Here is a 288,358-nt window from a genome sequence, read left to right as displayed (position 1 = left end):
ACAGCAAAGAGCTGGAACCATCCCTAGGCCCCAAGGGGAAAGAAAGTAGAGGATGGGCTGGTTTACTGAACCCAGAATCAAGAAGAAAACAATCACAGGGAGAAGGCTCCAGAGCTGGGATTTCTGTCCATAGACACAGCCAACTATAAGTGATCCAGCAGAGTGCAACCCACAGAATGAATACCATAACCCCAGTCTCCTTCCTCCCTCTCATCACCTGTAAATAGGCCTCTCTGGCAAACCAACTCGAAAATTAAAGGGTGTATTAGGCAGGGTTTTCCAGATAAACAGAATCTATATAGGGGGAGGAGAGAGAAATTAATTTTAAGAAATTGGTTCCTGCAATTGGGGTGGTTAAATGTTGGAACCTTAAGCTAGAACTCAAGGTTCTAATTATTAAGCAGAGTAATCTGCTTTACTTAAAGTATACTGAGTATAGATGTTAGCCACAACTACAAAGTATCTTTACAGGAACACCTAGATTTGTGTTTAATTAAGTAAGTGGGTAACATAGTTCAGCCACAGTTGAGGCATAAAACTAGCCACGACAGAGGTTAAGAAGGACCTGTTGAGGGGCAGCCCTAGTGGGTCAGCAGTTTAGCAGCCCAGGGCGGGATCCTGGAGACCCGGGATCGAGTCCCACATCGGGCTCCCTGCATGGAGCCTGCTTCTCCCTCTGCCTGTGTCTCTGCCTATGTCTCTACCTCTCTCTCTCCCTCCCTCTCTCTCTCTCTCTCTCTTATGAATAAATAAATAAAATCTTAAAAAAAATAAGGACCTGTTGATATAGTTATTACAGGCTGGCGTCCCTCATGAACACACAGCAGAGTAGAGAAGGGTTCAGGGAGGGTGGACCTGGAGGAGCAGAGTAGACAGAAGCTATGCAGCCCAGTTTTAATAGCTATGTTGTGAGCAAACGTATTCTGTGGTAAAATGAATTTGAAATACACTGCGTTAAACAAAGTTAAACCATTACTTTCCTAGTAAAATGAAGAGGAGAGGCACTCTGAACAAGAGAGCTGGGATAGTCAAAGACTAATGGGTTAACAGGAGGGTATAAATGTACACGCCACGTGGGAGGGATAAATGGGCTTGTGTACCTGGAGTAAGATGGCCAAGTGGAGTGTGCCAGGCAAGGGGGCCATTAAGTGGAGGTGCTTATAGGCTGAGGACTTTAGAGTATATAATTAGGAGGTTTAATTTTATTCAAGAGGTGATTTAGAGTTCTTCTGGGCTTCTTAAAATGGGGGTGGCCTAAACCAAACAAAAGCTGAAGAAAGTATTCATGCTGCTATGCGTAGGATGCATTAGAATAACGATAAGAAACTAAGAAGCCAGAAAGGAGGCAGGTGATGCACTGTGGATCCAAGATGGCCACTGATTATTAAGGGATTATGGTGGGAGTGAAAAGGAAGCAGGAGAGTCAGGAGTTTCCAGAGGAAAAATTGCTTAGTGGCAAGCTTGAAGCAGAAAGTAAAAGAGGGCTATAATTCTAAAGTTGGGAAATAATGACAATGTTATTTCATAATTAAAGATCTAGGGAAAATGCCAGGCCTACTTGTGGGAGCATGAGGGAGGCCACAAATTCTGTTTCAAAGCATCTTTGAGCTCTCCGAGTAGACAGGGTGAGCAAAGCTCACTCTCCCACAAGTTGAAAAATTTATGGACGAGAAGTTATCATTGAAATTAGACGGTAGGGTACCTGGGCGGCCCAGTTGGTTAAAGCATCTGCCTTCAGCTCGGGCCATGGTCCAAGGCTCCCAGGATCGAGCCCCACATCGAGCTCCCTGCTCAGCTGAGAGATTGTTTCTCCCACTCTCCTCTATTTCTCTGTCAAATAAAAAAATCTTAAAAAAAAAAAAAGAAAAGAAATTATATGATGGCAGCCCTGTCCAAGGAATACTGCAGGGATTCGATCCCTTTATGAAACTCCTGATAGATAAATGTGTGGAGATGGCAACTAGTGGACAATAGGACAATATTGCAATGGTGGTATTATGAGAAAATAGTATCACCATGTCATAAACCTTGGCAGGAGTATAAACAATTTCTGTGTTCACCAGAGAAATCAACTGCTTCTACATGTCTGCTCTCCACAGCACCTATTTTATCAAATGTAAAAATTGGGTTGTGTACATTTTCATATTGAACTTTTTTGTTAAATAAGCTTTTGTAATAGTCAAAGATCTAGCATATTCATATAGTCCATCTGACTCCAATCAGCAACCAGTTCTTTCCACACAAAAATTAGAAGCTGCTTCATGTGAGAAGTCGAAATGACCCATTGTGCCACTAGAGAGCCACTTCTTACAATAACAGAATACTGGGGAATGAAATTACAGAAGCTTCTTGAGGAAAAAACTCAGAAAAGAATAAACTCATAATGGGAAATCATCAGTGTAATTGAAGAAAACCGTGGAAGGATGTGTTAATAGATGCGATAAGACAGTGTCTTTCATTACTGCAATCAATGAATGGCTCCACACTTCAGCAGGCAAAGAATCAGGAATCACGGAAGAAATGCAATGTGTATTTTCTTCGCAAAGTATTAATCTTCCATTCTGGCAACTGAGCCATTCATGGAAATACGTAAAGCTGGGTCCTAGGGACACCTGGGTGGCTCAGTGGTTGAGTGTCTGCTTTCAACCCAGGGCATGATCCTGGGGTCCCGGGATCGAGTCCCACATCGGGCTCCCTCCGTGGAGCCTGCTTCTCCCTCTGCCTGTGTCTCTCTCTGTGTGTCTCTCATGAATAAATAAATAAAATCTTTAAAAAAAAAAAAAAAAAAAAAAAAGCTGGGTCCTATTCTCCATCACAGCCCCCAGTGAAGCCTCAAGTAAAGCCTCACTTTCTCCAACCACCCACTCTGTTACAGTGAACAAGGAAGACTCTGCAAAGGTTCTGACCCATACCATGGCCCAAAGGAATGGACACTGGTCTTCAAGTTGAATGATCAGACCCTGACTTTGCCACTTGACTCTAGCAAAACATTTCACCTTTCTTAACCTGTTCTCCTCACCTTTAGAATGGTGATAACTGGGGATCCCTGGGTGGCTCAGCAGTTTGGCACCTGCCTTCAGCCTGGGGTGTGATCCTGGAGTCCCGGGATTGAGTCCTGCATCGGGCTCACCTGCGTGGAACCCGCTTCTCCCTCTGCCTGTCTCTCTGTGTCTCTCATGAATAAATAAATAAAATCTTTAAAAAAAAAAAAAGGGACCCCTGGGTGGCGCAGCGGTTTGGCGCCTGCCTTTGGCCCAGGGCGCGATCCTGGAGACCCGGGATCGAATCCCACGTCGGGCTCCCGGTGCATGGAGCCTGCTTCTCCCTCTGCCTGTGTTTCTGCCTCTCTCTCTCTCTGTGTGTGACTATCATAAATAAATAAAAATTAAAAAAAAAAGTTAAAAAAAAAAGAATGGTGATAATTTACCTTAGAGTAATAATATGATCAAATGAAATAATGTAAAAAAAAATTTATGGAATGAAAATTATAAACCCATCTATGGTATTATTATTTTCATTGGGGTCCTTTCACTATGAGCAGTCACTCCAACCCCATTGGCCCTACCTTGGATACAAAGGGGCATTTGGAGCTCTAGACTTGGATGCACTGAGAGCCATGGCAAGGTTCCATTCACAAATAGATTTGCTAGGGTCCCCAATGAATGGGAGAACTATGGCCCAGAACTTGGTCTTCTCCCTTATTTCCATCTCGTTGCCATGGAAACCCCTAGTCATACTTTCAGGGATTCATTTGACCTGCCATTTTGTGTGCAATAGAGACAGAAAAACTGGCTTTAATATAGTTAGAATTAAATCCTTCCACTAATTCCTTTTACAGAATTTTTCTACCATTTAATAAAGAAGATAGCAAACTATAGTAATTTTCAAAAACTGTCAGTGAATGAGAACATATGGGTAATTTCTCCTCTCTCAGAATGGCTTGATCTTGCTTGATAAAATGCCATCTCTCCTAAGTAAGAAGTTACTGTTTTCCCAGAGCATGTAGCAGAAAATTCAAAAATGCCAGCTTCAATGACAGTTCCCTTTACAGAGGGTCTGAGACTAAGAAGGAATCATTACCTGGGTCCTCCTGCCCCATCAGTCATCAAAGATCAGGAGGGATCTAAGATCCAGAAGTTACCGATGAAATTGAAGTAGTGTGGTCAGCAAACCGTATTAGCAATTCCAAGGGTTCTATGAAACTGAGAATGTATGCTTCAAAGACAGTGAATGTGTTAACAAAACAATGACAGTTCATTTACTGAGCATTTACCATGTTGGCTACACACCAGCTAAGCTCTTTCTTGCTCATTGAATCCTCACAAAAATCTCATAAAAGTTAAGTGCCATTGGGGTACCTGGGTGGCTCCGTCAGTTGAACATACAACTCTTAGTTTCAGCTCAGGTCACGATCTCATGGGTTGTGGGATAGAGCCCGGAGTTGGGCTCCTTGCTCAGTGGGGAGTCTGCTTTAAGGATTCTCTCCCTTTACCCCTGCCCCTGGCTTGTGCATATGCTCTCTAAATTAATTTAAAAAAAAATTTTTTTTAAAGTGCCGTGACACTACTGCTTCCATTCTACAAAGAAGGAACTAGAGGTTTAGGGAGTTAAGTAAATAGCCTAAACCCATAAAGAGATTAAGGAACAAAGCCACCATACTGGTATGTGTAGGTATAATAAGAATCCCAAAGTCGAAGCCACCTGTGCATAAATTCAGATTGACTATCATCAGTATCTCAAAGTTTCCCATTTAACTCTTTCTACAGATACAAGCCCTCCAAAAAAATCCTCCCACCCCAAAATATTACTGAAAGTCTTAAAGGATGCCTCTCCTGTGCCCATGGACCAGTTTGTCAGCCACAGTCAGTACCTGGCATCTTCACGGTCCTTTCTCTTCCTTCCAGTTCACTCCATCAACATCCTTGCTAATGCAGCCACTATGGGAAGCCTCAATGCTCACACAGCTGATGGACATCTTGGAACATCCTTGATCATGTGTCCCTGTGGTCCCAGAGTTGCCAATTTTGAAAATGCCAGGGCAGTCCTGAGTGCCATAAAGAAGTAGGAACTGGCTCTCAGTCTTTCACAGTGATGCCTATTGTCACCTGGATCCTGAAGCAGCTCATCCAGTGTCTGCTTCTCCCCTTCCTCGTGAGAGTTCAAAATTTGACCCTCCTTTCTAAGTTTTTCCCAGTGCCCATCCCTTTGCCTCAGGCACGAAAGCAAATAACAGGGCATACTATCAAAGTTAATTTATGGTAGGGTGTTTTACAGAACACCTTTCAAAATTCAAACTCCTATAATTCAAGAATAACTTTTTCATAAGACTGACAAAGAATGGTATCATGTAGTTGTGTTTATCAGCTATCACAGCAATAGATACATAGAGTTCCTAATTCACTCAGTCCAAACCAGCTTTAAACATATGTAATCACTGTTTTTTGGAGGAAGTTCACACTATTTCAAATTTTGTTCCAGAAATGAGATTTTGTAAGCATATTTGTATCACACACATTATTTCATACCTAAATAATCCAAATTCACATAAGGCTATATTAATGTATGAATATTTCAGTCCTTCCCACTCCTCCACCCCCCTCCATTTCCAAAGGAGAAGAAATCTGAACTTGGGAGTTAAGTGCCAAGTCTTATCTGTGGTGAGTGGAATCTGGATAATGAGATGATTCTAAGAGAAATAAAAACAGATTACCCACCCCATGGGTATCATGGAGGGGCAGATGCAGGGACTCTTGCTTTTTTTAATTTTTTTTAATTTTTATTTATTTATGATAGTCACAGAGAGAGAAAGAGAGAGAGGCAGAGCTCCATGCACCGGGAGCCCGCTGTGGGATTCGACCCCGGGTCTCCAGGATCGCGCCCTGGGCCAAAGGCAGGCGCCAAACCACTGCACCACCCAGGGATCCCTGGGACTCTTGCTTTTGAGGAAGGTCTCATTGTGCATGAACAACACAAGGAATGGCAAAGAGGAAGTGAATTGAGGGACCGTCACAGGGGTGAGAGGAGAGTTCAGATGAGAGGACAAAACCAAGGTTTTTCACTATATACTTGAGCGGGGAGTCAAAAGACAGAAGAGCCATGCGTTTTGGTTTCAGGGAAGAGTTTTCAAAGATTAAAGAGAAAATAGGAAAAGAACATTTTATATTTTTATAAGCCACTTCCAGAAACAGAGTTCATAGGCATGCCGCTGCAGAGCATACTAGAAAAATTGAGACCAATAAAGATGTCTAAAGAAGATGCTTTTTAAGCTTCGTTGGCACTAAGAATGTACTCTCCTGTTGGCTTTTTTTTTTTTTTCAAGAGACTGAATACAGAGGAATTACTGTCAATTATGTTTTTCTGCCACAATGCTGTTTTTTTAAAAAGCAACACTGTGGGACGCCTGAGTGGCTCAGCAGTTGAGCATCTGCCTTCAGCTCAGGGAGTGACCCTGGAGTCCTGGGATCAAGTCCCACATCAGGCTCCCTGCATGGAGCCTGCTTCTCCCTCTGCCTGTGTCTCTGTCTCTCTCCCTCTCTCTGCCTCATGAATAAATAAATAAAATCTTAAAAAAAAAAAAATACATTCAAACTCTGCTGCTCTGTAGCAGCAGACTCACACAATAGCAAAACTGGTACTTTTATCCTTACAATGTCTCCAGAAAGATCTGGCCTGCTGTTCCTGGGTTATTTTGTTTTTCAACTGTGACTAAGCGAGGTAACGTTTTGAAACAGAAGCTTCTTTTTGAAATAATATTTTGCATAGACTTTTGATTATTTCAATGAGTTCTCTCCAAAATTTATTCCTCATTTCCACATTTATGTTATCTACAACCTCAACATTTTTATTCCTATAATAGAATAATAAGATCATGTAGCTTACAAACATTTGTAGCTTGCGGTTTTTTAGAAACACAGACATGTAGTATCAAAATCTTAAAAGATAACACTTGTAACCATCATTTTGTTTCCTTACCCATGCATTATAAATTACCATTATACAAAATTACACATTATAAAAATATCATTCACGACATAAACTGTGACATCAAAAGATGACGTAAATAAGTGAAATATTATTCTGCATTTTATGTGTTTAATTTGTGTGTAGTCCCAAATATGATTTTGGACTGAAAAGCCACTTGAATTATGCTGAAATTGTGTATGTCAGGAATAGTTACTTCAAAATTATATCAAAGTAAAGAAGTTAATAAAATCAACTTTTTAAAAAAGCAAAACCTGCCTATATCTGGTATCTTCCTTCTGTAGTATCTGGCATTTGATAGTGTATTTTATTATTTTATTTCAATTCAGTATTCAAGGAAAGCTTCTGAAACCATTTTGATTACCCTGACAGCTGAAATGAATTTTTTACAAGAACAGCATATTTGGAGCCAAAGATCTGGTTAACACAATGAATGCAATGATGAAAATAATTTTACGACAGCCCAGCCTAGCATATTGGCTTCATTTAAAATTTATATCAGACAGGTTTTTTTTAAAGCACTTTTCCTCTAAAAGAAAACAGTAGCTTTCAATTCATTTTGTTGGCCAAAAAATGTCCTAAAGCTTTGGAGATCTGAATAGTTAGCAGAGTCCCAGAAACCTATTGCCCAGAATCCTATCTGAGAATTATTTTCAGAGGTTTGGAAAAGGAAAGACACCCTGGGAGCTACACAATTAAGAAATTAGTCCATTTTCATAACAATAGTAGACTCCTATAGAGATTTAATAAATTGTGCTTGAACATGTGAAAATGCTCCCAATAAAGGTCTGCCCTCTCAAAACTGGTTCTAATGGGCATCAACATAGCAGCAGTTGCAGATTCAGACTGGCAATTAGATTTAGAACACATTACAGGTTTTAGTATCCATGTACATAGCTTTGTAGAAGCATAGAGGACAAGAAACAGCACATTCATTGCCTCGGGATATCTGTGGCAAGCAGGATCATAGTCCCCCAAAGATGTCCACATCCTAATCCCCAGAACCTATGAAAACATTATATTAAATGGAGAAAGGGAATTAAAGTTGCAGGTGAAATTAAAGTTGATAATCAGCTGACCTTAAAATAGATTATTCTGGATTGTCCAGATGGGCCTAAAGTAATCAATCATACGAGTCCTTAAAAGTGAAAGAGGGAAACAAGAGGAGACCAGAGTGATGGCATGTGACAAGAACTCTATCCCCATTGCTGACTCTAAAGATGGAGGAAAGACCCCAGGGCAAAGAATACAGGCAGCCTCTAGAATCTAGAAAAAGCCAGGAAACAGATGTTCCATTAGAGCCTCCAGAAAGGAACACAGACCTGCTGACACCTTGATCTAGCTCATTAAGATCCAGGTCATACTTCTATCCTATGAAATTATAGATACATTTATGTTAAGTCACTAAGTTTGTGGAAATTTGGTATGGCACCCATAGGAAACAAAAACAACCCTTAACAGCTACCCGAGTACACGGCTTCTTTTGCCCTTACACCCATGCAAGAAATGCAAGGCTGCCACAGAATGATATCCAAGGTCATCTTGACACAAAGAAACCACAGCTTTAGCTTCCCAACAATCTCTTATATGGTTCTAGTGACACAGACCCCAAACCTGCATGCTAGCCCCCAGTGGCCCCAGTCCAGATGCAGTCCCACAGATCAAGACTTCACAACAGAACAGGTACAACATTCCATGTTTATCCATCACTGCAGTTTCCAAAGAAACAGGACTCTGAGGTCATTCTTTTTTTTTTTTTTTTTAATTTTTATTTATTTATGATAGTCACAGAGAGAGAGAGGCAGAGACACAGGCAGAGGGAGAAGCAGGCTCCATGCACCGAGAGCCCGATGTGGGATTCGATCCCGGGTCTCCAGGATCGCGCCCTGGGCCAAAGGCAGGCGCCAAACCGCTGCGCCACCCAGGGATCCCTGAGGTCATTCTTTATAGGCAGACCTGAATCAGCTCAGTGCAGAGTTAACCCTTTACTCAAAGTTGTGACCCCAATGTCATTCTATATGTTCACATTCTAAATGTGAGGAATCTGTCATTGTTCAAATCTTGGGTACAAATAGGGCCACAGACACCAAAAGCCAAGTACGTGCTTTCCCTGGATACGGGCAACTAGGAAGGACATAGCACATGACCTATGCTCAGCCAAACAAAATGGTAAGAAGCAAGTCTGGGATCTCTTCCAATATCATCAGGCACAGTAGCATTCAATGCCCAGTGAGAGGAGCAGTGGAACCCAAAGGGCCTGGCCCATGACATCTTCTGTGGTTCCTCCTGCCCAGATTTCCTTAGTTCTGGTCCATCTTCTGAGTCTAGTTCAACAGCTTTCCCATCAATTCTATGAAATATTTGATATCTTTCTAACCAATTCCCTTTCTTCTTAAGATAAATAAAATCACTTTATGTCATGAAACACTGGATTAGCAACTGTTACAATGAGGGGACTTCAGGTGGCAGATCTGGAATTGAGAGGAATCGTGGCTTGATTATATAACCTAGTTGGGATAAAGGCAATGAACCTTCAAGAATAGAGATCTGGTAACTTGTGGATCAGAGTAGAAAAGGAACTAATCAAATTACAGGTTTTCCAGTATCTGCTTGAAAGCAAGCATTGGGGGCAGCCCTGGTGGCTCAGCGGTTTAGCGCCTTCAGCCCAGGACCTGATCCTGGAGACCCGGGATCGAGTCCCACGTCGGGCTCCCTGCATGGAGCCTGCTTCTCGCTCTGCCTGTGTCTCTGCCTCTCTATCTGTGTGTCTCTTGTGAATAAATAAATAAAATCTTAAAAAAAAAAATAGAAAGAAAGCCTTGGGGGACCACATTGGTAATGCTATATATAACAGCATGAGAAATCAAAACTGAAGAGTCACACAGCTAATATTAGAAAAGTTAAAGAAAGAAAATGACACATTGAAGTCCCGAATTCTTGAATGAAAGTAAAGTAAGGACTTTTTATGTCTGTGCTAAAAAAAGAAGGTCTTATTTTTTGTAGTAGCAGTATAAAACTACCTAAAATCAAACCCCCACTTTAATGGAGAGTTCATCTTTTTTTTATTTTTTTTTATTTTTTTTAATTTTTTATGATAGTCACACAGAGAGAGAGAGGCAGAGACACAGGCAGAGGGAGAAGCAGGCTCCATGCACCGGGAGCCCAACGTGGGATTCGATCCCGGGTCTCCAGGATCGCGCCCTGGGCCAAAGGCAGGCGCCAAACTGCTGCGCCACCCAGGGATCCCCCGGGAGTTAATCTTTAATGTCAATTGAAACTCAGCCTCATTAAATCCCTTATATGAAAGTTAGGGTATTGATAAAGAAAGAGTATATATCTTGAGAATTGCAATTGTGGAAGGATTTCAAGAACTCAAACACCCAAATCCCAAACCCAGTCTTCAGTTCAAGCCACCCTTCCTCCCACAGCTCATGAGGCCATTCATATCTTACCTGAAGACTTTGTAACTCTCCATCCTTGCTAGAGCTGCCCTACATCGGGAGCCTGTACCAGTTCACAGGCCCTGAAGCCCCTGAATGAGGGGAAGCCAGAGAAGAGTCCTAAAATTACTTCATGAAAACATACTGGCAATCTTCTTTCTATCCTTTCCCAAAGGGACCTGTGACTATTTACCAAAGAAACTGCATATTGGGCAAAGGAAAAGACCTTTTTAGAGATTACTGAACATTGGATCTGAGTTTACACCACTGCCACTCACTAATCAGTGGAGGCTTAGAAGATTCAGGTGACAGAGTTTGCGTCTAAGTCGAAGTCTGCTTTGAAGTGGACATAATGACACTCTGGACTCAGGCCATGCTGGTTTACCTGTTTTCTAAGGATTTATCTATCACTGACAGAATCCCCATATTGTCTCTGATACACAGGGAAAATGAGCCAAATGGAAGCCCTCAAGTTACCTCATCCACTTTTTTTTTTTTTACCTCATCCACTTAAAATGAAAAATAAAGAGCAATATCATATCTGAGGGAATTATAACAATTAGCATGACCCTGAAATTCCTAAGAAAAGCAGTACATCTCCACTTAACTTTCTGCTTTGTCCAGTGCAGAGGACAGAGGCTTCTTAGAGGATGATGGTGGGTTGACATAAGCTTCACCGGGGAGTGATGCCAACTGCGGCTGCTTTTCTAGCTGTGGCCTTCTTACTAAGGAAATTTAACCCAGTCGCCGATATCTGATATTTATTCATCTATTAAACAAATATGCATTGAGCATCTAGTGTCCCAAGTAATTTGTAGACGCTAGAGATATTACAGTGAACAAAACAAACAAAAATGCCCATCCTTATCCTTAAGGAGTTTTAGATCAAATACCTTTGTCTTTTCAGATAAACACCCAGAAGCATTTTGCTTTTACCTGGCAGGGATAGACCACCTTACAGACGTGTCACAGGCCTTTTCTATCCCACAATTTGGTATGCAGGAAATTTGACTTACATTTTATGGAGAAGAAAATGGAGGCACAGAGAAGTTAAGTAACCTGCCCAAATTCACACAGCTAGAAAGCGGTAGAGTTAGGATTTGAACCTAGGCTTTCTGCTCAGTACGATGTAGTATTCACAATTGCTTTGGCCTTCATACTATAAACAAGTGTCCTTTTCACAGCCTACTTAGTGCTGTGTTTTCTGCATTTTTGTTGGTAACTTCGCTGTTTAAAATGGCCTAAGCGTCAGGCTGAAGTGCTATCTAGTGTTCCTAAGTGCAAGAAGGCTATGATGTACCTTATGGGGAAAATCCATGTTAGATAAGCTTCTTTCAGGCCTAAGTTATAGTGCTGCTGGCTGTGAGTTCAATGTTAATGAATCAATAATACATATTAAATAGTGTGTCTTTAAACAGAAACAAAAATAAAACAAGGTTACATACTGATCAGTTGAGGCAAATGTTACCTACATCTATACTTCCCCTAAAGGGTAGTGGTTCAGTATTCACAGATTCAGTGTTCATTGTTACTTTATAGAACATAAGTACCTGGGGATCCCTGGGTGGCTCAGCGGTTTAGCGCCTGCCTTTGGCCCAGGGCGTGATGCTGGAGACCCGGGATCGAGTCCCACGTCGGGCTCCCTGCATGGAGCCTGCTTCTCCCTCTGCCTGTGTCTCTGCCTCTCTCTCTCTCTCTCTCTCTCTGTCGGTCTCTCTCTGTCTCTCATTAATAAATAAATAAAATCTTTAAAAAAAAAAGAACATAGTACCACAAATAAGGAGGATCAACTTTATTTAAATCGCCAATAATTATGCAGAAGTAGTGCTAGAAAAAAAAATGACAGAAGCCTGAAATACATTTTTTCAAGGAAGAAGAGTGACCCAGGCATCTGGAGATGACTACAACAAAGAGTAGAAGGTGGCAAAATCTGATGGCATAAGATGCAAAGCTGGAGGATTTTACAAGGGAGAATGAAATTTCTGGAAGAATCACTGAGGACCAATTAAACATAAGGAATGGTCTAGGGATCCCTGGGTGGCGCAGCAGTTTGGCACCTGCCTTTGGCCCAGGGTGCGATCCTGGAGACCTGGGATCGAATCCCACATCGGGCTCCCGGTGCATGGAGCCTGCTTCTCCCTCTGCCTGTGTCTCTGCCTCTCTCTCTCTCTCCCTGTGTGACTATCATAAATAAATAAAAATTAAAAAAAAAAAAAGGAATGGTCTAATCTCAGAAATCTGAGCTATGAGGGGCAGGTTTGTGGTTTTTTAAAATTTTTATTTTTTTGGTTCTTTTTTTTTATAAGGTACTGTGATTCTTTTCTTTTTTTAAAATTATTTATTTATTTATTCATAGAGACACAGAGAGAGAGAGGCAGAGACACAGGCAGAGGGAGAAGCAGGCTCCATGCAGGGAGCCTGACGTGGGACTCGATCCCAGGTCTCCAGGATCACACCCTGGGCTGCAGGCGGCGCTAAACCACTGTGCCACCTGGGCTGCCCTATTTTTTTGGTTCTTGACTAGCTCTAACCCTCTCCATGCCTGTGGGCACCCCTTCCTCCTATCTAACAGGAGCCCTGTTATTCTCCCTCCTATACAACCACAATAGCAGGTCAATCCTCTTCTAAACCTCCACGTTGGGAAAGAGAAAAGCTCAGCTGTGGAGTATAGAAGCATCATTCTATTTTACGACTCAAAATATCACAAAATATAATAATTTCCCCTTGCTATTTCTATGTAAACACTTCTATAATGCCCATAGAAGACAAAGGCTACCTTTCGAGATAAATTATTCATAAGGGAAAAAATGAAAATTTTGAACAAGCCAGTTAGGTGTTCTCTTCAGCCTATGAAACTAGGGTTTGAACCTATGACTAATTCGAAAGATGAAACATAATCAAATTGCAGGAGCCCTCCTCTATCTAATTCAACTTTTGAGGAGCCTAGTCAATGTTTCTTTATTTTTTTTATTTTTTATTTTTTTATGATAGTCACAGAGAGAGAGAGAGAGAGAGAGAGGCAGAGACACAGGCAGAGGGAGAAGCAGGCTCCATGCACCGGGAGCCCGACGTGGGATTCGATCCCGGGTCTCCAGGATCGCGCCCTGGGCCAAAGGCAGGCGCCAAACCGATGCGCCACCCAGGGATCCCTCAATGTTTCTTTAAAATTAATTTCACCTAGTGATACTTCAGAGAAGAAAAAGGAATAGAACTTATACTTAAACAGGTCCATCTGGGTGACTCAATCCATTAAGTGTCCAACTCTTGGTTTTGCTCAGGTTGTGATCTAGGGGTCCTGGGATCGAGCCCTGTGTTAGGCTCCACACTTAGTGGAGAGTCTGCTTAAGATTCTCTCCCTCTGCTCCTCCACCCACTTCTCTCTCTCTCCAAAAATAAATAAATAAACCTTTAAGAAAAAAAGAAACTGAAACATAAGCATGCATATTTATAAACATACATACTGTAGTTTATTCCTTGTTTTTTTTCTCCCAACAAAGAATTCTAAATTGTTGATTAATGCTCCTTAGCTTGAAAAAAACCTTTGGAAAGAGGCTTGCTACTGAAATATTCAAAGATCAGTGGTCAATCTTGAAGGACTGAAAAAACTTAACAAAAAAATGTAAAATTCACTCTGCCTTCATATTTAAGCCAATTTGCAATAAGTTTTCTTTAGAGTTTTAGCAGTTAGGAGATTCTTGATTAAAAATTCACCAAAAGTTTAATATCCAATTATAAGTTCCAAAAATATTCAGACTTGCTTTTCTATGTTTATTTTGGGTTTCTCATTTAATTTCTATTAAAAATATTAAAGTGGAAATCAAGTAACATGCCAATTTGACAAGGTTTTCCCTTCAGGTACAAGAAAAATGATATATGTTGGCACCAACCAGAAAGGACTGAATATCTAATTGAGCAAAAGTTTAATGGAATAGCTGAACTAGGATACAGTGGAGAAAGGGGTTTCACAGGGAATAAAAATGATCTAATTTATATAAAAATTATTTTAAAGGCCTACGTGGAATTCCTGATTGATTAAGTTTAAGAAAGAGTAATATTGCCAAGGGCTGGCACAAGTAGAGGGGAAACGTGCTCTTACACACAGTTGGCAGCATTATAAACTAGGTCCAACTTTCTGGAAGGCAACTTGGCAAAAGCCATAATAACAGATGTCCTCATTGACCACGACTTTCACTTCTTGGAATTTATCTTAAGAAAATAAAGGAATGATCTTGTAATAAAATATTGCACATTGATTTCTTGGTTGCTTAAAGTTAGAGAAAATTGAAAACAATGAAAATGCCTACCAATAAAGAATGATTTCCATAAATGGGTCTTTCTTCTCCCACCCTTGCCTACTCCCTTCAGTCTATTCTCAACACAGTGGCCAGCATCATCTAATTAAAGTACAGTGACTTGAGGCACCTGGGTGGCTCAGTCAGTTGGGTGTCCAACTCTTGGCTTTGGCTCAGCTCATGATCTCACAGTTGTGAGATCAAGCCTCACATCAGGCTCTACACTCAGCATGGAGTCTGGAGTCTACTTCAGATTCTCTGTCCCTCTCCCTTGCCCTCTGCCCTTCTCCCCACTCGTATGTGTGCTCTCTCAAATGAATAAATAAAATCCTTTCAAAAAACTGCAATGACTTGATGGTTATGTCACTCCTATGTTCAAAAGCCTCCAATGGTCAGCCTTGCCCTTGCTCAGGGTCAAATCCAAATCTTTATCATGGTCTAGTGCCACATTTTGTATGGTCTAGAGATGCCACTTAAAAAGTAGCTCTTCCTGGGGATCCCTGGGTGGCGCAGCGGTTTGGCGCCTGCCTTTGGCCCAGGGCGCGATCCTGGAGACCCGGGATCGAATCCCACGTCAGGCTCCCTGTGCATGGAGCCTGCTTCTCCCTCTGCCTGTGTCTCTGCCTCTCTCTCTCTCTCTCTCTGTATGACTATCATAAATAAAAAAAAAAAAAAAAAAAAAGTAGCTCTTCCCTGCGCACTGGAGAGGCTCAGTCAGTTGAGCATATCTGACTCTTGGTTTTGGCTCAGGTCATGATCTCAGGGTTCTGAGATCAAGTGCCACATCAGGCTCTAGGCTCAGCATGGAGTCTGCTTGAGATTCTTTCTCCCTCCCATCCGTGCCCCTCCCTCTCTAAAATAAATAAATAAATCTTAAATAAAAAATAAAATAGGGCAGCCCCGGTGGCTCAGCAGTTTAGCGCCACCTTCAGCCCGGGGTGGGATCCTGGAGACCAGGGATCAAGTCCCATGTCGGGCTCCCTGCATGGTGCCTGCTTCTCCCTCTGCCTGTGTCTCTGCCTCTCTCCTCTCTCTCCTCTCTGTATATTCTCATGAATAAATAAATTAAATCTTTAAAAAAATAATAAATAAAATAAAATAAAATAAAAAATAATAAAATAAAATAAAATAAAATAAAATAAAATAAAATAAAATAAAATAAAATAAAATAAAATGTGGCTCTTCCCTAAACAAGTGTATGTGCTCCAGGTAACCTGTGGTCTTCACCTCAGATGCAGAAAAGTCTTAAGCAGCTCCCTTGTGAAGAACATTCCATTGGATATTTGCCTTGATAGACACCCTGCTACATAATTTTTTCACATTTTTCTCCAGAAATGTAATTATATAATAGATACTGAACAGAAAGCCATTTTTCCCAATAACCATCAAGTGACTATCATCTCTCACCTGGACTACTGCAAAAACACGTACTCCATTTCTTGACAGTCACCCCTATCTCCCTGATCTATTCTCTACACTAGCTAGGTTCAAAGCAATCTCTTTTTTGGGCACAAGACATGAATGGACACTTTTCCAAAGAAGACATCCAGATGGCTGACATATGAAAAGATACTCAACATCACTCATCATCAGGGAAATACAAATCAAAACTACAATGAGATACCACCTCACAGCTGTCAAAATGGCTAAAAACAATTACATAGGAAACAACAGGGGTTGGCAAGGATGTGGAGAAAGGGGAACCCACTGTTGGTGGGAAGGCAAACTGGTGCAGCCACTTTGGAAAATACTATGTAAGTTCCTCAGAAAGTTGAAAATAGAACTACCGTATGATCCAGCAGTTGTACTACTAGGTATTTACCCAAAGGATACAAAAATACAGATTTTAAGGGGTACATGTACCCTGATGCTTATAGCAGCATTATCAACAACAGCCAAACTATGGGAAAAGCCCAAATGTCCACTGACTGATAAATGGAGAAAGAAGATATCTATGCAATGGAATATTACTCAGCCATCAAAAAGAATGAAATCTTACCATTTGCAACGATGTGGATGGAGCTAGAGCATATTATGCTAAGTGGAAAAAGTCCATTAGAAAAAGACAAATACCTAAGATTTCACTGATATGCAGAATTAAAGAAAACAAACAGATGAACATATGGGATGGGAGGAAAAAGAGAGAAAGAGGGAAACAAACCATAAGAGACTCTCAAAGACAGAGAATAAACTGAAGGTTGATGAAGGGAGGGAGGTGGGGGATGGGCTACATGGGTGATGGGTATTAAGGAGGGCACCTGTCATGTTGAGCACTGGTATTGTATATAAGTGATAAATCACTGAATTCTATCTACTCCTGAAACCAATATTGCACTGCATGTTAACTAACTAGAATTTAAATAAAAATTTGGAAAAAAACCTTTTTTTTTTTTTTTAAAAAAAGTGGTCATAATTTACCCACGCTTAAAACCCATCAATGCCTTCCCATTTCTCTACAGATGAAAATCCAAATTTCTGATGGTCAAGGTTCTAAAATAGTGACATACAATGGAAATACATTATGAACCATGTATGTAATTTTAAATTTTATAGTAGCCATAATTTTTTCAAAAAACTTCAAAATGGTAAACACTAAATTTCATTTTACTCAAGCTATCCAAAATAATTATCATCTCAGGGCAGCCCCGGTGGTTCAGTGGTTTAGCGCCACCTGCAGCCCAGGGCGTGATCCTGGAGACCCAGGATCGATTCCCAAGTCGGGCTCCCTGCATGGAGCCTGCTTCTCCCTCTGCCTGTGTCTCTGCCTCTCTCTCTCTGTGTGTCTCTCATGAATAAATAAATAAAATCTTAAAAAAAAATTATCATCTCAGTATATATTTAATAAGTCAGGCAGATATTAGATATTCTTACTTCAGGGCAGCCCCGGTGGCTTAGCGGTTTAGTGCTGCCTTCAGCTCAGGGAGTGATCCTGGAGACCCAAGATCGAGTCTTGCATCAGGCTCCCTGCGTGGGGCCTGCTTCTCCCTCTGCCTGTGTCTCTGCCTCTCTCTCTCTCTCTATCTCTATCTCTCATGAATAAATAAATAAAAATCTTTTTAAAAATAAATAAATAAATAAATATTCTCACTTCAAAAACCAACAGTAAGGGGAACTGAGTGGGTCAGTTGGTTATGTGTCTCCCTTCAGTTCAGGTTGCGATCCCAGGGTCCTGGGATCGAGCCCCTTGTAGGGCTCCCTGCTCAGTGGGGTACGTGCTTCTTCCTCACCCTTGGCCCCTCCCCTTCTGCTCATGCTCTGTCTCTCACTTTCTTTCTCTCTAATAATTAAATAAAAATCTTTTTTAAAAATAATAAAAATAAAAAATAAATTTGCAAAAAGCAATAGTAGTTAAGTGAGGTGATAGATGTGTTAACTGACTTCACTGTGGTAATCATTTCACAATATATGCATGTATCAAGTCATCACATTGTACATCTTAAGCGTATACAGTGTTACATATCACCTATATCTCCATAAAGCTGGGGATACTTTACATTCAGTTTTTCATTCTAAGTGTTTGAAGTCTACTATATGTTTTATCTTGGCAGCCCATCTCAAATTGGATGGGCCACATTTCACATGCTCTATAGCCCCATGTGATTAGGGGGCACTATATTAGACAGTGCAGCTCTACATGGTCAAGTCTATGCCCACCCTTGGGTTTTTATACGACAAATAATTTGAAAGAAGACAAATAACCAAAATTTTTTTGATTTATTTATTCATGAGAGACAGAGAGAGAGAGTGGCAGAGACATAGGCAGAGGGGGAAGCAGCCTCCATGCAGGGTGCCCGATGTGGGACTCAATTCCAGGACTCCAGGATCAGGCCCTGGGCTGAAGGTGGCCCTAAACCGCGGAGCCACCAGGGCTGCCCTGCCCTGCAGGTTTCACCATGGCTTGGAAACTATACTATGTTCTCATACTTAGCTATGTTGTCCTAATGAGGTCATACTAACTTCACTGTCAAGCCCCTAAAACAAATATTGGCTCTAAGTCTTGCCCACTAAGCAGGCATTGTCTCCAGATTGGGTGAGATACTACAGGGAAAGCATTGGATTTTAGGTCAGTGGCCCTGGGCATAAGCCCAGCTCCACCAATCACTGCCTGTGTGACCAGAGGAAGCTGCTGTATCATTCTAAGATGCAGCTTCTGCTTCTGCAAAAGCAGGTTTAATAACAACTGCCCTTTTGAACTTACCAAGCAGCCCTGCACATCAAGAGAGACAGCATATAAAAATGTGCTCTGCAGTTGAAAATGCTCCACAAGTCTGAAGTTGCTAATCATTGCTTTCCTCACCGTTTTTCTTTTGCACTTTGCCCTACTGTTTCAGTTAGTCCATTGGGATCTGCAAATTATCCCCGAGTTGCTGTAGTACAAGGAACTACCTGATCCCCTTCAATCCAACTTGAGAAATGTACACTGAGAAAAGTCTATATATACAGGGACACCACCTGGCTAAGTGCTTGATACATTTATTCTCTGAGTGTCTTAAACGACCTTTCTCCAACTGCTGATCTTAGCAGCTGATTTTAAATCAGTGTGTTATTGCTAAAGTTGGCCCAAAATCTGAGAGATGACATTTGTTCCCTTCTTTATGGTTTCCCTGCATTTTTTTCAATTTTCCAGCAAAAAAAATATACATTGCTGTTTAGGGGAAAGTGTTGTTTAAAAAGAAAAAGAAAAAACTTTAATGCTGATTCTATTTTAGATCAACCATATATAGCTAAAATTTTCTCTCTTTCTCTTTCTCTCTCTCTCTCTTTCTCTCTTTCTTTCTTAGTAGGCTCCATGCCCAGTGTGGAGCCCAATGCTCACAACCCAATGCTCAGGCTTGAACTCACAACCCCGAGATCAAGACCTGGGCTGAGATCAAGAGTTGACGTTTAACTGACTAAGCCACCATATAGCTAAAACTTTCAGAACACTTTCAAAGTACTAGGTTTTGTTATAAGAACTTTGTATGTATTAATCATCTAGACAACTCTATGAAGTATAATTATTTTACTCCTTTTTAAGGATAAGGAAATAGAGACCCCAAAATTAAGCATCTACCCAGCATCATACAACTAGTAAGGGATGGAGCTGGGATTTGAACTGTTAAAAAGAAACCAGAGGGGATCCCTGGGTGGCTCAGTGGTTTAGTGCCTGCTTTTGGCCCAGGGTGTGATCCTGGAGTCCCAGGATTGAGTCCCGCATCAGGCTCCCTGCATGGAGCCTGCTTCTCCCTCTGCCTGTGTCTCTGCCTCTGTGTGTGTGTGTGTGTGTGTACGTCTCATGAATAAATAAATAAAATCTTTAAAAAAAAAAAAAAAAAAAAAAACACAGACCCAAAATGAAATCACTTAGCCCAAGTCACTAAACCAGGACTTAATACCTAACCTAACTGCAGTTCCAATCTCCCTGAGAAATGTAGTCTTAACTGCTCAGTCAGGACTTTTCTGATCAGCAAAAATGAGGTAACCTGTCACATGTGCTCTTTCCATTCCCTCCCTGTGCCCAAGGAAGATGAGGTAATCCACCTAAGACTCCCTCTCCTTCCCCCTAAGGTGATTTTACCTAAAACAATACCTTCTATTCTTTTGCTAATGACTTCCTTACCCTTTCCTCCTTCCTATAAAATACTTCCTTTCTGTACAACTCCTCAGAGTCCCCCTTGGTCTAGCTTCCCTCTTGCTAGATGGGATGCTGCCCAATTCATTAATCTCTTAATGAAGCCAATTAGATGTTCAAATTTACTCAGCTGAATTTTTGTTTTTTAACAGAACTCAAATACTTTGGTGTCAGAGTTTGTGCTTTTAACTAGTATTTTATCTAGTGACTAGCATTACCATCTACCATGGCTCTAAGGGTCCAATTGCACAAGTAGGCTCTCTTGGGGAAAAATTAGTGGTCTACTAGACTGTGGGAATCCCAAAACTGAGAACTATGTTATCTATCTGCTTGTGTACCAGTTAGCTCTTGCCGCATAACAAACAAGTCTAAAACTTAAGTACCTGAAAACTACAACCATCAATTTTACTCACCGTTCTGTGGACTGGCATTTGGGCTGGGTTTTCTTTTGCTGGTCTTCTGCTGTGCTTAACTGAGAAACACCAGTCAGCTGTTGGTCTGCAAGGTATCTCTGTTTCCACACACTGGCAATCAGCTGGAGCAACAGGAGCCCCAGGGCAACTGGTCTCTCCTCATCCAGCAAACTAGTCTGACCTTCTTCACATGACAGTAGTGGCAGGGTCCCAAGAGCCTGATGAGTGGATAGATAAGCCCCAGTGAACAACAGTTCTTCAGGTCTCTACTTGTATTGTATTTGCTACTGACCCAAAGTAAAAGCAAATCATATGGCCAAGCCCAGAATCAGTGTGGGAAGGGACTACCCCAAAGGCATAAATACAAAGGTGTAAATTGGTGACCATTTACACAATCTACCAACATTTCTATAACCCAACACAGAACCTAATAAGTATTAGGCACAAAATGTTTAGTGAACTGAATGCTGTTTCCCCTTCATGAAAAACCAAGATAAGACCAACAATCTCTTCCTTCTCTCCACTAAGGACACCACATCAAGCATATGGAAGAGTCTGACTAACACCTCCTCCCAGAGGAACACTTCACGGTGGGTGATGGGGCTTATCATTGGACAGTCACCACCTAACACAGGGTCTTCTCAGCTCCTGGGGTGAGGAGTGTGTTCTTGCTGAAGGCTGCTTCCCAAGCTCTTAGAATCCCAGAACTTGATCCTATCAATGATTCCCTCAAGACTCCCAAGGGATTGCCCCTTCTCACACAGCATCTGTGGGGTCCCATCAGGGACACCTCTATAAAGCTGCTCCAATTAGCATCCCTGGTCACCCTCTAGTGGCTCCTTAAAGTTGTGCAGCCATTTTAGGAAAAATGTTAAATCATTCATTCTACAACTATACCAGAAAAAACAGTTGTGTGTGCTTTAGATCAGTAGTTTTCAAGAGGGGGTGCTATTTTCCCCCAGGGGACATTCAGTAGTGTCTGAGGGGATTTTTGGTTGTTCCAACTGGGAGAAAAGTGCTGTCATCTAATGAGTAGAGGCCAGAGCTGCTGCTAAACATCCTACAATGCACAGGACAGCCCCCACGCACACTTATCCGGTTCAAAATGTCACAAGTGCCATAGTTGAGAAACTGCCTTAGATTCAGAATGAGTCTTCATTCACCCTACAGATGAACCCACTGCCCCACCCGGGGTTATGACATAGCTGGATGAATCACTCCCTTTGGAAAGAATCAGTCTTTAGTCAACAACCTTAAATTCTCTCTGTGCAACTTAAATCTCAGGAACAATTCATGTGGCACCCTACAATTCCATAGGTTAGACAGACAAATTAAGTTCTCAATAGGAACTTGGTTACATGCGAGATGATCTTATCGTCCCTTTCTTTTAGAATCTATGCTCGGTCCTAGTGATTCTGGGAGCAATTTTCTGAGAAAAGAGGAGTGCTTAACAGTTTTTATTGTAAGCTAGTTAATAGCTTCAGGAAGTAAAAATGGCTTCCAGTGGAGAACTGCATTGTGGGACTTCCCTGTGAACCATCCAAACCCTTTGATAAAATGCACATTAGTTGCAAGGAATAAATGACAGGCATTCAGTTTTAACAAAATGACAGTTGTTTCATTGAGGAAGAGAATTTCTTACTGTCAGAGAGAACACCAAGCACCGAGGGAATGAAAGCTACACAGACATTGATTGCTATGACAGCTCCAAGTACAAAAGCAACAAGAAATAAAAGCCTTGATTCTAGTCACCCATCCTACCATGAAGTTTTAACAGTGTTAATCAGAAGAGAGGAGCTGACATTTCCCTAACATGGAAGATAAACTAAAATATACCCAGGAAACTTACTTCTGAAAATTTCTCGGAAGAATTCAATCGTAAAGGTGCTTTTTATTAACCCTGGATTTTATTCCATATTTGTTCACTTTCTTATTCTCCTTCATGCTAGTAGCCAGGAACATCCTCCTCATTCATCACGTGGAGTTCCTCATTCAAGAGCGACGCAGGAAGAGCAAGAAGGAAGTGAAGGGTCCCTGGCTCCAGCTGTTCGTTGCTTTACTTTGAAATCCTTTCTTCACTTCTTCCCAGATTCTGAAGTGTCTGAACATTTTCTTCTCCCTGCCGTCCATTCCCACCTCCTCTTTTCTTCCTCCTGATCTCTGTACCTCTGCCCCCAACATTGGCCATATCTCCACATCATGCCTGGAATACCAATGTTGAAGAAAAATGTGCTTCACTCCTTCTGTACCCATCTGGATTTGCTGCACGGCACAATACAGATTTAGAACAAAAGGCCCTCTCCTATAGGTCATTCTCCTTGTGCAATGCCATCCAAGGAAGAGCTAGGAGTCTATTCCCAACCACGTGCATTATGAACTCAGCTTCCTATTATGGACCTCATCCTCCAGCATCCTCTAAGCTGGCTGCTACTGTGAATGCCTAGATACCTCCAAGTAAGCTGTGGAACACCAATCAAGTGTGCTCAGGAACAGGCCTTGGCAGAAGAGTTTCTCAGAAAAAGTCCCCTATCTGGTTCCTGATTAGGATTCCATCACTACTGGTTCTTATTCCAGAGGCTTCTAACTTCAGAGGAGAAACTTTAAGGAACCATGAAGCTGGGTTCTCTATCCAGGCAGGGAACCACGTTTGGCTGAAATTCATTAATTTCCCTTCCATCACAATAGGGTCATAATCTCTGTGTTGAGTGGTAGCTCTGGAGTGTAAAGGACAGAGACAGCTAGAACAAAAGGGTGAAAAAAACACTGAAAAAGTACACTGAAAAAAACCATAAGCTTTTGAGTCATAAGGTTCTTTGTAAGCGCATATTCTGTACTAGACACTGCACTAAGCACTTTATATACATTTCCTCACAGGTTAGCTGTGAGAACTTGGGCAAGGTGGTTAACCTCTGTTTCTGTTTCCTTTACCAGGTACAAATAGCTATTTTACAGAGCTATTTTAAGAATTAGTTGAAATAATGTGGAAAGTTCCTGGCACATGGTTAGCTATACTAGTCAGCTCAGGCTGCCATAACAAAATACCATAGACTAAGTGGGTTAAACAACAGAAATTTACTTTCTCACAGTTCTGGAAGCTGGGAAGTCCAAGATCAAGGGGCCAGCTGATTCAGTTCCTGGTGAGAACTCTCTGACTTGAGTTGCAGATAGTCAACCCCCTCAATATGTCCTCACATGGCCTTTCTTCAGTGCACATGCACAAGGAAGGATGGACCGACTCCCATCTCCAAATACTGTCACATTGGGAGGTAGGGCTTCAACATATGAATTTTGGGGTGACACAAACATTCAGTCCATAACAGTAGGTATTAAATACACAGTAGTTATTACTACTACTATAATTTTTGCTAATAAAACAGGTACTGACACTCAGATAACAAATACAATGGCATGGCCTTGTCTAAAAAGAACTCGAGGGATCCCTGGGTGGCACAGCGGTTTGGCGCCTGCCTTTGGCCCAGGACACGATCCTGGAGACCCAGGATCGAATCCCACATCGGGCTCCCGGTGCATGGAGCCTGCTTCTCCCTCTGCCTATGTCTCTGCCTCTCTCTCTCTCTCTCTCTGTGTGACTATCATAAATAAATTTAAAAAAAATTTTTTTAAATAAAAAATAAAAAATAAAAAGAACTCGAGCTCTCGCTTGAACACCCACTTACCTGAACTGATACTGGCAGAAGTAAAGCATCAGTTTCTTGGTGCCCCTTCTGAGATTCCCACTGCTGGAGCAGTGCCAAGCTATCGCACCTTGCTGTATCTTGAGGCCTCTGGTAAGGAATGGGCCCCCATCACTGGATGAACATCAGCACTGCTTCAAGAAATGAGATCCTGGACTCCACAAAGTGGTTACAACATCTAAACATGGCGTTTGTTCTGGAGGGAGCCCCCTTTCTGAATGTCTATTGTATTTCAAAGGGCAGAGAGAACCATCACTAACCATTTAGTCCAGCAAACGCTGAGAGCACACCAACAGAATTCCCGATGGGTTCAAATACTTCACAATTCCTTGAGTACTGCTGATTTGTGTCCTTATAGAAGCTTACATGATATATGCTCCTTTTATTTCTCTGCATCCTTAGGCATCAGTCTTCTGCTATTGAACCATAGTGAAAAAGGGAGAAAATTTCAACAGAGGTAGATTGAAGTTTGTTTTCTTTGAGCACAAATATAACCCCGTTTTATCACTCAAACTTAATATATAATCTTTGGGCTGAAAAGTGAAAATGCGGCACAAAAGTGAAGGCTATGTGTTTGAAATGTGACTTATGCATTCAGATAGAACAGAAAGTAGATGACAGGATTTGGCATAAACCCTACAATTCCTCTCCTACAGCATGCAAGAATCCAGGAAGGAGATAGTGTAGCACTCCAGGCTCCCATTTTTCTTATCTGGAAAACTGGGATCAAACTGTGGGCCTCAAAGGGAAGTCATAAAAATAAAAATCCACTCATATCAGAAGTATTTATTAGCAATTTCCTTCTGTTTCTGATTTCTAATTTCCTTCCATTGTAATTGGAGAATTACAAAATTTTAAAAATTTATCAAGATGTGTTTTTGTGGCCCAATGAATGGTCTATCCTAGAGAATGCTCCACGTGCACTTGACATGAACATGTATTCTGCTCTTGTTGGGTAGTGTTTTATGGATGTATGTTAGGTCTAGCTGGTTTATGGCATTGTTGATGTTTTTAAGAGTGAATTTTCAGAGGTCCTTATACTACTGCTCTGGAAGTAATTTTCCACTACAGTTTAATTGAACAAAAAATAGCTTTAGGATGATGCTTTCAAAGAACAAGGATTTTCTTTAGATTGACAACATCAGTATTAACAAAATAACTTACTTACCTTGTACTTGTCACTTCAGTGCCTTGTGAAGCTGTAACCTTGTGTTTGGTTGCTTCTGGGAAATGGCGTGGTTTTAAGATACTAGTGAAAAATTTTCTTGGGCAAGCTCTCAAACTATACCTGAAGATGTAAAATAATTTTCCTGGAAGTATCTAATGTCAAAGGTTGTGGTTGAATTTTTGAGAAACAAGTTTTCCAGTTTCTCCGTATCTTCACCAACTCTTGTTATTTTCTATTTTTATTATGGCTAAAACTTGTGAGTATGAGGTAGTATCACTGGCAGAGACGTAGGGAGAGAGAGAGGCAGGCTCCCTGCGGGAAGCCTGATGCAGGACTCCATCCCAGGACCCCAGGATCATGACCTGAGCCAAAGGCAGATGCTCAACCACTGAGCCACCCAGGTACCCCTAGGTGTATGTTTAACATTGTGATTAATGAAAGAAAACAGAAGATCCTTTCCTCCAACCTCCACAGCTTCCCTATCACCTCTACCCATTCTTACTTTATGGTTGTGACAGAGAGTTAAAAAAACAGCAAGTATATGGCCACAAACAAAACAGGACACTTCATATCAGTACCATGTATCAAACAACCAGTCATTGATCTTTGAGACCTCAAGATGCAAAGACACATAATTCAAAATCTTACAGCCCCAAACACTAGGCTGTCATTTTCCTATTGTATGGATTATGCTAGGTTGCATATGCATGAAAAGAGTCCCAGAAACCCTCACCATTACAGAATCAAACTGTAAGCTTCTGACAGTGTTATCTTGGAAATGAGTGCTGGGATTAGGAGAGTGGCAAGAAAAGGAAGGGTGACTCCAAAGAGAAGGAAGCAAGGTACTTTCCTGGACACAGAGGATCTCGGGGCTGAAGGTTCTTATTGGAGTTTTGTGGCTCACAATGACTTCAAATGACAGGTTGGTGGTTATCCAACCTGTGAGTAATGCCTCCTGAAGCCGCCCATTCTATTTTCTGTTAATAACCAGACACATTAAAATAAGTCTCTAGACTGTAAGCTCCACAGAGCATAGATCTTAGCCTGTGTTGTTCACTGATGTCCCAAGTGCCTAAATAGTACCTGGCACAGAGTAGCCACTCAAAAAATAGTTGTTAAATGAATGAATGCCTCCTGGTGACTTCCCATGATGATTCTATTTCTACACTGAAATATTCAAAAGAGGGCTGTTTTTCTTCACTGAAGCAGCCCAGCAAATATTTTAAGACAACTATCAACTATTGTGTTCCCAACCCCCACTGCAAATCTTTTTCTTTTCCAAGTTTCACATCTCTGTTCATTTGTAACCATTTCTTATAGGGTGGGATGCCAGTCCCCTCCCAACAAAGATGTACTGGAGGCCTACTGTACAGTCACCATTCAGGAGGGGCTCAAAGAATTCCAAGTAACGTCCACTCCATTCATCAGAAACTGACTCTGTCATCCACCCACATTGTTCTAATTTGTCCATCAGGACAATTATGAAAGACTGGCAAATTGCTAGCAGAAACCCAGATGAACTGTGTCTGCTATTTTGCCCTAATAGAGCTATGTGGCTACCTCATCCACAAGGAGAAGGAGAAGAGGAGCAGGAGGAAGAATAAGAGGAAGAAAAAGAAATGAGGTTAATTTAGCACCATACACTTCATGACTTCATGCAGTGGTTCCCAACCTTGACTTCACTTTGGAATCACCTGGGAATTCTCTATAAAAGACAGACTCCCAGGGGGTGGGGGACACCTGGGTGGCTCAGCCGGTTAAGCATCTGACTGTTGATTTTGGCTCAGGTTGTGATCTCAGAGTTGTGAGATTGAGCCCCATATTGGGTTCTGCACTGGGCATGGAGCCTGCTTAAGATTCTCTCTCTCCCTCTCCCTCTGCCCCTCCCCCCTCTAAAAAAATTAAAAATATAGAATCCTGGGACCCCATCTGAAAGATTCTGATGAGCACCAGATTTTTCAAAGCTTCCCCCAAGTGACTCTAATGTGTAGCCAGGGCTGAGGACCAGGGCATTCATGCAAACTCCTGAGGATTAGCCAATCTCTTTTAAAGGGCTCACAATCTTTTTTTAAAGCTCGTTCTAGAATATTGCATCTGGCCTTCCACTCGTTCTTGAAAGTAAAATTTTATTGAAGCTCAGCCATCTTCATTCATGTATATATCGGCTGCCTTCATTCTTCAACAGCAGAGGAGAGTAGCTGTGATGAAGACCACATGGTCTGCAAAGCCTAAAATATTTATTATCGGACCCTTTAGAAAAAAAGTCTGCCGACACCTGGCTTAAAATCAGTATCAAATTCACCAGTCTATAGTTTGGGGAACTCATGGCCTTTCTCTTTCGAAAGATCCATATTGTTTATTTGTTCTTAATATTTGGACCTTCCCACCTATTATTCTCCTGGACCTTCTCCTACTATCCATGATTTCTTAAGAGATACTGGCAATATTTTGGCAATATCATTCATCACAACTCTAAAGACTAGAAGTAATAGATTTTGTTCTGATGTATGAATGTATGTAGTAGAAAATCTTTTAAGGTTGTCTTTGACTGCATTTAATAATTGTTGTGTACATGACAGTATTGACCAGAATAAGTGTGTATTTTATAAGTGTTTATTTAATATTTCCTATCTGAGCATTCTACATAGTATGCAGCCAAGTGCCCTATTCCATTCTCTGAACCTGCAAACTATCAAAAGATAATATATATAACACATAATACTTGATATATAATGTTGACTATTTGATGTATACCATATAATATCTAATAAGCAAGTTATATCTGTGAGGCAGATATACACTGTCTCCTGGGCATTTGTAGATTCCATCTTGCAGGTGTTTCTAAAGTTTATGATCAATGATCCATAGGAAAGAGCTCTAAAATAAATGTGTTTCACTGAAACTTTAGACATGAAGAATATAAGGGAAGACACTGACTTGTAAGAATATCTACCCCATTCAACTTAGATTATTCCCATATTGCACAATAATCTGAATTTCTTTTTTTAAACTATATTGAAGACTGATTGATCTTGAGAGAGAGAGCGCGCACATGCACAATTGGGAAGAGTGACAGAGGGAGAGAATCTTTCAAGCAGACTCTGCCAAGCAAGGAGCCCGACATGCGGGATCAATCCTATAACCCATGAGATCACAACCTGTGCCAAAACCAAGAGTTGGCGCTTGACTGACTGAGCCACTCAAGTGCACTATAATCTGAATTTCTGATATCATTCAGCATGATCTTCTGATAATGTAGTGTGAGCATTTCTAATTATATGTAATTTTTACACATGCACTTCTATCCCAGGTGAGTTAGATTAGTGATACTTTTCTCTATCACTTGCACAATTAATGTGGGCTTTCTTAGAGCCTTGTTTTCCATGTGACATTGTTAAGTTCTAGAAGTTGCCACCACCAGAGAAACTGCATCAGAGGATGGACCTGCTTCAATCACAGACTTGCTATGGTCCTAACAGCTTGCAAGTTCAGAGGATATGATGCTGAGCCAGGCTGCTGACAGGCCTCAGAAATTAAGTGTGTGATCATGCCTCCTGCTTGAAAATCACTTTTGTTTCAGTCAATAAGCCTATGAAGAAAATGGAATCATTAACTGGAAAAGTAAAATCTGAAAAATGCATTTTAATGCATCTACTATGTGAAATGCCTTCACCACTAGAAAGCCTTTCAATTGAGGGAGGACAACTACTGAGAAATCACAAAGGCTAAATGATCTTTGAAGCTACTCCTAAACCTTTCAGTGATTTGATCTGAATCAGAAATAATGAATGGCTGTGCAACATACCCTAGCACCAATATATACAATTTATTAATGCATACTTTGACAAGAAGATATAGGAACCCATTTGGATTACTTTAAAGTCACAATACTGAAAATACCCAACAACACATGCGCCTGATCTTGGAATGGCTAAGAAAATGTCTCTCGGCCCCATTTCAGCTGAACTGCTATCTTATTACTCAGTGGTACCTAGCTCTGCTTCCTGGTCCCTCAAGTTGTGACAGTCTACATCATTGCTGATTTCTGGAAATACACTTCAAATGGTTGCAAAAGGCTACTTACTTTTAGTGTTGAGTGCATGGGTTTTGTAATGAAATTCTTTTCAAAACACTATGTTCATAGTGGATTTAAGCTGTATTTCTCTCAGCCAGAATGTTTAATTAATCAGGAGACTCCACTGTCACATGGAGCATAACATAGTTGAGTACATCAAGTCACAGAGAAATCATTGTTCTGATTCTACCTCTCAGCAGGGAAAATCATACTTTGTTCTTTCCTCTATCAGAATGTTCCACATCCCAGCTAACAATAGTAGAGAGGGGATTTGACCTCAACCCATCATCTCTGAGCCAGAAAGATCACATTCTGCTTTTTCTCCCTCTCAGTATCTTACAGCTCAGGTAAAAATGGTAAAGGTAGGATTTGACACTGACCAGACTGGCTCTAAAGCCCACATTTATCTGCACTTCACGATAACACTTTAGATTATGTTTCAAATATACCAAGACTGCCTGTTAGTTAAAATGAGGCTGGTGTAAATATTTTAATAAGGCAATTAGTCACCTGATACTCTCTGTTGGTCAAATTCAAAGTCAAACACAGTCACCATATGATCTAGTAACTCCACTCCCAGGTATATACCTAAAAAAAGTGAAAACATATGTTCACAAAAAAACTTGTACACAAATGCTTATTGCAGCATTATTCACAATAGCCAAATAATGGAAACAACTCAAATTCCCATCATTGATGAATGGATAAACAAAATGTGGCATTTCCACACAATTGGAGTTTTTTATTCAGCCACAAAAAGGAATGATAATCTGACACATGCTATATATAACTTGGATGAACCCTGAAAATATTATGCTGAGTGAAAGAAGACTAACACAAAAGACTACATACCTATGCCTGTATTTATACGAAATGTCCGTAAAAGGTGAATCTATAGAGACAAAAGGGAGATTAGTGGCTATCCAGAGCTGGGGAGATGAGAATGGGGAATTGAGAGTGACTGCTAATGGGTACAGAGTTTCTTTTTGGAGTGATAAAATCTTCTGGATGAGATTGTAGTGATAGTTGCATAACTCTGAGTATACTAAAAACCAATGAATTGTAAACTTTGAAAATCTGAAATTTTTAGATTTCATTTATTTATTCATGAGAGATACAGAGAGAGAGGCAGAGACATAGGCAGAGGGAGAAGCAGGCTCCCTGCAGGGAACCTGATGCAGGATGCAATGGGGGGGGGGGTCACAACCTGAGCTAAAGGCAGACACTCAACCACTGAGCTACCCAGGCATCCCTGAAAATGTGAATTTTATGGTATGTGAATTATATCTCATATTTTAAAAAGAAAGGAAAGAAGGGAAAGAGAGAAAGGGAAGGAAGAAGGGAAGGAAGGAGAGAGGGAGGGAAAAAAAGGAAGGAGAAATAAAAGCCTAGCATAAAGAGAGAACACTCAGGGAAGAAAAAAAATTAGACTGGGGTGGGGAGAAAGGGCTCTCCAAGGTTAGGATTCAGCCCTCACTGGGGAAGGTGTGGCTGTAACCCACCTGAAGGCAGAGAAGTTTGCCAGATTGCTCTGGGGCAGAACTGGTCTGTGAAACAAGTAGAGCTAAGGCTGAGCGCTGCAGGCCAGGGCTGGCAAACTGGAAGTCCAACAGGGGAAAGTGGTGGGAAGAAAACTGTCCACTGGGGTGCTGATAAATTCATTAGAAAGCTGTCCTTAAAGGTATTGTTGAATTTGCTGGGAAACTGGCAAGAACATTGGCCAGACTCTACGGAAAGCCACAAGGGTGCCACCCACAGAGAGGCTACTGAACTCACAGGTAAGCCAGCCAGGGCATCCATGGAAGGTGTTGTTGCTGGGCTCACCACAGCTGGGGCACCTGCTAAAGCTGCCACAAAACTGCCTGCAGAGGTGCCACTGAAACTCACTGGGGTGAGCTTTACTTGATGTCTCACATGCCAACCCGATACCACAGGAGGAAGAAGAAGTAAAGCATACAGAAACCAGGGAAAGAAGCCCCGTGCTCCTCCAGAGTTTCTTCAGTACCCACTACCTATGAAGCCTAACCTGGTGCCAGCTGGCAATGGAAAAACATTCCAGTAGCACAATCAGAGCAACACAGAGTGGATTTGGAGCTGAAAGACAAAAAATTGATAATGGGCACAGATACTAACAGCTGGTCTTCAAATACAAAAGTTTGTGTTCAAATAAGTTTGGAAAACACTAACATACCACCACCCTCCTCATACACATTAGTGCTTTAGCAGTACTAAGACATCCCATGGGAAAGAACCCCACCAAACTCTGCTCAAAGTAGTATTTCCAAAACTTACTTGATCACAGAACTCTGTTTCTTCTGATAATTAACACCCCACAGAACACTCACAGGATAAGTGCTCTGAGCATGGTATGGTGAGACCGGCGTGCGATAAACAGAATAGGAGAGAAGCAACGGTGTTGGAGAGCAGCTTGTGTGCCTTCGCTGAATCACATGGAGCCCGTCTGCTGTTTAAGGGACTCCTCTGGAACAGAATGCACACAAATGAAGTCATCTGGCTGGGCTCCTTCATGGCATTTCCATCATTTTATTTACTGCACACAAACCATAAGTTCTGCAGACATTGTGGAAATACAGTTTATTTAGGTAACTAAAAATATCCCCCGAATGGCATTTGGCCATTGCTACATTTCCTAACTCCTCCTGTCTGCCCAGTTCTTGCTCTAAAGTACCCCTTGATGGTACAATGGAACCGAGGATGGAGTTTTAAAAACTGGAATTGATGGTATTAGGGTCACAGGTCCTGGAATACTATGATTTTGCCTGGCCACTCACCCCATTTTCCCTTTTGGGGGGTTCCTAAGGGAACTAGAAGTACACAAAATAATGGATAAAAATCAAAATGGTGTTTAATTCTATGCCCACTGCAAAAGGCAGACTGCAGCCAAGAAAGTGGTGAGCATAAATGGACTACATGGGGAGACAGTCCCTACATCATTCAGTCTTGGGTTCAAAATCCAGTTCCATCCCACTTCTGGACAAAGTAGGGGAGGAAAAAAATGATTTTTCCTCTACCGTTTCAAATTCCCAGCTGGGGCGCCTGTAACTGAAGACAAACCAACAAGAGAGGCAAACAGAAGTTTATTAACATGTGCACCTCATGTATATATGGAAGACAGCCTGGAAAAACCGAGTAACTCACAGAGGTGGCTTAGAATTCAGGCATAAATACCATCTTTAGCTAAAGACAAGAGAGAGAGAGAGAGAGAGAGAGAGAGAGAAGAGTGTGAGGGAGGCCAGTTATGGGGAAGTGACCAGGAAAAGTACAGTGAACAAGAGTAAGGTTTGCTATGCAGATTTAAGCCACTGCCTTCTCTATCAATAAGGACATGTAGGGACACCGGTGGCTCAGTGGTTGAGCGTATGCCTTCAGCTCGGGGCATGATCCCGGAGTCTCGGGATCAAGTACTGCGTCGGGCTCCCTGCATGGAGCCTGCTTCTTCCTCTGCCTGTGTCTCTGCCTCTCTCTCTCTGTGCCTCTCATGAATAGATTTTTTAAAAATAAAAAAATAAGGACATGTACGTGGCAATCCAAGCTACCAGAAAGATTCAAATTACCTATATAGAAAGTACAGAATTCCAGCCCTCTCTGCTTATTTACTCTGGGGGAAGCCAGCTGGCATATTGTAAGCAGGCCTATGGAAAGATGCAAGTGGTCAGGAACTGAGGGATACCTCTGACCAACAGCCATGAATATCTATGACCTCCTGCCAACAGCCATGTGAGTGCACCATCTCGGAAGCAAATCCTCCAGCCTCAGTCAGGTCTTCAGTTGACCACAGTCCCAGCTGACATCTTGGCTACAACCTCACAAGAGACTCTGAGCCAGAACTAGCAGCAAACTACTCCCACATTCCTGACCCTCAGAAACTAGATGATGATAACTTTTTTGTTATTTTAAGTCACTAAATTTTGCGGTAATGTGTTGCATGACCATAGATAACTAATACAGGTTCTATAAATATAATTCTGAATAAGTCATTCTGAACTCTGAGATTCTATCTCTACACGCATATGTGTGTGTGCGCATGCACACGCGTGCGCACACACACACACACACACAAAAGCCTTGAATAAAATTCTCTGGTCATGATATCTGATGAAACCAGGACTGAGATCTCCAAAATCTATTACAGCACAACCACATTCCTTGCATTTATTCCTACATTCATTCATTCAACAAATATTATCAAGCATTCACTATGTGCCAGGCAATGTCCTAGATCCTGAGAATAAAGCAACAAGCAAAACAGACAAAAATCTTTGCCCTCATGGAACTTATATACTAATGAAGAAGAAACAAACAACAATATATAGAATGTTAGGTAGTAATAAAAGCTAATGAGGTAAAGCAAAGCAGTGACTTAGAGATCAATCAAACTTCATTTCTGCTCTCAAAATAGTCCGGGGCAGTTTACGTACCTCCATGTGGTGATTCAGACACAGACTCCTTTCATCTTCTGGCTCTATCTTCCCAGAGTCTGAGTCTTCTGAAGATGACTAGCAGACAAGGAAAGTGAGGGATGAGAAGCTGCACCTGCTTCTCAGTCACCTCCAACCAGGAGTGACACACATTCCTTCCATTCACAAACCATAACAAAATATTACATGACCCCACCAAGATGCAAAACAATCTGGGAAATGTAGCCCCAACAATAGCTCTATCCTCAAAGAGGAGCCAAATCTTTGGTAGGCAGCAAATTTTCTGTTATAGCCTCATTGGTCTACTCCAGCCTTTCCAGTTCTACCTGCTAGGGCAGACTTAAGCTCAGGCACACTCATGCCTAGGGGGAACAGTGTCTCCCATCTTTATATCTAAAATCCCAACACAGGGGCACCTGGCTGTCTCAGTTGGAGGAGCCTGCAACTCTTGATCTCGGGGACTGTGAGTTTGAGCCCCACATTAGGGGTAGAGATTACTAAAAAAAAATAAACTTTAAAAATAAATGAATAAATAAAAAACAAAATCCTATCACAAGAAAGTCAATCCTTTAACTGAGTCATTTCCCTATTTTTTTAACAGTTTGCCAAAAATGCAGTCACCTGTAGTGATGGCATATGGAGTTCTCCCTCAATCCTTAGAGAAGTTCACCAGATTTTCTTTTTCATTTCCTGAGATAAGAAAAACCAGTTTAGCTGGTAACTCCATGAGTCTTAATGAGAGAATGAAAAGGAGGCAGAGTGGGCATATGCTAATAACCACTCACAGCTTTGCTAAGAGTGAGTGCTTGGGTTCTCCATCACAAACTTTAAATTACTCCAGGCATCATCTTAACTGCCTATCCAAGCTACTCTCCCAAGTCAAGGGAACACTTTACAAATGCATATTAGCTGCACAGAGTCCTTCTCAAAGAGAAAAGAATGGCCCCACTTAATTGCACAAGTAGCTAATGTCAGAAGTAATAACTGAGATGAGAGTGGTTCATCAAAGCAAGTCAGGAAAGATGAGTCTATTTAAAAGCTAAATGGGGTCCTAAAAGGCAGACCTTGAAAAGAGTGATTTCCAGGCTGATTTTATTTTAACGCAAAAATCCACTCTTTCCTCTCAGTCTCTATGATTATTTTATACAAATTGCATTACATCAGTCCCTTGGGAAATACAGGTGTAAGTTCCATTTCCACTTCCTAGGACTGAAAATGACTTCAGAGAAGCTAAATTGGAATTTTAAAACATCCTTTAAACATTCATATGTTCTGGAAGCAACAGATGCAAATGCAGATACACACTGCCTTGGTTGACAATTTCAGAGTCTCTAACATCAACCTGTAACCTTCTATGCTAAAGAAATTCGTTCACCCAAAATAAATTACCAACTTCCTCTTGGAAAGGCAAATGTTGCGCATATTTCTATAAAAGTGAAATAATTTGTTAGCCCACAAGAATTTAAAAACAAAAAACAAAAAAACAACACCCTGGCTTTTTATTAGCAATCCCATCTGTTCCAGTTCTGTCTTTGAAACTGAATGTTTGTAAAATGTCACTACACGGGCAGAATGTTGCGGTCATTTTAAACCCAGGAGATACTAATATACATGCTGGTCTTGGTGTTTCTGTCTATGACATTAGAGTCAAACACTGTGTGAGGACATTACTCTCATCCTAAAGTTGCTTCTTAAAGCCATGTGAGGGCTCCTTATTGGAAACCAGCAGAAAAAAAGCAGAATTTACCACTGGGAATATATCACTTTGGCATGAGAATTATTTTGAGCTGAAGGCAATCAAAACCCAGCAGATTCAGGAAAAACTCTTTATCTCCTGCTCAACTGCCTAAATTTACATCAGAAAGCAGCGGGGGGGGGGGGGGGATCTATACCAGGAAGAGAGCTATTACCAGAGATACATTTTTACCTAGAAAAATTACTCATACAACAGGGCCCTGTTTCCCAGATTCTTCCTCTACCTTCCTGTGAAGGGCCTTTCTTCCCTTTGTAGCCCCACACCCCTACCCAGCTTCTTAGTTCAGGATGTTCTATAAGCCTCAGTTGCCTGACTGCCCTTGGTCTCATATTTTTATGGGGTTTCTTTACGTACAAATTTAAATTTGGTTTTCTCCTGTTAAAATGTCTTACATCAACTTAATTATTAGAACAGTCAAAGAATCTAGAACGGAAGAAGGTAAAATTTTTCCACCCCTACACCTGTTTGCAACTTGGTCAGGACTATGTTTAGCATTGACAAAGTCTTCAAGAGGGCATTATCTCTAAAGAATGAAGCTGATTTTTTTTTTTTTTAGGTGGCTCCAGAACCATCTTTGAAGGTATATTAGTTTTCTAGGGTTGCAGTAATAAAGTACCATAAACTTGGTGGCTTTAAACAAAAATTGATTCTCTTCTAGTTCTGGAGACGAGAAGTCCAAAATCAAGATGTTGGCAGAGCCACGCTCCCTCCATAGTTTATAAAGAATCCTTCCTTGCCTCTTCCAGCTTGGGGGAGCCCCAGGGGTTTCTTGGCTTATGGAAGTATTATCATTCCTATCCCTGCCTCCATCTTCACATGGCCATCTTCTCCCTGTATCTTGTCTATCTTCACTTGTTTTCCTCTTCTTATAAAGACACCAGTCAGGACGTCTGGGTGGCTCGGGAGGTTGAGCGTCTGCCTTTGGCTCAGGGCGTGATCCCAGGGTCCCGGGATTGAGTCCCACATCGGGCTCCCTGAGAGGAGCCTGTTTCTCCCTCTGCCTGTGTCTCTGCCTCTCTCTCTGTCTCTAATGAATAAATAAATAAAATCTTAAATAAAAAAAAAAAGACACTGTGGATGCCGAGAAAAATCAAGGCCATTCCACCTCAAGTTTAGCATTAGCACAAGTACAGCCATCTTAGGCCCCTGCGAATAAGAGCTGAAATTTACGTTACTTAAGTCACAGGAAGGAAACAGCTTACAGCTTAATGTCCTAGAAAGCCCCATATTAGAATAAGAACAGAGCTCGATGCCCTTGAAAGCCCTATATCAAGATGTAAACAGAACTTGAGAAATTCCTCCACCCCTTCTGAAAATCCCCTAGACCAGCCTATAAAAAAACCAGCTATAACCCACTTCGGGGGTAAAAAAAAAAAAAATAACCCACTTCGGGGTCCAAGTCCTTGCTCCGCTGTGTTGGGGATACTTGGACCCAAGCTCAAGCTTGCATCGGTGTCAGCTCCTTGGTGGTTTCTCGGATTCGCAATCTTGGGCACAACAACACCAGTCTTGTTGGATTAGAGTCTGCTCTAATGACCCTGTCTTAACTCGATTACATCCACAAAGACCCTATATCCACACATTCCAGATCCTATTTCTCACATTCTCAGGTACCAGGGGTTAGGACTTCAATCTACCCTTTTGGAGGGACACAATTCAATTCATAATAGAAAGTATCCAGAGAAGGGATTCAAGGTACTGTTGCAAAGATCCTAAAGCCCTCAAAGCAACTATGAGGACTTTGCAAAGCAATATTTGCAGAGCCTGAAACCAAGAATACAAATTAAGGTTCACATTCCCTAAATGTAACGATTCAGAGCTTACAAACCAAGCTATAACAACGATTCAGAGCTTACAAACCAAGCTATAACAACAGCCTGGCCCCTGTTCCCATGCAACACCCCAATACACTGGGGCCACCATTTCCTCAGATAGGCTAAAGCTGCTGAAGCTTCCTCTGGTAGCTGCCCTACTGTCTGTGTGTCTAAATGACTGAATGGTTCTCGCGGGGTCTGGCACAGCGAAAGCCAGACCCGAGTCTGACTGGATCTGCCCCAAATCAACCAGGTCAAGCTCCCCAAGAAGCCGGGGAGGGCATTTTATCAACAGTTCTAAGAACTTCCCAAAACTCTATCAGTTGAGCAGAAGGGAAGAAGGGTACACAGTTATCTGGTAACCTCATTTGCCTAATCACCCACTCTGGAGTGATTGAGCAAGGCCAACTTTAAACAAAGGCAGCTACTCATTCTCTGGTTTCCTGGGGCAGAAGTAGTGCTTTCCCCTACAAACACACACACTCTCTCTCTCTCTCTCTCTCTCTCTCTCTCTCTCTCAACCTATCATCATCTTCTCTGGCCAAAGTGGTGAGATGAGAGTTGGAGGTTGCTTTCTGGCCTGGAAGTCTTGGATCAACCAGTGCATCTCTCTCTGGTAATTCCCAGTAACTTAATCCAGTTGTCATACTTTTAAAAAATGATTCTAAAACTTTAAAAATGCACAAAACTTTTTAAACTTTAAAATTTTAGGAGTTCATAAAAATTCTGAAAGTCCTTGCCTTTTATTGCTTCTGATGTGCAGGCGTCCTTCTAAGGTAAAGGGCCAAGAGCAGGAACCCCATCTCCCCCATGCCCTGGTCTAAGCACTGATGCCAGATTGTAATGCATTTGTTTAAAAGAATTCTCATTCCATTATAACCCTGGAGGGAAGTACAATTCCTGCAACACCCTGCACTTTGGGGAAAGGCAGCCCACACTTATCTCACCACTAGGGGGTAAAGTGGTTACTGAGGCAAATCTAATCCCACTGAATGAACCACCACTATCCAATCCACCAGGCTCTTCAGAGTCCCTACAAACAAGACACCTGTTCCATCTGATTCCTGGGCAGAGGAAACAGACTGAAACACTTTAGTGGAGGCAGGAAAGTTCAAAGGGCTAGCACAAAGAAGGTGTGAGTAGTTTTGAGGTCCCAATATAGGAAAGAGATTCCAGCTTGAAGTGAAATGACCAGGTTGAGCTATATCCCACCTCTTCCCCTGGCTTAGCCATAGGAACTGACCAAGGCATTTAAACCTTCTGAGCCTCATGGGGCTCCTGGGCAGCCAACTCTTCGTTTCAGCTCAAGTCATGATCTCAGGGTCCTGAGATTGAGTCCTATATCAGGATCCATACTCAACGGGGTGTCTGCTTGTGGATTCTCTCTCTCTCTCCCTTTGCCCCTCCCCCTGCTTATGTATGTGCATGTTCTCTCTCTCTCAAATAAATAAATAAATATTTATTATAATAAAATAAACTCTCTGAGCCTATTTCCTCTTCTGTAAAATGGGAATAATAAATCATAACATCTATGCAGTATACTTATACTGGGTTGCTCTCAGGATCAGATGTCCAAGTGTAAATTAGAAATGCTAGGTTTATTAGAAACTATTGCTTCTGCTAGTACATCATCCACTGTATTTGTTGAATAATGACATTTTGTAGCTGTCATGAAAGAGATAGAACTTTCTCCAAAGAGTTAAAGTTTTAGAATGGCTTACCCTCTGAGCCTTATATGACAATAATATTATTCTAATAATACAAGCAATTAGTTAATATTTTATATAAATACTGAAATACTACTAATTAAACAAGGGCAGATTTTACCATCAGCAGAGTGAGTAATGATTTATGTAGCATAAAAGGAAAAGTACTGTGAAACTTCCCAAAATAAATTTAATATGTCTTCTATGCTAATGTCTATAGTTCAACCACCTTTGGATTAAACATTGCCCCTCTTCCTATGTTCCACTTTAAAAGCCAATAACCTTGAAAAGAATAATATATAAATTTACTAACATGTCAATACAAATGCACTTATCAGACAGTATACTTTCCTGATAGGATATGACAAGGCCAAAAGGCCTCTGGGCCCAGGAAAAAAGGGGGAAGCCAGAGAAGAAATGAGTTCAGAAACAGAAAGCAGCATGATAGGACTGGTTAAAAGATAAAGCAAAGGCAAACTGAAAGTCCCTCCCAAGATAATTCCTACCAACCTCAGATTTCACAACCTCATAACCTGGCCCAATCTCAGGACTGACGGGCGGGCGGGCGAGCAGGCGACTGACTGACTGACTGACTGACTAAATAAATAGATAAATAGATAAATAAATAAATAAATAAATAAATAAATAAATAAATAAATAAAATTACACACATCGCCTAGCATACAGCTATTAAGATTAAAGGAGAAATGAAAAAAAAAATAAATAAAGGAGAAATGAAAAAATATGATATAAATAGTTAACTCCTAAAAAGTAGGCAATACAATGTGAGCATTAGACAGAATTTTCAGAGGGCTAATAATTTCTCACAAAGAAATTGAGACAATCTCTTGAAAACCTTACCTGAAAGAAGTCTTTCCAGTTTTAATGAGCTTATAAACTAGAAGGGCTGAAAATGTTCTCCAGCTTTGTTAGTGAAAACAGATCTGTCTTAAGTGGCACAGGCCATGTCCTCTCTCACATTATTCCAGAACAACCAGAAAAAAACTAATCTGCACCTGATAATTAAAAAAAAAAAAGAAGAAGAAGAAGAAATTCAAAAAGAAAGAAATCAGAGTAGTTTGCCATGAGTCCTTTATAGATAGTTCTTCTTAGATATGGCAAACAGGAAGAAAGTTAGTTGTCATTTGACAGACACTGGCTTAGATCAGCCACAAATGAAACTCTTGCTCTTTCTGAAAGGTATGTATCACCTAGAGTTCACCTAGAGTACCCTCAGCCACATAATCTGTAGTAGACTGCATCAATTCTCCACCTGTCCCTTTTCCGTGACTTTTGCCATCTGATTGTGTAGTTCACCTCACAGAAGACACAGGGCCTATTTCCTCACTCCTTCAATTTGATCTCACCCACAGGTTTTTTCCAGTAGATGAGGCTTAGAACACAAGAGGCCTTGCATGTTCCCACTTGCTCTCTCATATACCTCTGAAATTGTCATGAGAACATGCCCAGGATAGCCTGCTGGAGGGTGAAAGTCCGGGAACAGAGCCTCGGTCAATGTGGCTGAGGTCAGCCTCAATAAGCCAATAGCCAGCTGACCCCCAGATAAAAGTGCAAAGCCACCAAAGATTCTCACACACATGAGTGAGTCAAGCTATGATCTGCCAAAAGCAGCCCTTAGGAAGCTATGGCCAGCCAAGTCCCAGACGTGTAAGTGAGCCCAGTCCAGAGCAGCAGAGCCACCTAGCTAACTACCCCAAATGTGTGAGCAATAGATCTTATTGTTCATTAAGACTAAGGCTTTGTGGTTGTTCATCATGCAGCTTTCCTGGGGCAATAGATAACTGGTACAGACTCCTAGCTTTTAAGCTCCACTCTCATGCTTGGAGTATCCAGAAAGTCAAAGACAGCTTTCTTACACCTGACTACTCAACAGTTTCATGAGGCAGTCAATCAATTCACTTCTTATAGCATTTTCTCTTTGTCCCCAAAAGGATACAAACATGTGGGTAACTCTGTGGTAACCTACCTTGGCATTTTTCATTGGTAGACCAGTCCTAACCACATGAATCATGAAGATACTCAAAGAATGAGGAAAGTATATGCCTATTAAAGGTACTTGGTGATAGCAGAGGAAGGTTTACATAAAAAACGTTTTTTAAAGATTTTATTTATTGATTTATTCATGAGAGACACACAGAGAGAAGTGGAGACATAGGCAGAGGAAGAAGCAGGCTCCCTGCGGGGAGCCCGATGCAGGACTCGATCCCACGACCCCAGGACCACTACCTGAGCCAAAGGCAGATGCTCGAACACTAAGCCACCGGGGCAGCACTTGTCCATGATATCTGACTTTCCTGAACTGAACATGGATTTGTTTGTAGTTTTAAAAAGAGAAACAGAGGGCAGCCCCGATGGCGCAGCGGTTTAGCGCCGCCTGCAGCCCAGGGCGTGATCTGAAGACCCTGGATCAAGTCCCACGTCGGGCTCTCTGCGTGGAGCCTGCTTCTCCCTCTGCCTGTGTCTCTGCCTCTCTCTCTGCATCTCTATGAATAAATAAATAAAATCTTAAAAATAAAAATAAATAAATAAAAAATAAAAAGAGAAACAGAGGCACTGGGATGGCTTAGTTAGTTAAGTGTCTCCTTTGGCTCTGGTCATGATCCCAGGGTCCTGGGATCAAGTCCCACACTGGGCTCCCTGCTCAGCGGAGAGTCTGCTTCTTCTGTCCCATCCTCCCCTCCGTGTGTGCACATTCTCTCTCTCAAATAAATAAATAAAAATTTTAAAAAGAGAGAGAGAAACATAAACTATGAAAGAAACAATAAAACTTTCAAAGAAAAAAGCAAATATTTAAATTTATTTTCAGGGCTTGAGCAAGTTATTATCATTTGTAGTTATTTTTAGTCAATTATGCAGGGGATGCCTGGGTGGCTCAGGGGTTGAGCGTCTGCCTCTGTCTCAGGGTGTGATCCCAGGACCCAGGATGAAGTCCCACATTGGGCTCCCCACATGGAGCCTGCTTCTCCCTGAACCTATGTCTCTGCTTCTCTCTCTTGGTGTCTCTCATGAATAAATATTTTTTTTATTTTTTTTTTATTTTTTTTTAAATATTTTTTTTTAAAAGTCAATTATGCAGAATTGTTGGATGAAAATTAATTAGCTGAAATTTTAAAAGCAGAAATCAGGAAAATTCTGAAAAACGATACAATCATTTGCAGGTAGATGCATGCAAATTTGCAATGTTTTTTTTTTTAAAAGGAAAAGGTAGGGGATCCCTGGGTGGCGCAGCGGTTTGGCGCCTGCCTTTGGCCCAGGGCGTGATCCTGGAGACCCGGGATCGAATCCCACGTCGGGCTCCCTACATGGAGCCTGCTTCTCCCTCTGCCTCTGTGTGTGTGTGTGTGTGTGTGTGTGTGTGTGTGAGACTATCATAAATAAATTTAAAAATTAAAAAAAAAAAAAAGGAAAAGGTACAAGCATTTCCTAATAAATTTTTGCCTAAAGCAGAGTCAGCAAACTTTTTCTATAAAGAGCCTAATAGTACATATTTGAGGCTTTGCAGGCCAGGCGGTCTGTTACAATTACTCTGCCATTGTGACGCAAAAGTGGCCATAGACAATCTGTGAATAAATAGGTATGAATGTGTTCAAATAAAACTTTAACTATAAAACCAAGTGGCAGGCCAGATTTGGCCCACAGCCATAGTTTGCTTACCTCTGGCCTAGACAAATTGGTGCCATAGCAACAATAGCTTAAGATCATATTGACAATAACTTATTTATGTCATAGTGATGAAGTGTTCTCTGCACCTGACAGTCCCTGTATACCTTTGCCTGCTGTCAAATCCTTTTCCTTCTTTATATCTCAGCCTCCTCTTCCAGAAACCTGAGACTGCTTACCTTAGAAGTATGTTCTACTCACCTATTTATTTGTACTTCTCCTCCATTAGGCTGAAAGCACCTAATAGCAAGATGATGAGCTAGTCACTTTTATATCTCCAGAGCCTTATACAGAAACTGAACCATAACAGAACCTCAATAAATGAATATGAAATGAGTGATTCAGCAAAACACAATCATGTCAAGAGAATGAGAAGATAAGCCAGACTGGGAGAAAATATTTGCAAATGACATCTATGAAAAAACACTATTATCCAAAATATACGTAGGACTCTTAAAACCCAACAATAAGAAAATGAACAACCCAATAAAAAAATGGGCAAGGTATTTCCACAAACACCTCACCAAAGAAGACTAGAGAGACAAAAATATGAAAAGATGTTCAACATCTTATGTCATCAGAGAAACAACAACAGTGAGATACCAGTACATACCTATTAGAATGGCCAAAATCAAGAACACCTGACAACAGCAAATGCTGGTAAGGATGTGGAGCAACAGGAACTCTCATTCACTGCTGGGGATATTGCAAAGTGGTAGAGCCACCTTGAAAGATAGTTTGGGAGTTTCATACAAAACTAAAAAAAAAAAAAAAAAAAAAAAACCTAAACATACTCTTCTTATACAATCCACCAATTGTGCTTAGTATTTACCCAAAGTACCTGAAAACTTATGTTTACACAAAAAGCTACATACAGGTGTTTATAGCAGCTTTATTTATTTGTTTTTTAAAGATATTTGTTAAAAAAAAAAAAAAGATATTTGTTTATTCATGAGAGACACAGAGAGAGAGGCAGAGACATAGGCAGAGGGAGAAGCAAGCTCTATGCAGGGAGCCTGATGTGGAACTTGATCCCGGGACTCCAGGATCACGCCCTGAGCCAAAGGCAGGTGCTAAACTGCTGAGCCACCCAGGCATCCCTAGCAACTTTATTTATAATTACCAAAACATGGAAGCAACCAAGACATCTTTCAGTAGGTGAATGAATAAACTGTCATACATCTAAAGGAATATTAATCTGTGCTAAAAAAAAAATTGATCTTTCAAGCTACAAAAAGACATGGAAGAAACATAAATGCATACTACTAAGTGAAGGATGCCAATCTGAAAAGACAACATAATGTATGATGCCAATTATATGACATTCTGAAAGAGGCAAAAATATGGAGATAGTGAAAAGATCATTGGTTACCAGGAGTTACGGGCAAGAGGGAGGGATGAATAGGTGAAGCATAGAAGGTTTTCAGAGCAGTAAAAATACTCTATGTAATATTATAATGATGGATACATGTCATTTGTCAAAATCCATATAATGCCCAACACCAAGAGTGAACCCAAATGTAAACTATGGACTTCAGGTGATAATGAGGTGTCAAAGCAGGTTCACTGAATTTAACAAATGTCCCACTCTGCTGAGGGACGTTGATGGTAGAGGAGGCTGGGCATGTATGGGAAATCTCTGTACTTTCTGCTCAATTTTGCTATAAACTTAAAAGTGCTTTAAAACATAAAGTCTACTCTTGGGCAGCCCCGGTGGCTCAGCGGTTTAGTGCCACCTTCAGCCCAGGGCCTGATCCTGGAGACCCAGGATTGAGTCCCACGTCGGGCTCCCTGCATGGGGCCTGCTTCTCCCTCTGCCTGTGTCTCTGCCTCTCTCTCTGTGTGTTTCTCATGAATAAATAAATATAATCTTTAAAAAAAAAACATAAAGTCTACTCTAAAGCACACAGACACACTTACTGCAAATGCTCAGCCTTTTTCTATGGCCTTTAGGAGACATTATAAGCTAATTATCTGAACAGGCAGTGGTTTCTTAGATCTGACACCAAAAGCACAAGTAGCAAAAGAAAAAATAGACAAATAGGACTTTGTCAAAATTAAAAACTTTTGTGCTGCAAATGTTACCATCAAGAAAGTAAAAAAAAAAAAAAACACAAAATGGGAGACTATTTTTTACAAATTATCTATCAAATAAGGGACTGGCATCTAGAATAGGTAAAGAACTCTTACAATGCAGTAATAAAAAGACAAATATACCAATTTGTAAGTGGGTAAAAGATTTAAATAGACATTTCTTCTCCAAAGATGTACAAATACATATTTCTTAGTGTAATGATGATGATGATTGTCATACTATTTATTTTATGTTTAAAAAGCATTAAAATATTTGAAATAAATAAATAGGGAGAGAGATTGACAATAAAATACTATTAAGAGAGAGTGCATTAAGCAAATACATTTAGGAAAAACCTTATCATCTTTTATCCCCACCAATGTTGTCTAACTTTTTCTTTTATTTATAATTCCAGTATAATTAATATGCAGTGTCATATCAGTATCAGGTATACAATACAGTGATTCAACAATTCTATACATGGGATACCTGGGTGGCTCAGTGGTTGAGTGACTGCCTTCAGCTCAGGGAGTGATCCCAGTCTGGGGATCCAGTCCCTCATGGGGCTCCCTGTGAGGAGCCTGCTTCTCTCTCTGCCTAAGTCTCTGCCTCTCATTAATACATAAATAAAATATTTTAAAAAACAATTATATACATTATTCAGTGCTCATCATGGTTGAGTGTACCCTTAATCCCCTTCACCTATTTCAGCCATATCCCCACTACCTCCCCTATGGTAACCTTCAGTTTGTTCTCTATATTTAAGAGCCTGGTTTTTTGTTTGTCTCTTTTTTTCCTTGTTTGTTTGTTTTGTTTCTTGAATGCCACATATAAGTTAAATCATATAGCATTTGTCTTTCTCTGACTGACTTATTTCACTTAGCATTATACCCTCTAGATCCATCCATGTTGTTGCAAATAGCAAGATTTTGTTCCTTTTATGGCTAAGTAATATTCCATTATAGATACATATATATGTGTGTGTATACACATATATATATACACACACACACATATATACACGCATATCACTTCTTCTTTATCCATTCATCTATGGATGGACACTTAGGTCGCTTCTACATTCTGGCTATTGTAAATAACATGGCAATCAAGATAGGGGTTCATATATCTTTGTGAATTAGTGTTTTCATATTCGTTAGGTAAATATCCAGTAACAGAATTACTGGATCATATGGTAATTCTATTTTTAATTTTGGGGAGACCCTCCATACTGTTTTTCCACAGTAGTTGATCCAGTTTGTGTTCCTACCAATCATGCACACCAGTTCCTTTTTCTCCACATCCTCACCAATGCTTGTTTCCTGTAATATGTTGTGCAATTTTAATAGTGATTATATATAATTCGAATTTCTGCAAAACTTTTCAGTGTACAGTCATAACATTAAGGAAAATAAGCTCTAAGAATTGTATTGAATTTTCTGTTATTTAAACAACCCGCCCCCCCCCCCCAAAAAAAAACAACCCCCAAACCACTGCAGATATGAAAACAATGGGGAACTTCCAGGCCAACTCCTGCATGAAAGCGTAAATGCTATAGAGATAAGTGGAAAAGCAAAACCTCAAAGCTTCTTTAGTCCTTTGGACCTGTGTCCATAACTCACACACTCATCTTTAATTCTGGCAACAGTGGGCAAGAGAAACTGAGATGAATCCACGGTGCATTCAAAAGAGGAGTCTTGGGGGCAGCCCCGAGTGGCTCAGCCGTTTAGCACAGCCTTCAGCTCAGGGCCTGATCCTGGAGACCTGGGATCGAGTCCCATGTCAGGCTCCCTGCATGAAGCCTGCTTCTCCCTCTGCCTGTGTCTCTACCTCTCTGTCTTTCTCTCTGTCTCACATGAATAAACAAATAAAATCTTTAAAAAAAAAAGAGGAGTCTTGGGGCAAGAACTGGGCAAGACTGAGACCTACCTGTCTCTCCCTGCCTTCACACCACCAACAACAAACCTTGGGAACTGCCTTGATTTGAGCCAGAGCAGGAGAGGGAACATGTACCAAATATTAAATAAAGCTTGGGGGAAACAACCGCAAGGAGCAGTCATATACTTAAAATTTTGAATGATTTAAAATTTTTCATTGTTATCTCTCTCTCTTTTTTTTTTTAATGATAGTCATCACAGAGAGAGAGAGAGGCAGAGACACAGGCAGAGGGAGAAGCAGGCTCCATGCACCGGGAGCCCGACGTGGGATTCGATCCCGGGTCTCCAGAATCGCGCCCTGGGCCAAAGGCAGGCGCTAAACCGCTGCGCCACCCAGGGATCCCTGTTATCTCTCTTTTCTTGACCATTTTTAATACTTTTTGGACTAAGACAGAGGTGTTTAAATTGATAATAAAAATAAACTGTAGGGATGTCTGGGTGGCTCAGCGGTTGGGTATCTGCCTTCGGCTCAGGGCATGATCACAGGATCCAGGATCGAGTCCCACATCCGGCTCCTTGCAGGAAGCCAACTTCTCCCTCTGCCTGCCACTCTGCCTCTCTCTCTCCCTCCCTCTCTCTCTCTCTCTCTCTGTCTGTCTCTCATGAATAAATAAAATCCTTAAAAATAAAAAAATAAATAAACCGTATTTTATGCTATTAAATGTTATATTTTTTTAAGTGTTAAAAATGACAATGTCGGGATCCCTGGGTGGCGCAGCGGTTTGGCGCCTGCCTTTGGCCCAGGGCGCGATCCTGGAGACCCAGGATCGAATCCCACGTCGGGCTCCCGGTGCATGGAGCCTGCTTCTCCTTCTGCCTATGTCTCTGCCTCTCTCTCTCTCTCTCTCTCTCTCTCTGTGTGACTATCATAAATAAATAAAAATTAAAAAAATAAAAAATAAAAAAAAAATAAAAATGACAATGTCAACTTTTCTTACCCATTTCAGTGGTTGTGAATTCCATTGAAAGAAAATCACAGGGATGCCTGGGCAGCTCAGCAGGTGAGCATCTGCCTTTGGCTCAGGACATGACCCCAGAGTCCCCTCCCTCTTTAAAAAAAAAAGGAAAGAAAACCACAGGTCTAAAATGGCATCACTTAGGCCAAGTCACCAAACCAGGGCCTGACACCAAATCTAATTTAGCACTTTCAACCTCCTACAGAAATATAGTCTTTTTTTTTTAAAGATGTTATTTGACAGAGAGAGAGAAAACATGCACAGAGCAGTGGTGAGGGGCAGAGGGAGACGGAGAAGCAGACTCCCCGCTGAGCAGAGAACCCTACAAGGGGCTCCATCCCAGGACCCTGGGATCATTACCTGAGCTGAAGGCAGACGCTTAACCAACTGAGCCACCCAGGTGCCCCCCAAAAATGTAGTCTTAACTGGTCAGAAATTTTCTAGTAAACACCAATGAGGTAATTTGTCATATGGTCCTCTTCATCCCTGAAAGAAGATGAAGTAATCCACTTCTTAACACCCCACTGTCCTCAAATGAAGGTGACTTCACCTGAAATAATTCCTTTTTGTGTTTATGACTTCCCTGTCCTGCCTTTAAAAACCTCTCCCTTTCTGTAGCCCTAGGAGCTCTCTTTTACTTGCTAGATTGGATGCTGCCCAATTCATGAATCATTTAATAAAGCCAATTAGATCTTCAAATTTATTCAGTTAAATTTTGTTTTTTAACAGTTCCATTTCACAACAGACATCCACTAATTAATTTTTGTCAATCTTCATAGCAAAGTAAACAAACAGAATTGCAAAAAAGGCGCTCCGTTGTTTTTTGCAAGTCTGTCTCCAGAGTCTTTTTATTTAAACAGAAAAAGAATGCATTTCCTTTAAAAGAAACAGCACTTTGATTAGTCAAAATAGGGGATGAAAATGTATGATCCAGTCAACCAACAGCCAGGCTTTGTTTCCAGCTAATTAAAAAGTAGAAGAGAACCTGGTTTCCATTCCATTAAAACTGTATTCCTTTCAACAACAGTGTGATAAGCTAAAGAATCATGACAAAATGCAATTACTTAATTCTAACATTTTCAATCATTCCAATTGTGTTTGATTCTATTCTACACATTTCTTAAAATACTTGCATTTCCCTCAACATTTTACCCTCAGTAATGTTCCTTTTTATCAGGAACTTCATAATTCCTAAAGCATTGGTTTTTGGCTTAAGTATGCATTTCACAAAAATTTTGCCCACATTAACTAGAAAAGAGAAAGTGATTCTATTACAATCACTTAGGATGGTAAACAAAAGAATATACAAAGACGCTTTGCAAAAAAATTGTCAAAGACTTAGAAATGGGTAAAAGATTACTGAATGTCCTTTCAGTGGAGTGCTGGGCATTTTCCAGCTAACCCTCTCAGGATTATTTAATTCTATAGGGGTGTGCACCTTTGACTACTTTCACTAATCAGGCTATTTTACAACTTTGTAAGGTTAGAAGTTAAGCTGTAAAAAACTGTCAGTAATGCAAATTATTGCCATTGATTGAAATGCAAATTAATTTTGTTTGGTGGAACTATATCTATATCTATATTTATATTGACATTATGACATATATGTGATATACAATGCTGTCCTACATGTAATAAAATATATTTGTGTTCATCCTTTCTATAGGGCAGAAATTCGTTATATTTCACAAGCCATGTATGTAATTTCACATTTTCTAGTAGCATGTTAAAAAAGGTAAAAAGTTAATAAATGAAATCATTTTAACGGCACCTAGATAATTCAGTCAGTTAAATGTCTGCCTTCCGTTCAGGTCATGATCCCAGAGTCCTGATCAAGCCCCACAATGGACTCCCTGCTCAGCAGGGAGTCTGCTTCTCCCTCTCCCTCTGCCCCTATCCCTGCTTGTGCTCTCTTACTCTCTCTCTGTCAAATAAATAAATAAAATATTTTTTAAAAATTCATTTTAATAATATATTTTAACTCAGAATTCTAAAATATTGTCATTTCTGGGACCCCTGAGTGGCTCAGTGGTTGAGCATCTGCCTTTGGCTCAGGGTGTGATCCTGGAGTCACTGGATCGAGTCCCACATCGGGCTCTCTGCATGGAGCCTGCTTCTCCTCCCTGTGTCTGTGTCTCTGCCTCTCATTGTGTCTCTTGTGAATAAATAATAAAATCTTTAAAAAAAAATAAAATAAATAAAATATTGTCATTTCAACAAGTAATCAACTTTTAAAATACTGAGATATTTTATATTCTTTTGTATATTAAATCTCCAAAATACAATGTATATTTTATATTTACAGCATATCAATTCATATTAGCCATAATTCAGGTGCTTAATAGTCACATATGGTTGGTTAGTGATTACCATATTGGATGGTACAGCTATACTTTTTGTTTGCATAGGTCAGGACAGTTCAACCACCACATCTTCTCATGCAACCATTTGCTAAAACATTTTGGGTTTTAACTCTAAGATATTTCTTCAGTACCTACTATATGCCTGGTTGGTCACTACTTACTAGGACAGGTATAAAAACTATGTAATAGATGTGCCCTGCCATCAAAGAGTAAGGTGAGATAAGACATAAAATCCTTAAAAATTTAGGAAGTAAGACATCAAATAAACGAGTTCTTGAATTTAGTGGACAATAGATAAACAAAAAAATCAATATAGATAGGCACAATCAAGGAGGAGATGTGGAAGAAAAAAAAAGAAGCCATGGATATGCAAAGCTTAATAAACAGGATGAGGAAGGTAAGGTATAAGTTAGAGTTTAGACAAAACAAGAATTTACTGGCCTGATTTCATCAAAGACTCTATTTGGTTCAGATCATGGTTTTTATAATACATGGTTTCTCTTCGGTAAATAAAATAGCTTTAGAATGAAAATAGATCTTGTATGTTACATGTTGTATGATCTCAACCCTGTTCTAAAAATATATTTTAAAAGACAGGAAGAAAACCTTCAAAAATGGCCCCTAGATAACTAGATTGATTATGGTGGAATAAAGGATGATCCTGCTTCTTTGAAGTTTAATATACACTTCATTTTTTTCAATAACCATGTAATATTTTTATAATTAGGAAAAATATATACTGTTTATAATATGTAAAGAAACTGTACTTATCTGATGGCTCCAGGAATTCTCTTTTTTATTAAATTTATTTTAAAGATTTATTCATTTATTTGGGGGGGGAGGGCAAAGGGAAAGGGAGACAAGCAGACTCCCCACTGAACAGGGAAGCTGACACAGGGGCTTGATCCCAGGACCCTGAGACCATGACCTGAGCTGAAATCAAGAGTCAGATGCTTAACCAAGTGAGCCACCCAGGCTCCAGGCTTCTGCCCTGATGGCTCCAGAAATTCTGAAACAAGATTGTACAAATAGGTATGTCTAACCATTCCAGTATAATCTCGATGTTTTAAAAACTAGAACAAGAGTCCAGGGCTTTTCATATCACATATTCCAGAACTGTTGGCTATTGGACTGATAAACTGCGGAGTAAGCTTTCATCCATTTTCCATGAATTTTACCTTGCAACTGTGAGAAGAGTCAAGTACTTAAAAAAAAATAAAAAAAAAAAAGTCAAATACTGTTCAACTTAATCAATGACCATTTGGAAAAGCAGCTTGCTAAAGGTGACTGCCTTATTTGTTAAGTAAGGTTCATGGCTAATGGTTTCGACAAGTAAAGCTGTTCAATCGCCCAAGGCGGCTCACTTGATCACTCATCCTCTGCTGGCCATGCAATTGATGGGAATTTTAAACACAGCTTTCATCTTTGATCTTTGTCTTTATGATTTAGTTCATAGAGCAAACTGTTGTCATATTTTCCAGTTAACTTGACCAAATAGCCCTTGAAGAATAACTGGATCCTTTAGTTACGCGTTGCCTACTTTACCTCTAGCACAATCATTAAGCATGTCTTACCCTTATTTGCTTTTGATATTTACTAATTACTATTAACCATTGCCCTTTGTCCACCTTATTCTCTCGTTCTGATTCTTTCTACCTACTCAGCTATTTCTCATCCTTCCCACACATTCTCTTGCTTTTAGCCCAGCAGTTTCATGTTGACTTCTTGAAATAAGTCTGGCACAATTTCAAAATGTTGGAAGGTTTAGTAGATTTATAGAGATGGTTGTGTAAGTGTTATAACTCCTTATCAATCAGTAAAGTTAGCAGTTTTTACTAACCAACCACTATATTTTTAGGTTTATGGAACTACAGGGATTTTTTTTAAGCAAGGGTGGACCTAAAGAAGTCTTTTTTTTTTTTAAGATTTTATTTATTTATTCATGAGAGACACAGAGAGAGAGGCAGAGACACGGGCAGAGGGAGAAGCAGGCTCCATGCAGGGAGCCCTATGTGGGACTTGATCCAGGGACTCCAGGATCACACCCTAGGCTGCAGGCGGCGCTAAACCCGCTGCGCCACTTGGGGCTGCCCCTAAAGAGGTCTTGAATAGCTCACTTGTACTCATGGAGTCAAGCAGGGAGGAATAAAAAAAAAAAAAAAAAAAAAAAAACCTGTGAATTATAGCATACGAATATATGAGTTCATAGCAGTGCTCTTCATGCTAATGGAAACAGGGAAAACAACCTAAATACTCAATAGGGAAATGGTGGAGGAAATTATATATATCTAAATACTGAAACATCATGCAATTATTTGAGTACTGATTATGATATCATTTGAGCAAATAGTTACCAAGAATAGCATTTTAACATTACTTGCTCTTACATATAGGATTCCAGTCACTTTCCTGTCTCTGGAAATTTAATGATCTTTTGTTACCTGGATGAGATACCTTTTCTCTCTTCTCCCTGCCCCCATCCAATCTCCACTACTCCAAATCCAAATGCTACACATTTATCAACAAACATTTATTTAACAAGCATTGCTGTGTACCCTGCCATTGCACCCTCTCATGGGGCTCATGGTCAAATAATTACACAAGTATATGATTACAAATGGAATGAGTGCTGTGAAGTAAAGAAATGGTTATAAAAGATAGTAATCTAGAGAAGGCTTCCTGCGGAAGTAACACCTGAGCTGGGATCTAAAATACAAGTAAGAGGGATGCCCGGGTGGCTCAGTGGTTGGGCATCTGCCTTTGGCTCAGGGAGTGATCCCAGGGACCTGGGATCGAGTCCCACATCAGGCTCCTTGCATGGAGCCTGCTTCTCCCTCTGCTTCTGCCTCTCTCTCTCTCTCTGTGTGTCTCTCATGAATAAATAAATAAAACCTTTAAAAAATAAAAAAATAAAATATAAGTAAGATTTATGAATCACTGGAGGGGTGGGATGGGGATGATGTGTGCTATGACCCTGTTATAGAAAATGCATGGTATTTTCAGAGAACTGAAAAAAGGCCAGTTTGGCTATGACACAGAATGATAAAGAAGTACTCTGAGAAGAGGTGGAGAGGTAAGCAAGCCCATGACTCTAATACTTTGTGGTTTTTAATATAGAACAATGGAAAATCACTGAAGAACTTCAAGGTCAAGAAGTAGAGGGGTGATGTGATCAAACTTGCATTTTGAAAAGATGATACTGGCTTCAGTCTGGAGACTGGATTGGAAAGAAACCAGGGGGATACCTGGGTCACTCAGTGGTTAGGCATCTGCCTTTGGCTCAGGATGTGATCCTGGGGTCCAAGGATCTAGTCCTGCATCGGGCTCCCTGCTCAGGGGGCAGCCTGCTTCTCCCTCTCCCTCTGCCACTCCCCCTGCTTGTGCTCTCTCTCTGTGAAACATAAATAAAATCTTAGGGGATCCCTGGGTGGCTCAGCGGTTTAGCGCCTGCCTTTGGCCCAGGGCGCAATCCTGGAGTCCCGAGATCAAGTCCCATGTCGGGCTCCCGGCATGGAGCCTGCTTCTCCCTCTGCCTATGTCTCTGCCTCTCTCTCTCTCTCTCTCTCATGAATAAATAAGTAAATAAAATCTTAAAAAAAAATAAAAGCTTAGAAATAGAAACTCTTCCATGGGGCGCCTGGGTGACTCAGTCAGTTAGGCATCTTTTGATTTTGGCTCAGGTCATGACCTCAGAGTCCTGGGATTGAGCTCTGCATTGGGCTCCGTGCTCAGCAGAGAGGATGAAGAAGCAATCCTCCGCTTGAGGATTCTCTCTTTCCCTTCTCCCTCTACTCTTCCCCCAAGGCTCGTTTTCAAGTGCTTGCTCTCTCTCAAATAAATAAATAAATCTTAAAAAAAAAAAAAAAGGCATCCATAATCCTCCCAAACAACAGTGAACTATCAGCCCCAAAACTTTAGCTAAGCCTTTTTCATAGCACCTTTTCCTTTTTATTTTCCTTTACATTCCTTTCCACATGTATATTATGGCTATTCCTATACACAGAATCTTTCAAGGCAGAGACTGTGCCTTGTTTATCTTCACGTCTGCGATAAATTGTGCAGAATACTGATTATGTGGTACACTCGGTAATTATTTGTTAAATGAATGATAAGATGATAAGCCATTTAAAATTTAGTTGCAAAGTCAAAAAATGTGTAGCATTCGCTGATGTTAATGACTCCCTTGGAAATAAAGTCTTAGAGATGCACCATATTGAAAGGATCTAAGATAAGATGTCTTAGGACAGGCAGTATTTTCAACAATACTCATTAACACCATGGAAGTAAAAAGAAAGCCAAATATGTAGTCTACCTGTAATTAGCATAGCTATAGTCTACAGCATTTTTCGAAATACACTTTTCCAAGGTTGTTGGGACCAACAATCATTTTCAAGTTTGCAGTGATAAACTAACTGTTGGTTGTAGTAGCCACGTGGTCAATTTATATAACATTTCCTTTATCAAGGAACTTCGAAAGTTTTGGTGGGAGGGCAGAAGAGATTTCAGAAACCATTTGAGGGGAAAAAAATTATTCATACCACTAGAAATCTGTGTCGAAAGCATTAATGTCATTAGATTAACTCAACTATAAGAGGATATCAATAGGTTTCCATGTAAATAATGTTTATGACTCTGCATTCACAGTCCTCTCTTCCCCCTGGGGGCCCCACATAACTCCCATTCAGAAACAAGGTCCAACCAGTGTGGCTGGAGCATTATGAAAGGCTTCATGAAATAAGAAGGACCTGAGTGGGGCCTTGAAGAATGGGAAAACCTTTGGCAAGAGAAGGAGAAGAGTCAAGCACAATAGTGCTAAGCAGTGGAGCTGAGAAATAGTATGAGGTCTGCAAGATGCTGAACTGGCCACAGTAATACATTCAGCTAGGAGGAGGTGCAAAGTATGGTCTGGGGAGCCACATTAAAAAGGTTCTTGAATGTCTGATGCATGAGTTTAAATATTCTGCAGCTGGTGGAGAATCCATGGTGCAATCCTCCTCAACTGGATGGGAAGGGAGAAGGAAGAGAACAGAGTATCACCATCATACACAGAACTCTTCCAAACTAAACATGGTCCCCCCTGCTACAGTTGAGAATTATTGCCATAAGAAAATAGCACTCAGGTAAAACCCTTAAAGGCAGAGAAAGGCTCTTGCCTGGAATTTAACAGCAGCAAAGTGGTAACTGCGGTAAGAAACCAACCCTCTCACTTCCTAGCTATGTATTCACCTTTTTGTTATCTCATTTTGACAGCCCCTCTATCTTTCCCTATACTTTTCTCCCTCTATCCTTTAGCTGAACAACTCAGAGAAAATTCTTTTCTTTGTATTTCTATGACAGAGTGGATATAGACTGACATTTTCCAAAATTATATTAGAAACCACCAGGAGAAAATAACAACAAGATAGGAACAGCACAAAAAGAGTCAATTTTCCCAAGTACAGATTTGGGGTCCAGAGTTCCCTAAGATAGGCAATGTCATCAAAGCAGCGAGCCCGAGAGGCACCACTGTTAAAAAAGCATTTTCCAACCAAGAACCCCATTCTGTACATAAAGGGATGCAACTACGCAGACCACACAACTCTTACTAAAACCCACCTTCCTCTCCAATTTTGAGGCATCCCAAATTTCCCAGGAGCTTTTCCTTATCCTACTTGAGAAGTCATTCATCCATGCTGTCTAGTCCCACCATTCTGCTCCCTTGACTATTTGTCTTTTCCACAAACCATCACACATAGCACATCCTAAAATATCACAAAGTTTGTGATACAAACCACTCTACCACTACACTTCTCTCTCTCTCTCTCTCTCTCTCTCTCTCTCTTTCTGCCCTCCCCTTTACCTCCTCAACCTGGGCCTTTTCGAAAACTGTTGCAAGAAAGAAAAGACCAAAGGCTGTGAATGTCCTGCTTTCACCTGAGAGTCATTCTTTCCCATTCTTCATCTGACCCTAAGCTATGTGACCACCAAGCTCTGCCTGTTCTTCAGCACCCAGCAAAAATGCCAATGTTCAAAACTCCACCTTTATTATTTTTCAATAATCATAAAGCTGACCTGTAATTAGCATAGCTGCAGTCTACAGCATTGAGGCTATGGCCAAGCTCCAGATTCCTGATGGAGGTACATATCTACTTCACAGCTAAAGAAGGGCAGTGGTTGATATGGTTTGAAGGGGTGGGGTTTGGAGCCAGTGGCCAAGAAAGAATTCGTGAGACATCTCTGGTGCAAAAAGGTGCTTTTATTAAAGCACAAGGGCAGGACCCATGGGTAGAAAGAGTTGTACTGGGGTATGAGAAGTAACTCACATTTCTAAGCTTTTCTATCCTATGGAGGGGAGGGTGATGTTAGGGCTCCAAGAAAATTGAGTCTCTAGTTTTCTGGAGATTGCTTTTTCCTTGTAAATCATTAAGACAGTTGCAAACTGATGGGAGACTCATGTCCTGCATGACAGTGATCTCTATCAGTTGACCATTTGTTTTCCCCTTGCCTTTGTTCTAGGGCAGCTAGGAGTGCCTGAGGAACTTCACACATATCTCATGGGGGGGGGGGGGGGCAGGGGGAGGGGGGTTTGCAAGGTGCTGGCTTGTGCTTTGCCCTCAGCTCCCATTCTGCTCTCTCATCTCTGGTGACTGGCACCCTTGAAACACCCAGTTAATGACATAGATCATGTCCCCCAAACCACCTGCTCTCCCACCCTTGAAATAACTCAACATATTCCTCCTCCTCTACTCCCAGCACTACCAACTCGGCTATCAATGTACCCGGAAAAGATGTTATCATAGAATTTCACAATATAACAATTCCTTTACTTCATTAGAAGAAAAACATACTGAAAGAAACCTGGTGAACATTGAGAAGAAGGAAAAGAGAGAAGCTTAGGTAACTTAATGGCAAAAGTCTGTTTGCGAAGGCCCTATACATTTTTATGAACTTCCTTTCAGTGGATTTTTTTTCCGTAAAATATATTAGAAAGTCATAGGAACTACAATGCCATCAGGAACTCTTGGGGTTCACCCAGAGTGAGGACCAAGCATAATGTCCTACTCAAAGTGTCCTGCAGAAGACTGTAGTACTTACAGCCAAGTGGAAAAAAGGGAAATCAACACTTGTGGTGGATCTTTTCCAAAGATGACCACCAAAAATTCCCCCGATCCCTGTACACACATCACTCCTCTCATCAAGAGGTAGAGCCTATTTTCCCTAGGACTGGTCTTATAACTTGCTTTTGTCAATAGAATGAGACCAAAGTGACATTCTAGTATTCCTAAGAACTACAAGAACCTTAAGGCCTTAAGAAGACTTGTAGTGGGGATCCCTGGGTAGCTCAGTGGTTTGGCACCTGCCTTTGGCCCAGGGCGCCATCACGGAGTCCTGGAATCAAGTCCTGAGCCGGGTTCCCTGCAGGGAGCCTGCTTCTCCCTCTGCCTGTGTCTCTGCCTCTCTCTCTCTCTACATATATATATATATGTGTGTGTGTGTGTGTGTGTGTGTGTGTGTGTATCGTGAATGAATAAACAAAATCTTAAAAAAAAAAAAAAAAGATGACGACTTGTAGTTTCAGGATGCCTGGATGACACAGTCCATTAAGCATCGAACCCTTGGTCTTAGTTCAGACAGTGATCTCAGGGTCATGAGATTAAGCCCCACATCAAGCTGCGATCAATGTGGAGTCTGCTTGGAATTCTCTCTCCCTCTCCCTCTGCCCCTCCCTCTCGTGTGTGCTCACTCTTGCAAACTCTCTCAAAATAAGTAAATAAATATTTTTTTTTCTTTTTTAAGATTTATTTATTCATTCATTCAGAGAGAGTGAAGAGAGAGGCAGAGACACAGGCAGAGGGAGTAGCAGGCTTCATGCAGGGAGCCCGATGTGGGACTCGATACCGATCCCGGGTCTCCAGGATCACACCCCAGGCTGCAGGCGGTGCTAAACCGCTGCGCCACCGGGGCTGCCCTATTTTATTTTTTTTTTAAAGATTTTTATTTATTCATGAGAGATACAGAGAGAGTGAGAGAGGCAAAGACACAGACAAAGGGAGAAGCAGGCTCCCCGCAAGGAGCCTGATGTGGGACTCGATCCTGGACCTCGGGATCACGCCCTGAGCCGAAGGTAGAGAGCCCAACCCCTGAGCCACTCAGGCGTCCCCAAAATAAGTAAATAAATCTTTAAAAAAAGACTTATAGTTTCTGCTTTTGTGTTTTTGGGAATCAGCTGATAGGTTAAACAGCTCTTGCTAAGCCACTAAATAAGAAAAGAGAGGCCTAGCCAGCCCCCAACCATTCCAGCATAAGCCAGATGTGTATGTGATACCATCTTGGACATTCCAACCCCAGCTGAGCTCCCAGGTGAATACAGCCATCTAGCAGAAATGCTACCTAGTAGAGCCCAGCCAACTCACAGAATCCATGAGCTGTAAGAAGCTGTTATTGTTTTAAGCCACTAAATTTTGAGGAAGTTTATTACATCATAATAACTGAGATTTATTTAAGAATTCAACCCATCTCAATGATATCAATAAATCTGGATCCCAGAAAACCTCTTAATTTGCCTACTTTTTGTCTGAATAGTCCTTTTGTTACTTGAGTGTTCTATATTGATCTCAATCATAAATTCCAGACAGTTCTGACTTCAAATATTATATCCCATAGTTCCCATAAGAACAGTCAAAATTGGGCAGCCCCGGTGGCTTAGCGGTTTAGCACTGCCTTCAAACCAGGGTATGATCCTGGAGACCCGGGATCGAGTCCCATGTCGGGCTCCCTGCGTAGAGCCTGTGTCTCTGCCTCTCTCTCTCTCTCTCATTCTCTGTGTGTCTCTCATGAATAAATAAAATCTTAAAAAAAAAAACAACAGTCAAAATTATTAGAGCTTACTTGGAGTTTGGACACTCTGACTGCATTATCTATATTAGTCCCTTAATATAGCTAATGCTTTAACTTCCTCTCTGATTCTGAAGGTACTCTGGATTTTTTTTTTTTTTTAAGATTTTATTTATTTATTCATGAGAGACACAGAGAGAGAGAGAGAGAGGCAGAGACACAGGCAGAGGGAGAAGCAGGCCCCGTGCAGGAAGCCCAATGCAGGACTCCATCCCGCCCGGGACCACCCTCTGAGCCAAAGGCAGATGCTCAACCACTGAGCCACCCAGGTGTCCCAATACTCTGGATTTTGTTACTGGCCTAAATTTTAAATTTTACTTTCAAAATGTCCAGTATCTGTAGTTGCTATGATAATCTCCCTTTGTGTTTTGCAAGTTTATTCATGCTTTTCAAATGTAAATTCAATGTGAGAGCAATGTGTATTTAGACAATAGTATTCATCAGATGTCACCAATGAAATTGGAAGGATTCTCAAAGGGATTCAGTTCTAATCTTTTTCTCTCTTCTTTACTCTATAGAATCTCTGTGTGACTCAATCAGTGCCAGTGACTTCAATTAACATATATAAAATGAAAAAAATATATATATAAAATGATGACTCACAAAGCTAGACTTCCTATTTGAACTTCTCTCCTGGGATTCAGATATAGTTCCAAATGTCCACCAGGTATCTCTACTTGGATGCTCAACAGGCTTCACAGACTCAGTATCTCCAAATGAAACTCACTGTCCTCCAAAACTTATTCTTCCTTAGTCCTTCACTCACTGAATGATAGCAGTATTCTTCCAGAAATCTGGCATGTGGGTCTCTCCACCAGACCAGGAGCCCTAGATCCCACCCATCTCCATATCTCCAAATTCTAGCATGACTTAGTAGATTATAGTGATCACTGAGCATTCTTTCAATTAATAATTAATTAATAACTAAATAAAAACTGCTTCATTCTAGTTCTAGTTACCCCAATGAGAAAGATTAGCCCCTGTCTAACCCAACTAAATGTGTCAATACTTTGAGAACCATCTAGTTGTGTCAAAGGCAAGACTTTGTGAAGAAACTTCTAACAGCAGGAAGAGTGGGAATGGAATGAGCCACCACAAATACTTGGGAAAATCTTGGCCTCAATATACCCATGATGTACATCCTTCTTTACCAGGACTGAAAAAGTTCATTTGAATAGGTTACATGGGCGGTTCAGTGGTTGAGCATCTGCCTTTGGCTCAGGTTGTGATCCCAGGGTCCTGGGGTCAAGTCCCACATTGGTCCCCACAGGGAGCCTGCTTCTCCCTCTGCCTGTGTCTCTCATGAATAAATAAATAAAATCTTAAAAAGAAAATTGAATAGGCTACATGACAGTTCCTGAGTCCTTAGGAAACCAGAACTGTGTTCTGAGCACAGCATATCACCTTTCTAATTACAGGAATGAGAACTTTTCCTAGTCATTCATGCTGCCATGTCCCCAAGTTATTCTTGTGCTTCACAGTTTCACAATATCAAATGGCTCTGCCTTTGGAAAACAAGCTTTTAACACGATTATTTTTCCTGATTACACTTTACAGCCAGTTCCAAGAATTCAACATCAATTCAGTTCAAATCTATGATTTCTTTAAGGCACTGTGTTGCACATGTTAATCCCTCTTTATTGTTGGATCATGTGTACAAGTTCAAGTCCTGCCTGGCTCATTATGCTCCACTTTCTGTGTAGCTCTGGAAGGCCAATCTGCTTCAAAGCCAAATCAGTGTGGATCATAGGTATTTTGAGTTTGTCTTTGCAACCTAAATGTCTTTCATTTTATTGGTAGATCATGAGTGACAGCTTTGTGGTCAATATTTTTAAGACTTTTGTCTGTAAGGATGCCTGGGTGGCTCAGCGATTGAGTATCTGCCTTTGGCTCAGGGCATGATCCCACTATCCCGGGATTGAGTCCCACATTGGGCTCCCTGCATGGAGTCTGCTTCTTCCTCTGCCTGTGTCTCTCTGCCTCTCTCTCTCTGTGTTTCCCATGAATAAATAAATAAAATATTTTTTTAAAAAAAGACTTCTGTCTGTAATAACTGCCTTTATATTCAAGATTAATTTATAACATCTTAAATAATAAATTATTTGATCTGGCAATTTCATTATAAAACCAAGCATAATCTCAGATATACATGAGACATTCTCTGGGTTTATAATTCTAGATTCTTAAAAGGAACTCTGTTTTTCATTCAAATGCATTTGCTTTTCTAGAGTTTAGGGTGATATAAAGGGTTCATTCAAAATATTTATTATTGGGACGCCTGGGTGGCTCAGTGGTTGAGCATCTGCCTTTGGCTCAGGGCATAATCCTGGAGTCCCAGGATCAAGTCCCACATTGGGCTCCCTGCATGGAGCCTGCTTCTCTCTCTGCCTGTGTGTCTCTGCCTCTCTCTCTGTGTCTCTCGTGAATAAATAAATAAATAAAATCTTTAAAAAAAGATAATAAATATGTACATACATACATACCTGCTAAATTAAAAAAAATATATGCATTATTGCTTTTCCATGCTGATAGTGCTCTCTCATAGTGAATGTTCCTAAAACCTGCTAGGCTTTCTGTAAAAAGTGTGGCAAGCACCAACCCCACAAAGTGACACAATACAAGAAGGCTAAGGATTCTCTGTATGCCCAGGAAGCAGAGTGGCTATGATAGGCAGACTAAGCTGATTTTCTGGGGAAAAAAACCTAAAACTATAAAGAAGATTGTGCTGAGGCTTGAATGTGTTGAGCCCAACTGCATATCTAAGAAAATGCTAGCTGTTAAGAGATGCAAGAATTTTTAACTGGGAGGAGATAAGAAGATAAAGGGTCAAGTGATCCAGTTCTAAGCTTTATATTTGGTTTTACGAAGACAATAAGATCTTGAGATTATGTTCAAAACGAAAAACAATACTCTTCATTAAAACAGCACTTCCCAGTTTCATAACATTTGAATAAAGAAAAAAAGAAATTTAATCTCCCTGAAAACAATTTTTGACATTAGAATTCATTACATCTGTTTACATTAATTATGAGGAAAACTCAACAAAAACTTCCAATCTATTTAACATCATGTGCTTGATGAAGCACATTAGAACATGAAATACAACACATTGGAACATGAATATACAGGCAAAAGACAGGTCCTTTCATTACCAGACTGTGTTACACAATTTTTATAACAAATCTTATCACCCTCTCCCCATCTTTTGCCTTTCCATACAGAGTCTATAAAATTATGCAATTGTAAATTGAACTAGGGAGGGAAGATCTAACACATCTGTGAAATGTGCATTATAAATAAATCAATGCCAATGTGCTATCAGCAAAGGTCTTAACAGATCTACTCTATTTAATAAAGTAAAATATAGTAACAGTTTACAAGAGAATGGATAAAGTTCAGGTATCAGAAAATAACAGTTCATTTATAAAAATCTTCTCATTAAATTCTAAAAGTATTGTTTAGATTTATAAATTTATTTTTTAAAGATATTATTTATTTATTCATGAGAGACAGAGAGAGGCAGAGACATAAGCAGAGGGAGAAGCAGGCTCCATACAGGGAGCCCTATGTCGGAACTCGATCCCAGGACTCCGGGATCATGCCCCAAGCAGCTCAACTACTGAGCCACCCAGGCATCGCTAGATCTATAAATATAATGCACTTCCTATCAAAATCCCAACTGCCTTTTTTCCCCCAGAAATTAACAAACTGAACCGAAAATTCATATAAAATGAAAAAAAAAAAAAAAAACCAACATCACAGCCAAAAGGATCTGAAAAAGAAGAACAAATTGGAGAACCCACATTTTCCAATTTCTAAATTTTCTACAAAGTTAAAGTAATCAGGACAGAACTACAAACCTGGCATACAGATATATATTTTTATAATAATGGAATAGAATTTCAAGTCAAGAAATGAGCCCTTACACTTATGGTCAATTGAGTTTTGACCAGAATGGTAAGTGGAGGAAAGATGGTCTTTTTAATAACTGGAGCTAGGACAACACACAAATGAGTGAAGTAGGACCCCTACTGCACTATACCCCTCACACTATACAGAAAAATTAACTTAACATGGATCACAGACCTAAATGTAAAAGCTAAAACTATAAAATACTTAGAAGAAATCATAGGCATACATCTTCATGCCCTTTAGTCAGGAATGATTCCTCAAATATAACACCAAAAACACAAATGACAAAAGAAAAATAAATAAATCAGATATCATCAATATTAATAATTGTGTGCTCAAAATACACCATCAAAAAAAACAAAAATAAACCCACTAGAGAAAACATTTGCAAATTATATATCTGACCAGCATCCAGAATATGCAAAAAACTTTTACTACTCAATAATAAAAAGACTAATAACTAAAAAGATGGGCAAAGGATTTGAATACACTTTTTTCCAAAGAAAATATACAAATGACCAATAAGTACATGAAAAGATGCTCAAGATCATTAATCATCAGGAAAATGCAAATCAAAACCACTATGAGATACCAATTCACACTTACTAGGATAAGCCATAATCACAAAGATAGACATTAACAAGTGTTGTAGAGGATGTGGAAAACTTGGAACCCTCATACACTGCTAGTATGAATATAAAATGGTACAGTTGCTTTGTAAAACAGTTGAGTAATTCTTTAAAAAGCTAAAAATTGGGGATCCCTGGGTGGCGCAGCGGTTTAGAGCCTGCATTTGGCCCAGGGCGCGATCCTAGAGACCCGGGATCGAATCCCACGTCGGGCTTCCGGTGCATGGAGCCTGCTTCTCCCTCTGCCTGTGACTCTGCTCTCTCTCTCTCTGTGTGTGACTATCATAAATTTAAAAAAAAAAAAAAAAGGCTAAAAATTGTGTTGCCATATGATCTAACAATTTGATTTCTGGGTATATATCTAAGAGAAATGAAAATTTAAGTCCACATAAAAACTTATACACAGGGAAACCTCAGTGGCTCAGTTGGTTGAATGTCCAACTCTTGATTTAGGCTCAGGTCATGATCTCAGGGTCCTGGGATCAAGCCCCGAGTCAGGCTCCATGATCACTGGGGAGTCTGCTTGAGATTCTCTCCCTTTCCCTCTTCCCCTCCACATCCCACATCCTCTGCTCTCTGTCTCTCAAATAAATACATCTTTTTTAAAAATTGCATACAAATGTTCACAGCAGCCTTGTATCAAAATAACCAAAGTGGAAACAACGTAAATGTTCATCAACTGATAAATGATTTAAGATTTGGTACATTCACTCTTTTACTGTTCTCTTGGGCCCAACTCCAATGTGTGTGTTTCAGGGCAGGGGGGTTGCTCCCGCAGAACACTAATCAATTGTCAGACACGCTGCTGGTATTCAACTCAATTCTAACACTACCTACCCCAAGATAGCTTCAGATTCCATGGGTTAAGGGTTCAGTCCTGCTCCCTTACCCCACTTCAGACAGCACTTGCAACCCCAGATTGTTATCTATGCTTCTGACTGACTGGCTACACACTGGAGGCTCTAACAATCCCTTCCAACTCAGGATGCCAAGTCCAGGTTTGAATGTTCAAGGTACATCTGACCAACTGGCTATAAATTAAAGGTCCTATGACTTTCTCAGAAATTAACTGAAAGAGGTTTAATTAATTTGCTACAGCAGCTCACAGAACACAGTAAAAAAAAAATATATATATATATATTTTTTTTACTAGATTGCCAGTTTGTTCTGAAAGGATTAACTCGGGGCACCTGGGTACCTCAGTTAGGCATCTGCCTTCAGCTCAGGTCATGATGTCAGGGTCCTGGTATTGAGCCCCACATCACATTCCCTGCTCAGTGAGGAGTCTGCTTCTCCCTCTCCCTCTGCCCTCTGCTTGTGCTCTCTCTTTCTATCTCAAATAAATACAATCTTTTTTTAAAAAAAGGGTATATAAAAAAAAAAAAAAAAAAAAAAAAAAAAAGGGTATAACTCAGCAACTGCCAGATGGGAGAGATGCACAGGGCAAGGTGTGGGGAAAGGACACAGAGCAGCCATGCTCTCTCCAAGCTAACCACTCTCCCAGCACCTCCACTTGTTCACCAACCCAGAAGCTCTCTGAATCCTGCCCATCCTTTTAGGTTTTTATGGAGGCTTCATTATATAGGCATGGTTGATTAAATCACTAGCCATGGCAACTGTTTTGACCCCTAGCCCCTCCCCACTCCCCAGAGGTCAGTGGGTGGGACTGAAAGGTCCAACCCTCTAATCACAGGGCTGGCTTTCCTGGCAACCAACCCCTCCCCTCCTTAGGTGTTTTTCAAAACCCACCTCATTAACTTAACAAAGGACAGCCACCTTTATCAAACTCTTCACTTAGGAAATTTCAAGGTTTTTTTCCTAAGATTTATTTGAGAGAGCAAGTACTCCCATATGTGGGGCACGTGCACATTCAAGTGGGGACAGAAGGAGAGAATATTCAAACAGATTCCCTGGAGGCCAATGCCCGGTTTGATCTCAAGATCCATGAGATCATGACCTGAGCCAAAACCAAGAGTCAGAAGTTTAACCAACCGAGCCAACCAGGCACCCCAGGAAATTCCAAGGTTTTCAGGAGCTCTGTGCCAGAAATGGAGGCAAAGACCAAATATAGATGTATTATCAATCACAAGATCACTTCCATACAATGGAGTATTATTAGGCAATAAAAGGAATAAAGTACTGATGAGTAAACCTTGAAAGCATTATGTCAAGTGATAAGCGAAAGAATCCAGTCACAAAACATATACTATATGATTCCATGGATATGAAATGTCCAGAACACACAAATCCATAAAGAGAGGACATAGATGAGTGATTCCTTAGGGCTTGGGGGGACAGAACAGGATGGGAGTGGGCAGTAACTGTTAAAAGGTCCCAAGTTTCTTTTAGGGGGAATGAAAATTAGATTATGATTATGGCTGCACATCTTGGAAATATAACAGAAACTTATACATTTTAAATAGGTGAATTCCATGGTATGTGAATTATATCTCAAAACAGCTGTTAAAAAGTAAATAAAAGTAATCATTCTACCTCATGTCAAAATTCATTATGAAAATCTAAATTAGGGATTCTGAATTAAGAAAGTTTTATGAACTTGCTTTTTTCTCAATACTTTTGATCTGTAGCTGAACATTTTGTAACTGAAATGTCTGCTAAATTAAGCCTATTCCTCTCCCAAGGCAAATTTCATCAAATTTCCCTTCGATTGTTCTTTCCCCAGTAAAGATCAGTACTCTTGTACTTAAAAGATGCAACCCCATATGACTCATCACTTATCTCCTGGGTAGCAAGCAGTGTTGCCATAAAATACCATTTTTCTGTTGATTCAGAAGACTTGGTCAGTGTGCAATCTACATTCTGCTTCTTAATAGACTGCTCAGCGAGTATTTCTTTACTTCTGTCAGGAAAATTTGTGGAAAACTGTGAAATAAACCAAATAAAATTATTTTCTGGGTATCCCATCTGGTACACCCTTCCAAGGCTATCTGATTCCCTGGGAGCTTATGTCTTTCAATGTCTTTGAGCTATTTTACAACTCTAAATTGTAGAAAGGTGATAACTATATAAATGACTCACATCCATCAAAATGTAAATGAATAGTTTAGTGGATGGAATGGATTATTGTCTGTAGATATTGCCCAGTTTTGCATCTCTATTTTTGAATTCTTGAAAGCACTGGGGCCTTAGGACACGCTGCCCCAAGATATGCCACAGTGGCATACTGATTATTCTGAATTAAAGTTATTTAAGAAACAGTCAGTGCAAGTACACTCTGACCCTCTTGACCCTCCAGAAAGTAGGAAATAATGTCCCATGTGAAAGGTACCCTTCCTGCACGAGGAGGTAGAGACATCCTTATCATCAGAGAGAGGAATTCAGAGCCAAAGAAGCTTTTTTTATTTTTTTTAAGCTTTTATTTATGTATTCATGAGAGACACACAGAGAGAGAGGCACAGACACAGAGGGAGAAGCAGGCTCCCTGCAGGGACCCTGACGTGACACAGGATCCCAGATCTCCAGGATCACACCCTGGGCTAAAGGCAGTGCTAAACCACGGAGCCACCTGGGCTGCCCCCCCACAAAAGCTTTTTATTAAAAAAAACCTTGTTACTTTAACTGATTTACTACCCCAGCCCAAATTCCACTTAGAATTCCTTATTAATTGACGCTCCCAAGCATAAGTTTGTTTTATCCTACCAAGTCCTTACAAATCTTTATGTCTAATAGATGCCTGCATTGGTCACTTCTGCTAAAAAGAAAAAACAAGACCAAACTGGAGTCATTTACTCTACACAACAGCAAACGAAGCCAATTATAGTTTCAACCTCTCCTAGGAATGTGACCTTTTAACAGTCAATGTGAAATCTAATGAACACTAGTAAGATCCTCTGCATGATAAAAACCCTGCTGGTTCCCTTCCCACCAAAAGATGTCCTGGCTGGAAATAATTCTTTCTTTACTCTTGCAACCCTCTTTCCTATAGAAACCTTCTATTTTATACAACTCCTCAGAGTATCTCTCTCTACATGCTAGATGGGATGCCGCCCAATTCATGAATTGCTTAATAAAGCCAATTAGATCTTCAAATTTACACAGTTGAATTTCGTTTTATAACACTTCTCAGGTCCCATATCTATGAGACTTCTGTACATATGAATTAAATGTTTTTTCTCCTGTTAATCTGCCTTTTGTCAATTTAATTTTCAGACCAGATAAAAGAATCTTGAACGATAAAGGAAAAATCTCCTTCCACAACAGGAGTATTTCTGATTGCCTTTATATGTGCATTCTTTGAATTCTCCTTTGAACTAGATGAAACATCTTACTGGTTCCCCCAGGAATTAATGAAACAAATATTTTATATGTGTTTACTTTATATTTGTTACAAGTCCTGATTTTAACTTTTTTTTAAAGATTTTATTTATTCATGAGAGAGAGACAGAGAGAGAAAGAGAGAGAGAGGCAGAGACACAGGCCGAGTGAGAAGCAGGCTCCATGCAGGGAGCCTGACGTGGGACTCGATCCCGGGTCTCCAGGATCACACCCTGGGCCAAAGGAGGCGCTAAACCGCTGAGCCACCTGGACTGCCCCTGATTTTAACATTTTTTAGAAAAGTATCTTTTAACACTTCTACTTCACACATAATATAGTGAGACTTGGTTTCCCCCCAAATTAGTCCCTGAGAAGGTGACAGATAGTAAATAACTTGATTAACTACCTAATAATTCATAGTTTGGTAGTAATACAGTTCCATTGTGCCATAGCTGGGCATAGAATATTAACATAATACCTGTTTTTTAAAAAAAGATTTTTATTTATTTATTCATGAGAGACACAGAGACAGAGAGAGGCAGAGACACAGGCAGAGGGAGAAGCAGGCTCCACACAGGGAGCCCAATGTGGGACTCGATCCCTGGACTCCAGGATCATGCCCCGGGCCAAAGGCAGGTGCTCAACTGCTGAGCTACCCGGGTGTCCCCCTAATATAGGATTGATACTCAATAAATTTGTTAAATAATTCTTTTTCTATTTTGCTATATGTCTTGTAGTTTTATCTATTTTAACAAGTTAAAGGAGCCCCCTCACATGCATTTAGTTCTTGTCTTCCTGGATCAGCTGTCTTCATGATGCTGGCACACACATGTGGAGGCCGAGAAAATTAAGGCCATTCCACTTTAAGTTCAGTGTTAGCACAAGTACAGCCATCTGAGGCCCCTGTGAATAAGAGCTGAACTTTACCTTACTTCAGTTACAGCAAGAAAACAGCTTACAGCTTAAAGTCCTAGAAAGCCCCATATTAGAATAAAAACAGAGCCTAAGCCAAGGGCAGGAAGCCCCTATTAGAATGAGAACAGAGCTCAATGCCCTTGAAAGCCCCATATCAGAATGTAAACAGAACTTGAGAAATTCCTCCACCCCTTCTGGAGGTCCCCTAGACCAGCCCTTAAAACTAAGCTGAAACTCACCTCGGGGTCCAAGTCCCTGCTCCGCTGTGTCGGGTATATTTGGACCCAAGCTCGAGGGTTGTAAATCGACCCTCGTGTGTTTGCATCGGTGTGGGCTCCTTGGTGGTTTCTAGGATTCGCAATCTTGGGCACAACACCACACAGCAGATCTGGCTTCTATTCATGGGATTTGAGGACTCAGCCTACTCCCCAAACCCCATCATTTTCAGAGAGTCTGAGTAAAAACGCATCAAACCAGGGAGAAGGGGCACCTGAGTGGCTCAGTGTCTGAGCACCTGCCCTTGGCTCAGGTTGTGATCCTGGGGTCCCGGGATCAAGTCCTGCATCGGGCTCCCTGCATGGAGCCTGCTTCTCCCTCTGCCTGTGTCTCTGCCTCTCTCTCTCTCTCTCTCTGTGTGTCTCTCATGAATAAATAAATAAAAAATTTTTTAATCAAAAATAAACAAGAGAAGCAGCCTTACAATTATGGGGCAGATAAGGAAAAGTCTATCTTCCTCCTCCTCAAGTTTTGATTACAGTCTGAGAACTAAGGCTTATTCTTAAATCATGTATATTTATTCATTCACTCAATAAACATTTATCGGGACACCTGGGTGGCTCAGCGGTTGAGCCTCAGCCTTCCGCTCAGGGTGTGATCCTGGGATCCAGGATTGAGTCCCACATAGGGTTCTCCACAGGGAGCCTGCTTCTCCCTCTGCCTGTGTCTCTGCCTGCCTCTCTCTCTCTCTCATGAATAAATAAAATTTAAAAAAAAATAAAAATAAACATTTATTAAGCACCTGCTATGTAGCAGATTCTGAAGGCGCTCTTGCCTGAACCCCTCAGACCTCCCGGGCAGTCACCTGCAGAGAAACCCTAAAGGCTAATGGATTCCACCAGGGTGTTTGATGGCCAGGAAAGGAATGTGCTTGCCTACACATCCCAGAAGTGCTAGGATGGGATGGGTAGATTAAGACCCTAACTTCCTACTCCTCAGGGAGCTGTTCCACAATCTCTCAGAAGGTCCCCCCCCAGAGGGTTTGAACCTCTGTTGCCCACAGTGGTATCCCACTCATTCACACAGTTCTTGATTGATTCCACTTTCTTTGTCTCTTCCTGGAATCATCTCCCAAATAAAACATCTGCACCCAAATCCCTGCCTTGGGGTCTGTTCTTGGGGAAACCCAACTAAAACAGGCAATATCTGTATATATGCGTGGTGAGCCAATGGGTACCTTACTCTTCTGCAGATGTAGAATACCCAAGACTTCCTTTCTGGAGTCTCGCAAATTGAATAACTCAGATTGGGGGCGTGTCCTGCTGAGGGTAAAGAACCACCTACCACCACACAGCTTACTGCCTACATTTCCTATTCAGCTGGCTTCACTAACATCACTTTTACCAGTATCTATCTTCATCAACATGACTTTGCTCTTCCAAAATACCCTTGTTTAAGAGGATAAAAGTCACAAATCACTTTATTATTTGCTCAGAAACTTTCACCAAGAAAATCATTTAAATAAAAATAAACCTGTTCAACTCTTCAAAAGACAGCATTGACAACCTTACCCAGGATGACTTTTCAAAACATTCACCTCAAAATCCACCCCTTGCTGTGTCCACCAATTCTAACTTATTGCATCTTGATCTTTACTCAATGTTAATCAAGCCTCTGCATGAAAGGCCCATTAAAAAAAAAAAAAAAAGATTCTTATTTATTTACCTGACAGAGAGACAGTGCAAGAGAGCACAAGCAGGGGGAGTGGCAGAGGGAGAGGGAGAAGCAGGTTATGCCCTGAACAGGGAGGCTGACTTGGGGCTTGATCCCAGGATCCCACCATCATGACCTGAACCAAAGGCAGACACAACTGACTGAGCCACCCAGACGCCCCTGAAAAAAAGGGCCATTTTAAATTGGCCTCTAAAACCTCATACACATTCCAGTTTACTCCTTCCCTCTAAGGAAGCTACCAAAACTCTGTCAAGGTAAGTGCCCCCTTACTACAGTAAGAATAAACTCAGCTTCGTCTTATCAACAGGGTGTTTTAGTGGGATTTTCAGAGAGCCAGAATGCAAAGAGGATGAGAACAGGGTTGGTGGGGGCATCCTTAGATAAGACCATCCCTTAAGGAAGATGACAGAGGTTTACAAAAGTTGAGCTGCAGATTGTCATGACAGATACTAAAACACGGTGGTCTTCCTGACAAGTGAGACTCAAGGTCAGGAGAGCAAGATTAAGAACTATGTGCTACATCGCATCCTCAAGGTGATCCCTTGTGAAGCACCTAAATCCCTGACTACCTTTCCCATGGACCATGTGAAGTAATGCATAATCAATACATGGCTTAAAAATCCTTCCTTAGTAGGTCGCAATTTCCTTTAGTGTTCTTTGACCCTTTAGGAAAGCCTGATTCACCTACAAATCCTTGTGAGGGAGTGCTGTCAAGGGAAGTGAGGGACGCGCTCACAAGGAGAGGTGAGTCCTGACCATATCCCCCTTGCTCCCCTCTAAGAACACTCTGGTTTGAGGCAGCAGTGGGAGCACATCAAGGACAACTGCAGTTTAATGCAGATCAACAGCCAGGCCATGCCCAGCTGTGGTCCATGATAGCACACGAAGTCACGCAACCCTTGGAGGATAACAAGGAGGAACCAAGGAGGAGCCTCCCTTCTTTCTCAAATGGGCCTGAGCAGCACTGCCCAACAGAAATATAATGTATGCCACAAATGCTAGCCACATAATTTAAAATTTCTTTATATTCAATCAAACTGAAAAAAAAATTCTGGTACACATTTTTAAAAGTAAAAATAGGTAAAATTAATTTCAATAATGTAATTTATTTAAATAATATATCCAAAATATTATTTCAACACATAATCAATACAAAAATTATTAGTTTCCTTTTTTTTTTAGCTAAATCTTTGAAAATCAGTGTGTATTTTGCACTTAAAACACATCTCAATCCAGGTTAGCCATAGCTGAAGCGTGCAAGAGGCACATGGAGCTCTAAGCTACAGTACTGGACGTGATCCTGAAAGAGAAAAGACCCTTGGATAATAACCCCTCATTCACTGTGTTTCATTTAGCAGCAGAACTAGGGCTTTCTACAGCAATCAGAGACCACGGCTAGCAGGAGTGAGCCATGAAAGAGAAGTAAGGAATGAGCCGGAAGCCAGCCCTCATCTGAGAGATAATTGTGTTTAGCCAGCCCTTCTGTCTGGGCCACATCTGCTCTGTTAAAACCCAATATGGATTCAAACTTTCTACTGTGTCAGGAACAAGTTGTACTTCCTGATCTCTTTTATTTTCCCCTATTATTCCTTCTATAAATTTCTCTTTTAAAATAAGAAAACCATTTCTGGCTCATTCTGCTTGCTGTGCTGTGAGCAATAAAGTCCTCTGTCTCTCATCTTATGTCTTTCAGCAGCCTCCACGAAACCGTGGCAAGCTATCTTGTTAGCTTGCAAGAAGGGTGAAATTTCAGAGCCCGAAGTTCTTGACATTATTATCCCATCCTTCAATGTCTAACCAAGGTCTAACCCCTCCAAGGTAACTTTATTAACCTCTCAGAGTTCTCAACACTACTTGTTTCTACTCAGCCTTGAGCATCTACCGTATAGAATATGTTATTATAACTTTGCATGTGTTTATATATTTTAATATCTCCAATCTCCCCCCTCCATGTTGCTCTATGCACAATATTCATAGAAATGTTTGCTGATACACTCACCTTTGTCCCATAAATGTGAAACTTCAGAGAATTTTTGCACCTTTTCTTTTTTTTTTTTTAAGATTTTATTTATTTATAAGACACACAGAGAGAGGGGAAGACACAGGCAGAGGGAGAAGCAGGCTCCATGCAGGGAGCCTGATATGGGACTCGATCCCAGGTCTCTAGGATCACATCCTGGGCTGAAGGCAGTGCTAAACCGCTGAGCCACCGGGGCTGCCCCTACCTGCCCCTTTTCTATCTTCAAATGTGATGATGATGTATACTCTGCTCTCCTCCTCTCATGCACTATTTCTTTCCTCTTCCATCCCCACTCTCATTTACTCTCCCTTTCACCTCTAGCCACTTATGACAATTTCATTTTCATAACACTAAAACAGATCAACTTGGTGAAATCAGGTCCGTTGAATCTGGAGTTATAGAAGCTAAAAAAGAAGACATAGAAGCTAAAAAAGATCACTTCTTAATGGAACCAATGAATGCCTAAAGCACATTTGTCTTCAGATAGCCTCAGGAAAAAAAAAGTTTTTCCTTCACCAATGCAAATCTCTTTGGAAGAAAGCTATACTAACATGACCAAAGTTAACAGATCTCCAGTTCTTTTCCTCATAGAAAAAAATAAGTAATTATGGCATGAGTCCATTAACAGATGCAGAATATTAACCATTCTATTCCAAGTAATCACACCAGAAGTTTTCGATTCTTTTACCCTACCGACCACATAACATTCGAAAAGATAATCTTTCATTAGGTGGGGTACATCGTATGCAGCTCAGATTAATCTATAATAGCAAAACATTATAGTTCATCTTAATAGCATAGAATTACTTAGACCACAAAATGTCTCTATAACATTCCCAAGGGGGTAGCTAGTCACCCCCTGTAGAAAACAAAGTAGCAGCAACAGAGTCAATGTCATCAAGCCCAACCAAGCACCAACCAAGTGAGAGTATGTCCACATCCACGTAAGTCACACATCCCCAATGGCAGGTATGTCTCTGTGGTGGAGTAGTCCTAATGAGTCCTGATCTCATTTGCAGTGAACATTTGTTGTTTTTTGACTACACAGCTTCCGAACACCCTTCCTTTTGTGGGTAGCCCTTTGATGACAGATCCTAGCCTCCCACCATGAAGTCTAGGGAAGTGCTGCTCTGTTTGGTAGTACACTGTTTAATTAAGCTGACACTTTTCCCATAGCCAAGTTTTCTCGAGAGAAAGTACTAAATTGATTTATATTCTAGCACAAGTTTTTTGCCTCACCACAAAATAAAAACAATTAGTCCATAGCCTGGCACTAGTGTGCAGACTACAGTTTGAGAAGCACAGTCTGAGACCAGGTATTTCCTCTCCTAACACCTTGCTAGTTGTGTAGATGCCCATGACCTAAATTCAGCAACCTGATGCTCCCACCTGGGCCTTTGAATCTTGAAGGAGAGAAACAACAAAGGTATAGGGGCAGTTGAGAAGCTATACACAGTGGTGTGAACATTTTCAAAAGACTTGCAGTAGTATCAGCGTTGGGAATCCACAGGTAGCAGCAACATCCCTGCTGTGGGGCCAGTAGTGGTACACTACACAGAGTAGAGCATGCCTGGTCCTGTTCTCCATTCTTGGTTCCCACTGTTTTATGAGCCTGGTTCTCCAGCCTGCCTATCATTTCTGTGAACTACTCAAGAACTTTCAATGAATTCCTTCTCTGCTTTAGGTGATTCAACAGAGAATTTTGTTGCCTACACCCAGGAAACTTGACTGATAAATGCTTTCACATTCCAATCAGATGACTGATGATGCCTCTTTAAATATACTAAGTTCAACAAGCATTTCTGACTGTAATTTAGCTTCTCACGTGTTAACTAGAAAACCTGGGGCTTCTTGGTAACTATATTTCTTATTGAAAATTAACTGGCATGCAGCCCGGGTTGCTCAGCAGTTTAACACTGCCTTTAGCCCAGGGCCTGATCCTGGAGACCCGGGATCCTGTGTCACGTCAGGCTCCCTGCATGGAGCCTGCTTCTCCCTCTGCCTGTGTCTCTGCCTTTCTCTCTCTCTCTCTCTCTCTCTCTCTCTCATGAATAAATAATCTGTAAAAAAAAAATGAAAATTAACTGGCATTTAGATCTTAGATTTCAGGTGATGAGTACGGATACTGTGAGTCCACTTCAAAAAGAAAGATACTCCAAAAGTTGACAAATTTGGACTTGATATGCTACAATGCAGATACCCAGAACATGAGTTGTGGCAAATTCACCATATTAAGGGTATCCTATGGAGACCTGGCCCGGAGAGTGACACAGCCCTGCTCAGTTGACCCCTTGCTGCAGAGTTATAACTTCCACACTAGCCTGACACCTGGAATTCAGTTATCTCTATAGCTTTCAGAGTTACTGCAGGCTGAATCAAACTTACTAACAATCTACTCAATCTCAAACAGGCAATACACTGAACAGGTTCAAGTTAAGCTCTTAAAAGTTCATAGCTTGCCAGCAAGACAAGTTATGAATCTTGAAATGAACTGTGCACATGCATCACATTTGCATAGTTTCCATTTATCACCAGTAAGCATCCCACACCAAAACCATATGGAAAGAAATCATCAGAAAGCAATCTGTGTCCCCATATTGACTATATCTCAGTAATTTTGGCTTGCTTCTCTTTAATTTGTATTATTAAATATTTGCTTGTTAGTTTCATTTCTTTAAATATAAGTAATGAAAATTTATAGTTTTTAGATTATTTTCTCACTCAGTATCTCATTCAATCCTCACAATGATCACAATTCTCACAATGAGAAATTGAAGTCTTATAAATGAAAAAAACAAAGGGTTGCAGAAGGGGAGCTAGGTGGGAGGATGGGGTAATTGGGTGACAGGCATTAAGGAGGGCATGCGATGTGATATGAGCACAGGGTGTTATACTATACATTGGCAAATTGAATTTAAATTTTTTAAAAGGTGAAAAAAAAAGTATCTTTCCAAGAAAAAAAAAAAACAATAAATAGCATGTCCTGGGTCACACAACTACTATGTAGCTGAATATGGACTTGAACTTAGATCTTTCAAAATCCAATAACCCAACACAGTAGAGGTTCCTGCCATTACCTGGAAAATCCATAACAATTCTGTATTGCATAAGCATTATTTTATTTAAAATATCTGGATAAACGTGCCTCCAAAATGCTACTCTAATATCACCTCTCCACTTTCAATAAAGGTACTAAACAAAGAAATCAGCATTGTCATCTTACTTCTAAAAACAAACAACTTTCTACCAGACAAATCTTAAACCTCCAAATGAGTAAACGTTGGATCTCTAAGAATGCTTTTAAGAAGTCAACTCCTAGTTTTATGTTTTATACTCTCCTAATTCTACAGGATCATATCTCCATTATCAGGGAAATATCAGCATGTAGTACCACGTACAGTTCTTTACAGCTTGCATAGTGCTTTTACACGCATTTTGTTAAATTCTTACAAATACCCCATGTGGTGGTATATCGCACAAGTATTTTTATCTCCATTTTGCAGGTAAGGAAATCAGGGCTCATGGTGATCAAAGGTCTTTCTCAAAATGACTCATCTCAGAACTGCCAGGGCCACAACTGCTTCAAATTTCAGTAGTGCCATCCTTCCCCGCACCAGCATATAAAGCAATGAAGACCTTCAGCTAAACCCCACTGGGCACATTCTTTCATCTCTAAGCAAACCAAAGGTGAGATTTCATTGCCTTGATATTTGCATCCTATTTTTCTCTAGGTCTCCTTTTCTTCACAATTGCCTCCTCCAAAGGATTACTGTAAACCTGTTATTGATAGATCCGTTCTTTTTCTGCTCATTCTTTGGGATAGCTATGAGGATTAATTTTTGAATGTTTATAAAAGGACTTTGTAATCATGTACAGCATGAATATATATGAGAAAGTATCATTGTAATAATTACCACTTACTCAGAAGCCAACAATAGCAACCGTCCTCCCTCCTTCCCACTCCCCACTATTCCTTCCTTTTCCCTCTCTCTCCTTCCATCCTAAATAATTCAGAGCAAAAAGCAGTAATCCATCAAATCAACAGCCAACATAGATACCACAGGACACAAAATGCCAGGAATATTAAACACCACAGTCTCCTGAGTCAATAAATAGCTCTGGGATTGAACTAAGTTTAGGGCAGAGCCATAGTTGTGGCTTCATAAAGCTGAGTCCCCATTTCCTACCCCAACTATTTGTGGGATAAGCTAAGTGATGAAAGACAGCAAAATAATATGTAATATGCTTAGATATTATTATTAATATTAGTATGTAATATGTAATATACTTAGATATTATTGCAGAATGCAATATGCTTAGATATCAGTGAAGTATGCTTTGCATTATTCCACTAAATATCAAAATTTTAAATGCAATCAAATGAACTCAGATAAAATATTAGAAAAATAACAATAGTTTTATTTATTTATTCATGAGAGACACAAGAGAGAGGCAGAGACACAGGCAGAGGGAGAAGCAGGCTCCTCACAGGGAACCTGATGAGGGACTCAATCCCAGGACTCCAGGATCACACCCTGAGCCAAAGACAGACGCTCAACCACTGAGCCACCCAGGTGTTCCCATAGTTTTATTTTAGAAGCAAACCCAATAGGGATCCCTGGGTGGCTCAGTGGTTGAGCGCCTGCCTTCGGCCCAGGGCATGATCCTGGAGTCCCAGGATCAAGTCCCAGGATCGAGTCCGCATCCTGGGCTCCCTGCATGGAGCCTGCTTCTCCCTCTGCCTGTGTCTGCCTCTCTCTCTGTCTCTGTGTCTCTCATGAATAAATAAATAAAATCTTAAAAAAAAAATAGAAGCAAACCCAGCTGTTATCTACGTATGTCTGCTTTTGAAGGTACCAGAAAGAAATGGTCCCCAAATTTTGGCTTTGCCAAAGGGAAAACAAGTCTGGCCACAGAGAGAGAATTTGCCTTTCTCAATCAGATTATGACATGTGCTTTTATATATGTTAAATCATTCCTCAATACATATAATAGTTTTTTTTTTTAAGATTTTATTTATTTATTCATGAGAGACACAGAGAGGGAGGCAGAGACACAGGCAGAGGGAGAAGCAGGCCCCATGCAGGGAGCCCGATGTGGGACTCATCCCAGGTCTCCAGGATCATGACCTGGGCTGAAGGCAGCGCTAAAACGCTGGGCCACCGGGCTGCCCAATACACATAATAATTCTAAAAAGGTTATTATCTTGGGGCAGCCCAGGTGGCTCAGTGGTTTAGTACCACCTTTGTCTTAGTCACCTGCACATTTTGTCTTATCATTTCGACTAAATTTTAGACACCAGAGGTCAGAGATCACATCTTCACACTGATATTTCTGATATTTCTCCTATAGGGCCTTGCATTTGCATTTAACAGTAAATGCTTCCAGAATTTGATATGATGTAGTGTCCACCAAAGCTGAGGCCTCCTCCAGTCCTAGAGGGAATATTTTTACCATTGCATGATGGCACAATGATGAAACCATTTCAGTAAAACAAAAGTAAATAGAAAGGGATTTGAAAGAATATGCAAATATGCAACTAAGAAGTGGGATCTACCTATACCAACCATAAGTAATGGTAGGGACCAAGTCTGATAGCACAAAGATCTCCATTAAAAATACCTAGAGATCTTGTTTCCTTGTGTTTCTCATAAAATAAATTCTTACAAAACTAAGAGGAAACAAAGAATCCAAAAATCCATTAAAGCAGAAGAAACACTGCGGCAGCCTGGGTGACTCAGTGATTTAGCGCCGCCTTCAGCCCAGGGCCTGATCCTGGAGACCCGGGAAGGAGTCCCACATCCCCGCATGGAGCCTGCTTCTCCCTCTGCCTGTGTCTTTGCCTCTCTCTTTGTCTCTCTCTCTCTCTCCCTCTCACATGAATAAATCTTTAAAAAAAAAAAAAAAAAAAGCTAAAGAAATGTGCATTTTACAAGTACCAGGTAAAATAGGCTCATCCAAATTTATCAAAAGCCCAATTTCATGCAGAGGAATAAAGGTAATAAATACATTTGTTGATTCCTAGTGCTCCACCACTGCCACCTCCCACAGTAATAACAGTGGCCATTTATTGTCTATCTATTCTGGGCCAGATACTCTAAGTATATAGTGGTGCCTTCCAAGTCAAAATGACAAATGAAAAACACATCCAATTTTGTTCCTTTCCCAAACTACACTAAAACTATCAAAAAGGGATTTTTTTTACAAAAGAGTTTTTACTCTTTAAGTTGAGGTAAAGGAGAGGAGAAAACTACATAAAAATTTTGGAAGTTGGGGAAAATTGTAAGCAAGGTACTGGAGCAGCTCTTTGAAAATAATACTATTAATAGTGAATTTTAGTGAATGGGCTACATAACCTAATCTTTTCCATTTTGGATTTCACTTGAAATGAAATGGTCTATGGTGTGGAACAAAGTCTTCAACGCCTGAACAGAGAAGTAATATTTAATGTATTATTGGAAAATGTTAATTTAATTATGAGTGAAAGCAATTATCTTTCTGTCTGCATTAATACATCATTCCAATATCTTTAGACATCTGTGAATTGCACAGTCAAGATTCACAGCTTAGGAAACTATCTGTAAAATTTCTTTGGCAAAGGATCTTTAAATGATCATGAAGATTAGATTGTAACCCAAATGTATTTACCAGCAATGAAAACACAATTTTTAAAATACAAATTATCTGATCCTCTTATGTTTGTTATTTATTTATTTATTTATTTTTAATCTGATCCTCTTATGTTTAAAACCCACACATGGCTGCGGTCATTAACTAAAATCTGAGAAACACATGATGCATGAATTAATTTAATCAGATGCTTGAATGGAAACATGGTAAGAAATATACCTTCTCTTGGGACGCCTGGGTGGCTCAGCGGTTGAATGTCTGTCTTTTCAGCTCAGGGCGTGATCCTGGGATCCCGGATCGAGTCCCACATTGGGCTTCCTGCGAGGAGCCTGCTTCTCCCTCTCCCTATGTCTCTGCTTCTCTCTGTGTGTCTCGTGAATAAATCTTAAAAAAAAAAAGAAAAGAAAAGAAAAGAAAAGAAAAGAAAAGAAAAGAAACGAAAAGAAAGAAATATACCTTCTCTTCAAAGGATAAATTTGTAAAAATAAAGTATTTTATGACGTAGGAAAAATGTTAGGGTTCGAAGCCGAGGGCCAAGAAAGAATTCTTGAGACATCCTTGGTGCAAAAAGGTGGTTTTATTAAAGCACAGGGACAGGACATGCGGGCAGAAAGAGCTGCACTGGGGTCATGAGGAGTGGCCCATTATATACTTTCTTTTTTATTACTATTTATTTTTTAAATTTATTTATTCATGAGAGACACTGAGAGAGGCAGAGACACAGGCAGAGAGAGAAGCAGGCTCCCTGTGAGGAGCCTGATGTGGGACTCATCCTAGAACCCTGGGATTATGACCTGAGCCTAAGGCAGATGCTCAACCACTGAGCCACCCAGGTGCCCCCATTATATACTTTCAAGTTGGGAGGAGGTTAGAGATAGAGTAAGCCTCCCAGGTATTTTGGAAACATGGTTTCCAGGATGCTAAGGGGCTAGCCATTGTTAAATAAAGGCCATTTATTATTATTTTTTATTTTTTTATTTATGATAGTCACACACAGAGAGAGAGAGAGAGGCAGAGACACAGGCAGAGGGAGAAGCAGGCTCCATGCACCGGGAGCCCGACGTGGGATTCGATCCCGGGTCTCCAGGATCGCGCCCTGGGCCAAAGGCAGGCGCTAAACCGCTGTGCCACCCAGGGATCCCCCATTTATTATTGTTTAGTAAAAACTGTCATGAGGGGATCCCTGGGTGGCACAGCAGTTAAGCGTCTGCCTTTGGCCCAGGGCGCGATCCTGGAGACCCGGGATCGAGTCCCACGTCGGGCTCCCGGTGCATGGAGCCTGCTTCTCCCTCTGCCTGTGTCTCTGCCTCTCTCTCTCTCTCTCTCTCTCTCTCTCTCTCTCTCTGTGACTATCATAAATTTAAAAAAAAATTAAAAAATTAAAAAAAAAAACTGTCATGAGACTCTTGAAATGTATCGGTGGGTCATATGCTTGGAGGATGATTGCCAACATGTATCTTGGGGGTAGAGATAAAGGAAGTTTCCAAAGGAATTTTTATTCGTTAAAGTAGGCTTACAGGGTCCTGGAGGTTGGGCTACTGATTGCCTTATGCCTTGAGCAAAGTATCAACACCCAGGTAGCTGAGTTCCTAGAGGAAGGTCACTCTGCCTGTTTCAGGGGTGTGTCAATGGGCTGTAGGTAGTAAGGACATTTAATCTTTTTTTTCTGCCTTTGTTTCCCACATCAGTTTATATTTGAAAAACTAAGTTAACCTACTTATAAATATGTTACCTTCTTAGTTGTTAACACCATTTTCCCTTGTAAATTGTGTCCGTATGAGACTGATATTGAAGGGGACTAAAATCTGCCACCTCAAAATATGCCTCTTTGGCATAAAGATTGTTTGGGGCTGCTTATTTTTAAGAAACAACAGATTTGGGTAGAGCTCTGAAAACTGAGTAGAAGTTAACCCTTCTATAAAAAGACTGTACATATATAAGGGAAATCTGCATTTGTAGGAGTGTCTCCCTCAGTAGCTAGAAGAGAAAAATTATTCTAAATCTCCAGAAATTGTTACCAGTGAAGAAGGCAGGACTCAAATCTGCATCACAACTTTACCCTTGTTTACTGTGCTTTGCCTAGTAACCTCTCATAACTAATTACCCATCCCCAACATTTTCTTTTGCCTTTAGCTGAAGACAGTATTTATTTAATGTGCTAGCTTGGGCCATCTCCAGGAGCTAGTTTTCCTGAGTCTTTCCTCAAGTATATAGGAGGTATACAGTTATTAAACTTCTGTTTTTCTCTAATTTGTCTTATATTGTAGGTGGACTTAGCCAAGAACCTAGCAAGTAGCGGGAAAATTATTTTTCCTCCCCTACAAGATAATATGTATTAAATATATATGTGTTCTATCAAGTCAGGACATTTCTGGTTCCAAGTGATAATAAAATCAACTCAAACTCATTTAAATTAAAAAGAGAAATTATTTAAAAAAAAAGAGAAATTACTAACCTGATTAACTGAAAAGAAGAGGGAAGGAATTCTAGTTTCAGCCAGAGTTGTATCAAACATTGGCATCAGGACTCACTACAGTCCATGCCTGGACTTGCTAACATCCATGAACCTTTCTTTACATACAGTTTTAAAAACGTGTCCTCCCAAAATTGTGCAACTATTCAATATGTCACCAAAATTGCACTTGCTCCCTTCCCAAAAGGATATGCCCCAGTGCCAAATCTCATTAAAACATTCTACTAAAGATATCTGGGTGCTATCTCCCAAACAAGTCTACATGTAGCTCTTTGTTGCCTAGAAGTCTATGTAGATTATTTAACCATCCCAACAGACCCAGGAGGGAGAGGAGAGTGGAAAAGCAGGACCACTATTTAGAAAAACTATTCCCATTTGAAAAAAAAAAAAAAAAACCCACAATGATAATGAGCAATATATCCTACTTGAGAGGAATATCAACTCCCTGCTATAGAAAACCAGCTGCCTCTTGTTTTGTTCTCTGACAGAAGCCCCCTTATTCACTATCCTCTATATCTGCATCTGAGATGGGCATTGGCAGGAGAATCTTCTCTTAGGGGGGGCTGCATCTTTTAGTAACTTGATTCCCATTGATGCAGGTTTGGGGTCCTGAAAACAACCTTTTAGGTTAAACAGGAGATCACAAACCTTTGCTCACTGGACTTTGGGTTTCTCTTGCAATACAACCTTCTTAAAAGCTTAGTAAGTTTTTTTGCTCATATTCATTCAATTTTCTGAACTACGGACCGAAGTCAGAGATCTTGTCAAGTCACAGCCCATGAATTTAGACCCTAACCTAAGAACTCTTATCTTAGTGCTCTGCCAGCCTTCAGGGTAATGGTGTCCATCTTGACCTCTGATTCAGAGAAGTGCACACGGTGGCAGGATTAGGAAGCACAGGCACTCTGTACCTGTAGGCTGCATGTTCTAAACCTCTATCAGGCAGGAAACACTCAGAAAATGTCCAGAAGGAGCAGCGAAATGGAGTGATTCACAGTCCCCAATTTCACTCCCTACTTTGTTTCCTGCTTCTTTTTTCCTTTAGCCTCTAACAGAGAATTCACCCTTTCCAATCCTGCATGGGTCATGATACCCTGACTCAGACAATTTGGATGCTGGCAGAAAGACCTCTAAAAGTAAAGTTCCAAAATAGCCCCAGGTTGAGATGCTTTTTTCTTTCTTCTAAGAACTACTGGAGCCCACAGAAAGTACCCAGCATATTCTAACACCCTGGCTTGTTTTTCCACCTATTTCCCCAAAGCTTCAACCTCAGTACCTATAAAGTTTAAGTCCCAAGATGCCATGGGCAACAATTTAACTTCTTTGCTAACACAAAACAAACTGCCAACTTCCCAGGCAGGGGTAAAGAATCCCCAAAGCCCCACATCCATCTTAATCATATAATCTACTTCTTGGCACTGTCGCTCACAGTCCTCATTTACTGGTTAGCTTGTTGACTTACTCTGGGCAAGGCACTCAACTAAGCTAATCAGAAACCTCTTGACAAGATAATTTCCTACTGCATCATCATAAACAGTTCTTTTTTAAATTCAATTTCCCCCCCATTTTCCCATTTCAAAGAAACTTTGAGGACCCTCAAGAGCCCTTAGTTTGAGGGCAGGCCCTTGAAGCCCAATTTATGTTTTCTTTACAAGATTTCTTCTAATTTTCTCATACTCGCACCCCTCCCAGCACACTACCTCACGACTTCTGCATTTAGAGTCTTCCATGAAGCCTACAGGCTGTAACTGCCACCAAGCCAACATAAGTCCACTCCTTAGTGAGTCAGAAACTACACCAGGTTGAGTTGACACACACAAAAAACTTTTATTTGCGGCAAATAAGGAGGTCACAGGGAACAGCTTCCAAAGCCATGACTCTCTGAGAAAGAATGAATGGATTCCTTTTGTTTAGGGTTAAGATGAGTATTTACATAGGGAAGCCTGGTCATTAGTGGGCATAAGGTCATGCATGTGCCTTAAGGAAACATGCCTGGACATGCTTTGTATGTTATGTAAATGAGGCTAAGGCTCCTCCCTGAACAGAAAGTTCTGAGTATTATTATGAGGTAAAGGTGATTGTAGGTCATTCCTGAGGTCACCCCATGGTCCATCTGCACAAGTGCAAATTGGGGGCTTACCTCAAAAGGTCTAGGTGTTCTGGGCCTGCGGGAGGTCTTGTCAGGGCAGTCACCATCACCTGGGGGATGGTTGTAGGTTTTCATTTCCCTGAGTCAAGAGGAAAGCCAGAAAGAAGAGCTTAAGGGAAAATGTAAGACAAAGGTTAGTGAGTACAAGCAGGTGGGCAGCAAAGGCCAGGTCCTGGCGTGTGGCTGGTGACATAATCACTGTGCCCTCTTCCCCCATCACCACCCTACGGCCCACCACACACAGGGAAAGTAAAACCACACTGCAATCCCACGACACACTGGCCTCTTCATTGTTTTAACTGGCTTCTTAGCTTTACACGTAGATATGTAATGTGGTATCTCAAAAGTCAAAAATTCAGTGAAGTTCTTTAAAATCAGTAAGATAAAAAGAGATCTTCCTTGCTATTTCTAAATTATTAATATATAGCTACTGTGTCCCCAGAGCTAATCAACTTCTCACTTCTCAGCATCCCCTAAATAGTACCTTCCTAAGATATGAATAAATAGGTAGATAAAAAGAGAGAGGGATTAAACATATACCAATAGCAATGATTACTGTAGATTGGGGAATGAAAATCATTTTTTTCTTTTTTCTGCTTTTACATATTTTCTAAATTGTCTGAAGTAACTTCATATTGTTTTTGTAAAAAGAGAAACCAAAAAAAAAGAGAGAAACCAGGTACAATTTTATTTTTTTTTAAAGATTTTATTTATTTATTTGACAGAAAGACATAGCAAAAGTGGGGACAGAGAGGGAGAAGCAGACTCCCCACTGAGCAGAGAGCCTAATGTGGGGCTTGATCCCAGGACCCTGGGATCAGGACCTGAGCTGAAGGCAGATGCTAAACAGACTCAGCCACCCAGGCAACCCCAATTTTTAAAAAAATTCAGTTAGTACAGATCTCAGGGTGATAGAAATGGTCTAAAACTGGATTGTGATGAGGGCTGCACAACTCTATAAATTTACTAAAAATAATTAAGTGTATACTTAAAATGGATGACTTTTATGGTAGTAATTTACACCTCAATAAAGCTGTTAACAAAGAGAGAACTTCCTTGTGACTAAATTTAAAGGTTGGGATGATCCCATCCCAACCCCAGCATGTTGGGAGAAACTAACAATGACAGGTCAGAGGAGAAAGTGACATGAACGATGAAAGAAGAACAAAAGAAAGAGTGAAGGAAGGGAAGAAAGGAGGGGGAGGGAGAAAAGAGGTCAGAAAGTAAACAGGAGATGTCCTTCTACGGCACAGCTAACGACAGCCAAACTATACAGCTCCATCATTCCCATTCTGTGGGATATACATGGTACATCAGCATGTTGGTAAATGAACTTTTCTTGGCCTTCCAAACAGCAGCAGAAGGCTGGTACTTTGAAGATGCTGATATAATTTGGAAATTCTACTACCAATTCTGTCAGGGTGCCCCACACATAGCAATTTTGGCATTCTGTCTTTGAAGGACAGATTGTATGCAACACATAAAATGCTACCATGGTGTTGGTGTACCACATGGACACAAACAGCTCAAAGTATCTGTTTTGCCTAAATTAGAGAAATACTATCTTTGTATAAGTTAACCTTTATAGAACATCTGTTGGATGCAATGAAATCTTCCTGCTTTGAAGGATATAGGAATTTATAATCAAATAGAGTGCATATATTCTATTTGGGGGGAGCTACCACACTTTATGAAGGAAGTAATGTATGAGAGTAAGGCTAGGACTTTTGCAGAGAATTTGAAAAGAGGTAAGGGAGCACCTTCCAGCCTAGGAAAGAGCATGCATAAAGGTACAGAGAATGGTAGATTTAAGGTGTGATTAGGAAATGGTGAATCTTTTGGCTTGACTACATACAGGATTGATAAACAAGTGAGGGAAAATACACAATTAGGACCAGATGGTAGAGGACCCAGGGAGTTTAAGCCCTCTTGTATATGTAAAGTGGAGTCAGTAAAAATATTCGGAACAAAGATATGCCTCAAGATCCCAGTTTCTGTGAAGCGTAAGGTGGTATGGTAATTTTAAAGTTATGTCCACAAAGTCTTTCACGTAAATTTTTACATGTTGGGAGAGAGAAATGATTTGTGGCCAGGGGGCAAATAGTGGTGGCTTTAAAGACACATCCACAAATTCTTTGATACTCCTCAAGAGATGGAATGAAATTCCTCTCCCCTTGACTGGACTGAACTTAGTGACTCTCCTCTAATGAATTAAATATGACAGAAATGATGGATATTACTTTCAAGGTTAGGCTATAAAAAGACTGCAACTTCCATCTGGGGAGAGCATTCAGTTTCATTCTCCTTTGGATCAATCTCTGTGGGAGAAGCCAGCTTCCACATGCTAAGTCAGTCTGGTGGAGAGGCCGAAATGGTGAAAAGCAGCCTGCTAAAAATGCTGTGAGTGAGCCTGGAGGCAGATCTTTCCCTAGACAAGTCTCAGACGACTGCAGCCCTGAATAACACCTTGACCGCAGCCTCAAGAGAGCTCCTGACCCAGAACCACTCAACTATACTGCTCCTGGGCTTCTAACCTATAGAAACTGTGAGTTTGTCACTTTAAGCTGTTAAGTTTTAGGGTAATTTGTGATGCAGAAATAGATAATACAATTGTCTTGGAGGGAAGACAGACTGGAGAAGGCAGAGATAAGTTAGAGTTGGCATTAGGCAAGGCAACAATGAAAATGTAAATCAGAACAGTAAGAACAGCGATGATGAATAAGGAACAAAGAATCTATGCCCAGAGCCTGATAGAAATTTAATTAACAGCTTTTATGTGCTGATTAAATTGAGTAGTACTGAGAGACAGAGATATTATAAGGCTCTTTCCATGTCCTGTTGAGATGACCAAGGAGATGGTAATGTCATTAATGAAAAATACAGTAAAGAAAAGGAAGCACATGAAGGGGGTACGGGGAGTAGACTGCGTGTTGCCATGTCTGTGTGTATTTTGGTTTCAAATGTGTTGATGCTCATATACTAGCTGACATATACAGAGAAACCCAAAAAGCTATTGCAAAATCATACCCTGCACACTTACTTAGGGCACAGCTAATTCAGACTACAGATGGAGACTGAACATTAACAGAGATGGGACAAAATGATCCACACTCTGAGTAGTAATGCTCTAAAGTAGCTTCCAGACTTTCAATTCTGTTATTGTCTAAAAATAAAGGAAGGTTGTTCACAATATAATAAAGGTTCAGGGGTCCAGTGCTAAGATATTTGGAAGTCAAAAGACTGAGATGGGTGGAATTAAAGTATAGAAGAGGACACTTTAAAAAAAAAAAAAAAAGAGGAGGACACTTTGCCACTGGGATCATCAGGGCTAGAAAAATGCTTCCTATATGTATATATCAACAGGGTTTTCTTTTAAAAATTTCTTTGTGTGTGATACCGGATATGAGGAAAATAAGAAAAGAAATGCTTTGGGACATCTAGTCCCACTACTAACAAGGTAATGGTATAAATAAATGATTTAACAATAACAATTAAAAAAAACCAGGACTCTGAGAGTAAATAAGTATGCATGACTTTCCTATGAAACCTGATAACACAAACAGTTTCCTATGGAAGTTTTACTTGCATGAAACTGTGCATTTGTATATTAAATAGGATACATCTAGATGGCCAATTTATTCACTTAAATAAAATAGCCTGTGACACTTTAAGCCAATATGTGAAAACACATCAAAGATTCAAAGTTAATATAGAGGACTCTAAGGAAAGAATTAAAAGCCTCAGGGAAAAATGTGCTGCCAAAACTGGAATGATAATGAGCTGAAACTTCAAATTTTATTCTTGCATTAGTTAATGCATTTGGGCAGAAATGTTGCTTAGAACAAATGTGTTTCAGGGCTTCTGATAGCCAAATGTCTTTTTCGCAGCCTCTACCCATCGCAAAATCACTAGTCCCTCATGTCTCCTTCTTTAGGTCAAATAACCCTACAAGTTCACCTCTTCAGCTCAACTTTTATCTCTCTGCTTGCTCTGCAGTAGGAAGTAGTCATATCCACCCTGTAAATCTGCACATTAGACCATTTCTGCTTCAACAGCTGAGTCCCACAGTGTGCCAGATTCAGGGAACTAGATAATTATGGATATTCCCTACACTAAAAGCTACCAATTAATGGTCATTTTTAATAGGAAACAGGTGTGGATCTCAGCTAACTTAACTGTGCAAGAGAGCTCACATTTCTTTATTGTCTTTAAGTCAACCTAAATTGGACTCTGAGCATTAGTTCCTCCTAGCTGGCAGGAAATCCAGTCTTAATCATTTGCACCCATCTTCCCTCCCTTCCCTCTGGGTTGTAAAATGTCCCAACCCCAAATCAATTATCAATCACTCATCTGCAGTGGTTACAGCTGAAAAGCCAGGAACGCAATAGTTACAATTACTTTCTACCTCCTGGGATGCATGCATTCATCAGTGAATAAGTGCCAGAGAAAACCCCCTTGTCCCCAGAGACTGCCTCAATGACAGTGGCATAATCTTGGGTTTTTTTTAAGATTTTATTTATTTGAGAGTGAGAAAAAGCAAGAGAGCACAAGAGGAAAGGAGGAGCAGACTCCCACTGAGCACGGAGCCCGATATGGGACTCGATTCCAGGACCCTGGGATCATAATCTGAGCCGAAGGCAGAAGCTCAATTGACTGAGCCACCCAGGCACTCTGCCATAGTCTTGTTCTAATTCTTATGTTTAATCTCAGACCTTTACCTTCCCTGACTCCAGACTTCCACCTAGTAAAATATCCAAATTCCTAAGCCCTTATTCCCATCATGAGGAATGTAGACAACCCTAGTCTAGCACAAGACCGGAGGCAAGACTGGGTAAGTGTAAGGAACACTCTTACAAATCTATACAAATGCCCAGAAGTTCATAGTCAAAATGTAGGTAAGGTAAATTATTGAAAGCTACATCTGAAACTAATGATGTGAAGATCATGAAAGTGGCTTACTGAAGTAGAGAGTGGACAAAGCCTGCTGGAATTTGATCCTGGCAGATGCTGCTTCAGATCCCCCCACCGTCACCTTCCATCCAGTCTTCCAGACTCAGGTCAACCATTTCCCACCCTCATAGTCATCTGTACAAATCTTATTTAAGCCAGTGGTTACCAAAACATGGTCCAGGAGCCTCTGAAGGCTGTTGCCTAGAAGTTAGGAACATGAGCTTGGGAGAAAGACTGCCTGAGACTCCACCCTTCCCTCATATGTTTACCTTGTACAAATTATTTAACACCTTGAGCCTCGGTTTCCTCACTTCTAAACTAGGGATATTACTAGCATCTACTTCACTGGATGGCTACGACGACTAAAGGAGACAATACAAGTAAAATGGTTGTTTCTGTGCTTGGCACATAAAAACTGATCAGAAAAACTCAACTCCTCAGAGATGAGAAAAGCACTACTGCAGAAATATAATCATTTATTCAGTTCTTAAAGAAGAAAGAGTGACTCCAAAGACTTCATTCTTTCACTTAAATGAAAGGCTATTTGTTTACTGGCGACTTTGACAAGGTTAATAAAATCTGGTGTTCAAGGGCACCTGGGTGGCTTAGTCAGTTAAGCGTCCAACTCTTGATTTTGGCTCAGGTCGTGACCCTGGAGTTCCAGGATTGAGTCCCACATCGGGCTCCCTACATGGAGCCTGCTTCTCCCTCTGCCTGTGTCTCTTCCTGTCTTTCATGAATAAATAAATAAAATCTTTTTTTTTTAAAGATTTTATTTATTTATTCATGATAGTCACACAGAGAGAGACAGAGAGGCAGAGACACAGGCAGAGGGAGAAGCAGGCTCCATGCACCGGGAGCCCGATGTGGGATTCGATCCTGGGTCTCCAGGATCACGCCCCGGGCCAAAGGCAGGCGCCAAACCGCTACGCCACCCAGGGATCCCTAAATAAATAAAATCTTAAAAAAAAAATCTGGTGTTCATACCCTAATACTCATCCTTTACCCGACTTTTAAAAAATATTTTATTTATTTATTCATGAGAGAGAGAGAGAGAGAGACAGAGAGAGGCAGAGACACAGGCAGAGGGAGAAGCAGGCTCCATGCAGGGAGCCCAATGTCGGACTCGATCCCGAGACTCCAGGATCACGCCCTGGGCTGAAGGCAGCACTAAACCACTGAGCCACCTGGGCTGCCCCCTTTACCTGACTTTTGTGGCAACTTGAAACCTCTCCCATACAGGCTTTGTCCCCACCATAGGAACACAGCAAATCCCTCTGCACATGCTGATGACATGCTCCCAACTTTGAGGAAGGATACTTTGTTTTGGTATATTATCAGTGTCTCAAGGTTGGTGAGATTTTTTTATTGCTGTTGTTCTTGCTCTTGAGTTATAAATTACTATTTAGGTTCATCAACATCAGTTCAATTTGAAAAGAATTGTTTGGCTAACTCTGCAGTGGTTACTGAAATATTTTGCAGCCACAGTACTGGGGCCCATAATGTTCCAACAAATGGACATTTAAAAGCATATCCACTGAATTTTTATGATTCCCTACCACCTGGTATCTCTGTAGATACTGAAAGGAAATTGTAATTTGATAAGCCTGGCATGTTTGAGACCTGCTAATCTCCCCCCATCAACACTGAAGAACATGGATGTGATTTCCTACATCAAATATTTTGCAGACTTTAAACTTGGAAACCCCATGCTATATAAATTAGAAAAGCCCAGGTAGGTCAAGACAGCAAGTGTACTAGGTGTACAAGGACACTTGAATTCTTACTGAAACACAAAGGTCACAAATACCCACAATTACCTGGTGCTGAGCTGGGCCTAGAAGTCAAGGGTTATGGCTCTCAATCCACAATCCAGGGCTCATTTGCATGTCCCACATCAAGGCATGAAGCTTAGATCTGAGTTGAAATGTGATGTCTTGCCAACATAAATAATTGTTCAGCTGATAGAAACTTCAGGGAGCAGACAATTCCATCCCCCTCTCCAAAAAAAAAAAAAAAAAAAAAAAAAAAACTTGGAAAGCTCAAATCCAAATCCATTCTACCATATAAATTAGCCAATTTCACAGTGTATGATAAGAAGCACTACTTTTCACTGCCTGTCTGAACTAGAACTCTGCAGCAGTACATTTTGTTTGGAGCAAATATCTTTTACTGAGCATTCACAGAATCATGATCTCATTTTCCAAAGTGTTATCTCTGAAAACATAATCAGCTGCAAGAAATTTATCTCTTTACATAAATTAATTTTGCAGACAATTTTTCATGCATACCTCCCCTCTCTTGAAGGCTAACACTAAATGAGACACACTTATGCTTACAACTACAATTTATCTTGGTTAGTGGGCATTTTGGCTCTCTGGGACAGGATTTTAATCTTCTGTAGGAGCAAAGCAACTTGGGAGGGAGGAGGTATGTCAAACTGTCAACAAAGAAAAGAAATGAAAAGAACCAAAGAAACCAATTTAAACTAATTCAAGGACAAAGGGACTATAAGAAGCACCGGAGGAAGTTGCCATCTGCAGGGAATGTTTTGGGCTCCACCTCTGTGGTCAACTCTGTATAGTCCTTGACCTATAATCCCCTTACCCTCCTATTTATCAATTTCTTTGTTCGTTGTTCTAATTGATATCTCCCTACAGAAATTAGGAATTTCACCAAAAAAACAATTTTACTAGGAAGATCTTGAAACCAGGTTGTTAAATCCAGAAATATTCCCCGCCAACTGGAAAATAATTGCTACCCTAAGTCTGTTGAGTCCTCCCTCCCACACTGACTGAACCACCCTAGGTCTGGAGAGCCCCAGGTGGGGGTTGCCTGGGCACCTGGTACCCAGTGGCCTTCCAGTCAGCCCACCACAACTCCCATGTACCTGTGCCCAACTTTGTGTGTCCTCCCAGACAGAGAAGGCCCAGTCCTCGGCTGGGAAGATGCCACTCCATTTGGCAGTGTTGGCACCCAGTGGACAAATGCACTTTGCCTATCTGGTCCCTGAGGCTGTGGCCCATCATCATAGGCTCATAATCCCTTGGAGTTGCCCCTGCGTAGCCAGCTCATAAAACTGCAAGGTACCAAAAAGGTTATTTGATCATTTGAACACCACCTCAGTTTGAAACTATGCTCAGTATTGTATTTTCTCCAAGATGTTTCTTTTTTATTAAATATAACAAGATTTCTGTCTGTTTTCCTCAAGAAAACACACATCCTCATTCCCTCATCTCAACATGAAAAGTCCACATGAACTTTCTGAAATGGCTGATTTCACAGAAACATCTGAAATTGCTTCCAACTCCCCTGAAGTTCTTCTTTATACCTGCATTTCAAATAAGATGAACCTGGGCATGTGCCCTCATCAAAAAGAAAAAAAAAACGCATATTACAATTTTGGTTGTCAATTATACAATAAAGCTGAAATAAATAAATACACACACACTCACAGTGAGAGAAAAAAAGATGTATGAGCAATTTGGTTTTCTTTTTTTTTTTAATATTTTTTTTCTTTATTTATTTATGATAGTCACACAGAGAGAGAGAGAGAGAGAGGCAGAGACACAGGCAGAGGGAGAAGCAGGCTCCATGCACCAGGAGCCCGACATGGGATTCGATCCCGGGACTCCAGGATTGCGCCCCGGGCCAAAGGCAGGCACCAAACCACTGCGCCACCCAGGGATCCCCAGCAATTTGGTTTTCTGAGTTCTCTTATTCCTCTTCTCCCCCACTCATGCTGCACTGACTGCAATGCCATGAAGAAAAAGTCCATTTCATTATATGTATTATTAGAGCTAAGTAAGACTGGCATGAACAATAAGCCATCAAGTATTTGCGTGTCATCCTTGCACAGGGGCCATGATAATCTTCTCTGTATCATTCCAATTTTACTATATGTGCTGCTGAAGCAAGCACAAGCCATCAAATATTTGATTAGGACCACGTTAGTTTTATTAAAGATACTGTGCCACACAGATTTAAGTAATTATATGTTTATGTGATCTGTGATCCTTTCGCCTCTCTCCATAATTCTCTCTGGTTGGGTATTATTGGCTATTGTAGACTATGGCTAAATATTATAATCTTTCCCCATCCTATTTTCCCTTAAACTGTCTGATTTTTAATGTCTGATTCATAGAATGTAAAGTATTTTAAGAACATGTTATATTATGGCAGAAATACCATTATTTGGGTTTAATTCTAGCCTGTTATTTTGTGCTTTCTATTCTATGCTATTTCTAGACTTTCTTCAATTGTAATATTTGCCTGAAGAATAAAACAAAACTTATTTACACTGGGTTTGGTCAAAACAATATTTCTCTGCATTTAAAATAGCTTTGCATGTAAAATATAGACTGGATTTCAAAGATTTAATATAAGAAAAATGTAAAACATCTTATTAATATTTTGTGTTCATTAAAAGTTGAAATAACCATTTGGACATATCAGGTTAAATAAGGGAATGTCAAGAGTAGATATTGGGTTGTACATTTAGTCAAGTATATGAGAAACGGGCAATCTGAAAAATTTATTAAGCTATCACATTAATCTGGTACAACTATAACTTGAGTTCTTCTAGTTATTTTAACTCTATATATAATGTTTAAAAATTAGCTTTTTGGAGGTACCTGGATGACTCAGTTGGTGGAGCTTGCAGCTCTTGATGTCATGGTTTTGAGTGTGAGCCCCATGTTGGGTATAGCAATTACTTAAAAGTAAAATCTTAAATGGGGTGCCTGGGTGGCTCAGGTCATGATCTCAGGGTTGTGGGATCAAGCCCAGCATTCAGGCTCCTTGCTCAGCTGGGAGTCTGCTTAAGATTCTTTCCTTCCCTCTCTCTCTAAAATAAATAAAATCTAAAAATAAACAAAATCTTTTTAAAATGTAGCTTTTTAACACTCAAATATTAATGTAACTATGTTTAAAAAATAACACAAACTTTATTGCTGAGCACTTTTTATATAGTACAACTGCCAAACTACTGTTTCTCCTGGATAATAAGTTTGCAGTGACTTCTATTTGTTCCTCATCTACAATTAACAGGCCAAACAATATCTCAGAAATGGAGTACCTTGTTGTAAACATTGACCATACATTTATTAAGTTCCTGGCATTGTATTCATGCATATGATATAGAGATCAGGAAAACTAAATAGCCTCTGCCTCCAAGAAGACAGATAGGTAATAATAACATAAGGAGAAATATCAATCGCTCAAAGGAAACACCAACCCTTTTTATACAATGAGCTACAAACTATTTTGCTGCAATATTATTCCTACCCATATACATATAAAGGGTATTGAATTACTGAATTTGGGGAACATTTCTACTGCCTTCGCATAAGATTTGAAGTTTCATGGTTTCAGAGAACAGTGACAGACTCAAATGATATTCAAACACTTAGGATTCTTTTTCCTTCTCTAAAAATATCAAGAATACTTTTTAATAGCTACCATCTGTCGGCAAATATTATGTGACAGGTATAATGCTAAAGATGCGTTGCTTCACACAATTCTATGCTTATTTTTCCCTTTACACAGTAAGGAAAGAGAATGTGAAAGGTTAATTAATTTGTCCAATCACTATGGTGCTTTAGGTTTGTTGGACTGTTCTGCTATGTGTGTGTGTGTGCCTTCTCCCTATTTAGACATCTGATACAAATGCCAAAAGGAACAAAGGTTGAAATTTGACCTTGATGAGGACACCAGAAAAAAAGATTCAAGCCTTGTTCTCAAAATGAAGATTTCCTTGCAAATAAAAACTCTCACTCACATAATATTCATTTTGTGCCAGACCTTCTTCTAGGAGCTGATTATTAAATTAAAATTAAAATGGATGCAGGGATGCCTGCGTGGCTCAGCAGTTGAGCATCTGCCTTTGGCTCAGGTCGTGATACCAGGGTCCGGATTGAGTCCAGCATCAGGCTCCTTGCAGGGGGCCTGTTTCTCCCTCTGCCTGTGTCTCTGCCTGTCTGTGTCTCTCATGAATAAATAAAACCTTAAAAAAAACAAACAAAAAAAAGAAATGGATGCTACTCACTGGGTAACTTACCACTATATTAAAGAGGACAAAACTGAGGAGAAAATGTTATTTAGAATATTCTCCTTAAGTATAGCAGGTAACTCAGCTTCAATCTAAATTTTGTTCACCACAGATATCAGGTTAACTTAGGGGCTTAGACAGCAGAATAGAAAATCCTTGACCATTTATGGAAACATATTTTTCAAAGAAACTCATTCTTTGAGTTTGAGGGAAGAGAATCACAAGGAATAATTTGGGCACCAGAAGAGTGGACAAGATCAAAGAAAGAGACAGGTCTTCAGATCGTCTGGATTGATGATAGAGCCTCAGAATCTGGGGTCTGAAGCAAAAAAGCCAACAAAATTCTTAAGAACTGAACCACCAGGTGTCAACTGCGGCAGTTCCATTCATGGGCAACAGAACCCACTACCCATGGTTCTTGCAGCAAAAGGGACACTGTGCTTTGCAAGCAGACATCAGTGCCTTCAGCATGGGCCTTGCACACCTTCAGGACAACCATTAGCTCTGGCCTCATCTCTGGAAACCACCAATAGAGAACTAGCTGCCATCTTGGGCATTAGCAGTTTAAACAGATTTTCCTATAAAGGTCTGGAGCAGGGGAGAACATAAACATGGATGCCACATGGGGTGCCTGACTGGCTCAGTCAGTAGAGCATGTAACTCCTGATCTCAGGGTCATGAGTTCAAGCCCCATGTTGGGCACAGAAATTATATATATAAATAACTAACATGGGTGCCACAGGGCAACCAATGGAATTACTTTTTGGAATCTTCATGAGACTTCTTTGAGACTACCAAGACCATCTGGAAGGAATCTGAAAGACCAGAGTTCCAAAAGAGTGCTGGAGGTGGAAGCAGAGCCTAGGACCATAAATGTGTGCTCATTTTCTGCAAATTTGTATTACGTAGATTTGTAATGTTGCAGTGTGAAAAGATTAATGAGGACTAACTTTATGTATGAAATCTGAATAATTCGTCCATGATTTTAAGAATCTCATCATTCCAGGGCACGTGGGTGGCTCAGTGGTTGAGCGTCTGCCTTTGGCTCAGGTCGTGATCCCAGGGTTCTGGGATCAAGTCCTGCATCAGGCTCCCCACAGGGAGCCTGCTTCTCCCTCTGCCTATGTCTCTGCCTCTCTCTCTCTGTGGCTCTCATGAATAAATAACATCTTTTTTTTTTAATAACATCTTTAAAAAAAACAAAACAAAACCAATCTCATCATGCCAAAGCTACAGGACCAAGTAAATTTCATATTGAGTTGATCCTATTTGCACATGGCACAACCCCATTAGCTATTAAACAGAAATAATGTACCTATTTGAATATTCATCTGAATTACATGGGTTTTGAATTATACAAGGTGTATGAATTTTGTCACTGTTGCTTTGACCTACTCAAACTCCAGGCTGGTGTGGCTGGGATGCTTGGGTTATATAAACAGCAGAGACAAAGAGGCTGGCGAATCATACAGCCATTCTAATAGAAAATAGCACTTTTTCCTTTCATTCCAATAAATTAATACCTCCTTTCTTACAACATGGCATTTTCTCAGAAGACTCCTGAAAATGAATTAAGTAGGAGGTGCATTCTTAAGCTAGCTCCTGCAGAGACTTATCTCCTAAGTAACCATTATACTGATGTGGCTGTAATATTTTTATTTTTAAATTCATTTGTGATTACATCAATCTATTTCTCATCTCTGGGCTTAAATCTGTCTGCCCACTCAGAAGTCACCCATGGCCATAAGCAGTTCATAAGCTTTTTGTAAAGACAGTCTTCTGAAATAAAGAGACTGTGTTGGCTGTAATAGATTTTTGTTTTCGTTTTTATGGCAAAGGTAAATACAGTCGCCAAGATAAGCAGGCTCTTACAGCGAGTTTTTTTTTTTAAAAAAACAGCTTTGAAATTACTTTAATAATCATAAAGTATAAAGAATAGAACTGTACTGTCCACTATGGTGGCCATTAACCACATTAGGCTATTAAGCACTTTAAATAGGGTTAGTCTGGGGATCCCTGGGTGGCGCAGCGGTTTGGCGCCTGCCTTTGGCCCAGGGCGCGATCCTGGAGACCCGGGATCGAATCCCACATCGGGCTCCCGGTGCATGGAGCCTGCTTCTCCCTCTGCCTGTGTGTCTGCCTCTCTCTCTTTCTCTCTGTGTGACTATCATAAATAAGTTTTAAAAAAAATTTAAAAAAAAATTTAAAAAAAATAGGGTTAGTCTGGGTTGAGGTGTGCTTTAAATGTAAAATATAGACTGGATTTCAAAGATTTACTATAAGAAAAATGTAAAATGTCATTAATATTTTGTGTTCATTAAAAGTAGAAATGATTTTGTGGATATATCAGGTTAAATAAAATATAGTAAAAATGTTATTTCATCTGTTTCTTGTTACTTTTTCAAATGGGACTAATAGAAAATGTAAAAATACATACGTAACTCACATGATATTTCTTTTTGACAGCACTGAGCTAGATGCTGCCATGATTCCTCCATCACCATATTCTTCCTCCATCTTTATATAGATGGTATGCTGGTGCTGGAGAATTTAGCACTCTTCCATCAGTAGAGGCCCAGATATTTCCAGAATATTTTTTTTTTAAGATTTTATTTATTTATTCATGGGAGACACAGAGAGAGAGGCAGAGACACAGGCAGAGGGAGAAGCAGGCTCCATGCAGGGACCCTGACGTGGGACTCGACCCTGGGTCCCCAGGATCAGGCCCTGGGCTGAAGGCGGCGCCAAACCGCTGAGCCACTCGGGCTGCCCTTCCAGAATATTTCTGAATATTCTCAGGGAATGTGTGTATGTCCTGGCTATCACTCAGAACTACCTTCATACTTCTACCCCTCAGAACATAACATCTTTTCCCATCTCTCCTCACCCCTAGTTTCAGCCCCGTAAGGACTCATGTTTCACAAAAAAATTTTTAGACCAAAAAAAAAAAAAATTGTTTTTCATGGACACATGTCTTTCCTTAATGAGACAGACTTCTAAGCAGTAATCTAGTTCCCCATTTCCACAACCTCTCTCACCAGATCCACCTCTAGGTCTTTGGTTTGCATAACCAAAAAGCCCCTCAAAATGTTTTCCCAAACAAGAATAGTCGTTCCCCAAGACAAGTCCTGCACCCCAGAGCACAGAATATGAATAAGGCTGCCTGCCAATGCTAACCCAGTTCCCATCATTCCTTGCATCTCTCACTATATAGACTTGGTAACACCTCACTGGGCAGGCTCTGCAGCCAGAGAGAAGTGTTACAGGAGCTGTGTGTGTACCATGATCGCTGACTGGGGTCTGTTCGTTCAAGCCTCTTTGTTCACTTAAATGCATTCATCCTCAAGCTTCACTCTGCAACATCTGGGTATTTTTGAATTGCTGGTCGTAAACTGTTAGCTTTGATTAGATACCTGTGCATTTAGCCCTATCTGTGGGCCAAGCACTGTGCTGGGTCAGAGGGATGCTGGGAACCTGGGGACAGGCTTCGTCCCTGTCTCCCATCCTGGGTACTCCTGCCCAACTGTGCCTTCGCTGAGCCTCACAGAGTATGCGTGCACCTGGGGGGAGGAGGACTGTTGAGGGAAAAACGCCAGAACTCCCTCAGCTGGTACCTAAATAGAGGGAGGGAGGGGTTTCCAAGCAGGTGGGTGATGGAGCACATTGCCCTGTGGCTAAAAGGAAGAGAGAACCAGGACTGTGCTGGGCTTCAATGATGGTTTCTTAAGAATTCAGTAACACATTGTAATGTATACTTTTTTCACTCGTTTAAACTTCATCAGAGAAATGGCTGTTCCAGGTCTGAACAAGGAAAGGGATAAGACATCATGTTAACTCAGAAAGTAGGGAAGTTCTCAAAGATTCATAGGTGGGGTCCACAGGACATGGAAGTTAGCTCCTACCGTCCAAAGTCATAACATTTTGAAAAATAAGAATGGACTCTGGTTCCACTCAAGATGAAGTAAGGACAGTCCCACACCATCTCTCCCTTTGATTATGACAGAAAAAACTTAGACATGATATATAAAGCAACTCCCAGAAGTCTCTGCAAGGTGGATATATTAGTTTGCCTTTGCTGCTGAAACAAATCATCACAAATTTAGTGGTTCAAAACAACACAAATACATTACCATATAGTCCTGGAAGTCAGAAACCTAAAATGGGTGGGCAAGGCTGTGTTCCTTCTAGAAGCTCTGGAGGGGAACCTTTTTCCTTCCCTTTCCAGCTTCTAGATGCTGCCCCAACTCCTTGGCTCCTGGTCCCTTCCTCCTCTATCAATCACTCTTTTACTTCTGTCCTCACATCTTCTCTGACTCTGACTCTCCTGCCTCCTTCTTACAAGGGCCTTGGTGATTAGATTACACCCACCCAGATAATCCAGAACAGTCTTCCCCATTGCAAGATCATTAACATAATCAGGTCGGCAAAATCCTTTTAGCCACGTGAGGTACCATATTCACAGGTTCCAGATCTTTGAACGTGGACCTGGGGGGGGGGGGGGGAGCAGAGGGCATTATTCCACCTAGCACAGTGGATAAAGAGCAAGAGGACTGAGTAAGGAACCCAGGTCTTAAGGGATGACCTGGAAGTGAGTTCTCAGGTTTTTTTCTTTTTTTTCTCCTTCCATACATCCCAGCTCAAGCTCTGAGGACGGAGAGGGCACAGACGGAGGGTGCTCCGAGGCAAGCCTGCTCTCTCCAGCCCTGGGGAGCGGAGGGGCGCACGGTCTGCGGGACGGAGCACGTAGGACAGAAAGGCTGTTTGTAGGAGTCCAGAATCGAATCAAACAGAAAGAATACAGCCGTCGCTCTTTATTCGCGGGGTATACGTGCCAAGGGGGTGCCCAACCCTAGGTGTACTATGTTTTGTCCTATGCATACATACCTATGACAGAGTCTAACGTCTCAGTGGGGCGCAATGAGGGCAGCCCGGGTGGCGCAGCGGTCAGCCCAGGGCGTGACCCCGGGGTCACGGGATCGAGTCCCGACGCGGGACTCCCCCATTTTTGTTTTAATATAACGTTTTCAAGGTTGAAGAGCTTGCAGGAAGATGTCATACATAACAGGGCAAGGACCTCTCCCGTGTCCCCACTCTCTTCCTCTCTCCCCTGTACACCCATGTGATTGTCTCTGCATCCTGAATGGATGACCTCCCCACTCCCCGAACCCAAATCTCAATGTATTCATGTAAGAGTCTCTCCCTCTCTCTTTCTGTCTCTCTCATATGTAGTAATCAAGAATACCTCAAAAAAAAAAAGAAGAAAAGAGAAAGAAAGAAAGAAAGAAAGAAAGAAAGAAAGAAAGAAAAAGAAAGAAGAAAGAAAGAAAGAAAGAAAGAGAAAGAAAGAAGAAAGAAAGAAAGAAGAAAGAAAGAAAGAAAGAAAGAAAGAAAGAAAGAAAGAAAGAAAGAAAGAAAGAAAGAAAGAAAAGAATCGAGTCCCACGTCGGGCTCCCTGCATGGAGCCTGCTTCTCCCTCTGCCTGTGTCTCTGCCTCTCTCTGTGTCTCTCATGAATAAATAAAATCTTTAAAAAAAAAAAAAAAAAAAGTCCCAGCGACTACTACAAGCAAGCAAGACTTCCCAACAAGTATGGTGCTCTTGTGAAGAACTTTGGAGCCTCAAATTATCTCTCAGTCTATCCATCTAAGCAGGATCATTTCTGAACTTAGAGTAAATATTTCCTGCTACTGTTCTCACAATCTTCATTGAAATTTCTGAGACGGAATAAGTTACATAAAGCACCACCTGGTTTCTATATACTGAAGTCCAGTTTCTACCATGGATAGCTTTATGTCTTCTTCAGCTCTCTATTACTTTTCTTGCCTATGCCTCAGGTGGAGATCCCCCAGAAGCAAGCACTGAGACAGGAATTTGAATGCCCGTAGCTGATCTGGGAGGTGATCCTAGGAAGCTCTGGTAGGGGAGTGGGAAGATAAAAGAGAAAAGGGATGGAAGCCAATACAGAATGCGTTCATGAGCAGCTTGTTACTATGAGCAAAAGGGGCTTAATCCTACTGGGCATCTCAGGGAGATGATGTTGAACAGGCCTCTCAAGAGCTGGGGAAGCGGAGACATTTATCCATCAACCCTATTCATCCCTGGTTGAGGGTAGCTCCCAGGGGCCTTCGGTCCCCGCCACTTCTGGCCTGGCCTGCCCTGCAAAGGGCTAAAGCACAAACCCACTACTGCTAAGAAGCCATTGGCACTGATGAGTACCAGAATAGCAAGTGCCTGGAGGTGTAGGTGGCGCACCAACTTCATCTGCTATGATGAGTAACCAAGACCCCTTCGGCCTACACTGTTCTGCACTAGCCCCTGGTGGCACTATTCCTATATAATAACCAACTGGCATAGGATAACTAACTTGCTTTCAAGTCACCCAACATGGTTGACTTGGCTTCTTCTGTTCTCTGGGAACGGTTTCAGAAGGATCCTTATAACCTAGTGAACATAAGCAAAGAAGGCAAAGAGTAAACATGTCCGTGAAATGCAAGTGTTACCGTCACTATTTACTGACATGGTGGATGACATTTAGTTCCAGTGCTTCTTCTCATCATTTTGACAGCTTACTTATCCCAGTGAACTGTATTGGTTTCAGTCTGAGCTAACAAATTCCCATTGATCAGCAGAAGCAAAGGAAAAATCCACTATCGGGAAAGGAAATGTCTGTGAAAGTGATGTTGGATTCAGATACCTTGGCTTCAAGCAAAATGATAGCCTCCAGTAATGCAGTATGATTTTTTTTTTCCTCACAATATCTTGGTCTCAAAACATGATTTACTCTTATTTAAGTGTATATGCATGTTAGATTATGAAATGATGATTTCCTCCAAGTAAAACTAAGTGTGCAAATGTCTCTTTCAACGGGAGCCTGAAGTAGTGATATTTGTCTTTTTGCTCTTCCATCTCTTCCAATCCTCTTTGACATTCCCACCAGTGTCCTTATATTTCAGTAGAAACCAATGGTCTACACTGGAGTGGGGGGATCCTTAGGAGATATGGGTGAGTCTTTGTGGCCTCACCCAGGTCTTCCTGTCATGTTCCTAATTTATATCTCCCTTTCATCTCACCTCTCAAAATTCCTATTCCAGCTGGATCTCATGTATATAATGAACTAATTCATATTAAGGTATAAATAGCTAAAAAGAGCTCAATTCTTTATAATTCCCCCAAAATACTTTGTATTTTAGAAAGCAATGTGTTATTAATGGTGTGATCTTAGGTAATGTGTTGGAAAATCTGTGAGATTTTTTTTTTTTTTTGTAGAAAGGCTTTTAGTGACATTTCTCAGATCCCTCCATTTCAGTTACTACCTTTTCCATCTTGTGGTAGCAGTCCTAGAAAGATTCCAATAAAAATACTGTAAGGCAATGGAATAAATTGTCTTTGAGAAGAAGGAGCAGGTTAGAATGAAAACGTACACTTCTCTGCAATATGGTCCCTTTTTAAGTTTGATTTCTATGAGAAAAAAAAAAAGGTTGATTTCTATGGAGTTCTATTTGTTTATCCCACGGTGGTCCCACCGAAAAGCAGAGAGAGAAGAACTCCCGAAAAGTAATTGAATAGTAATGGTGTGTACAGAGGAGTCTCTGATAGAAAATAAAAGTTTGTGGAGAATTCAACCTCAGAAAATAATTTCCCAGAGACTATCCAATCCAACATATGCCACCAAAGGCACAGATTGTTGGTTCACCCCTAATGTCTCTGTATCCCTCTCATAACTCCTTATTTTCAGCTGGACACCTCATACCAGGTAAAGTCTACATTTCCCAGACTGCTGTTCAGTTAGGTTGGCCATATGACTAAGTTCTAGCTGATGAGCTATAAATGTGATCTCATCATGTAATCTTATCGGAAGATCTTTCCTAAGAGCAAGAGCTCAACTTTGTTCCTTCTTTGCCCTGCCCTGCCTCCTATGGCCTCTGCTTTCGTCCTGCTGCTAAACATGTTGATGGATGGGATGGCTCTAATTCCATCTTGAACTGTTAGGACAAGGGCCATACCCTGGGAAAGCAGAGAGGAGAGCTGGAGGTAGCCAGGGCCTCTGAAGACAGCCAGGGCTTCAAAGTGAGAAGCACAAAGCTCTATTGCTTCTGTTACAGTCAAACTAATCCCAACTGATGCATCATCCTTTTTTTTTCTTAAGATTTTATTTTTGGGATGCCTGGGTGGCTCAGCTGTTGAGCGTCTGCCTTCAGCTCAGGGCATGATCCCAGGATCTGGGATTGAGTCCCACATTGGGCTCCCTGCATGAAGCCTGCTTCTCCCTCTGCCTATGTCTCTGCCTCTCTCTCTCAATCTGTGTTTCTTATGAATAAATAAATAAAATCTTAAAAAAATATATTTTATGTTTAAGTAATCTCTACACCCAACATGGGGCTCAAATTTACAACCCCAAAATCAAGAGTTGCACCCCCCCATCCTTTTTTTTTTTTTTTTTTTACTCAACTTCTCATAGAAAAGAAGGATCTGTGACTCATGCAGACTCATTCCCAGGTTGGAAAGCTAGTTTTAACACATGTGTCAACAGCCTAGTGTTGTACAGATGATTTTTTAACATTCTCCTTTCTTGTTATTTCATTATGATCTTTGATGCCTAGATAATTGGAGCGTCAGAGGAAAGTGACAAGAATAAAGCCAATGTAATAACTTGTCAGTTAAAAAACAATAATAAAGAATAATCAGAAGCATGAGTTTAATCCTGGCTCTATCTGCACATTATTAAGCAGAACTGTTTGGAAGCTGGGGAAAATGAGAGGCCTAGCAGGCACTGAAAAACTCTGTAATCCTTGCACCCTAGGAATGAACAACTGAATAAATCCCAAGAGGTTTAATGACCTTTGTTTTCCAAAATGAATTATAACTTTAAGGCTGAAATAAGATCCAAAGATTTTTTCATGAAGCATGTTGCAGAAATCACCTTGTAACAGTAACAGGCATGTATGTATAGCTCCACAATCAAAAAGTTAATCATGCTATGTTGGGTCTTTCTAAACAGTTATATATTGGAAGGTCAAGATATTACTTCAAATAGTAACACATGTGAGATAATGGCACTCTTCTTCATTTAATGGAAATATTATTTAGGTATGAAAAGATCAATTTGAAAAAATAACCTCACAAACTTAACTTATTGGACACTGGTTGTTCCCTAACAAGATGAATTAAAATAAATGTCTCCTGGGACACCTGGGTGGCTCAGCAGTTAAAGTGCCTGCCTTCAGCCCAGGGCGTGATCCTGGAGTCCCGGGATCGAGTCCCACATCGGGCTCCCTGCATGGAGCCTGCTTCTCCCTCTGCCTGTGTCTCTGCCTCTCTCTCTCTCTCTCTGTTCTCTCATGAATAAATAAATAAAATCTTCTTAAAAAAATAAAATAAATAAATGTCTCCTACTTTTTGTTGACACATCATTTTGCAATCCCTTGGCAAATCTTGCGATTTTGTTTCCTGCATTGTTTAAAAAAACCTGATGCTCCTAGGCCCTTGGTAATTTCCCCAAACAGTGTTCACAGCTTTGGCCACACATTAGAATCACTAGGGAGCTTTTTAAAAGACCCAGGCCCAGGCCCAATCCCAGACCAATTGAGTAAGAACTTCTTGAAGTTTGGGCTGAAGCACTAGCATTTTCCTTATTACCCCAGGTGATTTTTTTTTTTTTTTAAGATTTTATTTATTTATTCATGAGAGACACAAGCAGAGGGAGAAGCAGGCTCCATGCTGGGAGCCTGATGTGGGACTCGATCCCAGGACTCCAGGATCACACCCTGGGCCAAAGGCAGGAGCTAAACCGCTGAGCCACCCAGGGATCCCCTTACCTCAGGTGATTTTAATATGTAGCTCGGGTTGACATGCATGGCCACAAAGGAGCCCCACTCTACCTGAGTGACTAGAGCCAACTCCCATCTTGTTTACATTAAAATATACTGAAAATTAATCCTGTCATCCCTTCCCCCAAACATACCACATTTAAACTTTCCCCTCACATTCTCACATCTGCTTCATTTTATTTATTTATTTTTTTTAATTTTTATTTATTTATGATAGTCACACAGAGAGAGAGAGAGAGAGAGAGAGAGAGGCAGAGACACAAGCAGAGGGAGAAGCAGGCTCCATGCACCGGGAGCCCGACGTGGGATTCGATCCCGGGTCTCCAGGATCGCGCCCTGAGCCAAAGGCAGGCGCTAAACCGCTGCGCCACCCAGGGATCCCCTCTGCTTCATTTTAGATAAAGGTATTGAGAAAAATAATTCCCCCAAATACTTACCTTTCACAGTTATGCAGTTTCTGGTTTGGCTGCTGTCTTCTCTAAATAAAACCAGATTCATCCCTGGCAAGAGAGAGGAGAGGTTAAAACAGAGGAGTAGTTGGTTGTTGACCCAGACTGGAGACAGAAAACCAATCAATCTCTCTTTCCCTGTCTCTCACCGGCAAGATTCATCTCCAAACATCTGTCTCAGGTAAGGGTGCAAACCTGTTGGTGTTTCCAGAACCATTTCTGGGGCAAACCCAAGTAATAAATAAGAGCTACATCTGTCATCTTACTCCACTAGACTATAATTTGAGTAAAACATAAAAAAAAATAATAATGTCAACATTTTTTGATCATTCTTACTCATTAGGAGTCTTACTATTTAAAAGTAGTCTTTTTCCGGGGATCCCTGGGTGGCGCAGCGGTTTGGCGCCTGCCTTTGGCCCAGGGAGCAATCCTGGAGACCCGGGATCGAATCCCACATCGGGCTCCCGGTGCATGGAGCCTGCTTCTCCCTCTGCCTGTGTCTCTGCCTCTCTCTCTCTCTCACTGTGTGCCTATCATAAAAAAAAAAAAAAAAAAAAAAAAAAATTAATTAAAAAAAAAAAAGTAGTCTTTTTCCTCTCTAAGCATTGAGGTAGTGTTTGTGGCGAGGGTGTGGGGGGTGTTGGAAGATATTAGATACCCAAGCAGCTTCATTACGAACTGAACATCTAATCCTGACTCACCCAGAAATTATGAAGATAATTTGATTCAAATCCCAAACCTGTCCCCCCATGTCTTTGCTACATGATGAAATCAAAAGTTGGAAGGGAGCATCTGTAAAAGAGATAATGGTGCATAACAAATTCAAATGTTACACAAGTGTCTGTTATATGTTATATATGAAATTGATTAGTCTAATTTTAATACTTTTCCTTCTTTTCAACCTAATCATGAATAAGAGGTTTTCAGTAATTTTCAGAGCAGAAGAATTTCCATAGTCAAAATGACACACTTGAAATGTTGGAAATATTTAGCCTACTAAGTGATTAACTAAATGAGCACTATTTGCTTCTTAAATTACATAATATAATGAATATTACTTTCAGATATTCAAATAAAAGGCATAAAATACTAAACATAACTGCAATCAACTTTTCATTATCTATACTTATGGAAAAGAAAAGGTGTCTTGAATAAATGGAAAGTTAGGATATGTTTCCAGAATGGAAGACAAGTGTGAATTTTTCTAAAAATAATATTCCAATCAGCATGAAACGCTTTTAAAGTTCATATAGAAGAATACATGTAAGAAAATAAAGCTAGAAAAAATTTAAAATAGTGAGGGGAGTAATTTACCTTTCTAGGTATTAAAACTTACTACAAAAGCTATTATATAGTATTTGCATAGAAAGAGACAAATAGATGGTAGAACAAAGAATGGAAAACTCAGAAATAGACTCAAGTAAATATGGAAACCTAATATGCAAGGGTATTTCACAAACCTATTTTTGAGTGAGTTGTATTAATATAAATAGTTCTCCCTCAGGGATCCCTGGGTGGCGCAGCGGTTTAGCGCCTGCCTTTGGCCTAGGGTGTGATCCTGGAGACCCGAGATCGAATCCCACGTCTGGCTCCCGGTGCATGGAGCCTGCTTCTCCCTCTGCCTGTGTCTCTGCCTCTCTCTCTCTCTCTGTGTGTGTGACTATCATAAATAAATAAAAATTAAAAAAAAATAGTTCTCCCTCTGAGAAAAAAGACATAGCATTACTTCATGCTATATTTTTTAAAGATTCCAGGGTTTTTTGTTTTTTCTTTTTAAGATTTTATTTATTTATTCATGAAAGACACAGAGAGAGAGAGGCAGAGACACCGGCAGAGGGAGAAGCAGGCTCCGTGCAGGGAGCCCGATGCAGGACTCCATCCCAGGACCCTGGGATCACGCGCTGGGCGGAAGGGAGATGCTTAACCACTGAGCCACATAGGCGTCCCAAGATTACAGTTTCAAGGGGTGCCTGGGTGGCTTAGTTGGTTAAGTGTGGTCTGCCTTCAGCTCAGGTCATGATCCCAGGGTCCTGGGATCAAAGCCCCTACTCAGCAGGGAGCCTGTTTCTCCCTCTGCCTCTGCTCCTGCTCATGCTTTCTCTCTCTCTCTCTCAAATAAATAAAATCTGTTTTAAAATTACAGTTTTGAGAATAAAAGTCAAACAATAAAAATATTGTAAGAAAAGTTAAGAGAGTAAATAGGTAACTTCACAATGCAAGCATCCTGGGCAGCCCCGGTGGTGCAGCAGTTTAGCACCGCCTGCAGCCCGGGGTATGATCCTGGGGAACTGGGATCGAGTCCCGCATTGGGCTCCCTGTGTGGAGCCTGCTTCTCCCTCTGCCTGTGTCTCTATGAATAAATAAATAAAATCTTAAAAAAAAATTATAAAACAAACAAAAAAACAATGCAAGCATCCTATCTGAGAAGACACTATTCCCAATAAAAGCTACCATTATTTCTCATCTGGATTACAGTGATGACCTCTTTTTTTTTTTTTTTTTTTTTTTTTTTTTTTGAGAGAAAGAGGAGAGGCAGAAGGACAAGCAGGCTCCCCGCTGAGCAGGAACCTGATGCAGGGCTTGATCCCAGAACCCAGGATCATGACCTGAAGGCAGAGGCTTAACTGACTGAGCCACTCCACAGCAGTGATCTCTTAACTAGTCTGCTTGCATCCACTCGAGTTCCTCTGTAATACATTCCCCAAGTAGGGCCATCTTTAGATCTTTAAAAAACAAAAACCAGGGGCATCTAACTGGCTCAGTTGGTAGAGCCTGCAACTCTTGATATTGGGGTTGTGGGTTCAGGCCCTACACTGGGCATAGAGATTAAAATATTTAAAAAGAAAAAAAAATATTTAAAAAGAAAGAAAAGAACCAAAACTGTACTACTGGATATGGTCGGACTCCCTGTAGTTATGGAACTACAATTCCTTTTTCACCCTTAAAAGTTGTTTGTGCCTTTCTCTCTCTCTCCCTTTTGCTTTCCCTGAACCAACTTTTAGACTTTGTTGATTTTTTAAATTGTATATTTTCTATTTCATTTCTTTTTATTGTTGCTTTTTTATGCTTTAAAAAGTTTTAGTGCTATACTTGGACACTTGGCTCATTTTCATTTATTTATTCATGAGAGACACAGAGAGAGAGGCAGAGACATAAGTAGAGGGAGAAGCAGGCTCCCCGTGGGGAGCCCAATGCAGAACTCGATTCCAGGACCCCGGGATCACACCCTGAGCCAAAGGTGGATGCTTAACCACTGAGCCACCCAGGTGCCCCATATTTTTAAGCTTCTCTTCTTTTCCAATGTAAACATTTAAGACTATAAATTTCCCTTACAGTACCACTTAACTTGTTTTAATATGCAGTATTGTCCTTAAGTTACATTTCCATCATGATTTCTTTTTTACTCGTGATTATTTATTTAGATGCGTTTTTGTTGATTTCCAAACACATGGCATTTTCAAGATAGCTCTTACTGAAGTGTTACATAAATACCAAAAAGTACAGAAATCATAAGGACACACCTCAATGAATTTCCACAAATGAATTTACCCATGTACTCACTCTCAGAAAAAGATAAAGAATGTTTTTAGTCCCAGATGCTCCCAGTATATTCACTCCAAGTCATTAGCTTCCTTGAAGGTATCTATTCTTACTTCTATTACCATCAATTAGTTTTGTCAGTTTTGGGGGTTTATATAAACAGAATCATATAGCATGCTTTCATTTGTATATAGTATCTTTCATTCTTTCCTATAGTTGTAAGATTCATCCAATTTTTTGCATAGATAAACAATTCTTCATGAACGTTTAGACCTTTTTCAGTGTTTGATTCTGATGAATATTGCTATTATTAACATATGTAGGAATTTCTGTTGGGTATATATGTAGGAATGGAGCTGTATATTATAGTTATGCCTAGGTCCAACTTTAGTATATACTATCAGACTACTAGAAACTAGATACTGTTTTCCAATGCAATTGAACCAAGATACATGACCACCATAGAATAAAAGTTTTTGATACTCCACATTATTGCATTATTGCACTAGTGCTAAGATTTGAAGAGTACAGAGGGGCTTCTCATTGTGTCTTAAATTTACATTTCACTGAAGAACTAATGAGCTGAGCACCTTCTCCTACGTTGATGGGCAACTCAGAAGTCATCTTTTATGAAGTACCTGTTCAAAGCTTTGTCCATGTTTAAAAATCGAGATGTCTGTATTTCTCTCACTGACCTAAAGGAGTTTTCAGTAAACTGAATATCAGTCCTTTGTTCAATATATGTATTGAAATTTTTTCTCATATTATATGTCTTGACTTTTCACTCTCTTAATGTTATGTTTTCATGATCACAAGTGTTTAGTATTGGGACGCCTGGGTGGCTCAGCGGTTGAGCGTCTGCCTTTGGCTCGGGGCGTGATCCTGGAGTCTTGGGATCCAGTCCTGCATCGGGCTTCCTGTAGGGAGCCTGCTTCTCCCTCTGCCTGTGTCTCTGCCTCTCTCATGAATAAATTTTTTAAAAAGTGTTTAGTATTGATGAAGTCTAATTTGCAGTGTTTGCAATGTTACTGACAAAAGATGGATGTTTGGAATATACAAAGAACTTATACAAATCAACAAGGAAGAAATAGATGACTTAAATATGAGCAAAAGACATGAACAGTTACTTCCATTTTACACCTGTCAGATTGGCAAAAATGGTTTGGGGAGTATATGAAGCCATAAAATTAATACATTAGCAGTGGGGGGTGAAAATTGGAAGAAAATTTTTGGACGAAAATGTTGTATTACCTTGTAAACTTGAAGATAATCTCCACCCAGATTTTTTTCTCCTAGGTATTGATCCTGGAGAATTCATACACATATGTGCCCAGAAATCCTATAGCAATACCATATAAAAGGTAGAAATAGGGGTGCCTGGGTGGCTCAGTTGGTTAAATGTCTGCCTTTGGCTCAAGTCTTGATCTCAGGCTCCTGGGATCAAGCCCCACATTAGGCTTCTCACTTCAGTGAGAAGTCTGCTTCTCACTCTCCCCCTGCTTGTGCTCTCTCTGTCTCTCTCTCAAATGAATAAATAAAATATATTTTTTTAAAAAAAGGTAGAAATAACTAATGCCTGTTGATGGTAACACAAATTATAGCACACACACAATGGAACAATATATAGCAGAAAAAATTAAAATAATGTGCATCAACTTGGATGAATCTCAAAATTACATCAAGGATAAAAACTGATTCTCAGAGATCTACATGCAGGTTGAAACTACATAAATATCAAAACCATACAAAGTTTGACAATATATTGTTTGAGGATACACATATATTCAGAAATATGATAATGCAATTATTTTCACAAAATATCCATCGTGGGAAGGAATATAATTGGGATGGTGCCCACAGTGGTCTTGAGAAGTTTTGGTAGAATTCTAGTTCTTTTTTTTTTTTTTTTTTTTTTATTTATGATAGTCACACAGAGAGAGAGAGAGAGGCAGAGACACAGGCAGAGGGAGAAGCAGGCTCCATGCACCGGGAGCCCGACGTGGGATTCGTTCCTGGGTCTCCAAGATCGCGCCCTGGGCCAAAGGCAGGCGCCAAACCTCTGTGCCACCCAGGGATCCAGAATTCTAGTTCTTAAGCAACATCAAGGATACACTGGAATTTCATTCATTATATATATTGTATAAATGTTATATCTAGTCTATGTAACACTATTTCGTAATAAAAGGCTTGCTAATACCATGTAGCCATCGAAATGATATTTTTGGAAGAATTTGAAATATCAGGAAAATTACCAAGATCCCATATATGCTTTTGTATGCATAGCACATCTCCGGGAGGATATCAAGAATATGGTAACAATAGTTGTAATAGAAACTTATCTGGAAAAGCTCCACCTGCCCCTATAGACTCACTATTCACCCTCCATCCTGCTCTCTATCTCAGACTTGTTGAAGACTGAATCAATGGTTCCCTTGCTCTATAACAACCAGGTGAGTTCAACCAATTGGAGGCACCAGGGAGAAAGGCGAGATTTTAGGTATTTATTTCCCCAGCTCCCACCACCACCTGGTGGTTAGGATTATCTATGTGTCCAAGAAAGGCCACAGCACCTATTGCCTTGCCCTCTGTATTAGTCAGGGTTTTCCAGAGTGTGTGTGTGTGTGTGTGTGTGTGTATAAGAGAGAGAGGACACTTTATTATTGGTTCATATGACTATGGAGAATAAGCCCCAAGATTTGCAGGATGAGTCAGCAAGCCGGAGAAGCTGGAGACCCAGAAAAGTTAATGTATAGTTCTAGGATGAGTCTGAAGACCTGAGAACCAGGAGAGCTGATGAGGTAAGTTCCAGTACAAAAGCCAATAGGCACAAAAAAAAAAAAAAAAAGCCAATAGGCTCTTGACCCAAGAAGAGCCAATGTTCTAGTCTGAAGTTGAGACCAGAACAGACTGTTGTTACTTCACTGTACCTTGTTTTCCTTAACCCATACTATTGTAAAGAGTCCCTTAAGTAACCATTCTTCAATGATCCCATTTGAGTATATCATCTGTTTCCTGCTAGGTCCCTGACTTGTATTCTTATTTTAAAATATTAGTTGCTATACTTAAAATTCCTAACATAATAAATTTTGTGAGCTTATTGGTAAAAAGCCTTTTCAAACACAATGCAATTATGGGGCAGCAGAGTGATTCAGAAGGCCTTTGATACGGTCTCTCTCTCCCCCTTGGCCTTCCAGTCTGAATTTCCAAGGGCAGAGGAGCCAGAGGAAACCTCAAATGCTAATACCTTAGCAGCACTTACTGTCCCTGGTATCTGGCCTGGGATCTTTGGACTATGGTTTGGCCTCATATCTCCTCCAGGACACAGCTGGCCACTGACAGGCAGTTTGACACAACATTTAAAATTCAAAATGTGAAACACAGAATAATGAAGCCATCTGGTCCATATTATGTTGTCCAACAATTATAAGTAATGTGAGCTATAAATACAACAAGCAAAAGGAAGCAAACAAGAGACCATTAATCAATACAGACAATTTGCACAAGATATGATGACTCAAGTGTATTTACACAAGCACAGAAAATTCTTTTTCAGAAGAATCTTTACAAATAGTGGACTAAAGTAATTCTAGATTGAAAAACATTACTCGTTAATGCCCTTAAGTCATAAAATTTCTCTGAAGTAGGGCAGCCCTGGTGGCGCAGCGGTTTGGCGCCGCCTGCAGCCTGGGGTGTGATCCTGGAGATCCAGGATCGAGTCCCGCGTCGGGCTCCCTGTGTTGAACCTGCTTCTCCCTCTGCCTGTGTCTCTGCCTCTCTCTCTCTGTGTCTATGAATAAATAAATAAGATCTTTAAAAAAAAAATTCTCGGGATCCCTGGGTGACGCAGCGTTTTGGCGCCTGCCTTTGGCCCAGGGCGCGATCCTGGAGACCCGGGAACGAATCCCACGTCGGGCTCGCGGTGCATGGAGCCTGCTTCTCCCTCTGCCTGTGTCTCTGCCTCTCTCTCTCTCTCTCTCTCTCTGTGACTATCATAAATAAATAAAAAAAATTTTTAAAAAAATTCTCTGTAGTAATAAAAATCTGGGGATCCCTGGGTGGCGCAGTGGTTTGGCGCCTGCCTTTGGCCCAGGGCGCGATCCTGGAGACCCGGGATCGAATCCCACATCGGGCTCCCGGTGCATGGAGCCTGCTTCTCCTTCTGCCTGTGTCTCTGCCTCTCTCTCTCTCTGTGTGACTATCATAAATAAATAAAAAATTAAAAAATAATAAAAATCTGCATGGGAACCTTGATGTTGACATTTAGTAATTCACAGAGTTATATATGAGAGGCAACAGGACCAGTCTTGCTGCAAAATCCAGAATAACTTCATGAGAGTTACATTATAAGGACACCTTAGTGGAGAGGACTCTAAGAAACTAGTACCACTCATCAGTAGCCCCACTTCTAATATCTGTAGGAGCTTGAGTAGGAACATAAACAACCAGAATGGTTTGGCTCTGGATCTATATCCAACCGTCTTGTCATCTCTCTGTCCCATAGTCACCTTAAACTCATACTTAAACAAATACTCCTCCCTTCCCAATCTGGACCCTCTCTTATAGGCTTCTAACATGAGCAAATGAGGGATAATACTGTAATCGGCTGAGAGAAAGCACATTTAAACCACAGGGTTGATTTCTTAGAAGAAGAGGGAGTGTGATAGAATGAATTATTTATTCTCAACTCTTCCTTCCTTCCCCTCCTCTACTGGGATTTATTGTGGGCAGAGAATAAATCTCAATCCTCAATGATTTAGCTGATGGAATTGAAGCAGAGGCTTTATTTGTGCTCACAGAGTTTGGTTTGGCCTCTTTTGTACTTCTGCCATTTGCAATGAGAAGAACGAGCCTTGAGTAGCCACTAGTCATAGATAGAGCAGACCGGAAACCAACCTGCAGCTAGAAGCCGAGTACTGCAAAGCCACAACCACTTGTAGACCCATGAGTAAGAAATAAGTGCCTGTATTTGTAAGCCATTAAGATGGCAGGGGGCAGGGGTGGGGGAGTTAGTTGTTATGTAGCATTATCACAGCAGAAACCTGACTAATACAGTCTTCTTCTCTGCTCTGAGAAGACAAAATAATAAATGTATATCACGGTCTATCTTTGGTAGTTTAGGTGCATACACACACACGTGTGCACGTGCACCTTTATTCCTACACACACATTTTTTAAATATTACCACCTAACAATACAGTTACTCCCCATACAACCAAAAATGGGCTGAACCCCTCCACCCCTCCCCCATTAGGAGACAATTAAAAATTACAGCTAGTCTCCCCATTGCGCTACCAAGTCAAGTAGCTCTTGGTGATGCCCATGACTCAGGCAGGGTGAGATGTGGCATCTCATAGTCTTGCAATCTGTGGCCTAAATGATACCTGATATACTGCATGAGGAGAGAGAGACCAAAAATGTTTAATAAGAAGGAAAAAAAGGAAAGCAACATCTCAAATATGAACATGATCCTCTTGGACCATCTTTTGCAAATGTCCACTTGTCAATCACTTCTCTGGCAGTGAAAGGACGTCCTTGATTAACTGAATTGTGTCCATTGGATTTCCTTCACCCAGTGTCATCCAAAGTCCCACCTGAGAAAGGTGGTAAGAGGATTCCCCTGCTGAGCATCGTACTATCCTAGCAGCCCACTTCCTAAGGGTGGCGTGACAAACAGAGCTTTGATAGATCACTGGCCCGGGTGTATGCTTTCTTAATGAAGCTGTGCACCAGGCTTGTTCTCTTCTTTCAGCTGGATCATCTTGAACTAAAGCTTAGCTCTCTCTCTGTCTCTTTCAAAGCTCCTCAAGAAAGTCAGAAAAGTAGCTCACCCTGGGAAACATCCATATATTTTATAGGTAGGTACATGGTCCCAGGAGGAAACGAACCATAATCTGATCAACAGTTTTGCTGCCCTTTATTATAGAAGAGATGGAGGGCTCTGCTATCCACTACGGCTCCATGAACTCCACACTCTGGGGTCTGTTGCTTGCAAAATCCTCCATCTAGTTAAAAAATTCTTAGTTTAGATTCTTTTGATTGGAAGCAAACAGAAACCAGTGCTGGCAACAAGCACTAAGTGAGGACATGTGCTGTGGAAGAACTTGTGGGAAGGACATTGAGGACGCTCACACACTCCAAGGGAAGCCAAAGCATGCTGTGGAAAGCAGAAGCCAGGGCGACAGCAACCGGAGTTCACAGACCTTTTGTCCAGGCCTATGCAACCAGCAAGGTCACAGGCAGTGTCCAGCCTAAATATGTTTCCTTGAGCTAAAGGCACGGTCACTTTTTGGGCTGATGAAAAAGTTCCAAAATAGGTGGCCCCTGGGTGGCTCAGGGGTTGAGCGTCTGCCTTTGGCTCAGGTCACGATCCAGGAGTCCTGGGATCGAGTCCCACATCGGGCTCCCTGCGTGGAGCCTGCTTCTCCCTCTGCCTGTGTCTCTGCCTCTCTCTCTCTCTCTCTCATGAATGAATAAATAAAATCTTTGAAAAAGAAAAAGTTCTAAAATGGATTGTGGTGAATATACTAAAAACCAATGAATGCTTTTTAAGTGGCTAAATCCTATGGCATACAAATAAAGCTATTATATATGTATATAATATATAATATATTTTTAAAGATTTTTATTTATTTATTCATGAGAGACACACACAGAGAGAGAGAGAGAGAGAGAGAGGCAGAGACACAGGCAGAGGGAGAAGCAGGCTCCAGGCAGGGAGCCTGACGTGGGACTCGATCCCAGGTCTCCAGGATCACACCCTGGGCTGAAGGCGGCGCTAAACCACTGAGCCACTGGGCTGCCCAATGTATAATATTTTAAGTCAGTAATTCAAAGAGAAAAAAACCCCACAGATTAAAAAGAGGCAATCCACAAAAAAGGAAACCAGAATGGTTACCATCACCAGCAACCAGAGAAACATCAAAACAACATTGGGATACCACTTTGCACCCATCGGATGGGCAAAAATTAAAAAGGTGAATAAGGCTTGACAAGTACGATGGGAACTGGTACATTCCTCACCTACTGATGGAAATGTGGACAGGCCGCTAGGGCCACTGTCCAGAAGAGCAACCCAGTCAATCTTGGCTACATTAAGTGTGCCTATTTCCTATGGCCCAGCAATTCCACTCCCGGATATGTGTGTTCCAGAAAAACTCACATATGGTTCCATTAGGGTGCATGTTCAAGGTTATTCTGTGCAGCATTGTTGGCAGCAGTAGGAAGGTGGGTGCAACTCAAGAAATACCTAAGTAAATGTAATGGATGCAGATGGAAGATTACTACCCAACAGCCCAAAGCAATGAACTAAATGTACATACAGCAGTGGGGATAGACTTTCAAAACATGGTGTTGATGGGCGCCTGGGTGGCTCAGTGGTTGAGCATCTGCCTTCAGCTCTGGGAGTGATCCCGGGGTCCTGGGATCGAGTCCTGCATCAGGCTGTCTCCAGGGAGCCTGCTTCTCCCTCTGTCTGTGTCTCTGCCTCTCTCTGTGTGTCTCTCATGAATAAATAAAGAAAAAAAATTAAAGTAATAAATAAAATTAAAATAAAAACATGGTGTTGAACAATAGCAGTATAGAATAAGAATTGTAGCACAATGCCATTTGTATAAATTTGACACAAACACATGCACAAAACAGTACTGCCAATGTTTCAGGGATTTATTATACCTTTTTAAGAACATATTTGGGGCAGCCCGGGTGGCTCAGCGGTTTAGCGCTGCCTTCAGCCCAGGGTGTGATCCTGGAGACCTGGGATCGAGTCCCACGTCAGGCTCCCTGCCTGGAGCCTGCTTCTCCCTCTGCCTGTGTCTCTGCCTCTCTCTCTCTCTCTCTCTCTCTGTCTTTCATGAATAAATAAGTAAATAATCTTTAAAAAAAAAAAAAAAAGAACATATTTGGGGTGTGATGAAAAAAAATCAGGCACCTTGGACTGACCGTGGGAGGTACTGAGCCATGAATGGAGACACATGGTGAACTGAGATCTGTGTGTCAGAAACTTTTTTTAATTAAATAAGTAATGAAAGTTAAATGTTTCACGGACTCTTTCTGGATGACTCCTAAAAAAGAAATTAGAACAAGAAAAAAATATTCACCCATATTCCCCACCACCTGAAGAGAACCATTTTTTAAAAATTTTATTTATTAATGAGAGACACAGGCAGAGGGAGAAGCAGGCTCCATGCAGGGAGCCCAACGTGGGACTCGATCCCAGGTCTCCAGGATCAGGCCCTGGGCTGAAGGTGGCGCTAAACCGCTGAGCCACCCGGGTTGCCCTGAAGGGAACCATTTCTGTTCCCAATGTTTCCTCAAGGAATTACTTTTTTTTTAAACGAGGCTCCACACCCAACATTGGCCTTGAACTCACGACCCCAAGATCAAGAGTCACATGCATGACTGACTGAGCCAGCCAGGCGCCCCTTGCTAAGTTACTTTTTAATGTAATTTCATACAGCTATTTTGCACATAAATGATTTATACTTTTACTGGTTTTCAGATAGCTATATCACAGGTAAGTGATTTATAATTTTACCACTTTGTCTTTGATTGCTATAATAAAATAGGATTTCTTAAGTTTAAGATTTTATTTATTTGAGAGAGAGAGAAAGCAAGAGATAGAGCACGAGCAGAGGGGGAGCGAGCGACAGAGGAAAAGGGAGAAGCAGGCTCCCCACGGAGCAGGGAGCCTACCTGGGGCTTGATCCTGGCACCCAGGATCATAACCTGAGCTAAAGGGCAGATGCTTTTTTTTTTAAACATTTTTTTTTAATTTTTATTTATTTTTGATAGTCACACAGAGAGAGAGAGAGAGAGGCAGAGACATAGGCAGAGGGAGAAGCAGGCTCCATGCACCAGGAGCCCGATATGGGATTCGATCCCGGGTCTCCAGGATCGCGCCCTGGGCCAAAGGCAGGCGCTAAACCGCTGCGCCACCCAGGGATCCCTAAAGGGCAGATGCTTAACCAACTGAGCCACCTAGGTGCCCCTAGGATTTCTTAAGCTAAATAAAGTATGGCAAAAGGGCTTAAAAAGCTTTTGGCAACACATCTGCTCCCTTGCATAATAAGGTCACTGCCAGGTGTGTCTCTGGGTGAAAAAAAGAGATGCCTTATTTTTACAAAGACATTTTCAGTTATGTGATGAGTATATGCCACCTTATTTACCTGCTTCTTTGCTGAAGAAAACCTCCAGTGTGGGCAAAAAAATGCATTACCTTAATTGGGTCGCCTGCATTTTCTCACAGCTGTGGAATCCCACCAAAGGCAGGCCTCCACAATAAGTCTTACTTGGAAGATGTAAATTCTAAGTAGCTTAATCCCTGAAGCGCTATCATGGTTGTCTTCCTGAGTTTCTATGAGTGGCATAAGAATGAAGTTGCAATTGAGAAATCAAAGAAAACAAGATAAAACAAAAACAAAAACAAAACAACAAAAAAAACAAAATAAAAATACCGCAAGCATTTACCTGAGCTGTGCTGGATATCTATGTGATATTCTAGGTTATATGTTATTTTTCCTCTGATGCTCTTTCTGAAGTTGGTTTTTGTTTTTTGTTTTTTTTTCTTTTTTTGCCTGAGTTGAATTAGGTTAAACTGGCCTGTTTCTACAAGCCCTGAAAGCAAATAACTGCTATTCCAAAACTAGCCGATCCATATTGTCTGGCTCCAGATTAAATACAGAGAAAATGGATGCAGAAAAACACTACCATACTGTGATCAAGAGGATGCTGTTATATCCGAGGCTGCCTTCTATCTAATTCCATTCACTAGTTTTCCAGGGAGGCCACACCTGACCAGGCAGTTTGCTCTGAGAATTCAGCCCCATTTTCTCCATGAAGAGGGCTTGGCTTTGGTGAGTCCCAGCTTTGCAAGATACAAACCGTAAGTTAATGTTAGTCTTGCCCTCGTATTTCCCTAATCACTAAGGACATCAGTAACATTTTTTAAAGGATTTTATTTATTTATTTGAGAGAAAGAGAGAGAAAGCATGAGCAGGGCGAGGGGCAGAGGGTGAAGCAGACTCCACTGAGCTGGGAGTCAATGCGGGGCTCGATCCTAGGACCCTGGGATCATGACCTGAGCTGAAGGCAGACGTTCAAGTGACTGAGCCACCCACGTGCCCCCAGAAGTAACAGTATATATAAACTTTTACTAAGGATGTATTCTGGACACCAAGCATCCTATTTCTGTGCCCCTAGCCACAGAGTCTGATATGCCAGAGAGAACCACGATTGAGCACTTAAAAATGGGGTTAGTCCAAATCAAAATATGCTGTTGAGATCAACAGGCTAGACGACATGCTAAATTTAAAACAAATGTCCAATAAACATTAAACCTCACTTCTAAATTAAGGAAAATATCATTTACATAGTCATGATATCATTACATAGTCATTAGAAAGGCATCCTTTACTAGCTACTTAAAGGATTTTCTGCTCCAACATTACATAACAAAGGCATAACATTTGCCTTTGTTAACTGACATTTTTTTTTAAAGATTTTATTTATTTATTCATGAGAGATACACAGAGAGAGAGGCAGAGACAGAAGCAGAGGGAGAAGCAGAGGGAGAAGCAGGCTCCAGGCAAGGAGCCTGATGTGGGACTCATTCCCATTCCTCGGTCTCCAGGATCACGCCCTGGGCCAAAGGCAGGAGCTAAACCGCTGAGCCACCCAGGGATCTGTGCTAACTGACATTTTAAAGCAGCTTTGATTGGGTCATTACCATTAGGGGCTCCCCACCTGCTACAGGCCATTATTCTCTTTTAGATTAGAAAAGAACTATACTAATCTACAATTATTTATCATCAAGCCGGAAATGGCCAGGAATCAGGAGAGCTGTGGAAAGGGAGTCTAGTGCAATTTACGAATTTAATAAATTCCCATTTGCATAGCATTTCCTATGGTTCACGCAACAGCTGAAAATCCCATTATTACTATTATAGAATCCCTTCATAAAACATGTCACAATTCCAGAACTCAACCCAACTCTATTCTAGGTTGGAGCAAATCGTTCTTGTGCACATCCACATGTGTGGGCAGCTTCTCTTGGTAACATAGAAAGCATCGCATCCATGTCACCACCTCCCCAGTAATATGTCATGACATTATTTTATCTGGTCTCTGAAACACTCCAAAGAATCAGATGTTACTTGGCTATGAATCTCTTCCTTAACTGCCCCTAACATCAGACTGAATTCTCTGAATACAGGACTCCAAGTCACTGTCTAGCACCCCACTGGCAAAGTTGACTCAAAAAAATGTTTGATGAATGGAATTCTCCCTATGTCTCAACATTTCTCTAAAAGTCCCATCTTCTTTCATCCTACTGATAAGGGCCAAATTTGCTGATTACCAGTAGCTTCCACCTGGAGTTTGCCAGGGGATCTGCTATTTCATAAGCTATATCCCTATCAAGAACAGCGTGTTTGAATCACTGTGTTGAACATGGGAAACTAACGTAACACTGTGTGACATCTATACTCAGATAACTTTTTAAAAAGACAGAATGTAGAACTACAACCCTGGCAATTAGTAGACTTTAACTGTCAATGTTATTCTCCTTTGAATGCAAAAAATGCTCATTACTTGCAAATGTTCTTAAGGAGAATCTGAAAGGACTTGACAAGTAAATTTCCCCTACAAATGGTCCTGGGTAGAGAGTGATAAATGCTAGAAAGGCAACTAATTCACGTCTTTTCTCTCTTTGAGAATGCTATGTGGCATCTGGAGAATTCTAAGGAAGAGAATAGGAAGTACTTTCTCAAAATCCAGAGGCAAAGGTAGGGCTAGAGCACCTGGGGAGCCACCAGAAAACAAAAACAAAAACAAAAAAAACAGCAAGAAGGCCGACTACCAAATCCAATAGCAAGCCTCATATGTGACTGCACTATACTAGTTTCTCCTTGTCAAGGAGCCAGAACTCCTGTCCCCTCAAAAGTCCTTTTAGCTGGAATAAGAATCATATTGACATGAGGCAGGTTAACAGGAGAAAATCAAATTTAGCAGGCGTGCATACGGGGAATCCACATCCACATGGAAATTTCAAAGGCAGTCAGGCAAAGTGAGGTCTGTATGTCACTCTGAACTATGGAGAGGGGGGTAGGTGTCTGGGACTTCTCAGGAGAGAAATGCACTTCACAGGGTGATAAGAAGAGCAGATGTGTGGTATTTAGATGCTTGCCCTACTATACACATGGGTCACTTGGATAAAATTATTGTAAAATTATCTGTTAATAATCCTTATTCTGGGAAAGGCCCCCAATTTAGATTCTTCTGTGTGGTTAAGGGAGGGACAAAAGTTTTTCTTGAGCCTACAGGGTCTCAAGTGCCTCCAGCACAAAATAACCCACATGCCAGAGTGGCACATTCTGAGGAGGTTTGTCCTGAACCCCCTCACACCTCAAACACAAAAATATGCATAACCCAATATGAGATTACTTGAGATATTAATATATATACTTAATATATATACCCAGGGATACATATATATACCCAGGGATTTTGCCATGAGCAAGTGGTAGGTCTGTACATCCTCTTTTTCCCAGGATCCCAGGATCATGACCCAAGCCGAAGGCAGACGCTCAACCACTCAGCCACCCAGGCGCCCCTGTACGTCCTCTTTATACAGAATCTAGAGCTGTGCTGTATAATTAATATGATATTTAGTAGTGTAATGTAACATCATACTACTAAAGGTAATATATATACTATTATAGTACTACAATTGATTTCACCTGTTTCTTTCTACTTTTTAACATGCTACCAGAAAATTTCAAATAATACATGTGGCTCACATTTTGTTTTATTTTACATTTTATTTTTTGGCTAGCACTAGTGTAGAGAGCAGCTGGGGTAGAGAAAGGAAAAGAAAAAAGATAGTGGAATTCTTCTAAAGTCTGGAGTGGGAAGCTGGGTTTCTCACCACCAAAATCTCTCTGCTTGTTAGTGAGAATGCAGATAGCCCTTATAATGACTCCTCATTTTCAGGATGCTCCAAATCTGGGCAGTGTCATTTGAGAAAGCAGGCTCATTATGTCTCAGGAGCATCCTTGGGAAATGTTCGTGCACAATATCTATCAAAAGCTGAACTAAGGGGACATCTGGGTGGCTCAGGGGTTGAGCATCTGCCTTCGGCCCAGGACGTGATCCTGGAGTCCCGGGATCGAGTCCCACATCGGGCTCCCTGCGTGGAGCCTGCTTCTCCCTCTGCCTGTGTCTCTGCCTCTCTATCTGTGTCTCTTGTGAATAAGTAAATAAAAATCTTAAAAAAAAAAAAAGCTGAACTAAGAACTCACCTTTCCTCTGTACATTTTTTACAAAAAGATTTTATTTACTTATTTGAGAGAGACAGAGAGCAAGCATGAGCAAGGGGGAGAGGCAGAGGGAGAATCAGACTCCACTGAGCCGGGAGCCTGACATGGGGCTCAATCCCAGGACCCTGAGCCGAAGGCAGGTGCTTAACTGGCTGAGCCACTGGGGCACCCAGGTACCGTTCCCTGTACATTTTTTTCTCAGTATTTCATAATTATTCTTTTCTCACTAAAAAGAGAAATATAATTTCACCTGAAATAAGAATGCTGCTCAAACATTATGGTGAAACAATCACCTTTGCATGGTATGAAGCAGGAAGGATCCAGAACAATCTGATAAAACAGCCACCAGGAAAGGGAACAAGGTGGCTGAAGAGAGAGATTTCTGTGGTCTTTCAATGTGGAACCTCATGTAAGGAATCCCTTTAAAACCTTTTAAAGAGCATAGCTTCACTCTATAGAAAAAAAGATTTTGAAAATTAAGATCCCATCAGAGACCTGTAAAGTTTCCTTGCAGCTCCTTTAGCTAACCGTCAACAAACTTACTCTGTGAAGCACCAGATAGTAAATGTTTTAGACTTTGTGGGTCTCCAAGAACTACTCACCTCTGCCCTTATAGCAGGAAAGCAGCTGCAGACAACAGTAAAAAATAAAAATAAAAAGTGTGCAGCTGAGTGCAATTGAAACTGCTGACAAGGGGATCCCTGGGTGGCTCAGCGGTTTGGTGCCTGCCTTTGGCCCGGGGCGTGATCCTGGGGACCCGGGATCGAGTCCCACGTCGGGCTCCCTGCATGGAGCCTGCTTCTCCCTCTGCCTGTGTCTCTGCCTCTGTGTGTGTGTGTGTGTGTGTGTGTGTGTGTGTCTCATGAGTAAATAAATAAAATATTAAAAAAAAAAAACTGCTGACAAAAATAGGTGGGATCTAGCCAATGGCTATAGTTTGCCAGCCCCCTCTTTCTTTCTTTCTTTTTCTTTCTTTCTTTCAGATTTATTTACTTATTTATGAGACAGAGAGAGGTAGAGACACAAGCAGGCTCCCCCCAAGGAGCCCAATGTGGGACTCGATCCCAGATCCTGGGATCATGTTCTGAACCAAAGGCAGACATCCAACCGCTGAGCCACCGAGGTGCCCCAGCCTCCTGCTTCAGATAGTGCCTCCTCCAACCAGTAAAGAAAATGCAATCATGCTTTTAACTTCTTCATTCTGACACAGGTTAACACAGATCTCCCTTCAACCCAAGTTAGAGTTAAGCTTGGGAAGGTTGGAATAAAGGAAAGATAACAGAGAACAGAAGAAAAACATCGAGTTTATGGGATAAAACCATGGAGTTGTGATATTCACTCAGAAAAGCAAAAGTGTTGGGGTGCCCGGGTGGTTCAGTAGGTTAAGGGTCCCACTCTTGGTTTCAGGTCAGGTCATGGTCTCAAGGTCTTGGGATCAATCCCTAGTTGGACTCTGTGCTCGGCAGGGAGTCGGCTTCTCTCCCTCTCCCTCTGCCCCTCCCTCGGCTTGTGCTCAAGTGCATGCTCACTCTCTCTCTCTAATAAATTAGTAAATCTAAAAAAAAAAAAAAAAGGAAAAGAGAAAGTGTATCAAAAGCCAGGAAAAACTCTTATCCTATCAGAAATCTCCCTGGCTCAAATCAATGGTGGCAAAAAAGAAGTCACATTCTAGGTGGTAAATTACTTCTGAGGTGTCATACTTCTCAAATTTGACATTTAAATAATATAGTCTTGTGCAGGGGCACCTGGGTGGCACAGTTGGTAAAGTATCTGACTCTTGGTTTCAGCCCAGGTCATGATCTCAGGGTCCTGAGATCCAGCCCCACGTCGGTCTCCGCTCAGCATGGAGTCTGCTTGAGATTCTCTCTCCCTCTCCCTCTGCCCCTCCTGCTCATGCTCTTGAAAAATAAAAAATAAATCTTAAATAAATTCAGAAGTTGCTACTCCAGAAATTTAGATAGCTTGAAATAATATTCATCTCTTGCCATTAAATTCTCTACAGAGGTGACCTAAATTACAACAAGTAGTCTCATCATCCTGGCCTGTGGCAAGCGATGAGGTTTCTCTACTTCACAGAAACCCCTTGAGAGGGTAATTCAGCATAGAAAAGTGTAGTTTCCTGGCTTTTATCTTACTATCAATCTCAAATACTCCCAGCATATTAACTGAACACACAGTCTCCCCCAGGAAAAAACCAATCAAAGCAATACATCTATTTTCAAAACAATTTCTTGTTCAAGAGAAAGATGAAACGTTTAAAATCTGACAGTGAGGCTTCAAAATGAACTATGTAATCCCATGGGACGACCTGGATTCCCCAGCTTTTCACCGGTATCCTTCTCAGAAGAGAAAGTGGTACCAAGGAAAGTGCTACGATGGAAAATGAGCCCCATTTCAGAGAGAAAACTGAATGGCATCTATACATTTGCCACCGTGTTTTAGAGATCTCCCTGGACATGAACCTTAAAGACTAAAGCTGCATGGCAAAAAGCAGCTCACAAGTTCAAGTTCTATCTCCATCAAAGCCTGGGATGGAAGACACCCCCTGGTATAAAAGACAGAATAATGGGAGAAAACCAAATGGCAGTTAATAACATGTCCACGATGGTAACTTCGACTCAGTTTTCAGAGTTTTTCCTCCGTCTGCTATTTCCTTAAAATCAGTCTAAAATAATTCTTATACCAAAGCGACTTATTTTGAGGGTGTTGGGGAGGAAGACCTTCCTTTCTGCCCTCCAGGGTCTTTCTAGCCGGACTAAGAATCGAATTGACCTGAAACAGAGGAACGAGAGAACATCACATTTAATAGCACACTTAAGAGGAACGCACGCAGACGTGGAAATTCCAAAGACGATGAAGCAAGATCCAAGCTTATATGGACTCAGGAGAGGGGCGAGGACGGAAAGGGGAAAAAGCTCATCAGCAGGAAGGTGAAGGTTGTTTGGAAAAACAAGGTTGCCCTGTTAGGCAGAGAAGGTTCTTGGGTAAAGAGGAGCTTCTGGAATGGCCAGGCTCTCTGCTCCAACGTAAGTGTAGGTGGCCCAGGGCCGGAAGAGAGCTTCTCCTGGGGCTGTCAGGTTTTGATTACTTTGAACTCCTCTTTATGCCCAGAGGCCCATATGGGGACAGCCTGCCCTGGGCCCTATAAGGGCAAATTCTGCTCCCGTCTTTGCCCCAGCGCCTTATACCATGCGTGGCTCCTGCTGAGAGCTCAAGATACATTTCTTTTTTTAAAAAAAAGATTTTATTTATTTATTCATTAGACACACACACACACACACACACACAGAGGCAGAGACACAGGCAGAGGGAGAAGCAGGCTCCATGCAGGGAGCCCGACGTGGGACTCGATCCTGGGTCTCCAGGATCAGGCCCTGGGCCGAAGGCAGGCACCAACCGCTGAGCCACCCAGGGATCCCCTCAAGATACATTTCTGGAATGAATGATTTATACTGACTTTCTCCGTAGTCATGTGCGACGCCGCTGCACTATTCTGAGCAGCCGTGCTCCTACCATTGTGCTCCTACCATTAAGCCTTTGGTGGATTCCAAGTTCAAGGGTGTCTCCAAAAGAGGAAAACCTCCCCTAGTAACAACAAAAGGGCTGGTTTATAGTTTTTAAGAGCCCTTCTTCTAGTCCTATTTACATGCATCATTACCCCACAGTGAAAGCACTTTGGTACAAGTGATTAGAAATCATAATAATCACCATTGAAAACTGCCATTTAAGCCGGAGTACCCACGCGTGTTGTTTCCGCCTACATCCCTCTCTCCCTGAGGCCTATTCCAGCTTTCAACCTACCTTGTGGGCTTTTCATTCCGAGCCTCTTGTGATCTTCAAGTTGTAATTTTCACAAGTGGAGCCTGAAAGCTCTTTAATATTTTTGTGTCGGGTAGATGAATTTTCTGTAGCGTCTTACAAAATAATGCTGTAACACCTGACAGCACTAAGTGAGAAAAGTTAAAAGGCCAAAGACAATCACACACACACAAAATTAACTGAGCAGTTAAAATATTTGAGTGTCGGGAAGCACAGGTGTGAGCCACAACTGCCTCTCAAGCTCATTCAACAGGGGCATTGGGAAGCCTACTGGACACCGTCCTGGTCGCACAATGTTGCAAATGTACCTGATGCTCCTTAGCTGTTCACTTTATTATTTTTTTATTTTTTAGATTTTATTTATTCATGAGAGATACAGAGAGAGGCAGAGACACAGGCAGAGGGAGAAGCAGGCTCCACGCAGGAAGCCCGATGTGGGACTCGATCCCGGGACCCCAGGATCACGCCCTGAGCCAAAGGCAGGCGATAAACCGCTGAGCCACCCAGGGATCCCCTAGCTGTTCACTTTAAAATGGTCAATCCTAGGGTCACCTAGACCCAGGGTTGAGAGTCAGCCTTTGGCCCAGGGCGTGATTCCCGGGTCCCGGGATCGAGTCCCACATGGGGCTCCCTGCATGGAGCCTGCTTCTCCCTCTGCCTGTGTCTCTGCCCCTCTCTGTGTGTCTCTCCTGAATAAGAAATAAAATCTTTTTAAAAAGGAAAAAATAAAAATAAAACGATCAATTCTAAAACAAAATAAAATAGGGGTGCCCGGGTGGCTCCGTCTGTTAAGAGCCTGCCTTGGGCTCAGGTCATGATCCTGCTCTGGGATTGAGCACTGTGTCAGGCTCCCTGCTGAGGGAATTCTGCTTCGCCCTCTCCTCCTCTCCTCGTTGTGCTCTCTCACACTCTCACTCTCTCAAATCAATCAAAATTAAAAAAAATAAATAAAATGCTTATTAATTCCATGTTATGTGAATTCTGCCCCAATTAATATACATATATAATATATATTTTTATCCCCCCTTACATTCTGCCCGCCTGCGGCGAGGGCCTTACTTGCCACCCCCCACTCTTGGACTTGTTTAATTTTAACTAAAAATAAAGAGAGTGACAAACTGAAAGAAGCTTGGGCCACACAAAAATCTGGGATTGAGTTCCAGGTCACAGAATAACTCTTTTGACTCAAAATTCCCTATCATGTGTGCACAGGGAAGGTTCTGGAACCCGGATCCTCGCTCACCACCTGGACATCACCACACACCGGACAAAACACAAATACACTTTCTCCCCCACGAGGTTGTTGGGAAAAGTTTAATTGGCTACAGAAATTTGTGAGAACCAAAGGCCACCTCTAGAGTAAAAAGGGTGGTGGCCTTTTGGTTCTGGTTTCTCTATTATTAGATCTCCTTCGAAGGTCTACATCCATGTTTAGTGGAAAATAAAGGGATTCTTTAAGAGTGTGATTTCCTCAGTTCCTTCATCCTGGCTTCAATTACTTCAGAGCCTTAAAAAAAGAAGAAGAAAAAGAATGTAAGTATTAGCAACATTGGAAACTAAGACTGTAAAGTGCCTCCAGCTAGCCTTTGCACCATCTTGGTTTGCTCCTAAAGGACTTTATGTTTGAGGCAAACATAAATAGAGAGATGCTTTCTCTGGTGAACATGAATATCCTATCCCTAAGTGATATGAAGAGAGCTCATAATGGAGCGATTAACTCTTTACAGTTTCCAGAAGCTGCTGTCTATGAAAGAGAGCTGCTCATCCATTTCACGGCAGCCGTAACGCTGGAGTTATCCCAGGCACTATCAGCCTCAGAACTTGAATCTAATAAAGCTCTCCAGGCTGCTATCCTCCCTCATAAAGCCTAAAAGAGCCGTGGGAAAAATAAGCGGCCCTCAGAAGCCAAGCCAGTCTCAGGCATCTCCCTTCAAAGAAATAAAAGACCATTTTATTTCATACAAACCCAAGGAAATCTGTTTTTCCATGAATGACCTAAACCGGGGGTCACCAAACTGCTTTTGTAAATAAAGTTTTATTGGGACACAGCCATGCCCATTCATTCTTTTTTTATTGGTGTTCAATTTGCCAACATATAGCATAACACCCAGTGCTCATCCCATCAAGTGCCCCCCTCAGTGCCCGCCACCCAGTCACCCCCACCCCCCACCCGCCATGCCCATTCCTTTATGCTTTTCCCCTGTAATGGCAAAGCAGAATAGTTGCAACGGAGACCGCACGGCCCACAAATCCTAAAATATTTACTCTCCAGCCCTTTATGGAACACATTTGCTGACTTATTACAACTCTAACCACTATAGCCTCCATTTACAGGTGCTCTTACATATTTCTCCCCAGCCTCAGGTGCATTCCAGTTTCTCAAAAGTATGACTGGCCGTCAGGTCTGTCCTAACTATGACCTGGGATACTCCTATTTGACCGCTACCTATGCTGATCAAATAGGAGCATCCCGAGAGAGCAAAATCCTGCAAGGCAAGTCATAAGATGCTCCCTTCTCCACCAGGACAACAGCTTGTCTCTAAGACAGATAGAGAATACTTGAAGATTCCATCTTACCCTCTCAGGCAGTCCTGATTATTCCGAGTCATTAGTTTCAGCTTATTTCCAACTCAGCTATTCTTGGCTCTGAAAAGCTGTCATCACTGGCATCGCTGTATCTATCACTAGATCAAAAGAGGAGCTAATTTAGCAAGTTGTAAAAAACCCTGGACACTTACTGCATTTACAATTCCAAACACTTTTCATACTTAATATCCACTCAGAGAAAATGCCAAGGGATAGTCTACTAGCACTGTCTAGTCACTACAGAAAGAGGTGAGTCCAAACACACACCATGGTCTTTTTTCAGAGGAGCTGATTATTCGCTTGCATCTTAAGTTGGAAGTAAAATTTATAAAATCAGAAAATTTATAAAATCATTTCAATTTACATTAAAATTTATAATCTTCTGAAGACCACTAGTAGAGACCAGCAGCATTAAATTTTCCATTCCAACAAACATTCTCATACATCCAAAGCTTTGAGAACTAATTTGGGGGATTCCCTGGGTGCTCAGTGGTTGAGAGCCTGCCTTCGGCCCAGGGTGTGATCCTGGAGACCCGGGATCGAGTCTGGCGACAGGCTCCCTTGCATGGAGTCTGCTTCTCCCTCTGCCTGGGTCTCTGCCTTTCTCTGTGTGTCTCTCATGAATAAATAAATAAAAATCTTTTAAAATAAAAAAAATTTCAAAAAAGAAATAATTTGTATGCTATTTTCACATTAGAAGCTCTATAAGGGGCACCTGGGTGGCTCAGCAGTTGAGCGTCTGCCTTTGGCTCAGGTCGTGATCCCTGGGTCCTGGGATCGAGTCCCACGTTGGGCTCCCTGCATGGAGCCTGCTTCTCCCTCTGCCTGAGTCTCTGCCTCTCTCTCTGTCTCTCATGAATAAATAAGTAAAATATTTTTGAAAAGAAGCAGCAGCTTTATGGGATGCTCTGACTACGTCGAGCCACATATAGTATTCAATACGGGACCAATTACTGATATAGATACTGCCACGTTGGGTTCTGTCAGAGGTACACCTTCTCCATGACATAACCTTGCAATTATAGTTTTGCTTCGAGCCATAGGCTTAGGCTGGGGTTCCTCTTGCTCAGTTCCAAATAAATCAGCTAGTAGATCAACTCTACAGGAGTGCTACCAATCTGTAGAGGCGACGTTGCCAAGAAGTGTTTTCTGCCTGAACCATTCCTAGCCTTGACCAACTTTTTGCTGACCTATAGCAAATAAGTCTGAATTCCATAACATGTGAAAATCCATTTTTTAAAAAGATTTTATTTATTTATTCATGAGAGACACACAGGCAGAGGGAGAAGTAGGCTCCCTGAGGGGAGCTCAACATGGGACTCAATCCCCAGGCCCCAGGATCATGCTGAGCCAAAGGTAGACGCCCAACCATTGAGCCACCCAGACACCTCCCCATTCTTTTTTTTTTTTTTTTTTTTTCCTTTTTTTAAAGGAGGAAAGGGAACAACTGAAGAAATCCTATGCTGACAGGTTAGGAGACGAAGATTTACTCTACACATATGGAGCGAGTATCAATAAATACATAAACAGCAATGTAAAAGACAACCTCACTCTCCTCCCTGACTTTTGAACAAAATACTGGAAAGGCTGTGGGGGTGGGGCTGAAGTATGGAGAGGAGATAGAAGATTAAGGATTGGCAGAAAAGTCAAGATATGTTAGATAAACATAGAAATCAACAGAGTCTCAAAACAAGCAGAAGATACCTCTTACTTAGATTTTAGAGCAGGAAAATCACTTCTACTGTTACAAAAGGGTTTCCAATAAAGAAAACACAGGAATAACTAAAGAATGCTTTTTTAAAAAACTGCCCCCAAAAGTTGATTATGTCCTTCCTTATCCATGCACTCTCATTACACAAATGTCGAGTCCTTCCTGGTTCTGTGCAACAAAGAGGGAACTGGAAGTTGCGCTCAACTTCCTCTGGGAGAAGAAATGAAGGTTAGGGTGTTCAGTTGATTAACCCAGCACACAGCTCATTCGAGGTGGGACCAGAAGGCCCATCACACCAACCAAGGCCACAAGCTCAAGTCTTAGCTGTGCTGCAATGTACCCGCAGCACCTCGGGCCATGTCCACTGACTCCACAAGCAAGAAGGCCAAAGAGCCAAGGAAATTCCATTTTCTCAGGCATCAGATTTTATACTTGCTTTCTTCCCTACTTCTGAGCCCAGGGAAGAGTAAGGTGGACGCACATCTTCCCCCTCACACTCCTGGTTGTACTATTTATGAACCATGTACATTTGGACTGGTCACTTGACTCCTGAGAGTCTATCTAGAAAAAAAGAAGTAACAATACCCACAACCACATAAGGGCCAAAAGAGAATGTATATAAATGTGCTCTGAAGACTATATACAATTATAGGCTGTTGCTGTTTTTGAGAATTATGTATTTATAACATGAGGGCAGCCTGGGTGGCTCAGCGGTTTAGCACCACCTTCAGCCCAGGGCCTGATCCTGGAGACCAGGGATGGAGTCCCGCGTCAGGCTCCCTGCAGGGAGCCTGCTTCTCCCTCTGCCTGTGTCTCTGCCTTTCTCTCTCTCTCTCTGTGTCTCTCATGAATAAATAAATAAAATCTTTAAAAAATATATTTATAACATGGTATCTCTCAAAAAGTCATGGAAATAGAAAGAAGTCATAAAAACTGCCAATTGCGTGATTTTCAGAATTGTTTCTTGTACCAAATACTTCCCTGCCCACATTAGCCAGCAGACTTGGGTGGGTCTGTTTCCAACCTAACAGCTCTCATTTCTGTCTGATGGCTGGCTGCCCCAAACTCTGACAACACATCAAAATGACATAGGGAGACTCTGCTTGAGTTTACTCATTTCTAAGGCAAATGAGTGGGTTCACTGATTTTCTTTCATATGTGTCAGGAACCAGAAGTAGGACAATGAAATAAATCACGGCACTCAAGAACAGAATCATCAAAATAGGCCTTGCTGCTCAACGTGCTCATTTTAGGGCACCCAGGTGCCAACAAAAAACAAGTGCTAGAAATAAAATCTGGATCATCACCACACACAGAATAGCAGTGGCTCCCGCACGTTCAATAAAATGTGAGTACTCTGTGCTGCATATGACTTAGGGGTTCATTTTTGTTTCACACAGAACAAACTTAAAGAAGTCATAAGATATACTTGTCTGGGTATATTTTCACTTAATTCGCAACATCTCAGCTCTATCTTAAGACTAACCCATCTTTTTAAATAATCTTCTCTGTACACACACATGGGCACACACGCATTTCTCAGTAGAGAAAATTATTCGATATGAAGGTCTTACATGTTAAACTTTATGAAATGCCACAGAATACAGATCCACATGTGTGTGTCTTGATATATTTGAGGAGGGGAAGTTTTTTTTTTTTTTTTTTTTTTATAAAGATTTTCTTTATTTATTCATGACAGACATAGAGAGAGAGAGGCAGAGACACAGGCAGAGGGGGAAGCAGGCTCCATGCACTGGGAGCCCGACGTGGGATTCGATCCAGGGTCTCCAGGATCGCGCCCTGGGCCAAAGGCAGGCGCCAAACCGCTGCGCCACCCAGGGATCCCGAGGAGGGGAAGTTTTAAACCTGCACTACCCAATATGGGAGCCACAAGCCACATGATGCTATCTGCAAATTTAATCCATTAAAAAATGGATTACAAATATCTACAAATTTAAATCCATTAAAACCGAATTGAATTGAAAATCTCACTCCTCACTCACACATATTAAGCTGCACTTCGAGTGCTCAGTATGTTACCAGGTCGCTCGGTTCTTGTCCCAGATACACCAAAGCATTGGAGACCCAAGACCAGAATGGGAACATAGGGTTGATTAAGTGGAGAAGTAGAGTACACTTTTTTTTTTAATGTTTATTTATTTATGATAGTCACAGAGAGAGAGAAATAGGCAGAGACACAGGCAGAAGGAGGAGCAGGCTCCATGCAGGGAGCCCGATGTGGGATTCGATCCCGGGTCTCCAGGGTCGCGCCCTGGGCCAAAGGCAGGCGCTAAACCGCTGCGCCACCCAGAGTACACTTTCAAGAGAGAAAGCAGGCCACTGCTAGAGCAAGAGGGGCAAGGGCCCCAAGAAGCTCTAGCTGCAACCTCTTAAACCTGCTTTCTGCATATGTAAATTTGGCTTTGATTGACATGTTTGATTGACAGCTGATGGTTACATAACATTTTTGTCTTCTGCGCATGCACCTACCCATGATGCATTCTGTTATGATCGTATTTGTTTATGTATTGTATATTTATGAGTTTCTAATGAGCTTTTGCTGTGACCTTAAGGACAAATTGTGCCTTTTGGGCGCATGCTCAGCTCTCAGAAGTCCCTTTGTGGCTTCTGAGCTGGCTCTGTGGCTAGGCCTTTCTGCTTCCGTTAGCCCTTAGAGGTGGCTCTGAAGGTGTGTGGCTGTTAACTCTCAGGGGTGGCTCTGAGGGTATTGGTAGCATCTGTTTTATCCCTCCTCCCTCATACCTAACTGCCCAACAAATAGTCATGTTGGGCTGGTGACTGTCACCTTGGGCAGTGTAGCTTATAGAACATTTCCATCATTGCAGAAAGTTCTATTGGATAGCACCAATTTTAAAACAAATGAATAGGGGGATCCCTGGGTGGCTCAGCAGTTTAGCACCTGCCTTCGACCCAGGGCGTGATCCTGGGGTCCCGGGATCGAGTCCCACGTTGGGCTCCCTGCATGGGGCCTGCTTCTCCCTCTGCCTGTGACTCTGCCTCTCTCTCTGTGTCTCTCATGAATGAATAAATAAAATCTTTTTAAAAATGTTAAAAAAAATGAATAATGATTTAAAAAACAACAAACTATAATCACCATCCAATGATTCTCCTTGTCACTCCTTAAAAAAATTTTTTTTAAGGTCTGGCTATCCACAGTTAATTAAAATCATGGCAAATGTCTCTCATGCATGCATGCACTCCCCAAATAATGGAAGTACTCTTTCCAAAAAGGTTTATATAATCTTTTTAAGCAGGCTCCAAGCCCAATATGGGGCCGGAACCCACAACCCAGAGGACAAGAATCACATGCTTTACCAACTGAGCCAGCCAGATGCCCCCTATATTATTTTTTACAAGATAAAATCAAAATCACCAACAGTGACTCATGGGAATCTCTATCCTTACAAAACCAGCTTGATTTATGAGACTTGTCTGCAACAATTTACATGCGGTTCTTTGACAAAAAAAAAAAAAGGTTTATCATAGTCATTTGTTTGTCAAAGATTCCTGGTTCCTAATAAATTCCCAATATAAGAAAACATATATATTCCAAGGCGCTAGGACAAGATATGGTAATGCCTCATATAGCCCACCTTTTATGCCACCCCAGGGGCAGCCATTAAACCACTTCTACTCCATTAACAGAAAGAGGTGATTGGAATTTTTAAAAATTTTGATGGCATACTTCGGATTCCCAGCATGCATGAGTTCCTGCAATACTTTGTATCAAAATCCATTTCATGTAGAAAAAGCATGTTTTAAAACAGGTTGCCATGCACACAGTTTTCTCCAAAGCATTGTTACTGCTACACTTACTTCCTTTTCAAAGAGCCCCTGGAAGCCATAAAATGTAAGAGCATTGGAATAAAAACTTACTATGCTTTGATGAGTTTTGCATTGAATAATAAATGGTAGACTACAACCCCAGCAGGGCATTAAAAGCACAGTAGTCTCTATCACTATTAACTCCATTCCTGGCTGGCACCATATCATCAGCACTGCAGTGGACCACCATCAATAAAGAGCACCTTTTAATCAACATTTAATCCCTAATGGAAAATGTACTTAAATGTGGTTTATTAGCAGCACTTTACCAAAAAAAAGTCTCAAGGTATGGAGTTGGTGACAAACAACAGTGCTGGTTTTGTTTTGTTTTTTTTTTTGTTTTTTGTTTTTTGTTTTTTTTTTAAATGGTGCTGTTTTAAAGGGTGTTTAAAAAACTGGTAAAAAAGAATCATTTTTTTCCAGTTCACTTTTGCTGGAAATGTAACAAAGGGGAAAATGTCATATTTTTATGTGAATTTAAAATTTACTAAGCACCAGGACGCCTGGGTGGCTCAGTGGTTGAGGATCTGCCTTCAGCTCAGGGCATAATCACTGGGTCCAGGGATTGAGTAACATATTGGGCTCCCCCATGGGGAACCTGCTTCTCCCTCTGTCTGTGTCTCTGCCTCTCTCTGTCTCTCACAAATAAAAAACTAAAAATATTTTTTAAAAATTTACAAAGCACCATCTCAACTATTCTTTATAGCAGCCCACAAGGATGAAGATCCTGAGGTTTAGAAGTAGAGACTTAGAAAAAAGTGCCTAGTAAGTAGCAAATCCAGAAATCAAATCCATAGCACCTGCTCTACTCATCCACCCTGTCCCCAAAGAAACAAACTATTTGCACCTGTTGGGGAGCAAGAATTTCCTGTTCTCTTTAAGATACTCCACCCTGGACTAGGCATAAAGGGAATGCGACAGATGAACAGAAGAAACCTGGAGGGACAGAAGTTTCTCTTAAGCCTTCAGGGTCTTTTTTTTTTTTTTTTTTAAAGATTTTATTTATTCATAGAGACACAGAGAGAGAATGAGAGGCAGAGACACAGGCAGAAGGAGAAGCAGGCTCCATGCAGAGAGCCTGACGTGGGACTTGATCCAGGGTCTCCAGGATCACGCCCTGGGCTGCAGGCGGCGCTAAACCGCTGTGCCACCGGGGCTGCCCGCCTTCAGGGTCTTGATTGCCTTCAGCTCCAAACAGTCCACGTGCCAAAGCGGCATATTTTGACATCTGTCCCAAACCCCTTCAAACCTGGAATAATCTTTATGCCAAAGTGGCCCATCTTGGGGCTGCTTGCCTTTGGCCCCTGCACACCACACATTGCAAGAATGGTCCTTGACAACATCAACCATGCACCCTAAAGTTTAAGAAAAAAACAGGCAAGGTGATTCCAAGTTTAAAATAGCGCTGGGAAATACACATCAGATTCTTGCAGGGGGAAAGAGTATCTTACCCTCCTAGTCAAAGGAAAGAGGTACCCAAGGGGGAGATAAGTATGCCTTAGAGGGAGAAAGGCAGATGCTACAATCAATAGAGAGGCCTCCCCATGCCCAGGGTCAGGAATGATTCGGGGAACTAGCATCCTAACAAGAGATTGGTGTTCGCCTCTCACTAAGTAGTTCAGGAATGTATGTATATACACTGATAAATCAAGGGCCACAAAAGCAGTGTTAGCTGAGGCAAAGGCATTAAAAGCTTCTAGGGAGATCAAGGGACTGCAAGCTGTTCCCTATGGATTGGTGTGCATTTTGTTCTCTAAGTCAAGGGAAGCCACTGAGAGTTTTAAATTCCAAAATAATGTAGGAAGATGGATTGAGAAGAGGAAAGCTGAAGGGATAGAGACCAGATAGGAAGCTTTGTGGAAGGCAAGAGATGAAGAAGACCAGAACTAAGGTAAAATTAATGACAATCATTCCTACTCAGGGGCACCTCACTGGCTCAGTCAGTAGAGTGTGACTCTTGATCTCAGGGTTGTGAGTTCAGTCCCCATGTTACTGGCAGAGCTTACTTAAAAAATAATAATAATAATTTCCATTTAATTTCGCACCATAGACCAGACACTGTGCTAAGTGCTTTATACTTAGTATGAAACTTCATCTTCATTAAGTGGGTACCATGTCAAGTGGGTACCATTACCATGCCCTTTTTATAAAGAAACTGATGCAGAGAAGAGTGAAGTCACAGAACAGTGATTATAATCATGGAATGAACCATGTATGGATATAGAATAAAGATTGGAAGGAAATCCTAAAAATGAACACAGTGTGTTAGGCTGGTGGGTTTACAGGTCCTTTCTTTCTATTTTCAAAATCTTCTGCAATGCTACATCTAGAAGTCAACCAGAAAATATTTCCAAGCTGGAAGCCAGCATGTCACTTAGATGGAAAATCCAAAGAGAGTCACAGAAGAGAAACTAGAGACAATGGTGAATGAAAATGGTCACCTTCTCTCCCTGATTGCTGCCAGGACCCAAAGATAAAAACGGAGAGATAAGGATAAGCATGAAGGAGAGAATGGACTCAAATCCTAGGAGTACACAAGGTATCGGGAAATGGAAAGATCTGGCTCTGGGTATGTAGTTCCTTTAAGGGCCTTTTGATTATAAAGTAGTTTCAACTTTTGAGTTCGGCCTGAAAAAAGTCAAGCAAATATAGAGAATCACTGAGTAATTTCCCTTCTCGTTTCTGTACCAGACTGCTTCCTGTTTTGCCACAAAAAGTCGATTTCTCTGTACAAAAGGTAGTATATGTCAGGTGGAGGCATGGAATCCAGGGTCCTAAAACCTAGGATAAAATGCTGCTCAAATGTCTTGAAATCCTGGCTTTATACTTTAAAAATACATTACCTCAAAGAGCTGCATGTCTGTGAACTGCTGACTGCGCCCCATCTAAGTTCTTGCTTTCCAACATGGAACAAGCACTCTGCAAGCAGGAGAGTTTTACTCTGACCTGACATGTGGGCATGACAAATGGGCATGAGAAATGATAGCATCATCCAAACTGAAAGGTGTTTCTCAACTTGGTATGTAGGTGAGTGAGCCTAAGAGCCCTGCAGGGCAGCCCCAGAGAACCACGTGCTGGAAAAAAACCTCGGAATAACTTTGGACTCTGATCCCTCTTCTGTTTCCAGTTGCTTAAAAATGGAATTCTGAACAGAGATGATATATTCTGTTTCTAGATACTAAAGAACTCAAAATTACAAGCACCTTTGTATAGTCTATTTAGTATAAGCCTCTAATAATAGTCTTCTTATAATCACATGAAACAGTCTCATTCTATTAGATGATATGCCAGCAAAACCATGCAAATGTGCGGTCACCTTTTGTACGTGGGACAGATTATGTTTACATACCAGAGGAGAGAGCTCAGCAAAGAATTACAACAATCTCCCACTGGATTTGTTTTTTCTAAAACTGGCTTATTAGACTTGTGCATAAAAAGAGTTAACACAGCGGGCCTGAGGCTGCTATGTTTAGAAGGTCCTGCTTAAGGAGGGACTCAGGAACTTGACTTTCAGATTGTGTTCTCCATTAGCAACTGATAAGGTCATTTCACTGGGTGTAGGCTGATGTGATTTATGGTGAATGCTTGCTTTCCTTCTGAGAGTCTGGAATCTGAGTGGTTACTAGGTAGAGAATGCCTATGAAACCAGCCCCAATAAAAACCCTAAACTCTGAGTCTCAGATGGGCTTCTCTGGCCATAAACATCAAGCACATGTTGCTGCATGTTCACTGCTGAAGGGGAGGTGAGCTCTGCAGGACCTCTCATGGGAGGGAGGGAGCATAGGAAACCTGCAAATAGGTTTCTCCAGACCCCACTTACACCTTTTTTTCTTACTGAGCCAGCTGGGTATGCTTACTCTGTCACCGAAGTGAATTTTAACCATGAGTACAACTATATTCTGATTTCCTTCTAGTGAATCATCAAATGTGTGGGTCGTCTCGGGGAACCCCCAAAACAAAGCCTTTCAATTTGATTTGGCATGTACTTTTGAGTAGCTTATAAAAACCTAAAAAATACTATCCTAAAACTGTCATGCCTCTTGAACAGAAAACTACAAGTTGAAAACCGGGTGGAACTGGTCCTCATAACTGCTGCCACTCTATGGACAGCAGAGTAGCCAAGACTTCAGCTCTAGATCCCAAGATAATCATCTTACCGCAACTTCCCAGGCACTAAAAGAGAACTGTTCTCCACAGGCAGACCGCAGAGGTTATAGTTCAGGTGGACCTGCTCAAAGCCAAAGATTTTTGCATTCTGGGCTTTAAAGATGTCAGCTGCACATGTGCCATATAATTACATACCGTCAGCCAATTTCTGGGAAAGGAAGTCATTATGCTAGTGTTCATATTCCTTAGTACATTTGTTTATGGTTGATTACAGACAGTCATCTTGTTTGACAGAAATACAGTACCAAGCCCGCTCACATTAGAGACCGGCCATCAAAGCAGTTGTTTGCTTTTTTGACATTTACTAATGCCACAGAGCTGGGCAGAGAGGGGTTGCAGTGCAAGCTTCCTCCAGAACCTGGGTATCTGTCACTGGGTTAACTCACGGTCACCATTCTTAGCTGGAAAACTCTCTTCGAGGTGTCAAAATTAGACTAGACCATATCCATCCTCCCCTGCTACCTACAGTTATTACTTTAACGGGTACTAAACAACCTCGAGTGCTGGGGAGCCAGGGACACCAAGATATATAAGGTGCTGGCTGCCCTCAAGAAATGCACCGGATCATAGCGGATATGTAGGAATTCTCTACCACGGAAGCCTGCTATTCTGCTATAATTCCAATAGCAGTAGCTGAGTTATATTAAGAAGTCTTTCCTTCTCCTCGAGACACACTGAGTCTTGCTCAGGAGTTGCTAGCAAGCAACAATTTTTCTCTGCAACTGCTGGTAAGCTGCACCCAGAGACCACCATCCCCCCTCCACGGGAATCAAGGGGCCATCTAACACACAGGTGGCCAGTCCACACAGACTAGGTAACACTTGTTCTTAGCTGTTGCTTGCAAACAACCAACCAGTCTGGTGTGACTTATTTCTCCCAGCCATCTAACTTCCTCCACTGTCACTCTCCTTTTACATGCCAGCACCTGAAATGATGGAGACTACGAAGTGGCTGAGCAGGGTCACAGCACACATGCGACATGAGACCACACTGGTATTCCCAATCTGCTGCATAGGCCACGCAGTGTCAGAGCACAGGGAGCTCTCTCTTCGCATGCAATCTCATGCACAACCATGCCACACGAGCCTGATAAAGTGCAGCTGCTCGGCTGAAGCAGGGAAGAGCCCGGGGTCCCCTCACCTGCTCCTCCTCACGGCAGCCCAGACTGCAGCTCCGCTGGGCACCGTTTGAAAACCAAAGCCCTGGTTCAAGGGTGCAAGGAGTGAGCATTCATTCAGTAAGACACCCAACACGGAAGTATGTAAAGCTGTTCCCATTTGAAAACATGGGTAGGGGCAGCCCCAGTAGCTCAGTGGTTTAGTACCTGCCTTCGGCCCAGGGCATGATCCTGGAGACCCGGGATCAAGTCCCACATCGGGCTCCCTGCACGGAGCCTGCTTCTCTCTCTCCCTCTGCCTGTGTCTCTGCCTCTCTCTCTCTCTGTGTCTCTCATGAATAAATAAATAAAATCTTAAAAAAAAAAGAAAGAAAGAAAAAAAGAAAACATGTGTAAAAGAAATGAGAGACAGCTGTGAGCTTCTCCTAGCAAAGTAATGTCACAAAGAAGCGAGCTTGTGTAACACAAACACACGCATACACACCAGACACCTCTCCTGGAAGCTCTCTACTGCAACATCACAAGGGTTATTTGCTAGGATGAGTGTCAGCAAAGGTAATCTTCTAAACGATATATATCCAGTTACTGTGGTAATAACCCTTCCTAACCCTTCTCTGATTCTGGCTAGCTCCACCCACTTTGCAAGTTATTGCATCCAATATTCTCGAATGAGAAGTAAAGATACACATTCTCCCCAAACTAATATTTAAATGTAAGGAAATTTTAACGAAAATCCCTAAGGGATTTTTAAAATTTGAACCTAATTTTAAAAATCATTGTATAATTCATCTGGAAAAATAGCAAAATATATATTTTAAAAAGTTTAATAATGGGGGATCCCTGGGTGGTGCCTGCCTTTGGCCCAGGGCACGATCCTGGAGACCCGGGATCGAGTCCCATGTCAGGCTCCCTGCATGGAACCTGCTTCTCCCTCTGCCTGTGTCTCTGCCTCTCTCTCTCTCTCTATGTCTATCATAAATAAATAAATCTTTAAAATAAATAAATAAAAATAAAAAGTTTAATAATGGGCGTAGGGTAGATAAAGTCTTGATTTACAGTAATGCTATGATAATGAAAAGGGTGATAAGGGTTCGAAATAAGAGAAAAATCATCAGTGGAACAAAACAGAAATCCTTCCAACTTATTAACCATGGGGATAGCGGGCGGGAGTGTGTGTGTGTACAGATCGTACCTTACACACTATGCCAATTATCAAGTACATATAGATTACAGATTTTTTTTTTTAAGATTTTATTTATTTGAGGGATGCCTGGGTGGCTCAGCGGTTGAGCCTCTTGCCTTCAGTCCAGGGCGTGATCCTGGAGTCCTGGGATCGAGTCCAGCATCAGGCTCCCTGCATGGAGCCTGCTTCTCTCTCTGCCTCTCTCTGAATCTCTCATGAATAAATAAACAAAATATTAAAAAAAAAGATTTATTTGGAAGAGAGAGGAGAGAGAGAGAGAGAGAGAGGAGAGAGAGAACACACAAGCCAGGGCAAGGGGAGGGACAGAAGGAGAGGGAGAACCAGACTCCTTGCTGAGCAGGGAGCCTGATATGGGGCTCGATCCCAGGACCCCGAGATCATGACCTGAGCTGAAGGCAGATGCTTAACGGCCTGAGCCACCCAGGCACCCCAGATTACAGATTTAAATTGTAAAATTGAAACCATGAGAGTGCTAGTGAAAAACAAATGGGCTAAAACAAAACAAAACAAAACAAAAAAAAAAACAAATGGGCTGCTTTTATATGATATTTTTGAAAGGGAAAGAAAGATTTTAGGTATTATACTAAAGGAAAAATCCATAAAAGTTAAAGATCTGACTGCATAAACTTTAAAAAAACATAAATAGGGGTGCCTGGCTGGCTCAACCAGTGGAGCATGCAACTCTTGACTTCAGGGTTGTTAAGCCCCACATTGGGTGTAGAGATTACTGAAAAATAAAATCTTTTACAAAAAAACATAAAGACTATATAAAGTCCTTCTTTATAACTTTTTTTTTAATTAATTTTTCTCTTCCCTTTTTTAAAAATTTTTATTTTTTTTAATTTTTATTTATTTATGATAGTCACAGAGAGAGAGAGAGAGAGGCAGAGACATAGGCAGAGGGAGAAGCAGGCTCCATGCACCAGGAGCCCGATGTGGGATTCGATCCCGGGTCTCCAGGATCGCGCCCTAGGCCAAAGGCAGGCGCTAAACTGCTGCGCCACCCAGGGATCCCCCTTCTTTATAACTTTTAAAAAAGATTTTATTTATTTATTCATGAGAGACAGAGAGAGAGAGAGAGATAGAGAGAGAGAGGCAGAGACACAGGCAGAGTGAGAAGCAGGCTCCATGCAGGGAGCCCGATGTGGGACTCGATCCCGGGATTCCAGGATCACGCCCTGGGCTGAAGGCAGACGCCCAACCGCTGAGCCACCCAGGGATCCCCAAGTCCTTCTTTATAACTCCTTATGGAAAATGAAAACTATCATTAATAACTTCAAAGGCAAACAAACCCAGTTTGAAAAAGTATTTGCAACCTAACAAAGGATTAATGTCCTTTATATATAAAGAGCTTACCAATCAGTAAGAAAAAGGATATAATAGCAAAAGGAAAAATAGAGCAGAGGGTATGAACAGGCTATTCCTAAAAAAGCAAATAAACGTATAAAATATTTATATATATTCATTAATCAGAGAGTCAACAAAAGTAAAGCCCATTTTTCACCTATCAAAATGACAAAATTTCTAAAATAATACCCAGCATCAGCATGATTCCCAAAGTCGACATGTTACTGATGTTAGATATGAAGAAATTATTTTCATTCGGAGAAAAAATCAGGATCATTAAGAAAGAAAAAACCCTACTCTTCGCTTTACAAAAATCCTGTCATGATGTTTGATTTCAAGAGAAACCTAAAATGTCAAGAGAAACCTAAAATGTTGCTAAGGGCAGCTCGGGTCGGTGCTGAGAGCAGTAAGCTGGTTACCTAGAAGACAGCTTGCATCCCTGTTGCAAGTAGCCATGCAGGTTCCCGGTTGCCGCAAGTAATAGGCCCAGGTACGGAGGAGAAGGCTTCAACGGCCTAGAAGAAAACTCAGGATGGAATTGGACACCAACAAAATAGGGATGATCTGAAATGAGAATAATCATGATGTGACTGAAGCAGACAAACAGAGAGCTGCTTTCAAGGTCTTATCTTTGAATAAGAAAACACATCAAATGGTAAGATAATGAACCCGTTACCATCACCAACAGCTCCCCTCATGAACCGTGTTCACAGCAGAATTTCAAGCTGCAAAACACATCTCGCTTAATAAGAGATCTGGCATTTTATCTGTGCAAGGTGTTAGAGTGAGCAAAATTAAGCAACATTTTTGAAAGGCGAGACGAATTCTGCTTGCCCAAAGTTTTTTGAAGGCCCTTGGTAGATGTATGTTGACTCCATTCCCATGGTATCCCTCACACTGTAGGGCGAACTGTAGGTCGTTCTGTCTCTTAGCTGGCCTCTGGCCGTCCCCTCCAAGGTTGTTTCCGGTCTCAAGGGAAGAGTCCCCTGAGAATGCAGCAAGCACAACTACTTTTCCAGTCACAGCTTTAGGTTGGATATTTATCAGGGGTGGCTCCATGAAACGGAACTGGCACCCCTATTTCACCCTATGCCAACTTATCACCTGTGATTTAGAGTCTCAGAGTGATAAAAGGATGGCCTTTCAACATGTTAGTGGTGGTTATGGCTTGAGGTGGTAAGAGATCAAGATATTTTTATTTTCTTTCTTACACTTTTCCTTATTGTGTGAAACTTTTCCATGACTATATGTTATTTACATTATGGGGGAGAAATTAAGTGATTTTCATACTGAGGTTGTAAAAAACTCCTGTGTGAGCCATTCAAGTTCTCCTAAATGGAATAGGAACAGAAAAGTAGCTTTACCCAGCTGCTTTTAAACACACGAATCCCCTTTGGGATTGGAAAAAATTAAATGGGCAACATTTCGAAATCTGGGTAGAATTTTTACAGGATTACAAATTCCTTCCCCCAATCAGATCTCTCAAAAACTATGTTTTGGATTTTTGCCCCCCAGATTAGGAAGCAACTTCTAATTAGAAATCAGACAACTTGGCAGCCCGGGTGGCTCAGCGGTTTAGCGCCGCATTCAGCTCAGGGCATGATCCTAGAGTCCCTGGATCAAGTCCCACGTCAGGCTCCCTGCATGGAGCCTGCTTCTCCCTCTGCCTCTCTCTCTCTCTCTCTCTCTCTCTCTCTCTCTCTCTTTCTGTCTCTCATGAATAAATAAATAAAAAATCTTAAAAAAAAAAAAGAAATCGGACAACTCTCTAATCTCATAATTACTATAGTACAGAGCATGGTCAGGGCTGTATTTCCTACTTCAAAAATCATTTTAATTGCTATGTATATCAAACCAACGATGACAGAATGTAAGTTTTATGGGGAGGGGAGTAAATATAACTTTGTAACTTTCAACAAGATGCTTTATAAAATGATCTGAAAATCTAGCATGGAATTCAAAGTCACAAATTCCCCTCACTTACAATTGGAGACCCAAAGCTCCTACTACAATAGTAAGGAAATGACGACTGAATGGAAATGCCCACTATCGTGAAGTTCTCATTTAAAGCTCTGCTATACAAAATGGTAGCTCTTAGCCACATGTGGCTATTTAAATTCATTCAAATTAGCTGAGCACACATCCAGTATTCAGTAGCCACACATGGCTAGTGGCTACCACACTGAACAGGGCAGAGTAGTCCATCATTGCAGCAAGTTTCACTGGACAGCTCTATGTCCAGAAAGATCCAGCGTGGAAATCCTGTACATCACATCTAGGAAGAAGCCTCCTTAAATGAGAGGGACACTCAGGTATGAAAGCCTGGTGAGGAGAATGCCACCTTCTTCCAGGAATGTGTCCTCTCAAGTAAAAGAAGAAAAGAAATGAAGCAAGTAGCTTTCAATTTAAGATGCAATGGCTCTTACAGCACAGCATCTAGGGATGTCTTTGAAAGACAGACAGTAATTGTGCTTTTGTACAACTGCAGACAGAAGCTACGCAGTGAATAATGTCATGGCTAGGGACAAAATATTTGAATGAATGGACCACTGTTCTGAATCACTTTCTCCAAAAGAGTCCCGTAGGTCAATATGAGGAAAGAACGAAAAAGTTTCTATTTTGATGGTGTTCTATCAGTCAGATAAAGTATCTTTTAGATAGTGCTCTTAATTGCTTTGAATCACATTCTGACACTATAGTAATCTCAAACTTTATTGTTCCTTTTAGAATTCCTTTAGGAATGTAGAGATTCACGGATATGCTTCTAGGGGTAGCTAAGATCAGAATCTCCTGGGGAATTTGCCTTAATAAACTGAATTTCCTTGCAATCAGCTTTTAAAAAATGGCAGGATTTTACGGCGTCTCTCATTTCCTTTCCAACACCCGTGAAATTTGGAAGTGTCAATGGGAAACTAAATCCATGCAATGAAAGAGGCATCTAAGGATTTGCTGACAATAAGGAGGGCCAGGAGAATTAAAAGAAAGTAAGTACTTGAATGAAGTAAACAAACAGTAATCTGCTTAAGAAATTCTCTGCCCTCTCCCATGCCAGAAAGCTTTAAGAGACTTCAACCCTGACCAGGGATCTGCACTATAAAAATTCTAAATGATGGGCATTTCCATTAGAAAGACTATAGGAGGGATGCCTGGGTGGCTCAGGGCTGATCCCGAATCTGGGATGGGGTCCCACATGGGGCTCCTTGTGGGGAGCCTGCTTCTCCCTCTGCCTATGTCTCTGCCTCTCATAAATAAATTTTAAAAATCCTTAAAAAAAAAAAAGACTATAGGAAATACATCCTTATCTTCTAATTCAAAACTTCAGGCATGGATTGATAATCTTAGGTGGAATGTCTGGTGAAAAGAAGAAAAACAACATCCACCAAGGCAGTGGCAGGACCTGGTTTGGCTCCAGGCCCACCTGTGACTAGCTGGACAGCAAAGACAACATCTTTGCACCACAGCCTCCTTCTCTGTAAAGTGAGAATAACGTCACCCATCTTGTAAGTTACATAAGCCCCGCAGGGCATCTAGTGAGAAGCATCTAGTGAGCGTGCTCTTAATGTCCACTGCTTTCCCTCTTTGAGGGTCCAGGTAACACGTTACTGCATTCAAAGAAGCCTTTGCCGACTTTAATTCTGCTCCCTGCCTGGGACCCCTGAAGAACCTAAACAGATTCCAGACAGAAAAGGAAAGGGACAGAGAAAAGGAATTTTAAGTAGAGGATGGTGACAGGGGCTAAGATGGTAAAAGAAGTAGGAAATTTAGAAGAGTAAGGCCAGAATATCTGGAGCCTAAAGAAGATAGGTTGAAAGGTAGGTTCTAGGAAATCATGCTACCATTTTTATAGTATCCTGTACAAACTAAGCATTCGATAAATGAGAGTGGTTTATCCACCAAATTCGTGTCACATGCACTGCACAGAGCCCCATCCTCCTTGGGAGGTGCTGTGGAGGGAAGGGCCTGGAGGCAGAAAGGAGCTTTGGTACCGCTCTGGGTCTGAGTCGCCATGCGTTGGGATGACGGGGAGAGGGATGGAAATGCAACCCCAACTCAATCTTTCTAGAGACAGAATCTACACAACTTGACAACTGATCACAAGTTGTGGGTATAAAGGGGAAGAGGAACTAAGTAAGTCTAATTTTAAGCCTGATGGTCTAGGACAGTGGTTCCCAACCAGAGGCGAATGTGCCCCTCAGAGACACTTGGCAATGTGTGGAGATGGTTTTGGGTGTGCGACTTTGGGCAAGGAGGGACAATGCTACTGGCATCCGGTGGGTAGAGGCCAGGGACGCTGCCAAATATCATATGGTGCACAGAACCACCCCCACTGCAAAGAATGATCCCCCTCCCCATGCCAGTGGTGCCCCCTCTCCTGAACAGGGAGACTGAGGATGACTTAGCAGAAATAGTCAGGAGGAACAACTAATTTGGAAAGCATGCAAACTTAGTTTTAAGTAAATGGAATTGGAAGCACTAGAACATCCAGATGGACAAACCGGTCAAGCAGGCACCTGAACATGTTAGGTTCAAGTTAAATGAAGTGTGTATGTGTGGATCTACAACAGGGGTTGGCAAACATTTCTGTAACAGGGGCCAGGCAATAAGTAATGTTCAAGACAGAGCTGGGGTCAGCAGTAAGCATGGGCTTACTATGTATTTGCAGCTCTGAATGAGAAAACTGTCCTCTGTGTCATCAGTGATGGTGGATGGTTTGCACCTAGGCTCTTGAGGGAGTCCCAGCCCACACATAAACAACTTCTTTGGCGGTCTTCCTCAACAGAAGTCACCATCCCCTTGTGCCATGTTTGGTCTTACTAAGAACTTCCCTGGGTGCAGTGACTAGTGTTCACAAGTCAAACAACTGGCCCACACTTGACCATGGAGCATAAGCGGTATGGAAAGGCAGATTCCAGGTAGAATGAGGGGCCAGGCTCTACATACAACAGACATCAAAACCAGTCACCAGTAGTGGGGTGGGCACCGGGCCATTCTTCCTCAAAAGAGAGAGAAAGGAGAGTGCTACTCAATGGTGGGCCACCTGCCTTGCCCAGAGCAAGTAACCTAGAGGCTAGCAAGAGGAGGAGGCCCAGAAATGGGGCAAGGATGGTAAGGAAGCATACTGCTAGGAGAACTGGTAGGCTCGGAGCAATGTGTCATTTTATGGTAGAGTCAGACTAGTGGGCCCCAAAGTGATTGGGATTATAAGTGGCTTGTTTTTTTCATGTACTTTATATTTAGTCATATTGTTTAAATTTAGTTGCGTATTTATTTCAAAGGAGAGAAGAAAAGGAGAGCAAACAAAATGAGTCTCAACGTAGATCTTCACATATGACGACAAATGATATTTTCATATATAACAACAATGAGACGTTAGTTTACCAGGAAAATTTTCAAAAACAAAGAGCCCCACTTACTTGCCAGTTCAATGATTTCCATCCTCTCTCCATCAACATCCTGACCTACAAAACTTAAGTCGTTCTGCTCCAACTGACTGATCAGGCTTGGGTTCACCTAAAAAAACAAGAAATTAAATTAAGACTTTGGGCAGCAGAGCCATACAGACATATCAGCTTATGAAAATGTCCTCTGTCAACTTGAATACAATTTTCTTAAAAAATAAATAAAAGAAAATAAAAATAAAAAAAGAAAATGTCCTCCCATCAATTGGGTGGGGATTCCATTTCAGTGATGCTCTTTACTAGTAGTTAATTTCTATATCCCACCCCCAAAGCCTATTTTTAAACTCATGATGAACCTGAGAAACAGTCTAATCACAGCCCCTAAACCTGAGAGGCCCACCTTCTGTTGCTCAAAGATGAGATTCAAAAAGTAAGACTGTGACACAGATATTCTGACTTGGAACCTTGAGATTAGCTATTTATAGCCATCACCATATTTGCTTCTTCCCTTGAGTTATGTGTAATTAACTGTTTCTCCCCAAATCACAAATCTCCTTGAGGATTGAAACTGTCTTATTTCCCTTGTGACTAACCTCAATGCTTCCTTCACACATAGTTACATAAAAGCTCTAAGGTGATGCTTGGAGCAATTTTTCTGCGTAGAATATTGGTAATAGACGACAACTCTATGGCCTGGTGCACAGCTCCTTCCCTCACTCATTGCATCCCTAGTCCTTTCCCAAACTTTTTAGCTTCTCCTTCACAGAAAGTACTAACTCATCTAAAATCAAAGTGGGGTCCTGCCTGTCCTCCTCAATCTTAACCCCATATGTTTTTATTTTTTTAACATTAGGCTAATTCTCACAATTTATAATTATTTTTCCTTTTTTCAACAGTTTTATTGAGATATAATTCACATACCATCCAATTCACCCACTAACAGTATACAAACTCAATGGTTTTTAGCACATTCATAGAGGATTTCAGCCGTTGCCACAATCAGTCCAGGAATATGCCCTATCTCCTCTAACCATCATCCCCTAATCCCCTCATCACCTCCCCATCAGCCCTAGGCAACCACTAATCTACATTCTGTCTCTTCAGATTTGTCTGTTCTGAGCATTTCATGGTAATGGAACCATACAGTATGTAATCTTTTATGACTGGCTTCTTTCACTTAGCTAATGTGCTTTAGCTTCGTCTCTATAGTAGCATGTATCAATATTTCATTTCCTTTTATTATCAAATAATTTCACTGCATGGATAAACCACACTTCATTTACCCATTCATCAGTTGATGGACATTTGGGGTGTTTCTGCCTTTTTTTTTTTTTTTAGCTATTATGGCTAATGTTGCTTTGACCATTTGTATATAAGTTGTGTGCATGCACGTTTTCATTTCTCTTGGGTTATATATCTAAGTATGGAATTACTGGGTCATATGGTAACTCTAGCTTTAACTTTTTGAGGAGCTGCTAAATGATATTCCATTTTACATTTTACATTCCTACCAAGAGCATGTCTTTACCAACACTTGTTATTGTCCGTCTTTTTTTTTTTAATTGTCCGTCTTTTGATTGTAGCCATCCTAGTAGGTATGAGGTGGTATTAGTGGCTTTGACTTGCATTTCCGTGATGATGAGTGACGTTGAACATCTTTTTATTTGCTTATTGGCCATTAGTATATCTTCTTTGGAGAGATGTCTATTCAGAATCTTTGCCATTATTTATTATTCAGTGGTAAGAATTCTTTATATATTCTATATAGAAGTACCCTATCTGATATGTGATTTCACCTGTACTTATTTTATCTGTTATCTTATTTTTTGTCCTGTCCATTAGAATGCAAGCTCCTGAACAGGAGAGAGGCTGTGTGTGCCTTTCCCCCTTCCATCTCCAGTGCATATCAGATACAAAATAAATATGAAGGAATGGATGGCCACACAACCATGTGCACAGTAGTTCTTGGACCTTCTGGCTACCACCTGGGCAAAGCACCAGTTGGGCCAGTTCCCAATGGAAATAGGACCAAAAATGGCCTATACTCAGCAAATTGGTCTCTAATAGTAGTACCTACCCAGAATCAATTCCCATTGATCCTCCCTCAAAATAGAACCCTGGACTTTTTCTAGCATCTACTCCACCTCCACATGGCCCATGGGACACCATCTCCCCCATTCTCTTTTTTTTAAGATTTTACTTATTTATTCATGAGAAACACACAGAGAGAGGCAGAGACACAGGCAGAGGGAGAAGCAGACTCCATGCAGGGAGCCCGATGCGGGACTCAATCCTGTGACTACATGCCCTAAGCGGAAGGCAGACACTCAACCACTGAGCCACCAAGCATCCCATCTCCCCCATTCTAGAAGTTGGTCCTGCTAGTCTAAACCAAACATCATAAACCTATTCCTCTTGGTTGATGAATGATACAAGAACCCAGGTTTAATCCTGGTTTAGCTTTGCCCTTGCTATGGTTACCAGTTCATAGGAGGGCAGATAATTGTACTGATCCAATCAGACTGAAGAAAAACTTCCATGTCTAGGAGAGATAGATGCATGTTGCCTCAGCTGCTGCTGGTAACCAACTTGCAACTAGGAGGGAGACCAGCCAAAGGGCAAGGCAAACACACAGAGAAAAGGTAGGGCCAAGAGAATCCCACAGAAAGTAGAAGCCCTGATCATACCATGCCTAGAGCCTGCCCAGCCTCTGAACTACCTATTACCTAATATAACAAATTTCCTTATTGTTGAGGCTGGTTTGAGTGAATAATGAGCAGGGATTTTGTTTCTTCCTAGCTGAGAGCATCATAATTGATACTCCAATAATCCTGGTATAGACAGTCTGCATTTTAGGGAACCTGTTTCTCATGTGACAATCTCAACAATAACTCTTATTAATCATACAACACTAAGCCTCAAGCTCAATGTAGACTTCCAAAGAGGTTCCTAAACCAAGAATCCATTATGTGATAGCCCGAGATGCATCCCTATCCCGAGAGGCATATGGTTTAGAAGAGGCAAGTTCCCTTTTCCCAAACCTGCCAAAAAAAGGGCGGGAGTTTAAAAATAAGGACAATGACCCTATCTTAGTCTAGGAGACAACAGTTAGGGTAACCTAAACCCTGATATGTCCTGTGTGCGGATACTTAGAGATTTTGCCTTTGAAAAGCCAAAAAGGACAGAGGGTCCCTGCCTCCACTTGCCCCCTCTGGTTTTTTTGGCCTGACTCTGACTCCCGAGCCCGATGGATACCACTGAGCTGGACACTTTTTCCAGAGGTCTATTTGTAATCACTGGAGTTCCTCGAACTAAGCATCTACATTCCACAGTAATTCAGTGTGTAGGCCATACCTCATACCGATGTCTGTGTCTTTCTTCTATAAAAGGAACATCACCATAAAGTTTCCCTGTAAAGATACAAGAGTGAAATTAATATCAAGGTAATCAGCTTTGGAACCACATCCAGAACATATGTGTGGAGGATGTCTCTTTGATCTCTATCCATATGTCAGAGGCCTAAAAATTACCTGGACTCCAGACAGTAATCTAGATTTTCTTCTAGAAAAGCAATAGCTTCTCTGAAACCCTGAAGCAATTCTCAAGTAAGCCATCACGACTGCATAAAGGGAAGCCCTCTGCTACACAAGTCCACCATGGAGTCCAACAGACATGCCCTCCTTTCCTACACCTGCCTGCAGTACTGAGAGACGGAGTAACGTTGGCACCACCGCTCCTATGCAGATTCCTTTTTTTTTTTTTTAAAGATTTTATTTATTTATTCATAGAGACACAGAGAGAGAATGAGAGGCAGAGACACAGGCAGAGGGAGAAGCAGGCTCCATGCAGAGAGCCCGACGTGGGACTTGATCCAGGGTCTCCAGGATCACACCCAGGGCTGCAGGCAGCACTAAACCGCTGCGCCACTGGGGCTGCCCTCCTATGCAGATTCCTAACAGCGCTCACGTTACAAAAGAAGAAAATGAAACCAAAGGAATGGAAATGAAACAGAAGGACTTGCCCAAAGCCCCACCCCACTAGCTGCACAGTTTGATCTTGAGCCCAGGCCCCCTCACACCTGGTCCATGCTTTCTCCACCACCCCAGCTGCCTCTGTGTATTGGCCAAATTGGTTTACACCCTGCCTTTAAAATATGCCTGTCCTTTGACTCTAAAAATTCGACCTCTATGAATTTACCCCAGAAAATAGAAACAAAGACAGTTTACCACAAAGATGTGCACTACTACATTACTTAACAGCGAACAATTGGAAACAGACTGAGCAGCAGGACTAGAGGACTGCTAGGTTAAATGAGAGGATTCTTTTTTTTTTTTTAACACCAATGATTCGTTCTTTTTTTTTTTTTTTTAAGATTTTCTTTTATTTATTCATGAGAGACACACAGAGAGAGAGGCAGAGACACAGGCAGAGGGAGAAGCAGGCTCCATGCAGGGAGCCCGACTTGAGACTCAATCCAGGGTCTCCAGGATCACGCCCTGAGCCAAAGGCAGGCCTTCAACCGCTGAGCCACCCAGGGATCCCAGACACCAAGGATTCTTAACCAGGAGTGCGTGGCTGATGATCGTGTGTTGCTAAAACATGCCCGTGTCACTGTGGGTGTTGCAGCCCAGAGTGAGGCACGTTGGGCACGACCTCTTTGGCAACAGGCACGGCAATGACTGGGCTGTCCAGTGACTGCAGTGTCAGGTGGATAGGAATGGCTGCCGTCACAGGACCCTTCTCAAGAATAGGCCCCACCGGATCACGTGGGGAAGCAGGATGGCACTACCATCACATGGGTGATGGCACTGGAGCAATGGGAGGGGCCAACAGCCATTCCCTCGGCACCAGCCCTCATGACGCAGACCCCTAGCACACACCCAAGGGAGGAGAAGACCTGCCAACGGCGCTGGAACTCATCGTCCAACTCCAACAGAATCAGCAGCCGTGCTTGGATCAGTAGGCAGGGGATTATCAGACTATAAGATGTCACAAGGCTGAGGAGCAGGATGTTTCAACCAAGAGAGACCAAATGCTTCATGTCTCCTTTGAGCTTTTGACTTGGATAAAGAAAGCGCACCCCGGTTATGCTCTCATATGACCCCATATGATCATTGATCACGACTGAACTTCTATTTTGCAATTTTGTCCATATAGACACAGCTCTTTCGGGATAATGTTAATAACAGTGAATATTTACCACATGCATTTGAGGAAAATTGGAAATATTGGGGATAGGGAGCTACTCTGGGAGAGCTCCAACACGCCACTGAAAGGGGGGTCATTCAAGACTGAGCCTTTGTTCTCAAACTATTGGTTCATAAAAATGAAAGGAAAAATGGAAACTAAAAGCACAATAATGTCCCATTGGAAAAAACAGAAGCATATGTATCATTGTGAAGCTACAAGAAAAATCATTTGAAAGCTCTGGACCAGGGACGCCTGGGTGTCTCAGCGGCTGAATATCTGCCTTTGGCCCAGGGCGTGATCCTGGGGTCCCTGGATCGAGTCCCACATCAGGCTCCCTGCAGGGAGCCTGCTTCTCCCTCTGCCTGTGTCTCTGCCTCTCTCTCCCTCTCTCTCTCTCTCTGTGTCTCTCTCATGAATAAATAAATAAAATCTTAAAAAAAAAAAAAAAAAGCTCTGGACCTAACTTTGAGAGGATCCTGATTCCCTTATGACCTCTGACTTCGTGACTGAGCTTTTCTTCCTATGGTCCAAAACTTCTCTGCTTTCTCCATTACAATGGATGAGTAAGAAATCCAACAGTAGCCTGCCAATATTAACAGATGGTGAAAAATATAACAAACATCTCCAAATTAGGATATAAGGAATTCTATCTTTGAGTCATCAGGACTAGCAGGATATGGTACAACATTTTGAAACTGTATGGCCTGTGCATACTGCCTGACTTAAGGCAAATTTGGGGTTTGCTAAGATATCTCAAAGGTGACAGGAAGATAGGGGTGGTGTAGTGACTCTGGAACCAGACTACCTGGCTCTAAATTGCACTACACCATTTAAAGGATGTGTGGCTTGGGCAAATTATTTCACCTCTCTGCCTCAGCTTTTTCATCTGTAAGATGGGCATTATGATAGTCTTATTTCGTAGAGTTGTTGTAAGGATTAAACAAAGCACTTGGGACACCTGGGAGGCTCAGTTGGTTGGCCATTTGCCTTCGGCTCAGGTCATGATCCCAAAGTCCTGGGATCGAATCCCACATCGGGCTCCCTGCTGAGCAGGGAGCCTGCATCTCCCTCTCCCTCTGCTGCTCCCCCTACTTGTGCGCTCTCTCTCTCTCTCTCTCTCTCTCTCGGTCAAATAAATAAATAAAATCTTGAAAGAAAGAACGAACTTAGAACAGTAAGTAAACCATGTGATTGCTATTGTTATCTCTAGACTATGAAACCTAAGTGGAAAGAATGGAAGCCAGAACATAAGCTCTACAAGATAATGGACAAGATAAGGACCCAAGCCCTCAATTCTTGCAACCAGTGTAAACTACTTGCTACATAAGCAAGTAGATGAAAAAAATATATATTTCTCTAATGAATGGAGGAGCATTCTCTCTCTCTCTCCCATATATATATATGATATATAATGAAACATGTTTTCAGAACTTTGGAAATATTGTTTTGTGCACTCAAATTCTTACCTGATCACATATATGTATCTGTCAAGAATGAATTTACAAAACTAATCTATTGCCATATCCATGAAAAAAAATTTAAATTTCCTTTATAACTATATGTTGAGAATCAGCTCAGAATGTGACTAGTCCAATTTTATTTGAAAACACCTTAAAAACAAAATAAAACCAAGAATGCTCATTCCAGGGCCCTGGCCCCAGGAATTCTGATTTGGTTACTCTCAGGAGAGTACCTGGGCATGTGGTTTTTTACAAAGCACCACCAGTGACTCCCTGTGGATTCCGAATTAGGAGCCATGGATCCACACTGTGGCTGAAAGTGCTTTAGGTGGACAATCAGTGACAAGTCAAGACACGAGCTGCTACTGAACGTAGGGCATCTCTAGGTGTGGAGTGAGAGGACTGAGGGATAGATCCACCATGTTGTGAGGAGTGGTTCTTTGGATGGATTTATCAAGCACACGTGCCATGCGATGATCTTAGGCACGGGCAAAATCCTGAACAAAATGACACAGTCTTCTTTCTATCCTAGTCTTTCTCGAGACAAAATCAAATGCAACAAAGATTAACTGCGCACAAGCTTAATGTTCACTTAAGAATCAAGTGGTGGAAAAAAAAAAAAAGAATCAAGTGGGGGAAACTTCAAAAAAAGAAAGAAAAAGAAAGAAAAAGAAAGAAAGAAGAAAAGAAAAGAAAGAAAAGAAAAAGAAAGAAAAGAAAAGAAAGAAAAGAAAGAAAAGAAAAGAAAAGAAAAGAAAAGAAAAGAAAAGAAAAGAAAAGAAAAGAAAGGAAAGGAAAAGAAAAGAAAAGAAAGGAAAAGAAAAGAAGTAAGGGGTGGGGGGTGCCGCCTGGGTGGCTCAGTCAGTTAAGTGGCTGCCTTTGGCTCGAGTCAGGATCCCAGGGTCCTGGGATCGAGTCCCTTGTAGGGTTCCCTGCTCAGCAGGGGATCTGCTTCTCCCTCTCCCCCTGCTATTTCCCCTGCTCGTGCTCTCTCTCTCTCTCTCAAATAAGTAAAATATTTTGAAAAATGAAAAATAAAAAATAAAAATAAAAGAAGCGAGTGTCAGCAAAGCTTTAAAGAAAGGCAACTGATAGAAGTCTCGGGATCCATAAAATGCCCCCAATGTAAGCATCAAGACACCAATACTGTGTACAATAGGGTTCTGAGAAATAAAAACACTGCAAATTCCCTCCATCTCCTTCTCTAATTTGCTTATTCTGTCTCATACATGATATATTTTGAACCCACGCACATGATGTATTTTTAACCCACGCACGGTCCTGTCCACCCCCACCCACCTATTAGTAATGCTAGCAACTGAATGTGATTTACTTTTCTCTCCTTTTCAGAGCCAAAATCTCCCCTTCAAAAAGCTATAGAAAGCTAACAGGCAGAAGCAACCCAAATGTCCAGGGACAGAAACTGGATGAACAAAAATGGTCCATCCACACAATGGAATATTATTCAGCCTTCAATAGGAAGGAAATCCTGACCATACTACAACATGGATAAACCTTCAGGGCATTATACTAAGTGAAATACGCCAGTCACAAAAAGACAAATACTGGATGATTCCATTTATACAGGGTCCTTAAAGTAGTCAAATTCATAGAGACAGAGAGCAGAATGCTGGTTGCCAAGGGCTGCAGCGCGGGGAATAGAAAGTTGTTAAATGGTTGCAGAGTTTCAGTTTTGCAAGATGAAAAAGTTCTGGAGATTGGTTGCACAGCAACGTAAATATGCTTAACACTACTGAATTGTATGCTTAAACATGGTTAGGACAGTAAATTTGATGGGGTTTTTTGTTTAAAGATTTTTATTTATTTATTCATAAGAGACACAGAGAGAGAGAGAGAGAGAGAGAGAGAGAGAGAGAGGCAGAGACACAGGCAGAGGGAGAAGCAGGCTCCATGCAGGGAGCCCGATGTAGGACTCGATCCCGGGTCCCCAGAATCACGCCCTGGGCCCAAGGCAGGCGCTCAACCACTGAGCCACCCAGGGATCCCCACAATTAAAATTTTTAAAAGTAGAGGCACTTGGGTGGCTCAGTGGTTGAACGTCTGCCTTCAACTCAGAGCCTGATCCCAGGGTCCCAGGATCCAGTCCCGCATCAGGCTCCCTGCATGGAGCCTACTTCTCCCTCTGCCTGTGTCTCTGCCTCTTTCTCTCTCTCTCTCTGTCTCAAGAATAAAAGAATAAAATCTTTTTTACAAAATTTAAAAAGTAAAAGTTAAAAAAACCCCTTCCTGCCCCCACCACTCCCTCTTCCCTGACTTACCCTTCATGCAAACCTCCCATCCACATCCTTTGCAACTTGGCTTTTGCTCCTGTTATTTTACAGAACTGCTCTCAAAACCCCAGCAGAGGGGTCTTCAGTTGGGACCTGAGTAACTCCTTTCCCCATCAATGACCTCTGTTCCTCTGTGCATCCTCCCTGCCCCATGTACTAGCTCTTCATCCTCAACTGGGACACTTGCTCAGAATTGTACCCTCCCTTCTTCCCCCACTTTCACTCCTGAAAGCCATCACCCACATGCTGTTGACTCCCATTTTGTATCTTCTGATCCTTATCTTTCACCTGGGCTCCACATTTCCTACTTCCAGGGGACTAGAAGAAATCATCCAGGGCAGGTACAAAAGGTAAGATCATTCACTACCTGATGGGCTCTGTTCCCTCTTTCCCCTCGGCAGAAGTGCCTTGCCTTTGCCCAAACATCTTTTAACTGCTGCACCAATGTCTTCATTTGACCCACTTTTAAGACTCCCCTGAACCGTGCCCTGTGCTAATTAAGCACTACAAGGGCACTACAAGGGCTAGAGTTCTCTCCATTATGTGCAAGGGTTTGCCGGTATTTGTCCATCTCAGAGATAGGCTGCCCAGGGTACGGATATTTGGTGTATTTGGCTCGCATGGTGTTGGCAAACACACTGTTTTAAAGCTTTGAGTAAGTTGCCAACATTTAGAAACCAGGAGATTTCTTATAAAACTCCAGGTTTCGGGCAGCCCGGGTAGCTCAGCGGTTTAGCACCACCTTCAGCCCAGGGCCTGATCCTGGAGACCCGGAATCGAGTCCCACATCGGGCTCCCTGCATGGAGCCTGCTTCTCCTTCTGCCTGTGTCTCCTTCTGCCTGTGTCTCTGCCTCTCTCTCTGTGTCTCTCGTGAATAAATAAATAAAATCTTAAAAAAAAAAACAAACCCTCCAAGTTTCCAGAATCTCCTGAAACTTTAGAAGACTGATGATAGTGAATCCACAGTTCTTCATGCAACTATCAGTTTTAGCAGTTAGTTGCTACTTTGATGGGTCAAGTGCTGGTCAATTTGCCCCAGTCCCCACCACTCCCTATCACCCGGGTAACTCTAAGGCCTGATGTAGCTGCCACTGAGTGTTGAGCTTAAGCTGTGGCATTTCTTACATCTGCCTGTTCAACTCGTTTACATTCCCAAGCCCAGTCCCACTGGCCCAGCTGCTCAGTCTGATGTTGATTCAGTGCATGCGTCCCTCCTCAAGCCAAGCATGTGGTTGCAGATTGGCTTTCAGAAGCCAGAGGTGGGGTGTTCACTTTCTGCACTCCCTGCTCTTCTCCCCCGAAACCCCCCTCCTGAAATCTGTGGAGCTCTGTCTTGGGGATCTCAGCACAAGGCAGCTTTGAGCTCTGAGAGTTGTTTGGGTCTTTCTATTCCCTCTTTAATTAAGGTCCAGCTATTTGGTATAGGGAGGGGGTTAAGAGTTCAGGCTCAGATATCAGCTGAGTGAGTTTCTAACAAATGACTTGAGCTGGCTAAGATGCCTCTCTCTGTCTCATGCAAAATGTGACCGGGTCCTGGGGGTGTTGAAAGGAATAACTGAAACAATGTGCAGAACGTCCTCATCACTGATGCTTAGAAAGTGCACAGTCGGGACCAACCATTATCTTTCTCCTTATTTATTACTTTTGGATTTTGGTATACTGTTTCTTCAGTTTTTTTGTTTTTTGGGTTTTAAAGATTTTATTTATTTATTCCTGAGAGACACAAGAGAGGCAGAGACATAGGCAGAGGGAGAAGCAGGCTCCACGCAGGGAGCCCGATGTGGGACTCGATCCCAGGACGCCGGGATCACGCCCTGAGCCAAAGGCAGACACTCAACCACTGAGCCACCCAGATGCCCCCATTTCTTCAATTTTTATAAAACATCTCATTTCTTTTAAGCCTCTAGACTCCTCCTCTTCCCCTAATTTTATTTTTCATGATCTGCTTTTATCTCAATTTGCTATATAAAAATGCTAATTTTCTATTTTTAAAATGTGAATCCTTGCCTTTAACTCTACATTACAGTGCTACATTCTTTTCATTGCTTGTATCTCTTTCCCCCACCCTGACTTAGTATTCTTATCCCATTTTTAGCATCTCTTTTCTTAGATTTTTTTGTATGCTTCTCCTAGTCCATATCAGCAGGTAGGGAACAAGGAGACTGGACTAGAGGGACTGGAGAGAACCTGTAAGGCAGGGGGATGTCTTTTCCTTGGGCTCACCTTTTCTCCCCTCTTGCTGCCCTACTGGACCCCATTCTCTTTTTTATAGTATATTCTTTTAAAAAATTGTTTTTATTTGAGTATAGCTGACATACAATGTTACATTCATTTCAAGTGTACGACATAGTGATTCAGTATCTCTGTAAGTTATGCCGTGCTCACCGCAGGCGAAGCTCCCATCTGTCACTATATGACACCATTACAATACCCCGACTATATTCCCGATATCTTTTATTCCCATGACTTAACTGGAAGCCTCGATCCCCCACTCCCCTTCACTCATGTTGCCCATCCCCCATGTCCTCCTCCCCTCTGACAATCATCAGTTTGTGTTTTTTGTATTTATAGATACGATTCTGCTTCTCATTTATTTATTCATTTGTTTTGTTTTTTAGATTCCACATATGAGTCAAATCATATGGTATCTGTCTTTCTCAGTCCGACTTACATCACTTAGCATGATACCCTCTAGGCCCATCCTTGTTGTTGTAAACGGCAAGATCTCGTCTTTTTTTTTTTTTACGGCTGAGTAATATTCCAATGTGTGTGTGTGTGTGTGTGTGTGTATGTGTGTGTACACCACAGCTTCTTTATGCATTCATCTATCAATGCACACTTGAGTTGCTTCCATATCTTGGCTATTGTAAATAATGCTAAATAAAGATAGAGGTGCATATTATTATTATTATTATTATTTGAGCTCGTGTTTTCATTTTCTTTGGGTAAATTCCCAGTAGTGGAATTGCTGGATCATATGGTATTTCTATTTTTTACTTTTTGAGGAACCTCCATACTGTTTTCCACAGTGGCTGTGCCAATAGTGGGACCCCATTCTTAATACTAACTCATACCCAGAGCTTTGAGAGACTTATGGGTCTTATTGTAATTGTATTGACAATACACCCTTCACATTAACGATCCTAACAGCCACATTTGAATAGTGCTTTTTTTCTGTACCAGACACTGAAGGACCCACATGTATAACTGATTTCACCCTCACAAGAACCCCATGAGGCAGGAGCCATCCTGCTGTCCGTTTTACAGATGCGGAAACTGCAGTGTAGTTGCAGCTCAATAAGTAGCTCCACAGCCAGGAACTGAGAGCTGGGGCTGGAAGGGACTCCAGGGGGGCACTGTGGCTGGGTTGTTAACCACCCCACTAGTTTCCACGGGTGAAGTGCTCAGCAAACAGCCAGTCCAGTAACGGACATAGAAATGCCTCCTGTCGTTATGATTGAAGGAGCTGTTTTTTTGTTTTTTGTTTTTTATTTTTATTTTTTTAAGATTTTATTTATTTATTCATGAGAGAGACAGAGACACAGGCAGAGGGAGAAGCAGGCTCCATGCAGGGAGCCCGATGTGGGACTTGATCCCGGGTCTCCAGGATCATGCCCTGGGCCAAAGGCAGCGCTAAACCACTGGGCCACCTAGGCTGCCCTTGAAGGAGCTGTTTTATGTCCCAGATCTGGGAGCCCCCATATCCACAAATACACCTTAGTGAGTGGTTTCCCCAGCAAAAGGCAAGAAGGAAAGGGAAGAGAGCTACCCTGCAGTGCGGACCATCAGCAGGGAGGCGGGGAGGCTCTCCAGCTGGCACATTCCACTCAGGAGACGCACCACACCCCCTTCCCCTTGGTCTCAGCACTTTCAGCGTCCCTAAATCCCTGGTGACCTCTTTTAAATTGTTTTGTAAATCACCTCATTAACCGAGCCAAGGCTTTTTTGTATGGCATAATTATTTTCTTATACTTCCTAACAATCTCATCACACCAGGAACTAGAATCTGTTTTTCTCTACCAATGCTTTGATAAGAGATAAGAAAGCAAAAGCAATTTTTCTAGCCCGTGAAAATTTGTTCCACTGTACCCCCTTTCCCTTCAGTTCTTTCAAATTTGAGATTGACCACGCCGCCTTCCAAGCCATGAATTTGTCCCAGACCCTTAACACTGGGACTCACTCAATACCTTCCTAGTTGGCCTGTTGCCTGTTCTCTCAGAACAAAAACCCTTTTCACTTACAATACAGCAGAACCAAGTGTTTTAGCCAAGTCCTCCTCCTTATAATGAGGAAGTGCAGAGACGATCCCCAAAAGGCATCGAGCCTTTTCCTAAAGCATTCCCCTTCCACTTGCCATGGCCTCCCCCAGGCCCAAGGCTGGCACACTCCCTGCCAGCAGCGTCCTGAACGGCTCTCCCCAGCCTCCACTGCCCGCTGACATCTGCCTTTGTCAAGTTTCACTGTCCCCTTGTCTGCTCTAAGGATGAGGGTCTTCTCAGAACTCTGATGGGAAGTCACCATGGCCTCGTCTCCCCTTGGACGCACTCCACTGAAGAGGGCTTCTAATTCCTTCCAAAATGTTATGCCACATTCTCCACTGGACTGGACACCCTTAACAGGCAAAATGGCATCCACCTGCTTTTAATGACCCCACAAGCCAGCGCGTGGGGTGGCCCTTTCCCTCTTCCACCAAGCCCCACCCCTAACCCCTACCCCAAGCACTCAGGTCTGCTCTGCACCCTTCAACCTTTGCAGCATTCCTGTTTCTAAAGGCAAGAGCTCCCTAACCATTTGGGTGTTGGTTTAGAGGACAGAGTTTCTCAAACTGCATATCAAATATGGGATTGCTTTTAATTGAGTTTACCCTAGCATTCCTGCCATTGCATATACACACCGGATTATACAATATTAAAACATGCTACTTGCATGGTCTGAAAAACATATTCTTTCTCGTCAGTGGCAGTTAGGTTTGAAAATCACATTTACTTAGCACAGACAAAGACATGCTTCCTTTCCTGGATCTCTCAGCGACACGTCTGGGATCTGACCAAAAATATTAAGCCTGGGGCTGTAATATTTGGGAACCAATAACCATCAAACAAGTTGTCAGCCATCCCCTTAATGAGCTCTGAATCTTGTCTGAATTGCTTTGTACTTTACTACGTTCCCATCTCTCACACTCAGTTGAGAGCCACGAGCAAAACGATAAAGTCTATTTTTGGAGTCTCAAAACCTTCTCATAACAAAGTTCTCTGGCGTTTTCCCTGGCTCCTCTCTCATCTGAGCCCGACCTGCTCCATCTCTAACCAGACCTCTTTCTAGATTTTTCACTCTTCAAAGCATCCCATTTAATATTTACCTGCTCTGCACCATTTCTCCCTGCTTTTCAGATGTCATCTAATGAGTTAATCAACCAAGTAATGATCTCACTCTGAGACAAGTCCTGCCATCTATGTATCTGGATAAAATGGGGTTTTTTGAAAATTGAGGTGTAATTTACATGCAATGAAATATACTTATCTGAAGGGTAGAGCTGTTTAATGAGTTTAACAATAGTGAAACGTGTGGCCCTGTGGAGCCGGGGCCATCTGTTCCAGCAGAAGACTAGAAACTATGCAAGAAGAGTGGTCTGGGCCTGTTCTGACCTCCCACTGACCACGAGCTACTTCCCCTCTGTGTGCTCTGCTTCCTTGCTGAAAAATATTGATTCGGTCAAATGGCTTCTGAAAACCCTCCTGACCTTATTCTGTCACTAAATAGGATATTTAAGCAGGCAAGTGGACAGGTGAGGAGATGTCCCTGAACACTCCCCAGGAGGGTAACAGCCTCACTGCCTGGGCCTTACGCTTCATTCAGCCTGTGCTTCTTTGGTGTAGACCAGGGTTTGGCAAGCCATGGCAACTCTGAGGCAAAACAGAGTTCCCCTGGGGCAGCCCGGGTGGCTCAGCGGTTTAGCGCCGCCTTCGGCCCAGGGCCTAATCCTGGGGACCCGGGATCAAGTCCCACGTCAGGCTCCCTGCATGGAGCCTGCTTCTCCCTCTGCCTGTGTCTCTGCCTCCCTCTCTCTCTCTGTGTCTCTCATGAATAAATAAATAAAATCTTAAAAAAAAAAAAAAAAAAAAAAAACAGGGTTCCCCTGACTGTTTTTGTTCAGCCCTCAAACTTAGAATGGCTTTTATACTTTCAAATGGTTGGGAAAAAAAACAGAAGAAGATTACTATTTCATGATGTACGAAAATTACATCAAATTCACAGTGCGGCGCTCGTAAATAAAAGTTAATTGGAACATTGCCACACTCATTCATTTACATATTTGCCTATGATTGCTTTTACACTACAATGGCAGAGTTGAGCTATTGCATCAAAGACCATGTGGCCCCAGAGCTGAACATATTTACTATATGGGCTTTTACAGAAAAAGTTTATTAAGCCCTGGTTAAGGCCATTTAGGTTATAGACTTTGAGCTGGAACATCTCTCCCCTCCCATGTTTAACTGTTAGTGGGAACCTGAGCAAGTATATACACAAGAAAATCAACATTTTGAGGTGTGTGTGGGAGACTTTTCACTGTGTAGTAACGAAGAGAAATGCAAAATAAGGTACACAAATAAAAGGGCCCTTTTTGTTCTTGCTAGTAGAGCAAAAAGAAAAGTAATAAAAAGACCAGCAAAAAGACTAGAGAAAGCAAGAACAGTACAGTAGAGCTGATGTCACTATGAACTGGTTCACCTCTTCCTTCAAACAATCCAGCAGAATTATCAGTCATAAAAGTGTTCATACCCTTTGACCTAATAGTCTGACTCCTGGAAATCTATCCTAAGGAAACAATCAAAAGAACATATACGCTGTGTCAAGACATTCGCATCAGCATTTTTCTAACAAAATGCTGGAAACAACCTGGAATGTTTAGCAATAAGAAATGAACCACTAGATTACAGTACCTAATTTAAAATATTATATGCCTAAATAATAAACACAAAGGCTAGGTACATGAAAACGTTATTCTATAACAAAAGACTACATAAAAACTAAATATGATAAAGTTTCAAAAAGATCACGAATATGCAATTAATACTAAGGTGAAGTGTTAGAGAAATGCAGTTTAGAAAGATATCTTATTTGGGAAGACCTGTGAATCAGCTTTGACAATTCCCCACACACTGTCCTTAGTCCTTTAATAAGAAAGAGCCTTTGTAGGTGAGGACAGCACACACATCCAGAACAACGAACAGGAATGAGCCTCTGAAAACATGTTTCTTTTTTTTTTTTTTTTTAATTTATTTATGATAGTCACAGAGAGAGAGAGAGGGGCAAAGACACAGGCAGAGGGAGAAGCAGGCTCCATGCACCAGGAGCCCGACGTGGGATTCGATCCCGGGTCTCCAGGATCGTGCCCTGGGCCAAAGGCAGGTGCCAAACCGCTGCGCCACCCAGGGATCCCAAACATGTTTCTTACAAACAGAGCAAATGATGATTACTACTTTTGTCCAAATCAATTTATGCCTGTAATCTTCACTTTAGAAAACTCAAATTCAACTAATTTCATTGCATAAGTGAAATATGCATAGCTGTCTGTATGTCAATTATGCCTCAATAAAGTGGTTAAAAAAAAAGAAAGAAGTGGGCGCCTGGGTGGCTCAGTGGTTGAGCGTCTGTCTGCCTTTGGCTCAGGGCATGATCCCAAGGTCCTGGGATCGAGTCCTGTATCAGGCTCCCTCCCATAGGCTTCTCCCTCTGCCTATGTCTCTGCCTCTCTCTGTGTGTCCCTCATGAATAAGTGGATAAAATCTTTATTTTTATTTTTATTTTTTTTTAGTGAATGATAGATTATTTATTTATTTATTTATTTATTTGTTTGTTTGTTTAGGAGTCATTGAAATTTATTTATTTATTTATTTATTTATTTATTTTTAATTTATTTTTTATTGGTGTTCAATTTACTAACATACAGAATAACCCCCAGTGCCCGTCACCCATTCACTCCCACCCCCCGCCTGATAAAATCTTTAAAAAAAGAAAAAACAGTTCTAGTTTTCATGAACTTTAAGGAATTAACAGGTGACCAAGAAAAAAAAAGAATCTGTTCCTTATGAATATAAAAATTACAATCACTTTATTAATCCAGCAATTGTCTACCAATATCTTAAGGCTTTGTTTGGTCCTATTTCAAAGTATTCTCTTTTTCTAAAAAAAAAAAAAAAAAAAAAAAAAAAAAACCTTTTACTTTCCTTTATATGTATATATATATAGCACAGGGTTCTATTTATATGAAATGTTTGAAATAGACAAACCTATAGAGACAGATTAATGGTTGTTTAGGATGGGGTGGGGCAGGGGCAGTGATAGCTAAAGGAAACGGATTCTTTTTGAAGTGACAAAAATGTTCAAAAAGTGAGTGCAGTGGTAGTTGCACAACTCTAGGTTCAATAAAAAACAGTGAATTATATACTTCTAATAGATGAATTGTATGGTATTTAAATTATATCTCAATAAAGCTATTTAAAAAAAATTTTTTTCAGGGCACCTGGGTGGCTCAGGGGTTGTCTGCCTTTGGCTCAAGTCGTGATCCTGGGGTCCTGGGATCGAGTGCCACATCAGGCTCCCCACAAGGTGTCTGCTTCTCCCTCTGCCTATGTGTCTGCCTCTCTATGTCTTGATGAATAAATAAATAAAATCTTTAAAAAAATTTTTTCAAAGCAGCAGGCCAAAAATATTAATTAAGCAACAAGCTCTGGTAGTATGTTTAAGATTCATAAAAATCATTGACATTACTTTTATGTCTACTGTAAAGAAAAACAAACCCTAAATCAGTCTCATTTCTATCAAGACAGACCAACATTTTCAATATTTTGAACACAATGCCCTTCTTAAAAGCTTAGTACATACAATTAGCACTGAATCTTTTACAGCAGATACAATTTTAAAACATTACACTTTTCACTAACCATTTTTTGTCTCTTAGGAAATTATTTGAACAAAGTTTCAAAGTACTTGAAAACATCTGAAAGCTGAAGAACCGCTACTAATGTCCAAGAAGAGAAAAAAAATTCTTACATTCTTGAAGAAAAAAAGTCACTCGGAGAACAATAGTTTCTTATCCAGAGAAAGTAGGGAAATGTGTGTACCTTGAAACTTTTCCTTTTTAAATTTCATTCTTACTAGGAAGATTTATATTCCTTAGAAGCTGTGTATCATCCATAAAGAAGAAATTCATATTCCTGGTCTTATTCTTCTTCAAGAAGGCATTTTTCTAAGATGTACTTATCACTTCACAGGAAGGATGCTGGACACCCCAGAAACCTGGGTTCCCTTTCTGTACTTCCAGGCTTTTTGGCACCTTGCATGTTCCCTTTCATCACACTCTTTCCACCTTTTTGGAGGCCAGCCAGGGCTGTCCTCTCTCCTGGGCACTACTGTCTCTGCAGCATCTAGCACAGTGCCTATGGCACAGAGTAGGCACTTGAGATATATTTATTAAATTGAATTCAGGGCTTTGGGACTTTTCTTACTTTAAGTTAATGCCATATAATATGTTGATCTATGAAAAAAAAGTTCCCCAAAACTTCAAATAACCTTATCGGAAGTAGAAGATGAGCAAATATCAGATGGCAAGCCATGTCATATTTTCCTCTCCCTGTGCCGAAGCTACTGAGGGAACAGAGAAATATACTTCTCAGACATAACTGCTCTCCTTCTCAGGATGTTTGTAAGTTAGTGGCTAAAACCAGTCTGATGTGAAATAATTAAACAGGGAACTGGTTTCAGTGTAATGGAGACAACAGTGGATTGGAAAGAATGGAATCGGGGCACCTGGTGCAGGGTCATCTCCAGCAGCATCAGTCAATCACAAAGCAGCCTGTTGGGCACTGGGTCGTGGAGATCAAATGAGAAGGGGCACTCCTAGGTGTTCTAAAGACCCTTCCAGGGAGAAGATTCGGGAAGCAGGAGGACCAGCCAGGGCACGAGGGTTGGTGGGGTGGGGATGTGTGGGAGGAAGCGTCACAGCACCTACAGCTACTGGAAGGGAAGCTAGAGAGGTGGAAGGGGCAGGGTGAACTCCAGAGGGCTCGGGATGTGCAGAGCCATGCCACCCATGCCCGCTGTCGTCAAACAAGCAATCAGAGAAACTTACTTAATATTGAATTTTCCGTTTTGAAAACCGTTCTTCTGATGCCCAGCCTCATGGTTCCTCCCAAATTGCCGGGGTTGTGTTCGGGCATATCGATCACCTAAGAAAACAAAACAAGGCCGGTTGTGTCATCTTATACAAATGTAATTTCCCACATTTCAAACTTTACTTTGAGAGTAATGATCATTGGGTCAGGATATTCCCTAAACAGTAAAATCTGATCATTCCCTCCAATTTTCTTATTCAAATACAGCCATGCTTTACACATCCCTCACGATATGCTTCCTTTTTGTCTCTGCTTCTCATCTTTCATTCAAATCACTTGTAAAAAATTTATCAGGAGGCTCTTTATGACCTTCCTCCTGTCATTACTCAAGCTGTCACTTCCAGGCAATGTTCACACATCAAGTCCTGGACTTCTGGGACCTCTCACTTTGGTATTCATATCCCTCCCTCAGTGCCCACTTCACTCCCTAAAGATTCTCCATAAGCAAATCTGCCAATCCTTGTGGAATAATACACCAAAAATACTTTTTTTTTTTTTTTAGAAAACCTTAGAAGGATTCCTTAAAAAGAAAGAAAGAAAGAAAGAAAGAAAGAAAGAAAGAAAGAAAGAAAGAAGAAAGTAATGTCACCCATTCTAGCACATTCTGTATGTCATAAACTTAAGGGCCACCCTGGATCTCTCCCTCTTCATCCCCCACCTCCAATTTGTCCAATCCCATCAGTTTACTCCCTCCAGACTTCCAGCATCCATCCACGGCTCCAACCACCACCCAAACCACAGCCCCTCACCCATGCTACAGCCAGAGCTTACTAAATGGCTGCCCCACGTTCACATGGTCCCAGTCCACCCTGCACACTGTAGGCAAAGTAGTTGTGGTATTTCTCCTGCTTGAATTCCTTGACTGCATGGTATCAGCCCAGCCTAGCCCTCCACTCTCACGTCCCATGACCAACCCTTGAGCTCTGGTCACTGGCCTTCCTTCCATTCCTCCAGTGCATCCACTTTCCTCCTCCCTTGGGGACTTTGCATATGTTATTTCCTCTGCCCAGAACATCTCCCATTCCCCTACCTTCTTTTCCTAAATTAAACCATCGGCAACCTTGAGATCTTAGCTCAACTATCCAAAATGAACTCCTCTGGGAGCTGATATTCGCAGGTGCCATAGTCTAGTCAGGACCCCCTATCTATGCCCTCCCCCCACCCCTCCACCCCCCCCACCCCCACCCCCCCCCCCCACCCCGGCCTACTGCACTTCCCTCAGCTCATGTCTGGAGCATGCTCTGTGTGTTAGACTGCACTCCTTGAGAGGTGGGGCAATGCTGTTTCTCTTTGCATTCCCAGCCCCTCACACCCATGGAACTGGGTATACACTGAATGAATGCATGAAGGAAGGAAGGAACTCAAGCCAAATGATTTCAGATTTTTCTTTATGATTACTTCACAGAAATTAAGAAACACGTAATTTTTATGAAAAACTCGTTCTCGTAAGTCCTTGCTGTTTTCCCAGTTCTAGTTGCCATGATCTTGTGATTTTGTTTCATCTATTGGGGTTTTTTTTGTTTGTTTTTTTTCAGATCTTATTTTTTATTTATTCATGAGAGACACAGAGGGAAGGTAGAGACATAGGCAGAGGGAGAAGCAGGGTCCCTGTGGGGAGCCTGATGTGGGACTGGATCCCAGGACCCCAGGATCACAACCTGAGCCAAAGGCAGATGCTCAACCACTGAGCCACCCAGGCATCCCTCATCTATCAGTTTTTTAAGCTGTTACAACAGACTACAGTTGAGTAAGTCAACCTGTTCTAATGGAACTGGTTCGGTTTCCTTCTCATAAAACCTTTTTTTTTTTTAATTTTTATTTATTCATGATAGTCACACAGAGAGAGAGAGAGAGAGAGAGAGAGAGGCAGAAACACAGGCAGAGGGAGAAGCAGGCTCCATGCACCGGGAGCCCGATGTGGGACTCGATCCCGGGTCTCCAGGATCGCGCCCTGGGCCAAAGGCAGGCACTAAACCGCTGTGCCACCCAGGGTTCCCCATAAAACCTTTTGTTTGGTATTTTCCCCCATCCCTTAACTGTCATGTATTACTCTATGGGAAGCCTGCACAACTGGAACTTCCCAAGGTAAAAATTTTCCCAGAACTTTTATGATCTTATCAGCGCCCCAGAACTTTCTGAGCCATCTGAACCCTGCGTCTCAAGGACACTCTAAGAGTCAATGAGGAGAAGGGGTGGAGAAAAAACTCTATCACTCCCCTTGTTGGATGGAGTGCTTGGTCCTGAAGTGCTCTTGGCCTTGGCGTCTCTTTCCTATCTTCTTTGGTTGGCTAATTATGGCTAGATTAAGTATTACTGGAGTGAGGTGAGAGAGGGCATTGGCTTCCAGTTCTCAAAGCTGAGCTGCTTATAAATGCCCAGCCCCTTATGTATTTTCTAGGAAAGGGCAGATAAGACTGCACTGCCCACCACAGCCTCAATTTTCGCTTACGTTTACAACAAGCTGAACCATGTAGGAAGGACACAGCGGTAAACTCCCCCTGGCCTCTTAGAAGTGTTCTGAGATCATTCAATCCACCCTTACTTCCTGTGTTGGGTTCTTCTGCCCAAGAAGAGTCTTTTTAATGTAGTTTGCACAGTTATTGGTGTGCTCGGTCTTCAAGGAATGTTCTGCCTTGAACCACTAAGAAAAGTCAAATGACCCCCCTGAGGACAGGCAACTTGCCTTACTGCTTACTTGGGATGAACTTGAGGAACACAAGACCAGAACGTATTTCTAAAAAAAAATGCAGTGGGGCACAGGGGCTGCCCGAGGGCACTAAATACTTCTCCCACATAAATGGAAATCTGGCAATCTCTGAAAGAGCAATACGAGAATATTACTCAAAAACATGGAGGCAGGGCCTGGCTCAGTTGGTAGAACACGTGACTCTCGATCTTGGGGTCGTGAGTTTAAGCCCCACGTCGGGGGCAGAGTTCATACACATACATAAAAATGATAAAAAGATGGAGGTAAATATCAGGAGAAACAGCTGGAAGACTTGAGGGTGGTGGAGAGGGTGTGAAGATTACTGAATATTTTCATTATAGGCCTTTTGGAACATGTTGGCTCTGTAAACTTTGTACATAGTGTTATTTTAAAGACAATACAAATTTAAAGCCCAAATAGTGAAATGTATTACTTAGACCTTCTGTTAGGGTATGAGTTCACATTATCCCTGCTGTTTTCATAAGTAATAACTATAACCTTTTCCTGAAATGGTAACACAGAAAGAAATCCCAAGGAATAGCAGCCACAGTGATCCTTTGATTAAAACATGCTAAAAAAAAAAAAAAAAAAATGTGCTAGAACAGAAACCAGTGGAGAAGGCCAAGAAGACGTTAGAGAAAAGATGGGGGAGCAGAGGGAAATACCTTCCCAATGCCGAATGATGCCCCAAATCTCAGCAGAAGGAGAAAAGCAGAGCAAGAACTGGCAGGAGAGTTGCTCTTCTCTCTGGTCTGGCTCCGGAGGCCTCACCTGGGGATGCTCATCAGACCCTCAGTCAAAGGACCTCCAGGCCAGACACAAACTGGTGGATTCCAAGCCCACGGGGAAGGGAAGCTCGGGGAAGGTAGAGAACACAGTGCCTTTCTGGCCAAGCCGGGCCCAAGGTACCTCCCGAGACCTCTGAAGTTGGCAGTATAACTGCCTCTTGGGTTATAAGCAACCGGATTCAGCAAAAAAATTAGGGAAAAAGCCTTTGTGTCTGGTATTCCTTCCATGAAAAGTCTGAGAGACATCAGTTTCAAAACATCCTTTATCATTTCTGGGATAGTTTAAAACAAAAAAAACAAAAAACCTGGAATGTGCTTTCATCTTAATCCCAACATTTCCAAAATACCCTACATTTGCATCTAGGAGGAAAATGTCTCTTCCATTGCAAAACGATTACCTTGGCCTGCTCTGATTTTGCCTAAATACTGGCTGTTTTCTGATTCCCACTATGGATCTGTCCTTTCTTGGAACAGAGCCAGTCATATAGCATAAGAAAAATAAAAAAGGATCAATAAGTAACGAATACTGGTGGTGATAAAGCTTTAGATGTGAAAGTACCACATAAGGATAAATACAGCACTAATTAACCTTTACTGAAGTTTCTGTAGCCCACGATAAAAGTGTAATGGGTTCAAGACGGGGTTCATGCATCCCTCATGCCTTAACCACAAATTCTAGGGAAGTTATGTTCTCTTATCAAAGATGAAATTCCAATGTGTGAGGTACCATGACACAGCCCTGGGTAGGTCAGCTTCCCTCATGTCCCTTACTTTTGGACAGTTCATCTGGAGACACTGAAGGAGCCTACTCCCCAGCAGGCTGTTTCCAGGCTCTTAGACAACACACAGTGATTTTTCTCAGACTTTCTAATATATTCCTCAAGTATTCTTTATGAGGATTTCCCCGACCCATTCCTTGCCTCCCGTCCATTAGTCTTTTCTGCTTTTTTTCAAGCCTGCTTCTGATTTCCATTCTTGATGAGTTGCATTCAAGTTGTGCACAAAGTATGAACCAACTGATATTCATAAAGTATGAACTCATTCTTTGTTCCACTGCTAACTACAGTAGCCTCCATCACTGCAGATCAAATCGACACTCTTCCGTTCATGGCATTCAGGTTCTACCTCATTCAGGAACCCAGTCCGGCTATGCTCCTCTCACATGGTCTAACCTGAGGTTTCGACCTTGGCAGACAGGTACATTGCCGATGGCTCTTCTGTCCCCTTCCCCACATCCCCACATATATTGCCTCTTCACTACTTTTCCTAAAATGCCTTCTCCCCATCATTCCACATGGGTCCATGTTTTGGGGGCACCCTCTTGCTCTCCTTATTGACCCATAATTAACACCATGCTATTATGCTCACCCTACCAAATAATACACTAATTCATTTTGAATTAGCCCTTGCGGTAGGCTGAATAATGGACCCCACATAGAGGGCAATGCCCTAGTCCTTGGAACCTGTGAATATGTTACCTAACCTGGCAAAAGAGACTTTGCAGACATGAGAAAATTAAGGCTCTTGAGATGGGAAAGCTGTCCTAGGTTATCTGAGTGGGCCCAAAGTAACCACAGAATCTTTAAATTTTTAGGGAAGATTTATTTATTTATTTGAGAGAGCGAGAAAGAGAGAGGGAGAGAATGCATAAGCATGGGGATGGGCAGAGGGAGAGGAGAGAGTCTCAAGCAGACTCCTTACTGAGCACAGTGCCCAACTTGGAGCTCCATCTCATAACCCTAAGATCATGACCTGAGCTGAAATCAAGAGTCTGACGCTTAACCAACTGGGCCATCCAGACTTAAGTCTGTCCAAAGATCAAGCAATTGAATGGAGAGGTGATAAAAAAACCTTTGCCTCTTCATTTTTCCATCACCAATCTTGTGCCTGTCATTCTCCCCCTTCCCTGGTATCAACATGCACTCTTTTGAACACACCCTGTGTTTATCGCCTATCTCCATATATTTTTAGTTAATGTTTCATGAGAATATCTATTGGCGGATTTCGTGTTTCCCACTGCAGGTTTATCCTTACAGTTGAGCTCAGAGGTAAAGAGAAACATAAGAGATGAGAGATGTGCCTGGCACAGGTGAGCAAGTGAAATTTTAAAACCCACAGGTTGTTTTTCAAGTTCTGTTAGCATTTACTACAAGCATAAGTTCTGACAAAAAATAGCATTGGGCCTTTTAAATTTTTTTTAAGATTTTCTTTTTAAGTAATCTCTACACCCAACATGGGGCTCAAACTTACAACCCCGAGATCAAAAGTTGCTTGCTCTACCGACCAAGTTAGCCAGGTGCCCCAGCACTGGGCCTCTTTTAATCAAAGGTGTTCCTTGAAACTATACATGTGTAGGCTTAAAGACTGTTAAACAAAACTGTCCCGAATGTTTCTCTTAGACTTACTATCACACACACACATACACCATATATACATGCCATGTGTTACACATAACACATATCTATCCTATAATATACCGTTATTAAAATTATACAGTTATACATTATATAGTTATTAAAAACATCTCTTCAATATAGACTCAAGAAATATAACAACTGCCATGTTACCACAGGTGGTAATTTGAGAGAACAGATGATTTAAGATGCTATTTCCACATTTGGAGAGATTTTAATTTGGTCTGTGATAATGGTGTTGTGGTTGGATAGAAGAATGACCTTGTCCTTAGCAGATAAGATGCTAAGGTATTTAGGGGGTAAATCAGCCTGCAACTGATTCTCCAATGAATCTGGGCAAAAGGTAGGTTGGTATTCGCTGATTATTCTTGCAATTTTTCTGTAGATTGGAAAATTTTTAAAAAGGTATTAGAAGAAAAAGATATTTTTTTCTATGATTGTTCAACAAAGCTGACTTCCTCCCAAGTAAAACAGAGCATAAGTATAAAACACCAGAAATTCTCTAAAATCTTGATTAAAATGCATTGCCAAAATCAGAATCTTTTTGCATAAGATCTTACAACTAGGGCAGCCCGAGTGGCTCAGCGGTTTAGTGCTGCCTTCAGCCCGGGGCATGATCCTGGAGACCCAGGATCCAGTCCCACATCGGGCTCCCTGCATAGAGCCTGCTTCTCCCTCTGCCTGTGTCTCTGCCTCTCTGTGTGTGTGTGTGTGTGTGTGTGTCTCGCATGAATAAATAAATAAAATATTTTTAAAAAAAAGATCTTACAACTAAACCCAAAATGCTTATCTTTACTCCAAGAAGTGAGTTCATATATATTCAATACTGGTGAATACCAAAGTCAACAAACCTGTAATAAAAGCAAGAATAACATATACAAGGACAATGAAGTTATATAGAATGACAAATGCTCAGGATAGGTGGGAAGTGGTTTTTTTGTTTGTTCTATTTTGTTTTTTAAAGATTTCATTTATTTGAGACAGAGAGAGGGAAAGAGAGACAGCACAAGTGGTGGGGAGAGGCAGAGGGAGAGGGAGAAGCAGACTCCCCACTGAGCAGGGAGCCTGATGCTGATGCTGCCATGATGCAGGTCTATGATACAAGGCTCGATCCCAGGACCCTTGGGATCACGAGCTGAGCAGAAGGCAGACACTTAACAGACAGAGCCACTCAGGTGCCCCTCGTGGGAAGTTTTTTTTTTTTTTTTAAGATTTTATTTATTCATTCATGAGAGAGAGAGAGAGAGAAAGGCAGAGACATAGGCAGAGGGAGAAGCAGGCTCCATGCAGGGAGCCCAACATGGGACTCGATCCCAGGTCTCCAAGGATCACACCCTGAGCTGAAGGCGGCATTAAACCGCTAAGCCACTGGGGCTGCCCAGGGGAAGTTTTTAAGAAGCTATTAGATTTCACATTTGTTCTCCAAGGTAAATAAGGCCCTAGAAGTTAAGAACTGAAAAGTGTCAGATAAAAGTACAGTCCAATGGTACAATCCTCAATATATACATGATACAACGAAGGGTCAGAGAAAATTGTACAAGTGTGGAAGCGTGCAAGTGTTTAAAAGCTGATAAGAGCTCTTAAAGTCAATCTGGAAACCTTTATTGTGAGTTACAATCCGTATTAGATTAATGTCCTCTGGAAATGTCCTTGTTCTTTCATGGAACTCATTCCAATAGAAATAAATATAGTCTCCAATTTTAAATCCTGGCAGTTCCACAAGTCTGAGATATTTCCAACTGAATAAAAGTAAGTCAAATGTTTTCACAAGTTTTAAGAATGATCAACAAAATATATTTGGGGGGAAAAGTTGTACACCTGAAACTAATGTAAAATTGTGTGTCAACTATACTTCAATAAAAACAATTTATATATACATATGTGGTAAGGAAAGGGGTAATGAGAAATAAAAAGCAGATATGGAAACAACAAATAATGAAAAAGCTGAAAAATCCCCGTGCTAGTTGGTAATCTTGCTTTGCTAAATAAAACCACCGATTATTGTGTATCTTCTCCCTACTTCTTAAGCCGGCATCTCAGTGATACTTCTGCTTGTTCATTCTTTCAGGTATTCTAATATTTAAGCAGCTAATCTGTACAAAACATCAGAGGGACTTCAATGGCCATACTGCAATTTCTTAAACCATAGGGTATTGACCATCCATTAAAACATTTTTTTCCTGGATGCAAAGAAAGTTTTTTTCTTTCAAGCCTAAATCTGCACCTATACTGAAAAATATCCAACCCTCCACAGTTAAGCTTTCTGACAGTGAGCAAATATCATAAAGCCACATTGGAGGGAAAATACAATATAAGGAGGAAAAAAAAATCCAAGTTTACTCTTGGGACTCTGAACCATTAAGCAACTGTTGAGGTGGCCATTTATTGGCTCTTGCCCTTAATTATAAGGTTCATGCAGTCTTAAGCTTGAGTTTCAAAAACCATTAATAATTACCCCTAAATAGCAAACAAAAGGAAAATTTCATAATCAGGGTGGCATGTCTGTGAAGACTATAAAAGTCACGATCCTGCTCAACTCTTCAGACTCCTACTTGATTCTTCTAGCTGCCTTGCTGCCAGGCAACCAGGTAAGTGTGATTTAGTACTACCTGGTGCTTCTTCTGCTTCTGCTCAGAATGGTGTGAAAGATAATGATCAGGAGAAAAGAGTAGGTCTGTGCCATCTAAAGATATTACTAGTAGTTTAGAAGCTAAAAGCTGTGCTCAGCTTTCTTCAAGACCACAGCCTAGGGATGCAGACCAGGGCCAGAAGAAGTGCAGAATGCCACAATTACTAATAAAAGTATTGAGCTCCAGGGACTATCTCCTAACAGGTGTACTCCAAGTACAGACATTTAACATACTAAGATGATTCTTTTTACTACACCAAGGAAAGAGCGCAAGGGCACTAAACCGTGGGCAATCATCAGTGTAAAACTTCACTACGGCTTTTTGGTGAGTTCCTCTCTTTCCCAATTTACAGGACACCAAAATGAGTGTAAAAAAGTCTCCCGAAGAACTGAAGAGCATTTTTGAAAAATACGCAGCCAAAGAAGGTGACCCAGACCAGCTGTCAAAGGCGGAGCTGAAGCTACTGATTGAGGCAGAATTTCCTACTTTACTGAAAGTGAGTATTCCTTGTTGCAGGGTCCGGGCCTCCGAGGGCCAGGAGGGAGGGAGGGAGGAGAGAGGAGTGGAAAGGACGCAGGAGAGGAGGAGGAAGGCAGGACTGATCAGAGGGAGCTCAGGCCCGTCCAGGGCAGAGAGCACAGCAGCCAAGGCCAACAAGGCGCGGGCACCCCTTGACTCAGGCCACTTCAACATGTGCTTTCCTTCTTGGTGGCAGGCCATGTCTCAGATGGCATGCACCTAGAAAGCAGGAGCTAAGCCTTCTATGCCCCACAGCCCGGGCACAGAACTCTCCCCGCCAGCCAGAGTAAAAGGAAGCCATGATCACACTCTTATGAAGCTAGGCCTAGAAGACCCGCAGGTCACCAAGCAAACACAGCCTGGATTCAGCATCTCGGGGCCAGGCTTTTAGGAAAACAAAGAGGTGTGCAAAAGAACATTAGTTGGTCCTGAACGTGCTTCATCTTTAGAGGTAGGATCTGTCAAGAAGACCAGCACTTACTAGGCAATCTGTAGAGAAAACCCACTTTGTGCTGACAAATTGCCATCTGGCGACATCCATCTATATTTCAAAAGCATTTAAAAGCATTTGAATTTGTGTTAATTTGTGTTAAGCACCTAAATCTGTGTTAATGAGGCAGCCATGCATTTCTAAACAACTTCCAGGAAGGGATTAAAATCTCTTTAGCCTGACAGTTTCTTGTCAAAACCGTCCCAGAATTGTCCAAAGTGCATCTTGAGGCAATAGTTCGAGGAAGAGAGGTGGGCTGATCCTCCCTGCTCTAATACCCTTTCTCTCCTCCGCAACTAGAAACCATCTTCAAAATGGAAGCAACTGTGCAACTGTCTCACCCGACTTGTTCACCATCTAGCTGTAACTTCAGAAGAGAGCATTTGCTGCCCAGATTTTAACCAGAAATCTCCCTTCTATCAGTATGATGTGTGAGGAGTTTTCTGGTTGTAGATGTTGAGGTTTCTGGTTTTAGTACTAAAAAGAAAACTAGCCGAATTCAATGACTTTTTAATCCAATCTCTTCTCATTTGCTTACAGTGAAAATATAAAATAACTTTTAAAAATGGTTAAAGGCGCTAGCAGAAAAGGAGACTTTAAAAAAAAAAAAACTTTCCTGATTTTTATTTTATTTACTTACTTTGAAGTAAGTCCTATGCCCAGCATGGGACTTGAACTCACAACCCTGAGATCGAGAGTCCAGCGCTCTACCGACTGAGCCAGCTGGGTGTCCCAGATGAAGAGACTTTTTAATTTTATTTATTTATTTATTTATTTGTTTGTTTGTTTTTAAAGATTTTATTTATTTATTCATGAGAGACACAGACAGAGACAGAGAGACACAAGCAAAGGGAGAAGCAGGCACCATGCAGGTAGACCGATGTGGGACTCGATCTCTGGTCTCCCGGATCAGGCCCTGGGCTGAAGGCAGGCACTAAACCGCTGAGCCACCCTGGCTGCCCGAAGAGACTTTTTTTTAATTAAATTAAATTAAATTAAAAATTACAACAAAGATTTCTGAGAAAGATTAAATTCTAAAAAACACTCTGAAATTTTTTCAAAAGGAAGAAAAATAATAATAGGAAGTAATAATAATAATAAAAGAAAGACTAATAATAATCTGATAGGAAAGCCGAGGCAGTCTACTCAAACAAGTTGTTTTAAAAGTTAAGACTGGGGAATTTTTCTATATTTTCCCATGGCTTATGTATTTCCTACAAAAAGCATGTATGACTTATAATTTGAATAAAGGTAGGAAGACTAATGGTAAGTTTTTAAAAATCTGCTTACAAAATCATGTACCTGATTATATTTCCATAAGGATTACTAAGGTTTTCCAAGCTCTACTCTTTCCATCATTGCCTTGTATGGTTTAGAATCTTGTAAATGCTTCAGGACAAGTGTTTGGTATTTATACAACAAATGCTGAGTAACTAACTTAGTTCGGTCTTCTGATCACACCAAAGTATCAAATGTCTTTACAGGAATCTTAATGGTTAAAAGATATCTTGTTGTGGAGATCAGTTGTAAAACAATGTCAACACACTTAACAGTACCGAACTGTACTAAAACAGTTAAAAAGGTAAATGCTACCACAATTTTAAAAAAATTTTGAAGCTGACTTAAAATCTAAATTGCTATTTCAGTGAATTTCCTAGGTACTGTTTGGCCGCAGAAAAATTCCTACCTGAAAGGCAGAGCTCTAATGGCTTTAGGATTTGAGTTTTAGGCCAGAGACAAAAATTAAGTCTGCTCAAGATACTACAGGACTATCGTAGTAAAAAGGGAGTCAAGCTTCACATGATCTCTTGTAACATTTCAAGCAGTGGTTCTCCAAGGGTGATCAGTCCTGGATCACCAGCATCAACATCACCTGGGAACCTGTTGGAAATACAGATTCTCGGGCCCCACCCTGGGCCTAGTGAATCAGAAACTCTGGGAGTAGGACCTGTCAATCTGTATTTACTAAGGTCAGCAAGCCGATCTGGTGGCTCTGATGCATGCCAATGTGTGAGAACCACTGATCCAGTCATCCTGCACAGAGCATAGGTGGGTGGCAACCCAGGGATTTGGGAAAAACTGGTGTGGATCCTAGGTAAGAGCTTGAGCTCTAGAGTCCATGTTGGAGCCTCGAGCCCTCTGGGCCCTGTCTCAGAGCAGAGCTCCCTCATCTGGAAAGTGGATCTCCCTCAGGAGGTAGTTGGGAGCAATGAATGCACAGGCTACAGAAAGCCCATGGCACCCTGCTGCCTCGAGTTACATGCTGGCTCAGCCCTGGAGCCCAACATAGAGCCAGCTCCCAGGAAAAACTTTGGGGCAAGAAGCCTCAACTGTCTTGGGTCATGGGCTCCTCAGCAGTCCAGCGAAGCCCTCAGATTACTTCCCAAAAGAATGTTTTTAGAGGCATAAAGAAAAATACTTAAGATTGCACAAATAACCAATTACAGTTTACCCTTATACAACATGGGTTTGTACTGCATGGGTCCTCTTATACACAGATTTTTTACAGTACAGTCTAGAAGTGTATTTTTTCTTCCTTTGATCTCTGTAATAACACTTTTCTCTAGCTTACTTTATTGTAAGATACAGTATTCAATACATATAACATACATAATATGTGTTAATTAAATGTATATGTTATCAGGAAGGCTTCTGGTCAACAGTAGGCTCTTAATCATTAAGATTGAGGGGGGGCAAAAGTCATCCTCAGATTTTTGACTGTGTAGGGGGTTGGTGCCTGTAACCCTTGCATTGTTCAACGGTCAACTGTATATTAAAATACACATTATCAATATTAAAATAATAAATGTGTGGGGCACCTAGATGGCTCAGTCGATTGAGCCTCTGACTCTTGATTTCGGCTCAGGTCATGATCTCAGGGTCATGGGATCAAACCCGGAGTAGGACTCCATTCTCAGTGAGGAGTCTGAGATTCTCTCTCTCTCTCTCTCTCTCTCTCTCTCTCTCTCTCTCTCCCTCTGCCCCTCCCTGCTAGCACGTGCTCGCTCTCTTTCTCGCTTTCTCTCTCTCTCTCTCGAAATAAATAAAATCTTTTTTTTTCAAAGAATTCATTTATTTATTCATGGGAGACAGAGAGAGAGAGAGAGAGAGAGAGAGGCAGAGACAAAGGCAGAGGGAGAAGCAGGCTCCATGCAGGGAGCCCGACGTGGGACTCGATCCCGGGACTCCAGGATCGGGCCCTGGGCCGAAGGCAGGCGGTAATCCGCTGAGCCACCCAGGGATCCCGTAAAATCTCTCTCTTTTTTTTTTTTTTAAAAGATAAATGTGTGATATAGGAAAAACCAGGTGGCCAGTTCGGTGACATGGAGATAAAGTTGGTTTTTCTACCTCCAACCATCAGCGGCAAGTAATCAAAACCTCAGAGCTGCCTTATTGGAACACAGACTCAGTGTCTCTAACTTCAGAAAATGGGTAGTAGTAACTGATTCATTTTCTCTCCTCTTCCCTTTCCCATCCTTCTCACCTAAAACCAGGGTCCCAGCACCCTAGATGACCTCTTTCAAGAACTGGACAAGAATGGAGATGGAGAAGTTAGTTTCGAAGAATTCCAGGTGTTAGTGAAGAAGATATCCCAGTGAAGGGAAAAAACCAAAACAATATATCATTCCTAGCACCAAAAGAAGAGCACCTGGGATGTGGCCCCATTCTATACACAATAGCTAATGTCTGTTTAATTCTTGCAATTATAATGATCTGGTGGTGAGGTCCAAACACTGTTAATAAAGAAATTCTTAGACATGTCTCTCCTTGTCAAATACTGACCCCCATTGCTTAATAGATTTGAAAGTAACCTTAGTCTAATGCATCTAATTTTATATCTTTTTTTTTTTTTTTTTTTTAAGAAAGGCTGAGAATAGTTCATGATCTTCACTAAGACTGCAAAGATAGTGTCAGGCTTAGAAAGAATTCTGACATGCCAAACTAACGCCCTTACTCCAGCCTTCCACCAGAATAGCCCTGTTCCCACTCTCCCTCCCCAGCCACTCAGTGCTCACATCATTTCCGATTCCAACTCTAGTGAACAGCTAGTAAGGAGCAGCCTTCAAAAAACCAACACTTGTCTTTAAAGTCACCTCCAGGACTCACCATGTTTTTTGAATCATTGACCTTCTCATAGAGTAGAAGCATTACAGGACCAAGAGTCACTTCTGTTCCATCACTGAGGGGTGGCCTTGGTTGTGGCATGTGATGTGTAAAACAAAAGGGACAGGAAGACATAGGGCCCTCCCGGCTCCCACAGCCTGTGGTGCTGGGACTGTTAGGAGCTGAGAAACAGTGAACCCTCAAATTCCACTTGCTGAGTCTAGCTTGGAGGAAGGAGGGAGGTGGAGTGTCGGAGAGGAATTTAACCAAAAAAAAAAAAAAAAGAAAAATGACTTCTAACCCTACTACCGAGAAACAAGGGAGATTTTTATACACAGCGAAGAAATGTTTAAATACAATCTATCATTCTAATTCAATACAAGAGCATTGTCATTGCATCAAAAGCCTTAAACATTTCTAATGACTAATTATATTCCACTGCAGGGATACCCATAATAGTCTTAACTATTTCCCCATTGTGGGACATTTTGATTGTTGCCATTTCCTATTCTTCTAAATAATGCTATAATGAGTACCTGTTCATATCTCCATCAATACACCACATTTCCTTAGGAGAATTTCTGAGAAGTAAATGTCTGAGTCAGAGGTTAGGAATATTTTTATGGTTTGTGAAACAGACCATCTAATTGATTCTCTGAAAGGTTGTATTGATTCAAAAAATCTACAAAAAGGCAGGAGAATGCCAGGAGGAGAATGCCATTCTCCAAAGAGCATTAGTTGGTCTCATTTAAAAAACTTGATTACTAAAACAACAACAACAACAACAAAACAACAACAACAAAAAACTTTATTACTCACAATACTGTGCATCTTTTATTCATTCCTAGTTTTAATAGGAATCCCCACTATTTTCCCATTGAGTTTACTGCCTGATATTGGTTTGTAAAAGGTAGTCTTTCTTTGGTTTAAGAAGTCCCTTTCTCCAGGTGCCTGGGTGGCTCAGTCTGGTAAGCATCCAACTCTTGATTTTGTCTCAGGTTATGATCTCAGGGTCATGAGATCGAGCCCTAGATCAAGCTCTGTCCTCAGTGCGGAGTCGGCTTGTCACTCTCCCTCTGACCCTCCCTGAACTCATGTACTCTTTCTCAAATACATAAATAAAAGCTTAAAAAAAATAAGAACTCATCTTCTCTTCCTAGTTTGTTATGAGATTGTGAGAACAAGAGCTTGGGTTCTGTAGACTGCCTGCCAAGCAACTACGCTGATATGGGGGTTCTTTCTTTTGTCTGATCAATAAAATGTGTCAATCAATTCAATCTCCAGGACAAACACGCTGTCTAGTCATGATCAATTATTGTTTAATACTGTTAAATTAGGCATTCTAATATTTTTTTAAAGATTTTATTTACTTATTTATTCATGAGAGACTCAGAGAGAGGCAGAGACACAGGCAGAGGGAAGAGAAGCAGGCTCAATGCAGGAGTCCGCTGTGGGGATCAATCCTAGTATTTCAGGATCATGTATTGAGCCAAAGGCAGAGGCTCAACTGCTGAGTCATCCAGGTGTCCTGGCATTCTAATAATTTATTTAAGATTTTCACATCTCAGGGCACCTAAGTGGCTTGGTCTGTTAAGCATCTGCCTTTGGCTCAGGTCATGATCCCAGAATCCTGGGATTGAGCCCCACATCGAGCTCCCTGCTCAGGCGGTAGTCTGCTTCTCCCTCTCTCTCTGCCTACTGCTCCCCCTGCTTGTGCTCTCTCTCTCTGTCAAATAAATTAATTAAAATATTTTTACATCTTTATTAATAACCAACATTAGTCTATGGTTTGGGGTTTTATTTTTTGTTGCAGGTGCTTTGTTAAGTTCTAATATCTAGATCATGCTAGCTTCCCATTTCAGCCTGTGTTCTGGCTCTCAATCAGCCCCTCACAGAGTAAATATATGTTAACTCTTTCAACTCCAAAATATATAAAGCAACTACTATGGGCAAGGTATTACAGAGGATGCCATAAGAGATATAAATTTCTAGACCTCTGAGATCCTCCTAAGTTGGCAAGTCTGGGATCAGGTCAGGGAAAGGCTTAATCAAAAAAGTAGTATTTCCAACTGGGATTTGTAGGAAGAGCCTTGAGGGGAACCTACAGGGAAGAGGCAGCACTGGGCTATCCAAAAGAGAGAAAACACAGGGCACCCAGCTGGCTCAGTCGGAAGAGCATGCGACTCTTGATCTCTGGGACATGAGTTCAAGCCCCGCATTGGGTGAAGAGATCACTTAAATAAATAAATATTTCTTAAAAAGAGAGAGAGAAAAAACCCCCCAAGTAAACACACATGTAAGTACAAGGTAGTTCAGAAATACACATACTACATTTAGTGTGGAAAGTCAGCTATAAGAAGTAAAGAGTACACACTGGTTTCAGATCATGAAAGCCCTTGGTTGCCATGATAAACCAAGGTCAGAAAGGGAGTAGAAAGGTATAGGAGTCATAAGGTGATGTGAATGTGGTAGATGAGGTGGTACCCACAATGAGGCTGCCAAGGATGGGGAGTGGTCCCAGAGTGGAGATTGGGGCTGGGCAGAGGGCCCCCAGGGCAAGTGGGGCAAACTAGCAAGGCCTCAAAGGAAGGGATGGGGAGCAACACACAGGAAACACAGGGGAGAGATATCTTCACCTGGCCGAGGTTTACTGACTTGGACAAATTATCATTTGAGGATGAGGGTGAAAATATATGGAGTGTCATATGTAGTACGGGTGTATGTACATCTACTTCGTTGGCTTTCTTGGCCTAGTTTCCAACACCGATCTCATCTCCCACATCAAACAGGATTCGCTCGAATTTCCTCTTGAATACATAGTACCAGCATTTGTCAGCCATGAAACTTCAATCCTCACTAGACTACAGGCTCCACCAGGACAAGGATTTTTACCTGTTCTTGCACTGATATATCCCCAAGTCTAGCTCAGAACCTGGCACCTGGGTTGGGTTCAATAGATATTGCTGAACGAATGATTCTGGACTATCCAGTCACTAATTCTTGTTGATCCATTCCATAAAGCTGCTATAGCAGCCAGATCTTTCTACTCTAACTCCTGCTCCGATCCAGCTCCTTAGATTGCAGGCTGCCTCAAGACTCAACAAAGTGCCATGCCTGGAGTCTTCTCTCCCGTCTCATCTCTCTCAATCCCATGCCAGCTGAATTCTCCTAAAGCACTCATTCTATTGGAAAGTCTTCAGCAATGAGTATGGTATTTGCATAATATGTCACAGTTGACTGGTATTATCTTATTGGTTCCCTAGGGCCTTCAGGATTAATTTTGACTCTGATACTCAAGAATGCCCACAAATCCATACCAATCTCTCTTATTTCTCTCTACTTCCCTACAGGAGCCACATGCTTCAACCAAGCTACGTGGTATTTTATGAGCAAATCTTAGACATTCTGGCCTCGCCTATGTCTCCCCTCCACTCTATGAAGTCTCCGAGCCTTTGACAACCTTCCCTTCTTAATCTAACCCACAGTATTTTTTCTAAACTCTGGATTCTTAAGTATTAATCAAATCAATTAAAATTAATAAAATTTAGCGATGCCTGGGTGGCTCAGTGGCTAAGTGTCTGCCTTCGGCTCAGGGCGTGATCCTGGGGTCCCGGGATTGAGTCCCACATCAGGCTCCTGCATGCAGCCTGCTTCTCCTCCCTCTGCCTATGTCTCTGCCTCTCTCTCTCTGTGTCTCTCATGAATGAATAAATAAAATCTTTAAAAATAAAATAAAATAGGGCAGCCCGGGTGGCTCAATGGTTTAGTGCCACCTTCAGCCCAGGGCATGATCCTGGAGACCCGGGATCGAGTCCCACATTGCACTCCCTCCATGGAGCCTGGTTCTCCCTCTGCCTGTGTCTCTGCCTCTCTCTCTCTCTGTCTGTCATGAATAAATAAATAAAATCTTTAAAAATAAATAAATAAATAAAATTTAAAGTTCAGTTCCTTGGCCACACTAGCAACATTTCAAGTGCTCCATAGCCCCACGTAGCTAGTGGCTATCATATTGGATGGCACAAATACAGAACATTCTATCACAGCAGAAAGTTCCAGCTGCCAACTCTGCTAGCATTAATGTGCATATAATGCACATACCGCCCATATATTTGGTTATATGTTTCACCAGTGTATGTCTCGAATCCCCGACTAAACTTAAAGCAGGGTTGTGGCAGCACTTCATTTGTAATGCACAATATTTGGGACTGCACTTAAGTGGACAAGCTCTAAATGTACAGTGACTTTTTTCTTTTTAATCATCTCTTTCCACTAGCATCCAGTTATTTCTACTGCAGAAAAATCTTTCAAGTGGTTGAAATACCTATTCCTAAGGCATTTCCCATTGAGCTCAAGGTACAAAAGCCTTTGAATACATTAGCTTTGAAGTACTCATTTAGTCATTTATTGTTAAAATTATAGACTACCCTTGTGATTCACTAATGGGGGCTCATTTCAAGCACTGTGCGCTATCTCCTTTTAAAAAGTAGGCCCACTTGGGTGGAGAAGATACCCTCGCCATTAGATGCCAGCCATCATGCCTGGAAGAATTTTTCTTTCTCCAGGTACAAAGCAATTTCTATGGTTAACAGCCAATATCAACTCTGAACCTACCGCCCCCACAGAGACAGGATTAAATGACTATTAGGCTCCCAAACTGGTCCATAAAAGGCTATTTTACCCATAGTATAGCTATCTTCTTCACAGCTGCTTTGATGGGAAGAAAAGTTCTTTAGCCTAAATGAAGCTACAAATGACTTCTATGAGATCGTTTTGTTTGTTAGTTGGGAGATGCTCAATGTTCTAAATGCCAAGCAGTCTCAAAGTAATAAAAAGTCACCTGAAAGGTTACTCTAAGTGGCTGTCTGGTTTGTTTTAATGCCTCTTAATTTGCTTTCCATATAAAGTTGCTGAAAAATAACATGGAAGAAAAAATATTTCAAACAGAGCTTCAACTAGAGGTAGGAAAATGTTATGCATTAATTATGCTTAATATACAACAGAAATTACTCTTCACCTGAATCGACTTTTAATTATATGTAACTATTCCACAAATCCACTGTCGGATGTGAAATTAATTTTCACTTTGAAAATCCCTGGATCAAAAAGGGGTAAAAAAGAAGTCATATCTAGAATAACTAAAATTGAAATAGTATCAAATATCACAACTTCCAAGACCCATTTGCATCTGCTTAAAGTGCTTCAAATTTCTCACTTTTCTTTACCAATACTATGATCCAAGTGTACACGTGTGTACTGATGTGTATGAAGGTGGAACACGGATTTTGCTTTCCTTGAGTGTTATATCTTACACAAATACAGGGTTTTTTAGTTACTATTTTCTTTCTTTTTTTTTTTTAATTTTTATTTATTTATGATAGTCAGAGAGAGAGAGAGGCAGAGACACAGGCAGAGGGAGAAGCAGGCTCCATGCACCGGGAGCCCGACGTGGGATTCGATCCCGGGTCTCCAGGACCGTGCCCTGGGCCAAAGGCAGGCGCCAAACCGCTGCGCCACCCAGGGATCCCTCTTTCTTTTTTTTTTTTTTAAGATTTCATTTATTTATCCATGAGAGAGAGAGAGGGGGGGGGGGCAGAGACACAGGCAGAGGGAGAAGCAGGCTCCACGCAGGAAACCCAATGTGGGACTCGATCCCGGGATTCCAGAATCATGCCCTGGGCAGAAGGCAGGCGCTAAACGGCTGAGCCACCCAGGGATCCCCTGTTACTATTTTCAATAAAGAGAAAAACAATGCTAAAAATGAAGCATAGCCACATACCTAAATATTGGATTGAGATAATTCTTCCTATATATGTCCCAAAACCCCAAAATATTCTACATATAAAGTATACAATGCGGGGAACTATCCTTCACATGAACTGGAGATCTGAAGCCAAATTCAAGGTCAAGGGTGTCGTCAGCAGCCATGTGATTGATACAGAGTCAGAATGCAAGTCACCTACAGCTGTGTTCCTGGCAAGCCTTGTCCGGAAAGCAGGTAAACCACTCTGAAGCAAGCCAAAAAATCAGACTCGCTAATAGAACCCTAAATATTCGGGGACGCCTGGGTGACTCAGCAGTTGAGTGCCTGCCTTCAGCTCAGGGCATGGTCCCAGAGTCCTGGGATCGAGTCCCACATGGGGCTCCCTGCATGGAGCCTGCTTCCCTCTCTACCTGTGTCTCTGCCTCTCTGTGTCTCTCATGAATAAATAAATAAAATCTTAAAAAAAAAAAAAAAACCTTTAAAGAACCCTAAATATCCTGCAAATTCCCAGAGCCTTCTGTTTCACCTTATGGATTAAGCAGAGAAATGGCACAATAAAATAAATTCTATTCACGCTCTCCGAGTACTCTCAGAGTACCTTCACTCTTAGAGAAAAATCTTTTTCTTTTTTTTTAAGATTTATTCATAAGATTTATTCATAGAGACACAGGCAGAGGGAGAAGCAGGCCCCATGCAGGGAGCCTGATGTGGGACTCGATCTCAGGTCTCCAGGATCACACCCTGGGCTGCAGGCGGCGCTAAACCACTGCGCCACCGGGGCTGCCCTATTTCTCCTTTTATGTGGATAAGAGATACCTCCTCTTAGATATCTCTCCCGGATGCCCCAGTCTTTACCGTTGGAAGAACATTTATATGTAAAAGACAAATCTCCATCTGGAAGGGTGTCTCCTACTCTGTACCAGGAAGAGGATGACTAAATCTCTAGAAATTCATATGAATGGAGAAAGCGTGGATTTAAATCTGCATAACAATCATACCTTTGTTGACTGTGTTTTGCCAGCTAACCTCACCCCACTCCCAACATCTTCTTTTGTTTTTAGCTGGAGAGGTTATTTAACATGATGGCATAAGCCGTTTGTAAGAGTCACTCAGTTTTCCTGGGTTTCTCCCCTGTACACAGGAGGTATACAGGTTATTAAGCATTCTTTGTTTTTGTTCTGTTAATCTTTTGGGAAAGAGGGGTCTCAGCCAAGAACCTAGAAGGGAGGAATAAAAATTATTTTTCATCCTCCACACCTATGAAACAGATTTTAACACCAAATATACCTTAGAGTAGGCTCCCGGTTTCCAAATTATTTACTTTTTTAGCTGGAAGGGCCAGAATGACCACTACCCACTATAAGTCATTGTTATTTGCTCAAGTTTAAGCAATTTCCCCAGGCTGCTTGGTATCTGCTGCCTGGTGATTCTATTCCCTTAGCCTTTTTCCTTAATAGGACTTCTCACCATCAGCACAAATGCTGCCTCTCAAGGCTATTTTTCTCTAACAAACTGATCGCAGGCCATAAAGATGTTCAGTAGCAATTAGGTTTTATTGTTCCCATCTCACTTATGAGTATAGAAGCTATCAAAATGCAAAATGCACAGATCCTCAGACTTAGTAATTCCCCTTCTAGGAACTCATCCCATAGAAGTGTGCATGCAGGGGCACAAGGACATATGTACACGGATACTAATTTGCAACATGATTTAAAGTAGCAAAATAATGTACACAACCTAAATATTCATCAGTATGAGACTGGTAAAATAAATGATGGGAGGCACGGGGAAGTTCCCTGTGCCCTGACAGGGAGTGATCAGTACAAAAAGCAAGGAGGCACAGTGTCTCAAGCATGCTAGCCAATGTATTTGTTTAAAAGGAAATAAATACATGTGTGAGTAGAAGGGTTCTCTCTCTCTCTCTCTCTCTCTCTCTCTCTCACACACACACACACACACACACACACACACACACACACATACACACACACAGTGCAAAGAATAGTCAGCCAAGAATTAACCCTGCCAAAGCTATCTAACAGTGGCACCTAGTGGTAAAATTCCTTCCTAGCACCCCCCCCCACCCTCCCCACAAAAAATCACTTCCTATCCCAAAGTATTATCTTAGGAAAGAAAAGCCATGATTTGCCTGCACAGCCATTTCAGCCATTAGTCAGGAAATATGTTTATAATAAAGCCTCATAAGGAACTCTTCACTAGTATCAGGTCTTCTGAACATAGGGCTTAGAAGTACCATCTGGCTGGGAAGTTATGGTTCATTATGGTCCGAATTGCAAGCTATAAAAAGGAGTGAAGAATATCTCTATATCCTTCCATGGAGTGATCTCCAGCATATAATGTTAAGTAAAAAAAGCAAGACAGAAAAAAAATGTGCAGAGCATGCTACCATTTATCTAGGAGGAGAGGGGGGTTACAAGTAGATATTTTACTTAGATTTTTAAAATGGTAACCTATCTAAAAAAGAAAGATAACCTATGAAAAATAAAATTAATGACTACTATAAAGGAAGGGAGGGAATAGGACAGAGGAGAGAGGAACAAAAATGGATTTCTAAAAATCAGGGGTTCTCAGTGAGGGCTTTTTTGCTTGTGCCCCCAGGGGATGTTTGGGAGAAATTTTTAGTGTCACAATTAGGGGTTGGGAGGAGTGTACTACTGACATCTAGTGGGTCGAGGGCAAGGATGCTCCTGAATATTCTAAAGTAAGTACACAGGATAGTGCCCCACCACAAAGAATAATCCAGCCCCAAAATGTCAATAGTGCAAATTATATATCTAATAAGGAACTTGTATTTAGAATACGTAAGGAACTCTTACAACCTAATAATACAAAGACAAATAACCCAACTTAAAAACAGGCAAAGGACCTGAATAGACATTTCTCCAAAGATGATATACAAGTGGCCAATAAGCACATGAAAAGATGCTCAATATCCTCAGCTATCAGGGAAATGCAAATCAAAGCCACAAGGAGGGACACCTGGCTGGCTCAGCGGTTGAGCATCTGCCTTTGGCTCAGGGTGTGATCCCAAGGTCCCGGTCCTGGGATTGAGTCCCACATTGGGCTCCCTGCATGGAGCCTGCTTCTCCCTCTGCCTATGTCTCTGCTTCTCTCTCTGTGTTGCTCATGAATAAATAAATAAAATCTTAAAAAAAAAAAAGCCACAAAGAAATACAACTTCACACCCATGGGGATGGCTATAATCAAAAAGACAGAGAACAATGGGGCATCTGGGTAGCTCAGTCAGTAGAGCACGTAACTCTTGATTCCAGGGTTGTGAGTTTGAGTCCCACGTTGGGTATAGATTCCTTAAAAAGGAAATCTTAAAAAAAAAAGACAGACAATAACAAGTGTTGAGGATACGAAGAAACTGGAACCCTAGTGGGAATATAAGTTGTTGAAAACAGTGGGACAAAAAAAAAAAAAAGAAACTGGAACCCTAGGAACCCTAGTGGGAATATAAGTTGTAGAAAACAGTGGGACAAAAAAAAAAAAAAGAAAGAAAAAAAAAAAGAAAACAGTGGGACAGTTCCTCAAAAGCTTAAACAGTCACCATATGGCCTACAATTCCACTCCTAGGTGTATATACCCAAATGAAATGAAAACATGTCCACATCACAACTTATATACCAATGGCCATAGCAGCATTATTCATAACAGTCAAAAAGTGGAAAGAACCTAAATGTCCATCAATGGATGAACAGATTAATAAAATCTGTTATAATATAATGGAATATTATTCAGCAATAAGAAGAAACAAAGTACTGATAGATGCTATAACATACACAGACCTTGACAACATTATAGTAAGTGAAAGAAGTCAGTCAGGAAAGGCCACATATTGTATGAGGCCATTTATGCGAAATGTCCAGAATAGGCAAATCTATAGAGACACAAAACAGATTAATGGTTGCCTAGGGCTATGGGTGAGAGTACGTTGGCAGTGTCAGCTAAGGGGTGTGAGGTTCCTTTTGAGGTAAGGAGAATGGTCTCAAATTGATTGGGATTACAGTCTCACAGATCTGTGAATATACTAAAAGCCATTGAATTATGCATTTCGATTGGCTAAATTTTATGGTATATAAATTATATCTCAATAAAACTGTTTTAAAAAGCGATCAAGGGGAGAGCCTGGGTGGCTGAGTCTGTTAAGCATCTGCCTTCGGCTCAGGTCATGATCCCGAAGTCCTGGGATCGAGCCCCTTGTAGGGCTCCCTGCTCAATGGGGAGCCTGCTTCTCCCTCTCCCTGTGCCCCTCCCCCTGCTCACATGCTTACCAGCTCTCTCTCTCTCAAATAAATAAATAAAATCTTTAAAAAAAAAAAAAGGTGACCACAGGGTGCCTAGCTGGCTCAGTAGGAAGAGCATGCAACTCTTGATCAGGGTCGTGAGTTCTAGTCCCACGTTGAGTGTAGAAATTAGTAAAATAAATAATAAATAAACTTTTAAAAAAGCGATCACAATGGTGAGGCAGGCACTCTGACAGAGTGGGTAGTTATGAAGCATAGAAGGTAGAGGCAAGGAAAGAACGGAGGTCAGGATAAGCTTCCAAGGAAGTTGTTAATCATCAGGTTTGGTATACTTTTTTAATTAAATTCTTCACTGGTTTCATTGAAATTCCATGGAAAGGAAGGTTGCAGGAAGGTGGGACATCTCAGGTATAGGAAATCTCAGGATACATCTAAAAACATCATTCAGATTGTCCAAACATAGACCCCAAGCGTGGGAGGGATGGGGACACCTCCACTTGAATTATATAGAGTATATATTGGGCTGGGTACCATCCACAGTTTCAGGCATATACTGAGAGTCTTGGCACGTATTCCCCATGGATATGGGGGACTGATGTAGCAAAGCCACAGGTGACAGAGCACAGTGGCCTTCAGTCCCAGCCAAGAACCTTGTACTGAATATTTTATAGGAAAAAAAATAAGTGGAAGATGAGGAGCAGTGCAAGGAAGGTCATCACCTTCATTTTAGAAAGGCAGATGACTGCCACTGTGGAGAACAGGTGGACACGGGATGAGTCTAGAGACAGGACAGCCCGTTTATTTGTATTAGCTGTTATAAATTGTTGTCACAGTGGATTTCATCCTTTCCTAAACACTATGCTTGAAAACTGCTACAAAGAGAGATCAGACCTGGACTGTGTGTTTCTTCAAGGCACAGCTGACAAGAGGGACTATTGAGAGCACAGCAGTTTGACATAAAAGTAAAAGTAGCAGTAGGAATAATAATAATAAAATCATATCTAATTCAAAATGTCCCGATGGGGTTTTTGTTGAAAGATTTTATCTATTTATTCATGAGAGACACACAGAGACAGGCAGAGACACAGGCAGAGGGAGAAGCAGGCTCCCTGTGGGGAGCCCGATGCAGGACTCGATCCCAGGACCCAAGGATAACGACCTGAGCCAAAGGCAGATGCTCAATCACTGAGCCATCCAGGCACCCCAAATGTCCTGATGTTGTAAGGACAGAGCCAGAAACAAAATGACAATGACCCAGCCCAGACAGGTAAACAAACCACTTACCACAGGAACACGGGCATTTGGCTCAAATTCCGTGGAATCAGCATCTGAAGATTAAGAAATGAGGTCAATCATTTACCAGTATTGCTGAAAAATATTTGAAGTAATGAGAATTTGTTTAATAAAAGGGTATTAGCAAACAGCAGGCCTACCTTTCAAGTTAAGGCAGTTTCTTGCAAACTCTATCACTGCCAGTTGCATCCCGAGGCAAACTCCTATTGGAAAAAACATATATATAAAGCAAATGAACATACTTTGTATTACTTCGTAACACTCCGAGAGGGCAAGACTGCCTGCCGGGTTAACAGCTGGACCCTCCGCACTCCGAACCTCTGTGGCAGAGGCAGGTGAGGGGATTCGACTCTCCCCCATTCTCGGGACTTGAGGAAGAAGGAATTTGAGGGCAGGAAAGGGCAAGAGAAGACAGAGCAAGGTCCAAAATTGCAGTGTATGTGTGGGTTGTGGGGCTATCCCAGAGCATCTGGTGCCTTCCAAGACTATCTAATAACATCCCGACTCAAGAGGTGGACTTCACATGCCCTCTCCTCAGAGGGCAACCTCAGGCTGGCCAGCAGACTGGGATCTAAAGAGCCAGAAGTGTGTGCCAGGCTGCTGGGGGGCAGCAGCGGTGTGGGGGTGGGGGACGGGCCTCTCCATGCAGGCCTGAGCACCGTGGACAGCATAGAAGGGAGGGGCAGGATGGAACTGAACCAGAAAGCAAACACCTGCATAGCCCCAAGCCCACTGCCACAGGGATGGGCCCTCCCCGCACCTCCACATCCACCGATTCTCTCCGCGAAACAAAGGCCAAGGAGCATTCCAGATGCTTTTATAGACATATCTAAGCTATACGAGGAACTCCTCAGAGAAGAGCAACCATATCCTTGGCACACTAGAGCAAAAGTTGGTGAGCGTGAAAGAGCTGAGTGCTTTGCAGGGGTGCGGGGAGACACTTCTGAAAGTTCCATATGGCTAAGGCAGAAAGGGATGTGGTGTTAAAAGAGAAAGCTGAAGAGCTGCAAACCATTCTATATGGTGGAAACTATCTGAAGAACACTAAGCGCGTTTAGACAAAAACCAAACAAGATGACCTCAGAAGAAGATAGTGGCCAGATGAGGGCTACAACAAAGCAAGGGAGCAAGGCATCGAACTACTCCTGGCTTCTCTTTTGAAAATGGATCCCAGGTGGAGACCATGAAGGAAGCCATTCAAAGGACAGGAGGCAGTGGGGAAAATGAATATAGTGTGCAGATACTGTAAAAGGCACGGAAGCCAGTCCCCTCACTCATAAGCCCACCAGTACAGCCACGCAGAGGGCAAAACACAGCCTCTCCCCACTTCCCTTCCCATACCCCTTCCCACACCCCTGCCCCTGCCCCAATCCCCACCTGCAGAGTTGCCTTTATCCCATTGAGGGGCCCTCTCATGTGGTTTCACTCATCCACAACCCATGCTTTGCAATTTGAACAAACACATTGGGGCACCTGGGTGGCTCGGTGGTTAAGTGTCTGCCTCTGGCTTGGGTCATGATCTCGGGGTCTTGGAATTGAGTCCTGCATCAGGATCCCCACAGGGAGCCTGCTTCTCCCTCTGCCTTTGTCTCTGCCTCTCTCTCTCTCATGAATAAATAAATAAATAAATAAAATCTTTAACTCAATCAATCAATCAATAAAATATGAACAAAGGCATTAAAAAGACCTGGCTCTACCAAATTTTAGCAGAGCTCTTCTGTGACACAGGATGGTCTTTTCTAGCTCAAAGTGGTAAAAAGATGGATCTGAGTGAAAACAGGGGAAGGCAAGGGCAGGTGTACACAGTGACTTCTCCCAGCCTCTTGCTACCCAACCAGAACAGTGGTAAGTTCTCCCAGGTCAACAACCTTCGCTATATAGGGCCAGACAGTAAAGATTTTAGGCTTTCCAGCCTGCTAGTCTCAAACTCTGCCATTGCACTATAAAAGCAGCCGCAGACGGTATGTAAACACATTGATGTGCTTTACTCCAATAAAATCTTATTTACAAAAACAGGCCATGAACCAGGATGGCCTGCAGAACATAGTTTGCTGACCCCTATGGCAGACTATTTGGCACCTAAATATTCAAATCCAACTTCACACCCTTCATGTTAGGAAACCCTAAGAAATGTTACCCCTACTAGATATCAACAGTCTAATAAACTCATAGTTAGGATGCATAAACATGAGTTTTACCCAGGAAAGGTATCTTCTTTGCCCGGGCCCAAGAAATGGCCTGGAGTTTCCCCAATGTTCCTCGGATTCCGAAGCCTCCTGGCACAAGAACGCCACTGCAATCAACACAAGACAAGGGTGAATTTGACATTGTTTTTGCTTTTAAAACTCTCATTTTCAGCCCCTCATGCTTACTGATCCCGAGTCCAATGCTTGGCATCACTGCTAGAGAATATGCTTGAGGTCTAGTTTCAGAATCGATCACGTGATTTTACATCCTGAACTCCTCCCAATGTCATGAAGAAGAGGCAATAATTTTTCACAACTGACTTTGATAAATATATTTTTTGATAGGTCTCTGTGGTATGTGAGCATAGTGACTGAGAAACTAAGTGAATTAAAAATACCACTGAGAAGGATGCTGGGGTGGCTCAGCAGTTGAGCGTCTGCCTTTAGCTCAGGTCGTGATCCAGGGTCCTGGGATCGAGTCCCACATCGGGCTCCCCACAGGGAGCCTGCTTCTCCCTCTGCCTGTGTCCCTGCCTCTCTCTGTGTGTTTCTCATGAATAAATAAATAAAATCTTTTTTAAAAATGCCACTGAGAGAATTATCTGAATAAAAAAAGATTAAGGTTCTTTTAAAAACACTATTAGAAAGATGTTAAGACCTCTTGCATAATCAGAAAGAGTTAAACTGGTAAAATCAGCCTAAGATTTCAATTGCTAATTAAATAGCAACACATGAAAGTCTCTTGGCTAGGAGACACTCAAAAGACCTGGCAAACACTCATTGGACAAGACAAAAATTCAAGAGCTAACCGGGAGGGTCATGCTACCCTCACAGTACAGTGTTGCTCCCAAAAGTTCTGTCGATTACTTATAAAATAAAACCTAGAATCAAATGATGTAAAAAAGAAAATATAACCAAGAGAGAAGAGTTGTCGTCCTTGTATTTTAATTTTGCATATGTAAGATCTATTTCTGCATATTTCAGAATCAACACACTTTCTCCCCAATACAGGATCTCCATCCTCCCCTGAAATAAAACCCATTTCCAATGCACATTCCACGAACATGAATGTGGCACATTTCAAAGAAAGTGAGGTGAGGCTACAGTGTGATCCCCCTTAATGACCAAGAGTACAACAGACAACCAACCTTTCAAAACACACACATAAATTAGGAATTGGGGTAAATCAAATTGTTACAGAAAAAGCACAGTGGTATTCTCATAACTGGTATGGACAGTCCTCAGCACTCACTCAGCTTTGCAGAGCTTCTGCCAAGCTTCATGGAATTTCACAGGGTCCTCAGTTTCGGTGGTCTGCTCCAGATCAATGGAGTCTATATACTAAAAAAAAAATCCAGTAGATTAAAGGAACATTCAAGAAAAGTAGATACTCAAAAATACTCGAGGCATCTAACACTATGCCCCAACTATTCAGTGACTACTTATTATGCAAACATTGCACCGGTCACTTAGGATAGGAAACCACAATCTCTGTCTTGGGGTTCTTATAATTTTCCAGGAAGACTACAGACCCAAATAAACAGGCACTCACACCATAGAGTGATAGTGGCTATGATGGGCAAAGAGAATGCTGTGGAAATAAGTAGGAGCCACACGTAAGCTAGATCTAGACACTGCAGGAAAGATGGGAAGGAGCACCATCGGGGAAGGTCTTTAGGGAGGCGATGTCCGAGAAGCTCAGCCCTCGAGGATGAGCATGTGCGTGCAAGTTGGGAGGCTGGAGGGGGAGCTGTGTCAGAGTCACAGCGGGGAGGGGAGGCAAAGGAACAGCTTGCATGAAACCTCAGAGGGAAGAGACAAAGCGGTGGTCACTCTGGAGCCCTCAAAACAGACTCCACCCACAGAGAGTTTACATTTGAAGCCATTGGAAAGTCTTTAGGAACAGAGAGAACAGGGATGTCTGGGTAGCTCAGCGGTTGAGCATCTGCCTTTAGCTCGGGTCATGATCCCAGGGTCGCAGGATCGAGTCCCACATCAGGCTCCCTTCATGGAGCCTGCTCCTCCCTCTGCCTGTGTCTCTGCCTCTCTCTCTGCGTCTCTCATGAATAAATGGATAAAGTCTTTAAAAAAAATTTTTTTTTAAATGGGCAGCCCCGGTGGCGCAGCGGTTTAGCGCCACCTACAGTCTGGGGTGTGATCCTGGAGACCCGGGATCGAGTCCCACAAGGGGCTCCCTGCATGGAGCCTGCTTCTCCCTCTGCCTGTGTCTCTGCCTCTCTCTCTCTCTCTCTCTCTCTCTCTCTTTCTCTCTGTGCCACTCATGAATAAATAAATAAAATCTTTAAAAAATTTTTTTAAAAAGGAACAGAGAGAACAAAGAGGGATTTTAATTTTAGAAGGATCACGGCACTATGATGTACAAATGGAGGGAAGAGGGCAAACCGGTCAGGAAGCTGCTCCACTTAGCCAGGCGAGGTAAACACAGAAAAAAAGCGGTCTAAAAAGAATATGACAAGACCATGATTCAAATAGTACTTTGTGGAAGCCAACGTCAACAAATTCTGTCTACTGAAAAATCATGTACAATGACTCCTATGTAGGTAACAGTCTCCATAGACCTATATTATTTTAGTATTTATTTTGTAAAAATTACTATCTGAGGGATCCCTGGGTGGCTCAGTAGTTTAGCACCTGCCTTCAGCCCAGGGCGTGGTCCTGGAGACCTGGGATTGAGTCCCACATTGGGCTCCCTGCATGGAGCCTGCCTCTCTCTCTGCCTATGTCTCTGCCTCTCTCTCTCTCTTTGTCTCTCATGAATAAATAAAATCTTTTTTAAAAATTACTATCTGAATATATAACATAAAAAATTTTAAAGGCTTTATAAAATTTGTAATCTAATAATTTACTATTGCTGTTTTCTTTTTTCTACAAGGGGTGGGGGCCGTGAAAGAGTGGGAAGAGCAAGAAGTGAAGTGTTCCTTGGAAAGCCACAAATAAAAAGTAATTACAGGGGCACCTGGGTGGCTCAGTAGGTTAAGTGCTGGGCTCTTGATTTCAGCTCAGATATGATCTCGTGGTCATGAGATCAAGCCCCATGTCCAGCTCCATGCTCAACAGGGAGTCTGCTGGAGATTCTCTTTCTTTCCCTCTACCTCTTCCCCCATACTCTCTATCTCTCAAAAATAAATAAATAAATAAATAAATAAATAAATAAATAAATAAATAAATAAATAAATAAAATGAAGCAAATCTTTTTTTAAAAAGTGATTACTGGGATCCCTGGGTGGCGCAGCGGTTTGGCGCCTGCCTTTGGCCCAGGGCGCGATCCTGGAGACCTGGGATCGAATCCCACGTCGGGCTCCCGGTGCATGGAGCCTGCTTCTCCCTCTGCCTGTGTCTCTGCCTCTCTCTCTCTCTCTCCCTGTGTGACTATCATAAATAAATAAAAATTAAAAAAAAAAAAGTGATTACAGTAGGAGGAGGCTAGAAAGGTGAGAGAAAAGTCAGATAGGTCCTAAGTCGGAAGTTAGTAAATTTCTTAGACATATACATGAGTATCTTTTTGCTCATTACATAAAAATTTCACCATTTAAATCAAGATAATAAGGCTTGCTGGACTGGACGCCTGGGTGGCTCAGCAGTTGAGCATCTGCCTTTGGCTCAGGGCATGATCCCGGGGTCCTGGGATCGAGTCCCACAATGGGCTCTCTGCAGGAAGCCTGCTTCTCTCTGCCTATGTCTCTGCCTCTCTCTCTGCATCTCTCATGAATAAATAAATAAAATATTTTTTAAAAATATAATAAGGCTTCCTTAAATCATGGTATACCTGTATAGAATATCATTAAATATAACATATGTGTCTAGAAAGATATGTATCAAACTGGGAAGGACAGGTGCAACAGAGAAATAGGATTTCAGGGAGGAGGTATCTTCCGCTTTCTGTATTTTACATGATGCTTTGTTTCAATTTCCCACGTTGAGCATGTACTATTTCTATATCTAACAAAGACAAAGAATATACTCAAAGTATATATATGAAGTCCTCCAGACTTCATCCCATACACCTTTTTCCTTTGCTGACTTTGCTCTGTAACCTTTCACTGTACTAAATCTTAGCCACAAATCCTGCTGTATACTAAGTACTATAAGTCCTCCTGGTGACATCAATCCTGGCAGCAGTCTCGGGCTCCTTCAACACAACCTGTCTCTGAAACATGAGATATCACAGTGAATAACTGAAATATGAGGAAGACCAGCCGGGGCTCACCATCAGATTCAACTTGTGGTTGATGGCCAAGGCTGAATGTTCCAGGGCTTTGAACACGGAGGCATAGCAGTCGCTGAGCTTGGTGTATTTGCCAACCAAGGCTATGGAGCACATTTTCTGCAACCTTTCGTACCTGAGATGAAAGGCATGCTTAAAGGTTATATGCATGTAATATAACATCACAAATATAATGACAGCCATTGTTCTTATCCCAAGGCACTTTTTAAAACCTTAAGAGCAGATGAGCCTCGAACTTGATGTGCTTGACTCAAATACCCACCCCACCCCCAGTGAATGAAAATCTGTGTGTCAATAGATTGCAAACTCATAAGCAACCTCAACGTTGGCTTACTAAGCAGGCATGGATATAAATCCAAGTAAAGTGTATCAAAGAAACAGTTAAAAGCATTAAAAATAAAAAACTCTCCTTATCTCATAAACATGAGCTGTCCTTAAATTCGTTGATAAGGTGACATTGTATAAGAAAATTCATTCTGAATGTCAACAGGAAACATTTCAATATTAAGTTTGTAAGGTGACATTATATAAGAAAATGCATTCAAACTGTCTACATTAAACATGGTTACAGTCCCAGCTGGCCCACAAAGGCAGGTTATTCATGGCATGCCCAAAGAATGTCACTCAGAGACATTTAGATCATTTTTACGAGAAAATTCCAATCTGAATAAGATGCTCAATCACAGTTTACCACTTAAGACACCATGTTTACTGTTGCTTTGGCTAGAAATTCTGTATAACGAACACAAAAATGGTCTGGTCTGGTACTAACTATGTAGAAACATCATTTTGGGGCTGAAGATGTTTTAGGGCCTGGAAGCAAACCATCCCCCAAACACCTTACTGTGAGCAGGAATCTCTTTCATACCAACATCTGCAAAATGTGCCAGACAAATATAATTGCAAATAGGCTGGAAGGAGAAGAATGCATAAGAAGCTAAGAAGTTAAAAGTGACAGTAAAGGTGACTTTCTAGGAAGGTGACTGAAGCCCCTCAGAGAAGGCTGCTAAACCTTTAGCTTGTTACTGAATTTTATGTTGCTCTGGAGATTGTGTGGCTGCCCATGCTTCACCCCATCTCTACATAAAAGACACAGATGACAAAGCAAGTTGGTATCAAGGCAAGATTCTGATACATTGTCAGAGGGAAGCACTCCCCGTGCCAGGTTTGACCCTGGAGAACTGGCGGTCACAACCACATCTGAGCACACCAGCTGGGCTGAGTTCTTAACCCCTATTCTCACTCCTCCACTGAAGGAGGAATGTCAGTTCTGCTCCCGGGAAGGAAGCAGGACTGGGGTCCTCACCATCACTCCCTCCTACTCACCTAGTCTGGTCTATCAGGGGAGGAGGAGTCACTTGGCAGCCAGGTGAAACAGGTGAGTCTATTGGCCCACATGTCCCAGGGAAACAGGTCCCTGCACGCTCTCTTTCCCTCTCGGGCCTACAGGCTAGGCTCACCGGGCCCTGTCCACACCAGCCAAGCTCTCACATGCTCTCCACCTGGCCATCAGCTGGGTGTGAGGGGCCAGCCGCTTTGCTGCTTCGCAGGCCCACCCCATAGGCAGGTCCCCAGTGAGTTGAGCTGTCCCCACTTTGGCCTGGGGTCCCAGGTGAGCTCTGCCATCCAATTCCACCAGGGACCCCTGGCTTCTGAACAGCACTGGACCTCCACGAACAAGGCAGCCCTTTGACCTCTGCCTTCCTGTATCTCTCTACAGGCCGTAGTGAGAGCACAGTACATACTGTCATTACCAATAAATCAATATCATCATGAAGGACCGATGCTCAATTTCCTTTTGCTTGAAGACTGCAGTGAGCTGAATAGCAACCCCCCAAAACATATGTCCCCCAGAATCTGTGGATGTAACGATATTTGGAAGAAGGGTCTTTGTGGACACAATTAAGGATCTCGAGATGAGATCATCTTGGATTAGGTTGAGCCCTATGTCCAAAGACAAGCATCCTTATACAAGAAAAGAAGAGGAGGGGAAAAAAGAGAGAGAGAGAGAGAGAGAGAAGAGGAGAGACATAGAGAAGGCCATGCAATGACAGAGGCAGAAACAGGACACCAAGGATTGCCAGCAGTTCCAGAAGCTGGACCGGTTTCTCCCTCATAGCCTCCGGAAGAAACCAATCCTGCTGATGCCTTCATTTTGAACTTCCGACCTCCACAACTGGGAGAGAATACATTTCTGCTATTTGATGCCACCCAGTTTGTGGTCATTTGTTACAGCAGCCAAAGAAACGAACATGAAAACCAAACACTGGCTTTAAGAAGCACAGAAGCATAGAGTATGATTTAGAGCTACTTCCAATCAAAGGAATGAAATATCAAAATTTCTAGATCAGCCCCAAGCTACTCAGAAAATTCCTCCAAAGCAACTGATTCCTTAAGCATTCTGGAGGGCAGGAACTTAACTATAACATCATGCAGGACACTACCTAAATTCAGAAACTGCACTTTGCTCCTGATATTACTTGCCATAGAAAATTCTTAAACACTTTCTAAATCTTGAAGTGACAGGGCAAGAGCACTTCAGTCTATTGATCGTCTACCAAGGTCAGTGATTTTGTCACCATCAAACCATTTTAATTATTTTTACCATCTTCAGTAACCAATATTCAGCGCCCCATGGAGATTAAGGTCTCATGTTTTCTCTCATAATTATCACAATGTATCCCCTGTTATATATGGATGGGAGAACAGGTCCAGAGAGGTTGGGTAATCCACCCAAACTCACACAGCTAGTGAGAGGCGAAGCTGAGATCTCAGTCCAGCGTGTCTGATGCCAGAGCTTACTTTTTTTTTTTATTGAGATACACGTGACATAAAATATTATCAGTTTCAGGTATATGACATAATGATTCAATATTTGTATGTATTATGAAATGATCACCACAATTAAGTCTAATTAACATCCATCCATTAACATCTAATTTTTTTTTCTTATGATGAGAACTTGTGATGAGATCTATTCTTTAGCAACACCGGAGCCCATGTTTGTAACTGCTGCCCGTACCTAAGCTGCACAAAAAGCCAGGCAGTTGGGACTTTATGGAGTTATGCCTTTGTCTACATTTAGTAAGAGAAAATAGGTGACAAGAATTTAATTTCCACATGACTTCAAATAAGACAAACCTTGCTAAAATTAATATCATGGTCTTAAAGCTAAAACCTGTCTGAGGTTTTAATAACAATGCTGACAGTTAATAACTGCAGGATGAAGCAATAATGTCAGAGCCTAAACCTTTCATTCAAGGGAATTTCCTTTAGGAAATGTTAGCCAAATCTTAAAAAACAAGTACTAACTACAAGGGCACGTGGCTGGCTTAGTCAGAAGAGCATGCAGCTCTTGATCTCAGGGTCGTGAGTTTAAGCCCCACATTGGGTGTAGACACTACTAAAAAATACATAAACTTAAAGGGACGCCTGGGTGGCTCAGTGGTTGAGCATCTGCCTTCGGCTCTGGGCGTGATCCCATGATCCCAGGATCGAGTCCCACATTGGGCTCCCTGCATGGAGCCTGCTTCTCCCTCTGCCTGTGTCTCTGCCTCTCTCTCTCTCTGTGTGTCTCTCATGAATGAATAAATAAAATCTAAAAATAATAATAATAATAATAAACTTAAAAAAAAAACGGCAAAAACCTGTGACATTTAAACCTGTTTAAAATATCAGAAACTCGGGGTGCCTGGGTGGCTCAGTCAGTTGAGTGTCTACTTTCAGCTCAGGTCATAATCTTGGAGTCCTGGGATTGAGCTCCACATCATGCTCCCTGCTCAGTGAGGAGCCTGCTTCTCCCTCCCAAAAGCTCTCTCACTATCTCTCTCTCTCAAAAAAATAAATATTTTTTTAAATAATAAAATACTCAGAAACTGAGAAAGAAACCAATCAAAATACTTCCAGAATTTTAAAAAATCATTCCAGAATCCAAATTCCTTCAATTCACTTTCATTTAAGTAGAACAAAATCAAAAGCCACAGAATCTTCAAAGAATACGGCAAAACACTCCACTAATGTGTTACAGCTTTAGGGAATCCTAAAGCCCCTTTAGGGGCTCAGCGGTTCAGCACCTGCCTTTGGCCCAGGGCATGATCCTGGAGTCCTGGAGTCCAGGGATCGAGTCCCCCATCGGGCTCCCGGCATGAAGCCTGCTTCTCCCTCTGCCTGTGTCTCTGCCTCTCTCTCTCTCTCTATCATGAATAAATAAATAAATTTTTTTAAAAAAATAAAAAATAAAGCTTTAGATAAATTCAGACCAAAACATATACATACAGAAAGTTGAATGTGACATAGGTATACTTAAGGTATGTCTCAATCCTTATTCCAAACCCAAGAATTATTAAAGACTACATTAGTAATTCCTTTCACATACCTGTCAGCCATATTTCTCCACTTGAAAAGCAAATTACTCGCAGAATCACCAATGGGCAGATCCAATCTCTCTTTAAAATATTTAACAATGCCTTGTTCCTCCAAAAGCACTGGCACTCGATATGTGGATGAAACATCATGGATACATATGACCTGATTAATGATGATAAAACACCATATTTAAATGACATGCCTCAGATATGCCACAAGAATGAGTTCAAGAATGAATCAAAACTCAAGAGACAATGGTAGTTCATTTATACTGACTGAAGAAAACCAAAAGCCCAGTGACCCAAACAAGAGGCAGAATTAACACAAGCTTAGTTTGACCCAATTATAAAACTCTTTGAACTCATTATTCCAACTCTAGAAACATGAATGCTGTGGTAGGACTTATTTGATATATCTCTATACATACATGTATAGAGAGAATCTGGTCTTTGTTCTCAATTCCTGGCACAAAGCTTCAAAAATCTCTGGAAATTCCTGAGTGACAGAGGTATCTTTGTTATGCTAATGAGGCGACTAACGGTGGGCCCTAGGTGGCTTCAGGATGGGAACTGGTCACCAGAAAATCCAACAAAGTTAGACTGGAACTTTCAGGCACCTGACCTCCAAGGATAATAAGGGGGTTGGAGAATGAGTTCAGTCACTTGACCAATGGTTTACTCAATCATGCCTAGATAGTGAAACCCCCATAAAAAAAAATCTCTGGACACCAAGACTCAGGCGAGTGTTCTGGTTGATAAATTTATAAATGTACCAGGAGGGTGGCACAGCCTGACTCCACGAGGACAAAAGCTCCTGAGCTTGGGACCTCCCAGGTCTTGCCCTATGCATCTCTTTATCTGGCTGTTCATTTGCACTCCTTATAATAAAATGGTAATAGTAAGTATAACATTTTCTTGAGTTCCATGAGTCATTCTAGAGAATTACCGAACCCGAAGGGATTATTGGAAGCCCCAAATTTGTAGTTAGCCAGGCAGAAATGTAGGTGGCTTAGAACAGTGGAAACTTGTGGCTGGTGCCTGATGCGGAGGGCAGTCTTGTAAAGAATTCGGCCCTCAAATTTGCGGAGTTTGATGCTCATTCCAGGTAGTTAGTGTCAGAGTTGAATTGCAGGACCCCAGCTGGAGTCAGAGAATTGGTGTTGAAACATGGATGCTTTATGTGTCAATGTCCAAGACACACGGCTCAAGGTATCACCATCTAAGTCCCCTTCATTTGGATATATTTTCAAACACACACTGAACCCAAATTAATTACACCTGTTAAAGGAGAACAGCTCCTTTAAATGCCAGGTGTTATGGTTGTTTTTCACATTCACCCTAACAAGCTTTCACCACCCTCTCAAGTATATCCAAAGGGACTACTGGCAGGCATTTAAGGATCTGCCACATTCTAAATCAATGCCAAGAAATGTTCTGCTAACTCTGTGTTCCATCTTCCCAAATCCATAGCCAAATCCACCCAAGGGTTCCTAAGCTGTTTGAACATTACCAACCTAATGCTTAGGACTATTGTGCCTCACTCTGCATACACCAAAGCAATTCAAAGTGCCAAGATGTCACTGATATGAGCTCCAGACCAACCACAGATTAAAACTAAATCTCTGGGCAGCCCAAACTCCCACAGTGGAAGACATGGAATGTGGAACTATTTACTCATTTATCCTCCAAGCCAGAGAGATTTTTTTCAAATGTCATGGTAATGACCACATCCATACAGATGTCTCGGGATCCCTGGGTGGCGCAGCGGTTTGGCGCCTGCATTTGGCCCAGGGCGCGATCCTGGAGACCCGGAATCGAGTCCCACATCGGGCTCCCGGTGCATGGAGCCTGCTTCTCCCTCTGCCTGTGTCTCTGCCTCTCTCTCTCTCTCTCTCTCTGTGACTATCATAAATAAATAAAAATTTAAAAAAAAAAAAAAAAAACATACAGATGTCTCTGACCCTCCATCCCTTCCTCAGGAAACTAGAGAAGATCTTTAAATGCAGGTTCACCAGGAACCAAGAAACAGGAGCATTAATTCACATTAGAAAAAAACAACACGCTGAAAAATGACTAATAAACTAACCTGTGGACTGCTGGGAGAGAATGTTTTCTGGAATCTCTAGTTCTATCGAAAACAGGCTCTGGATGGTCAGAAATTTGCATTCTTCCCTTCCCAGAGCTCTCAATAATCCAACTCTGAAAACTGTATCCTCCTTCCATTTCAGTAACCAGGTTACATTTATATAATACAGACACAAAGTCCTATTTACCAATAGGAAGGACACAAAAAACAACAGGAAAAAAACCTAAAGTGGCTTAATGACATTACAAATACAGGAGAGTCCTTTAAACTTGCTATCATCACATTTTTCAAAAGAGTTCAGACTCATGTGCCGACCCTGAAGCCTCAGGCAGGAGGCAGGAGCCTGTGCACTAAACTTCCTCCATAGATAAAGAAACCCAAGGAGATGGTTTCTAGGCTTCAAAGAACCCAGGGCTAATCTGGAAAAAAAAAGGTTTCTGCCAAACCTCACCCTTTTCCTGAGCACCATTCATATCGCTTTTTAAACTACAGCCAGCTCTGATCCCTTACAACTAAACCTTATTGCAAACAAGAGACAGATAAGAGAATGAAAGAAAAAAGAAAAAGCTTTCAGATCCCCAGGTGGAAAGCCCTGCAGGACAGAGGTCTTGAGCCCAAATCACAGTACAGTTTCTATAGCAATGAAGTGAACTGAGGCCACTGATGTGATCAGAAGTGATGGTGTGAATGTCAATGGAACCGGCAGCCTGGGGAAAGTTAAGCTATAACATGTACAAAGCAGAAATCGCAGCAAAAGCAGTAAGTGTCCTGGAAAGACAAGATAAACAGACGATAAGCAGGCTTCACACGGTTCTCTCTCTCTAGAAGTTTGACTGTAAGCTAAAAAGCCCACCTAGTTTTGTACCTGTAACTTAAGGAGTGATTATGCCAAGAAACATGATCTACCTAAGGAATCAAGGGTCTCAGATTGCTCCCTTCAGGGCACGGGAGCCGTGGCTGGATATGAATCTCCCAAAGCCTTCATAAATGCCGTGAGAAGTAATACGATCATTTAAGAGATGCAAAACATTAGCATCAGCAGAAGTGCCTGCCGCAAGGCACTCAGAGCTCAGGAGCAGCACTAACCTGTTCAGGGTTCACGTGACAAAACATGGAAATCTTTTCCTTCACAGCCATTTCGATGGGCGTTGAACTTCGGCAGACAATCTGTCAAAGTCAGTTGTGCACAGGTCAGCAAGAGGGAATCTGGCTGTTCATGCCGCCGTTCATTCTCTATATTAATTTCTTCTTACAGCCAGAGATTTGACCAAGTACGTACCTGTTCATTCTGGGCATGCCACTGGACTATTAGAAACACCTGAGCGCTAATATAAGCAAGCAGAATCAAACTCAATACACATCTACCAGTAAGCACTCAAAATGTCTAGGCATCTCTAGTGAACAAGAGTGAAGGTTCACAAATGTTGTCTCTTTGGATACAAGAACAGAGCTAGACCAAAGGTTGGCAAACTTTTTCTCTAAAGGGCCAGATAGCAAACATTTTAGGTTTTGCAAGTCAAGAAGCTACTGTCCCAACTACTCAGTTGTATCATTGCAAGACAAAGGCAGCTGTGCACGAATGTAAGCAACAGACCGTACCACATTCCATTAAGACTTTCTTTATAGGCAGCAGGCCTCCAGGCTGTTACTTGCCAACCTCTGATATAGACCATTGGTGATAACTGGATTACTTGTTATAATAAGGGCAATGACAGCCCACTGTACTGGGTGTCAGGAAAATCTGCAAGGTCCCACCTCACACTAAAGGACCCAGGGACTGTAAAAATGACGGGACACTGCACTTGTCTAGCTGTCAATGTGGCCAATTCGAGGACCTGGAGGAGAACAGATGGCCAATTTAGAAATATGTGAAGCTACCCTTGAGGATATGGGAATAAGCCTTCCCTGGCCCCAGATACAAAAACCTCAGTGTCATAGGAATCATTGAGAGATAAAAAGGACTTAGATGATGTTATAGATCAAAAAATGGAGGTCCTATTCCAAGAAATTTACCCATTCTCCTTTACTCACCAGATCAGGAGACAGGCCTAACCCCCTCAGCGCACGGACACTATTTTGTGTGGGTTTGGTTTTTTGTTCTCCGGTAGCACTGGGCTGAAAAGAAATGGGTCACTGTCAGTATACCGGACATTTAGCTTTTCTGGATAATGAATGGCTCCCTAGTCTAAAATGTGGAAAAAAAGAGGTGCCCGGGTGGCTCAGTGGTTGAGCATCTGCCTTCAGCTAGGGTCGTGATCCTGGCGTCTTGGGATTGAGTCCCACATCAGGGTTCCCACAGGGAGCCTGGTTCTCCCTCTGCCTGTGTCTCTGCCTCTCTCTCTGTGTCTTTCATGAATAAATAAAATATTTTTAAGATAAATAAATAAAATGTGGAAAAAACAGGCAGTTTCTCCTTTGCTGTCCTGTCCGCTGCTCCCTTATAGTGTTTCAATAAACTTCTATCTCCTTATAAAGTGTGGACCAAACAGAATATCACAGGAAGATTTCTAGAAGTTGCTGTCTATACTTATCTGGAAAGCTCACCTGTGGGACAAGGCTAACATGGATATTACAGAAATTTTCTCTTTTTGCTTTAAACTGGAATTGTCTGAATGCTTCCACAAACGGCATCCCTTCAATGTCTCCAATGGTGCCACCCAACTGGGAATAGAAAAAAAAAAAGACACAAGTGATCTTCCACAGCATACAGACTAATAGAAACGTCACTAATAAACAGAGCACAAGAACATATGTTTATAAATATACTAAAAATCATGGCATTTTACACTTTAGGCAGGTGAGATTTGTAATAGATAAATTACATCTCGCTAAGCTGTTTGACATAAAACGGAAAAGCATTGTACGTTTAAGAGAGACAGGAAGCAAAGGAAAGAGACGAGGAGGGAAACCAAGAAGAAAAGGTGCAGGATGACAGAGCCAGGTAAGCAGGTGAGAGAACAGGAGAAGCATCAAGAAGGGAAAAGAAATCGGGGTCAAGGAGGACTTTCAGTGGTGCCTAGGGAGCTCAGGTGGTTAAGCCTCTGACTTTTGGTTTTGGCTCAGGTCATGATCTTGGAGTCGTGGGATCAAGCCCTGTGTCAGGCTCAGGGATCAGTGAGGCGTCTGCCTGAGATTTTCTCTCTCCCTCTCCCTCTACCTCTCCCTACTCTCTAAAATAAATAAATAAAACTTTTTTTCTTTTTTTTTAAAGGAGGGCTTTAAGAATGACCTGATTCCTGTGTTTATAAGATCACCCTGCCTGCTGTGTGGAGATATGGACTAAGTTAAGTAAATCAATTCTGCTATCTCTGATTCAGTTGGATTTTACAGGTAGTAAATCCCCCCAACCCAGAAAAATGGAGGATCATTATAAAGCTGTCAACCCTTCCTCTCACCAAGACTGAAAAACAAATGTTTACAAAGAAAGGAAGACTTTAATAGAAAGGAATTCTTTTATTTTTATTTTTTTTTAATTTTTTTATAGAAAGGAATTCTTTTTTTTTTTTTTTTTAGAAAGGAATTCTTAAGCAGCCAAAAAGATTCCAGAATATAGGCCACTGAGGAGTGAGATCAGCTAGTTTCTACCAGTGGTCCACTTGGAAGGCAGAACTCAAATCCAGTGACTCCAATGACTATATGAGAACAGAGCCACCTGGCTCTGCCTGGTGTGAAATAGTGCCCTCTCACTCTCTCTCTCCCTCTCCACGTACAACACACACACACACACGCACACGCACACACACCTGCATACGTCTGAACAGTTTCTTTGCAACGGAGGTATGACTAGAATTAACTACTATTAAAACATGCTGGCTTGTTGAATTAAGTAGTTCCAAAAGCCGCAATAATATTCCTGACAGCTTAATCCTTTGATAAATGTGAACTTAATTTACAATGTGCTTCCAACAAGTAAGGCATTTTAAAGTAAGCATTTACTTTGGGATAAAATCTGCCTTAACCTACTCATCCTCACCATATTTGAATACTTAAAGACTATCCCATGAATTTTAAAATTAATTCTCTAGCATTTGAGCATCTACTGCATGCTCAACACTATACATGAGGTGCAGGGAAGAATTTAAGACAACCTGCTCCTAAAGAGCTCAGAATTTAGCGAGGAAAATCAGGCAGAGCTAAAGAACAATAATAAAGGGACACCTGGGTGGCTCAGCGGTTGGGCGCCTGCCTTTGGCTCAGGTCGTGATCCCCAGATACGGGATCGAGTCCCGCATCGGGCTCCCTGCGAGGAGCCTGCTTCTCCCTCTGCCTATGTCTCTGCCTCTCCTCTCAATCTGTGTCTCTCATGAATAAACAAATAAATCTTTAAAAAGAGAAAAAAAAGAACAATAATAAAGAGTGAAACTTGGAGCGCCTGGCTGGCTCAGTCAAAAGAGTGTGAACACTTGATCTCAGGTTCTCAGGCCATTTATACAAAAAGTTGGCTGACCCTCCCCTCCCATCTAAATGGCCTCCTAGCTTCTACCCTCTCCTATTTCTACAATTAAATCATTTGTCACACACCAGTAGAGTGACCTTATAAAAACTCAGAATGTTAAAAAAAAATGTCAGAATATATCTTTCCTGTGCTTATACCCAAAGTGGCTCACTGCTTCACTAAAAATAAAATCTAAATTCCCTTCAGCAGGCAATCAAAGACCCTGCATGATCTGGCCCTTGCATACGTTCCTTTTTTTTTTTTTTTTTTTTTTTTTAAGATTTTATTTATTGGGGCAGTCCGGGTGGCTCAGCGATTTAGCGCCACCTTCGGCCCAGGACCTGATCCTGGAGACCTGAAATCGAGTCCCACATTGGGCTCCCTGCATGGAGCCTGCTTCTCCCTCTGCCTGTGTCTCTGCCTCTCTCTCTCTCTCTCTCTCTCATAAATAAAATCTTTAAAAAAAAAAAGATTTTATTTATCTATTTGAGATAGAAAGCCAGAGACAGAGCAGAGGGGGAGGGAGAAGCTGACTCCCCACTAAGCAGGGAGCCCCAATGATGCGAAACTCGATCCCAGTACCCCGGGATCATGACCCAAACTGAAGGCAGACATTTAACTGACTGAGCCACCCAGGTGCCCCCCTTGCATATATTTGTAATCTCATCTTATGCCCCTGCTTGCCACAGCCCCCCCACATACACACACACACTGCCTGTACTTCAGCCCCACTGGCTTTGTAGGTTAGATGGACCACTACCCTCCTTCTTTACGTATATCTATCTCTTTATCCTTCAGCCTAAAAACCTAGGTCTTCCTCAGAAAGCAGACTTTGACCACCCACCTAAGGCAGCCTCCCTCCCACCACTCCCTATCACAGCACTGTGTCTGTGCCCTTCTTACTGACTCAGCACCAGGTGCCATTATTTCCTGTGAGTTCTTGTTTCCTGCCTCTCTACCCCATTAGGCTATAAGCCCCATGAGAGTAGGAACATGCCTGCTCTGCTCTGTACTCTATCTCTGGCACAAGCCCAGCTCCCTGTACACAGCACTGGAGTTGAAGGTTCGGGACAGGCCTCCCAGAAATATGCCACTTTGCCATGAAGATTATTTTGAGTTAAAAGCAATCAAAACCCAGCAGAGTCAGGAAAAGCTCTTTCCCTCTCCCCCTAAACTGTCTCCATTTACATTGCAAAGTGGGGAATCCCTGCGCCAGGAAGAGAGCTATCACCAGAGGTTCTCCTTTTCTTCTTTTTTTAAAAGATTTTATTTATTAATTCATGAGAGACACAGAGAGAGAGGCAGAGACACAGGCAGAGGGAGAAGCAGGCCCCATGCAGGGAGCCTGATGTGGGACTCAATCCCAGGACTCCAGGATCACACCCTGAGCCAAAGCAGATGCTCAACTGCTGAGCCACCCAGGCATCCCCAGAGGTTCCTCTTTACCTAAGAAACTTAGCTGCATAACACAGGAGTCTTTGTTTTACAAACCTGTCCTCTGCAAATGGCCTTCCTCCCCTCAGTAACCTCTAGGCCTCAACCCTTCTATTTGGTTCCGGATATCACTGAGCCTCATTTTGCTGACTGCTTTGGAATCTCTCAGGTTTATATGGACTTTTTGTGCATATGGAATTAAACCTTTGTTTGATTTTCTCCTGGTAATATGTTTCATGTTTGATTCTTAGACCTGCCAGAAGAAGTTTGAAGAGTAACAGTAAAATTTTCCCTCTCCAACAGGTTTTAGCTTAGTACTCATCCCAGGACAGAAGGGTCTCAAAATTCAGTATAAGCCAAGGTAACAGCATTCTAGCACCTGTTACCATAATTACAATGGAATCAAACTAAGAAATCTCAGACTACATTGCTACAGAAAAAAAATATTCTTTACTAATTTTAAGTCAGATAATAAAACATAATTAAAATTCAAGCTTCCTGGGTATGGAACAGATATGGAAATATATGACCTTTCCATTAAGAATGACAAACTTAATGATGAAAATCCGAAATATCACATGCAATCAGGAAATTGGCAGGGTGAGGGGCTTAAGTGCTCACCAACTGCAATGTACCAGAATCTAATGAGAGAAAATTTTAGGCAAAAAAAAGGTCTGCACTTAAACTAAACCATATAGGAACACCTGATTTTTCACAGGTGTACTCTGGTAATCAACAGGCAATCTGAAAAAAGGAAGCAAAAAACTTTTTTTTTTTTTTTAAGATTTTATCCATTCATTCATGAGAGACACAGAGAGAAATAGACACAGGCACAGGCAGAGGGAGAAGCAGGCTCCACGCAGGGAACCCGACGCAGGACTCGATCCCAGGTCCCCGGGGTCCACACTCTGGACTGAAGGCGGCCCTAAACCGCCCAGCCACCCGGGCTGCCCAAAAAACTTTAAACATTATCCACTTCTGCCCTCACATGGCCTATAGTGGCACTGCATCCTCTCAGCCAATTTGGAAGGTCCCATTACTAATACATTGTCGTCGTTAGAAACCTTCAGTATTATTACTAGAATACACCTAAATTACTTCCCCACACAAGTAAAGTATCACCTATAACAATATTTTAAGATTCATCCAAAGTTGAAATCGAAGCAACGGCAAATTTAGGAGATGTGCAATGTCTGTTTTGCCTTTAAGGAAAGGATTCTTCTTTTCTTTTTCTTTTTTAAGATTTTATTTATTTAGAAAAAAGATTTTATTTATTTATTCATGAGAGACACAGACAGAGAGAGAGGCAGAGACACAGGCAGAGGGAGAAGCAGACTCCATGCAGGGAGCCCGATGTGGGACTCGATCCCAGGTCTCCAGGATCACGCCCTCGGCCGAAGGCAGCGCCAAAACGCTGGGCCACTGGGGCTGCCAGAAAAGAAAAAGAAAAAGAAAAAGAAAAAGAAAAAGAAAAAGAAGAAGAAGAAGAAGAAGAAGAAGAAGAAAAAGAAAAAGAAAAAGAAAGAAAAGAAAAGAAAAGAAAAGAAAAGGGAAAAGGGAAAAGGGAAAAGGGAAAAGGGAAAAGGGAAAAGGGAAAAGGGAAAAGGGAAAAGGGAAAGGAAAGGAAAGGAAAGGAAAGGAAAGGAAAGGAAAGGAAAGGAAAGAGGGAAGGGAAGGGAAAGGAAAGGAAGGGAAAAGAGGAAGGGAGGGACAGGGAGGGAGGGAGAAAAATAAAGAGAGAAAGAGAGATAAAGCAAGCAAGCTGCTTATTCCTTTAAGCCAGGCATAAATTATTTCAGGTTTATGAGGAGATGACCTGGACTAATTAACAAATAAAGCCTGTTAGCTCCACTGGTCTGAAAAGTAAGAACACCACGAAAAGGCTTTGGACACATTCCAACCACTTCTACACGCTTAAAACTGAAAATTAGCTCAGTGGTCCTTTCTCAGAAGCTTAAATCGTGCACAAACACAAACGTTGAGCACAACTGAAAACGAACCCAGAAGGATGCCTGAGCTAGTGTTCAATAAGCCAATATGACTGTTAGGGCTATAGGAAGAAGGAGTTATGCTGGGGATAACTTGTCAGAATCTCTGTTTCCATGAAATTAGAAATGAAGACCAAGAGTCCCAGAAAACAGGAGTCAGATCACATTTGCCTTTACATGCCTCGCAGCTATTATTGGGGCTAGTGCATATTAAGTACTAAATTCATGTTTTTTAAGCCAAGCAAGTCAATTTAGGAGCAAGATGAAAGAATAATAATAAAGTACATAGACATTTAAAAAAAGAACACTCTGGGGCCCCTGAGTGGCTCAGGGGTTGAGCATCAGCCTTCCGCTCAGGTTGTGATCCCAGGGTCCTGGGAGGGAGCCTGCTTCTCCCTCTGCCTGTGTCTCTGCCTCTCTCCATATCTCTCATGAATAAATAAATAAAAGCTTTTAAAAAAAGAGACATGAGAGACAGAAAGAGACAGAGACAAGCAGAAGGAGAAGCAGGCTCCATGCAAGGAGCCCGATGTGGGACTCGATCCCGGAACTTCAGGATCATGCCCTGAGTGGAAGGCAGACGCTCAACCACTGAGCCACTCAGGCATCCTCAAATAAATAAAATCTTAAAAAAACAAACAAACCTGAGAACACGAAAAGGACGTGTTAAGAAGGCTCATCCTAAGGTCAAATTGGGCTTATATTTTAATGCCATTCAAAGACAGCTCAACATTAAAAAATAGATTTCCCCTTTTTCCTTTTTTGTGATTATTTTTTAATGTATTTTTTTTTTATAACGGAGAGCAGAGACAAAAACATCCATACACATGACCATTTGGAAATTTTCTGTGATTAAGGTTAATAGTCTTTGGAAAAAAAAACAAACAACAAGCTATCCTTTCACCTACAAAAACTAAAAGAAAGAAAAACAATCACTGGAAAAGTTATAAAAATGTTCGGGTTTGGAAAATCGGTCATTAGTCTTGGGCCAGAGACTGGTTCTTCCTCAAGAAAAATGGATATATTTTGGATGCTTTACCTTTCCTATTGCTAGAACAGCAGAAACCAGTGTAAGTGCTAGACGAGCACTGTCCAATAAAAACAAAAATGTAACGTTAAAGTTTTTAGTTGTCACATTTAAAAGAACAAAAGTAAATAGAAGAAATTAATTTTAACATTAAGTTTTATGTAGCCCAATATATCCAAATGTTATTGACATATCACCAATATTTTAAAAATTATTAGGTATTTTACATTCTGGAGGTTTTTTCATGCTATTTGAAGCTCAGTGTATATTTAAAATTCACAGCACAGGACAGCCCGGGTGGCTCAGCGGTTTAGCGCCGCCTGCAGCCCAGGGCATGATCCTGGAGACCCTGGATCGAGTCCCACATCGGGCTCCCTGCATGGAGCCTGCTTCTCCCTCTGCCTGTGTCTCTGCCTCTCTCTCTCTCTCTCTCTCTCTCTCTCTCTCTCTGTGTGTCTCTATGAATAAATAAATAAAATCTTTAAAAAAAATCAGGCTTTACCTATAAAATAAATAAAATTCACAGCACATCTCAGTTAGGAGGGGACATATCTCACATGCTCAACAGCCTCATATTGGGAGCAGCTACCATACCAGAGACAAGGTACTCTACAATAAATAACCTGCTTAAAACAAAAGTGTGAGGGCTTGTCCTACCTTCTAAGGCTTGAATGAAATCAGCCCTGGGCTGAACTTTACAAACTGAAACTGCTAAATGGCATTTTCAAGTTGACATTAATAAGCAGAGTTTTTTTTAAGATTGATTTATTTATTTGAGAGAGACTGGGAGCGAGGAGTGGGGCAGAGGTAGAGGGAGAGAGAAACTCCAAGCAGACCTCAGGATGAACACAGAACCCAACAGGTGGGAGGCTCAATCTCATGACCCTGAGATCATGACCTGAGCCAAAACCAAGAGCAGGTCACTTAACTGACTTCACTACACAGGGGCCCCAATAAGCAGTTTTTTAAAAAATCAAAATAATGCATGTACATGGTTAAAAATTGTAGGGGCTGGGGAACCTGGCTGGCTCAGTTGGTAGAGTATGTGACTCTTGATCTCAGGGTCATGAGTTCGAGCCCCATATTGGGCATAAAATTACTTTAAAAAAAAAGATTGTAGGGGGGCAGCCCCGGTGGCTCAGTGGTTTAGCGCCACCTTCAGTCCAGGGCCTGATCTTGGAGACCAGGGATCAAGTCCCATGTCAGGCTTCCCGCAAGGAGCCTGCTTCTCCCTCTGCCTGTGTCTCTGCCCCTCTCTCTCTCTCTCTCTCTCTCTCTCTCTCTGTGTCTCTCACGAATAAATAAAATATTTTAAAAAAAAGATTGTAGGGGCCAAAGGCAGGCCACCACAAGATAAGCCACTCTAACATAAAGATTATTTTAAGTTAAAAGCAATCAAGACCCAGCAGATTCAGATACAGCTCTTTACCTACTCCTTTGTTCACGATTTCTTCTGCTACTTTCTATCACATCTCTAAACACCATCTCTCTCAACTCTTTCTTAACTTGCCCATTTCAGACATCTTCTATAACACAAGTTGACTTGCTGCTGTGACAGGTGAGGCTGTAGCTCTCTGCTGCCCCATCCCCAGATCCCATATCAATTGGTAGTTGTATGGGTTACTTTCCTAACCTGAGATATTTTTACCTCTTTTTTTGGCAATTATCACCGATCTCTGTATAGCTGCCTCACGGTGGAAAATGAAGTTCTTATCTCCCTCCCTCCCTCTCCAGCACCCACCCACATCTCCACCTCAAAGCTGACAGTTACATCCCTATTTTGAAGCCTTTTCTGATTCATCTTGAGGACTGAATCTAAAACCTGAATATCAATAAACAGAGAGGCTGTGTACGCCTCCCTCACCGTAGAGTCAAGCTACGCTCCGGTTCTCATATCAGATGTTATTCTTCCAGGAGCTTTTACCTGCCTGTCTCTTTTCTTAAATCATTTGTCTTTGTCATTGCCTCAATCAGCAATAGCAAACTATTCACTCTATTAGATATTAAGTATGTTTTAAAGGAAACCAGCTTAGTTACACAGGTATGTTCAGTTTATAAAACTTCATTATGTTGTATACCCATGATATGTGCACTTTTCTGTTTATGTTATACTCTAATTTTTAAAAATTATAAAGGAAGCACCCTCTCTTTTCCTTATAAATTGTGAAGGAAGAAATAGCAAAGGAGGGGCGGCTGGGTGGCTCAGTCAGTTAAGTGTCTGCCTTTGGCTTAGGCCGTGATCTCAGAGTCTTCGAATGGAGCCCTGCGTCGGGCTTCCTGCTCAGCAGAGAATCTGCTTCTCCCTCTCCCTCTGCATCTCCCCACCTGCCCTTTTGCTCGTGCTCTCTCTGTCAAATAAATAAAATCTTTCAAACAAACAAAAGAAATAGTAAGAGAGAGAAAATTTTGCATAGCATATTTATACATTTATATAGTTTATCAACCATACTGTTATAGTAGTACAATACATAGTTAATATAAGATAGTACAGCCCAGGGACATCTGGGTGGCTCTGTGGTTGAGCGTCTGCCTTCAGCTCAGGGCATGATCCTGGAGTCCTGGGATCGAGTCCCACATCGGGCTCCCTGCATGGAGCCTGCTTCTCCCTCTGCCTGTCTCTCTGCCTCTCTCTCTCTCTCTCTCTGTGTCGCTCATGAATAAATAAATAAAATCTTTTAAAAAACTGGATCTTGGGATCCCTGGGTGGCGCAGCGGTTTGGCGCCTGCCTTTGGCCCAGGGCGCGATCCCGGAGACCCGGGATCGAATCCCACATCGGGCTCCCGGTGCATGGAGCCTGCTTCTCCCTCTATGTCTCTGCCTCTCTCTCTCTCTCTCGCTCTCTCTGTGACTATCATAAAAAAAAAAAAAAGTCCAAAGTGACTTCTGTGAAAATTGTTAAAAAAAAAAAAAAAAAAACTGGATCTTGCAGGTAGCATAACATCTATCCACTGACCCTAACAATGATGACAGTAAGAACAGCTCTCATGTTTATGAACACTTCCTAAATACCAAACATGCCAAGTACTTTATATAATTGCACTTACTTCTCCCAATGACCCTGTTAATACCATCTGGCTTGTATTACAGTCTTACATTATTATCATATTGTTCTAATGGAGGACATTGAAGCTTTGAGAGGTAATTTGCCAAAAGTCACACAGGCATCTTAATAATGGCTAATAATTTTTGAGTACTTACTATAGACCTGACATCATTCTAAGCACTAAGTATATTGACTTATTTAATCCTTGAAACACTGTCCCCATTTAGCAGATGGGTAAACTAAGGCACACATTAGTACACTTGTCTAAGGTCACCCAGCTGGTAAGTGACACAGCTTGGCTATGAACCCAAGCCGTCTAGCTCCAGATTATTTTCCCCTTTTTTTTTTAAAGATTTTATTTATTTATTTATTCACGAGAGAAGCAGCGACACAGCAGAGGGAGAAGCAGGCTCCCTGCAGGGAGCCCGATGTGGGACTTGAACCCAGGACTCCAGGATCACGCCCTGAGCCGAAGGTAGACACTCAACTGCTGAGCCACCCAGGCATCCCCTAGCTCCAGATTCTTAACCACAGAGCTGCACACTACTCAGAGGTCACGGCAGAAATCTGAACGTAGGCAGGCAGTCCCTAGGAACTAAATTGTTCATTATTCTGTTGGCCGGCCCAGCAATTAGGTCAACTGACACTTAGATAAGGAGTACATGCATGTCATTCTCCTTCAGTGAGAGGAAAGTTAACAGTAAACAAGTTACAAGTTCAAATACTATTTTCTTTCTTCAAGGAGCTAATACTTCTCACCCTCAAATCACCTCCACCATCAGACTTTTTTTTTTTTAATTTTTATTTATTTATGATAGTCACACAGAGAGAGAGAGAGGCAGAGACATAGGCAGAGGGAGAAGCAGGCTCCATGCACCGGGAGCCTGATATGGGATTCGATCCCGGGTCTCCAGGATCGCACCCTGGGCCAAAGGCAGTCGCTAAACCACTGTGCCACCCAGGGTTCCCCAGACTTTAAAAAAAAAAAAAAAAAGATTGAAAAAAAAAAAAAAGATTGTATTTATTTATTTATTTAAAGACAGAGCAGGAGTAGCAGGCAGAGGGGGGAGAGAGAGAAGCAGACTCCCCACTGAGCAGGGAGCCAGATGCAGGGCTCAATCCCAGGACCCTGAGATCTGATCTGAGCTGAAGGCAGACACTTAACCGACTGAGCCACCCAGGTACCCCCTTAATAACATTTTCTTTTCTCTAGCTTACTTTATTGTAAAAATACAGCCTATAACACACATACAAAGTATGTGTTAAGTGACTCTGCATGTTATCCGTAAAGCTCCTCATCAACAGTAGGCTGTTAGTAGTTACGTTTAGAGGGAGTCAAAGTTATACCTGGATTTTTTTTATTTTTTTATTTTTTTAAAGATTTTATTTATTTATTCATGATAGTCACACAGAGAGAGACAGAGAGGCAGAGACACAGGCAGAGGGAGAAGCAGGCTCCATGCAGGGAGCCCGACGTGGGATTCGATCCCGGGTCTCCAGGATCGCGCCCTGGGCCAAAGGCAGGCGCCAAACCGCTGCGCCACCCAGGGATCCCTATACCTGGATTTTTGACTGGGAGTGAGAAGTCAGCATCCTTAACCCTCAAACAGCACTCACTAGAAAGCATTCTGCAACTGGTCTGTCTCCATGGGCAGGTTCCTGCATACCAATTCGAAGAATACTCGCCCTGTTTAATTATTTTTTTTTAATATTTTTATTATTTATTCATGAGAGACACAGAGAGATAAGCAGAGACACAGGCAGAGGGAGAAGCAGGCTCCATGAAGGAAGCCCGATGCGGGACTCGATTCCCAGGACTCCAGGATCACGCCCTGGGCTGAAGGCAGGCGCCAAACCGCTGAGCCACCCAGGCATCCCTATTCGCCCTGTTCAATGCCAATCCTGCCCACTAACTTGTGACCACAAGGGCAGGGACTATCTATGTCGTTCCTTGCTATAATCCCACCTCCTAGCCCAGTGTCTAGCACACAGGAAGCCATCTCTACATATGTGTTGAATGAATGAAGAGTAGATGTTTAAAGACTCAAAAGGATATAAGTTTATAAAGAAAAACTCCATGCTTGCCTCAATGACGCATATTTGGGGTTCTTCCTTATGACCGTCCACGGGCACCATAGCTTGATTCATAACCCACTCCTGAACAGCATCGGTAATGTGCGGGACAACTGTAGAAAAAAGTAATAATTAGCACAAAAGCTGATTCCACAGTCACAGTCATGAGAAAGAAATGTATCCATGTCCTTAGACTTCCCAATAACATGAAAGCCATTTGGCAAATGAGAGAAACTACAGTTCTCATGTTATTATCCATCTCACTGAAATTCATATTATAGGTACAATATAGTCATTTATTTTTTTATTTTTTTAAATATTTTATTTATTTATTCATGAGAGACATGGAGAGAGAGAGAGGGAGAAACAGGCAGAGGGAGAAGCAGGCTCCATGCAGAGAGCCCAATGTGGGACTCGATCCTGGGTCTCCAGGATCACACCCTGGGCCAAAGGCAGACACCAAACCGCTGAGCCACCAGGGATCCCCTAGTTTAGTCATTTAAACGTTATGTCATTTCTTTTGAAAATGAGTGACCACAGAGAACAAGAAACAGAAAGCTGGAATGCCATCTTCGATGCAACTAGAAACACCTATAATGCCAACTAAAAACTGCAAGGAGGGCTGTCGGGTGCTGCATGCTGGGCTCCATGGGGAAGAACGATGCAGAGTGGCCCAGTGCTGCAGACTCTGGGAAGCCCACCAGCCAGTGGGGAGGGGTCCACACGGAGGGTGTAGATGAGACCTGTAGGCCGATCAGCGGCCTGTGGTTGCTGTCAGCTGAAGAAGCCAGAAGGTGACAACTCCACAAGTATCTGAGGCCCAGAGGACTCTTCATGATGAGCAGGCCTCCAGCTACTGGTCTTTGCTGAAGAGACAGGTAGGGGACATCCTTGCAGGTGCAGCCAACTAACCTAATGTGATATACGAAGCAAGAACGTTGCCCTCTGGGAAGCTGAGGTGAAGGAGCATCTACTGCCTGGTCTACCTCACATCTGCTGCTTGAAGTGGAAGGAAGTTGTCACCAACTGCTGCTCTTGGAGCAACCCACATTACATGTGCTGCTTGGCCCCTTTAGGTGGCAGGGGTGTTGGCCGGGCCCTGCCTCCATGTGGGCAGTGCAGGGGTCAGGAGTTAGAGCCCAGGCCCAGGGCCTTGTCCTCTCCCCAGTATAGGGACATGGCAAGTGTGAGGCAGCAACTCTCCCTCCTATGGGTCTTCCCAAGATCTACACTCGGGGGAGAAACTATTAGAAAGCACAACTGTAGCTGAGATCTAAGCCACACATCGAGTTTCAGTGAAAACACCACTTATCTTGTGATCTCCATCGGTCCGATCCCTAGGTCTCCTCAGCTGGTTCCAACATGCAATTTAAAGGAGCCCGGGTGGCTCAGCAGTTTAGCGCTGCCTTCAGTCCAGGGTGTGATCCTGGAGACCTGGGATCGAGTCCCACGTCAGGCTCCCTGCATGGAGCCTGCTTCTCCCTCTGTCTGTGTCTCTGCCTCTCTGTCTCTCATGAATAAATAAAATTTTTAAAAATCTTTAAATAAATAAATCCATTAATTAATTAAAGGAGATGGGGAGGATGCCTAGGTGGCTCAGTGGTTGAGCGTCTGCCCTTGGCTCCTGTTGTGATCCTGGGGTCCTAGGATCAAGTTTTGGGGTCCTGGGATCAAGTTCTCCCACAGGGAGCCTGCTTCTCCTTCTGCCTGTGTCTCTGCCTCTGTGTGTGTGTGTGTGTGTGTGTGTGTGTGTGTGTGTTTGTGTGTCTCATGAATAAATAAATAAAATCTTTTTTTAAATAAAATCTTTAAAAAATAAATAAAGGAGATGGGGAATTATCACCTTTACCCTACCATTCGGGAATGCGTGGACACAAAACTTGCCGGGGGTAGGGGGAAGAGATGGAAGCGCAGGGGTCTCTCCTAAGACAAAAGAGAATCATACACTCAGGAAGAGAGTTGATGAAAAAGGGTCAGACACTCCAGTTCAATCCCCCAGTGCTGCCCCTTCAAAGGGGAGTAATCATCATCCATGGAAAAATACAAGGGAGGAGACAGACAAAATAAGACAAGACAAAAGGCAAACCAAAAAAGTTTGCACCTCAATCAGGTAAAAATGATGATTGAATGGTTCTCCATGGATTTTATAAATAAAATTTAGACAGAGACATGGACTAGGTAAAACAATAACATTAGTAACAAAGAAAAAGACTGAGGAAAATACACTCAAGAACTTGGAAGGTGATGTGGACACCTCTGAAGAAAATGAAAAGGGAAAACAAGCAAGGATTTCAAAAGGATTAGACTTTGTAGAGCTCAAGGAGCACCTCACTTCATGTCTATTTTGAGCAGGGTGTGTGTGCTCAATACACAGGACTCTAACCTTTGTGGAATACAATACCTTGTACTGTTTTTCCCAGGTAATCGCCACGCCTCTCTTTATTGATCACATGCTGATATATCTTCCCAGTAGTGATGTTGTTGTCTTTATAAAGGTTAATATCCAAGAACCGTTCATAATTTCCAAGGTCTAAGTCAACTTCTCCACCATCATTTAAGACAAACACTTCACCTAAGATAAAAAGGCAACGTAAATATTAAAAATTTGCTTTAAATAAATAAATAAATAAATAAATAAATAAATATTTGCTTTCAGGGGTGCCTAGATGGCTCAGACAGTGGAGTGCCCAACTCTTGATTTCACCTCAGGCCACAATCTTGGGGTCATAGGATGGATCTCCAAAAGTCAGGCTCTCCACTCTGCCTCTCTTCCATTTCCTCTCCCTCTGCTCCTCCCACTCACTCTTTCTGCCTCTCTCCAACAACCCCCCACACAAGCACATACACACACTCACTAAAAATAAATAAAATCCTTTTTTTTTTTAAGATTTTATTTATTTATTCATGAGAGACACAGAGAGAGAGAGGCAGAGACACAGGCAGAAGGAAAAGCAGGCTCCATGCAGGGAGCCCGACGTGGGACTCGATACCGGGTCTCCGGGATCAGGCCCTGGGCTGAAGGCAGTGCTAAACTGCTGAGCCACCCAGGCTGCCCAAAATAAAATCTTTAAAAAAAAAAGTATGTATGCATTATATTCCTAGAAGAGAAAGAAAAACTGTAGATTACAAGTCTTTAAAACAGGTTCTTAGATTTAATGTAGTTAAAATAAAAATTCCAACAGATTTTTTTCAACTTGAGGATGACACTAAAGTTAATTTGTTAGAAAAAAAAGGGTCAGATTACCAAAACAAAGCACACAAAAAATAAATAAAAATAAAAGCCCTTATAACAAATAATAGTGAGTAAAGGAAGATTGAAATATATACACATACATATATTTCAATATATATAAAGATGGAATAAGATAGCCTCAACAAATACACAAAACCAAAATATCCAAAAAGATCCCTATTGGGGTGCCTAGCTGGCTCAGTCAGCGGAGCATGTGACTCTTGATCTCAGGGTCGTGAATTTGAGCCCCACATAGGGTGTAGAGATAACTCAAAAAAATTAAACATTTAAAAAAACAAAAAACAAAAAGATCCCTATTACATAAAAGAATCTAATACATGACTTGAAAAAAAAAGAAAACCAAGGGTATCATTACAAATAAAAGTAAATAGGGCAGCCCGGGTGGCTCAGTGGTTTAGCATAGCCTTCAGCCCAGGGCGTGATCCTGGAGACCCGGTATCGAGTCCCATGTCGGGCTCCCTGCATGGAGCCTGCTTCTCCCTCTGCTTGTGTCTCTGCCTCTCTCTCTCTGTGTCTCTTATGAATAAATAAATAAATAATTTTTTAAAAAAGTAAATAAAACATTCACAAATTCCAAAGAAATGTAGGAACTATATTTAGAAAACTTAAAAAGCTTACTTCAGAGATATAAAAAAAGGTACGAATAAAAGAAAAGCTGCTTCTAAAGTTCCTGAATGGGCCAGTCAATATTTTCCAGTGTTTAATTCTTCCCCCAAGTTAATTCATAAATTTAAAGAAACTTTTGTCAAAAACTCCAATGCAATTTCTTGTAAAGTCAGACAAAATGATTCCTAAGTTAATTCTGAAGACAACAAACATTTTGAGGGTAAGAAATAAACAAAGGAACAACAAAAAAAGGTTAATGCTTTGTTAGAGGGATAATAAAAACACCTTTTTGCACCAAAAAAGAGAGAGAAAACAAAGGAAGAAGAAAAGGAATGTGGAAAGCTCTGACCCACTTGATAATAAAAAGCTGCAGCTTTTAAAATGATAGGCAGAAATAAACATAGAAATCCAGAACAGAACAGAATCCAAAGACTATATTAAGTATAGACAGAAACGTAGTGTATGATAAAAGGTGGCATTTCAAGTCAGCAGGAAAAGAATGAAATCTTTGAGAAATGCCATTAAGAATAGTTGGCTAATCGGGAAAAAAATTAGAAAAAAATTATGTTACATATTTATTTAACACCAAATTCAATTCCAGCTATGATAAAAATGTTAAAAAAAGTAGGGCAGCCTTCAGCCCAGGGTGTGATCCAGGAGACCCGGGATCGAGTCCCACGTTGGGCTCCCTGCATGGAGCCTGCTTCTCCCTCTGCCTGTGTCTCTGCCTTCTCTCTGTCTCTCACGAATAAATAAAATCTTTTTAAAAAAAATGTTAAAGTAGGGGATCCCTGGGTGGCTCAGCGGTTTGGCGCCTGCCTTTGGCCCAGGGCGTGATCCTGAAGTCCCGGGATTGAGTCCCGCGTCGGGCTCCCTGCACGGAGCCTGCTTCTCCCTCCTCCTGTGTCTCTGCCTCTCTCTCTCTCTCTGTGTCTATCATAAATAAATAAAAAAAAATAAATCTTAAAAAAATGTTAAAGTAAATGAAACTATAAAAGTTGCAAAAGAAAATATAGATCAATGTTTAATTCTTGAACCAGAGAAGCCTAAAGGTAACATCAAGGCAGAAACATAAAGAAAACAGTTGATACATTTAATCACATAAATGGTAAGTGGAAATTTATTAGTAACTAACAGAAGTAATATTAACACAAATTTCAAACAGTAAAACTCTTTCTATATAGGTTAATACACTTTACATAAAGTATTCTTGAAAATCATTTTTTAAAAATCCAAAGTGGGGCACCTGGGTGGCTCAGTCACTTAAGTGTTGGACTCTTTGATTTCGGCTCAGGTCATGATCTCAAGGTTCTGAGAAGGAACCCCTTGTTGGGCTCCAAACTCAGTGGAGAGTTGGCTTGAGATTTTCTCTCCCTCTGTCTCTCCCCTCGTGTGCACATGTGTGCACACTCTCTCCCAAATAAATAATCTTTTAAAAAGTGCTTAAAAATTATCCAAAGGAAAATTGGCATAACACATGGCCTTAGTGAATTTTACTGCATTCCAAACAACCGTAAAACCTTAGCAACCTACAAAACATTTGTTGATTTCTCCCTCGGGTTACATGTTATGTGGGGGCTGTGGGTCAGTTGTGAGTCGGCTTGGTCTCATTCCAGGACCCAGAAGGAGGGAGAAATCCCTTATCCAGGGCAGGCAGTTTTCATGGCAGAGAGACGCAACAAAGAGAGCCAAACCATGCCACTATACTGAAAATTTCTGCTTCAACAAGACAGATGTCACATTCACTAATGTCTCGTAGGGAAAAACAAATCAATGACCAAATAAGGTGACCAACCTCTTGGGTTTGCCCAAGACTAATAGGGTTCCCAGGATTTGGACTTTCAGTTTCAAAACCAGGAAAATTCCAAACAAACTAGACCACATATATGACCAAAGTCCAAAGTCAATGAGGCAAGGAAATTGACTCCACAGAAGGAAGTTGGCTAATAGTTTCTTTTTTCTTTTCTTTTCTTTTTTTGGCTAATAGTTTCAAACAAAAATACAATCTGCCCATTGACTTGAAAAAGCCATTCCACAGACAAAATGAAAACCAAAGAAATCTAATTAGAACAATGAGATACCCTTTTTGTTGTTGTTGTTGTTGTTGTTATTTGGTTTTCTCTCAGGTTAGTAAAGCTTAAAAATAATAATATTCCACAGGGGTATCAAAAAAAATAGGCCTTCTTATACACTGTTGATTTGTATATAAATTGCCACAGATCCACAGCCTTTATCAGAATTCTTGGAGACAAGATGGAAGTTGAAATTTGAAGTTTTTCAGATTATGGAAAGGTAATATAAAACACTTGCCATATATTAGAAAACACCCCAAATGCAAACACATTCCAAATGGAATAAAGAGTAGAGTCACAGCTTTTTGAAGATTTTTCAACTTTCAATATTTTTAAAAATAGTTTATTTATTTGAGAGAGACAGAGAGATAGAGATAGGAAGAGAGAGCACAAGCAAGGAGGAGAGGGAGAAGCAGGTTCCCCGCTGAGCAGGGAGCCCAATGTGGGACTCCATCCCAGGACCCCGGGACTATGACCTGAGCTAAAGGCAGATGCTTAACCAAATGACACACCCAGGTGCTCCAGTTTTCAATACTTTTGAAAAAAGACTATAAATAACCACAAACTTATGAAGAATTTTAAGTTTTCAGAACTTTCTGGATTTTACAGTTATAGATAAGAGATCATGAACCTAAAAACCTTTGGTAATATGTATTATACGTCAAAAGCCAGAAAGGCATACATACCTGTGAAATCAGAAACTGCATGAAGGTATTTATGTTTAAAGAAATAGTAAGTTTTAAAGATTTCCATCACAGTGTTGTTTATAATAACAATACATTGTAGTTATTTTCTGTTATTGTACAGATTCAGCACAGCCTTTAAGAGTATAAAATACATGTGAATGTTTACAGCACTTTGTTGGGTTTTCTTTTTAAGATTTTATTTATTTATTAGAGAGAGAGAGAATGCATGTACAAGCAAGGAGGAGGGGCAGAAGGAGAGGAAGAAGCAGACTCCCTGCTGAGCAGGAAGCCTGATGTGGGGCTCCATCCCAGGACCCTGGGCTCATGACCTGAGTGGAAGGTAGACACTTAACTGACTGAGCCACCCAGATGCCCCCCACAGTACATTGTTTTAAAAATTAGATTAAAAACCGGCTTGACTATAAGATTCAATTCATTTCAAGTTCAAAAACAAGCAAAAGTAGTCTCTGGAGTTAACTGTTACTATATGTCAAAGAGTTTGGAGAACATTAGTTAAGGAAGCATTTTCCTGATTATTGAAAAACAACTGTTATGGCCATCTATCGCTGCTAGTAGGTGATGCAGTGTATTATATACAGCATGCCGTGTATTATGTAGTGCATAATAAAAATAAAGTGAAAAAGTAAAAAAATAAGCAAAAGTAACTTACGGTGTTAGAAGACAGGATAGTGGTTACCTTGGTGGTTTTTGATGGGGAAAGACTAGAAGGGGCATAAAGGGGGTTTCTGTTTCTTGATCTGGGGGCCGGTTACACTGTATGCTCATCTTATCAAGTGGTACACTTATGATCTGTGCACTTGCCTGCTTGTGTGTAAAAAGTTTAAAAAGAAAGTACGTAATTACTAATATCTTTTAAAAAATAATTAGCATGTACATTAAAATGTCAACATTAATAATAGTCACTACAAGTGGTGGGAAATGGAGGACTTTTATTTTCTTCATGCCATTCTATGTTGTCAGTATAACTGTCAATATATTCCATATTGTCGGACTTTTTCTAAGAGACCTATATTACCTTTACAATAAAATAAAACATAATTTGAACGGTAAAAGGTACAAGAAAAATGGTATCCCCATACACTGTTTTCCAAAAGAGTGAACTAATTTGGAATGTCATCAGCAATCTGAAAAATGTCTCAACAACTATGAGAACATTCACATGTTCATACTGAATGATCCAACAACTCTACTCCTAGAACTCTATCCTAAAGAAATGACCCCAAATAAAAGAAGGAACTGCAATTTGTGCTTTATAAGAGGGGGAAGTTATTCTCTCTCATACCGTGCTCATAAGGTGAAAAAGTGCCTGCATCGATGTTAATATAGGGGTCAATTTTGATGGCAGTCACTCGGAGTCCACATGATTTTAGAATCGTCCCAATGCTGCTTGCGATGATCCCTTTACCAATGCCCGAGATGACCCCTCCAGTGACCAGGATGTACTTCATTGGCAGAGGAGTGGCTGGGTGTCAGCACCCAGATATAATCTGAAAGGTAATATAAGAGTCAGGGAAAAGAAGCATATTCTCAAACCAGTAAAGCAGGAGTGTGTTAAACCAGAAATTCCAAAGCACACAGCATTTTTCATATAAAGTAAATTTTCGAAACAAAGTCCTATCTTCTAGATTGTCCATTTTTGTCTATATGCAAAAGCTGTGGATACTTTCTACAAGCAAAGTGGCTGGCTCCATTGCCCTGATTCCATTTACCCCTACTCTATCATGGGACAAAGTTCATCGTGAGAAACCAAATTTGTCTGGGATTCAGAAGCATGGTAAAATTAAGAGATAAGGATCTGGAATCAGACTGATCTGTACAAGCTGTACCTGGGCAAGTTACTAATCCTTTCTGTGCCTATTTCTTCATCTGTGAAATAGAATTTAAAAATACCAGTCCCTGGGACATTACTCAGCACTAAAAAGAAATGAGCTATCAAGCCATGAACAGACATGGGGGAAACTACAATGCATATTACTAAGTGAAAGAAGTCAATCTGAGAAGGCTACCTGCATACTGTGTGAGTCCAACTATTTGACATTCTGGAAAAGGCAAAACTATGGAGACAATAAAAAGATCAGTGGGTGCCTGGGGTTAGGGGGAGGGATGAAAACACAGAGCACAGAGGATTTTTAGGGCAATGAAACTATCCTGTATGACACTGTAATGGTGGATATACGTCATTATGCATTTGTCCAAACCCACAGAATGTACAAGGCCAAAAGCAAACTCCAATGTAACCAATGGACTTTGGATGATAATAAGGTATCAATGTAGGTTCATCAATTGTAACAAATGAACCACTCTGGTTCCAGATGTCTATAATGGGAAAGGCTATGAATGCAGGGGCAGCCAGTGTATGAGAACTTAGTGCTTTCTGCTCATTTTTGCTATGAACCTAAAATTGCTCCAAAAAATAAAGCCTTTTGGGGCAGCCCCGGTGGCGCAGCGGTTTAGCGCCGCCTGCAGCCCAGGGCGTGATCCTGGAGACCCTGGAGACCCTGGATCAAGTCCCTGCATGGAGCCTGCTTCTCCCTCTGCCTGTGTCTCTGCCTCTCTCTCTCTGTCTCTATGAATAAATAAATAAAAATCTTTTTAAAAATCAAAAAAAAAAATAAAGCCTTTAAAAAAAAAATCAGTCTTGGGATCCCTGGGTGGCTGGGCGGTTTAGCGCCTGCCCTTGGCCCAGGGCTTGATCCTGGAGTCCTGGGATTGATTACCTGATTCCCCATCGGGCTCCCTGCATGGAGCCTGCTTCTCCCTCTGCCTGTGTCTCTGCCTCTCTCTGTGTGTGTCTCTCATGAATAAATAAATAAAATCTTAAAAAAAAAATCAGTCTTCAAATATGCCAACATTAAAAAAAAAGTCTCATAGGCGGTTGTGAGGATTAAGTGAACTAAGGAATAGATGAGAGGTCAGCTGATGCCCATTCTGATTTTTTTTTCCTCTACTTTCAAAACAAACAATCATGACTTGATGGTATATAAGGTTATCTCACTTCAGAGCTCTGAGCTCGATTTAAACTAATCAACCATGGTCAAGGCGAGTAAACAGATGCCACCCAAAATATACATGTCCCATCCCAAATGGCTTTCCTAAGTCCCTGGGCCTTTCTCTACACACTCCAGTTGATCACATTCAATCTTCTTCCCTAGCCACCTGGCATTCCACTCCCTCCAGCTGGGTTTAGCCTAAAAGACTAACAATCAATCCAAACCCAGAATGCTCCTCCTATAGATCCAAAATGTATCTAAATATTCACCTCTTTCCACGCCTACTGTCCCAGGTGGTCATTATAGGGGTAATTTCTTCACACCTCCCTTACTCTTACTCACCACCCCTCCTGAGTTCTTCTATTTGGTAAGTGCCCCTCCTTTGGAGTCAGACAGCCTGGGTGCAAATGCTAATTCTGTTATTCACAGCTATGACTCTGGGCACTTCTTCAACTTTTCTAAACCTCGAATTTCTCAGTGCCTGCCTTATAGAGGTGCATGGGCACTCATAAAGAGAGTGCCCAAGTGCTTAATGAAAGCCGTTACCATTTTTCACAGTGATCTACTCACCATTCAATCAGTTCACAAATGTTTATTATAGGTCTATTATGCTTAACATGTTCCCAGGTGCTGGGGATAGACAAAAAGTCAGAGTCCCTGCCCTCTTCACCTTTCCTGTGGGATTTAGGGGCAAATTGAAGGCCACATCCATTTTGTTAGTTGAGATGAAAAAAAAAAAGAATACTAGAGGTCATATCACCCCCAGGAAAGCTGGACTGGCCAAGAAACCTGTAGGAATGCAACTCCATTCGCTTACAAGTAAAGATATAATTACCAGATGTACCTAATGAAATCTCCAACATAAAGAACAAAGATATTTTTCAGATTCTAAGTCTCTTGAGATGGAAAAGACCTCCAGGGGACCAGACGAAGTATCACCAGGGCACCTGCTAGCATGATCTTATAAGCCTCCAAATAATGACACCCACCTTCTCACGAGACCATGCCCCAAATCTTGCCCTTAAAAACCCTTATTTGCAAGCCATTGGGAAGTTTGGAACTTTAGAGCATTAGCTCCCTGTTCTCCTAGGTAGCACCACACCAATAAATAGCCCATCTTCCTTCACTGCAAAAGCTCAGTGTCAGTTTTTCTTGGCTTGCTGTGCATCGGGTGGACAAACTTGGTTTGATTCGGTTACAAAATGAGCACTGCTGTAATGGTACCTTATCCCAGCAGTCACACTATTAAAATGAATTCCTCTTTGTAAAAGTTAGCAAAATTGAAAAATGTCATTGAAAACTGGAATGCATTCATGTGAAGTCATGTTATGTAGTTGCCAAAAAGCCTCGGAATTTATCATAAAAATTCCCTTATACATAAGGATATAAAATTGAATATAATATCTCAACAGTGTTAATTAAAACTGATCAAGACACCTGCACCCCGATGTTTATAGCAGCAATGTCCACAATAGCCAAACTGTGTAAGGAGCCTTGGTGTCCATCGAAAGATGAATGGATAAAGATGTGGTTTATGGATACAATGGAATATTAGCCATTAGAAATGACAAATACCCACCATTTGCTTCAACGTGGGATGGAGCTGGAGGGTATTATGCTGAGTGAAATGAGTCAATCCGAGAAGGACAAACATTATATGTTCTCATTCATTTGGGGAATATAAATAATAGTGAAAGGGAATAGAAGGGAAGGGAGAAGAAATGGGTAGGAAATATCAGAAAGAGAGACAGAACATAAAGACTCCTAACTCTGGGAAACGAACTAGGGGTGGTGGAAGGGGAGGAGGGCAGGGGGTGGGGGTGAATGGGTGATGGGCACTGAGGGGGGCACTTGACGGGATGAGCACTGGGTGTTATTCTGTATGTTGGCAAATTGAACACCAATAAAAAATAAATTTATTATTTTAAAAAACTGATCAAAAGTCCATCAAAAAGCTAAATTTTAATACTTAGGTGGTTGGGCTGTAGGCAATTACTACTTTATTTTCAAAAGCACAAGATGCCTTTTTAAACACATCAGATAATTTACAACGTCCTTCAAAATGTAACTTAATACCAAGGAGACGTTTACTTCTTTCTGTCTCTTGTAAGCAAACAAGTTAAGTTTGAAGCAAGTTTCAAAACTGCAGGAAAAAGCAGGCTAGTTTCAGGCTACTTCCTTGAGTTGCTTTTCCAAAATTCTGTAAAGACTGAAGTTTTTCATTTACGCTTATTGCAACACAGGAGTGTGTATAGCTGCTTCTGTCTGCTGTCCAAAAAAAACATTACAGGAACCAGCTGTATAATCTTAAATTTTCTAGTAGCCATATTAAAAAAAGTAAAAAGAAACAGAGGAAGTTAACTTTAATAATATCTTATTTAGCCCAATGTATCCAAAATACTATCATTTTAACACACGATCAACAGAGGAATTCATTAGTGAGGTATTTTACATCCCCTCCCCCCCCCTTTTTGTACTAGGTCATCAGAATCCTGTGTGTCTACTCTCAGCACATCTCAATTCACACTCACGACATTTCGAAGGCTCAGGAGCCACATGTGGCCAGTGGCTACCACACTGGACAGTGCAGGCCCAAGAGCAACTGAAAACGTGAGAAGCACCAAGAAACACCTTCTCAACGATGGCCATTTAGGAAGTAATATTAGTCAAAAGCAAGAGTACTTACTGAATGATCCCATTGTCTTAAGTTCTAAAGCAGGCAAAACTAAGCTGTGATAGAAAGCAGGCAAGGGGGAGGGGTGGTTTGGGGGCTGACCGGAGAGGGGCATGAGGGAACTTCCCGGGGTGATGCAAACGAAATGATCTATGTCAACGCTGGGGTAGTGGTTACGCGGGAGTATAATTTGTCAAATCCCCGATCTGCACCCTTAAAATGGGGGCATTTTGTTGTCTGTAAATTACACATCAAATCTGTAAATACTGTTGCCCAAAGAAAGCTATTTAGTTGCAGCAGCGTCCTTAGCCACAGCGCGCCCTAAGCAGCTATTCCGGGGGAAACGCCAGGGTCGTTGTTCAGCGAGTGCACTGGGCGGGGGAGGGGACAGAAAGGCCATTTCACTCCGCGCGGGGCTTCACTTCCGCCAACGCCATCTCGGGGCTCTCGGGGCTCCCGAGGCCAGGGAGGAGTGGGGCCCGGGGTGCAGCCGGCCCTTGCGCCCCCTCCCGAGCCCCGTGCGGGGAGAAGCGCACCCCGGGAACGCGACGCTCGGGAGCCCGGACTGTGGGCCGCCGCAGGGCGGGCTCCGACGGCAGCGGGCGCGGGCAGGGCGGCCCCGGTCCCCGCCCGTCCGCCGTCCGCCGCGGCTTGCGTGCGCCGGGTGCGGGGACGCGCGGGGGACCGGCCCCTCTCCGACTCGGCGCCGGCGCCATCGGCGAGGGGACAAAGGCGCCCGGCCCCACGTGCGCGCCCGGACTGGGGGCGCGGAGGCCCTGGGGGCGCGGGGAAGGTCCGGGCGGGGGGTTACCTGCGCGGTGGTGGTGGCGCCGGGAGAGTGGCCGGTGGGGACGGCGCGCTCCGCCCCGTGGCGGGCCCGCGCTCACCTGTAGGGCTGGGGAAGGGGCCGCCGCTAGGGGTGTCCCTTGTCGCCACCGAGTCCTTCCCACTGCCCGCGCGGGCCTCGGGGTGCGCGGCGCCCTCCTCGCCCACCTTTCCCTTTCCTGCTGCTGCGGGCCCCGCTGACTCACGCTGGTGAGCTTGGGGTTTGCACCCGCGTTTGTGCAATGCTCCAGAACAAGCGCCTAAAAAGTGACTCCTCAGGCACAGACAGCTTCCCGCCACCCTCCGCCCTGGATGCACTTGGCCCCAGGCCTCCTCAGCTCGAGGACTGCTCCTCCCCTCCGTGGCTCACTTAGCAAAGGCACTTCTGGGGAGCGGGGGAACGCCACGTCCCCGGAGAGCCCCTGCCTCTGGGCAGGGAGATCCTCTTACTGCGGGCCTCCCGTCCAGTTCTCACCACCGTGAACAGCTTCACACCGTCCACACACGTTTCTGGATCCCTTACTGCCCTCCGGGAACTGGAAACACGCTAAGAAGAAGATGCAAATAAAACTCGATTCCTGCTTTTGAGGGGTTCACAGTCTGGAGGCAGGTCTACAAGTCTATCGAAATCAGTAAAGTTTCTTCAGGCGCAGGGCTGGCTCAGTGGGTGGAGCCTTCAACTCTTGATCTCAGGTTGTAGGTTCAAGCCCCATGTTGGGTGTAGAGATTACATAAAAATAAACTCTTAAGAAAAAATTTATTAAAGTCCCTCAAAAATTAAGTGAGTTTCAAAGCAACGCGGAGTTTCTCCCCACCAAGGATGACAGAGTAGTGTCATGGAAAAAGCAGGAAGGAGCTAGGGATAGTGATGTCAACTTCTGGCAAAATAAACAAAGGCTTTACTCAGCAGGAACCGTATGGAAGCCTCAAGTCTTCATGAAGGCCAATAAATAAATTTTTTTTGAAAAGCAGAGAACACCTTTGGGGTGCCTGGATAGCTCAGTCAGTTAAGCATCTGACTTCAGCTCAGGTCATGATCTTGGAGTCCTAGGATGGAGCCCTGCCCTCAGGCTCCACGCTCAGTGAGGAGTCTGCAAGCCCCTCCCCCTCCTCCTGCTCTGTCACTCTCTCAAATAAATAAATAAAATCTTAAAAAAAAAAAAAAAAAGGAGGAGGAGGAAAGGCCTTTGAAAGCTGGAGGCATGGAAAGATGTGTTACAAAACAAGTCTTCCACAGCATCCTGTGGAAAGCACACTCATGAAATGGGCCGACATCAATGGTGATACCTGTCACATATGTAAGGTTTCCTTCCACATTGCTTTTTTTTTTTTTTAAGATTTTATTTATTTACTCATGAGAGACACAGAGAGAGGCAGAGACACAGGCAGAGGGAGAAGCAGGCTCCATGCTGGGAGCCTGATGTGGGGATTCCAGTTCTCCAGGATCAGGCCCTGGACTGAAGGTGGCGCTAAACCGCTGAGCCACCCAGGCTGCCCATCCTTCCACATTTCAATACTTCATTCCCTGTTTACTTCCAGGACAATTACTAGGATCCCCCCTTTCTATAATGAGGAATCTGAGGCTTAGAGATGTGAAGTGTCCTGACCAAAGGTATATTAGTTAATATGAGTGGCAAATCCAGGACATCAATGTAAAATATTTGTCCCTAAAGCCAGATTCTTCACCATAGGATGTGGGGCCTTATCCTCATTCTACTTATCCATGTAGCTAAAGGATGGAAGATATCTTGTGAATACAAAGGGATTATTATGGGGGCAGCCCTGGTGGCCTAGCGGTTTAGTGCCGCCTTCAGCCCAGTGTGTGATTCCGGAGTCCCAGGATCGAGTCCCACGTTGGGCTCCCTGCATGGAGCTTGCTTCTCCATCTGCCTGTGTCTCTGCCTCTCTCTCTCTGGGTCTCTCATGAATAAATAAATAAAACCTTTTAAAAAGGGGGAATTATTATGATAACTACTGTATCAATCCAAAATGGGGGAAAAATTGAACAGAAAAATGAATTTGATAACAGGATTCAGATTGATTTGGGTAGGACAAGAATATCCTCATGAATAAACAAGTGTTTATTCATGGCCCACTACCAGCACAGCAATAAGAATAAAAAAGAGATGAAAAATAAAAAAATAAAAAAGATGAAAAATAAAAAAATAAAAAAAATAAAAAAGTCTGTCATTTAGTTGATTGCTCATGCTCTCTTACAATCTTTTATTTTGAAGAATCCTACCTTTCAGAACAATTGTGAAATTGTCTGTTCCCTGGGGAATATGCTGTGGTATTGAGTTCCTGGAGATAAAGTAAAAGTAGTGCTATATGGGCTGGGCTCCATCTCTGTGTATTGGATGCCAGTGCTATATTTTTGCAGGCAAAGAAACGTGAAGCACAGAAAGGACAAATAACAGGTCAAGGCTATTCATCTATTAGATAGTGAAGTTAGAACCTTCATTCCTCTAGGCTTCTGCCCAAAATTCTGGGCTCATTCCAATCATACTCGAACCAAATATCCCTGTTCAGTAAAGTGCTGACCACTTCAGGTTCTTACGGATATAAATCCTAGAAAACATTGGTCCTAAGATGTCTCTTGACTTTCAAGGCTGAATCAATACCCAGACTCGAAGAACCATTGATGCCACTGAATTGTACACTTAAGAATAGTTAAAATGGGGGGGAGGGAGCGGTACCTCAGTCAGTTAAGTGTCCAACTGTTGATGTCAGCTTAGGCCTTGATGTCAGGGTTGTGAATTCAAGCTAGGTGTGGATCCTACTTTAAAAAAAAGTTAAGGGGATCGCTGGGTGGCTTAGTGGTTTAGCGCCTGCATTTGGTCCAGGGCACGATCCTGGAGTCCTGCAATCGAGTCCCGCATCGAGCTCTTGGCATGGAGCCTGCTTCTCCGTCTGCCTGTGTCTCTGCCTCTCTCTATGTCTATCATGAATAAATAAAAAATAAAATAAAAAATATTTTTTAAAAAGTTAAAACAGCAAATTTATGTTCTATATATTTTACCACAGTTTAAAAAATTAATAGTGTAATAGACCAAAAACCATTGAACTGTACACTTTAAATGTGTTAATTATACGGTATGTGAATCATATCTCCATAAAGTTGTTTGGGCTTATTAAGCTCAAGTCCTGGATTTGAATAGTGAATATACTTCAGGCTGGAAAACTGGAGAGCAGGGAAATCTGTCTCCACATACTCCTACAGGACACTTGAAGTAGGTGGGAGGAGGAGGAATAATGGGTATCCTTCGCCAATAGGTTGCTTAAGAGTATGCTTGTGAAATCTGTTTATGCACTCCCTGCTGTGGAAGGGTAGTTGTTCCCTTAACCAGTTTTTTTTTTTTTTCCGTTTGCATGTTATTATGGAAAAAGTTAAAGGTACAGAGTATCAGATATAAAAGTATTACCACCAGCTTGGAGAACTGTCAAACTGTGGCTAAGCTCGTTTTATGTATATCCCTACCCATTTCTGCCTTGCCTCTGCCTTTATTTTGAATCAAATGACAGATATCCTATCATTTCATTGGTAAATATCTTGGTAGGACACTGTAAAAGATCAGAACTCCTTTAAATACACACGATACTATTAGCACAATAAAAAAAATAATCAATCTGTATGTCCATCGACATATAAATGGATAAACAAAAAGTGGTATATACACACAGTAGAATGTCATTCAGCCTTTTTTAACACAACATTTTAAAAGTAGAATTTTAAGAAAATTCTGATGCATCGTACAACATGGATGAACCTCAAGAACATTTACTAGTGAAATAAGGCAGTCACAAAAATACAAACATGGTATGATTACACTTCCATGAGGTTCCTGGAGTAGTCACCCTCATAGAGACATAAAGTAAAATGCTGAGTGCCAGGGACTGGTGGGGAGAGAGAATGGGGACTTGTATAATGGGTCCAGTTCGTGTTGCAAGTTTAAAATACTTCTGGAGATTGGTTGCATATTGTGAATGGACTTCATGGTACTGAACTGTACACTTAAAAATGGTTGAGATGTTACAGTTTATGGGTGTTTTTAGTACAATTAAAATTTCAACTTAACCATTCCCTAGTTACAGGAACTATGGTGTGCTGAAATTTCCAATTTTTATAAATGTTATAGTTCCCCCCCCCCCATGTTTGTTTGAGTTAGGATCCAAATAAAATCCACAGGTTGCCATGGGTTATGGTTCTTAAATCATTTGTCATAGGGGCAGCCCGGGTGGCTCAACAGTTTAGCGTCTGCCTTTGGCTCAGGGCATGATCCTGGAGTCCTGGGATCGAATCCCACATCGGGCTCCCTGCATGGAGCCTGCTTCTCCCTCTGCCTGTGTCTCTGCCTCTTTGTCTCTCTCTGTCTCATGAATAAATAAATAAAATCAAAAATCATTTCTCATCTATAGGTTCCTCTTCTCCTCCCTTCGTAGCAATGTATTTGAGGAAATGGGGTCGCTTGCCCCATGGCTTCTCACAGTTTAGACTCTAGTGCCGGGACCACGTCGTGCGCTTTACCACTTTCCTTCGTCCTCTGTGTTTCCAGTACATTAATTGTTGGACCTAGAGGCGCTGGGCCAGTTCTGCTCGGGGCTCGGAAAGGGGCTGAAGCCAGCCGGACCTGAGGAGGCGGCCAAGCGGCCCAGAGTGACAGGGACGCCGTTTACACGTCGGGGTCAGTCACCCAGAAAAGCCGGGGGAGGACGCGAGGGAAGCGGGCGGGGCCGACGCTGGGAAAACCCTTTGTCCGCTTTCCACGCACGTCACAAAGTCCCAGAAATAAGCCGCCGACGGGGGCGGGACCTTTGGCGGAAATGACACAGGCGCCGGCGGCGGCCGAGCAGCCGCAGTGAGCCGGGGGCGGTGCAGAGGCGGCTCCCGCGTCGCACTTCCGGGCATCTCCCGGGAGCCGGGCTCCGTGGAGTCGCGAGGCGGCCGTGCCTCCTAGGGTCTCCGGTGGCCCCGAGCGCGGCAGCGGCCCCGCGGGCGGCATGTTCCGGGGTCTGAGCAGTTGGTTTGGCTTGGAGCAGCCGGCGACGGGTGGCCGGCCGGCCGAGGGAGCCGGGCAGCTGGACGGAGCCGCTGCCCCCGAGGAGTGCTGTGAGGCGCTGGCCGGCGAGGCGGACGGGGAGCCGCGGCAAGCGGGGGACCAGGAACTGCTTCATCAGGCCAGAGGCCTCGGCAGTGAGTCGCCTCCGGCTCTTGCGACCGGAGAGGGTGGGAGGGGGCCCGCTCCCTGCCCTAGACGCCCGGGGGTGCGGGCCCGGCTGCGTGGGGCTGTCGGGTGGGTAGGACGGGGGCAAGCTGTGCGTGTCACTCGGTCGCCTCGGGACGGGACAGGTGGATCAGCAGCCGGGCGAGGCCGAGGCTTCATCCAGCGGCCAAATCCCGTGCCTGCCGCTCCTGATGACGGGTCACCCTGGAGGTGTCTAAACCTTGGGAGCCAGGGCCTCCGTAAAACGCTGCGGCTCCACGTCTTCGGCTTTGACAGGAAATCTTTTTTGGCCACGTCTCCAGCTTTCATCTCCACATCGATCACCCCCAGGACGGGGGACGTCGGGGAGCTTAAGTTGGTTGGAAAAGTGCCCCTTTGTGTCCTTAGGACACAGTATGTTGTCTGAAGTACATTCCGGGAACACTTCGGTGTAGTGGAATTCTTTTTAAGGCCGGGAAAGTAGCTGTCCATTTTTGTCTGTGACGCAAGCTTCGGTGCTATACTTTTTCTTCTTTTATTTAAACATTTTATTTATTTATTTATTTATTCATGAGAATGACACAGAGACAGAGAGAGGCAGAGACCCAGTCATAGGAAGAAGCAGGCTCCGTGCAGGGAGCCGATAGGGAGACTCGATCCTGGGTCTCCAGGACCACGCCCTGGGCTGAAGGCAGGTGCCCAACCGCTGAACCACCCAGCCAGCCCGCTGCTATATACGTTTGATGAACGATATCTCCTTCACTCTGTTAAACCTCCCACTGACTTAGGAACACAAGCCCAGAGTTACCAGCTCGAAATTATACTGATAGTAAGCACTAGAACTGGAAATGGAACCTAGGTCTGTCTAATTTCAAACCCCATACTCTGCGAGCCACACTCTAGTTAGGGAAGACAGTAAAAGTAGCAGACTTGAACAATCAACACCTAGCTCTGGTAATTCTGATTCTGAAGACCTTGGCGGGCTTAAACAATCAAAGAAAACATCTTGGACAAGGTGGTACATAAAGTAGATGGCACTACAAGTGAAGGAACTGAAGCAAACGTAGATACTTAGTTTAGCAAGCATCTTTTAAGAATCTACTAAAACGCCAGAGCATAAGGGAGTCTAGGACCTGAGAGTGGACGAATACATATGTGAATAGAAAAGGCTCTGACATTCAAAAACTTTGAGGAGGGCACAGGGAAAACAAACATCATCTCAACTCTTCACAGTACAGAATCTCAGTTCAAGGCCCCTGAACACTGCACAAGACAAATAAAGCTAACTGCTGTGCAGTACAACCTCTAAAGAGGGAACAACTGTTTTATATGTAGAACATTGACAACAAATGAGCTTGTAGTACTCAACAGATGTGAGATAAATCGTACTACAGCAGAAAGGCTGTTAGGTACATAGTCAAGATAAATACAAGTGGGACCATGTTAGGAAAACCAGGGTATGGGTCTTTACTCCATTTCATAAAACACACACGACCATTTGCATCCATCTTCAGGAATCTAACAGAAGTCTTTTTTTTTTTTAAAGCAATCTCTGTGCCCAACATTGGCCTTGAACTCACAACCCTGAGATCAAGAGTCACATGCTCTACTGACTTAGCCAGCCAGGCGCTACAGAAGTCAATTCTTAAAACAGGGCTTTATTGACTTGAAACCTCACATTTAAAAATTTTTAAAGATTTTATTTACTTATTTGAGACACAGAGAATGAGCAGGAGGAGGAGATGGAGAGAAGGAGAGGGAGAGACACAAGCAGACTCCCTGCTGAGCAGGGAGCCCAATGTGCGGCTGGATCCCAGGACCCTATGATTATGACCCGAGCCAAAGTCAGACACTTAACCAGCTGAGCCAACTAGGCACCCCATCATATTTGTATTTAGTAACAAAGACTTGAATATTATAATATAAACATGTTTTTAAAGATTTATTCATTTATTTATTTATTTGAGAGCACAGCAAGGGAGAACATGAGTGTAGGGGCAGAGGGAGAAGGAGAAACAGGCTCCCCGCTGAGCAGGGAGCCCGATGATGCGAGGCTCCATCCCAGGACCCTGGGATCATGACCTGAACTGTAGGCAGAACTTCACCGAACTGAGCCACCCAGGCGCCCCTTAAAATAGTTGTATTTTCAATATGTATGTCTACTTTGGAGCTTGATTCTCCCATCTGTCTCTCCTTACCAGACTCTTTTAGTGTTTGGATTAGATGGAAGTATGCCCTTACTTCCTTGCACATACACATTGTGAGTGTAAAGTCTCAAAATAAGTGAGAACTCTTTTGGTTCTGAAATTTATGTGATTTTAAAAAGATGTAAAGGTTCTAGTTTATACACAAACCTTCAGAAAGATGAGAGATGGATCAGATATTCTTTTTTTTTATTTTTAAAGATTTTATTCAGGCAGCCCTGGTGGCGCAGCGGTTTAGCGCCGCCTGCAGCCCAGGGTGTGATCCTGGAGACCCGGGATTGACTCCCACATCGGGCTTCCTGCATGGAGCCTGCTCCTCCCTCTGCCTGTGTCTCTGCCTCTCTCTCGCTGTCTCTGAATGAATAAATAAATAAAAATAAATATTTTATTCATGTATTCATGAGAGACACAGAAAGAGAGGCAGAGGGAGAAGCAGGCTCCATGCAAGGAGCCCGACACCGGACTCAATCCCAGGTCTCCAGGATCACACCCCGGGCTGCAGGCGGCGCTAAACCGCTGAGCCACCTGGGCTGCCCGAGATATTCTTTTACATACTGATCCTAAGGGGTATGTTATTTTTAAAAAGACTCCTCTCTCAAAAACTGAAATTAAGTATCTCTGAGTCTGACTCCCACTGCATAGATACATTTCTTTAGCATTTTAAAATCTTTGGACTCTCCTTTGTTTTGTAAATACTTGTTGAGTGCCTGCCTTCAAGGTTGGATTCTAGATACATCTGGGCTGAGTGAAGTAAGTCAGTCGGAGAAGGACAAACATTATATGTTCTCATTCATTTGGGGAATATAAATAATAGTGAAAGGGAATATAAGGGAAGGGAGAAGAAATGTGTGGGAAATATCAGAAAGGGAGACAGAACGTAAAGACTGCTAACTCTGGGAAACGAACTAGGGGTGGTAGAAGGGGAGGAGGGCGGGGGGTGGGAGTGAATGGGTGACGGGCACTGGGGGTTATTCTGTATGTTAGTAAATTGAACACCAATAAAAAATTTAAAAAAATAAATAAATACATCTGGTTCATGGTGATCTATTTGTAAATTTAGGCAACTCACCAATTACAAATGGTGGATACCCAGGCCTAGATTCCACTCCCTTACTCAAAACCAATACCTTCCCATCCTCAGTCCTCCCCCCTGATGAACTCTGGCCTCCTAGGATCACCTGCTTCAGAAGGAGAGCATCTTATAAGGGAACACACTGAAGAGCTCCTCCCTATCTCACTGAAGGCCTTGTGCCCTAAAGTAACTTATTATTCAGCACAGATTGGTTGCTTGGTTTTTGTTGAAGCTTTATCTGTACTCTTTCTTTGGGGAAAAAAAAAATACAACACAATCCCATACCTCTGAGAGTGTTAAATAAAGAGAGTCATTTGCATAGTTTAAATAAGTGGGAGGGTGGCCAAAAATGAACTTTGCTTTTTTTTTTTTTTAAGATTTCATTTATTTATTCATGAGAGACACAGAAAGAGGCAGAGACTTAGGCAGAGGGAGAAGCAGGCTCCCCATGGGGAGCCTGATGCGGGACTTGATCCCAGAACCCCTGGATCACGACCTGGGCCAAAGGCAGACCCTCAACCACTGAGCCACCCAGGTGTCCCAAGCTATACCTTTTTCAAAACTGTCTAAGGCCAGTGCATGCCCAGAAATTGGAGGAAGGGCCACCTCCTCTTTTCCTTAGAAAAGTGCTCCTAGTATTTGCAGTGGAACTGTATTAATTAGACCATCTTCTTTTTCTGTAAGGAAAGTGCATTTCAAGTTTGAGGTGCCTAACTTGCTTAGTTTACAACTAAAGTTAGTGTGTATGTAGGAAAATATATGTCTGCTTCAATACAGAAGTAAAATAACAGATTTACCACGGAGGAGGGCAGTGCAAATGGTCAAGAGCTTGGATCCCACAGCTTATGAACAATACTAAAAAGAACTGGGATTTTAGCTTGAAGAAGAAAGTTAGGGGCATTACTCAAAATTCTGAAAATTTGGGGGTTTTTTGTCGAAAAGTCATTATATGTTACATAAGAGGACAGATCTAAGTCGGAGAGAGGTAGAAATGACAAGGAAAATGGAAAGGATTTTCTAATTAGAGGAGCATAACAGTAATAATTGGCTACCCTTTGAAGTCATGTGCTCCCCATTCCTGGAGGTAGGGCTACTTGGGTAAGAGATTCAATTAGGTAACCTCTAAAGCCCCTTACAACATGAATATTCTAAAATTGTATGAAATACAGCATTTTTTAAAAATTAGCCAGCCCCTTCTTAAGAATATTGATTTCTAGAGCAACCCGGGTGGCTCAGCGGTTTGGCACAGCCTTCAGCCCAGGGTGTGATCCTGGAGACCCAGGATCGAGTCCCACATCAGGCTCCCTGCATGGAGCCTGCTTCTCCTTCTGCCTCTGTCTCTGCCTCTCTCTCTCTCTCTCTCTCTCTGTGTCTCTCATGAATAAATAAATAAAATCTTTTAAAAAATATAAAATATTGATTTTCTAAAGCAAAGCTTTAGAAACCATTGTCTGCTCCTTATTTTCCTATTCTAGCAGCAAGCCTTAAACTCTACCTTCTTTTACTCTGACATATGTATCCCTTTTCTGACTTCTGAGAACCTTCCTTCCTACTTTCTTTTATCCTTATCATTCCATTCAGTTCTGTAAGGCCTTGTCACTTGTTCATATGACATGAGGCAATATAGGATTGGGACACAAGCTTGCCAGTTAGAAGCAGATAGCCTGGGCAGCCCAGATGGCTCAACGATTTGGCACCTGCCTTTGACCCAGGGCGCGATCCTGGAGTCCCGGGAGTCTCTGCCTCTCCTGCCTCTCTCTCTCTCTCTCTCTCTCTCTCTCTCTCTCTCTCTCTCTCTCCCTCTCTCTGTGTGTCTCTCATGAATAAATGAAACCTTTTTTTAAAGATTTTATTTATTTATTTGTTTGTTTATTTATTTATTTATGATAGAGAAGCAGAGACACAGGCAGAGGGAGAAGCAGGCTCCATGCAGGGAGCCCGATGTGGGACTCGATCCCGGGTCTCCAGGATCGCGCCCTGGGCCAAAGGCAGGCACCAAACAGCTGAGCCACCCAGGGATCCCCATAAATAAAACCTTAAAAAAAAAAAAAAAAGCAGATAGCCTGTGTTTGAGTTTCCTGTACGATTGCCTTTATTGTGACGTCATTTGCAAATTACAGAAAATCCAACAGAGGCATAAAATGAGAAGTCCCCAAGACCACCCCATCATAGGTTTGATGAGCACCCACCAAAACGGGTTGCTTTGGCAAGGAGGAAGGGATTAGGCATTGGCTAGGCAGTCAGCAGAGTTGGCCGCTATCTTAATGGGCAAATCATTCAGTCTGTGTGAGCTTCAGCCAACCTAGCTATAAACTGGGCAGATTATACCTATTCTTCCCAGGATGATTGTGAGACTAAAATGACTACTTTCACTGTTAGCAGTTTGCCCTCTCCTTCCATAAGGTTGCGTAGTCATACTCACTGAGAGCCATTTTACTCAGTCTTTTCTTCTTTGGTTGCTGCTTTAATTCAGACTTTCTCTTTGTGCTTGCATTCCTGAAGTGGACTTTGTACTCCTGTTACTTCCTGTTAACTCTTAGTCTCAATTTTTTCTAACAACTTAATGAAAACTATCTTTAACTTGGTGTCTTCCAGTATATTAATTTGCAAAATTAATAAACCACTTTTCATCTGTATGAGCTTCTTACCTGAAAATCTCCTGGCAGATTTTCCCACGCCCCACTTCCTCTGACTTTGGAATCCAGGCCACTCTCTAATTACTCTTGGGAGACCTTCCTCCCTCCTTTTCTCTGAGTGCCTCTGTTTAATGATTATTCTTGCTGCTGTTTTCTTTGAGCCTCTTAGTGGCTTGTTTGTTTAGAAATAGACATTCCTTGAGGACGAGAACTATAGTTTCTGCAATGTTCTCTGTGTTCAATGCACTCCACTCTTGGACCCATTAAAATCTGAGAATTGAGATTATTATGCCAAAATACCAGGGTTTTTTTTTTTTTTTTAAGTTTACTTATTTATTCAAGTAATCGCTACACCCAGTGTAGGGCTCAAACTCACGACCCCGAGATTCACAGTCACAAGCTTTTCTGACTAAGCCAGGCAACCCTAAAATGCCAGTTTTTATTTTTTATTTTTTTTAAGATTTTATTTATTCATGAGAGACACAGAGAGAGGCAGAGACACAGGCAGAGGGAGAAGCAGACTTCCTGTGGTGAGCCTGAGGAAGGACTGGATCCCAGGATCCCTGGACCACGACCTGAGCCGAAGTCAGATGCTCAACCACTGAGCCACCCTGGGGTCCCTAAAATACCAGTTTTTAAATGACAGTCCTCCTTAAAATAAAAATGATTCCAATTAAAATATTTTCCTGAGAAAATCTTAAAAGGAACCCTACTCTTTTAGAACTTTAGATTTCTTTTTTTTTTAAGATTTTATTTATTTATTCATGAGAGACACACAGAGAGAGAGAGAGAGAGAGGCAGAGACACAGGCAGAGGGAGAAGCAGGCTCCATGCAGGGAACCCGACTCAGGACTCCATCCCAGGTCTCCAGGATCACACCCTGGGCTGAAGGCGGCGCTAAACCGCTGAGTCACCCAGGCTGCCCAGAACTTTAGATTTCTTTGACTATCTGCAAAGAATATTTTTACAAAAGAACCTGGCTGTCTACCCAATTTATTCTACCACTCTGAAAATAGATGAGTCATAACCAAAAAGAAATGAAGGACCTCCCTAAAACTCAGCAATTACTGTGTTGCTCCTCTGTCATTTAGCAAGTACTGATTGGTCATTCATTGGGGATACTGTGGTGAATCAGACAGCCTTGGTCCCCGCCTCAGTGGGACTTAGGGTGGGCCTTCAGTCTAACTGAGAGGACAGAGCCAAGTAATCAATAGTCCCATGAATTTTGTTGGTCTGGCAACACAGGTGCTGAGGGAACACATCTCAGGAGCTCCCACTCCAGCCGAGGAGCCAGAGAACTTTTTCTGAGAAGTGCTATGTAAGCGGAGACCCACAGTATATGTAGAGTTAGCCAGATAAAGGGCGGGCAGATACAAGTGTTTCAAATCAAGGAATAATGTATCTGAGACTTCCTTAGAGATACTTGAGAATTTCTTGGGGTCATATGAATGTAGGATAGGAGGGAGAAGAATGGCAAGAATGAGACTAGAGCCAAGTAGAGTCCTGTGGTTTGGTCACAATGGAGTGTTGACATCACTGACAGGTGAACACCACCAGACACAATGAGGGAAAGTAGACTGTTTATGGTAAAGGCTACAGAAAGTGGAAGAGAAGTCATTCAGATTGGGAGATAGTACTGTTGCTCCCAGATAGCAGTACAAGTTGCCGGATTCCCTGGAACAGATACTAGCCACCAGTGAGGATTTAATCTGGTGTGCCAAGCTCCCTTTACCACTCTTACCTGGGTTTTCCCCCTGCCTGAGTGTTATGAGAGTCAGCCTACCTGCCCTCAGCAGGTGCAAATAGCAGAGGCAAGACTGCCCTAATTTAGTATTTCCCACTAGATGAGGTTGAAAGGCCAGTTGCCCAGGAGAATCCCCCCAGCAAGTCTAGCTTCACAACCTGCCTGAGGTTGCTTCTTGCAGCCTACGTTGTATACAGTGTGGACTTTGAAATGATATTTGTCTACATACAAGCCTTTGTTATAGTTGCAATAGAGCCTTGATACTTAGGTCTTTTCAAGTCTTCAGGAAAGTTAATATTGTGCTTTTGTTTTGTAAAGGTGAAAGTTTGTGTGTTCCGGTTTTATTTATTTATTTATTTATTTTTTTTTTTAATTTTTATTTATTTATGATAGTCACAGAGAGAGAGAGAGAGAGGCAGAGACACAGGCAGAGGGAGAAGCAGGCTCCATGCACCGGGAGCCTGATGTGGGATTCGATCCTGGGTCTCCAGGATCGTGCCCTGGGCCAAAGGCAGGCGCCAAACCGCTGCGCCACCCAGGGATCCCGTGTGTTCCGGTTTTAATTTTATTCTATATATTTGCTCATATTAGTTAAGAAAGATTTGTTTTATTTTTTTATTTTTTTAAGAAGGATTTCTATTTATTAAAAATTCCCCCAGATTTATTATGGGATGGCTTAATCTAGGAAAGGAAGGACATGTTTTCTTTGAACAAGAGGGAAGAACAAAATAAAATAGGATATTAAAGGTCTAGAAAGGGAGGAAAGTGAAAGGAAGCCTTCATCTTATTTGTGAAGTTAGAAGGGAAATTATCTACTGAGATAAATTAAAATGAGAGACTGGAGAAGGGCAAGACATGTCTGAAACGGCTACTGGGAGAGAAGGGGTGGGAGTATGCTAATGCTATGGATGGCCAGTCCAGAGAGTGGAGTGTGTTTCAAGTCCTAGTTAGCAAGAATCATGCCCTATGGTTTAAGATTCCCATGCGAGCTCTTTAAGGGAACAGTCACAAATATAATAATCATTGTACTTGAATGGAGCATAGACTGTCTTTTATTCTTTACAGACTATCTATTTAGCTTTGCAACTGCTGCTACAAAAAAGATAACTGAATCAGTTGCTGAAACAGCACAAACAATAAAGAAATCAGTAGAAGAAGGAAAGATAGATGACATCATTGATAAGGTACATTTAAACATCTTTTGAAATTGATTAGCAGCTAATATAATTATCTCTTCTTTTTATGAACTTTATTAACCCAAGTAGGATATCATATTCTGGTAAAAATATTAATTGTTGAGATTCTTGTTTTTTTTTTTTCACTTTTTGTATAAGAAGTAGCTATGATTTAAATAACTTTGGTTTTAATATATTCGAAAATACACTGATGCTTCTGGGTAATACTAAACTTTTTATATATTTTTTTAACTTTTTATATTTTAAGTTTAATTTTAAACTATAACTGTTTGCAAATATTTATGCCTTTGCATCATCCATTTAAGTGTTTCAAGTCCTAACCCATTGGGAATTATACTTTTAAGACTTGAAGAAGTTTGTACATTTCCTGCAGTGGTAGGGTGCAGGCCCAGGGAATTTCATTTATGTTGGCAATTATTTGAACTAAGGAGATCATCAATTAAACTTTAGAGAGCTTGTTATTTAGATGCTTTGTTGTGTGTGTGCCATTTGTTAGAATGAGATTTGACCTGGCTTTTATTGTTTTTTGGAATAAAGCAAAAATTCAAAATGCAATTATCTTTGCATTTAAAAAGATAATCCATCACAAAAGACTTGAATACTTAAAATTTTAAAATGTTGAATTTCTCTTTGTTGGGGAAAGAGGAAGTATCACTTTTTTAACCTTTTTGAAGAAAATTAATAAAATATCTCACAACTTCACAAATCTTAAATGTAATTCTTATCTAATAATAAACTTCTCAAAGTAACTTGACTCTTTATGTATTTTTTAACAGACCATTATAGGAGATTTTCAGAAGGAACAGAAAAAATTTGTTGAAGAACAGCATACCAAAAAGTCAGGTATGATGCAAGTTTTTTGTACATGACTTACTTACCTGCCAGATTTTATTGAGCACCTAATAATGTGCCAGACACCACACTAAGGCTCTGAGAATACAAAAATGTGTAAGTAACAGCCCATCCTTCAAGTAGCACAAAGACTAGTGGCAGAGACAAGCTCATAAATCTTTGGGCTTTAAAGGAAGGAAGGAAATTGTTCCCTGTGGCTGGGATGGAGAGTGAGATTAGCCGGTGACAGCCCCTCTGGAGAGCTCGCCCTGAAAATGGGTAAGCTTTCATTTCTCAGTTTATAACCTGTCCAGCACAATGTGTGATGTACACATAATAGGCACTTAGCAAAAGTTGGCTCCCTTCCCATTCTGTTTGGGAGGAGAAAATGATAGAGCTTTCCAGAGGAGTAACAGAGGACTACAAAAAGTCATGAGGTGTTTGGGGAAGTTACTCAATATATTTCTTTTTTAAAAAACATGATTTTATTTATTTATTTGAGAGAGAGCACGAACAGGGGGAGAGGGTGGGCAAGAAGCAGACTCCCCACTGAATGGGGAGCCTGTCGCAGGATTCATTCCCAGGACCCTGAGATCATGACCTGAGCCAAAGGCAGGTGCTTAACCAACTGAACCACCCAGGCACCCCTTAATACATTTCTTTGCTGACAAGTGCTTGTTTACATGTTTAATAGTTATTAGGTCTCAGAATGTCTACTTTTACTGTTTGGTTGTACTCAAATACAAAACTGGCCTCATGTCTTTCTTTGAATTTGGCAAAAGAATAAAATAATTTGATCAGATTGAGCAGTGCCACAAATTTCAAAAGAGCTAATTAGTCCTGTGGTAAGTCAGGCATTGTCATGCCTAGGTAAACTCAAAGTATAAAGCAGATCTTTGGGACAAATAATCCATACAAATTAGCATTCCTTCGTGATTCGAGGTAACCAGTGAAAATGATCTCAGCTTGGAGACTTGGGATAGGAGCTGGTTGGAGCCTCTGAGATAGGAACTTTGAGAGAGTAGGGTGAAAGGATTGGAGGGACTTTCAGTTTTGAGGTGCCCATTAAGACCCCAGGTGAGAAGAACATGTACAAAGGCAGGGAAGGGAATGCAAGTGGCATGTCAGGAAAATGCCATTGCTCAGTTACACTAGTCACATTTCAAGGGCCCAATAGCCACATGGAGCTAGTGGCTTCCATATTGGACAGTGCAAACCTAGAACATTCCCATCATTGCAGGAAGTTCTACTGGTCAGCACTGTTCTAAATTAACTGAATGGGGTCCAGCAGCAGCAGTTAGTTGATTCCTATTTGAAGTATGGAGAATTCCATCTACCAATACAGATTATTAGTCAAGTCATGTAAAAACCATGAGAGTGGTGACCTCCTCAGTGAAAAGTGTGTAAAGCATGAAGAGAGCTGAGCAGAGATCTACAGTATTGAGGGGGAGGGAGGAATGGGAGAAATTGACAATTCCTAAGTACCTGCTAAGTGGCACGTACTTTATATACAATATCTTTTTTAGTAAAAGGATCAGCAAGGCTACGTAATTATGCTGAAGGTTGCTCAGCTGGTGAGTGATGAAACAAATCTGCCATCAAAAACAAAACAAGTGATGCCTGGGTGGCTCAGTGGTTGAGCGTCCATCTTTGGCTCAGGTCATGATCCCAGGGTCCTGGGATCGGGTCCCACATCAGGCTCCCTGCATGGAGCCTGCTTCTCCCTCTGCCTGTATCTCTGCCTCTCTCTGTGTGTCTCTTGTGAATGAATAAATAAAACCTTTAAAAACAAAACAAAAAACGGTGCCCATTTACCTGAGAGAGAACACTAGGAGAGAGAAGCAATGGAAGCCCAGAGAGGGGAGAATTTCAAGGAGAGTGAGGTCAGCTGAGAGGTCGCTTTACAAGAGCCATACGAGAGGCCCTATGTGAGTGTTCCATGTGCATTTGTTCATTTAACAGTCACAATAACTCTCTGAGGTACTTGAATCTCCATTTTGCAGAGAAAGAAACTGAGCCTAGAGTGAAAAGAACTAGGAAGTGCCTGTGGGTTGGACAACCAGGAGGTTATTGGTCGCCCTAGAAAGAGCAGTTTCAGAGGAACAGGGAGGTGGGGGGTGTCTCATCCAGGTAGGTAGGTTGGGCCTTGACAGGACCTTATCTGAAGGTAAGAAACACCAGGAGAGGCTGCTCAAGGTAAATAGACTTAAAATGGTGGCCAGAATATATTTTTTAAGTTTTTTTCTTTTTAAAGATTTATTTATTTATTCATGAGAGATACAGAGAGAGGCAGAGATACAGGCAAAGGGAGAAGCAGGCTCCACACAGGGAGCCCAACATGGGACTTGATCCCTGGACCCCGGGATCATGACCTGAGCCAAAGGCAGGCATTCAACCGCTGAGCCACCCAGGCGTCCTGAGGCCAGAATATTAAAATCAATAGTGTGAGGGGGGAAAAAAGTTTTGAAAGGGCTTTACCCCAATTTTTTTAAAGTATGAAAATATGTTTATTTTATCTTATAGTTAAATGGAATTTGGATTATATAATTGCCACCATTTGCTTGCTTAGGATAAGCCAAAAAAGGAGCCATGTATCTGTCTTTCTGTCCACATGTCCATCCACACATGCACATAACTTTTCTATCAGTTGGTACACAACAGGATGTCTCTTTCATTGGATTTTTGCAACGTGATAGAAAGGGAGGTCTTGGCAAAAATATTAGGACCCCCTGCAGATATATCTTCTGTGCTGACCTCCCACCTCCACAACCTTGGCTCTGCCCTCTTGCCCTGCCCTGGTTCCGATGGCAGCGCTACTCAGATGAGCAACACACTCACTGACTTTTTCTCCACTCTTTCACATTTGCTGCTCCCTCTGAACACCCCCTACACACATCCACCGCCCAACTCCTCCTCCTAGACCAAGATCAGCCCCCAGGTCTCCACAGAAAACCCCTGGGACTCACCTCTCAGTAGTTGTCATTTGTTTTCTGTCATTATAAGCCTGCTAAGCTGTACTGTCTTTTTCTTGTGAGCCCCAAGGACAATGTGTCTGTTGTAGATCCCAGCCCTCTTGTTTATTGCCCCCGATTTGCCCATTTCTTTCTTCATTTGCTTTCATTCCTGACAACCCTTTTCTTAGTTCCTAATTGCTTTTTACCTTTTGTCATGAGTCAAGTACAGTGACTTTTTTTAAAAAGAGCTTTTTATTTAGAAATAATTTCAATTTACAGAACAGTTGCAAGTATAAAGGGAGTATTGAGAACATCCGTACACCCTCTTACCTAGATTGTTGGTTTTATTCCATCTTTCTTGTCCTTTACATTCTTTCTCCCTTTGTGTTGTCTTTTCTGCTCTATTCAATATATATTTCCTAAGAATTAGGGGTATTCTCTTACATAATCACCGACCAGACAGTTAGCAGCTTTAGGAAATCTAACATTGATATAATGGGCATATTCTAATTTTGTCAACTGACCCAGTAATGTCCTTTGTACATTTTCCCCCTCAAATACAGCATGCAGTCTAGGGTACATTATTGTAACTTTGGTCCTGTGTCTTAGCCTCCTTTAATCTGCAACACTTCCATAGTCTTTGTCTTTTAGGACATTAATGTTTTGGAAGGTACTCCCCCACCCTTTTTTTTTTTTTTTTTTTTTTTTCCAGGGAGAGAGAGCACAGCATGAGCAGGGGGTAGGACAGAGGGAGAAGCCGACTCCCTGCTGAGCAGGGAGCCTGACATGGGGCTCAGGGCTCCATCCCAGGACCCTGGAATCATGACCTGAGCCGACCTGACCCAGAGGCAGGCAGACAACCAGCTGAGCCACCCTGGCAGGCTGCCCCCCCACCCCCCCAGTCCTTTATTTAAATAAATCATTCCTCAGTTGGGCTTTGGCTGGTATTTCCTCATGATTAGATTCAGATTATGCATTCTTGGCCATAGTACTACGTACATGATGTTGTGTCCTTTTCAGGATATCACATCTGGAAGCCCACAGTGGCCATCTCTTTCATTGGTGGTGATGATTTGGGTCACCTGATCAAGGCGTTATCCAATTTCTCCACCATATGATTTAAGTAATTTTTTTACCAAATACGTACATGCTTTAGTCATACATCACGTCTGGGAATTAAGATGAATGTTCATGTTTGGAACTTGTTAGTAAATTGCTAAAATGATTATGTGGAAACTCTCATTCTTTCAAACCACAGAGTGCAGTGTATAACACTTGTAAGCTGTTTTTCTCTTTTCTTTGTTATTAAAAACCTTCAGAAGCAGCGGTGCCCCCATGGGTTGATAGTAATGATGAAGAAACAATTCAACAACAAATCTTGGCCTTATCAGCTGTAAGTATCTTGTGATTCCCTGGATAGAAATACCTTCCCCCCCCCCTTTTTTTTTAAGAAATACCTTCCTATCATGATTTTATCCTTAGAATGTTTCCTTCTGTACAATTTTTAAAATGTTTTGAGATGTTAGAACTGTACACATCTACTTTCATTGTTTTTTCCCCTAAATTTCTCCCTACCCTGTTTTTTTTTCCCAACCCTAAGTTTTAACTTACTTCTCCTTAAGTTCTTTTTTCTTAATGGAAAACTATAATCTATTACACAAAATAATTCTTTCAGCCTTAAAAGAATTCTTTTATGTTATTAAGATAATCTTTTGAGATATGCCATCATATAAAGTTTCTAGATAGCATTAGAATGCTCTGAATGTTCATCTGAATGAAAAGATTGTATTCTAAATTTTTTCTTTAACTGTTATGTGTATTTGAAACGGAAATTGAAAAAAATAAAATTTTCTATGCTGGCCCACAAAAATTTATCTTGGGACATGAGAGACTCCTAACTCTGGGAAACGAACTAGGGGTGGTGGAAAGGGAGGTGGGTGGGGGGTGGGGGTGACTGGGTGACAGGCACTGAGGGGGGCACTTGACGGGATGAGCACTAGGTGTTATTCTATATGTTGGCAAATTGAACACCAATAAAAAATAAATTTATAAAAAGAAATTTGGGACTTCAGAAGGGAATACAATGATAACCAGTAAACAATTGTACAGCACCTGATAGTTTCAGAAAGAACTTTCGTACACATTATCTCCTTTGAGCCTCACTGCACGTCTGTGAGTTAGGTAGGAGCTTTATTGCTCTGTACAGACGTGAGGAGTGTGACTCCCAAATGTGACCTTCACTAAGGAACATGTGTCTCCACTGGGCTGTGCATTCTTAGCGGGCAGAGGCTGGCTTTGATCTCTGTCCTCAACACCCAGCAGCCCGCCTGGCATGGGACTCAGCAAATAGGGCTTTTACTGTATCAGTGGTTTTCAAGCTTTGTTTTTAATCCACTCTTTTTTTTTTTAGCTGACATTTTAAGGTTTTTTTCCTTTCCATTAGTAGACCCTTCAAAGGCCTGAGCATTCATTATGAATTCAGTGTGAACTCCATGTATTTGTTTACTGTATGATGGCCAGAGTTGATGCTGACATCACATAATGGTTTTCTCCAGAAGCAAATTGGGACAGTGAGACTTCTTGCGGGCAAACATCAGATATTCACCAGTCAGGTCCCCATAGCTCTTCTGTCCCTCAGACCTGTTCCTGTCCTCATTTCTCCATCTCAAAATAAGATTCCAGTTTTTCACCAGTTTTTTCTAGTCACGAACCTAAGAGTTTTCCTTCATTCACCTTCAGTCACACACACACACACACCCCCCAGGTCTGCTCACATCCTGACAGTGCTGTGTTCAAAATATACCTCTACTCCACTTCTTTACTGCCACTGCCACTGCTGTGCCCTTCGTGTCACTTTCCTACATAGAGCCTTCTAATCTCTCATAGGCTAAGATCTAAATTCCCTCCATTGGCTTCTAAGGCCCTTGGCTTTGCACACCTCTCCTCCCTTGTGCCCCACTGCCCTGCCTCCCAGCACTCCAGCCAGTTTTTTTTCTGGTATACAAGCAAGCTGAGCTTTGTTCTGCTTTAGTGCCTTTTGCTCACTGTCCCCTCTTTCTAGAACGCCACCCTGCACCATTCCATAAGATCTCATCTCACCTGTCACCTCCTCCCTCACCATCCTTTCAACCCTCCACCAATTACCCCATCTCCTAGCCTTAGCAATCTAAACCTTGGTCTGTCTCTTCCCAGTCCTCCACCCCACGATTGGAATGGAAACGCTCGGAGGGCAGGGACTCCATCATGCCCTGCTGAGCAGGTGGCATGGTGCCTAGAGCATAGCAGGTGCTGAATGGGCATCTGCTGAATGGGTGATGCCGTGAACGTTGCATATAGATACACCTACAAGAGAGCACCCAAGATTTCAGCATGGCCCAGAGGCTTTGAACCATCTTGAGTACAGCCTTTATGGTGGCTACTGAATTTGTTAAGGGATAGACTAAGTTGCTATAATAGAGAAATTCAAAAATACAGTAGGTTAAATGGGCTGTGACTTTGTCTCCCTCCCTCCTTCTGCCTCATGTAGGAGTCCAGAAGTAGATGGTCCTTGTAGGTGTGCTTTGCCCATGAAGTCATCTACATACCCAAGTATTTCCTGTCTTAATCCTATCCTATGCCAGCCTCTATGGTGTTGTCTGCCTTCTATATAGTGAAGCCAGCTCCCATGACCGTGGTTGCATTCCAGCCTGTGGGAATTGGGAAAGAGGTGGGTGGGCATGCCAGACTGTTTGAAAGATGAGACTCAGAAATTGTACCTATCACTCAGGCCTACATCCCTTTGGCAGCCTAAATTCACGGCCACTCATAGATGCCAGGGAGCCTGGGAAACCCAGTCTCTGGCTGGGTGGCCATATGCCCAGCTGGAGCTCAAGAGTTGTGATCCTAAAAGGAAGGAAGGAAGGAAGGAAGGAAGGAAGGAAGGAAGGAAGGAAGGAAGGAAGGAAGGAAGGAAGGAGGGAAGGAGGGAAGGAGGGAAGGAGGGAAGGAGGGAAGGAGGGAAGGAGGGAGGGAGGGAGGGAGGGAGGGAGGGAGGGAGGGAGGGAAGGAGTACTGGGAGATAATTTGCAATCTCTGCCATAGTTGCCTTACATTCTCTGATTAGCCAAGCACTAGTTGAGACAATTCAGAGCCTACAGCAGAGTAACCCTTTAAGCTCCTTGTGTTGGGGCACCCCTTACTTAGGACGTAATGCTGTCGTTAGGTAGTGGTAGAGAACTCAATTCAGCAAATTGTTTTTAGAACCTCCTCTGGGCCAACCTTGTCCTAGGACCGGAGGTAGATGAGATCTACCCTCTAAGACCCTGAAGGCTTACTAGACAGCTGCTAGATGAGTGCACACATAGCATCACTGCCTATGATGAGCACCGTAATGCAGCATGGTGATGAAGCACGGAGGAGAGGGGGGGCATCTCCCTGATTTTGGAGAGGGAAGAGGATGATCTCAGAAAAGCTTTCCAGAACTGATGACATTGGAGCTGAGTTATTGTCTTGGGAGGAAGGTGTGTAGATGTTTGGGGGATGTGAGGCAGGGTTTGAGATTCAGATAGGGGGCGTTGTAAGCATTTGGGTATGACTGGACTGCAGGATACAGGTGGAAGTGTGGATAAGGAGCCAAATCATGAAGACCTTTTTATACCTTTCTGATGAGTTTAGGTTTCATCTTAAAGGTGACAAAGGAGTCATTGAAGGATTTTAGTGATAGGTAAAACACATGTTTTTCTTGGGCAGGGTAGAAAGTGGGTTGCTCTGAGTAAGAAAAACAGGACTGGAGACAGCTGCAGCTGTAGAAATCCAGGTGAAACATGATGGGGCAATTTTAGACTTTGCAATTTTTAGGTTGGAAGGTAAAATAACTAAAATCCATTTTGGTTCAGGTTTGTTCTTGCTTTATTAATGTAGGAATTCTCAAAAACAAAAATACTGTTAAAATCTAACATGGGCAAGATGAGATGAAACTGACCGGTGCTGTTAATAGCCAGCTTCTAAGATTTGAGTAGCCAGTTTTCTAAGATTATTCAACACTAGTTTTCACATACCTAAAGTGCTCACTGAAACAGACGTGTTCATATGATTTCAAACTCTAATTTCAACTAATTGCATGATTGAATTTCCTGGTCTCCCACGAGGCTCTCTTCAGTTGAGACTGTTAAATATATGACAGGATCGGTCATTCTCCACTCTGGTCAGCCGACAGGTTAATGATACTTCAGTCGACTTTGTGACTGAAATCTTTAGAATTTGGTGTTTGTCAAATCAATGATGCATTGTTACATATTAATCACATCCTATGGTTTTCCCCATGTTTTTCCCCTTTTCATCAAAGGACAAGAGGAATTTCCTTCGTGACCCTCCAGCTGGAGTGCAGTTTAATTTTGACTTTGATCAGATGTACCCTGTTGCCCTAGTCATGCTCCAGGAAGACGAGCTGCTGAGCAGGATGAGATTCGCCCTTGTTCCTAAACTGTAAGCAGTATGTTCCTGAGCTGGAGCAGTGCTGTTCACACAGCGTGTACTTGCGTGTTCTAATGGCCTTGGTCGTATGCACAGTATCAGGGAAAAATTGTGGAATGGGAGCCAGAGCAGGTTCCTACTCTCTCTTCATAAAAAACAGGCTCTGTGGCCCTTCATCTTGCTCGCTCATGCTCTTGCTGTCCCCTCTGTCTCTCTGTCTCTGTCTCACTCACACACACACACACACACACACACACACACACACACAGAGCCATAGAATCAAAACTGAGAATGGACTTAATAGGAAATTTAGGGTGGAGATGAGATGTGCTCTTTTATCCCCAGTTAGAAGTGAGAACATAGTTCCTACAGAAACAACCAACGTACCCGTGTCTTCCAAATAAAACTAAGGTCTACAAAGCTCATCAGGACCTGGCCCACTGCTTTTTTCCACTCAGGCTCTGCCCTTTGGCAACGTGTTCCTGTCCTCTTTCCCACCCGAGCTTTTTCCTCTACCCAAAGGCCCTCTTCTCTTCCAAAAGTCCCTGCTTGTGCTTGGAGCTCCAGTGCAAGCATCATGTCTTCAGGGACACAACCCTGACAGGTATCAGCAGAGGCCCCCCACAGAGGTCCCTTTCCTTTCCCCTCTGCCACCACGGGCTCTTAATCACCTTTTTAAATTCCAGTTCCTTGTTTTCAATCTGCACTTTTAGTCCGCAGTCTTTCTTACTCTGAGTGTTCCTTTTTTAGAGCACTCTATTTTTGTTTTTAATTTTTTTAAATATTTAATTAATTTATTTAGAGAGAGAATGTACATGTGCACGAGTGGGGGGAGTGCCAGAGGGAGGAGTAGAGAAAGAATCCCAAGCAGACTCCATGCTGAGCAGGGAGCCCAATGCGGAGCTTGATCCCATGACCCTGAGATCACAACCTCAGCCAAAATCAAGAGTTGGCTGCTCAACCCGCTGAGCCACCCAGGCATCCCAGCACTCTATTCTTTTTAGATGGGTACGGCATCTTGCTGTTCTCTGAGAACATGAAGTATAGTTTCCTTGAAATACTCTTTTGTCTCAATGCTTTTCTTCAAAGCCTTCGTGTTTGTCTTGAGCTCTGTCGTTCATGTTGCAGGTTTTCCTTACCTGCCCTACATATCTGAGGGCACCGTAGTGAAGGAACACTTAGAGCTGTGCATTCCCACAGGCCTTTTGGAGAGGGAGGCTCAGTAGCCGAGGGCTAGGTGGCCTCCCCCAAGAGGACTCATCCACCTCCTGCCTGACCCCTCTCAGCCATGTCAGCTATCTGAGTGTGGAGTGGTTTAGCTCATAGTTAACTGTCACACTCTGCTGCATGAGAACACAGTCCCTGGCTGGAAGGGGCAGTGTGGGAGGCAGAGCCAGCTGGCCACTCCTTGCCACCATTCCTCTTGTCTTGAGCCAAACCTCCACCAGCCTTCAGAGATGCCTGGTACCTCCTGTCCCTGGGTCTTTCTGAGCCGATGCCTGGTAGACAGGCCTATTCTTTTTTTTTTTTTTAAAGATATTATTTATTTATTCATGAGAGACACAGAGAAAGAGAGAGAGAGAGAGAGGCAGAGACAAAGGCAGAGGGAGAAGCAGGCTCCATGCAGGGAGCCTGATGTGGGACTCGATCCCAGGTCCCCAGGATCATGTAGACAGGCCTATTCTTGCTGGCTGGCCCTCCTGCACACTCTCTGGTCGATGGAGTACATTACTATTTGCCCTTTACCTTTTTGGCTTCCGCTGTGGTTTCCTGGCCAATTCTCTTTGTCGTGTGGATTTTATCTACTTAATGTCTTTTCTATTATTTTAGAAGTGTTTTCAAAGGGAGCACAGATATATACATGTTCATTGTGTGCTTTGTTTAGCAGGCCAAACAGGGGTTTTAACAAATATTTGCTAGCCCTTTGGTTCATATGGGAGCAAAGATCTTCTGTCTGTGAGAGAACAAGTGTTCTTCCAGACCCGGAACAATAGTTATATCTAACCTTTTACTTATTTTTCCTTTTTAGTGAAACTCTTCATAATTATTAACATGTTGGAGGTGGATTTTTGTAGCCCTTCTCTCACTTCACCTCCTTTTCTTTTTGCTTAAAGATTTTATTCGTTCATTCATGAGAGACGCAGAGACACAGGCAGAGGGAGAAGCAGGCCCCATGCAGGGAGCCCGGATCCCGGGATCACGCCCCCGAGCCAAAGGCAGATGCTCAACCACTAAGCTACCCAGGCGTCCTTCTCCCTTCCCCCTCTAAAAAGAAAAACATGTGTTTTATGGCTAAAATCTCATTACAAATCTAATTCCTAGATTGTGTCTAAAGTAGCTATTTTTAGGGCACCTGGCTCTTGATCTCGGAGTCATGAGTTTGAACCTGACATTAGGTGTAGAGGTTACTTTACGACAAACAAACAAACAAATAAATAAAGGAGCTATTTTTAGTTAAGGACATAAAAAAATATATCATCTGATCTGTTCTTAACTATTATGCTCACAAAATCCCGAGAGTTGGCTTTTGAACAGTTCATGTATATATATCTGTTGGAAGCTCTTTCATCTCAGAATTCGGGGTTGCACCTATTCTGAATAACTGCCTCCTTCTTTTTTTTTTAAATTGCAACCTTTTTTTTTTTTTTTTTAAGATTTTATTTATCCATTCATGAGAGACACAGAAAGAGAGAGAGAGAGGCAGAGACACAGGCAGAGGGAGAAGCAGGCTCCATGCAGGGAGCCCAATGTGGGACTCGATTCTGGGTCTCCAGGATCACACCCTGGGCTGAAGGTGGCACTAAACCGCTGAGCCACCCGGGCTGCCCTAACTGCTTCCTTCTGAGATAAGAGTAACAAAGCTCTGGGGTTCAGGTGGCCTTTGCACCTAAAGGCTCCATCAACTTGAAGAACATTTGAATCACCTTGGGCCACACAGTGGGTTCCCTGCCAGTGCTGTTGGGACTGTCCAGAGGCCCGGGGACGCTGGGGCATGTGGCCTGGGGTACTCATGGCAGACAGGTAGCTAGCTTTGATTCCATAGTTTGAGTTATTGACAATTCTGGACTTCCTCTCACTGCTGAGAGTAATTTTAAAGTTCATAAAAGATTTGGAGAATTTGTATTTGGTAAATCATATTTCTAGTTTGTTGCTGGCTAGGTAAATTGTCTATTGAGTAATATGATTCCAGTTTCCTATTAATTCTGTTAGGGATGATTTAGAGATTAGGGTTGTCATTTTTTATAATTCTTTATCTGTTAGAAATGCTTACTGAAATATTTGTGGATGAAAGGATGTAATATCTGGCATTGCCTTAAAATATTCCATCCTACACCCAGAGAAAGGTGTGCGTGCAAGGGAGAGGGGCATAGATAAAACATGATTGGCAAAATATTGGTGATTGTTAGTTAGGTCACGGGTACATGGGCTTCTTTGTCCTAGTCACTCCATTTTTGTTTTTGTTGAAACTTCCATAATAAAAAAAATGAGCCATCACACACAAATCTAGGACTTCCCTTCCTGGCATGCAGAAGTGAAACTTTGAACACTTGAGACACTTTTTGTAAACAGAAGCCATCATTAGATAGGAACAATTTAGAAAATAAATCAAGGGACACCTGGGTGGCTCAGTGTTTGAGAGCCTGCCTTTGGCCCAGGGCGTGATCCTGGAGACCCGAGATCGAGTCCCTCATCGGGCTCCCTGCATGGAGCCTTCTTCTCCCTCTGCCTGTGTCTCTGCCTCTCTCTGTGTGTGTCTGTCATGAATAAATAAATAAAACCTTTTTAAAAAAAATCAAACACTCTGTATTTCAAAATACCTTGTAGTGCTTAACACTTCCCTGTAACACCAATGCTGGTATGAGACAGGGCCCTGCTCTCATATCACAGACACCCTCTGAGGCCTTCACTCTGATGGCAGTAGAGAAATCACAAGTCCTTTCCAGCCTTGGACAGTGACCTACGCCCATTGTTTCCCAGAGGATGTATATATCATTCTAATGCCTTAAAATTGTCCGTGAAAGCATAAGTGGTAAAATAGACATTTGGGAGTTGCTATATTCCATGGTTTTCTTTATCATAGGGGTCCTCAGAATCTTTATTATGTCATGGGCATTGTAACTCTGTCCAGAGGGTAACAGAACATTTCTTTAGTGTGCCTCTGTGACCTCTTCCTCTTATATCAAGAGGAAAGAAAGAAAGAAAGAAAGAAAGAAAGAAAGAAAGAAAGAAAGAAAGAAGAAAGAAAGAAAGGAAAAGAAAAAGAAAGAGAAAGAAACAAGAGGAAAGAAAACAGTCAAGATGTTTGTTTTTATCAAGAGAGCAAACATTGCCCATAATCTGCTGTAAATTGATGGTACACCTGATTCATTTTGGACATTTCATGGAGCTCAGACTTAAGTGACTTTAAAAATATTCAGGCAGCTCACTACCTCATGGGAAGCTAAACTCACTTCTGTCTGTGATGTTCATGGTTTAAGATTCTTGAACTTATCCAGGTAAAGACCTTAGTTCTTTTTTTTGTTTCCTGGGTATCTTCATCTCTGTACCCAGTCACCATCCAGGTACTTAACCTCCAAAAGTGAATTCTCCAAAGTGAATATAAAGTGTTGTCTAATTGCAGCACACTATAGTATATCTTGTGTTGCTTTTTAGGGATTTATTTATTTTACTTATTTGATGGGGCTCTGGGGCAGAGGGAAAGAGAATCCTGAAGCAGACTCCCTGCTGAGTGGGAGCTTGACCGTGAGCTCAATCCCAGGACCTGAGATCATGACCTGAGCTGAAATCAAGAGTCAGCCACTTAACTAAGCCACCCAGGCACCCTTTGTATTACTTTTTAATGCTGCCTAAGATTTTGTTAAGCTTTTCTAGCAGCTACAGCATACTCTCTTTTGGTCAGGTAAATGTGTGGTTGACTATAGTGCCTCACGACCTACTGTTAAGCTAGGTCTGCCTCCTGCTGAACTATTTCCAAGAGATGTTATAAGAAAAAGAGGTTTGTGAGAGCACGTGAGTTTGGGAAATGCTACTTGGCATTTACTTAACATAGTAAGAGCTTAACAAGTAAGAGGTCATTATTCCTGTGACCACCTGTGTTGGCAGATAACTTGGTTTATTCATCCCCGCATCACCTGGCATGGGGCCTGATGTATGTGGCACTCAGTATTAGTGGAATTAATGAAAGAAAAGATGGGCTGCATCTAGCAGCATGTCATCTTGTTACCCAGCCTAGCCCTGTGGATAATCTTGTATTTTACCTCTGTCACTTAAAAACCTAGCCTCGGGGCATCCCTGGTAGCTCAGTGGTTTAGCACCACCTTCAGCCCAGGGCGTGATCCTGGAGACCCGGGATGGAGTCCCACGTCAGGCTCCCTGCATGGAGCCTGCTTCTCCCTCTGCCTGTGTCTCTGCCTCTCTCTCTCTCCCTCCCTCCCCCAGTGTCTCTCATGAATAAATAAATAAAATATTTTTTAAAAAAACCTAGCCTCTGTTAGGGCACTTGGGTGGTTCAGTCAGTTGAGCATCCGTCTCTTGATTTTGGCTCAGGTCATGATTCCAGGGTCCTGGGATCGAGCCCCATGTTGGGCTCCCTGCTCAATGGGGAGTCTGATTCTTTTCCTCCTGGCTCTCCCCTTGCTTGTGCTGTCTCTCAAGTGAATGAATGAACAAATAAGATTCTCTCTCTCTCCCCCACTCCCTCTCTTTAAAAAAAAAATAAAGCCAGCCTCTGTCTCCTGGCCCAGCTTCACCATTCACAGATGTGACAACCATGTGTTCTTCTTGGGTCTTACCTGAGGCCTATTCTCATCCATAAGGCCGGGTCTCAGAATTTTCTCTTAGTTCTTGTTGATTTTTTTCTATTCCTTCCTTTTTCTAAGACCCCGCATCCCTTCTAGTAAACCAGGGGGTAGAGAACATTCTCCTTACCCCCTGGTTTGTCACTTCTATTAGGAAATGTTTTGGAAACACAAAATGAGTGACTCCTCCAGACAAAAAAAATACTCCACAGGTCACCAGCCCCATCGCTAGTTAGGTGATGGAGGTATACATTTTATGTTTTTGGTTGAATTTTGTTTTGCCTTCCACCCTTAGAATTTTATTTAATAGCTCTGAGGTAAGCATAGTCATCAATGTTGTTTTTTCGTTGTTTTTTTTTTAAGATTTTTTAAAATTTATTTATTCACGAGAGACACAGAGAGAGAGAGGCAGAGACACAGGCAGAGGGAGAAGCAGGCTCCGTGCAGGGAGCTCGACATGGGACTCAATCCTGGGTCTCCAGGATCAGGCCCTGGGCTGAAGGTGGCGCTAAACCGCTGAGCCACCTGGGCTGCCCTATTTTTTAGTTTTAAACAATCACACCTGGGGATCCCTGGGTGGCGCAGCGGTTTAGCGCCTGCCTTTGGCCCAGGGCGTGATCCTGGAGACCGGGGATCGAATCCCACGTCAGGCTCCCGGTGCATGGAGCCTGCTTCTCCCTCTGCCTATGTCTCTGCCTCTCTCTCTCTCTCTCTCTGTGACTATCATAAATAAATGAAAAAAAAATTAAGAAAAAATAAATAAATAAATAAACAATCACACCTTTATGTAAAAAGGTTGGAGGTATAGCATAAAAAGTTTTTTTTTTTTCACTCCTTTGAGACCTGATGCTCCATCACTCCTGAATGCTAAAGCATTCACTAAATACACTAAAGTGTGTATTTCCTGCAAACAAGTCTTTCTACATAACCACAACGTAACCCTCCAAATGAGGAAACAGTTACTCATGCATTATTGCCATCTGATTCCCAGACCCCATTCAAGGTTTCCCATTTGTCCCAGTGTCCTCTTTAGCAAAGGACTCAGTACAGGCTCACATGGTGCATTTCGTTTTTGTGTCTCATCAGTGTCCTATAATCTGTTGCACCCTATCAGGTGGTGTATGCTCCCATTTTGTCCCCTTTACTGCCTACACTGTGGGCACTTCACTTGATGAAGGTGGTTTCTGTCGGACTTTTTTTTTTTTTTTTAAGATTTTATTTATTTATTCATGAGAGACAGAGAGGCAGAGGCATAGACAGAGGGAGAAGCAGGCTCCCTGCGGGGAGCCTGATGCAGGACTCGATCCCAATCCCTGGACCAAGGATCATGCCCTGAATGAAAGGCAGGCATTCAACTGCTGAGCCACCCAGGCATCCCTCTGCCAGACTTCTTGACTGTGAAGTTACTTCTTTTCTCTTTGAAATTAATAAGTATTTTCTGGGGGAGGTACTTTGAACTCTGTAAAACTATTCCATTCCTCATCAGACTTGGGACATATTCATGTATTTATTTGTATCTGTATAGACTCACCATCCTGTCTTATGCAATGGTTATAATCGTTGCCATCATTATAAATGGTGTACAGACACCAAGATCTGAGCACTAGGCATGTTCATTGCTTATTGGGGTGTCACTATTCCTTGGTCCACTCAGTGGACAGAGCTAGGGAATATTTGTGTGCTCATGTATATTCACATACATTCTCTACTGAATGAAAACCATGTATTCATGGTGCTACCTCACAGCAGGGATCATTCTAGAATTTTCCCTTTCAATGTTTGTAACTCCCTTCTCTGACCACGAGAATCTTGGTTTCCACTCTCCTTAATATTTTTATTTAATTGATCAACCCCTTGCGTGTAACCAATCTTCCATTTTTGCCACCACCCACTCCCCTGCTCAGACACCCTCCTCTCCCGGCTCAGGCTGACATTCCCCATTCCAAGGCATCCCCATGTGGCCAGTCACCTTACCCTACTTGGTCCCTGGCACCCCCTGCCAGGTGATTCTCATATGCAGACAAGTTTGAGGACCCCTGAGGGTCCTCTGGTTGAACTGCACTTTAGTCTTTTTATCAGTCATCTCCCACCTCACTCTTACTGATCCCCAAGTTATTTGCATGCTGCCAGACATTTCCTTTCATAAGGAGCAACACCCACAATCCTTTCTTGTCACTGCTGGAAAGTTCTTAATCCTTCGGCAAACAGCAAATCCAGTGAAGTCCTGGCTGGCTGTGCTTGCAGTCTCCCAGGTTGATGTGCTGGTTTCACAACAGTGCCTGTTTGTTTTTGCTGAGGGCAATGTTGGTATCATTAAAATACCAAGAAATATGGAGGTTTCATTGGTGTTCTGTAAGTTGTCTTTTGCTGCTGTGGAGAAGATAGCTATTCTTTTTATCCTGTTCCTTAGCTTTTAGTTCAAAAGCAAGTAAAATCTCCTTTGAGCCTCACTCAGATTTGAAAATGCTTCTGAAAAATCATCTCTTCCCACCTCCACTAAAACAAATAACCCCCATGTGCATTTGCATGTGTTGCACGCATTCTCAAATGTGTTGTTGTCTGTCCTGAAAAGCGTGAAGGAAGAAGTGTTTTGGAGGAACTACTTTTACCGTGTCTCACTGATTAAGCAGTCAGCCCAGCTCACAGCCCTGGCCGCCCAGCAGCAGGCCGCCGGGAAGGAGGAGAAGAGCCGTGGCAGAGAGGAAGACTTGCCACTGACAGGTATATTCAGAGAAGACTTAACTCTGTGTTTAAAAAAAAAAAAAAAAAAAAGTTACTTGAAAAATATTCTTAGAGACTCTCATGAGCTTGTCATCTTGTAAGTACCAAAAATGTCATTGTCATCTACTGAAAAACTCTTTCCTTTCCAAAGGAATGTTCATTCTCATGCCCTCTCTCTGACCCTGCTCACACTTCTCCCCCAAGCTTTCCTTTCCTTTGCTTTCTTTTTCTTGTTCTTCGGGGGTTTTACTTCTTTTTATTTCTTCCTCGGCCACTGGTCATTTTCACATCTCTTTCCTTGCCCTTTACCCTGTAACATTTGATACCTTCTATCCTCTACCGATTCAGTCCACTGCTTTTCTTTGTTTCTCTGCCTCTCATTCAAGCTGATGTTCCCTAGTCCTGTACTCTGTAGAGCGGAACTAAGCTCCATTCCACTCCAAGTTACCAGTGTCTAGCTCAGACCTGGGCACCGTTACATTGCACGCTGGACTTTTACTGTGACAGTTGACCCCTGGTTGTTGGGGAAGTGTTCTATAATATCAGCAACAATTTAAGATCAATAATACTAATTAAAATAAGAAAGATATTAAAAAATAATAAGGTATTTTGGGTCATATTTTTAATGTTTCATGAATACCTGTGTATGGGTACTAATTATACCTACTAGAGGCTTACCTGTTCATGGAATTTTAAATAATTATGCAAAACCATGTATATTAAGGTACGGGTTGTACAGACCACTAGAAAAGAACCTGCCACTGCATTTCAGGTCAGGGAAATGTCATGAGGTTGCTCTACACAGTGAAATTTGGCCTTTTGCATATAGATGTCAAAAAAGAATCCCAATTGTCAATTATTCTTTACTATTTTTTTTCAGTAATTTTATTAGAAAATGCCATTTCACCAAATACTGCCTGTGTATCAAAATGGGCTTAAGACAGGATTCAGTAAAGACTATACACCTAGTGAGGTTTGTAAGATAGAAAATGTGGCCCAGGAGAAAGAGGGGAAGCTGTGGCTGAGTGTTGCACTTCACTTTGTGCTTCCTAGCATTCGTGACAAAAGGAAAATTTGACAAATAACTGAATTCTCCTTATCCTAAAAGAAAGAGCAGAACTATTCCTGAATTTGACTTCAGCTAACACTGGGGTCAAAATTTATTTCTTGTTTGGAAATCTTATATGAGGAGCATCAAATATGATGACCTAAAAAATATATATACCCCAAAGAAAGAGGTTGAAATATGGTCTCGCCTAGCTATTTCTTGAAAGCATAATATAAAAGCTCATTTCTGAAAATTATTTAGTATCATTGTACTTGTGGATATTTTAGTTGTTACTATAATATGTATTCAGAATTGAATCAAGCAATTTTTATCTCTTTTATTCTCACTTCTTAGAGGCAGTACGGCCCAAAACGCCACCTGTCGTAATCAAATCTCAGCTTAAAACTCAAGAGGTAATACAGTTTTACGTTGTACCTAGTAGTTGATGTCTGGAAATGAAGTAACTCATGTTAACTATCTCAGATCCCATTTGAAACTGCTTATGAATATGGGTCTTGTATGCTTTGAAGAAGAGGGGCCCAGCACTTGTCTAGTTAAGGACCTGTAGCTAAGACTTGAGGCAATTCCCTGGCATCAGGAATTGGACTGAATGACTGGGGTGACCCGAACTGTGAGAGAGCCTAGTAGATTCAGGCAGTAGCTCATCTGGCTCCAAAGCAACCAGTGCAGGTGAGATGACTGGAGAGCGGTGAGCTGAGCGTCTGACTAGCGGAGGAAGGCGATGAAAGGGACACTAAGCTAAATGCCACTTAAGAAAACCGTTCCCACAGCTCCTTTGTTGTATTTCAGGATGAAGAGGAGATTTCTACCAGCCCAGGGGTTTCTGAGTTTGTCAGTGACGCCTTTGATGCCTGTAACTTAAATCAGGAGGATCTGAGGAAGGAAATGGAGCAACTGGTTCTTGACAAAAAGGAGGAGGAGACAGCCATCCTAGAAGGTACCAGACAAACAAAATAGCTGTGCTCTTTTCTGATTCCGAAGTTGATTGGAGAAAATGTCATTCTGAAGCAGATATACAAACATATTGTAACTTACTGTGTTCTCCATTAGAAGGTGGATTCTTGCACACGTGACCAGACCTTACATCCCTCTGCCTTAAGCATGGCCAGGAATATAGAGAGGAGAAACTGAGCCCAGAGAGGATAAGTGATTGATCCAAGGCACCTCAGCTCTTTGAACATGTGGTTAGCAACAGGCGACAAAGAGTGCATACCCTTTCACTTAGAGACACTGCCCTCCAGCCTTCTACTTGGGCTTCTACTTTTTTTTTTTTTAAAGGTTTTATTATTTGAGACAGAGAGCATGTGCACATGAGCAAGGAGAGGGACAGAGAGAGAAGCAGACACCCCACTGAGCAGGGAGCCCAAATGGGGCTTGATCCCAGGACCCTGAGATCATGACCTGAATCGAAAGCAAATGCTTAACTGACTGAGCCACCCTCCCGCCTCTTGGGTTTATACTGTTATGTAGAAGATTCTTTTCCCTGCTGCTATGTGCCACAAGAGTACTGCTTCTGGGAAGGAGCAGGCTGCCTTTAAATAATAATAATAGGGGGCAGCCCCGGTGGCTCAGCGGTTTAGCGCCGCCTTCGGCCCAGGGCATGATCCTGGAGACCCGGGATCGAGTCCCATGTCAGGCTCCCTGTATGGAGCCTGCTTCTTCCTCTGCCTGTATCTCTGCCTCTCTCTCTCTCTCTGTGTCTCTCATGAATGAATAAATAAAATCTTAATTAATTAGTAATAATAATAATGATGATTTAGGGCACCTGGGTGGCACAGAGGTTGGGAGTCTACCTTCGGCTTGGGTCATGATCCTGTGTCCTGGGATCGAGTCCCACATCGGGGAGCCTGCTTCTCCCTCTGCCTATGTCTCTGTCTCTCATGAATAAATAAATAAAATCTTTAATAATAATAATTTAGAGACAAAGAACAAGCAGAAGGAGGGAGGGCTGCTTTCTTTGGCACATCAGGACAAATGACTGGCTTTCTACTGGATGAAAAGCAAAGGGTCGAGTTAATCATCATATGAAGAGTGTTTCATGAAGCCTTCTGAGACTTACAATGCACTAAGGAATCTGGCTTTCCCCTAGTTGTACAGAGAGCACCCTGAGAAAATTAGCCTCCCAGAGGTGAACCAGAACCCTGTTTGCACACTGCGGAGGGACTCTGGAGAGAATTGGGAAAAGAGGAAGGAAGAGCTTCTGGGGGAAAGAGAGGCCAGAAGAGAAGTGAAAACTTGGGCTTGCTAGGTGCCTCAGATTCCTTCTACCCTTACCTGTTTCTGATAGAGATGGCTGCCAGCCACCACAGAAGGACAATGGGCAAGAGCCCCATGTGTTCTAGGCGATAGCTAGAGTGGATTGTGCGTGGGTTCCCTTTTTGCCAGTGATGGCTAGTAGCACAGGCCCCACAGGAAACTGGAAGTTGCCCTGAGGCAGGATTCATAAGGTGCTGGCTGGCTGCTCCAGGCAAGCTATTCTTTTATTGAATTCCTGCCCAAGTTATAATTCAGAACACGTAATATTCTTTTATATATTCATTGTCTTGGCCCTCCAGCTAAATTATAAGTACCTCAAGGGCAGTTACACTTTGGATTTGTCACCGCACAGTACCTGACATGGAGTTTGGCACCCAGTAAGCCCCTAATAAATATCTATGACATTGGTGGTTGGCCATGCAACACACCGTGTCCTTTCCCTTGAGTCACCACTGCCAAAAAAAAATTAAAACACTTGGTTTTCAAGGTTTAAGGTTTGTTTGTTTGTTTTAAGATTTTATTTATTTATTTATTCATTCATGAGAAACACAGAGAGAGAGACAGAGACACAGGCAGAGGGAGAAGCAGCTCCATGCAGGGAGCCTGACACGGGACTCGATCCCGGGTCCCCAGGATCAGGCCCTTGGCTGAAGGCGGCACTAAACTGCTGAGCCACCAGGGCTGCCCAAAAGCAGAGGTTTTAATAAAGCAAAATAACACCTGAATGTCTGGCACTTACCTGATTTATCTTTCTAATCGTATTTCCCTTCGGTTACTGTTAAAATTTGGTCAGGTTTTCTGAGTACACACAGTGAGGAAGCTGGAGACATTAAAAATTACCATGGCTCGGACTTCCACAGGGAACTGTACTTGACCAAGTTCTTAAAAACAAGCATTGTGAATTCAAAGAGAATCTTTTCCTTCTCATTTGTTTCTTTCAGAAGATTCCGCAGATTGGGAAAAAGAACTGCAACAGGAACTTCAGGAATATGAAGTGGTGACAGAATCAGAGAAACGAGATGAAAACTGGGATAAGGAAATAGAGGAAATGCTGCAGGAGGAAAATTAGCGCTTTTCCTGAAATAAAACAATAATCCTTAACATTCTATAGTTGATATTAAATTCTAGATGACACTTGCTGAATCAGAAGGCACAAAAGATTGCTATAATTATGAAATTCAAGATTCTTTTTTCAAGCTGAAACTTGCCTTTTTTGCTTTTTAAAAAAAGTGTATAGAACAGTTATTCTAATAATCAAAAAGGGATGTTTTATGTAATATTTCTTTAATATAAGTCTAGTTAGAGATATTCGTGTAGTCACTATGGATATCTTTGCCACAGAAATGGAAGTAAAATTTTAGAGTTCTGTTTTCTGTGAGGTCAGAATTATAATTTATTCTTCAATTGTGGTTTTCTAAACATTTGTACTTCTTGTATTTTCATTGATATATGTCTGTTAAAGTACTTACTTAATGGATTGATAACAAAATGACCAAATTGTACCAAAGAACTTAGGAAGAGGCACTTTCAAGACTATTTTCTTGCTAGGTATTTTCTAAAATTCCATCTAAAATGCCAAAAGGTAAAATAATTATGTTGATTTTAATGGTATAAACATCATACAATTTGACATTGACAAATACTGTGTAAAAACATTTGTTTTTCCCTGGGGCCTTTTCTTTCTTGTGTTGTTGTTTGTTTGTTTAACTATACCACATTTAATATTGTTGCTTTCCTAAATTCCCCATCACAGTTTTTGTAGAAAGCGGGGCATTTTGTCCTTTTTATATTAATGACCTTCACAGGCCCATTCACCTTACAGTCTCTTTGTTTTTGTTTAAATCATCACCACATATAAATGTTTTAGCTTTGTCTTAATTAAACCTGTCAGTCCTTATAAAATTGTGTTCCTCTGAGTACAACTTCTGGAACTCACCACTTGTATCCTGCTACACCAGCAAATCCACATTTAGAGGATACGGCATTTTAAAAAAACAAGGTGGCTTAATGTCAGAACACTTCTGAGGCATTTGCTTCCTGAAACTTTGGTATTTTTAAAGGAAACTTTATTTCCTAAGAGGGAATAGAATTAAGACAATCCTTTATAGGAAAAAAAAAATAATAATAATAAAAAATCCTTTATAGGAAAATTATAAATCCTTTATAGGAAAAATGTACATATTTATATTCTTGACCCCATAAAAATTAATCCATGGTCGCCTGGCAAAGGTATAGTCAACAAGGCAACTGGGTGTGCCTCTAAGCTTTGCTCTTGTTTGTAGCTTGGTATACACACTTGTGAATGGGCCAGGCTGTCTCAGCTAGGATCCCTTGCGTTATAGCAATAAATTCATGTATTCTATGAAACCACTGACCCCATTATCAAGGGATTTCCACTTGTGCCACAGTTGCTGATTACTGAGTTTGGGTTCAGGAACGATGACTGGCAAGTTCTAAAATAATCCTATTGAAGAGGAGAAGTTTGGATTTTTTTTTTAAGTAGAGTTTTCGGGGGGGGGGGGGACATAGAAAATGTTTTTAATGGCAGCTTGGGTGGCTCAGCGGTTTAGCACTGCCTTGAGCCCAGGGCCTGATCCTGGAGACCTGGGATGGAGTCCCATGTCAGGCTCCCTACATAAAGCCTGCTTCTCCCTCTGCCTGTGTCTCTGCCTCTCTGTGTGTCTCTCATGAATAAATAAAATCTTTAAAAAATAAAAAATAAATAAAATGCTTTAAGTAGCTAAAAGTCCTGGATGTAAGCAGATCAAAATATGACAGTGCTTGGCTCTTGGTACATGCACTAAAATTCATATTGTTGAAAAAATACAAAAAGCAAAGCTTTCAAAGAAAGTTAAAAAAAAAAACCTAAAATGACAATAGACATGTTACAGCTGTTACTATCAACTTTACATGATATTCTTACTGCATTTTAAAACAACCTAATTGTGCATTGCTCCATGAAAATAAAAGGCTAAAATAAGATTTTATATACTGCATAAAAATACAGTTATACTCTATTTTTATGATTCCAAATGGAGTAAAATGTTGTGCTCGTATAAATGGTACAGGTAACTGAAGTGTATTCCTTTAAAGGGAAGAATTTGTAACCATGTTAGTTGGAAAATTAAGTATTATTACGTGCCTGGGGGATAGCCAGCAAGCTACACTGAGCATAAAAACACATAAGCTTCACACTGTGGGGATTATACCTCAGTACTCAGTGTGGCTCAGAAACCAGTGGTGGCCTGCCCTAGGAGTTTGCTAGAAATGCAGTCTCAGGCCCTGCCACAGACCTGCTGGCCCAGACTGCACTTTACTGAGACCCCCAGGGATTAGAATGGGCTTTACAGTTTGACACACTTTGGACTAACATATTAATGCCCTCAGGGCGGCCAAGGTTGCTGGTGCTTTTTACTTTTTACCCTTCCACTAGCATCCTTGGATGATGATTTTCTTTCTAGTTGGTGTTACAGATGCCTCCTTGGCTGTTCCAGTCAGTTCCTGCTGCCGATTCACCTTTCCACATTGCCAAATAGGAACCAAGCTCACATGAGGACCATGAATAGTCCTGCTAAATCAGATATCTCTAATGGCATACATTTCAAAGGAAAATGACAACACTACAGAGCACAGAGATAAGGGTCCCTGAGAACTGTTTCACATGTTCATGAGCTTTCTCTGAGGTTCTTGAGGGCTGATGTCCCCTGAAGGCTGGGCAAATTCGTGCACATGAAATCAAGTAAAAATACTTGAAAAGGTAATAGATCATCGAACCAAATAAAACTATGTCTTTAAGGTATATGGAGTCTTATTACACAAGAATTAAAATTGTTTATTTACAGTTACAGTAGTTTATGGCAAGCAAGTAAAATCCACTGATGCAGCCAGGAGCGGGTGCTCTGCTACAGGCAACTTAGGTACAATGTCAGAAACTCCTTATATGCAAAAGTAGCAACTTTTTATACAAAGTGGGAAATCTCAATTTGTAATTTTGGAAAGTCAAAACTAGAGAACCTGTTCTGTTAGGAGGTAAAGCAGTAGTGATACTTGTTACAGTGCTTTCAGATGCCCTACAGTAACTAAGATGGTTTTTCACAAATTATTATTACAAATAAGATTTTTAGGACATTTTAAAGGTTTACAAAAAAAAAAAAAAAGAAGAAGCTTACAATCACACCCAACTTGTCATATTTTATTTCCCTCCTTGACCACTTTGGTATAAAAACCAGGACTATGAATGCACTTGTATCATTTAAATAATTTGATATGGTTCTTTTTTGGTAATAGTGAGATTTTCCCTCCATTTTGAAGTAAGACCTTTAGCAAGTGTAAAAGTAGGTGCATTTAATTTTAGCCAATTTATGTTTCAGCTTTTAAAAATATAAGTGGTAGAAATTTTGATCCAATTTATATAATCAATTTTATTGGGAGGAAAATAGGCCTTTTTAATAAATGATTATTTCCAGACTATGTTGATAGGAAAATAAAATCACAGAATGCATGTTACAATACCCAAAAAAGATGGTGCTTAGAAAACTAGTGAGTCATGACAGATGACAAATACATATCCATGAAGCTTTAATCACATGCAGTTACATATTTCTCATAAGTCATCAATTGTTTATCTGGTCTTCACACTTGGGAGATTTGTTCAGATGAAACCGTTTATGATTTCAGTTGTTAAACTATGATTAGTTTTTAACAGCATTTTTTCAGTGCATTCTGATTTATTTCCAATATGAAAAAACTATATTCCATTTTGTTCTGAATAAATAAACCTCATTTTTAGCGATGAGATATAAGTTATAATGGTTTTTCCTGAATAACTAAAAATTCTCTTCCAATAAGGACCTGTAAATATTTTCAAAGTATCTGGTATGTAGGCTTCTATTGTTAGAATTAAAACTGCCTTGAGAAGTTACTGAGTCTTAAGAACACATCTTACTTTCACTGTAGACTTCTACACAAGTGCAATGGGTTGTCCTTCATGATAAAAAATCCTTCTAATCTAGTCAGCAGGTCTTTTACTCTAAAGCTATTGCAGGATTTTCCCCTCCTCCCAGTAGTGATAGTATATATTGATCTATCTTGTTCTATCCTAATAACCATGATGAGCACTGATTATGCTTTCTGCTGGCTAGAGCTAAAACTCACCGAGGTTAACCAGTTCTCAGTAAAGCTGGGGGGGAAAAATGTAAGCCTGTGGCCTAATAGGATCACCCAGCTGGTTTAGTCGGTAGAGCACGAAACTCTTGATTTTGGGGTTACGAGTTCAAACCCCACGTTGGGCCTAGAGCTTACTTAAAAAATAACAAACCTATGACCTTAAATAAATAGAGATAATAGATCAATTCAACATAATAGAAGATTTGGGTGACTACCACTAAAGTATCCCCATTATAATCATGAAAATAGTAAGTACATAATATTCTCCTCTGTCACACTGGACTTAGTGCAAAAATCCAGATACAGGGACACCTGGGTGGCTCAGCAGTTGAGCGTCTGCCTTCGGCTCAGGGCATGATCCTGGGGTCTGGGGATCGAGTCCTACGTCAGGCTCCCTGCATGGAGCCTTCTTCTCCCTCTGCCTGTGTCTGTGCTTCTCTCTGCGTATCTCTCATGAATAAATAAATAAAATCTTAGGGCAGTCCGGGTGGCTCAGCGGTTTAGCGCCACCTTCCACCCAGGGCATGACCCTGGACCCCCGGGATCGAGTCCCACGTCGGGCTCCCTGCATGGAGCCTGCTTCTCCCTCTGCCTGTGTCTCTGCCTCTCTCTGTCTCTCATGAATAAATAAAATTTTAAAAAAATCCAGATACTACAAAATGGCCACATCATTCAACAGTACTAACTCTTTCATGAAGACACTGCAGAGTATAAAGGTGAGGTGAGGACTGAGCTAAATTGTATCCCTCTACCAAAAGAGTATGGCACAAGATATAACATTGGGGCATCAGGCTGGCTCAGGTGGTAGTGGGTTTCTCTTGATCTCAGCGTCATGAGTTCGAGGCCCACAATGGGCCTGGAGTTTAAAAATGCCACCAGCAAGATTAGTGTTGTTAATTGAACTAACAGAGTCCTTGTGAAATTAAGGCATGAAAACAGCCACTACTAAATCTGGGCAACACACAAAAGTAATTTCATAACAAGAACATGGGATGCATGTCTTACTGTCCTTAGTACCGCACTTTTATTTTTTAAAGATTTTATTTACCTATTTATTTATGAGAGACAGAGAGAGAGAGAGAGAGAGGCAGAGGGAGAAGCAGGCTCCACGCAGGGAGCCCGACATGGGACTCGATCCCAGGACTCCAGGATCACGCCCTGGGCCAAAGTTAGGTGCTAAACCGCTGAGCCGCCCAGGGACCCCAGTACCACACTTTTAGAAATGGGCTAAGCCAGTGAATTTCTCAGCCTATGGCAGTGACCCTGCACTTGAGAACCACCTGGAAGCTTTCAAAATACTAATGCCCAAACCCCACCCTCAGTCTAACTGGTGGGGATATAGCCTGGGCATAGCGTTGTTTTAGTTTTAGTTTTATAAACTCCCTGAGTTGTTCTGAAGAGCAGCTGGAATTGCAAAGCTCTGGGCCTCAGGGAAAGACGCCTGGGGACAAAGATTTGTTTGGGCAAGATAACTAGGGAGCGGGCAGCCTGGGTGGCTCAGCGGTTGAGCATCTGCCTTGGGCTCAGAGCATGATCCTAGAGTCCCAGGATCAAGTCCCACATCGGGCTCCCTGCATGGAGCCTGCTTCTCCCTCTGCCTGTGTCTCTGCCTCTCTGTCCCGCATGAATGGATAAATAAAACCTTTTCTTTAAAAAAAAAAGATAACTAGGGAGCACTCAGTTGCTTCCTTAGAAAAATGAAAGGGTGGAATTGCTTGAGAGTTTTTGTTTAAGATTTTATTTAAAAAAAAAAGATTTTATTTTTTTAATTTTATTTATTCATGAGACACAGAGAGAGAGAGAGAGAGAGAGAGAGAAAGAGGCAGAGAGAGAAGCAGGCTCCATGCAGGGACTGGATCCAGTAGCCAGGTGGTAAGGAAGACATTTTGTTTCAGAACCCCAAAAGGCTCAGGAATTCCAAAGGTGTACCTCCTCTAAAGACTGAGGGAAAATTAAAAAAAAAAAAAAAAAAAGACTGAGGGAAAATTGATAGGGTGGCCCACTAGAGGCCTCTCCCACAATTTACAACTAAAAAATCATCAAAGAGTGGTATAAATGTATTATGAGCTACAGAGGCAAACAGATGAAACTGCTAAAGGTTTAAAATGATGGCTCCTGGGAAGTAGGAATTAGGGCTGGGGAAGGGCGAGTCAGGGGTCTGCTGTTCTGAAAGCACTCATCAGGGCAGCCCAGGTGGCTCAGCGGTTTAGCACTGCCTTTGGCCTGGGGTGTGATCCTGGTGACCCAGGATCAAGTCCCATGTTGGGCTCCCTACATGGAGCCTGTGTCTCTGCCTGTCTCTCATGAATAAATAAAATTTTAAAAGCCTTCATCAAATGACTTCTAAAATTAAAACTATAAACAGAAGACCTTTTTTTGAAAGTTATTTTTGGGGACACCTGGGTGGCTCAGTGGTTGAGTATCTGCCTTCGGCTCAGGTTGTGATTCCGGGGTCTTGGGATCAAGACCCATATCGGGCTCCCTGCACGGAGCCTGCTTCTCCCTCTGCCTGTGTCTCTGCCTCTGTGTGTGTGTGTGTGTCATGAATGAATAAATAAAATATTTAAAGATAAATAAAAATAAAATAATAAATAAAATAAAAAAGAACAAAAAGAGAGTTATTTTTGACCAGGGTATGGCAAAAAAAGGTATGCAAATACAGTAGATGAGAATGTAAAATTGTAAGACCTTTCTGAATGGCAGTTGGGTAATATGCATCAAAATTTTAAATGTATAGGGATCCTTGGGTGGTTCAGCGGTTTAGCGCTTGCGGCTCAGGGCATGATCCTGGAGCCCTGGGATTGAGTCCCGCGTCGGGCTCCCTGTATGGAGCCTGCTTCTCCCTCTGCCTCTCTGTCTCTCATGAATAAATAAATAAAATCTAAAAAAAGAAAAGAAAAAAATTTAAATGTACAGAACATTTAGTTCAGCATTTTCACTCTTAGAATCTATCCTGAGGGGATGCCTGGTGGCTCAGCGGTTGAGCGCCTGCCTTCGGCCCAGGTTGTGATTCTGGAGACCCGGGATCGAGGCCCACATCAGGCTCCTTGCATGGAGCCTGCTTCTCCCTCTGCCTGAGTCTCTGACTCTCTCTGTGTCTCTCATGAATAAATAAATAAGCTCTTAAAAAAATAAAATTCTAAAAAAAAAAAAAGAAAAAATTTGTCCTGAGGAATTGAACAAGCACTGCTTTGATTATAAAACTGAAAATTGGAAACTACATGTTCTATATCAGAATCTTCATTTAAACAAGTGATGGGGGCAGCCCTGGTGGCGCAGCGGTTTAGGGCCGCCTGCAGCCCAGGGCATGATTCAGTCCCATGTCGGGCTCCCTGCATGGAGCCTGCTTCTCCCTCTGCCTGCCTCTCTCTCTCTCTCCCCCCCCCCAATGAATAAATAAATAAATCTTAAAAAAAAAATAAACAAGTGATGGCTCGTCCATACAATGGAATGATATGCAAGCATTTTATTTTTTTATGCAAACATTTTAAGTGATGGATTTCACACCCACCAGATGCTCAAAAGTGTAAAAGTCTGAAAATAGCAACTTGGTGAGTATGTCAAACAATTGGACTGTTGATACACTGCGGTGACAGTGTATACTGGTTCCGTCTCCTTCGGAGAAAGCAAAAATTGACGTTACTTAAATGAAACCTTCAAAAAAAAAAAAAAAGAAAAAAGAAACCTTGAATATGTGCTTCTCTCTGACTAGCAATTCCTCTCCCAGGGTGCATAAAATGAGATAACCACTTATGAAGAAAATTACCATTGCTTAGGAAAATGAAAGCTAAAAGGATGTATCTAGTGTGACAGGTGCAAAAATGTCCGTAATAGTGGTCTAGTGGCCTTAGGCTGCACCCAACCCCAATGACCATCAACATGGAATGGAAATATATACCACAGTGAAAAACAAAGAACACGAATGAATAGCAGCTACACACGGGATTGTGAATGAATCTATGAATCTCACAAAATGTTTGAGAAAAAAAAAAAAGTAAGAGCCAAAAGAACAGAACGACTTCACCTACATAGGCTTGAAATATAGGTGAAAAATGAAAAATATGACCAGTTAAAAATAAATAAATAAATAAATAAATAAATAAATAAATAAATAAATAAGACAACCACCACGAAAATTAGATACTACCGAGCTAGAAAAATAAAGGCCTTCTCACAATTTAGGGGGAAAAAAAAAGGAAGATAGGAGATCACAACTGCACAAAACTAGTTAGCTGCAAGATCTACCATTAGAGGCATTAGCCCTGCATGTAAGAGGGCTGCGGGGCTGGGAAAAGATCAATATTCGAGCTTGTTTCTTCTCCACGGAAATATTTAATGAAAGTCAACAGAGTTGTACTATCTGAAGAGAAAGTGGAATAGAACAGAGTGGCACCCTGAGAGGATTGCCAGGGAGCCGTGACTCCTGGGACACTAAGGGTGAAGGTAAGCCCTGCTCCAGAGCCTGCAGCAGCAGCTCCTTCCATCACGTGGGTAGAGAAAAGTCTCATTCTTTGAAATAAGAGGTTTAAAGGAAACCTTTGGCTTTTAACTTGAAAATCTATTGCCTGCAGTGCACCATGGTAATGCAAATGAAAGCTGAGTCATCGCTCCGGAGATTAACGCTGTAGCTGCCGCGGGGGGCTGAAGCCCGCCTGGCAGGGACTGGCCCCCTCCCTGGTCGGCCCGGACCCTTTGTCGCATCCGTTTTGTTCCTGGAGGCTCTGGGGGTGATTTCTTTAGGACAAAGGATTTTGTTGACTGCTTAAGCAAATGTCAGAGGTCTGTATTTGACATGTAAGAATGTTCAAAACATAACGTGAGATGAACTCTAAAAGGCAAAATCGAAAAATATATGTAATATTATTACATTTTCCTTTCTCAGAAATGCATGTATATGGGCACGTCGGGCATGTATGTGCACAGAAACATGCTTACACCAAAATGATCCTTCTGCCAGGATGTTCATGCCGGTTATGCCTTTTTCGAGGCTCTTTGTTTTTGTCTGTTTTCAGAAATGTCTGTGTTTGACATAGTAAGACAAAATAAGAAAAATAAAATGATTTCATGATGAGCAAAGGAAAAGAAAATAGGGCGGACGAAGAATAAGCAGCGGGAATACAAGACAAAGAATCTCAAGAGGAGCAAACATGATTTTGTAAAAGATTTGATCAAGATAAAAAAGGCACAAATAAAAGTAGGAATTAGAAATGTGATATAATTCAAGATACAAAAGTGTGGCTGACACAGCTAGCTCCCTATCCAGTATCATTTTTCTCCTTTTTGTTAATAAGGTATTTATAGGGTCAGCATTGTGCTCAGTTTGTGGGAAGAAAACTACATTCCCCAGGGTCCCTTACCAGTGAGAATGACCAAGAGAAGTAAGTCAGTCTTCAGGAGAACCCCCAGGAAAGCTGAGTCAACCTCATTCTTTCCTCCTTCCTGCTCCCTGGAACGTGGATGTGATGGCCGGAGCTGCTGGTACTTCCCTGAGACCAAGAAGGAAAAGTCAAAGAATTGCAGAAACCTTAACTTGGATAACTGAGGCTCTAAACCAGGGGCCAGTGAAGGATCCTTATGAACTAATGGCTTTGAATATATTCGCTGTGTCTATCCATTGCAGTTCTTATCTTTATTGATTTTTATTTTTATTGATTTTTATTGATTTTTAAAATGTCTTATCCCAGTCCAACAGGAGCTTCTCCAAGAAAGCCCCTGAGTTTTTGACTGAACTTAGTAGCTGTGCTCACTTCAGCAGCACATATACTAAAATCGAATTTCGTAAATTTGAATTTAGCATGCGCAGGCACACACACGGGACAGCAAGAGGTTTCATACTCATCTTTTATATTTCCTGACTCAGACCTAGAATCAGGCACTCTCTCCAAGAGCCCTGGTTTCTCTTGATGACACAAAGTATTTATTCTTCAGGAATTGTCTTGGCTATTCGTTGCCTTTGCTTCCTGTATTCAGGATATAGATAGAATTTTGAAGAGTCCATAACACAAAGAATTGATGAAGGAAAGTTCTTTATAAAAGAAGTCCAGGGCAGCCCGGGTGGCTTAGCGGTTGAGCACCACCTTCAGCCCAGGGCGTGATCCTGGGGTCCTGGGATCGAGTTCTGCTTCGGGCTCCCGGCAGGGAGTCTGTTTCTCCCTCTGCCTGTGTCTCTGCCTCTCTCTGTGAATCTCTCATGAATAAATAAATTTTTAAAAGATCTTTAAAAATTAATAATAATCACTAGTGATGCTGAAACCATTAGGAGAAAGTTTGATGGGAAACTTTATAATGAACTTAAACAAAAACTCTAATATTTTAAATGAGATATTAGAAAGCATTGCAGCCATGAAAAAATTACAGTATGCTATAGATAGAAAAACATTCAGAGAACAAGATATAGGTCTAGAGAATTAAAATATGATAGCATAGGTCAAAATTTCATTCAAGTATTAGAAGACAAAGTTGAGACCATCTTCTAGAAACTAGAACAAAATAAGAGGTAGAAAGATAGGAGAGAAAAGATAAACAGAAGATCTTCCAGAATGTATAACCTCTAGCTAAAGGAAGCCCAGAAAGAGAAAACAAAATGGAGAGAAGAAAATTATGAAAGAATTTTTTTTTAAGATTTTATTTATTTATTCATGAGAGACACAGGCAGAGGGAGAAGCAGGCTCCATGCAGGAAGCCCGATATGGGACTCAATCCCGGGTCTCCAGGATCACGACCTGGACTGAAGGCAGCGCTAAACTGCTGAGCCACCCGGGCTGCCCTTGTGAAAGAATTAAAGAAACTTCCAGCACACCCATACATGTAGGTGCGTGCATGTGCGCACACACCCATGCATACACACACATACTTTGGCATCATAATCCTCCCAATATAGTGGTTTTATTTTTGTTAATCTCTTTTGTATTATTTCCATGTGAATATTATTTACAACTCAGTTATATAGTGTCCTATGAAAATAATAGTTTTTTTGTTCAACTTTTTTTTGTCTCTGAGTTAACAATTGCCTTATGTTTTTATTTGCTTGATTTTCTATACCCCTATTACCTAATTCTTTTCCAGAGCCTCTGCTACAAATATGTTCAATACAGTGTCCTTTCAATACATCAACATATAACACCTCAGGTAGTTTAGTCATTTGATCTAGTTTTGGATCGTTTCTCCAGGAGACATTTCTCCAGGAATCCTATGTTCTATTCCAATCTGGACTGTTTGCTCTCTTGAAACAGGGCCTCTTTTTCTTCTTCTTTCTTTCTCTCTCTGTCTCTTTGGGCCTCCTTTCTCCTTTTTCCTCTGCTGAATCCTTTTTTCTGGATCTCATATGTTTCTTTTCTCTTGGCCACCCCTTTATATGTCACCCAAAGTTATGCTTTGGTAACAAATGATCCCAACATCCCACTGGTTTTCAACAAATCGTTCTTCAACAAACCATGTCCTCATGGGTTGGCTCTAGCTCTATGCTTTTTCTCCCCAGGATCAAGGGATGGAGCAGCCCCCGACTGGGACATCAGTCTCAAACCAGAAGGAAAGAGGGTATAGCTCACCAAAGATGATCGTTCCTTCAGCTTTTGCTTAGAAGTGATATATGTTTACTCTGCCTATATTCCAATAGCCAAAGCAGGTCACATAGCCACTCGAGTTCATTCCAGATCTATACCAAAGTATAGAAAAGTATAGAAAAAATATTTATTTCACAATTTTATTTTTATTTATTATTTTTTAAAAGATTTTATTTATTCACGAGAGACACACAGAGAGAGGCAGAGGGAGAAGCAGGCTCCATGCACCGGGAGCCCGACATGGGACTCGATCACCGGGTCTCCAGGATCACACCCTGGGCTGAAGGCAGCGCTAAACCGCTGAGCCACCCGGGCTGCCCCATCTTTCAAGATTTTAAAGGTATTACTATATTGCCTTCTAGCTTGCAGTGTTGTCGAGAAACCAATGCAATTCTGATTCTTGAATCTTGGTATGTGACCCCTTTTTACTCAGGAAGCTTTTAGGATTTTCTTTTGTCCCTGTGGTGTGATGTGGGAGGCAGGCTGTATATAATATCTTTCCATGATTCAAGAATAAATTTGATGGCATGTGACAGAAAATCCAAAATTACAGTGGTCCAAGCTGGATGCATATTTTCTATTTCACATCAATGAAGTCTAGAGGAAGGCTAAGGGTGCTTAGGAAGGTTAGGAAGTCCATGTCCATTTTCCCAGCTAAGAATTTGGGTGGGTGAGGATTATTACTGAGGAAGCGGAAAGAACTGATCTCAGAGGGGGCAACAAGAAGTCTTTACCATGATCTTTTTTTTTTTAAAGATTCTATTTATTTATTCATGAGAAACACACAGAGAGAGAGGCAAAGACACAGGCAGAGGGAGAAGCAGGCTCCGTGCAGGGAGCCCAACGTGGGACTCGATCCCACGCCGAAGGCAGGCGCCCAACTGCTGAGCCACCCAGATGTCCCTCTACCATGATCTAAAAGTGAAAATCACACACACACAAAAGTGAACATCACAAAACCGTTTTTTTTATATATATTTTAAAGATTTTTATTTATTTATTCATAGAGATGCAGAGAGAGAGAGAGGCAGAGACACAGGCAGAGGGAGAAGCAGGCTCCATGCAGGGAGCCCGACGTGGGACTCGATCCACGGTCTCCAGGATCACGCCCTGGGCTGCAGGCAGCGCTAAACCCCTGAGCCACCCGGGCTGCCCACAAAACCGTTTTAATCACCAACAGCCTATAAGTAAAAGAGGTTTTTTTATTTTTATTTTTTTACAGATCTATCTATCTATCTATCTATCTATCTATCTATCTATCTATCTATTATTTAAGTAATCTCTACACCCAATGTAGGGCTTGAACTCACAACCCTGGGATCAAGAGTCTCATGCTCTACCAACTCAGCCAGCCAAGCACCCCAAAAGACTTTTTTTTTTTTTTTAATTTATGATAGTCACACAGAGAGAGAGGCAGAGACACAGGCAGAGGGAGAAGCAGGCTCCATGCACCGGAAGCCCGACGTGGGACTCGATCCCGGGTCTTCAGGATCGCGCCCCGGGCCAAAGGCAGGTGCCAAACCGCTGCGCCTCCCAGGGATCCCGCAGAAGACTTTTTAAAGATATGAAAGTGGTGGCCGCTAGGTAGTGGGAGTTGAGGGATGGGGATGTGTAAAGGTAGAGAGCAATATTTCTTAACCTGTTTTTGGAAAAAATAACAAACGTGCAACTTAATAAAGTATCTTCAGGCAAACACCCTGGTGGCCACAACACAGGTGGAGAAATAGAACTTTGCCAGCCACCCCCAGCATCTTTTCTGAACGCCTGCCCCCATCACTGCTCCCTGTCTTGGAAGATCACCCAACTTCTATAGTCCTTCCTTTATGGTTCACCCAAACTTGCATCCCCAGGCACCACAGTTCAATCCTGCCCATTTGTGTCAATGTCTTTTAAATTGTTTTTACCTGAAGTTTCCCATCCATCCCCTCTTTTTTTTCCTTTACAATTTTTCGGTAGAAGAAACCGGGCCCTTTGATCCCAAGAGCTTGACTGTTGCTGATTACAAACTACAGATGTAGTTCCAGGAGGAACTGTATCCTGGGAATTTCCTACAAGCTAGCAGTTGGATGCCCAGGCTTGAGTCCATTCTGTTTTGATCACTTTGACATAAGCTTGGGAGACATAAAATGGTGCTGGTTTCTGTGGGTGGGAACCATTGATACTCAGTGCCTGGTTCATTTATTCACTGGGGTTTGCAAAATGATGATATAGCCCAACTCTAGCTCAGGGTACTCCAGGACCCCATTCAGCCTGAAGCTAACAACCTGTGAGGGTCGTTAAAGCTTTCCTCTCTGAGCTTCCCAGCTGCCCTCCCAGGTGCCTTGGTTCTCCTTGGCCAGCCTTTCCCTGTTAGGCCCCACCGTTGGGAGGCTCTAGAGAGCCCGCTAGAGGACAGAGGGGCCTTGTTTCTGGGCTTGGTCCTCAGAAACTTCACCTGCCTATAGTTAGTTTCTTTCTTTTTTTTTTTTTTAATTATTTATTTATTTATTTATTTATTTATTTTCTATAGTTAGTTTCAGTGGTAGCAGTTAATTCCATGGGCAGCTTTTCCCCAGAACCAACCTCGTGGTGCCCTGAGAGAGCCCAGCATCGACGGTGCCCCCTCATCAGAGGTCTGACCCCCTCCGCCAAGCTAATCAGCCTCAAAATTCCAACGGCTCCTTTTCCCCTCCAGTCCTAGGAGCAATAGCTGTTTCCAAAACTTGCTACCTAAGTGTTTCCTTTTTGCCTCTCCAATATATGGGCTGATCATTCTTTCCCCCCCACCACCCCTAGCTAATCATTCCTTATATTAAATTTTTTTTAAGATTTCATTTATTCACGAAGACACACAGAGAGAGGCAGACATCTAGGCTGAGGGAGAAGCAGGCTCCCTGCGGGGAGCCTGATGTGGGACTTGATCCCAAAACCCCAGGATCATGCCCTGAGCCAGAGGCAGACACGCTCAACTACTGAGCCACCCAGGTATCCCGTCCTTATATTAAATTTTATCTGTGAAGTAAATGTCTTGTTGAAATTGGTAACCAAATTTGGTTAATGGGACTAATTGCAGCTGCAGACTAATAAGCTCAGCTGCAGATTTTCACCCAGACCTTTTTCCTTTGCCTTTAAATTTCCCTGACTTGCCTCCATGGACTTCGGAGGTGAATTTGAGGCTTAACGCTCCTATCTCCTTCATCGTTTGGCTGCTTCTCGAAGAAGCCCTTTCCTTGCTGTGCATTCAGCATCTCAGTGATTGGCTTTGTTGTGCATCAGGCAGATGAGCTTGGGTTTGGTTACAAATTTGGCAAACCAGCCAGGAGCTCTTTGCCCATGGTTCTTCGGGACCCCAGTCGGTAACAGGAGTCTGGTGATAAGTCAAAGCAGCGCCCTATGGCCTTTGTCGCAGGGACTGTCCCCAGGGTCCCACTCCAACTGGGGACCACTGACCTTTAGTGCCTAATTTAATTCTTGTAGCAAGGAAATGATTTGGGGGTTTGGTTTGGACAGACTTCTCTTAGTGAGTACTTTGTGTGTGACAGCACATGAGCCTATTTCTTTGTCCCTTTTGACTTGGCTCTCTTAGATTTCTCCTCTCATTTGGTTGGCTTCCCACAGGAGTTTTGGTTCTCTTAGCCTCCTTTTCCTGCATGCTTAAAAAAAGGTTGGGGAGGAAGCCATTTGGTACAGTCGGTGAAGCCCCAACTTTTGGGGAGGAACCAACCCTTGTAGAGCTACCCTGGGCTTTATTTGGTTTGCTTGTTGCTAGGTCTTTCGGTGTCTTTGAATAAAACTGGCAATGGTGTGATCGGAAAATGGAAATGACAGTTTGATCCCTGTGTGCAGCCCTTTGGGCTGTACTCTCCAAAATTGGGCAATCTTTTTTTGCAACACTGCTTGGCTATCATATTTGTTACACCCTGGAGAAAAATGACTAATTAACACATCCATAAATTATAATATCATCTTGCAATTAGATTTGTTTTGTAAAAGGGAGCTATTGAGAAATTGGTGCTTTAAGATTTTGTTTGCATCTTGTGTTTTTATTTGTGTGTCCATGTATATTATAAATGTGAGGTGGAAAGATGGAAACTAACCCAAATGTTTGGTTTTTAAGTTCACATGATCTTGGAAAATACTTGGCATTAAAGCTAATTTAAGGTTGATAGTTTAGTTACAATGGACGGGTCTTTAGAATTATCAGCATTAAATGTAAAAGTTTATGTTATCTCCATTGCAAAATTTGTCAGAAAAGGGAAAAAACCCTTAAAGCTTTGTCTAAATGCTTCATTAAGTTTTATGGGTTATCTAAGGCTGGGAATAATAAGGGTAACAACTCTGTATGCAAGGAAAGCAAGACTGGTTATTTAAAGAGGAAAACCTTAGAACAAAATCTGAATGTAAACGGAAAGTTGTAGAAGGCTTGTGAGAAGGAAATCTTTGGTAAGGAATTTTGTACATGGTTGGGACTGAGATCATAGAGAATAAACACGGAGAAAGGTTTATTAGGGAGTAACCAACCCTTGCTCTTTCTCACTCTTCCTCGCTCTCCCTTGTGTTTTGTCTTTATTAGGTATTTGATTAAGGTTTCCAATTTTCTCCCATTTTCTTGACTTGAAATCATTGAGAACTAAACCTGCCCTTTTTTCCAGAAGCCCTGCAAACTGATGTAATCTAGACAACTTGAAGCAAATTTCAGAGAAAATTGCCACACTGGCCCATGTTTGTCATTGCTGAATAGGCCGCTCAGATCACCAAAACTAGTTTATTCCAGCCATCCTGATTTGATAGATCTGTTATTGGAAATTTCAGACCTTGAGATAATCATGGATGGGAACAGGTTTATGGATCAGGGACAACACAGAGCTAGATGTAGTTGTGACCCATCAGCTATGGTCCTCGATGCCGAGGACACCCCAAATTGTTTGATTGCTCAAGAGAATAGTCAGGCAGACCAAGCCGCCAAGTTGGCACCCTGTACAAAGACTGCAAAACTCTTTATAATGGTTTCAGTATTAGATTAATTAAATATCAGCCCCAATATTCCTGGGAGAGCCTCAGAAGAACTAAAGAATGGAGATTTGGATACCATGCTGGCACTAAAGGCAGCTGGAAATATAACAAATCCTTATCCTGGAACATCTTATGGAAGAAATGGTTAATGGTATTCACCAAAACACCCATTATGGGTAAGATACTATTCTTCAATGGATCCAGAAGTGTTTGGTGGGGCCCAATCTTTACATTCTATTCAAAAATAAGATGTTTGTAGTAATAACAATAATAAGACATTTGTGCTAAAAAATAATCGTTACTGGGGCAGCCTGGGTGGCTCAGTGGTTTAGCGCCGCCTACAGCCCAGGGCGTGATCCTGGAGCCCCAGGACGCGTCTCACGTTGGGCTCCCCGCAGGGAGCCTGCTTCTCCCTCTGCCTGTGTCTCTGCCTCTCTCTCTCTGTCTTTCATGAATGAAAAATAAAATTAAAAAAATAATAATAATCGTGACTGGGACCTTATCAGTTCTAAAAGATATGTAACTTAGAGGCATCTAATCTAGAGAAGACTGGCAGGTAGCCTAAACCATGATGCCAAAAACAAGTAATTTTTAAATTTTTATGTAAATTATTTTTTTATTTTATTATTATTATTTTTTTAAATGTAAGTTCCACACCCAACACGGGGCTTGAACTCATGACCCTGAGCTCCAGACCTGAGCCAAGATCAAGAGTCAGCCATTTAACCAACTGAGCCACCCAGGTGCCTGTGTGTGTGTGTGTGTGTGTGTGTGTGTGTGTGTGCTTTAATACACATCCTAACCCATGAAAATTTTGTGTTCTTTACCATTGTCTTTTATTTTTTTAAAGATTTCATTTATTTATTCATGAGAGACCCAGAGAGAGAGAGAGAGAGGAGAGAGAGAGAGAAAGAGGCAAAGACACAGGCAGAGGGAGTAGCAGGCTCCATGCAGGGAGCCTGATGCAGGACTCGATCCCGGGACTCCAGGATCAGGCCCTGGGCTGAAGGCGGCGCTAAACCACTGAGCTACCTGGGCTGCCCTACCATTGTCTTTATATACAGAGTTTCCATTACCTTGTTTTTTTGTTTTTTTTTTTTTTTTTTACCTTGTAAGTATATCATTAAAGGTGAGACTTGGGGGAAATCAGAACAAAATCCATGAATGCCTATACTCAAATATGCAATAGGTGTATTTGAAATTTGAGTTTTTGAAATGCAAGTACTCTCCCAATATTCCATAATGACAAGAATTTTGGACCTATCTTCTTCCTGCTGGAGCTGGCTCTCCAGTGTGTGCCAATCTAATAGTATCCTCCCCGGCCTGCCATGAATATGTCTGAGCAATCTGGGTATAAAGTAAAATCATTTTCTAAATCTTTTAGTGTCTGCCAGAAATGTGGAAGTGTATAGCAAATACTGAAACTGGCCAAATTCCTATAAGGACTAAAATCAAGGTTAGCTCACAAGGATAGTATTGGGTAATCAAAATAAACAATAAGCTCTCTGTTCTATGAAAAGGCAAATACTCCTTCCACTACCTACAACCTCAATAGTATCCAACAAACATGAAATTTAAGTCTTCATGAAATAATACTCTTGGCTGCTTTAAAGGTTAGTAGGAGCTTTTCTTTCTTTGAAAATACTGAGGTGGACTAGTCAAACTAGCATGGTTAATTTAACTCCCATTGACCTTTCAAGACACAGCTCAGATGTTACCTTAAACCTTCCTTAAATCTCTCTACCACCAGAAGAAAATAGCCCTTGAGAAGTTACTTTGCAATACCTGTATCTTATGAATTAGTTGTTTGTGCATGCCACTGTCCATTATTGGCCTGGGAGTCCTTATTCTAAATTGTGGTATGCCTAGTGTCTAATATAGTGCTCAGAATGTAGTAAGTGCTCAAATGCTCAACTGATGAATGAAAACTTTCTATTGCCACCACGTTTATCCTGGGATGATCTTGGTCTTGTGGCTGGCTGAGGTCTTCCCAGTGTAGCAGGGGGTTGTTGCTAGCAGGAAGCTCTCCAAGAAGTTGCACAAAGGAATATCGCTTCAGGGAATTGAGGGTTTGGCTTTCATCTGTTCAGGTTCAGAAAAATTATGAGTACATTTTATCTATTCAGAGGCTCTTTCTCAATCAGCATGTATTGGGAGCTTTCTCCGAGTGTGACATTCTGTGGAGCACTGGTAATACAGGAGTTCAATGGGCACAGTCCTTGCCCTTACTTCATTTACCACCTGTTTGAGGTAAAGAGTCAATTAAACAAGGTCTTTACACTGAAGAGTGGGACTAGCTTGGGATGAGAAGTACAACATGCTAGGGATGGATAACATGGTACGCCTAAGACACTGTGAGCACCAGAGAGGCTTCCTAGAGGGACCACTCAGAATATGTTCTCTACAGAACACAGCCCTTGGGCCTGATTAACAAAGTCAAAATGTCCCTTTATTAACAATAAGCAATGGAAGTGGCTCACTGAATGGAAATGTACACATATCTACATTCTCTCTCTGTAGTCAGATCCATATAGAGAGGCAGATCATAATGGAAAGGTTGTTTGGTAAGAAATCAAAACAATTTTCCCTGCTCAAAGGCATTAGGATGACAGAGCCTCCATCCCCATGTGAGAAATTAGACTTGTGAATAGGGCTATTATTTTTGAAGTTCTCTTTTTCTGACCAAGATTCTCTCTCCCTCAAACATCGCTTGGATGGCTCTGTCAGCCAAGCTTTCCTGACTCTCCCTTTTGCTAGTTTCTGATCTTCTAATAGAAACACTGCGTCTTTAGATTTGTCAATGCTTTTTATTACATTACAGGGTATTGTTGGGGAAGAAAAATTTCCCTCTATCCTTCAATGTCCTTCTAGCTAGTCTGAGAATCAAATTGACAAAAGAAAGATTAACGGGAGAAAATAATTTAATTATCTACATATGAGGAATCCATACAGACCTGAGATTCCAAAGACAGGCAAAATGAAGTATGTAAATGGCCTTCTAAACCAAGGAGAAGGGACACCAGAGTGGCTCAGTGGTTGAGCATCTGCCTTCGGCCCAGGGTGTAATCCCGGAGTCCTGGGATCGAGTCCCACATTGGGGTCCCTGCAGGGAGCCTGCTTCTCCCTCTGCCTGTGTCTTTGTCTCTCTCATTCTGTGTCTGTGTCTCTCATAAATAAATAAATAAATCTTTAGAAAAATAAATAAACTAAGGAGAAGAGGGTAGGGGTCTGGGACTTTCATGAAGATGAAAAAGAGTAAATGTTTGGCCACTCAAACAATGGGACACAGAAAAGAATTGGATCAAACAGGCCTGCTAGCTCTCTTCTTGTCTACCATACATAGTTCATAGTATAATATAGCTACTTACGGTGCTAGCTCTCTGGAGCAGGTCCTCCATATTCTTTTAGGCAGTCAGGGGGAAGTTCCAAGTTTCTTCCTGAGCGTTTTTGGGCATTGGTTATTTTCAGCTTGAAATAATCTGCAGGGATCCCTGGGTGGCGCAGCGGTTTGGCGCCTGCCTTTGGCCCAGCGCGTGATCCTGGAGACCCGGGATCAAATCCCACGTCGGGCTTCCGGTGCATGGAGCCTGCTTCTCCCTCTGCCTGTGTCTCTGCCTCTCTCTCTGTGTGTGTCTCTCATGAATGAATAAATACAATCTTTAAAAAAAAATCAAGTTACTCTGAGCCAAGGAATAAGAGAACGATCCAAGGCCTAAAGGACCAGACAGAAGCTATTGTTTCTCTCACTAGTGTTAGAAGCTGTGCATCACTTCTGTTAAGCTATATTCCTTAGAAGCCAACCACTAAGCCTGGGCCACACACCCAAGAGGAGAGGAATCAGACTCTACCT

General features: G+C 41.9%; 3 protein-coding genes, 3 non-coding genes and 1 pseudogene across 16 annotated transcripts; 4 read left to right on the top strand and 3 right to left on the bottom strand.

The window, feature by feature from the left end:
- Positions 1–56,490: 56,490 nt before the first annotated feature.
- Positions 56,491–62,120, top strand: LOC140628570 (large ribosomal subunit protein eL42-like; annotated as a pseudogene).
- Positions 62,121–92,996: 30,876 nt separating this feature from the next.
- Positions 92,997–93,099, bottom strand: LOC140628862 (U6 spliceosomal RNA). The gene has a single exon (XR_012026796.1). It is a non-coding gene; the product is annotated as a U6 spliceosomal RNA (small nuclear RNA).
- Positions 93,100–95,856: 2,757 nt separating this feature from the next.
- TRNAR-CCU (transfer RNA arginine (anticodon CCU)) lies at positions 95,857–95,929 on the top strand. Its single transcript has one exon. It is a non-coding gene; the product is annotated as a tRNA-Arg (tRNA).
- Positions 95,930–127,474: 31,545 nt separating this feature from the next.
- On the bottom strand, positions 127,475–236,374 carry CTPS2 (CTP synthase 2). Of its 10 annotated transcripts, none has more exons than XM_072816595.1 (21): positions 236,141–236,374; positions 234,352–234,593; positions 226,449–226,653; positions 223,207–223,320; positions 220,930–221,100; positions 218,541–218,641; positions 207,072–207,188; positions 206,559–206,642; positions 205,614–205,694; positions 202,453–202,604; positions 198,060–198,192; positions 195,084–195,172; positions 193,844–193,938; positions 191,786–191,848; positions 191,637–191,680; positions 166,626–166,722; positions 150,906–150,961; positions 147,567–147,663; positions 142,572–142,716; positions 128,752–128,858; positions 127,475–127,681 (listed from the first exon to the last, which is right to left on the bottom strand). In XM_072816595.1, exons 3-20 carry the CDS (start codon positions 226,612–226,614, stop codon positions 128,789–128,791), a joined length of 1,875 nt encoding a protein of 624 aa, XP_072672696.1. In that variant the 5' UTR covers positions 226,615–226,653; positions 234,352–234,593; positions 236,141–236,374; the 3' UTR covers positions 127,475–127,681; positions 128,752–128,788. The 10 variants fall into 10 exon arrangements, 9 of the variants coding, with proteins under 9 accessions (XP_072672696.1, XP_072672697.1, XP_072672700.1 ...); XM_072816596.1 differs by having other exon boundaries at positions 236,181–236,374; XM_072816599.1 differs by lacking the exons at positions 234,352–234,593; positions 236,141–236,374 and adding an exon at positions 232,131–232,275.
- S100G (S100 calcium binding protein G) lies at positions 175,563–179,873 on the top strand. Its single transcript, XM_072817065.1, has 2 exons — positions 175,563–175,703; positions 179,711–179,873. The coding sequence occupies exons 1-2, from the start codon at positions 175,569–175,571 to the stop codon at positions 179,813–179,815; spliced, it is 240 nt and encodes a 79-aa protein (XP_072673166.1). The 5' UTR covers positions 175,563–175,568; the 3' UTR covers positions 179,816–179,873.
- TRNAE-CUC (transfer RNA glutamic acid (anticodon CUC)) lies at positions 176,873–176,945 on the bottom strand. The gene has a single exon. It is a non-coding gene; the product is annotated as a tRNA-Glu (tRNA).
- A 152-nt stretch (positions 236,375–236,526) lies between the features above and the next one.
- On the top strand, positions 236,527–270,587 carry SYAP1 (synapse associated protein 1). 2 transcript variants are annotated; one of them, XM_072816604.1, is made up of 9 exons: positions 236,527–236,846; positions 245,578–245,696; positions 246,485–246,551; positions 250,813–250,886; positions 254,817–254,956; positions 263,315–263,463; positions 264,866–264,924; positions 265,322–265,469; positions 267,730–270,587. In XM_072816604.1, exons 1-9 carry the CDS (start codon positions 236,654–236,656, stop codon positions 267,855–267,857), a joined length of 1,077 nt encoding a protein of 358 aa, XP_072672705.1. In that variant the 5' UTR covers positions 236,527–236,653; the 3' UTR covers positions 267,858–270,587. The 2 variants fall into 2 exon arrangements, with proteins under 2 accessions (XP_072672705.1, XP_072672706.1); XM_072816605.1 differs by having other exon boundaries at positions 236,533–236,846; positions 267,733–270,587.
- Positions 270,588–288,358: the final 17,771 nt, after the last annotated feature.

This window comes from Canis lupus, chromosome X (genome assembly GCF_048164855.1).
Source record: "Canis lupus baileyi chromosome X, mCanLup2.hap1, whole genome shotgun sequence".
Lineage (NCBI taxonomy): Eukaryota > Metazoa > Chordata > Mammalia > Carnivora > Canidae > Canis > Canis lupus.
This window is presented reverse-complemented; position numbering and strand designations above follow the sequence as displayed.

Bases quoted from the DNA above. Each gene is read 5' to 3' on its own strand.
- CTPS2 (XM_072816595.1), bottom strand. From the start codon at position 226,614: ATGAAGTACATCCTGGTCACTGGAGGGGTCATCTCGGGCATTGGTAAA. The intron at 207,189-218,540 runs GCAAGCATGGAG...TTCTATTCCCAG, and splicing joins CCCAAATATGCGTCATTGAG to TTGGGTGGCACCATTGGAGA. The intron at 191,849-193,843 runs GTAAAACTCATG...TTTTTCCAATAG, and splicing joins AAAGAAGATACCTTTCCTGG to GAGTTTGCCTCGGGATGCAA.
- S100G (XM_072817065.1), top strand. From the start codon at position 175,569: ATGAGTGTAAAAAAGTCTCCCGAAGAACTGAAGAGCATTTTTGAAAAA. The intron at 175,704-179,710 runs GTGAGTATTCCT...ACCTAAAACCAG, and splicing joins AATTTCCTACTTTACTGAAA to GGTCCCAGCACCCTAGATGA.
- SYAP1 (XM_072816604.1), top strand. From the start codon at position 236,654: ATGTTCCGGGGTCTGAGCAGTTGGTTTGGCTTGGAGCAGCCGGCGACG. The intron at 246,552-250,812 runs GTATGATGCAAG...AAAAACCTTCAG, and splicing joins ACAGCATACCAAAAAGTCAG to AAGCAGCGGTGCCCCCATGG. The intron at 250,887-254,816 runs GTAAGTATCTTG...TTTTCATCAAAG, and splicing joins AAATCTTGGCCTTATCAGCT to GACAAGAGGAATTTCCTTCG.